This window comes from Notamacropus eugenii, chromosome 2, assembly GCF_028372415.1.
Source record: "Notamacropus eugenii isolate mMacEug1 chromosome 2, mMacEug1.pri_v2, whole genome shotgun sequence".
NCBI classification, from domain to species: Eukaryota; Metazoa; Chordata; class Mammalia; order Diprotodontia; family Macropodidae; genus Notamacropus; species Notamacropus eugenii.
Window position 1 is genome coordinate 486,060,717 of NC_092873.1, and position 260,708 is coordinate 486,321,424.

At 37.1% G+C, this 260,708-nt stretch overlaps 1 protein-coding gene across 1 annotated transcript; it reads right to left on the reverse strand.

The window, feature by feature from the left end:
- Window positions 1–106,217: 106,217 nt before the first annotated feature.
- On the reverse strand, window positions 106,218–242,707 carry ADGRL4 (adhesion G protein-coupled receptor L4). The gene is made up of 16 exons (XM_072648833.1): window positions 242,500–242,707; window positions 240,115–240,264; window positions 171,981–172,133; window positions 160,673–160,828; window positions 160,186–160,256; window positions 158,020–158,199; window positions 157,742–157,925; window positions 153,775–153,891; window positions 145,491–145,696; window positions 138,453–138,626; window positions 135,996–136,199; window positions 131,753–131,973; window positions 130,543–130,609; window positions 109,013–109,104; window positions 106,626–106,794; window positions 106,218–106,322 (listed from the first exon to the last, which is right to left on the reverse strand). Exons 1-16 carry the CDS (start codon window positions 242,519–242,521, stop codon window positions 106,260–106,262), a joined length of 2,229 nt encoding a protein of 742 aa, XP_072504934.1. The 5' UTR covers window positions 242,522–242,707; the 3' UTR covers window positions 106,218–106,259.
- Window positions 242,708–260,708: the final 18,001 nt, after the last annotated feature.

Sequence of the window (260,708 nt, forward strand, 5' to 3'; positions counted from 1 at the left end):
TTGATTATTTTCTGTTTATCTTGTACATAACTTGCTTTGTATATAACTGCGTATTGTTTCCCCTATTAAATTATATGCTTCTTGAAGGCAGGGAGTATCTTTTGCCTCTTTTTGTCTCCTTAGCACATAGCATAGTGCCAGGCAATCAGTAGGTACTTAATATATGTTTATTGATTGATTTTTGACCTCTATTTTCTCTCCAAATCAAATGATTGCTATTGCCCAAACTCACTTTGGTGCTTTTTCAGACATTGTCCCCTGCATCTGGAGTATACTCCTTTCTTACCTTTGACTTAGAAGTTTTAGTGTTCTTCAAGACTCTGCTCATGTGCCACATGAAGACTTTCCTGAAGATTCTCTGAGTTGTTGTGTTTGACATCTTCTCAAAGTAGCTTATATTTTGATATGGCATTCCCTACTAGAATGTAAGTTCCTTGAGGGCAGGAATCGATTCTCATTTTTGTCTTTGTATTCCCGGCATGTGTCATAGTGCTTTAGAAATACTGAATACTTTACAGATGTTTGCAGAATTTGTTTAGGATTTGGAAAATATTATTAGTAGTTTAGGGTAAAGGAAATGAAATCAGTCCACCTTCATAAGACATAATTAATGAACGCTAATCCAAGAATTACTATCCCATTTTATCCTTGTGATCTACTATTTTCTATATTTCTCACTGATATGAAAGTACTTAAATTCACAACAATTTAGGTTGACTAAAAGAAAAAAATGTCCACGAAAGATATTATATATTTGATATTGTTATTATGGAAACTTCTTTGGACACTTTTATTTGGAATGATTTAAGTATACCCTTCTTGCTTAATATAGCTTTCACTATAAAAAAATCCAGAAATCACTTTAACGAGGACATAATCTCTTTGCTAGTTACAGAGATATGGCAGCCAAAAGCAATATCATCTTGGAATTTGTAAAATATTACAGAGGGGGAAGATGGAAATTATGAGCAATATTGCCTCACAAAATAATGAAGAGCAAGAGAGGGAAAAACAAATCTTCAGAAGGCTTGATGTGAGAGTAAGCCAGAAGGCCCTTCTAGCTCTGAATCTGTGCTCCTATTATAGACATTCTGATCATAGTAAACACATTTATAGTTTAAACTAAAAAGGGGACCACCAACAGATGGCAAATAAGGCAGAACTATTAACATTTCTCTAACAAACATTTTTTTTCATCATTGATGAACAAGTAACCAACACATTTGTACTCTTAACCCCTCAGTCCCTGACTGTTATATGAAGAAGTAAAAAGGACACTGAAAAAAGAAAAGATGGGAAGTATGCGTGAATTAAACTGAGCATACGTAGAGGAAATCATTCCTGGAAGTAACAGCTTTGGACACATTAAGGGATCAAATGTTAAAAGTTCTAAATTAGAAGGAGATGACAAATGATAAGGGGAATAGAGAGGAGAAGTGGCATAGGATCTGAGATCTAGAGTTAGAGGGGAAATGTAGAGATTAGCCCCACCTCTACATTTTACAGGTGAGGGAACTGAGTTACAGAGAGACTGAGTGACTTGCCCAAGGATATAAGCAGTAGATATGGGCTTTCCTATCAGTAATAATAATTTTTAAAAGCCTTTAATAAGTTCTTGGTAACTACTGAATCATTTTAATTATTATAATATCATCATGACAAAGATCTACACATGCATTTAATGCAGGTGTTCTTAAGATTTTTTTGGGTCATGGACTCCTTTGACAGTCTGCTGAAGCCTATGGACCCCTTCTGAGAACAATATTTTTAAATGCATCAAATAAAATATCAAATAAAATATATAGTTTGTAAAGGAATCCAATTATAGCGAAATGAAGATGTATTTTTTCCACATCGAAATTCACCTGATGTCTTTCCACAGACCCCAGGTTAAGAATCTCCAATCCAATGTATCCTTAATGAAGACTTAAGAACTCCAATCAATTCAATGATCAACTGTGTATCCAGAGGACCAATGATGAAACACACTACCTATCTCCTCACAGAGAAGTGATGGACTTAAGATGTAGAGTGAGCTATGCATTTTTGGACATGGACAACATGGGAAGTTATTTTTCTTGCTTGACTATGAATATCTGTTGTACATTTTTCTTTTTCTTTAGTGAAGGAAGGAGTTGAGATGGAGAGAAAATGATTGTTAATGAAAAAGAAATGAAACAATTAAAAGAAAGAAAACTTAAGAAATGAAGATTTAGGCTTTTTCAAGTAAACTCTTGGAGCAGGCTACCCTTCATAGTCACACAATTGATTGAAAGCATGGAAAATGTAAGATCTCACTTTGTTTATTGTTATTAAACAATCAATTTCGCTTGGTAGAATAAAACATAGCTGTCAAGACTTTCCTCTAAGTCATCTTCCATGCCTACGTTAACATCATATAAGTTCTCCCAATACTACCCTATACATATCTTGCCATTAAACCAAACTGTTATTGTCCTTGTCTTTAGAAAACATAATACAAAAACAAAACAAAACAAAACAAAACAAAAACAATGCAAAGAAGTTGAAAGAACCCTGAGTTGGGAATCACAAGATGTGAATTTTATTTGTAGTTCCATTAGTGATGTGCTGTGCTGTTTTACAATCAGATCTATCCCAAAGTGTCTCAGGAGATAGTGAGTTCCCCATTATAGGAGGTCTCCAAGGAAATACTGAAGAATCCTTTGTCAGGTACATGCTAGAAAGGATTCTCATTTAGATGTAGTTTTAATAGCTGAACTCAATTTCTCCTTCCACCTCTGACATTCTATCATTTATTGAGCATAGCATCTGACTATAGAATAGATTTTTAGTTGGAGAAGTTAGATGGTGCAATGGATAGAGCACCAGAGCAGGAGTCAGGAGGACCTGAGTTCAAATCTCACCTCAGACACTTGACACTCACCAGCTATGTGACCTTGGGCAAGTCACTTAACCCCAGTTGCCTCATCCTGGGTCATCTCTAGTCATCCTGATGAATATTTGGATCACTGGTCACTGAATTCAGATGGCTCTGGAGGAGAAGTGAGGCTGGTGATTTGCGCAGCCCTCCCTCACTCAAAACAAAGTCATGTCATTATTTCTCTGATGGCATGGTCTTCTTCAGCAACGAAGGACGAACACACACAGATTTCTAGTGTTTGTTTGTTGATAGGCATTACATCACACCACTGTACACATTATTGGCAGAGTAATTATCCTAATGGGAGTTATAATCACCTAATCACCTCCTTCTGCAGACCTAAAATCCTTAATGACTCTCTTCCACAAATTCAAATACAAACTCGGTAGACTAAATAATAACTGGCTTAATAATAATAGCATAGGATTATAATTTTTTTTGTGTATAATCTCATTTGAACCTCATGAAAAACTTGTTAGGTACGTGCTAGATTCTTCTGAGAAAATTTTTCTGAGAAAACTGAGGCTCAAAGTGGTTAACTGACATGCCAAAATTCCATAACTTGTGTCTGAGGTGGGAATTTGAACCCTAGGTTTTCTGAATTCTTTGCACACATGCCTTCCCTCATCACCCTGACTAGTATTTAAGCTCCTCCATGATCTGGTTCCAACCTCATTTTCATATGTAATTCAAATCTCTTTCCATTTGAGTCCATCCATCACTCAGCTATTAAAGTGATCTTTAAGTGTTGACCTGAGCATGTCATCTGTCTACTCAACAAACTCCAGTGGCCCCTTATTACCTTCAGGATCAAGTATAAAATCATCTGTTTGGCTTTTAAAGCTCTTCATAATCTGTTCCTTTCCTACCTTTCCACGCTATTTACACCTTATTCCCCCCATGTACTTTATATTTCTTGGAGGTATTATAGATGACTATATTAGGTAGTACAGTGGATAGAGCACTGGACCTGTACTCAGGGAGCCTTCAGTTTAAATCCAGTCTCAGATACTTAATAATAGCTTTGTGACCCTGGGCAAGTCAACTACCTTGTTTGCCTCAGTTTCCTCATCTGTTAAAAAATGAACTAGAGGAGGAAATGGAAAATCACTATAATATCTTTGCCAAAAAAAACTCAAATGAGATCATGCAGAGTTGGACATGACTGAAATGACCGAACAGTAACACACTGGAAGAAATGGGTAGCCTGTCAAAACTGAGGCAAGAAGCCAGAGAATGATGACAAATCACAGTGACAGGCAGATAACTAGAAAGCCCTTGACTTGAACTCTCTCTTTTTCTCCTAATATATAGATATTGGGCCATGGAAAATGTCATGCATGATCTCTCTTGAAGTATATGATGGAGCTAAGATTATTATAGGGTAGGGTCATCAATTCAGTTAGAAGGGATCTTAGATGGTATTGAATCCAATCCCCTTGTTTAATGGATGAGAAAAAGGAAGCTAAGAGAGTTTTAATGACTTTCCCAAGATTATATAAGTGGCAAAGTCAGGATTCGAACCCAGATCCACTGCTTCCAAAGCCAGTCCTCCTTCCACTTTATCATACTGCTCAATGCTAGTAATCTCTTTGTGGTCTACTATTTTTTTTAAAAATGAAAACAAATCTCATGAGAAAAAAAATCACACTGACATTTCTCTATGACCTTCATATTTCTTTAATTAAACCTGAACTAGATTAAACATACTACACACTTTTTTCAGGTTGGTAAATATTCATTGTGATTATGTGATGATTCAGCAGATAATCAGCAATAACATTATATTCCTTAAAGAGCTGTTTAATCATTTAAAATACTGCATACTTGATTAAAGGTGAGAAGAAATGTAAAATTTAAAATCTAGATAAGAAACACAGCTAATGGCTTTAGAATTTAAAAGCAGAATGAAAAGATAAGGTTTGAATTTTTAAAATAATCTAAAACAAAGTATATGGGTTTTTCCCCTCCTGTGGAATATACTGTTCAGTTGTTTGAACTATGCTGAAAAATTAATTTTACACTGGTTAGATTCCCAAAGCAAAAGAGTGGAAATAGAGAATAACCAAAGTTATCAATTGAGAAGACAAGATGGTCTGGACTAGAAATGCTAAACACATAAAAGATGTGGAGTGTGGTCCATGCTCCCCACAAACCTCCTCAGTATGGCAAAAATCAGATTCAAATGTAATTGAGAAATATTTAACAAAATAAATTAAATAATATAACAAGACATAGATAATGTTAATATGTGGTTTTCTAAGTCAATGTGCTCCTGCAAGGATCCTTATATATAATTTAATGGCTTTATTTCTATTTGAATTTGACACCACTGAGGTGGACAACCTTGTTGACTTTTACAAATTATCTTTTTTCCTCACATTACTTGGTAATTTTGCCACATAATATTTTATAAAAACATGTTCAACGAGGCCAATAGTCCTTTATAGGAGATGTTACAGGGAAGATCATGTTTCATTGTCTCATGGAAAGAAAGGAAGGAAGAAAGAAAAAACAAAAATAAAGAAAGAGAGAGGAAAAAAGAAAGAAATGTAAAAAAGGAAGAAAGGGAGAAAAGAAGAAACAGAAAGAAAGAAAAAATGAAAGGATGGAAGAAAGAATGAATGATAAAACATGAAGCAATTACTATGTGCCAGGACTGTGCTAAGTTCTGGGGAATACAAATAGAATATAATACACAGGACAAGCAGACAGTCCATATCCTTAAGGACTTCTGTTTACATGAGGACAATAATATATATATCAAGAATGGATGGTGCAGTTACTGGAGCTTGGGGCCTGGAGTCAGGAAGACCTGAGTTCAGGTGAGGTCTCAGATACTTACTAGCTATGAAACCTTGGGCAAGTCAACTTATTTCTGTTTTGCCTCACTTTCCCCATCTATAAAATGGAGTTAATACTAGTACCTACCTTCCAGGATTGGTGCAAGGATCAAATGAAATAATATTTGTAAAGCACTCAACCCAGTACTTTGCACCTTAGTAGATGTTATATGAATATTAGCTATAGTATATGTATACACATATATACATATATTTATATATGCATGCACACATGTATATGCATGCATGTATATATGTACGTATGTTAGAAGGAGGGGAGAGGGCATCATGAGCCCCTTCTATGATATACTCAATAAGCAATCCCGCAGACTTTACTTGAAGACTTTGATAAGTACGGAATTAGTTTGTTCCACTTTTGTCCCATTAATCCAACTCTCTCTCCTCCTTCCCACTTCCTCCCATCATTTTATAGATGAGGAAACTGAAGCCCAGAGAGGGGATGAGACTTTCCAAGGTCCAACATGCAATAAGTAGCAAAAGTGACATTTAACAAGTATTTATGAATCTCCTCTAATATACCCAGTGGTATAAAAGGCATGATGGATGACACAAGAAAGTATAATAAAATGTGTTCTCTGACTTTAAGGAGTTTACAAACTTTGGGGAAAGATTAGCACTAAAGAAACTTATAGATGCACAAGACACTCCATTGCCTGAGTCTGGGTATTTTGACTGGCTGTAACCCATCCCTGGAATTGTTACCCTCCTCATCTCCACTTCCTGACTTCCTTGGCTTCCTTCAAGTCTCAGCTAAAATCTCATCTCCTTTAGAAATCTTTTCTGGTCCTCCTTAATGCTATCACCTTCCCTCTGTTGATTATTTCCAGTTTATCCCATGTATGTCTTGTTTGTACATAATTGTTTTCATATTGTCTTCCTTATTAGGTTGTGAGCTCCTTAACATGGACTGTCTTTAGCATTTCTTCGTATACCCAATGCTTAGTACTATACCTGGCACATAGTAGGTGCTTAATAAATACTTGTTAATTAACTGTCATGAAAGAGAGAATAATATAATAATATAGTACAGTATGGACTATAAAGTCCTAATTAAATATCAAGTGCTCAATTACATACTGTGGGCATTAAATTGGGAAGGAGAACCAGTTTGGCTGATGAAAGCTTCATGAAGGAGGTCAGAGTTGAGATGTACTTTGAAAAACAATGGTTGGATTTTTCTAGTCAAGGATTGGGGAGGATATCCAAAATAGCATGAGCAAAGCCAGTTCAATGAAAATGAAAAATGGCCATTCCAGTGGTTACACATCATGAAGGCAGAACAACCATTAGATTTTTCACTCTTCACATGGTTGCATTGGTGTCATGTAAATACAATCAGTTTCCTCAATTGGACAATTCTCCCAGTATTCAAGATGAAATCAAAATGTCCTATAATGGATCTCATTTTAAAATCTGTCATGCAAAATACTTCATTTCCACATTTGTTTTTTATGTTTTCTCTATTACCCATTTTTACAACAATATTCTTTAATCACCAGTTAAAGATGATGGCACTTTGCAACATGTCTGCCTATCCTTATCAACTATCATCTTTATCTTTCCACCAGTTAAAAGGAAATCTCTCCAATAAGCCAGGGCCATCCTTGCTTTTGGTTGACTTCACCAGAGCACAAGGGCTCTTCGCTTGACTTCTTGCTGTATGACTAGAGGATCACAGATTCAAAGCTGGAAAGGCCATCAAGTTCAACTCCTAATTTTTATAGATGAGGAAACTTGAGATCCCATCAAATTAAATGACTTGCCCAGGATTAAATCACTGGGAAAAATTTGAACTCAAGTCTTCTTGATTCCAAATTCAGATATTTTACTTTAGTTCTTCATAATTACTTGTTTGGCCTACTGCATGCTTCAACTGCTCATGCCCTATATGTACTTGATTGCCCTCTTGGTGGTGCTAATTTTTCAAATCTTTGGAGACTGTAATATTCCATGTATCTATCCATCCACCCATCCATCCATCATCCACCAATTATTAAATATTATTCAGTAGCTCTTATGCATTGACTATACTAGACATTGGCAATAAAAGCACATAAAAGTATATCCTACTTTTGAGGAACTTATAGCCTATGAGGGGAAAATATCTACAAATACAAGTAGATATTGCTGTACATACTAAGTAAATAAAATTTGGGGGACACCAGCAGGTGGGAAGACCAGAAAAGACATCATGTAGGAGGCAGCATTTCAGGCCAGTTTTTAATGAAGATTCTAAGATTCAGAAGCAAAGAAGACTCCTTTAATATATCATTAGTCATTTTGTGCCTCCTCCTAACTATACTCCCTTGGAGTTATACTCCATATACAGACAATTCCCAGGTCTATTTATTCAGTTCTAGTCTTTGATCTGAGCTTTGGTTCCACATCCCCAACTGCCTATTGGATATTTCTCTTTGGGTACCTAACAAACGCTACATATCCTAAACCGAACCTTTCCCCCAACCCATACACACGCCTCCTCTTCACTATGCTACTTCTGTTGAGAGTACCACCACCTTTTCAGTTGTCCAGGTACCTGGGTATCTTTGGAGTGATCTTTGATTCCTTCTTCTTTCTCATCCTCCCCATCCAAGGAGTGGTCAAATCCTCTTGATTCTATCTCCATGACATCTCACACATCTTTCCCCTTCTCTCCACTCCCATGGCTGCCTCATCACCTCTCACCTTAGCCTCTTAATTGTTTTCCTTGCCTAAAGTCTTTATTTCTCTCCAATCCATTCTCCACATAGTCACCAAAGTGATTGTCCTAAAACACAGATGTGACTATTTCATTCCCTGATCAATAAACTCCATTGTCTCCCAATTATCTCCAAGTTTAAGGATAGCCTTTCTTAATGCTCTTGTTAGTGTATTCTTCTTTCTCAAATTATCTTATAGACATATTGTATAAATATATAAAATATATTTAAATATGTTATGTTTAAATATTATGCTCCATCCTTATCAATCAATTATGCTTCACAAAGGCAGGACCTTTTGTTTTATTTTGCCTTAATTTCCTCAAAACCTAGCACAATGCTTTGCATGTAGTGGGGGATTAATAAATGCTTGTTGAACTGAATCAAAATAATAATCATCTTCTTTTTAGATAATAAGGGTCATACGAATGGCTGTCAAAATTCAGCAAAGCGCCCGGTGTGCTCCTCTTGTGTCCCCAGTAACTGCATCACAGTATGAGTCACAGTAACTGCATCATAGCACTTTCAGACTCAATATACTGCTTAAGGACAAAGAAGGGATTAGCAAAATTGCTCCTAGGCAGCGATGATACAATTTCATCAGACCATCGGGTAGCCAGAGCCTGTAAATGACTTTTACTTCCATATTCTACCTTGTTGGGATGGAAATGTCTTCCAACCATATCACCAATTGAATCTGTGGTGTAAAATCCCTGGTTGGTCCATCTTTCCCCAGCTCTGTGAATTCTGTATTTTTAGGAGAGATTACAATAAGAAGAGAAATCAAGCTTTATGATCCCCGCTGCTGTCTTTGGAGAGAGGGATACTGGCTCGGGCCCAAATGCTTTTTGTCTTGATAAAGTGCCTGGCATTTGAAATTGTTATTGTGAAGGGGAAAGAGAGAGTTACAACATGCTTACACAAAAGACTAGCAGCCAGCGGTACATGTTCCCAGCGGCCACCCCATTGCCTTGCTAATCCCTGGAGCTCTTTATTACCAGGATATTCAGCAACATTAGACTGCGATGGCAGAGATGCTGGCAGTAGATGTCCATTCCACTCTAGAGTTGGGACAAGGCCACAGAGACCAGAAAACAGCATACTTAACATCAGAGGGATGAAAGGGATGCATTTTAAAAAACAATCTTGCCCGTTTCTTTTTGTTTTAAACCATTGTAATTTACCCTTAACCCCATCTTCCCCATCCATCATCTTCCCCTTCCTTGTAACAGAAACAAAAATATTTAAGCAAAGCCCGTGGATGTGGCAACGATGTTTTTTCTTCCTCCCTCCTTCTCCTCCCCCTACTCAAAATAGCAAAGAGAATTCCCATGACTCTCCTAAAAGGGAGGAAACATATTTCCCTATCAGCTCTTCAGGACAGAGACAGTAGATTACCATTCAGCCATTCATAAATTTTAACTTCATTTTTACATGTTTAATTAGCCCTAGTTATAGGAATGGCAGACCATGCATTACCATCAAAATTGGAGCAACAATGGACAATATGGGTTTTTAGGTAGGTTGGACTTATCTGGAGATACTACTGCTACTATCATCACCACCACCACCACCACTACCAACATCACTACTGCTACTACTACTACTACTACTACTATTACTGTCAATGATAACTAACATTTATACAGCATTTATTGTGCACCAACCACTGTGCTAAGTGCTCCACAATCATTCTCATTTGATCCTCACAACAACCCTGGGAGGTAGGTGCTATTATTATCCCACCAACCCCCCTCTACAGTTGAGAAAACTGAGGCAAATAGAGGTTAAGTGACTTGTCCAGTGTCACATAGCTAAGTGTCTGAGGTCACATTTGAACTCAGGTCTTCCTGAGTCCAGGTTTGGTGCTCTATGAGGCTCGTCAGCTTCTGTCATATTACACTAGAAAAATATATGAGGTTCACAAAAAGTTCATGCCATTTTTTTGGTCAGAGTTTCATGCCATTGATAGTAAAACCTGACATGGAATAAAACGAATTTTATAGACACTGTGCAGAAGTAGCTTTTACTGATTCTTCAGCATTTGAGCAGTATATACCTGTAATATTCTCTCACCCTGTGGTAAGAGTCCTTTGGTTCAAGTGGTATGATGGGAATCTTTAACTATTTACGTAACCCCCTACCTGATGTTCCTGCTTATAATCTTGTCCTCTTTAGAAATCATCCTTCACACATGTGCTGAAGTAATCTTTTTTATGGCACCAGTTTGACCTCACCACTCCCCTCCTAAAGAGCCCTCAGTGGGGCCCTATTGTCTGTAGGATAAAATATATCTTATTTAGCATTGGAGATCTTCCACAATGTCTCTCTAACCTGTGTTTACTTGGGTCTCTACTGCTAGGTTTTCCTTTAACTGGTTTTGCCGTCTTTTCTCTGTTATATAGACCCATATTATTGTTTATTGTCCTTAAATCAGACCTAGACTTGGTTATTTATCTCTTTTATCCATTACTCTGTTTTTTTAAGGATAATGACTATTTTTTTCAGCATTCACTTCTATAAGATTTTGAATTCCAAATTTTTTTCTCTCCCCCTCTCCTCCACCCAAGGCAGCAAGCAATCTGATAAAGTCGATACATATACAATCATATTAATCATATTTCCACATTAGTCATCTTGTGAAAGAAGAATCAGAACCAAAGGGAAAAACCACAAGAAAGAAAAAAACAACAAAAAAAGAGAATATAGTATGCTTCAATCAGCATTCAGACTCCCTAGTTCTTTCTCTGGATGAGGAGAGCATTTTCCATCATGAATCTTTTGAGACTGTCATAGATCATTGTATTGCTGAGAAGAGCTAAGTCTATCAAAGTTGATCATCACACAATGCTGCTGTTACTGTTACTGTTACAATGTTCTCCTGGTTCTGCTTCCCTCACTCAGCATCAGTTCATGTAAGACTTTCCAGGTTTTGTGTCATAGTGCCTTACACAGAGAAGGCACTTGATAATTGTTTTTGAATCAAACTGAAGAGTATGTGATATATTTTCATATTTAAGCACTATTATAGGGAAACAAAACCGGAATGACAGTCACCATGCCTAAATTCTTGCCCAAACTCTACTATTAACTAGGTATGGCACCTTGGGAAAATCAAGGGGCGCTGCACCTGAACATCCTCCCTCATCTATTAAATGAGAGAGTTGGACCAGATTCCTCTTGGTTGAGGAACAGTAATCGAAACAAATACCATCATTTCTGAAAAGGACAATCAGTTGCCACTCTCCTATAGTATTTTCTTCCTCTATTAGAGTGTAAGTTCCTTGAGTACAGAGTCTTGTTTTTTCATTTGCATATTCAGGGCTTAGCAGAGTGCCTGGCATACAGCAAGCACTTAATAAAGGTTTTTCATTCATTCATTCACTCATGATTCCTTTTAGCTCAGAATTGTTATGACATAGGACTTAGCATAGATTTCAGAGCTGGAAGGGACCTAAGAATTCATGTTCAATCCTTTCATTTTACAAATGAGGAAACCAAGCTTCTAAGAGGTTAAATGACTTCCCTAAGTTAACGTAACTAGCAAGTGTCTGAGGAGGGATTTGAACTCAAATTTTCTTGACTTAAAGTTCATATAAAGTGTTTTAAGCCACACTATGGAATCTTAGTTTAGAAGCTTCCAAGATTATCACATATAAAATTTCTGGTATGAAAAGAGGATTGCTTTCAATATTAAAGCTTAATTTACTTCATAATCATGTTTCTGAAGTAAATCTATAATAATAATCTTGTAAGGGGATGGAGATATAGGGAGGAGGCTAGTGAACATGTTTAGTTGATGCAATCTCCCATGAAGAAAAGGTTAGGGAGGCTGTTCCTGGAGAGGTATGTTAATGCTATTAAATCAGCTAACAATAATTTATGATGGACCTACTATGTGCAAGGGATAGATACCAACTCCCTCCCAATAATAAACAAACAAAAATGGCAAAAACAGCTCCAACACTCAAGGAGTTTGCAATCTAATGGGGGAGACAACTTACATACAACAATATACAGACAAGATATACACTTGGCAAATTGGAATTAATCTCAAGGGAAAGGCACTAGATATGCAATGGAAATTCTTTTTTAAAAATTTATTTATTTTTCAGTTTTTATTTTTCAGTTCTTAACATTCATTTCCACAAGAATTTGAATTCAAAATTTTCTTCTCATCTCTCCCCACACCCCACCCCAAGACAGCATGCACCCCATCCACTCCTTCCTCCAGTCTATCCTCCCTTCTATTACTCACCCTTCTCCCATCCCCCTTCCCCTCTATTTTCCTGTAGGGCAAATAGATCTTCTCCTCCATCTTCCCCTCCACTGTAAAAGTTCTTTCTTCCCTCTTTTATGTGAGATGATTTGCTACATTCTACCTCTCCCTTTCTCTTACTCCTAGTACATTCCATTCAACAGTAAGTTTTATTTTTTTAGGTATTCTCCTTTCATATTCAGCTCACCCTGTGCCTTCTGTCTATGTGTGTGTGTGTGTGTGTATATATATATATATATATATGTATATATATATATACACATATACACACATGTACATATACATACCTATGCATATATACACATACATACATACCCATACACATCTACATATATATATTCCCTCCAACTACCTTAATACTGAAAAAGGTCTCATGAGTTACAAATAACATTTTTCCATGTAGGAATATAAACAGTTCAACTTTAATGAGTTCCTTCAGGCTTCTCTTTCCTATTTACCTTTTCATGTTTCTCTTGATTCTTGTATTTGAAAGTCAAATCTTCTATTCAGCTCTGGTCTTTTCAACAAGAATGCTTGGAAATCCTCTATTTTATTGAAATTCCATTTTTTCCCTTTAAGTATTACACTCAGTTTTGCTGGGTAGGTGATTCTTGGTTTTAATCCTATCTCCTTTGACCTCTGGAATATCATATTTCAAATCCTTTGATCCCTTAGTGTAGAAGCTGCTAAATCCCATGTTATCCTGATTGTATCTCCACAATACTTGTATTGTATCCTTCTGTCTGCTTATAATATTTCTCCTTGACCTGGGAACTCTAGAATTTGGCTACAATATTCCTAGGAGTTTTCCTTTTGGAATCTCTTTCAGGAGGTGATTAGTAAATTCTTTTCATTTCTATTTTACCCTCTGGTTCTAGAATATCAGGGCAGTTTTCCTTGATTTCTTGGAAGATGATGTCTAGGCTCTTTTTTGATCATGATTTTCAGGTAGACCAATAATTTTTAAATTATCTCTCCTGTATCTATTTCCAGTACAGTTGTTTTTCCAGTGAGATATTTCATACTGTCTTCTATTTTTTCATCTTTTTGGTTTTGTTTTACAATGTCTTGGTTTCTCATAAAGTCCTTAGCTTCCATGTGCTCCATTCTAATTTTTAAAGAACTATTTTCTTCAGTGAGCTTTTGGACCTGCTGTTCCATTTGACCAGTTCTTCTTTTTAAAGCATTCTTCTCCTCATTGACTTTTTGGACCTCTTTTGATATTTTGGTTAGTCTATTTTTAAAAGTGTTATTTTCTTCAGTCTCTTTTAGCACGCTGTTGATTTGTTTTTCATGATTTTCTTGTATTGCTCTCATTTCTCTTCTCAACTTTTTCCTCTCCTTTTTTTACTTGATTTTCAAAATCCTTTCTGAGCTCTTCCATGGCCTGAGACCATTGCATAGATTTTTGAAGGTTTTGGATGTAGAAGCCTTGACTTTGATGTCTTCCTCTGATGATATGCTTTGTTCTTCCTCATCCAAAAGGATGAAAGAAAATACCTTTTCACCAAGAAAGCAACCTTCTATAGTTTTATTTTTTCCCCATTTTTGAGCATTTTCCCAGCCAGTTACTTGACTTTTGAGTCCTTCGTCAAGTGGAGGATATACTCTAGGGAGCTGTAAGCTCTCAGTTCCTCCAAGGTGGCACAATCAAGGGAGAGGAGTTTATTCCTCTTCTGGTCTGTACTCTGGTCTGTGAGCAATCACAAGCACTCTTTTCTGTCCAGGATCTGTGAGTAGGATTCCCTCTCCACAGCCACCACCAGTTGCACCAAGCCAGCATCCTTCCTCACCCCAGGACCGCCACTCAGAACTGAGACCCAGATTAGTGGCTTGATTCCCCCAGATCTTTAGACTGAGGGCTCCAAAAGTGACTGTTACTGCCACTCTGGGGCTAGGGCCAGACCACATACTCCTCTCACCCAGGTGAAAGAGATTTTTCATTGACCTTTGAAGTTGTCTTTGGCAATTTTGGGTTGAGAAACCTAGGAACCCCAGCTATTACCCATGATTTCACGCTGTGAAGCCTGCTCCTGTCCTGTCTGTGCTGTGTGGCTAAAGCTGGACTGCACTCTGCTCTGAGCCTGGTGTGATAGAACTTTCATATTGGTCTTCCAGGCAGTCTTGGGCTGGAAATATCTTTCACTCTGTCGTTTTGTGGCTTCTGCTGCTCAAGAATATAAAGTCATTTTTAACAGGTATTTTATGGGCTATGGAGGGAGAGTTGGAGCAGGTCCGTCTTTCTTCTCCACCATCTTGACTCTGCTCCCCCACAATGAAAATTCTTTGGAGAGATTTGGAGCATAGGCAGATACTCTGTAGCTGGTTCCAGTCTACTTGCCACATGATGAAGAGAAGCTTTTTTGAGTGCGTATGTAGCAAAAACTGAGGTGCATTCAAAAGTCCATTTGGGTGAGAAAAGAGAGATAATGTTGTCAGGGGAGACCATGGATCTTTCCCATCAGAGGCAGATGTGTGGCCCATTCATTCACACCTCAGTGATTGTTTTTGGTTGAAGGGATTGAAGATGGCTATGGCCTTGTGAAATTTTAAAGGTCAAAAGAATGAGCCACTAGAAGGTCCAGGAGTTGAATCTATGCTGTTTTTCCAACCAGCCAGTCCATCACTGAGGCCTTGATACCTTTGACTGACCTTCAGGACTCAGCCCAGAGATGGGAACTCATCCAGCCACACTGCTAAATTGAAATGTTCACTTAGTAGGACTAATGCTATGTGGAAACTCCTTTGGGTTTGAACCCATCTCTCAAGGGACCTAGGTATTATGGGAGAAAGTGTGTCCCACCATGTGCTGGTGGCAGAAACATTTGTAGTTTTGTGCTTGCAATATCTTTACAAAAACTGATTGGTTGTTAAGTGGAAGTAGGGATTTAATTACTAGCAGCTAACACCGGATTGAGCACACTTAAATAGTGAGTCAAGTTGATAGCCTTGGGGTACTCCTAAGAATCTTCGCTGCCTAAGGGAGGATTGAGCTATTGCCACACTGCCTACATTTTTTTAAGGGTTGAGGAGAAGAATTTGGACCTAGGATTTTAGGAACCTGAGTCTCCATTGCTGCAGATTGACAACTCAGGAGCAAATTATAGTCTTGGACCTTGCATCAAGGTTAAGTGACTTGCCCATGACAACTCAGCAAGTAAGCATGAACATCAGGACTCAACCTTAGGTCTTCCTGATTCTGTTGCTAGCCCTCTATCTCCCATGCCATGCTGCCTTTTGTCCCTAAAGATAAAGGTAGCAATATATTTTATTTCAGTGAAAATAAACAACATGTTTAATTGTAATTAATTAAAGCAAGCACAAACATTTATCTTTTGGCAGATAATTTATCTATTTCTGGCTCTAGCATTTTGAATTCCCTGTGTACTTCATAGTAGTCATGGTGTGTTAATGAGAGCTTAATAAGCAAATGGGGCTACCAGCACGGATTAAAAATGAAACTAGGTTGACAAGCTTTCATTGACACCACTAGGTCAAAAGAAAAATGAAATAAAGAACTAACTTTCTCAAAAAAAAAAAAAAAAGATGCAAATATTTTCCTGTGCACATAAATAGATCCCTTAATTTTATACCAGAAAAAGTTAAAATCATACAATCTTCTAAAACCATGAAAGTAATGCAAGGTAATTGAATATTTCTAATAATCTGACATTGATCATTTCCCTAGTCATCTGTAGACCGAATTTGTAAGGTCCTATAGCTTATGGAACGTAATTATTTCTGTTCATTTTATTCATTTTCTCTGGGAATCATGGCCCTGGATGGGGGAGGGGGAGGGCACAGCCAGCTTAGCTGCCTTACAGAATTTCAGAGAGAACAGAGAGGAGGGAGATGATCACGGCTTGTAGTAATATCTGTGTAGTGCTCTTCTGATCAAGGAGAGAATCTTAATTTAGCATCATTTGAGTAAAGGAGATTTTGGTGTTTTTACCTTATCTCTCATGTAGTCATTAAAACTAGTTCATTTAAATAAATAATACCACTCCAGGATTTTCCTTCTTTTAAAAAAAGTTCTCAAAAGAAATAGTAGGAAAGAGAGAGTCTATTGTAGTAGAATTACAGAGTTCACATCATATTAGGCAAATGCATTATTTAAATTCAAGGGTTTTGTATTTGTCAAAGGGAAACATATATATACATACATACATATATATATATATATATATATATATATATATATATAAGAATATATACTGATTGTCCCCAAAGTCTTAGGGCATTTTAAAGCCATTGTAGTTTAAAAATGCCCTAAGATTTTTGGGACACTCCATAAGCATAAAATTGTGTGGATCCTTTATCTGTAGTCACTAGGGTCCTTTATAAAAGATGATTAAATTCCAGGATTAAAACTAAGAATCAGAGGTTTAAAACTGTTAAAATAGTAGATTAAGATGTTCCCAGTTTCTCTTTCCAGATGTTTGAGAATATATTTTATGTGTCCAAATAGTGAATTACCCAGTTCTTCATCTAAAGAAAAATGGTGTGTGTGTGTGTGTGTGTGTGTGTGTGTGTGTGTGTAATGATCCCAATTTTTCCCTTTGAATTCCTTAGAGGATCAACAGAACATTTTGATAAAGGTAGAAGAGGGAAAATAATTTCTGTATTATTCCTGGCTTTATTTCAATATTCAATTACTTTAAAGGATTGCTATCCACAGCAGGCAATGGTTTGGCTTTTTGAATCTGTATTTAAGGAATGATAATAGTCTTCAATATTATTTGGTTTTCCTTACATCTTTATTCAATTCTGGTACTGTTCAGAAGTGTTTAGCCCAACTATCCATGTAGGGAAAACTAGATGGATGAAGAAGGTCTATTGCTCAGGATAGGACACATAGATTAAAGGAGACTCCTAGAAGATCATCCATCAATACATATATCATGGACAGACACTGCACATGGATAATGGATTGGACCCAGAACTGAATGGGGGGAGTGGGAAGACTGAATTGTTTTGGGGATTTTATAGTCCTTTCAATGATCCTGAGCTTCTCCCTGAAACAAAACCGGTATTTAAAAAAATACCGATCCTGAAATGATAAAGCATTTATGCCCGTGATCCAGAAAATACTATAATTTCTGAACAATCAAAATTATAGATCACTCAAAGGGCAACAGAGTGATTTGTGGTAGATACAAATTAGCTTCACTATTGCCAATACCAAACTGTGCAAGAAACGACATAAGAAATAGCAATTAAGTTGACTTGCCCAAGTTTTTAACAGTTAGTGGAAGGGGTCTTAGAAGCTATTTATTTCCTCTCTTTCATTTTACAGATGAGAAAACTGAGACACAGTTATGCGACCTGTCCAGGGTCACATAGATAGTAAGTGTCTGGAGTAGAATTTGAATTGGGGTTTTCCTGACTTCGAGTCTATAAAGTTCAACTCAAATACCACCTCTTTCAGGAAGCCTTCCTTCATCCTCCTTGTTAGTAGTTGCCTTTTTCCTACTAGACCTCATGTAGCACTTAATCTTATACTTTAGAAATGTATTTCTCATGGTTATTTGCATCTATGTGTATGCACACATATACACACATCTCCCGTTATGTAGTAAACTGGTTATACATGCCATCTCTCTTTTATAACAAGTTCTATGAGTACAGACACCACATTTCAGCTAAATTTAGAGCTCTCATGGGAAAGAAGGCAAAGCTAAGAGAAATGAATGAAAGTTCCTAAGAGCCTGTTTTTGGCTTGAGATCTTCAATAGAAATTCTGAATACTTAGATCTGTCCCAAAGTGGAATGAATTGTTCCTAGGGATAGTGAGCTTCCCATCGCTCGAGGTGTTGAAGCAGAGTTTGAACGTTTACATTTTGGTCATTCAGTACAGGGCATTTGGAATCAGCCACAATTTAAATTCAGACTCCTATGATTCTATCTATAGGTGTGTTTAGAGCACAGACTAGAGGTGCCAGCGTAAACCAGCAGAACATTACCATTATCCTTTCCCTTTCCTTAAGGGTCAATAGTAATACTCTGTCAGAGTAGGCTTGCATTTATGCATGACTATAATTTTGTGCACATGTTTTCACTTAAACAAAACTGCAATCTGCTTAGCTGCATCTTCCACCCATTGTTTCTAGTTTTAATCTCCAAGGCCAAAATGATCCCTTTCCCATATGACTGTCCTTTGAACACTTGAAGATGGCTATTATATATCATGTTGCCCCTAAATTTTAATTTCCCCTTCATTATTTATAGAGTTTTTCTGCAATAGCTTATGAATTTTGGGATTTTTATTGTTACAAGGAGTTGGTTTCGAATATCAACCTTTTCTCAAATGAATTAAAATCCCATGTATGGGAAGTCAAGTTGATAGATTAAAAATAAATATGTTGAAGTAATGTTACAATTCATAATGTCCATTTTTCTAGATAATCCTCGTTGGTTGCATTTAGTTTTTGCTGTTACCAGGTTTGAAACTGTCTTTTCAAAATAAGAAAGCACTAGACATGTACCAGAAGAATGACAAAAGTTTTAATAAACTGCAATGTCAATGTTCAGATTTATTGGTCAGCTTCTTATGGGAACCATTTCCCAGTCCTCTTTTGGAGGTGAGCATATAATGGTTGAATTCAGAAACTAGATCTGGCAACTATAATGGGTTTGTGACACATTACTAGAACATATGGTTCTGACTGTTCTACTTAAGAGTGGATAGAAAAGGTAGATGATTCTGACAGAATCAATGATGTCAAAATAAGTTCAAGTTTCGGGTACAAAGCCACTGCTGATACATTATTTCACAGGAAGGCATTGGCCATGCAATCCTTCAGCATTTCCATGACAGCTCTCCACAAAAGAGTGATACCATTATGTTCAGAGAAGCCCCAAAGACTCAAAATAAAGGTGGAATGGGATATTCTTTCTGACTGGGAAAAGTAGGGTTCACAATGAAAACAAGTCAACATGTCCATGTCACTAATCCAGAGTAGTGGGAATTAGCAAAAAGAGAACCATCCATTGTCATTGTCACTCAGTCAACTAGCATGTATTATGTGATTTTTATGTCTCAGGCACTGTGCTAAGTGCATAAGATGCAAAGAATGGCCAAAAATAGTTTCAACTCTCAAGGAGCTCAAAGTCTAATGGAGGCTACAGTTGTACACTCACTAATACTTAGATAACATCTTGATGTCAAGTGAAAAATACTTCATATTAATAACGAACCAGGGGTATGCTGATCTTTGAGAAATTCTTGGGAAATAAAAAGACAAGAAACTTGCTGGGTTTGCCTTTTAAGCCCAACAAATCATCCAATAATTATAGTAACTAACGTATATCACCACCATCATTATCACCATCATCATTTTATCCACTTGGGCAATAGTCCTCAGAACATTACATGCAACAGAAGCCTAGGATAGTGATTTGTCCTTAGGCTACTTCTATCTGAAATCGATTGAAGCATACGTGAAGGATGAAATAACAATGATAATAATAAATAAGAAAAAGAATATACTACAATTATGGAAGGAATTTTTAGTGGTCTAGTATTAATTAAAAGAAACAGTGTGTTAAGGTTTGCAAAGATTACCTCATTCAATCCTCAAGAACCCAGTGAGGAAGGTACTACTCCCATTTTATAGAAAATACTTGGCAGTGGGAGCTAAGGAAACTGAGACTGAGAAAGGTTACTGCTAGCAAGTACCTACATCACTATATTAGATGACAGGCTAATTAATAGACTGATAATCAAGAATCTCTTGATTTATTCACTATAGGAACTTTTTCCGGTGGGTACTAAAGAAGTCCATAACTTAGTGGGTAATTTTTAAGAGGCTCAGAGGAACTTAATTGATTTGCCCATGTCAACATAGCAGGTACATTTCCAAGGGGAGATTTGAACTCAGATCTTCTTGATTCTAAGTTGAACACTCTATCCTCAGTGTCATGTCTTCCCTCTTTAAAAGCCCTTTAAAAATATAATTACTACAGTGTGGTACTACAATAGGTAACACAGCGAAAGGATTTATCATGGTAACCTAAATCTTAATAAGTGACACTTTAGGTAAAAGTATGTCTTTGTGTTCAGTAGTGACCCCATTTGGCAAAGACGCTGGAGCAGTGTGCCATTTCCTTTTTGGAGCTCATTTTATTGATGAGGAAATGGAGGCAAACAGGGTTAAGTGACTTGTCTGGGGTCACACAGCTAGTAAATGTCTGAGGTCAAATTTGAACTCAGGTCTTCTTGACTCTAAGTCAAAGTGCTTTATCCACTGCACCACCTAACTTCCATGAAAGTATTTCCAATACCATGTAATTCATGTAAGACTAAGTATGATTCCACATATTTTATTATTTTGCATCTCAGAACAGTTCATCAAAAAAACGTTCTATTTTTCTGGCTACTGTCATCATGTTGTAGTTCCTGAATTCAAAAGAGGCATTATAATGACAGTTGGCATTTATACGATGCTTAAAGATTGCCAAGGGATATATATATATATATATTTATATATTTACATTATATATACACATATATTATATACACACATACATATACTCCCATCATCATCACGTTTAAACCTCACAGGCTGGGAGGTAAGTATTCCAGGTTCCTTTTATTTCCATTTTGAGGAAGAGGAAGCCAAAGCTTAGAACGAGGCTAAATAACAGCCATGTCTACATAGCTGGGAAATGCTGGTGATGGGACTTGGTCCGATGCACTGTGCCACAGTGATTCTGGTTAGCTGAACTTGGCTACCACAGAGGTCCTGTGTAAACTAGACAGGAAAGTTACTGTTCCCCCAGATGTATGTATTTGAGTATAATGTGTCTTCTATTACATTAGCTACTGATTCTTTGCTTTGTAGAGCTCACTCACATGATGAAACAAAATGAGACTATTTGTCAACTACTTTGGCCACTGTTTTGTTTCAAGATGGTGGCCTGACTCCCTTATTTAACTTAATGGTATCCTGATGCCAATTTGGAGAGTTCTAAATACTAATAGTCACTGATATTTCTAGATTTCTTTACGTAGTCAGTTACCTGATTTGAGTCTCAAAATTCTTTGAGGTGAATAATATAGGTAGGTATTATTTTCCTCTTTTTATGGATGAAGTAACTGAGGGTCCGAAAGGTGAAAGGAGTTGCCTGTGGTTACCTAGCTAGTGGGCATTTAGGTGGCACAGAGTACCAGGCCCAGAGTCAGGAAAACCTGAGTTGAAATTTGGCCTCAGATACTTACTAGCTGTGTGACCTTGGGCAAGTCACTGAACCTTGTTTGCTTCAGCTTCCTCATCTGTTAAATGAGCTGGAGAAGGAAATGGTCAACCAAGCCAGTATCTTTGGAAGAAAACCCCAAGTGGGGTCATAAAGAATCAGACACAACTGAAAAATGACTCATCAATAACCTGACTAATGTCAGAAGTAGAACTCAAAGCCAAAGTAAGCTTAATTTCAGGTATTAACATTTTACACCATGTTGTCATGCTATTTCATCTATGGTTTTGCTATTTCACACTTGTGATTTTGGCCAAATCAAGAGGATCATTATGTGGAGCAGTGGTAGCTAGGTGGGTCAGTGGGTAGAACACTGGACCTGGTATTAGGAAGATTATAGTTCAGATCAAGTCTAAGGGACATTTACTAGCTTTATATGTCCCAGGCAAGTTCCTTAACCTCTACCTTGATTTCCTCATCTGTTAAATAGGGATAATGATAACGCTTACCTTCAAGAGTTGATGTAAGAATTAAATGAGATAATATTTGAAAAGTGCTTTGCAAACCTTAAAGAACTATACAAATGCTATTAATAATAATAATAATAATAATACTTTTTCTATTTCATGTGTCGCCTTTTCAGTTTGACAGGAGAAAGGCCACCTTAATGGTTCATTCAGTCCAATTTTTATTACTTGACAAAGAAACCAAGGAACTTTTGGTAGAATATAGCAGATGTCCCATTGTTAATTAGCTTCCTAGAGCAGGGTTAGGACCCAGATTTCCTGAGAAGTCATTCAGTTCTTGAACTGTAGCACATGGCCTCTTTAGCCATTCACCTGTTCCTTTGAGGGAGAATAAATTGACAGGATTGAATTCCATCTTGTCTTCTTGCATGCCAGCACTCATACCTTGTTGTTTATCAGAACAAGGACATTTATTTGCCTCTTTGGTTTGCTGTTCTGATGATCTAGAGAAGGGTAGGAAATACAGCCCCTACAGGCTGCCCTACTGTTGCCTACAAAAGCAGATTACTTCATTAAGTTCACTGGATTCTGGAGGAGTATGTCCTGAATGGAATTGGACAACAGCCAAAAAATGAGAAGTTTTGGGGCTCATCTGTTGGTGGAATGGATCAAAAGAAGGATCAGAGACTTAGCTGTGGAAAGTACCTCTAGTTTTACTTTTCAGAGGAGAAACAAGTGGTGATTTGCACAGTTACACACAAGTTCCTTTGGCTGGAAGAGATACGTCCTTTGCATGCATTCTAATAAAGTGGAATTTGCCTAAAAGAAATTCCAACCATACTTTTCCACCCCTAGCCTCACTTCTAAAAGTCAGGCAGATGGGAAGAAAGTGTGGTTCTAAGACAGTTGACTGAAAACAGATACAAAGAATCTTGAAATTAGAAGGAACCTTAGAAACTCTTTAGTTTAGTCTCCACAACATCCTTCACTGGCAGGCATCTGGCTTCTGCTTGGATACCATCAGCAATGGGAACACCCTCCTTTCCCACAGACTATTCTCAAGTTATTTCCTTTTGTTCCTCAGCATGTGCTACACGGTTCAGTCATGCTGGCTTGATGACCGTACCTTGTATGCCACATGTCATCTCCCATCTCCCTCCCTTTGCCCAGGCTTTCCTCCTTGCCTAGAATGCTGTTTCTCTTCACCACCCCCCCCATCCTTTCTCCATTAAAGGCTCAGTTCAAGGGTCCTCTCTGGCACAAGACGTTTCTTTTTCTCATTCCAATTACTGTTCCTTCACCATCGCCAAGTTATTATTTTTATTTTATTTAGACTTTGTATTTATTTGTATATGTATGTATATGTATCCAGTTGTCTTCCAAGAGCAGTAGAATATAAGCTTTTTGTAGGCAGGGATTTGTCCTTTTTCACCTGATGCCCATCACACTGACAGACCCATTGCTGATGCTGAATAGGTCTTCATTGATTTGAATTGGATTGTATCAGCTGATTCCTTGTTTCTTTTTCTGGCAGTGATAATGATTGGTTTCTTGTTTGTCAACTAGGTGGTTCAGTGAATGGAATTGGAAGTTGAATTCAGGAAAGCCTGATTTCAAATCCTGCCTTAGACATTTACTAGATATGTGATGCTGGGCAAGTCACTGAACCTCCTTCAGTCTAGATTTCTCTTTCCTAAAACAAGGCTAATAATATTGCCTACCTTAATAGGCTGTTATGACAATAAGATGACATAATACATGTAAAACCCTTTGCAAATCTTAAATCATTATATCACTGCATACTGGAAGTCTGACATGTTGGATCCAATTGGCCTCATTGGGACTTCCCCTTATTGACCTTGACTCAACTTTCTGGAAGCACATAGAACTCTAGTCTCCTTTCCATGGGATAGTCTGTTTTATTTTTAACAAGTTAAATGTTAAACCTGTCAGAATTATCTTAGATTTTTGAAAAATTTGAACGTAAGAGGAATTCATCTCAAAGTTGTCAAAGACAATATCAGTCTAATTGCACGATGGTACAAATATTAATGGATAGTAATAAAGCCCATTAGCACCATCCATCCCAGAGTGTTTGTCTGAGGGAGCTGACCCACTGCTTACAGCAACATGAATCCCGCTGCTGAGCAGGTTGGCAGCCAACTTTGTCTGCCAAACCCCAAGTTATTGGTCATTTTATGGATGTCACTATAGTCACTTAACCTCAATATTCTCGTACAATAAAGCAAAGCCATTCCAAGAGGCAATTAGCATGTTAATCACCATTTTGATTTTATATATTGTAGCCCTGTGGCAAACATATTGAATGTCACTGCCACTAAAGGCCAAGTTCCTTATCAGGGAAATTATATTCATTTTGCATTCAGTTCTTATCCCATCTCATTGCAAACAAACCTTGCTTTTTAAAAACTCCTTTTGAGGTCAGTGAATGTGGAATGCCAGTTCTATTTTGCTTTTTTACTTAAAAGAAAGGAATCATCTACTTTCCCAAATAGGGTTTTAATTACTAGAAAAGAGTGGCTTCCTAATAGTAATATGTAAAGTTGAAATGTATCAAAGACCCTGTAAGCTTTAGAATAAAGAAGGGAAGGGGCACGGAATTTGGAATTTGGGCACTGGTGTAGCTCAAATCTTTGCAAGTCATTTAGCTCATGGGAACTCAGTTATTTTATTTGTTAAATAAAAGGGGAGGGGAGAGATCAGACTAACTGTTCTATAATATCTCCCTTTACTGAAAATCTGAGATTCAGAAAGCAAACAAATTAAAGAGGGAAAGGAAATCAAACAACAATGGATTTGGAGTCAGAAAGACCTGGGTTCAGGTCCTACCTCATACTCTTATTGTACAACCTAAGCAAATCACTTTCCTCTTCTTTTCTTTTCCTCTCTCCACATATTACAGATGGATTGTTCTGTGATAACAAAAAGCTTCAGAAAAAAATCTGTTTGAGCCCCAGTTTTCTCATCTATAAAATGAGGCTGATAACAGCTGTAGCACTTATCTTATAGGGTCATTGTGAAGGTCAAAAAATGTATGTTAAATATTTTAGACCTTAAACCATTATTTGCATGCAAGTTATCACGACTATTGTGACTACTAGTTTTCTCTTTTCAGGCTTTGATTCTTAAGCAAAATTATAACAATAGTTCATACTTACAAGTTCTAAAAGCACTTTATGTGCATCTTCCCATTTCATTCTCATAACCCTCTATGGGAAGTGGCACCATTTTGTTTTATTGATGAAGAAACTGAAGCCTTGGGAAGCTGTGACATGTCTAGAGTGAAACACCTTTAAGTGTTTAAGTTAAGATTTGAATCTCAGTCTTGATGCTTTTGAGTCTAGCATTTGTCCTGAAGACCCACAGGTTGTACTTTCTTTCTGCCTAGGATCCCATACTGGGACAGATCCATTTTCTGAGATGAGATCAGATATGCATATTGCTTCACTCAGAAGTTCACAGTGTTTCCAGATTGAGGAGGCTATTTGTACAATACGGCCCTTACAGAACATTCAGGCCAGTTCTTTCCAATTTATACGGGAAACCAAGGCCCAGAGGGACAGTTGGGAAAAGGAGGAATGGAAGAGAATGGAAGAAAGGGAAGAGAAAAGGAAAGGAAGGGTGAGGACATGTCTTGTCACTGTCATTGTTTATATTACCCCTATAGTTCATTTTAATACAGATGATAAGTTTTAAGATTTGGTATTAGTAATCAGAACTTTTCCAGTAAATATATTTCTATAAAGTAGAGTTGAAACCCTCTTCTGTCTCCAGTGCCTTGACTGTGTTGGAACAAATTTTAACTTAATCAAATAACCAGAGACTAAATACAAACAGGGTCTGTGAAGGATGCTCTGGAGTCAGCTCAGAGACTTGAGAATGGATGGTTTTTCAAATTTTCAGTGTGAACTCTACATCTCTGAAATCTGCAAAAGCAACAAATGAGGACTTGATTTAATGTCTTGTTCATTGTCTAGACTTAAGTAAGGATTGGAGAAATGTTAATGAAGCTTAAATTTAGAAGTGTGTGGAACACGTTTTTTTATTTTGTTTATTTATTTTTTTGGAGAGCCAGTTGTTACATATTTACATGAATAGTCTTTGTGTGAGGGATTGGGTCACACTCTAAGCAACTGCATAAAAGAAAGAAACTCTCTTCAAACTTTGGGAAAGGATTTCTGAGTGTCTGGATTCCAAAGGTTGGAATAAGCATTGTATTTTCAACATATATTTGAGAAGCAAAGAGAGGACAGAGTTGTAGCACAGAAATGAGATCTTGAAAAGTTATTGACTTAGACCTCTTGGAATGGGAAAATCAAATTGAAGAAAGTCCCAAGAAAAGGGCAGCTCTATCTCCACTGTCTCCTAGAAATGCCCAATTATCTACAGACAATATTGCAGGTGTCCCAAAAGTCTTAGTGCAACTTGGAGCTTTGATTGATGCACAAAGTAACTGCACAAAGACTTTTGGAACACCCTGTATAATCAACTGTTTTGCTACCTTAATGTTTCCTGTAAAATGAATTTAGTTTCAACCACAAAAAGGCCAGTAAGTTTAGAGAGAGAGCCCAACCTCCATCTAGGGTTAGAGATTTTCCTAACTGGGGCTTTAGAGCAATTATAACTGAATTCAGAACTTTTTATCTAAAATAAACTCCGTAAGGGAGAAGGAAAGGGAACCAAGTGGACCTTAGAGATCATTCTATTGCCCCCAAGGCTTAAAATGAGCTAATTATTGTAATAAGGTTTTACATTTTAAAACTTCAAGGATGTGGGGTTTTGATTATGGGACCACACCCTTCCATGCCTTCATCCATGATTCCATACTTTGCTCTTGTCAGCCTAATGATGACAACTCTCCAAATTTAGCTAGGACTGCTGACATCTTGTCCATTCCTAAGCCTCAAATAGAAGTTCTCTGGCTTTGTAGAACCTGCAGGAGCTGTCCCCCAGCTGGCATAGCTTTCAAGAAGTCAGCATCATTTCATGGGACAGTGAACTATAAGAAAGAGAATGATCATGGAGGGTCTTCTAAAGGTTATTGGAAAAAAATGAATTTCAGGGAGAACAGCAATTTTACTTATGAAACTGCTACCATTGAACATTTGGGTCTCTAATCCAGGGTTTTCAGTTCATGTTTCTCCAATTAAGCATTTCTATCTCCATGACTAAAAGTAGGTCCAACATTCCATTCAGCAAATTTTCTTTTCCCATTAATATTCACTCTAACTCATTTAAACTCAGATTCAGATAGCGAAGAGATTCAATGAGGATCACTATTGACCTGATTAAACAGAGACAAGGAAGCATATTTATTAGTGTAGTATGGGGAGAAGTAGCATTCCATCCTTTTTTTCATTTTTAAAGCTGATGATGGGCACAGGAAGTATTGAAGCAAATGACTGCATGCACTATGTAAATTTCCTTGAGTACTGAGCCAACTAAGTTCTGCAAATTTCTGACCTACTTTATTCAGACTGTTTAGTGCCCACCGTAGTCTCTACTGTCAATCATAATGACAACTGCCAATTCCCAGATGTATTTGATCTGAGAAGGACAGAAATGTCTGGAGATGCCCTAAGTAAAGAGAAGGTAGAGAAGAAAATGAAATTTGTGGGCTTTAGGTTTTACTGTCCATTATAGCTGCTCAAATTACTACTTGGCCCTCCAAGAAGTGACCAAAATGGTTCATGAGTGTGGCCAATAATTTGAAAAGTCATGAATTGAGACTAAAGAGAGAAGATGGAATGTCCACATAACAAATATTTGTAAGCTAGACTGGCACATTTTCTCATCTAGTACAAAAAGACGAATGCGAACTTTAATAGGAAATCTTGAACTTTTAGAAAATTGGCCTGTCAGTCAGACTTCATAACATGATTTAGGAAAGAGTATTTTTTTCAAGCCCCAGGGAGCAGGAGTGCTGTTGGACTTAACTAATGAGATTTCACTGAAACAGATGAATGTGGGAGAGGATGACTGTGGGAGCACTTTTGTTAAACATTGGAAATGGTTTGATAGCATGGAAAATTCTCATTTCAGTTAACACTCTTCCTGAGTGGGTTGCTTTGAAGGATTTAGGCCACAAAGAATAAGATAAAAATTAAGAAATACACTCTCTTTTACTTGTTCTTTTCCCTTCCCACCTACAAATATGTTTAGGTCTTTCCCATCCTCAAAAGACCTCTTGACCTCATTATCCCTTCAGGTTGTCATCGCAAATTTCTCCTCTCCATTTAGAGTTATATTTCTAAAAGAGTAGTCTAGTGCCTACTGCTGCTTACTAATGATCTCCTTACTCCTTACCCTTCTCAAATTTGTCTTCCATTCCCATATCAATATTTCCTTATTGTGATACTCAATGGATATGGAATCTCTTCAGTATGGGTATTCTCTCCATTGGTATAGACTGCAACAACTCACACTTTCTCATCCTATACAACTCTGGCCAATGACCTCCTGTCAGTCTTCCTTATCCTGTAGAGCTCTTGTCCATGTTCTTCTTCAAAAGAGGTACACCCAAACTTCATGTAAATGAAAATCTACATCTCACTGATCTCATAGTTTGGATTATTCATTCAAAGGGATTGATTATTTCTAAAACATTGGTCAAGAACAGGACACTTTCTTCTGTAAAATATGTAGAAAGAAGAAAGCATTAATTCCATTCCCTAGCCCGACTAGAAGTAGAGCTTTAAATACTTTTCAACCTTATATATTGTTTATTGATATGACAGATGAATCACTGTTACTTAGTACTCATAAATCAAATGGTCATTGTTCTCAGAAAAGTGAATTATGCTCATATTTTTTTTTCCTCTTGAACCTAGTCATTGGGTTAAAATATACTTTTGATGTGCTAAAAGTCCTGCTGCGATTGTGAAATAAATTAAGACTAGAAAGTCAATGTGAATAACGTCCATTTGTGTGCTGATCACTGGGGGATGTGTTCATTCATTCATCCATTACTATTACTTGGTAAATGCCTCTTCGTTTAATACAGTCTTTTTAATTCTAGAGGGGATCAGAAAATAATTAAGAAATGGTTACTTCCCTGAGGGAGCTTGCAATGTGACAGGTGAATGGGCTTCATGCATAGAGAATAACAATAATAGTAAAAATATAATAAGTATACAGGAGTGGTATATACAGTAGGGTAAGAAAATCTCAGTTCTCCCTAAGTGCATTTTCTGGAAAGTGGAAACAGAGGGACCACCAGAGACACATTGTCACATAGGGACTAGGTTATTCTCATCTTATGCCAAAGCTCATCCATGACACAGAGCAAAAGGCTCTGGAGTTAGGATCTGGATTAGAATCCTACTTCTGAAGGGTGCTACCTATGCAACCTTGACCAATCTCTTGCTATTCCTGGACATTGTTTTTCTAAATCTGCAAGATGGGAATGTTGAAGTATGTGACCTCTGAGTTTCCTTCTACTTCTAGATTTATGATTCTGTGGTCTTTAGCTTCGTCTACAACTCATACTTGACTAACATCCATATACAATCTAGCCACTTTCCTCAGTTCCACTCTGCTTTACACAGGGAAGAAAGTTTAATGTAGAGCTCCAGGAAGATTTCTAATTCTTTCTGACACACACAGACAAAACTCCTTTTTAATGGATCAAACCTACCACGACAGATTCCGGGGAAGATCCCTAAACTCACTGACCGGGTAAAGAGAACTGTTTCAAGTAAGCACTTTGCCTAAAGTCTCAACCTCACAAAAACTTATGTCAATCAGTTTCCAAGGGTTCCTTTGTGCTGAGACTAAGGGAAGAGTTTCAGCTTTCAATCAGATCACCTGCCCTGCTGCTCTGCAGTGATTAATTTTTAACAAGCTGACTACTTGCCTTTCTTGAAATGAGAATTCCACCAGGGGAAGCATGTTTCAGCCATACTATTCCCCTGTTTCTTCTCATCTGCCCTTTGCTACATGCACACACCTTTTCTGCTTCAGCATTGCTAGTATAGTCCATGTGCTATGCAATTCAATGACACTGGTCTCATGGCTGTTCCTTAAACAAAACATTCCATCTTGTGATTCTGGGTATTTTCACTGGCTGTCCTCTCTGCCAAGACTTTCTCCTCATCTCTACCTCTTGACTTCCTCAGTTTTCTTTAAGCCCCTGCTAAAATCCTGCCTTCTAGAGGAAGTCTTTCTCAATTCCTCTGAATTCTAGTACTTTCTATTGATTATTTCCAATTTATCTTATATACAGCTTGTTTATATATGGTTATTTTCATGTTTTCTCCACCATTAGATTGTGAACTCCATCAGAGCAGGGGCTATTTTTGCCTTTCTTTGTATTCCCAACACTTAGCACAGTGCCTGGCGCATAGTAGGCACTTAAAATGTTTATTGACTATTAGTTGGTGCAGGGTAGAAGTGCCTTTAATATATTCCAGTGATCTATCACACTTCAGGCATTGTCTGCCAAGGGGACTTTCACTAGCATTGCTGACATGATAAAACGATGTGATGACCATGGGAGGAAGAAAGTTCAGCAATGACTTGAGGAAATGAGCAAGGTTTTATAGAGAAGTAGTGAAGCTGGATCCCGAAGGATTTCATCACACAGTGATCACTACAGCCTCGAAAGACCAGGCATCTGAATCTTAAAGTTTTCCAGAATTATTAGAAACAGCCATGGAGATGGGCTCCTAGAATTTCCTCCCCAGATTATGGTCCCTTGGGCCTGAGATTTGCACGCAGGGGTAATATGGCTTCAGAAGTCATGATATAAACTGCTATATTAGGAACCACTCCTTCATGGGCCTGCATTTTTACTTCTCTGAAGCCCACAGCTGTCAGCCATGTCAAACCTCTTCTTGCTCTTCCAAATAATTAAGATGCCTTATATTTTGGGTAAGATTTCATTGTTATAACCTTATCTTTAGCCTGCTACCTCTTTTACCAAAACTGCTTCGGATTCACAAAAGAAGACAGTAGAGAAGGCAAAGATGATACGTACTATATTAAGGTTTTCAAAGATGTTTTATATTTTGAAATTTAAAGAAGCAAAGGCAAATAAGGCAAATATTGACTTTCTTGGTCAATAAGAAAATAACCAACTATTTTCTTTTCCTGGTCACATGACTGATTCTCTAAAAACTAAAAACAGCTAACGTGGTACTTGAAGATGCTACGTGTTGTCAACCCAGTTGATCCTTAAAATAATCCTGTGAGGTAGGTACTGTTATTGTCCTCATTTAACAGATGAAGAGTGAGGTTGAAAACAGTTAACTAATTTGATTATGGGTATTGTTCAGTCATTTCTGAGTCTACATGACCCCATGGACTTTGCCCAAAGGGTTTTTGTGGCAAAGATACTGGAGTGATTTTCTATTTCCTTTTTCAATGTGTCCCCATTTTACAGATGAGGAACTAAGACAAATAGCTTTTAAGTTCCTTGCCCAGGGTCATATAGCTACTAAGTGTCTGAGGTCAGATTTGAACTCAGATCTTCCTGACTCCAGGCCATATGCACTATCCACTGTACCAGTTAGCTGCCCCTGACCAGGGTCATACAGCCATTAAGGGTTTGAAACAGGATTTAAACTGAGAGCTTTTTGACTTTAAGTGTAACCCTCTATCCTAATCAAATATACCTCAATATGTTAAACTATTAGGACCTTACAGATAAATGAGTCTATTCAAATGTCTATTCTCAATCACCTAGTGTTTTACTATTTACCTTTCCAACAATATTTCACCACCTACCAAACAATGAGGTGAAGGATAGAAGGGAAAAAAGAAGTGAAATATATCAACAGGTTAACCACACTCAATTGGCACAAATAGATTTTAGGTTGTAAAATGTGAGCAGCACCAGATGTTTCTTTTGTTCCTGGGAAGACCTTTATTGCCTCAAGCTGCCTCTGACTTATGAATGTTCCATCACTGAATGGTGATTAGAAGTAAAACACACAGTATGACCAGCTTCCTCCCCTCTTCCACAAACCAGAAGGGATTTGGTTCCTAGAACCTTGTCAGCAAATATTGGTGATATGACCAGCCAAACTGAGGAAATCCTACCCTGCAGCCCCTAAAAGCTTCCAATTTTGTTTCCTGGATTCTATTACACAGAACTCTCTATAATTGAAAATGAAGATTTATACCAAACTCCTCCAGCTGTTTTTAATGCTTGATGTTTAATGGACTGCACCAAACAAAGCTGAACAGAAAAATCTAGCCAGAACAAAGCATACTGACTGTGGGGATCTTAAGTAGCTAGTTTTTGGTCTGGTGTTTTTAAAAAATAGGTTGACCAACAATGTTCCAGTCTCTGATCCAGATTTTTGCAATGTGGTAGGTTCCATCATGACTTGTTGATTTGATTTTGTTAGAAATAAAACCAAATTGTAGCTTATGAAGATGAAGAAAGATGTATTTTAATAAGGCAAAAGAAGGAGGATAAGACATGTGCTCACATAGAGCCTTAAGGGACAGCACAAGCTCCTTTGCCTGTTTATATCACATTGCAACATGACTTGGTGAGCTGTCATTGGATCCAGGAAAGATGGTCCTGGAACTATGGTTTAGTCAGTAGGATATTTTGAAGCACATGCTATAGGTAAATTGTCAAAGGGTGTTGGCATTACAGGAAGATACGGCTTCTTAGGTGCTCCAAAACCTAAGCCACTGCTTATATTTCCAATCTTTATGGTCACCAATAATGAAAAAGTATTTTTGTAAATACAGATGGGGATTGTATCTGTGATTGCAATGGTATAGGGAACTCCTAGGTGAGGATTCTTTCTCTGTCAATGGAGGTCAGAACCTTCTTAACAACTGAATTCAGAGAGCTTTCTAGAGTACTAAGATACTGGAGTGATTTGCCATTTCCTTCTTCAGTGCATTTTACAGATGAGGAAACTGAGGCAAGCAGGATGAAATGCCTTGCCCAGGGTCGTATAGCTAGTAAGTGTCTGAGGCCAGATTTGAACTCATGTCTTCTGACTCCAGGCCTGCTGCTCTATCCATTGGACCACCCATACTGAGTCTTTATTATGAGGACTGAATTCTGTTAGTCAGTATTGACATGATGAAGAATGATGGAAGGGTAGTAGAGAGCACTGTTTAGTTGAAAGAAATTCATGGAAAGTTGGAAGATAGTGCCTTCATACACACACACACACACACACACAGACACAAACATAAAAATCAACACAAGGGATTTCTCAGAATTATTGTAGATGGCAAATTGAGAGAATCTTGTTACACATCATAACTTCTTACATAATTAGGTAATGCATTAGTATAACTCAATCCCAGATTTTGCTTCTTATTGGTCCCTCCAACCAACCATGTTTGCACATCATGGTTTTGACTCTTGTTTTGTTTGTTTTTTGTACAAAACAAGAAACATGTTATGATCATACCACTTCTCCAACATGTTTCTTATAAATGGGAAAGTCTGTAAGTGGAGATCTATCTATCTATCTATCTATCTATCTATCTATCTATCTATCTATCTATCTATCTATCTATCTGTCTGTCTGTCTGTCTGTCTGTCTGTCTGTCTGTCTGTCTGTCTGTCTGTCTGTCTGTCTATCTATCTATCTGTCTGTCTGTCTGTCTGTCTATCTATCTCTAGAGTCTAGATGTTTAGAACTAACTTAGACAAGTCCTCAAACTAAACAATGAGTCTCAGCAGGACCAACTACTTATTGAGGGCATGGAGGGCTCTTGGGTCTGCTTTGCTTGAGAATCTTCCATCTTGTCCTTAAAACCTTTAGTTCTATTTATTACTATTGGATGCTGGGACTCCTCTACATTCACATAGCTTCCATGGGATATATGCAGTACGGGAGCTCCTCTACTAGAGGACAGGGGACATGCATATGGGTAGGGACTGAGAAGGGGCATGTGGGTTTTGCTATTGGGAATAGGGAGGAGGAATGAGGCAGAAGCATAATTGGACAAAGTCTCTTTGTTCCCTATACTCTGATTCCCCAATCTGATCTTGACATTCCTGACTATAGTTGGTCTCTAAGTGATGGTATGCTTGTCAGGCAAGACTGTTGTTCAACCATAATCTGATAGATGCATGAGTTTATTTCCCATTTACTATCTGTGAAGGTCTTTAGCGTAGCTAGCTTTTGATAGGAAGGGGCCATGTCTTTAGACTTAAGTTTTCCCTTCAGAGATAGCAGTCAAATAAGTAGCTTGAGCCTAAATAATCATTTCCCTTAGACTAATAATGTTTAGCGGCTAGACAGATATAATTTTACTCTCTCTGTGGAGAGCAGAGTAGCTAGCCTCCTAGCCCCTTCTCTGTCTCCCCTCCAGGAAGGTATCAAAATCTCCAGTGGAGAAGGGTGGTGAGACTCCAGACACAGACACAAATATGTTAATGCCTCCCTTTGGACAACCCATATGTACAGATATAACCTACATGGATAATGCACATTCCTTGCATTGAACACAATAGATTATTTTTAAAATCTGGAATCTTTAAAAGTTGTTAATGGTGTGTTATTTAAGAGATTTTGCCATCTAAAACATTTGGGAATTGAACTCATCTTTATGATGTACCTATGTAATTTGCCTCATTCATTTCTCTTCCTGGAATGCAGAACAAAGCCCTACAAATTGGCACCATGACAAAAAGAGTATTGAAAAGAGTTTTCAAACCAAAGAAATGACGACAAGCCACAACTCCCAACCAATCATTTCTGAGTTAAGAACTTTGGAGAGGAATTTCCAGTGTCAAACCTGAGAAGCTCTCTATGTTGGGAATGTCTTCATTTGAAGTTGGAGAGAGGAGGGAAAGAACACACTTTGGCAGATGCTCTGATATACTGAGAACCAGAACAGCCAATCAAATCCAAGTGAGTTGTGGGAAAGTTTTAATCTTTATCTTTTAGAAGCACACCTGGGATTTTCAAACATCAGACAACTCAGGAATCACACTAAGAGTTGAAAATAGACTTTCCACTTGGGCCAGAAGTGAATGCCAGAAGTAGTAGACTAGTGGGGATGTGAATAAAGCTATTTTCTTGCATGTGATATAAAACATCAGCTTTGATGGATCCTCCCCACCCCCATCTCCTTTCCCTACCACAGTATAGAACCAAACAGTTAGCCAATCAATAAATAACCATTTATTAGTGCCTACTACTTAGCAAGCACTGTGTTTTTTACTGGACAAATCACTTAATTGCTCCTAGTCTTAATTTTGTCATTTGCAAAATGGAGTAAAATGGTACCTACTTCAAGGTTTGTCATGAGGCTCAAATGAGATAGTATAGGGAAATGCTTCGCAGACTTTGAAGAGCTACATAAATGCTAGTTCTTATTATTCAGTGCCATTTATACCACGTTTCATGAGAATATATGAGCCTAGGATGTAAGGGTGTAAGTGTGGTAATTCCACTGTTGTTGTGGGAAAAAAATTATTATGATGACTTGAAAATAAAAACTTTCCCATTTTCTTTTTGGGGTCCATTCTCTTTTTTCTCTGTACTATCATCTCTGGTGATTTCTTCAGTGCCATCAGTTTTATAATCATCTCTCAAATAATAATTCCCAGATCTTTATATCCAGCCTCAGTGCTTTTCCTAAATCATAATGTTTCCTTCCCTTCCACGCCCCCGCCCCCATTCAGTGAACTTCAGTGGCTCCCTAAAGTCCTTTGTTTGGCATTCAATGCCCTTTATAACCTGCCCCCTTCCTGCCTTTCCAGTCTTCTTACATCTTACTTCCTTACACTTACTCTACAATTCAGCCATACTGGCTTGGTGCTCCTCACACACAGTCTGTCTTTTTTTCATGCCTTTGCATTGGCTGCCCCTCTTTCTTGGAATGCTTCCCCTTCTTACCCCCATCTCTTTAATGCCTGCTTTCCTTCTAGACTCAGCTGAAAGGTCACCTTCTGCTGAAAGCCTTTCTATAGCTCTCCCAGCTGCTAGAGCTTTCCCTTCTAAAGTTATGATTTATCTATTCTGTATCTTGTATGTACCAATTATTTACATGTTGTCTTATCCTGTAAGATCTTTGAGGAAAGCAATTGTTTGGATCTTTATTTGTGTCTTGGCACCTTACATAGTGCCTGGCACATAACAGGCACGTGATAAATACTTGTTGACTGATTAACTGATTGATAGTCTTTCCATCTTCATACTTGAATGCTCTTGGGATAATTTTGCTTAGCTGGGTATCTTGCCAACTATAAGTAAAATGGCATTTACCCTTCACTGCTTTACTCTCTACTTTATAAGACGATCTTTTTCATAATTGTCCATCATTCTTTTTTGTAAGATTTTACAAATAAGTTTATGTTTAAATCCTATGTAGCCTTTGGCAGCTGTCCCTCTAAATTAGGTGAATAAGTCAGATTTTTTCTGACAAATATGCTTTCTGGGCTCTTTTGATCTCCTTGGTGTGGCTTATAATTTACATTAAATTTCTGGATAAAATTATTAGGGTTGACATCCATGTCATTCTGTTGTCCATTTCCCATTTTAACTTCCAATTATTTGTTCAAATAGTTCACCATTAAGTTGCTTCAAGTGTGTACCTTATCTTTTTCTCATGCTTCCCCCTCATTCTAATCTTAGTTCTAATGATTTGATTGTAAATAGCTGAATTTAAGGATAGTTTCCACATCAATAATAAATCTTTTACTACTTGCTAAGAAGATAACATTGATGTCCTTCTTTTTCTGTTATTTGGTACTCATCATGTGTAGTGTCTTTCAATTATTTTCTGAATAGAGATGATCATGATATAGGGATATAAGACTTCTCTGTAACCTGCAAGTTTTTGGCCTTTCTCATTCATTTTTTTCTGAAACGTTTCCCCCATATATTTCTATCCACCATCACCTTTTGCCACCTGGGCCTTGAAATCTCTACATATCAGAGTGCATGTTGATTTAGTCTGAAGGGTTGCACTTAACGAGTTTATAATCGAATTTCTCTACCACATCATCTTCATCAATTTATTTGATGCATAAGCTACAATTATTGTAATTATTGCAATTAATGGAGGTGGGAAATGGAATTTCAGACTATTTATTTTCCTGACAACCTTTTTGAAAGTGTTCATGCTAAGCACTAAAATGCATCATGACCAAAAAGGAATATGACTAATGAAATATATGACTGGAAAAGGCTAGTGATATGGCTAGATGATTACAAGTACTGAATTAATTACTGAAGAATTATGTAAACTTTTATTACAATTTTATCATCTTCAATCTTTTTGCTTTATGTTATAATATTTTATTTATTTGTGTGTATTTTCAGACAATCAGAAAAGGAAGTGGGCCAGTCATAGATTGAGTCATTGTTGTTCAGTTATGATTTTCTTGGAAAAAAGTACTGGAGTAGTCTGCCATTTCCTTCTCCAGTTCATTTTACAGATGAGGATCTGAGACAGACAGAATAATGGGACTTGCCCAGAGTTACCCAGCTAGTAAGTGTTTGAGGCCAGATTTGAGCTCAGAAAGGTGAGTCTTCCTGATTTCAGGACCAGCACTTTATCTGCTGTATCATCTAGCTGTCCCCATACATAGAGAGCAAGGTATAAAAGCTAGATGGCCCAAATGCTGCACTAGTATCCAAAGAATGTTAAGAAACCTAGAAGAAGACCTCCCATTCCTTTATGGGTCCTGTATCCTTCCTTTATGAAGGATCTCAGTGAGGAACACACAAGATACAGCATTAGAAGGTCTTGGATGCAATACTTAATGCCATTAGAGGGACTATTCACATTTCTTACATGGTAGATACGTTGAGGTATTATAGAGTTATTCCCCATAATCATTTTCAATTCAGTTCAATTCAATAAAAATTTATTAAGCATCTACTATCTAGAGATACATATAAGATAAAGAAAGACAACCTGTGCCCTGCAGGAAGTTACAATTCTAATGGAGAAGACAATACAAAAATGGGGAAGCTGAAAAGGGAGCCCTCAAGAAATACCTAGTAGAGGACTTTCCGTGGTGTTCAATCCAAGCAGAGTAGTTGATAGCAAAACAAGGGTTAGCATCAATACCTGGTGGGGAAGAAATAGAAAGACTAGTAGCAAGAAAAGTTAAAGAACTTCCTCCTCTCTAATGAGTCTGTAGTGATCCTCTAAGCATCCCACAATTCTAGATCCAGATCTTAAATGGAAAGTCTTGGGGTAAGGATGGTAACTTGCAATTATTATTAGAAATTTTTTTTCATTTGAACTCATAATTTCCCCCAAGTGGGGAATTCCCCAAATAGGAAACCTCCTACAGCCATAGAGATCAGTGAGTGTTCTGAAATGTGTGGTCTTAGAGCATTGTCTGGAGGCCCAAGAAGGTGTGACTGCCAGGATTATGAGAAGCAGTATGTGTCCAAGGTGGAACTTACATCCAGGTCTTCCTGAAGATGAAGCTCGCTGTCTAACAAAGGCATATACTGGCACTGTTATTGTTAACCATAACATGAATATCTTAATGGTTTTTTTGATGCCTTTTTTATACCACAATCTTTCCTAATACACCATCCCTTCATTGAATCATTTTTTGTATCCAAGAAATATAAAATAGTGAAAGCAAGCAACAAAGGTACCTCATCTAATACTATACATACATATATGTGTGTGTGTATGTGTGTGTGTGTGTGTGTGTGTGTATTGAGAAAGAGAAAGAGAGAGAGAGAGAGAGAGAGAGAGAGAGAGAGAGAGAGAGAGAGAGAGAAAGAGAGAGAGAGAAAGTCGTGACATTTTTCTACATGACAGCCATCAACTACTTAAACATAAGTATAATGCCTGCCTTATACTTCCATTTTTCAACCTAGACATTCCCAGTTTTCTTAATTGATTCCGAGATGGAACCTTCCTGGTTAGTTTTCTCTGATGCTTTTCAGTTTATCAATGTACTTTCTATATTACAGTGTACAGAACTGAACACAATATATTCCACAGCTTTCTGAATGGGTCAGAGTTACTATCACTTTTTTCCCCCTCTGTACCTTGCAATGTAACCAAATGAACATTTTGAGCTTCTGTTCCACACTGTTGACTCATATTGAGTTTGCAGTCTGCTAAAAAAAAGTTTGAGGCAGCTAGTTGGTATAGTAAATAGACCACTGAGTTAGAAGTTAGGAAGTTCAGTTGTTTTTTTCAGTTGTCTGACTCTTCATGACCCTGTTTGGGGTTTTCTTGGCAGAAATACTGGCTTAGTTTGCCATTTCCTTCTCCAGTTCATTTTACAGATGAGGAAACTGAGATGAGGTTAAGTGATTTGTCAGGTCCACACAGTTAGTAAGTGTGTAAGGCCAGATTTTAACTCAGGAATATGAGTTTTCCTGACTCCAGGCCTGGCACTCTATCCACTGTATCACCTAGCTGCCCAGAAGGAGTTAGGAAGACGAGTTCAAATCCAATCTCAGATTGATACAGGCAAGTCATTTAACCTCTAGCTGCCTCAGTTATCTCAGCTGCTAAATGAGGATAATCATTACACCTACCTATCAAGGTTGTTGATTAGATTAAATGAGATAATATTTGTAAAAGGCCTGATATACAGTAGGCACTTAAATGCTTATTTTCTTCCTTCCCAAAAGCCCCAGATCTTTTTTTCAAATTGACCTAACAGTGCCTCCCTCTCCCATATCATACTTGCAGAATTGATTTCTTGAACCTAAGTGTAGATTTTACATTTTTCTGTATTAAATCTCATCTTACATTGAACCAAATGTTTTATTTTGCAAGTGTTCTTGCTGTTTCTTGCACACAGTCTTCTAAATCTTACCATCCTCCCTTTCCTAGTCTGTCTCCTGAGGCTATAATCCTCTTTGCCTTTACTTCTGTCTCACGGAACCCTTTCCTTGCTTCAGTGCTCATCTTGGGCCATCTCTTTAAAGACACGTTTTCTGATCCCCTCATTTTTAGACTTTTCTTCTCTCAAATTTCCCTTATATTTATTCTGAACATATTTCATATTTACTTATCTTTGTGTGTATTATCCCCCTCCCTCTTTTAGAATGTAAGAGCAAGGTCCTTTTAGAATGCCTCTGTATGGGCAAGGTCGTTTCATTTTTTTTTCTTTTATCCCCAGTGCCTGGAACATAATATGTTTTAAATAAATGCTTATTGAATTAAATTTAATTTTATTCAGGTGCAGTTTGGGCTAAATGGCTTCTGAGCTCCCATCTAACCCTGAAATTCTATTTCTGTGATAGCTTCAGCCTTGAACTTAATAGGCACTTCATCAGGGATACTAAGTTCTTTATTTTATTCTTTTAAAGGAACACATTATTCTCTTATTTTAGTCCCTTTTTCCTTGGGTTATTTATGGTGGCCAAGGGATAAAATCATCAAAGGGATGGGATGAGCAAAGACCAAGCGAGCACTCTCCAGGTCCAAGGATATGCCCCTGGAAAGTAATGGGAGGTTGTCTGAATCATTCTTCTGTTTTCTTCCTTTCCTTTGCTTCACAGGAGATAGAATGACATTTTAAGGATTGATTACTGGTTATCTGGATTGGACTAGAGAAGAAAGAAGGGATGAGATAATAATGAGGAAGAACTACGTATATTGCAAAAAAAAAAAAATGGGAGCTGCTGGAGGGGAATCTCTGAATGTACAGCATCTCTGCAAAGCTACAATAACTTTTTTTTTTTTTTATTGAGGAAAGGATAGGGGTAATGCTGTTTCATTTTCATGCCTGGGTGATGAGAGTAAATCACTGCTGTGGTGGGACATGGGAGGATGTGTGATGGAGGGATGTTTGGGAAGGAGCAAGGGAGAGACAATGTGTAACAGCCAGACAAGGGACTGGGCAGAAGTAAAACATGGCTTAGTGAACATAATGTCCTGTGTTCAGTTAGCAAAGATAGCTTGAGCCATCCTATGTAACCTGGCTGTTGAGCATGCCCAGTTTGCCTAATGTGGATCTCCTGTACTCTCTGCCACATGGGTGGGAAAGCCTCTTTTGATTGACTGCCTGCATCTTTATAAGTGCTGAGACTGAGCTGTTCGTTCCCTTTTCTGAATCTTTTGTCTGCACCCTCTTTTCTGCCATCTTTCAACTGTGAGTTCTTAATCTCTTTTTTAAATATCTTATTCCTAATTTAAGACATAAAACAAGCATTTTCATAACATAGTAGAATAGGAAAAAAAGATGATTGTACATGAAACTGCAAATTTATTATGTACGATGCTATTCATTTTAAATATATGTTAGAGTTATCATGTAACCTTTTTCCTTTTATCTTCCTTCCCCAACCTAGAGATGGACCATTAGATATAAGTATATGTACATGTATATGCACACACACACACACACACACACACACACACACACACACACATATATATATATATAAAATCATTCTACACATAGTTTTTTTTTTTTATCAGTTCTTTCTCTGGATACAAATAGCCTTTTCCTTCATAGGTCCTTTATAGTTAATTTGGGTATTTATAGTGGTCAAGATGACTTATTAGCTCACAGTTGTTAAAACAATATTGCCATTACTGTATACAATATTCTCCTGGTTCTGCTCATTTCACTCTTCATTATTTCACTTGTCTATGCATATTTTTCCAAGATCATTGAGCTCATCATTTCTTATAGCACAGTAGTATTCCATCACAGTCGTAACTAATTCATTGTTGGTGAAATTGTGAATGGATCCAAACATTTTGAAATGCAATCTGGAATTATGCCCCAAAAGTTACTAAACTGTCTCTGCCCTTTGACCCAGCAATACTGCTACTATGTCTGGTACCAAAGGAAAAAAGGAAAAGAGCCTATGTTGTAAAATATTTATAGCATCTCTCTTTGTGGTGACAAAGAAATGTGAACTCTTTTTGCAGTAGCTCCTAAGAGCTGTGCCTAGTGTCGATGCTATGAATTGAACCAGTGAGATGGGAAGGGTTTCTTTCTCCTGCTCTCTCTTTTTTTAAATCCATTAATGACAAATGGGTCTGGGAGTGTTTTTTTTTTTTTGTTCTTTGTTGTTTGTCTTCAATTTCAAGTGCTGGAGATTATACTCACAGGACTCAGGAGTTCAAGCCACAGTAACCTGGGAGCTAGGATAACAGGTGTGGTGGTGTAGGGAGCCAACCTGGCATAGAAGCCCTGAGAAGTCAGGATGATTCAGACTTGGTACCAAGGGGAACTTTGGGTTTGGAAATGGGATCGTGCTCAATGGTAACCGATTTCAGCTGTGAACCACCGTTTCCCTTCTCAGAGACTGAGGTGGTAGGGGTGGTAGGTGGGGATAATGCCCCCCAAATTTGTATATTTGTGATTATACCTTTTGGAAGTAAATATTGTTTTGTAAAATCTGCTGTGTTACATATACAAGTTCATTCACCCCAAACTTTTAGGTGGAGCAATATCTAGCTTTTTGTATGGTGCTGATGAATTGGAAACTAAAGAGGGGCTCATCAATTGGAGAATGACTATATTTATCATGTATAGATGTAATGGAAAATAATTATGCTATAAAAAATGGTGAAATGGATGTTTCCAGAGAAATCTAGGAAGATTTGTTTGAACTGATGCAGAATGAAGTAAGATGAACCAGGAGATTGATTTATATAGTAACAACAATAATGTAAAGGAAAAAAAAACTTTGAAAGATTTAATAATCCTGATCAACACAATGACCCAGAACAATTCCAGAGGGTTAATGATAAAGAATGCCACCCATCTCCTGACAGAAAGATGATGAACTCAGATTACAAAATGAAATGCATTTTTTGAATGGGACTATGGAAATTTGTTTTTCTTGACAATGCAGATTTGTTACAAGAATTTTTTTATGTGTGAAAGAATCTATTTTATTGAACAAAAAAAGATTTTTCTTAACTAAATTAAATATTTGAATTTGAAAAATTTATTTTGAAGAATAAAATAAAAAAAAAAACAAAATAAATGAAACCCTATATCTTCAACAAAGGCAATAGATATACCTAAGCCTCCTCTGGAGAATATGAGTGACTATAATGAAGGAACGGATAGATGGAGTATAATGTCCTTTTCTCTCTTTCCCCTCGAAAGGTGTATGGGATCAATTCACTTTAACAAGTCAGGTCAACATTCATTCCCATGATGTGCCAGGCATTGTATTAAGCACTAGAAATATAAAGACAAAAATGGAACAATCCCTGTTCTTAAGGAAATTTCTTTTTTCTGGCATAAAACAACATGTAAACAGAGAAGTAAATATCAAATATCTACAAAAGAAATTCAAGGGGGTGGTGTCAATAACTGGGGCGATAATAAAAGGTTTCATTCAGGATGTTGGCCTTTGAACTAAGCCTTGACTAGAAATAGAGATCCTGAGATTGTGGTGAGGAGGGAGGTTTCAGTCCAGGGAGAAGTGGGCAGAGATGGGAAAGGGGGACATTTTTTGGCACAAGAATTAGCTAATAAGTTGTTTTGTCTGGGAAGTAGAGTTCTTGAGGTGGAGTAATGTGAAATGTTTGAAAAGATGGTTTGGAGCATAGTTGTGGAAAATTAAAAGTCAAACAGCAATTTATATTTTATACTGGGGAGGAAAGGGAACTATGGAAACTTTTTGAGCAGAAGAGCTAAAAGAGTTGAATTTGCACTTTAGTCCTGTCAACTGGCATGAATGAATTAGAAAGGCGAGTAAACCGGAGGTCAGGAGACCAATCAGGAGGCATTTATGTTTTCATGAACTGAGTAACTTTTGCTTTGAGCACATTTTTCAAAATTTCATGACACATATGAAGATAAACAAATATATATGTGTGGTATGTAGAGTTTTTGCACATATTAGGTGATTATAGTGATGGAGTCCTAAGACAGTTGCCCCCAACCCCAATAGCCTAACTTCATTGCAAGCTGACTGTACCTACCTAGTTCCCCGCCCTTGCCCTGCTCCAGCGTCCAACTTCTTTGTACATGCCTTACAGCTCACTATAACAACAGGTGTGTCCCTGAAGCTCCTACTTCTCACAGGAACAGCAGGCGTGGGAACGCAGCCATTGCCTCTACTTAGCTACTGCCCCCAGACCCTTTCCCACATATTTGAACGGGTGTGTTCTTGTATTGAATCCCAACTACATCATCCATCTGGCCCATGGCAGGACCACAATACCGAAGTATCTGTCTTGACCAGACAGGACCACAAGAACTAGCCAACTGGAGGAAGGGCTTCATGGCCAGAATGTTTAACCACCAAACCATAGATGGGACCTCTCCTCCATGACCTAATCCCTTAACAAACTCCTTCTGCCTTTTTAATATTAACCACATTCCTATATTCTATGTCAATTTCTGTTATGTAATTGCAACTTTACCCTATAAAAATCCATCTTGATTTCTCTGAAGACTGTGGTTCCTCTTGGAACTAAGCCCACCTCATGAGAGGTCTCAGTCTCAATAAAGGCCTATCCTTGGATTAGAGGTGATCCGACTCTGAATTCTTTGAGACAGTTCTACCACAACACATCATGAAACCTCACCAGTTTTTGGTGTCACTGGATTTAAACCTCAACAGTAGAATCAAAGAGTTAAAGCTAGAAGGGACCTCAGAAGTCATACTCTGTGTTTATTGAATTTAATTGAACTGAAAACCAGCTTCAGGAATCACCTTCTGTATTTACTTTCACTTTAGCTTTGCACTAAAAGAACAATGTCTAGACTGTGTACGTTGAACTCTGCAAACTTTAAGGGACAATTTACATAAAATCACATGACTCTTTAAGGTTTGCAGAGCACTTTGCATATTGGATCATTATTTTACAAAGGAGGAAACAAGCTCAGAGAGGTTAAATGATTTGCCCAGGATCACACAGCTAGTCCGTGTGAGAGACTTAAACTGAAACGACTTCTTTTTGACTTCAGTCCCCATTCTGTATCCACTACACTCTGGCATTTTTATCAGAGGCACAGGTATGCTTATTTCAGCTCCTATTGGTATGATAATGATGATAGCTATCAGTTATATATCGCTTTAATTTATGTAGTGCAAAGTACTTTATACATGATATCTCGTTAGGTGGTGGTGGTGTGGATCACAACTTACAGTCTGTAATTTACAACCTTAGAAGATTGTGTAAGGCTTAAAGTCATGCATCTAGTAGGTGTCAGAGGAGGAAAGGATTATACTTCTTTAGAGTATATGGTATAGATATTTGGGGAAGGGGACATGAGAAAGTATCCCTAAAACCTAGAGGAGAGGGTTATTAACTTATTGTTTTTGTGTGGTAGGGGTGAAGGATGGGGAGACTTTCTTGGGATGCATTGTATGGAGGGTTAGGTAGAGAGAAGGCCATCATGCCAATAAGTTTATAGGGAACAGATATTTACTTGGTATCCAGGAACTTAAACCAGTACTACCTCCTAGGTGGCACAGTCAATAGAGCACTGGGTTTGGAAGCAGGAAGTGCAAATCTAGCCTCAGACACTTATTAGCTGTGTGACCTTGGGCAAGCCACTTAACTTTATTTGCCTCAGTTCCTCAGCTGTAAAATGAGCTGGAGAAGGAAATGGCAAACCACTCCAGTGTCTCTGCCAAGAAAACCCCAAATGGGGTAATAAAGAGTCAGACACAACTGAAATGACTCACCAACAGTAGCACCTCCTGGAACGATGTCCTATGGGTACAAGAAAGGATACATTGGCTACTGTCATGCTACCATAGAGATGAGTCATAGTAAGAGTAGCTAGCATTGGAATGAATTACCTCCATGCTCCTCCTTCCACACCTATCTGATATGATGATTTTTTTGAGCCTTGTCTCTGCATGGATACTTAAAGAAAGGATGAGGTGAAGTGATGGGGAATTTAATCCATTTCAGTACAACAGTAATGCTTATCTAGGAACACACATCCCACATTGCTTTCTGAATTAGCTCAAGGTGACATTGTCCTAAGGGTGCATGTACAGTCACCATGAGTACGAGTAGAATCTGGACATGTATATTGAGATGACATAGTGTCCTAGAATGTGGAAGGAGGTATAAAAGATTAGGCCTTTTCTTGGTGGAAGAGATATAAAAATGATTGAAATGCTGATTTTAAAAAAGTATCCATTTTAACTGTCTTCTCAGTTGGTTTTTGTAGGAACTACTTTCACTCCTCTCTACCAGCTTTCATCACAAAGAAATTCTCTGTGATGGAATAAGATTAAACCCATCTGTTGCCTGCTTTTGCTCCAGGACTGGGGAGAGGGCACACGGTCATCCTTGGGCTAGGAGACAGGTCAGATTGGTTTCCTGAAAATTTCTTTCACCTAAGGTTAAGGATGAAAACATTTATCTATTTTTTTTTGTTGTGGTGGTGATCATATTGTCCTTTGCTATAGGGAGTTTCAGCAATCAATAGTCCATTTCATTGAAAGAAAGCTTGTTTGCTCAGAGACACAAAGCCAGAGATCCAGAGTCTGAGGACTTGAGTTCAAATTCTACCTTTGTACTTGTGTGGCCTTGAGAAAATAATTTCATTTTCCTGAGTATCAATTTCCGAATCTGTAAAATGAAGGGGCTGGAATAAATGGCCTCTGAACTCTTCATCTATGGTTGTTGTTTTTTGGTTTTTTAATGGTTTTTGCTTTTATTATTATTATCATAAAGGCAAAGTGTTGCAAGTCTATTTATTTTTTGCATCTCCTATTTCTGGCTCCCTGAAGATAAAATATACGTTTGAAAAATTCTTAATAAAACCTGGACTGATTAAAATGAAAGTAGAGTTCTAATTATCTCTTCATAATTATCACTAAGCCTAGTGTAATGAGGTTTAATGGCCTCAGTTTCTTTCTTCCTTTTACTTTTTTTTAAAATCAAACAAGCTAGATCCTCATATTCAAATCCAGTAAGTACTAGTCTTCTGAGGTGGGATCACTGCAATTCCCATGGACTCACTGGGCTTTTAAAGAGTGGCGTTTGAATGGCGAGGTCTTTTCAGAGTGGGGACTTTTGTACTGAGAATCTTAGGGGCTGTGGCTCCTGTCTTTGCATCTAAGCTGTTTGCTGCCTTGTTCAGATATGGGGAGAGGGATGTAGGGGCTTGATCTCTACTGATAAGGTCAAGTGGACCAGAGTTTTCCATACATAGTTTATTAGCTGCTTTGTATTAACTAAAATTTTTTTTAAAAAGTGGTTGAGTAGGTCAACAAGGAATCAAAGATGGATAAATGACTCCTTTTAAGGGTTTGCTGCCTTGCATTTTTTGTTTATGTAGAGAAAAACCTTGGCTTATTAAAATTTGCTTTCCTTTTTAATTTTCTTCCAGTAAATAAGTGATGTACTGTACAGTTGGGTTTCAAGTAGCAGGTTTAATTAAAAAGCAGCAATCCTGTTTTCATTAAATGTGTTTTTAATTCCACAAAACCACTGTTACTCATATCTGAGTTTTCTTTTATTTAATCATTAATGAATGGTCAGGGCTATTGTACATCTCCATTTATTCTTAGCCAATCCAAGCTGAATGCATGGCATCCCCAACTTACCTACCCTGGAATGAATCAACCTGGAAGCATTTAAAAAGTCCCTTCTACTATGTGCCAGACAAAATGAAACAATCTCTGTCCTCAAGGGAGACAGATGAGCATAATGGAAAGATGGCTGACCTTGAAATCAGAGAATCTGGACTCAGATTCTCTTTGACTTATACCACCATGTGACTCTGGGAAAGTTCAGTTTACTTCATTGATCCCCAATTTCTTCCATTGTATATTGGGGAGGTAGATTAGATGACCTCAGAGATTCTTTCGCGATCTCAATTTTTGATCCTAAGCTTACATTCTATCAAAAGAGATATATATATATATATATATATATATATATATATATATATATATATATATATATATATATGCATAACTTAATGTTGTTGTTAAGTTGTTTCAATGTATCTGACTCTTTGTTACCCTATTTGGGATTTTCTTGGCAGAGATACTGAAGTGGTTTTCCATTTCCTTCTCTGGATCACTTTATAGAAGAGAAAATTGAGGTAAACAGGGTTAAGTGACTTGGTCAGGGTCACACAGCTAGTAAATGTCTGAGGCCAGATTTGAACTCAGGTTGGTGAGTCTTCCATGACAAAGATATATTGTAAACAATATTTTGGGGGGATTTGGGGAGGACACATGCAGCTTGATACAGAAGGAAGTTTCATGTAGAAGATGGCTCTTAATCAAAGTTTTGATGGAAATGGAATTCTAAGAGATAGAAACAAACAAGGAATGGATTCTAGGTATGGAGGTCAACCAGTGCAAAGGTGTGGAGATGGGAGATGGAGATGGAAATATATGACAGCTAGCAAGATGGCCGGTTTGCTGGAACCATAGAGTGTGGAGATGTAAGTAATGTGAATGTGTTCAGGAATAGCAACTTAGGCTATCCTGGGAACATCCCTTCTCTTGATTTTGGGTCCCTTCTCCCACCCAGGAATTCCTTCATTTTGAAGAAAGTATGATACTTAGAGGCAGTATAGTTAAATGGAAAGCACTGCCCTTAAAATCAAGAGAAAACTGCATTCAAATTCTTCGGCTGATATTTACTAGCTGTATGGTTATGAGAAACTTGCTTGTGCTTTCTGAGTCTGCTTATTTGTCTATAAAGTGAGTTGATAATAATACTAGTCATTGCTACTTCATAGGGTTGTTGTAAAGATAAGAGGAGACATTAGGCATAAAGCTTTTTATAAATTCCAGTTATCATCATTCCTGGAGAATGAACAAGTCCCCTTTACTCCCTCACTTCAAATTTTTCCCAGATGTTCTCCTCCCTAGTCCTGTGCTCCTATCTATTAGATGGGGACTATCTTACTTCTGTATTAACATAGATGTTGAATAAATGCTTGGTGATTGATTTTACATCCTAACTCAGTACCCATTGGAATTCTGGTCAAATGAAAGTTTTAGACTTATTTTGGTAGGGCTAAGAGCAATAGTGGACAGTCTAGAGAATTAAATTGAAGGTTTCATGCCAGGCAAAGCTACTACAAAATCAGGGCTGTCCAAAAATTGACAAGGCTGCTTTGGGAGGCAATATGGTTCACTCATTAGAAGATTTCAAGCAGTGGCTAGATGATCACTTGTCAGGAACAAAGCGGGAGAGTTTTCCTTTCTAGGTACAGTTTAGGAAATAATTGCATTCTGAGGTCCCTTCCAGCTTTGAGATTCCATGATTCTGGGTAGTGGCATATTGAATGGACTCAAGGGGACAGGATTGCAGTCAGAAGACTGAACAAGGAGCAGTGGGGTAGAAGTTTCAAAGATGTCAGTGGAGGCTTGATAAAAAGAAAGGCTTTCTAAGACTTAGAACTGTCCCAGAGTGGAATCATCTACCTCCAGAGGGTTCTCCTTCACTGCTGATCTTAAAGAAAAGCCTAGGCATTGGCCATATTGAGGACAGAATTCTTATTCAGGTAGAGGATAGGCTAGATGGCTGCTAAAGGACCAACTTTGAGGTTCCATGTTTTCATTCTGCTGCAAGACCATGGGTCATTGCAATGACTTGGAAATGAAAAGGGAGGTGGGCAGGCCATTCCCCAAATGTTTAGAAGGAAAGAAAAAAAATGGTGACCAGAGAAATAGCGCAGGAGTACCGGAGAAAGGGCTAAATAGAGGAGGGGAAACACCCTCCTCTTTGCCGCTGTCTCTCCATCCCAATCCCCATTCTTCATTTTGAAAACCTCCAAATGTCATATCTGGGATCTGCTATCGTTATTACAGAAAAGTCACTCTTCTCATCTTCAGTGGTGCTCAGACAGAAAGCGTCCAGGAACTAGTCACTAGGTTACTCTTGTTCTTTTGTATTTAATACTTTGTAGACTATTGTACATACGGATAAAATGACTGGTTTTTTTGTAGTCAAATGAAAGTGTTGGGATGCCAGCTCATCCTCTGTGAGCTCACTGAAAGCATCTTCTGGACTGCTCTAGCAGCCGACAGGATAACAGGAAGGATAGGCACTTCATCCTGTTCTCTCATGGTTTTGATTTGTACTGCAAGCTTTTCATTCCATGCAGCTAAGAGAATATGAGACTGGTGTGGTGACATCTATTTAAAACATTGTTCTTAGATTTGCAGGGATCAATGATACGTGTGGGCATGATCATTAATCATCATGGCGGAGCTCATTTCCCAGTCCCTATTCTAATCTGTCACGCCTTTCCTTAGTCCCCATCTCCACTTTTCATCTTCTTCTCTGCCCTAAGCTGCTATTTCCCTCTTACTCAGAATCCCCATCTCAGATCCAGATACCCAGAGCAGCTGGAGCTGGCTTTGGCAAAACTTTCCTCAAACCTGCACAACTATAACTTTATCACTGGTGTTTTGGGGCTGGAGGAGTCTCTATTCTCACTGCTGGTATGTGAGAAGGGATGATCATGATGATGCTTTGGGGAGAGATGCTGCTAGCACATTGCTGGAACTTTCATCTTACTTCCCATGAGAAAAAATTACGCATAATATTTGGATTCTGTCTCCCTCCCTCCCTCCTTCCTTCCTTCCTTCCTTCCTTCCTTCCTTCCTTCCTTCCTTCCTTCCTTCCTTCCTTCCTTCCTTCCTTCCTTCCCTCCCTCCCTCCTTCTTTCCCTCCTTCTTTCCTTCCTTCCTTCCTTCCTTCCTTCCTTCCTTCCTTCCTTCCTTCCTTCCTTCCTTCCTTCCTTCCTTCCCTCCCTCCCTCCCTCCCTCCCTCCCTCCTTCCTTCCTTCCTTCCTTCCTTCCTTCCTTCCTTCCTTCCTTCCTTCCTTCCTTCCTTCCTTCCTTCCTTCTTTCCTTCCTTCCTTCCTCTCCCTTTCTTCCTCTCTCCATCCTTTTTTTCTTTTTTCCCTCCCTTTCTTCCTCCATTTCTTCCACTTTTCATTCTTCCCTTTCTTCTTCTTTTCTTCCTTCCTTCCCTAGGCTAGCCACTGGATGTACAAAGGAAAGGAAAAAGGAAAAATAGGCCTGGCACAAAATATTTAAATTTCTCTAGGAGGAGTTCTGGTGTCAGGAGAGATCTGGATTCAAATCCCACCCCCGCCATTTACTAACTGTGTGACTATGACCAGGTCACAACTTCCATGAGCCTCAGTTTCCTCATCTGTAAAATGGGGATAATAATAACACCTACATTACAGGGTTGTTGAGAGGTTCAAATGACAGTATCTATCTAGCTATCTATTTTTGCAAATCTTAAAGCCCCACTTAAAAGACAGAGATAATTACCATGTTATTATTATTAGCTGTCATAGTAGATGTGCAGCCTGGTACTTCAAGGTTATAAAGGCTTCCCTGTTGGTTGGCTTTAGAACTTAATTAGCTCTTTCAATATGGTTTCTATGGGAGAATATATTCCTTTAAGCCACTTAGAACAAGCAGCTTTAAAGTTGAGGACAGCATATCTTTCTTTAAATTCTACATAGATGGAACAGCCAAGTAGACATTACCTGCTGTTTGGAGGCAGTTCTCAAATACAAGCCTCCATAAGAACACAGACCATATTCTCTACATTACAAATCCCCAGTTCTCCCCAATCACAGGCCAAGCCACCCTTCCCTTATTGAATCTCACCTATTCTGTCTTCTGCTCATCTTCTCCTGAGCACCCCTTTCTTTCCATTTACCTTTGACACTATTTTTGTTTTCCTTTTCCTTCCTCATGGACAAAATCTATTTCATGAATGTTAATGGTCTGCATTAGAACATTGTGACTTGGCAGGTGAGAGAGGTGGTAGCATCCCCAGATTTCTGCCCATCTTACTCTCATGGTCTTTTTTTCTTTCTCCCAGCAGATGGCAGTAAAATACTGTACAAGTTGTACAAAACTCACATCTGAAATGTCATCTTTTTAGAGGAAAAAAATCCAACAGGTCATGAGGTTGTGAGATGAAAAGAAGGCATGTTTGCAAGCAAAGAATATTTCGTACTTGAAAAATCCCAACTCTGCATACATTTAGGTGACTAGCAGGAGCTGAGTTGAACCTGCCTGGCCATTCAACAGAAATCAATAGCCTTCCAGAAAAAGCAAGTGTGTGTATGTGCGTGCGTGTGCGTGTGTGTGCGTGTGTGTGTGCATGTGCATGTATGTGTGTGCGTGCGTGTGTGTGCTTGTACACAGGCTGGGTAGGTTTCAGGGAAGTAGTCTTCTCAGAAGTTCATTGTTAAGTGCTGCATGAAATATTACATTCAATCTGCATGAAATAGGAATTTAAAATGTATTTATTAGTATCCATATGGTTGTGCTCGAGTTTGGACACCAGGGAATTTCTGTTCTTACGATCACTCCTATTAGTGTTAATGGGAATGATGTGGTCAAATCCCCAAATCCCAGTGCATTGGAACAAAAATCGACCAGCAGGACTTAAAATACATATCGGAATTAAATTTGTTGGTGGGGAAACTGAGAGAATAGCAGTTGTGATTACATTTTGAAACTTAGTGGGAATATTCCGCCAGAAATGACATAGCCCCAAGTGTTATTATTTCAGTGAAATACTGAGTTTAGAGAAGCTGTGGGTCGGGTTCAGAGCCAGATCCTGGAGTGGATTTCTCAGACTGCCGACACCCAAAGCTGGAATTCAGCCAAGCCCCAAGGGCTTCTCCAGCTGTTCCTTGTCACTGCAGAGGTGGTCTTCAGGTCTAGATTCCTAGAAGACAGGGCTGATGATAACATGGTGTAGTGGGAAATTGTGTGGATTTGGAGGCAGAGGACCTGGGTGTTGTTACTTTTGTGACCTTGGGTATGGTTACTTGGCTTCTCTGGGTCACAGCTCCTCATTTATAAAGTGACAGGCCTGGACAAGATGACTCAAAGGTCCCTTATGGCTCTAAACAACTCTGATTCTCCTTATTTATTGTGTGCTCTTGGAAAGGCCACCCACTCCTCTGGGCCTCAGTTCCTCCCCAGTAAAATGAGGTGATCAGATCTGAGGGCCTCTGATATCCCTGCTAACTCTAAATCTGATAGTTTTTTCCTCAGATCTAATCCCTATTAACCAGTCTGCTGTTTGACACTATTGGAAGCTTTTGATCACCCTCTCCTCCTGGATGCTCTCTCCATTTAGTTCCTATCTCTCTGAGAGCTCTTTCTCAGTCTGCTTTGCTAGATTATTATCTCTATCATGCCTCCTAACTGTGGGTGTCCCCCCCCAGGCTCTATCCATAGGGCTCTTGTCTTCTCTGGACATTCAGCACACTTTTGCTATTACTGTTCAGTGACTGTTCACTTTATGACCCTACGGACCATACTACCCATGGGATTTTCTCCTTACCCCCCAATTTATTTATTTTTAGCTTTCAAATTCACTTCTATAAGATTTTGAGTTACAATTTTTTTCTCCCTTCCTTCTCTCCTCCTTCCCCAAGATGGCATGCAATCTGATATGGACTATGAATGTGCAATCATATTAAACATATTTCCACATTAGCCATGTTGTGAAAGAAGACTCCATGGGATTTTCTTGGTCAAGATACTGGAGTGGTTTGCCATTTCCTTCTCCAGTAGGTTGTTCCTCTTACTCGCTCTGTTTAGCTCTATGCAGATACTCTAGTCTGTATCTGCATCTTCAGTCTCTCCTTTGAACTTCAGCACCATGTCACTGGTTGCTTAATGGAAGTGCTAGATATCCCCAAAACTTCTTACACTCAACATGTCCAATGCTGAACTTAATATTTTCCCCTCTCCAAACCCTTTCTTCTTCCACATTACCTCATTTTTTTCAAAGGCATAACTGGCCTTCCAACCTTACAGACTCATAATCTCAGCATTTTCCCGAACTCTGCCCTCTTTCTTGCCACACATATTCAATCATTTACTGAATTTGATCACATCTACCTTTGTAACCTCTCTCACCTTTGACCCCTTCTCTCTACTCACACAGCCGCCATTCAAGTTTGGGCCCTTCTCACTTTTCGCAGATTATTTCTGCAGCCTCCAAATTGGTTTCCCTGTCTCAAATCCTTTCCCATTCTGGTCCATCTTACACACTGCTGCTAAAGTAAATACAGATCTGACCAAGTAACTCCCTTATTCAGTCAACTCCAGTAGTTTTCTATTACCTTTAGTATAAAACAAAAATTTCTTTGTTTAAGTTTTAAAGCCCTATACGACCTGAGTCTATTTCATCTTTCTAGCCTCAATTAGATATCACTCCTCCACTTGCACTCTTGAATCCAGCCAAACTGGCCTTCTCTCTGTCTCCCACATATAACAGTTCATCTCCTGTCTCCATGCTTTTCCATTGGATGTTCTCCATGTCTGCTATTCACTCCCTTCTTTCCTTTGCCATATAAAGTGTCTCTCTTCCTTTAAAATGCAACTCGGACATCACTTTTTTCCATGAAGTCTTTTCTGATTCCCCCAATTGCAAGTACCCTCCCTCCCAAAATATGTTACCTTTAACTACTTTGTATATAACATATAGCACTTATATTGTACTTGAAGGTTTGCAAAATGCTTTACAAATATTTTTTCATTTGATCCTTATAGCAACCATGTAAATTAGGCTCTGTGATCCCATTTTACAGACAAGGAAATGGAGGGGAAAGGAAGTTATGTCAGGGTCACACAGAGAGTTACAAAATGTCTGACTCCTTCTGACTCCAAATCTAGTGCTCTGTCCATGGCATCAGCTGACTACCAAATGTGGTTGTGTTTATTAATTTTATATATACAGATTTTTTAATAGTTATTTAAGCTCTATGCAGATGATTCTGTGCTCTGAATATGCATTTTCAGGCCCCCCTCCCCGCATTTGAACTTCAGTACCATGTTATTGGTTGCTTATTTGAAGAACTAGATGTCCTTGAAACATCTTGCACTCAACATGTCCAGTGTTGAACTTAATATTCTCCCCTCTCCAAATGCTTTCTTCTTCCAAATTACCCCATTTCTGTCAAAGGCACAACCAGCTTTCTGGTCTTGCAGACTCATCACCTCAGCATTTTCCTGGACTCTGCACTTGGGAGTAGGGACTGTTTCATTCTTGGTAGCTGCATCCTTAGTAACTAGTATAATGTCTGGGCACATTAATTGATTGGTTGGTTGATAAGTCCTTGTTTTCCACCAGGCTTAATTATATATTTTTTCCTACCACATCCCTAGTCCTCCTCTTATTTTCCTTACCAGCCTAGGGCTGAGCTTGCAAGGTCTCACAGCCAACCTTGTCCTTCCTCAGAACACCAACTTGGAGCTGCCTCCCAGCTTCCTGTGGCTGCCATAGCTTCTCCTCTCACAAATAGGTTCCCTCCAGAATGAATCAGTTTGAATCAGCAAGGGAGAAATGTCAGCCCTGCTATGGATTCCAGCTGTCCCTGACTGACAGCCTTGGTCTGGCACCTGACCAAGGAAAGAGAGATAGGAGCGATGCAGCTGAGACATTCCCTGCCCCTTCCAGCTGGGAAGATTCTGATGCCAAGAAAGAAATCCTTTCATGTAGGGAGACAAAGAGCCAGCCAGCCTTCCTCTCATGCTGATCCATATCTTTTTCTTCCCCTCCTCTTGGTCATGTTGCTCTGGGTAATTAGAAGAAATCTGGGGCCAAGACTGTTGGGGCTCCTCTATGGCCTTATGCCAATGCCAGACCTGGATTTTTTCAGTGTTTCCTTAGAGTTTTAGGTTTTGTTAGAAGATACTCTGCTCTTGAGAATGGCCTAGATTCACAAATGGCTAAGTCAACAGATATTTTAATCATCTAGTCTTGCTTAAGTACTTACAAGGTTTAATACTGGTACCGGAAATTGTGTTTGAGACACTGTTCAGGCATAGACAAGAATGCCCCCTTTCTCATCATTCCTCTTACACAATTCATTTTCCATTCTGGATATAGAGTTATCAGGGACTTGGTGGTCATCTAGGCCAAAGCAGTCTTCACTATTATCATCATTTCAGCCTCTGCTTGAAGACTTCTAAAGGAGAAGGGGGACCCACCACCTCCTGGGGAGCCTTATTTCAATTTTGGATGAATATTATCATTAGGAAATTGGCAGAAATCAAACCTAAACTGGCTTGTTCACAACTTCCACTCATTTCTTCTGGTTCTGCCTTGCAGGGTGAAGCAGAACAAGTTTAATCTCTCTCATCCTTCAGATACTTAAAGATGGCTCCCCTTGCCTCTTTGCTTGTCTAATCCCTATCTGTGGGCAAGGATGTGTTAGGGTCCTAGAGCTGTGTCATACAGGGAGGAGGAGAACAGAATAAATGATACGGTGAACTGAGTGATGATGATATATTTGGAGTCAGGATGAGCTGAATATGAATCCTGAGTCTTCCATTAAATTAACTAGTTATGGGACCCTTAATAAGTCATTCTTTCAATCTCAGTTTCCTTATCTGTAAAGTGGGGATAAAGCAGCACCTACTTTGTCAGCAGGCAATCACGATGTCATGTTTTGAAGATCAAATGAGATGATGTAAAGGAAGAGCTTTGTGATACACATAGGCTATTTTTATTATTGAGTTATAGATTAAGAATTTTACAGTTTTGAGTTATAGGGAATAGTGTTTTCTAATCACATCTGTCCCTTTTAGACTATAAATAAATTAGAAAACCTTAATACACATTATAAATATGATCTCATTTGATCATAAAGCATCAAAGATTTTGAATTGCTACAAAGGCCCTTAAAAGTCATTTAGCTGAATTCCCACATTTGACAGATGAGAGGTTTAAGGTGGAGAGAAAGTTAAATTCACTTAGGCAGAAGTCCAAAGGCAATTAAGTGTCTCAGTGGTTAGAGCACTGCATCTTGAGTCAGGAATTCAAATCTAGTTTGATGGGCTTAATAGCTGTGTTACCCTGGGCAAGTTACTTAGCTGCTACCTTCCTTACTTTCCTCATCTGTAAAATGGGAATAAGGATATCACCTACCTCCCAGGATTGTTGTGAGGAAGAAATGACATCATATTTATAAAGTACTTTTTAAACTTTAAAATGCTGTATTATTTGTGTTTTTATTCAATGGAAGAGCCCTGATTTGAACTGAGGCCACCTGATTGCTGTAAGATCTCAAGGACATAAGTGCTACAGGTATTACTTCTACTTTTCAGGTGAGGAAGCTGAGGGTCAGAGGGTCAGGGCCTTAGATATAAACACACTAAGGGCTTGAGGCCAGATTTGAACTCAGGGCTTGCTGACTCTAAGTTCAGTGGTCTCTCTACCATACCACGCTGTTTCCTTTATCTAGCCTTTTGCCCTTCTAGGCCAGGCAGAATTCTGTTCCTGCAGATAAAAGAGTGTTTTCTAGCTATGTCATGCTCTTCTTCTGGGTTATAAGGAGGAGGGAATTGGCAGCTGGCCTATTGGGGGCACTCTATCAGGATTGTGGAACACAGGGGTATCTTTTTGTTTTTTATTTGTACCCCTAGAGCCAAGCGTAACCCTTGATCTTGGTGAACACTCAATAAATTTGTGGATTGCTTATTAAATGAATGAGAAATGGGGAGGAGATTCTAAATTCTGCTCTCTAGTTTTAGTTTAAAGAGGAGGGGGGAAAAGACTCCTCTCTTTTGGAGAAACTCATTTTCCCTTGTGTCTTATAAGTTTTGAATTTCCATAGTAGAAGAGAATCTTTTTCATTCTCCACTCTGAATGGAATGAAAAACACACAGAATTCTCTTCAACCCAGCCTTGGTTCAGTAATGATTGCTTTAGTGGTAGAACAAATTGGCTGTTGACAATAGTTGACTGCCACTGCCACATTCTAAGGGACACAAAAGAAAAAAAAAACATACTTTATTGATTATAAGACAGAAGTGCCAAACTGGGTTTTGTCCCTTTAAATTTTATTAACTTTAAAATGGAGACCTTGGGCCCTCTTAAATGTGAATTTGATCTGATATTACAATTACTTTTAATCTCACTCAATTCATGCTCTCTGAAAGAAGATCTGAAACATTAGGTCACCAGGAAAAAAATTAGCATATACTGACAACTGTTTGACAGATGCTTTGCTGAGTATCCAAATGGTTCCGAGCAAGGGAGAAATTTACCATAATTAATAGGGATGATCTGAGGGCTACCCTTAAAAAAAGCAATACTAGTGTGGAATCATTATTACTGAGTTGTATAACTTTCTATTTTCTCAGCTCTCCATCTTGCTATAGCACTCCATCTTACCACACTCAACCTGGGATCCTTGAACACCTATCCAAACAACAGTATACTTAGCAGCTTCCAGTTTCCAGCCATCATCATTCACCCAGAAAGAATGGCAGTAAAAATCAGAAGTGTTCCACCTGTGGGGTGAATAATGGGAGGTAAAGACCTCTGCTTGCTGTCTTTCCCAGGTTAGAGTTTATGATTGGGAAGATATCCCAAATTGAAAAGTCCAATCCCTCAAAAGGAGTTATTTTCCATGAGTGAGCCAGTCTGCTGAACTCATTATGTCTAAAAATATATATATGTACCCTGTGTGTATAGATTCCTTCAATCCCCTTGCAATCCACAGACCAAAGGTGAAGGCTGAGGCAAATTGAAGATTGAGGTGTCCAGAGAGGGATGTGCTTTAAGTAGCAAGTCACCACCATCTGTTTTCTCCCTGTCTCATAGAAAGGACTTTGGTTCTTAATGAAGTTTCTAGCTAGGTTTATCTGATACTTATTACCTGCCCTAAATCCAATAAGAAGGGAAAACTAAATGGGATATCTCAGACAGAGCTATATTCTTCATAAAGGTTATTTACAGGATTGGGGCAGGAGAGGAATGAAAGTGCTTAGATGTCTGAATATTGTTGGACTGGTAGGAATGGGACGTAATTATGATTGAAACATTTTCGTGAGAGAAGAGAAGGAACAATCTTGCTAAGGTATTTCCATTTCAATTAGTGAAAGTGCCACTTCGAAATTCAATCTGGAGTACTATATTTGGTCCTGGGTACCAGATTTTTAAGGAGGACATGGTTGGGTTAGAGTACTCCACAGGAAAGCAACAAGATGGCTAGGGAAGCAGAGACCATTCCATACAAAGTTCAAGGGAAGGAATTTATGGGTATGAATAAATGGAGACATTTATCTTAGAGATGAGAAGACACAGGAAAAAGATGAAAACTGTATTCAAATATTCAAAGGGTTACTACTTGGTAGTAGTACAGAACTTTCTTGACCCTAGAGAGCAGAACTTGAAACATGTTATCTTACATGTAAAACATGTAAGGCAAACCAGTTTCATGTAAGGAGCTGGTTGAACAATGAAAACCATGCAAAAGTACAATGAGCTGACCTTGGGGTCAATGTCCAAGTTGTACTAATAATCCTTTGCAAGTGATAACATACAAGAAATTCTTCTAGTATGAATTGGAATAGATGTCCTCTAAAGTCACTTCCAACTTTGCAAATCTGTTAGTATGTTTACATATAATCCAATTTTTGCATTGGGAAATGTAGGGGAACTGAGATAATTGTGAAAGGTTTAGTCTCTCTCCTGTTCTATGTTCTCATATTATCAATTCATTTTTAGATATCTTGAACCAGATATCCAATAGACATCTGAAATTTGATATGTCCAAAATATCTTTTCCCTTAAATACCCCCTTTTCCTACTCTCCTATTAATTATCAAAGGCACCAACACTGTCTCAATTACCTAGACTCACAATCACAGTCATTCTCACATATATAATCTGATTAAATCTCGTCATTTCTACTTTTACAACATTTCTTGTATTTGTCTCCTTCATTGCGTTCCTATAACCACTACATCAGTTCAGGTCCTCAACATCTCCCACCTGGACTATTACAATAGTCTTCTAATTTGTCTCCTTGCCTCAAGTCTCTACCAACTCCAATCTATCCTACATCTAATCTGATCCAGCTACACTGATCTAATGGAGGATATGAGTACACAGCACTTCATCTTCCAACCGTTTGCTCTTGTACTTCCTGTACCTCAAGTGTACAATGCTCTCCCTCCTCTCCTCCACCTCTTGGTTTCTCGAACTTCATTCAAGACTGCTTATATCCCTCCCCTTCCAGTCATTCCTGGTCCTCCCAGATTCTAGCACCTTTCTCTCTGAGATTATCTCCCACCTACATTGTATATATATATATATCTTCTATGCTCCTAAATACTTAGATGTTTATCTCTCCCATTAGAATATGAGCTCCTTGAGGGCAGGGGCTAAGTTTTTGCCTTCCTTTGTATCACCAATAAATTCTTTTTGACTCACTGACTGGCATTTTAAATAAAATGGCTGTGTGATCTCACTAATTTGCATGTTCCCTACAAAAAGGCAATTAGCAATGCAGGCATAATTGTCTATCCTATTCTCCTCTTTCTCATGTCTTCCCACATGTTTACTTCAGGGAGAACACTTGACAACATGCTGGGAGTTTTCCATTTCTCCAGATACAGTGAAGAATACTAGTGCAGGGCTTGAACTGTCCGCTTCCTATCTCTCATCCCCGCTCCATGACCAGTCCAGATGGCTTTTGATCATATGTTTCCCTAATGATAACTATTATATCAGTTTCTATGCGACAGTCTACTTAAATTCATATGTACCACTCCACTGCCCTCTGTGTGATATCCATTTTCAGTGCTTGGAGGTTTTTGACTTCCATGTCTCATAGCTATATGAGTGAATAAACAAAGTTAAATGCTTTTATTAGGCATCGTGCTAAGCACTAAGAATACAAAAACAGAGAATCAAAATACACTCTGTTCTGAAGATGCTTACTTTCTGATGGGGAAAACAATGTATAAAGGGTAGCTTGAGGTAAGGCCAGACAGCGGGGATGGATTGGGGATGCCCAGAAAGTATGGAGTTGGGCTAGGAAGTGTATCGTGTACCAAAGCCACTGAGATAAGGTGAAAGAAAGCTCATTAAAGAAAGCCTGTGACCGGAGGGCCAGATCATAGCAGCATCGCTTGGAAATGACCAGAAACAACACTGGGCCACATTTTAACGTGGAGCAAAATACATGGGAAATATGATAATGATGCTAAATGAATAAATGGATCCTGGTATATATTGATAAGGCCTTAACTGTGTGCTCATACCATGAAGAATAGAATGCCATCAGAGAAATGCCATGACTTGCACTTGACTTTGGGTGAATGGAAGGCTGTGCAGATCACCAGCCTCACTTTTCCTCCAGAGCCATCTGAATGCAGTGACCAGATATTCATCAGGATGACTGGAGATGACCCAGGATGAGGCAACTGGAGTTCAGTGACTTGTCCAAGGTCACACAGCTAGTGAGTGTCAAGTGTCTGAGGCGAGATTTGAACTCAGGTCCTCCTGACTCCTGCACTGATCCTGTATCCACTGCACCACCTAGCTTCCCCTTAAGACCATAACTATTGGAAGTATGAAGGAATGATTCCACAATTCTTAATTCTGGTAAAGTTTTTCTGAGTTTTTCATTTAGTTCTATATCCAGAAACTTAGGGAAGTATAAAACTTGGAAAAGATCCAGAGGAGTGTAACAGAAATGATAAAAATCTTGGTAAGTGGGCTGTATGTGGGCAAGATAGAGCTGGGGATATTAAGCTTAGAGAAGAGAAGGCAGAGCAGTGTTTATTAACAGTCTTTAGGGGTGTGAAAGGTTATTGTTTGGATGGTATAAGCAACTGTTCTCCATTTCTACTGCAGATGGCTCTGAAAGAAAATGAATCCACAGTGGTAAAGGAATGAAGTGATCAATTTCATCTTAATATGTAAAACAATGTAACTGGAATTAAACAAGTTGTAACTTTAAAAAAAGTAAGACATGAAAGATAATAATAATATCTAGCATTTATGTAGCCCCTTACATTTTTACAAAGTTCTTTGATATATGATCTCATCTGATATTCATGATAATCTTGGGAGGTTGTTGCTAATTTTAGAAGAGGAAACTGAGGTCGACAGGTTAAGTGACCCCCTAGAGTTGCATTGGTTTTTTAGAGCAGTATTTGAACTCTAGTTTTCCTGACTCCCAATTCATCAATCGATCGACTATTGCTGCCAATCTTATGTATCAAGTTGTGAGGCCTGAGTACCCATTCTGAAAGAATACTGCAGAAACTCAACTGAGATAAATTCTGTAACAAGATAAAAACGGATTTTTCTGTGTTTCAGGGTCCCATAACCTTAGACTATCTGGGTTCTCTGATCATACATACATAATTATACCAAAGAGAGAATAGGTATAGGTGTGTGTGTGTGTGTGTGTGTGTGTGTATAGTATGCAAATACAATGCAAACTTTAGAAGTGATATGGAGTAGAGAGAAGAAGCAGGAACTGTTTTTGCAGAAAGATCAAAGATCAAGGGAAGGCTGGGATTGGAGAGACCTAATCTTGACAATGGGAAACCTCCAATTTAGAGCAAGAGACTGAAGATATACCATATGAGAGAGGGGATGCCTTCTGGAACAAAGCCCTAGATGAAGTAGGCAGGAATACAGAGGGTGAACATGTAGACAAAGAGCTAGAGTGAGGAATATGATTGCCTTTACTTCTGTGACAAAGAGAAGGAGAATGTAGGGAATGTAAGTGAGAAGTTGGGATGAATGGGTGGAGGGGACCCAAAGGGACCCAGTCCAAAAATAATAGGCTTAGATTTGGAAGGGACCTCCAAGGTTATCTAATCCAACTCTTTTGTTTTTGGATAGAGCACCAATGCAGGAGTCAGGAGGACCTGAGATCAAATCTTACCTCAGACACTTGACACTCGCTAGTTGTGTGATCTTGGGCAAGTCACTTAACCCCAATTGCCTCTTCCTGGGTCATCTCCAGTCATCCTGATGAATATCTGGTCACTGGATTCAGATGGCTCTGGAGAAGTGAGGCTGGTGACCTGCACAGCCCTCCCTCACTCAAAACAAAAAGTCAAGTGCAAGTCATGTCATCATTTATCAGATGGCGTGGTCTTCTTTGGCAATGAAGGACGAACACACCACACAGTAAGGGGTGAAGTTAGGTCATTTCCTCTAAGTGTGGAAAGTGTGTTGAGGGTGGGGAAAATAATAGAAGAGAAGAAAATATGGAATTAATACTACGGAAAATAAGATTTTGTGGTTGTTTAGTCATGTCCGACTTCATCACCCCATTTGGGGCTTTCTTGGCAAAGATGCTGGGGTGGTTTGCCATTTCCTTCTCCAGCTCATCTTACAGATGAGGAAACTGAGGCAAACAGGGTTAAGTGACTTTCCTAGGGTGACACAGTTAATGTCTGAGGCTGGATTTGAACTCAGGCAGATGAGTCTTCTTAACTCTAGCCCAGCACTCTACTGACAGTAGCACCTAGCTGCCTTCAGGGTAATAAGCTGAGCATCCAATAAAATGAATCAACTTAATGTAATATCTTCTCCTCCTCTGAAATTACTGTCAATACCTGGAAAAAATTACAGTATAAGCTCTCATGGATACAGTAAGCATAAAGTCTTCTTGAGAAGTTGATGAGCGCCAAAGCCACCCGAGTTTTTTGCAACAGCTATCTAAGATCTATCTATCTATCTATCTATCTATCTATCTATCTATCTATCTATCTATCTATCTATCTATCTATCTATCTGTCTGTCTGTCTGTCTGTCTGTCTGTCTGTCTGTCTGTCTGTCTGTCTGTCTGTCTGCCTGCCTGCCTGTCTGTCTGTCTGTCTCAATTCTCTCTGTTTTATCCATCCACCCATCTATCTCCCTACCTACTTGTCTGTGTGTCTCTCTACCTATCATCTTATTATCTGTCTCTTTCTCCCTCTGTCTTTTGATCTATCACCTATCTTTCCACCTATTATCTGTCTAGTTATCTATCGCTCTAGTTAAATATATATGTAATATATGTATGTTGTTTATGGGTATGCACATGTGTACATATATTTGTGAATATATTTAGAGTTTTCTGTGTAAATATATATTTGCATACACACAACTTTTTTATGTTTATAGGGTATCTAGATGACATAGTGGTTTAGAATGCTTGTCTTGGAACCAGGAAGACCTGAGTTCAAATCCTTCCTCAGATTTTAACAAGCTGTGTGATCCTAGCTCTCTCTCAACTTCAGTCTCCTTATTGGTAGAGTTTGGGGTATTACTAGCACTTATCTCACAGAGTCATTATAAGGATCAAATGAGACAATAGGTATCGAAGTATTTCATAAGGTTTGAAATGCTATGTTAATTTTTGTCATATATCCACACATAATACATATCAATATATTTCATAATGACATACTTTGATGCCTCGTTATGACTCTAGGTTCTTGGAACTGTTCCAGAGGAGTCTTAGCTCTGGCAGCTAATTGGAAAAATTTTGAATATGGTCTTTGATGACAGAGCAAATTTTTTTCCATTTATTTATTTTTAACAGCAACCTACTTAACTACAGATCACTAGTAAACTTCTAGGAAGTAGAAAAACGCATTTGAGAGAGCAAAGATGAGAAAAGTACCTGTATTGAACCAGCCACACATAGAAAACATCCACAGTGGAGGCAAATGTAGTTGCAAGGGCATTGATGGCCACACATACAAAGTATATGAAGTAAAAAAAGATAACCAAAAGCCTAGGAAAAAACCTCAGACCTTATTAATACTGAAAAAGTCAATGGAAAGAACATTGATATCTACTGGCCTATATGCCTACTCTCCTATCTCTACAAAATCTTTATGAAAGTTAGCTGTACATGAATTGAAGACATACTCAATTAGGGTATTATCTGGGAGCAAGCAGACTTTCCCAAGAGTTATTAAAAAATGAACCACATGGTTATTATTTCACAATTAATTGAAAAGTGTAGAGTGTATAAAATCACATTGTTGTAAATTTTTTAAAAATTCCATGGAATAAAATACAATAAGTTACAATAAGTTACCTCTCATCCATCTATCAATATCACTCAAGATTCTTTGAGAGATAAAAGAATATAAATAGCCCTGTTCAATGAGGCTCTGATTGCAATTGTCACTTCAGTCGTGAGAAAGGGTGATACATGCTGATCGAAGGTATTCACTGCTATGATAGAGGAGATTCAGGGCAGAGTCTGAGTTGAAGTGGGGCTCCTTGTAAATGGTGAGGCCTTAGGGGACTCTGTTTGTGGACTGCATGGGACAGCATAGCATAGTAGAGAGAGCTGGTCTTGAGATCAGGAAGATAGGTGTCAAACTTGACATACATACCATTTACATAACCTTGACCTATCCTATTGTACACAGAAAAGCCCAAGTGGATGAAGACTGTCTATTGCCCGATTTTTAAGTATGCATTTGGATGGACATCTTAAGGAGCTTATGCACCAATATGCATTTCTGGGATAGACAATGCAGTCAGGCAGTGAGCTGGGCCTGGATTTGAACAGTAGGAGGAAAGCAGATTGGATTGCTTTTGAGATTAAAGAGCTCCTTTACTGATCCCAAGGTGTTCCTGAAAGCAAATGTAAGACTTTTTCAAAACCAAAATTCTACCAGTGTTTCTTTATTGCAATAATACATGAGATTCACTTGCCTCCAAAGACATAAAAATGAGCGTCACACAGAAACCAATGGAGAGGTGAATGGTGGGTTTGAGCAGGTTGCAATACATAACTAATAGGGAGCTCTGAAAATGAGCACTAATAAAAAATACCATGAAGGAAGTGTCTGATAGGTGGAGAAGATGGTGGACAAAATGAGGAATGCTAGATGGACAACCAGAGTACTCCAGTGTTACCTTGTGATTCCAGGAATACTTGAAAAAGACCTCCACCACGTGGGGTAGACCTTTAGTGGACAGTCTATGGGAGGGTATAGACAAGTTACCAGTAGTTTCTTAATTGCCAAATCTAAGGGTCCTTTCTTAATCATCTCTGTAATCGACCCCTCTGTAGCCTTTAGCATTGTCAATCACCTTTTTCTCCTTGAAATTCTCTGTTTTTTTCTAGATTTCCATGATACTGCTCTCTCCTCACTCTCCTTTTATACGTCTGACCACTCCTTCTCAATCTCCTTTGCTGGATCTTCAACCAGGTCATGGATGCTAATCAAGACTGTCCCCTAGCACCCTTTCCTGGGTTACATTCACTTCTTCCTCTCTCTTTTCACTTGTTGATTTCATCAGATTCCATGGATTCAATGAACATATCTCTGCAGATGATTCTTCTGATCAGTTTGTATTGACCTAATCTCCCCTGCTTTCACATCTCCAATTGTCTATAGTACATCTTGAACTCAATGTCCCATAGGCATTTCAAACTCAATGTATCTAAAACAGAACTCATCTCTCCCTGCTACCAAACCCTACTCTCTTCCTAACTTCCATATTTTTATTAATGGTGCCACCAATTCCCCATTCATCCAGGCTCACCACCTATGTATCATCCTTGACTCGTCGGTGCCTTCTCACCTCCCATATTCAACCAGTTGCTAAACCGTATTGATTATACTCTGTAACATCTCTTGTATATGTTTGCTACCTTCTGCCTAATATTGCCTCAACCTTGCCTCATACTTGGTCTATTGTATCCTCCTATCAGTTGTTAAATTGGTCTTACTAAAGTACAGGTCTGACCCTGTCTTTCCCTGCTATTCAGTAAATTCCAGTGGCTTCCTATTGCCTTCAGAATACTCTGAATAAAAATTTAAAAAATCTGTTTGGCTTTAAAAGGCTGACATAACTTGGGCTCTTCCTACCTTTCTAGACTTCTTCCTTACTACACTAGCCATGCACTCTGCTACTGGCTGCCTTGCTGGTGTTCATACTCCAAGTCCCAATTCTAGGCATTTTCAATGTTTGTTCCCAATGGCTAGAATTCTCTCCCTCCTCACCTCTGCCTCCTGGTTTCCTTCAAATGTCATTTGAAGTTCCATATTCTGCAAGTAGCTTTTCCTGGTCTTTCGATCTTAGTACCTTCACTTTGATATCACCTCCAGTTTATTTTGTATATATCTTGTTTCTATATCATTATTTGTGTACTATCTACACCATTAGAATGGAGATTCTTTGAAGCAAGGACTTTCCCTCCCTCCCTCCCTCTCTCCCTCTCTCTCTCTCTCTTTCTCTCTCTCTTTTTCTCTCTTTCTTACTCCTATCTTTCTATTTCTTCTTTGTATTCTGAGTATTTACCACAGTGCCTGACACATAGTAGGTGCTTAATAAATGCTTGTTGACTTGACAAGATAAAAAGGCATGCATTTGTTGTAGTCTGAATTCTAGTCTGAATGAAGCTCACAAGCCCATTGAGTGTTATGTATATACATGCACATATAAATGTACATTTCTGTACATGTACATATATTTGTGTATATATTATATTCACAGTATATATATACTATGTATTGAGAGTATATATATATTCATTGCTTAATGATATATGCATATGCACATCCTTATCTATGTATGTGTATGTATATATGTTTATGTATATACATATGTATATGTACATACTTGTATGTATATACATATACTTTTGAATGAATATCAATTTGGCTTCTGCCTCCACCACATATGCAACTAGGGAGATGACTTGGCATCAAATGAGGTATAAAATAAGGACACATATGCTCATCAAAGGTGTTTGCCATTGTTTTGGAAAATGTTGTGCTCATAGTCCCAACAAAAGGACTCCTTTTTGATGATGATATTCTGGATTCTGCAAAGTCTCCCCAGTGAAATGTACCATGATTAGAAAGAGATTGATCTAACCATCCACACTGGAATAAATACTAAAGCAGCTTAAAAATTTCATAGACGCAGAATTTGTGGTAGAAAAGACTTCAGCTCCATCTAGTGCAGTTCACACAGGAATCAATCAATCAGTCAATCAATCACAAGAATTTATTAAGTTATTTGCCAGCGACTATACCAGGTCCTGAGGATAAAAAGAAAATAAATGAAAGAACTGGAGAAAGAATTCTTGCTACAATATGCCCGACAGTCTTCATTTGAAGGCCTCCATGGATGGGGCACCCATTATTCTTAGAAGCAATCCATTCCACTTTGGGAAAATTTCAATTGTTCAAAAGCTTTTCCTTTTACTAATTGATTTTTCTAAACATTTTTAATGACTTTTCCTCATTGGTCATCGTTCTTTTATGTGGGACCAGGCAGGGAAGATCTAATTACTCCTCCATATGATTGTTTTTCAAGTCCTCTTGAAAGTAATTATCAACCCCAAATCGCCTAAATCTCCTTTCCAGATTATTTCCTTATATCCTTCTTCTGATTGTCATAAGTTATGGCCTCGAGATTCTCCCCAATTCTGCTTTCTATCTTCAGCACATTCTCTAGTTTATCAACATCTTTCCTAAATAATTAAAAATAGTAGATAATCCTGGAGCCTTGTGTTTACTCCACCAGCAGTCTCTTTCCAAGCTGAAATCACTAAGGACTACTCTTTCAGTCTAACCTTTCAACCATTTTCAATTTCATTTGATTCTATTATCTTATAGTTTTTTTTCTCTCCACCTCCACACCCACAAGAATAGGATGAGATACTTTATCAAAACTATACTAAAATCTAAGTAAACTGGGTCAATGTAAAGTCTAGATAAATGTGATGTGCAGCTGGATAGCCCACACATAGATGGAAAATTTTAGTGAGAAATTTTAGTGAGGATTTTTGTAGAAATTGGGAGCTCATTTGTAAAACTTTGTCATCTTTAGGGAATCCTTTTTGTTTGGACTATATATAAGGCAACCTTCAAAAGTGTGGTGAACACCTTAGGTGAGCATATGGTTTCTCAATTTATATCTCAATTGATGCCAAATTGTGTTCATCGTCTCGTATGTCTACACAAATTAAATGCATGAATGGGAGATATTTTCCTTGAAGGTCTTAATGGCTGTGTGTGGTACTTCTGAGACAAATCACAGAATCACCAGATATCAGAGTTGGAAGTTCTGAGGCCTCAGGGTCCAAGCTAGACCCCATTAGTATCATCTATATAGCATAGTCATATAGCTTTGGCTTGAGAACCTTTGGCAAAGATCAGATGCAATATATTTGTGAACATGGCTAACATTTTTATAGCACATACAGTATGACAGGCATTCTGCTAAATTCTTTGCAGTTATTTCATGTGATGTTTATAACAACCTTGCAATGTAGGATAAAACCCCATTTTGCAGATTAGGAAACTAAGGTTAACAGAGATTTTTTAAGTGACTTGACCAGAATCTTAAGGTTCGTGTCTGAGGTCATATTTGAACTTGGATCTTCCTGATTCCAGGGGCAACATTCTACCTACTCTATCACCTAGCTGCCAAACATCTGTGAAAATATTCTATAGAAGCTAGAGATTGTGACAATGATGATAATCTAATATTCCCCAAGGCATCCCACCTTAGATAAACAGCTTTCTAGTCATGACTCTTCTACCTTGTAATTGTGAAATTGATTTTTTGACCCTAAGTATAAAACTTTACATTTGTCCCTATTGGATTTCACTGTAAGATTTAGCTTCATGTTCTAGCCTGTTGAGATATTTTTCAATCCTGATTATCACCCAGTGTGTTAACTATTGCTCTAAGGTTTGTGTGGCCTTCATATTTGATACTTATGGCATCCATTCTTTTATAGATGTTATTGATAAAAATGACACACAACATCAGTCTTGTTGTGTGCCTTTAAAATTGTCTTGCTGCGAGCATGACTTTCTTCTACATGCATTAGGGTCAATCCTGTGGGGCTTGCAGGCTTCAGTCAATTTCTTATATTCCAAGCATCAAGAGCCCAAATACAGCAGAGCCCAACACCCATCAAAACTGCTGATAAAATTGAATGAGCAAGATCTTTGTTTAATTTATTTTTCCTTTTCATTTTTTACCTTGGATCATCATTTTCTCTTGACTGAGAAATGGTTTTAGGATGATCTGGCTTAGCTGGACCTCATGCTAAGTTCTCTCAAGGTTTATTTTCTTCACAACTCCTTTTTACTATCTTATAAGGTGATATTGCTTGTGAGTTCCCATCATCCTCTGCTGGGATGTCTTTCAAATGAACTTGTCCTTTAAATCAGTGTAGTCCTCACCTGCCATATCTCTACTTGGCAAGATTTGCTGCCTGAGGCAGTTTCTGAGTTTTTTCCTATGCTCGTTCACCCACCTCAGATCCCCTCCCCCACCTCTTATTAATGGCTTTGTATCAGTTGAATTTCCATTTTTTCAGATTTGACAGCCTTTTAAAAGCAGTTTGGGTTGGTGCTGTTGTGACTGCACAATGTCATCTCATCATCTTTATTCTGTCTTCTGATTTGTTGTTTACATTGACCTTTATTCTCTTCAGTGGATGATCTGACTGCAAAGGGATTCTTTGGTTGATCTACATTTTAAAAAAAAACTAATATAAAAAGCCAACTTAGGGCTGAAGTTTTTGAAACACAGCGATGGCTAAGGAAAAACCTCTGGATTCTCTCTTACAATCAGTGGTTTAGACCATACATATAGAGCGGATCTAGGCCTCTAGAAGGGACCTCAGAGATTACCTAGTCCAACCTCCTCATTTGACAGATGAAGGAATTGAGATCCAAGGGAAGGTGACTTGCCCAAGATCAAAAATGTTGTCACTTAGTCAATAAAACATTTATTAAGTAGGAGGTGGCTCAGTGGATAGAGAGCAGCACCTGGAGTCAGAAAGACCTGAGTTCAAATCTAGCTTTAGGCTCTTGCTAACTGTGTGACCCTGGGTAAATAATTTAACCTCTTCAGATCTCAGTTTCCTGACCTGTAAAATGTGTATAATGGTTGTGGTGAGGATTAAATGAGATAATATTTGTAAGGCGCCTGGCACACAGTAGGAGCTTAAGCAGTGCTTGTTTCCTTTCCTCTGGTATGATGGGCACTATGCTAAATACTGGGAATACAAAGAAAGGCCAAAACACTTTTTCTGATTTCAAGGAATTTATATTCTAATGGTGGTGACAACTGGTAAATAATTATATTACATTGTACTAAATCTAACATAATCTAAATTCAAATAATTATGTTAGATTGCGTAAATAATTATGTTAGATATTACCTCATTAGATTGTGACTTCCTAGGGCATGGAACCTAGAAGTGAGTTCCTGCTTCTTTTTGTATCCCCAGTAATTAGTACAACGCCTGGTACATAGTAGATCCTAAGTAAATCTTATTGACTGGCCAAATGTTCATACAAGATACATACAGAGTAGATGGAAGATGATGTCAGAGGGAAGACAGTATCAGGGGAGCTTGGGAGAGTACTCTCCTTTTAGGAGGTCCAATGAACACCCACAAGAAATGTCTAACTAGATTCTAGGAAATCCACCTCTGCTGACCTGTCTTGTCTTCCTGGTGTTATTGTACCCACCATTTGTCAGTCTTCTTCAGTTCTGGCTTTTCTATCTTCTATGTCTATTTTCTTTCCTTCATGAACCTTAGCTTCACCCTTCTCCCTTGTCTGCTTGACTATGTGTTACAGTTGGAAGTTATTAATGATAAGTTCCTTATGCAAAGTAGCTATCTGGTTGAACTAATTTACCATTATTAATGATGGATGATTTGCATATTTGTCTTTGGGCTAAAATGTCCCCAAAGTCATCCATGTATCATTTAATTCTGTATGCTCACTAAATGCAAATTTGTTTTTGAAGAACCTGTGTGATTCTGAGTCATTGGTTACAATTGCCTGAGACACTCAGCTACCAGAGCTGAAGGATCATGGATTGCTGAGACTATTAGAATGTGTAAAAGAATATAATACAATACAAACCATTTATTAAGTGCCTACTGTATGTATCAGGCACTGTGCTAAGCCCAGGGGATACAACTATGAAAAAGAAAGATAGTCCCTGCCCTCCTGGTGCTTACAATCTAATGAAGGAAAATAATACACTAAAGGAAGTTGGAAATAGGGAGGAGGGAGAAAACAGGAGGGACCCAGGAATGGAGGTACCATGTACCCTGGAGTTGAAAGCAAGAGAGCTCCATCTGGAAAGTGGAGACTTAGGTCCAGGTCCTAGCCCTCTGTAAAGGGCTTTGGGAGGAATTTAGTGCTCCACCCTCTAGCCCTCTGATCAGAGAGGGACAGGAGGCGGAGGGAGTTGAGAAGGTATTCAATATCTCAAACTGAGTTAGCAGCATGATGGATGGGAAGAAGGATATTCTAGAGAAGGAACTTCATTAGCAATGGCGTAAGAGAGGACAGTTTTTAACATGCTCTTTGTTTTCAGATAATTTTCTGTATTACTCTTGCTTCTCCTGTGTCTTAATCAAGAAGTTTTTATTAAGCATGCATAATTTGCGCTAGTCAGTATTAAGTGCTGGGCATACAAAGACCGAGTTCCTGATTTCGAGGAACTTACATGCAAATGAGGAAGGCAACATAAATATGTACATACAGAACGGAAATTAAATAGATGTAAGGTAACCAGGGGATAGGGAGACACTAGCAACTGAGAGTACTATGTCTTCTAATTGAATGTCCTTCCATATATAGCGCTAGGCTCTTTGTATATGATTTATAAGTAAGAGGGAAACTGATTATTGCTTTCTTATTATTGACTTACTTATATATTATTAATTGCTTATTTTTAATTTTTATTTAATTTTTTAATTTATGGAATAAAACAAACATCTCCATAATGTATAATGTAAAAGATGATTGCACATGAAACTGCGAGTCTGTTATGTACAACTTACTATCCTTTTAAATATATAATAATTATGTAAATTTCCTTTCTCTCCCTTTTTTCCTCCCCCTTGCCTCCCACCCTAGAGATGGCTAGCATTATAAACAAATATGTGTTACAAATATATGTAAAATCATTCCATACATACTTCTATTTATCAGTTCTTTCTCTGGATTCAGATGGAGTCTTCCTTTATATGTCCTTTGTTGTTAATTTGGATATTTGTAATAGTCAAAATAACTTATTTGCTCAAAGTCATTCTTAAAACAGTATTGTTGTTACTGTATACAGCATTCTCTTGGTTCTGCACTGTGTGCTCTTCCTTATGTGTTGCAAGCCTATCCACGTTTTTCTAGGATCACTGAGTTCATCATTTCTTATAGCACAGTAGTCTTCCATCACAATCATATACCACAACTTGTTTGGCCATTGCTTGCTTAGTGTTCGCATGTAGATTTCAACATGACTTTGTGACTTTTCCTTTGATTGAGGTTAGCTGTTATTTGCCTCTGTGTTCAATGAATGAGTGTTTATTGCATGTCCAAGTCATTTTTTGAGTTTTCATTCTCTCTTGCATCTCACATGCACTCAGTTACTAAACCCTGCGGATTCCTCCAATTCAATAGCTCTCTTCTATACCGCTCTTTATTTTCACCATTATAGCTCTGTCAAGATCAAACTCTATAAATTCTGCCACCCTACCACCTGGGCCACCATGACTACTGAAGACCCAGAAAAGAAAGTTTTCATCACGAAAGTCTTTGGCACCATCGAATAGTTCAGTATCAGAAATGGATATGCTTTTTTCAGTGGCAATATCATTAAAGAAAATGCATTATCATCTGATTGGCTACTGCAGCTTCATGGAAACTTTCCATCTGATTTGAAGCTGAAATCCTCTATATGTGTTGTCTTCCTCTATTGGAATATGAGTTTCCTGAGGGTAGGGAATTAGGGTTGTATTCCCAGCACTTAGCTTGGTGCTCTGCATATAGGAAGTCCTGAGTAATATATATCTTTTCATCTTCTTAGACCAATCCCTTATGTCCTTACCCCCTGATTTATTCTAACAGCCTCCTTCTTACTATTCATATTTTCAGTTCCTTTCCCCTTTAAGTCATCCCTCCTATTCGTTGCAGTTAAATTTTATTTTATTTTTTAGCCTGACTGCTGGTTTCATCAATGTAGGGAAAACACCGTGAGGAGTTTCCTTGACAAACACAAATTTGCCCTTTTCTGAAATGTGTCATTTTAGAGAGCTGTCTAGAAGTGCCCAGAGCCTGTGGCAATGGAGCTGTAGTTGTTGACCATAGCAGTTGTACTGGGAGCTGAGGCAGACACACCAAGGAAAGGTAGCTTCAGGGACCATGATCTCTTGAGACAGAGATGTGCAGGTTATGGATTTTAGAAAGGCACCAATGCTCAGGGCCTCACAAAGGAACTGAGGGGAGCTTTACAAGAAAGCTGTAAAAGGAGAACAGGACTCCCAGTGACCACCACTGGCAAGTTACCCTTCTACCACTTGTGGTCTCTTAATGTGTGCCTCAGTAATTGTGCTTCAAGTTTGGGTTCACTTTCCCCAGTGACCTTGAGCATTCAAGGAGAAAGTGGACTCTCTATTTGGGAGTAATTGTTTGCAACAACTGTACTTGTTAGAGCTGTTTGGTAAATTCTCTTTCTAAAAATTAAGTAAGTCTGCTCGATAATCAGTGGTAAACATGAGCTCATGAAGTGGGCTCATGGTGGGTTCATGGGCAACAGTCTGGAAAAATCTTATTCCTCAGGATTACCTTTCTAATCCTGAAGAGCAGTGATGTCAAACTCAAATAGAAAGAGGGCCGCTGGTCCGCACATAAGCATTCCTGCTAGTTGCATTTTGACTTAGAAAATCTACGTATTAACATTCTATGTTTCATTGTGTATATACATATATATATATAATATACACACATATGCATATATATGTATATATACATGTATATGTATGTGTGTATACACACATATATACATATATACATACATACAAACACACACAAATATATATGTATATATATGTGTATGTGTGTGTGTGTGTGTGTGTGTGTGTATGTGTGTGTGTATAGTTTCCCAATTGCATTTTAATCTGGTTTAGGATGCACTTATGGGCTGAATGGGGTCTGTGCATGTTTGACAACACTATTGGATAGTTTTAATCAGTTACCATCTAGGGATCTGGTACATCAATGTCACCATACTCTAAAGCACTAAAGAAATCAAATACTATATAATTGCTGGTATTTTAAGTAGAATGCATCTCTTTCATGATGCCTTTTCTGATGACATCAGCCCTCGTGTATCAATTCCCTTCGTTTATTCCCTTTGAGTTTTTTGGGGTCAAATTGCAACCGAATGGTATTTAGGACTGGGGAACTTGTGGGAATCCTTGTTCTATGAAGTTTGGATTCAGTCAAAGACCACACTTGAGGGCCTACAGGGCCATATGTGGTCTCAAGGCTGTAGGTTCTCCATCCTTGAAATCAGTTCCTGGTGAGAGATTTCCAAAACCAACGAAAAGTAATAAACACTTGCTCTGAAACTTCTGGTTCTCGAGTATTTCCTGGGAAACTGAGAGTGGTTTAGTGACTTGCTAGGGGTCATACAGCCAGTATTTGTCAGAGGAAGGACTCAGACCCAAGTCTTGTGTCTTTAGAGATGTTTTCTTTCTAAATTTTTACATTCAGTGCATTTGGTAATCTATTAAAGTATTCTATCTCCCTTTCTCCTCCCTCTTTCTCTATCTCTTTCTCTATCTGTCTTTGTGTCTTTCCATTATAGCTGTATGTTCCTCAATACTACAAACGGACCAAGTGCCTGGGCCTAGAATATACTCATAAGAAGAGACCTCACTGCCTTTGTTTTTGATGCTTTCAATGACCCTAAGTGGTTCACTGCTGAAAAAACCATCCCTTTATCATCTCAGTTCTTAAATGATGCTCTATGGCTGTGAATTATGGAATATCACAATTTCTGAAGAAATGGTACGGGGCTCTAGTTTGTCCTAGAATCCAAGAAGGAGAAAGGAGTTTTTATTTCTGTTTTCCATTCCACATGATTATGCTCTTGCTTTCTCATACGTCTCCTGCCAATTATGGCTGCAGGAATGAATTAATAGAATGTGATTCCTCTAGCATTACCTTGGATTATCCAAGTAATAGGTTTTAATGGCATTTCATTTGGGCCTCACAATCTAGAAAAGGAGCCACTACAGGGTTTATTATCATCCTCATTTTACAGATGAGGAAACTGATCGTTGGCGTGCTGAACTGAATTATTCACGGCAAAATAGGTAAATATTACAGGAAAGATTTGAATTCAGATTTTTCAGATTCCATGCCCCATACGATATCCATGAACCCAACTGTCTCTAGGAAGCTTTGACCAATTAAGAACAAGTTCTTTCATTGCCTAAGAGTTGATGATATGATAAATAGACAACTATTTAATACTCACCATTGCTTTATTTCTATCCATCTCAATTCTTCATAACTCCCAGCAGAATTGTTTGGGTGCAGTTTACTTCTCTCCTCCATCCCTGCCATAGTCATTTTCAGTTGTGTCTGACTCTTTGTGACCCCATTTCATTAGACTTTTCTTGGCACAGATACTGGCGTGGTTTGCCATTTCCTTCTCCAGCTCATTTTACAGATGAGGCAAACAGGGTAAATGACTTTCCCAGGGTCACATAGCTAGTAAGTGTCTGAGGCTGGATTTCAGCTCAGGAAGATCAATCTTCCTGACTCCAGACCAGGTGCTATATCCACTGCTGCCTAGCTACATGCTTTCCCCACCCCCTTTCCCCATCCCTCCTGGTATTGTTTAGGAAATCAGAGCAGGATCATGGCTTTCTTAGGAGCATCTCTTAGTCTGGTGTTGCTATGGTTGGGCAAGTTTCTTGCTAAAAATTGAATCCATCCACTTTCTTCCTTTTATAATCCTGATGTTAGAGTTGGCCAATTCACCTGTTTAGTATTTGGGATTTAAAACTCTTCGCAGGCTGGCCTGAACCTAATTGTTTAGCCTTATCATATGTTGTCTCATCTTCATTCTACAACCTCAGCACCGGAATTCTTGTTCCTCACACATACCACTCTTTGCATTGTCTGTCCCCCATGACTGGAATGTATTTACATCTTACAATCGCATACTTCCTTCAAGACTTGGCTTAATCACCACCTTCTACATGAGGTATTGGATGCTGTCCTTCCAGTTACTCAGGTCCACGACCTTGAAGGTATCCTCAACTCCCCAGTCTTTTTCACTTTATATATCAAATCATTTACCAAATCTTGTCATTTCTACCATATACATCCTTCTCTCCACTCACTCAGTTGCCGTTCTATTTCAAATCATTATCACCTCTTGTTGAAGTATTCCAATGACCTTTTATGGGATCGTCATACCTCACACCTCTCACCAATTGAATCAGTCTTCCATAGAGTTGTTAAAATGATCATTCTACAGAGGGTAATTCTGACCACATCAAACCCCTCCCTAATTACGAAATGCCAGCAGTACCCAATTATTTCTAGGATCAGATATAAAGCCCTCTGTTTTACATTTAAATCTCTTCACAATCTGTCCCCTTCTCACTTTCCCATCACTCTCATCTGCACACTCCGTAATCTGTTCGGACTGATTTACTTGTGGTTCTGAACACAATAATGCATTTCCTCTTGTGCTTTTGCTGTAACAACCTCCTGGAATTCATTTCCACCTTACCTCTGTCTCTTGAAATCCTTGGTTTCATTTATGACTTAATTCAGTTGCTGCCTACTATATAAAGTATTTCCTGATTTCCCTTTTTTGCTAATTCATTTCCTCTCCAAAGTAACTTTTATTCATTTTATATTTTTTGTTTTCAGTTGTGTCCAATTCTTCATTACCCCATTTGACGTTTTTGTGGCAAAGATACAAGACTGGTTTGCCATTTCCTTCTCCAGCTCATTTTACAGATGAGAAAACTGAGGCAAACAGGGTTAAGTGCCTTGCCCAGGGTCACAAGGTAGTAAGCATCCAAGGCCAGATTTAAACTGAGGAAGATGAGTTTTCATGATTTTAGGCCTATTGCTCTATCTACTACACTACCTAGCTACTCATTTATTTTCCATATGTTTTATATATATATATATATATATATATATATATATGTATGTATATATATATATATATATATATAATTGCATAATTAGAACCATCTCATGTAGTATTCTCAGAATTGACCCTCCAAAGTCTAATTGAACAAGTGCCCAGCATTTGGCATAGCAGAGACAAGGAGTTTCATATCTGCTTTCAGTTATGTGGTCAGCAAAGGATAAAAGAAGATGGATTTTTTTATATGATGCAACTGTGACAATTAGTCTATCGTTAGGTCCTAGCTGATAGACGTGGCTCCATGTTTGACTGTTGTTTAACTTTCCTACATTCTGGGAGGTTCCAATATATGCACTTAGTGGTTTAGCTTCATCTAAGTCAGGTATGCAAAATGTGTAAGGTTCTCCTAATCATAGTTAGTTTAGGAAATTCTTAATTACAACATCCTTGTGGTCAGTAAAGGGGTAGGCTTATTGCTTGCTGAGTGACTGTCCCTAACAACTCCTCCTTTCTCCAGCTTGATTCCTGTGAATCTGCTAGCAATAACAATCAGATATCAGGAAAACCAGAATTTTGAGCTCTCAGCAGGGATATGCATTTTATGGTAGACTTGAGCTGCAGTTGCCAATGGGTTGAAGGGTTGGAGAACCTTAGACTTGCATGTCTATGAATTACAGTGATCTTTGAATGCTTGTGTTCATTCTTGGTAGTTCACTTAAATCTCCCCACAGAGGCAAATTATGAGTGGTCCCTTGGTCCTTCCCCCATTCCATGATAGAAGTAGTGGGATAGGGTGCTTCATCTGTTAAAAAAGGGACAGCTTATGGCTCAGCTTCTAGCTTCACTTGTCCCATGTGGAAAGTCCCATGTATGGACTCTCCATTAGGGGTTATGGGAGATGCACTAACCCTCACAGCTGTCCCCTCATTCTGCCACTTCTCCCAAAGGAGCATGGATTCAAGAAAGCAGATGTGCACCTAAGTACTTGATTGGTATTTCTGCTTTGTGCTTCTTTTCCTGAGGAGGTGACCCAATATCAGCCTTGAGGTAAACATGCCCAGGTTTGGAGATGATGATGTGAATGCAAGAAGTCCAAAAGTCTTGGGTCCAAAGAATAGAACTGGGCTATTAGTTAAGGAATCTCCTATGGTGGAGAAACCAGCCACTGACAAGAGGACTGGCCCAACCCTGGTGGTTTTACCAGGAGATAAATTTCTGGAATTTTCATAGTATAGAACCAGATGAAATCCAAAATGCTGGATCAGTAACCCCACAAACTACCTGAGATTTATATATTAGCTACCAAAAAGATTGTAAATATAGTTTACAAATTAAGTTACTAAATCCTGCTTAAATTTGTTTTGTCAAATTCCAATTTGGGAGTGCCCCATTTAACATTCATTTTGTTTGTAGGAAATAAATACCTGTTCCATACTTAATTCATCTGGTACATTGAGTATGCATTAACTCTCTATTTTGGGGAAGCACTGGGTATGATTTTGAACCGAAAGTCTTCAGTAATTTGGCCCCAGTGAACTGGTTATAGGGATTTAATAAGTTGAAGAATGAGAGAAAAGGGAACCTACCCCCTATAATTGGAGTACATGTTTCTCCAGGATTGAACCAACACTGGAAGCTGAGTGTAGATGGATGCTGTAGGGAGAGAGAGTGAGTTTACCCTTGCTCCTCTGGATCCAGCAGCAGATGTCAGTGTTAGAATTAAATATAGATGCTGTTCTGTTAGGGTCTAAACTCTTTGAGGGCAAGGACTACTTCAGTACCTAAAACAGCAGGGCCTTCATAAATACTTATTGGGTGATTGTTTATCCTCCATCTTTAAGCCCTTTGCTCTCCTGATTGAATCAAGCCACTGGACCCAGAGGGCTCTGGAGGAGAAAGTGATTTTGCACAGCTGTCCCTCACTCAAATCAAAGTCAATTGTAAGTCACGTCATCATCTCCCTGATGTCATGGTCCTCTTAGAGTATGAAACACAAACCACACATGCACACACACACTGTTGCTCATACACGGTCAGATTCCAACTTTGGGTTACACCTACCACCCACCTTTTCTGTCCTTACACCCATGTTGTTGAATTCTATGAGAAGAAATCACACAATTTGCTGACAACGGCACAAAAATTTCATATCAGCTATACTATACAGCACAACTGTCGTCTAATTTTTCTTTGATTAGCTTTTTGTATCACATTCCCTACAGCAGTTACTTATTTCTTTTCCCTCTTTCATGTCTCCTTCTTCTTAGCATATCTGTGAATTCTATCTTCTCCCCTTCTCTTCATCTCATCCCTCATTCTTTGCTGTCATTTTAAAAAAGAAGTGTTCTTCCTCTTCCTCCCCCAGGTCAACACTTTTACATCAAAGGATCATAGATGGAACCCTTGCATGGGTATTAGTGGACGTTTGGGTAACCCTTTTTTCTGGATGATGAAATGGGGGCTCAGAGAGTTTAAGTGACTTGCTTGAGGTCAGTGTTAGAGGCAGAATTCAAACCCATATCTTCCCAATTCCAGGTCCAGAGTTCTTTCTCCTATACCACTCTGCTTAATTGAATCCTTGTTCTCATTTCTTCCCAACTCCTGTAATACCTTGCCCCACAATCCTCTGCATCCATCCTTTCCAATTTCAATCTCCCCATATATAGTGGTTCCTTCCCTGTTGCTTACAAATGTGCTCAGGTCAATCCTACCCTTCAGAAACCTTCCACTGACCCTGTCTTTCCCATTACTGTCGTATTTCTCCTTTTCTTTTCTCAGTTGAAATTCTAGAAACAAAATCAGCTGTATTCCCTGCCTCCATTTCCTCACCATCTGCTCACTTCTCAGTCCCTTGCAATCTGGCTTCCGTCCCTACCACTCCACTGAAATTGCTCTCTCCAAGGTTACGGATGATCTTTTAACGGCTAAATCCAATGGCCAGTTCTTAGACTTTATTCTGCTTGACCTCTGTTGCCTTTAGAACAAAATATAACTTCTCAGCTTGGCAGTCAGAGCACTTCACAATGCCCGCAGCCTACCTTTCCAGACGCATTTCACACTGCTCCCATTCACACATTATATTCCAGCCAAATCTGGCTAATTGCTATTCCCCAAACTCAGCGTTCTGTTGTTCTCCTGGCTGAAGGAAAAAATGAATGAAAACAAAATTCATTAAGTGCTTACTATGTGCCAAGTGCTGTGTTATGCTGTGGAGTCAGATAGTTCCTGGTCTCTAGGAGCTTACAGTTCTAAAGGGGTCACCCCACATAGGTAATGGTCAAGCACAGTGTTTTGGACAGAGAAGTCATTGGGGAGGGAAGTGGAGGAAAATTGATTGAGAAGGCTGAGTAACTGGGAAAGGGAAGGATGAGGAATGAATGCCAGTAAAAGGTGCTTTGAACTAAGTCTTAAATAAAATGAAGGCTTTTAAGATGCAGGGATGAGGAGAGAGTGCATTCCAGGCATAGTGGATAAGCAAATACCTGGATAAATGACATTATTGATTGGATTGTGGCTCCAGAACTGGAAAGGGGAGAGAGGTAGCAGAAGGACAGATGTTGAGGAGGTGGCAGGACCACAAACGGAAGCATGGCTGGGCTTAAATAGAGTGGGCCACATGATGCTCAAAACTTTGTAACAACTCTTTCTTACCTTTAAGAAGAAATGGAAAATCTTCAGCCGCGCATGGAAAGCCTTCCTATTACTTCTCCAGCTTTTGTCATATTACTCCTCTTCACTTACTCAGTCTGTTCAAATTGAACCAGTAATTGTTTCTTTTTCTTGATTTTGTTTTCTCCTACCTTCAGATAGTTTTCTCATCCCCCATGCTTGGAATATACTTTCTCCTCACACCTGCACCTTGAAAGCCTTAGTTTTATTTATGACTTAGGTCAGGTGTCACTGTTTACTGGATGGCATTCCTGGAGGGCATGATGCCATTTCCTAGTTGTTCTTTCCTCTCCAATCACTTTGTATTTATCATTCTGTATATATACTGAGTACAGGAACCAAGCCCCATAACCCTATCTCCCAGCCCCAAATAAATTTCTTGAGAGCTGGGACTCTTTAGGTAGAATATTTTTTGGGTGGGGTCTTTATATTCCCAGTGCCTAGTGCCATGCCTTGCACATAGTAGGTGCTTAATAAATACTCATGGAGCTGAATTTAATTGAACTGTTTGCTTATGATGCTGCTTGAGTGAGGGAGGAAGGACTTTAAGATTAACTGGTAATTGGCAGTATTTTAATATGAATGCACACAGAGGTTGAATTTTGATGGGCACATCCTATAAATTGAAAGATGACTGAAAGATCAAATATATCTTTCCCACTGGCAGATCTTTTTCTCCCTTCTGGCAGGTGAGTTATAATACTTGTCAACTCACAAAATGAAAAAAAAATTAAACAAAATTCTGCCACTAAAAGGGAATATTCTAGATATATAAAAGATGGGGGCTCATTCTGAGTTCACTGAGAGTCCTAGATCACTGTAGCACATCACTAAATTTCTTTTAAAAAAAAAAAAGGAATAGCACAGCACAGAAACTATCTTCCCTACCTAACCATTTCCGCCCTGCCCCCACCTTCCTTTGCCTAGTTCTGCTGACTGTTTTAATCCAGAGTTGCCAAGACCACCTATGGAGAAAAGACAAGTAACTCAGCTCTGGGGCCCTTTCAGCTTTCTCTTGCTCTCACTGTTGGTAGCATCCTTAGAGGTCAGAGTTCTGTTCACTGTGAACACAGCCACTTTTCATTGGTAACTGTGCCTGCAGTGAGCTGTTCAGGGTATCTGCTCCTGTTTGCCTGATTTGAAAAAATCAAGGCTTGGGATGACTCTAACTTGTGTCACATGATTAAAGACAGAGGAAAAGGATCTAGAGGTTCAAGTTTATTTACAACAGCAGTTATTCTGGCAGCAAAGAACTGGAAACCAAGTGAATCCCCATCAATTGGGGAATCGCTGGCCAAGCAGTGGTCTTAATGGAATATTATTGTGTCACAAGAAATTATAAATATTACAGGTTTGAAGAAGCATTGATGACTTCCATCAACTGATTAGCAGTGCCAGGAGAACAATTTACAAGATGACAAGAATAATCTGAGGAATTCTGATCAGTGTAACAAACAATAGTGTCTTCCAAAGACTGGTGATGGAACATGCCTCCTACTTCTTGATAGTGGAGTAACGGATCAGAGTTGCAGAATAAGCTATGAATGATCAGATATGACCACTGTGTTTATTAATTTTGGTAGCTTATACATATTTGTTGCAAAAGAAGGTTTCTAATTTAGACAGAGGAGGGGGTGGTGGTAGATTAGTGGGTAGGGATAGATACATCAGGAAAAAAGTACCACTAAAATAAATTTAAATACCTAGAAAAAGAGGCAAAAAACACAGAAGGGGACACATTGAACAGTTGTATTACATTGCTGTCATATACATGTATGTGATGTGTTTACATATTTTTTTCTTATATTTATTTTTCATGTTCTTATGCAAATTAAAATGTTTGTGCTAAAGTTCATAATAAAAAAATTAATGGTGTGCAAGTTGTATCTGAAGGCCATCTCTGGAAGCACAATGATAAAAATGGATTGAGAGTTAGACTTGAAATAGCAAGATCTAGATTTAAATAAATTCTATTCAACAAAAAATTATCAAGTACCTACTATGTGATGCATGCTGTCCTGGGAGTATGAGAACGAAAGTGAAACAGTCCTTTCTCTCAAATAGCTCATTTTCTACTTGTGGAGCTGGTCATGGGGGTGGGTTAGGCAGTAGTGGTGATGATGTGGAGAGTACACCCAAAATGTAAATGCCAAATGTATACAAAATAGGGGACAGCAACAGGACATGTGATTTCACTGGTATGGGAACTCCTTGGGAGAAACTTCCTTTATCAATACAGGTTGGCCACTTTTGTACAATTTTTGCTATTTTCTTAGAGAGTTGCCTACAACAGTGAGAGATCAAGTGATGCTCACACTCAGCCAAAGTATATCAAAGGCTGGACTTGAACTCTGGTCTTACTGGATCTGAAACCACCTCTCTAAACATAACACCATAATGCCTCAAAAAATAAATAAAAACTATTTGGGAGACATTGATTGAGGAAAAAGATTTGGGGAAATTAGGTGAGGCCTTTACTAGGACAGGGCATTGCAGCTGAGCTTTGCAGAAAGCTAAAGCTTTCAAAGAAAACTAATTTTGGAGTAAGCCAGCCTGGATTCAAATGTCCTGTCTGACGTTTCCTCACAGCCTGCTCTCTAAAAAGAGTAGATTGAATGAGATGGCCTCTGAACTCTCTTAGGGTTCTAAATATCAAATCTTACGATAGATCCTGTGAGATGGATTTTAGGAAGGGAATGGGGATCAGATCGTTCGAAGACACATAAGAAGGGAATGAATTGTTACATCTGGGAAGGCCAAATAGTTCACAAATTTTCCAGAATGCCTGCATTTGGGCTTTTTCTTGGAGTGTGATTCATATCATTTCTGTTTTCCATTTTTTTTGGTGGGAGAGGGGAGGATTCTTCCTCTTATTAAAATTTAGCCTATCCACAGAAAACCTTAACATGTTAACAGACATACTGGGGCTACTTTGCTCAACCCTCACTTGTCCTTGCAATCTGGGTCTCCAAAGGACAGCTGGCTATTTCTCTCCTCAGTGCTATGAGGATAATTCTGAAAGGTTAGTGGTATTTCTCTAGTACAAGTGTTCATAAGCCCCTGCTGATGTGTTTCTCCACACTGATGATTGGTTCATAATAATCAGTTAACCATAATTAATTAGGTTTTAGAAACTAGTATTTACTAAGGTGACGTAGAAAGAATAATTAATGTAAAACCTCTCTCCCTCCCCAACCCCAGATGAAGACCATACTATCTCAAAAATATTATATATAGGCTCCCAGAGAAACTGTGGTCAGTTACAGAGTCCACATGGCAAAAGAAAAACACAATACCTGATTTATCAATTCCTTTTGCCGTCTCCTTCTCACCCACCTCTGCCTTGTGGATTTCTCATCATTTACCTTAGTTATATTGTAGATTTCTGCTGGGATCCTTGGAGTCATGAACCTAGTATTTCTTCTTTGTTTTCAGCTCCCAATGAAAACACAACTGTCAACCAGTGCAGCTCTGGGGACACTCCTATGACATTCACTGGAATTCCCTAATTTTCTGACCTTCAAAGTTCATAAGGCTATACTCTCTGCTCAGAAATTACCTCTCAAAGACTTGTTTGCCCCTGCCTTTCATCACTTATCTGGCTCTCTATTGGAATGTCCTATTCTGAAAAGGCTTGCTATTTTATCTAAGCAGCACAGGACACAATTGAACCTTTTCAATCAATCCCAAGATGTTGCTTATAGCATGATTTTATTCCATCCAATGGCTTTTACTCCTTCCAAATTGATTAAGGTCTTATTTCATTCCCAGTCTTTGCCTTAAATTGATTGATTCAACAGAGGTGTTCTCACCTGATGAAGGTATTGAAGTGTAGAGCATCTTGTTAGTTACTTTAAGTGGGAGAGGGATTAAATTGATTGATTGATTTAATAGGTTCTCACATTTACATAGGTATGAAATGAAAAAAAATAATCTGCTTCTCTTCTGAGAGATTGTATGTTACAATATAAATCCACTAATGTTTGAATCAGAAGACAAGTCAGTTTTTCTGCTGATAAACTTTGTGACCTTGGGCAACTCTCAAGGTCTTAATTTACCCACCTCTAAAATGAGGATATTGAAATAGTTCAAAGAGTTTATTTATCCATGGGTAGACTTGTAGATGTAGACTTTAAGAGGGCTGGATTTAAATACAGAAGTTCCATATTCAAATCCAACCTTTTCTATTTATTATCTTAGGACCATGTGTTTGCTGCTTAATTTCTTAATATCATGATTTTGGCAAATCACTTCAGACTTTCTTGGTCTCTGTTTCATCATCTGTAATATAAATAATTTCAAATATCCATCACAACAAAAAGAAACACAATAGAGCAAATTTTCCCATCATTTTTGTAAGGATTGAGAGTAGTTATTGATAATTACTGAAACACTGCATTTGGATCTAAATACTTGGGGCATCTGGGAAAATGCAGTTAGAAAGGGCAGTTGGATCTACTCAGCAATATCCAAAAGAAATCAGTGATTTAGAGAAGCACAAACATAACATGTTTATTACCTTTATTAATGAACTGCAATAGGGTGAAGAGCAACTCTGTTGGATGACAGAATCTGGATTAAAATATATTTTGAAAGGCCATATCTAAGAGGACATTTTTGTTGCTATTTGTTTAGTTGTGTCAGACTCTTTCTGACTCTATTTGGGGCTTTCTTGGCAAAGATACTGGAGGAGTCGGCCGTTTTTTCTTCAGCTCATTTTAATGATGAGAAACCTGAGGCGGACTGGACTGGATGACTTGCCTAGTGTCACACAACTAGTAAGTGTCTGAGGCCAAATTGGAACTCATAAAGATGAGACTTCCTAACTCCAGTCTTGGAGTGCCATCCACTAGCTGGTTGTGACATAATGTTATGAATTCAAAGTCTTATATTTTGTACCAGAGGTATCAAACACACGTTAGCCTACAGCATTTCAAAATGTGGCTTGAACCAGATGAAAATATAATGGAAAATATTTAACAAAATAAATCAAAATACAATAGAACATGGATAACATTACTATATGATTGTCTAAGTCTAAAAGTAATGCACAGAGATCCTTTTGTATAATTTAGTGGCCTCATTTCTATTTGAGCTTGTCACTCTTGTATTTTACAGACAAACCATTCCACTTTCTGCTGATACACTCTTTTCTCCATCTATGTGCCTTTGCCTGTAACTGGAATTCCCTCCCTCTTCACTTCTGCCTCTTAGAACTTCCGTCAGAGAAGAGTTCCTGCATAGGAAGAAAGTGTAAACATAAGCGTAAAGAATTTATAAAAATGAGGAAGATTTGTACAGTCTAACGCAAAAGATGAGAAGAATCTGAACATTATAGACCACGATTACATCAGTGCAAAGAAAAAGATCAGAAGGAAACCAAATTCTCACGTAATTAAAAAATTATATTCTCTCCCACAGAACAGATAATGACACAAGTTTCTTATTGGTAGAGATTCAGGGGAACATTATTGTAGAATCTTAAGTATAATTTCATACATGGGTACAGGACTGGTTGCTTTTGCTTAACTGTTTTTCTGTGTTACTGGGGAGGATTTGGTTCTTGACCTTAGTTCTTAGTTCTTAGCCAAGGAATGACAGTGAAAAGTCATCAACAAAATCTATAAAAAACCCTTCAGTTGAGTTAATTAAAAAGTTATGTGCATATCAAAGAAGTTAATATTCCCACTATACTATGTACTGGTCAGTGCTTATTTGGATTTTATACTGGGTACCATAGTGTAAGAACAATGACATGTACATGTATGTTCACAGAAAAATGTTTGTTGGGAAGCTGAGAGACCTGAAAACCATATTGTTGAGCATTCAGTTGAAGGAACTGGGAGTGTTTGGCCAGAAGAAGCTCTGAGAGTGGGTGAAATGGTCACTTTGAATTTTTTGAAGAGTTTTCATGATGATGGGAGATTTGAATTTTTCTCCTTGGCTTGAAAAGACCTAACTAGAACAAACTGTTGGAAATTATGTTTGTCCTTCATTCTTCAAGAGGACCAATGATATTATGAGGGTGATGTTTTGACTTGCTAGTCAATCATGTGTAAGGCAGAGCTGTGCAAAGTCATCAGCCTTGCTCTTTCCTCCAGAGTCACCAGAGCCCAGTGGCAAGACAAGAGTCAAGATGCTGGGTGATGGCCCAGGATAGTAGGATCATACATTTATGACTGGAAGAAGAAAGAAGCAGATTTCAAATGAAGGTGAGAAAAGACTTCTAATTAATTATACCTATCCCCAAATAGGATGGATTGCCTTGTGAAGCAGAGAATTCCTCATCAACAGAGGTGCTAAAGCAGAGGAATAGGCTTTTGGAGATATTATACAAAGGGCTGATGTTTCAGATAAGTTATGAATTGGATGAAAGAAAAGGCAGTGGATTTGGAATCAGAAAATTTGGGTTCAAATACTGGTTCTGTTCCTTTTCATTTTGGGCAAATCCCTTAGCCCGTGTGTGCTTCAGTTTCCAAAGACGAAAAATAAAATAGTAGTTATTAGATTATCTGCAAAGTCCTTTGAGATTTTGTTTATCTCTCTATCTTCTATCACTTGAGCTGCCAAATACAAGAGTTCTAGAAAGAGACCAAAGTTTTTCCATGACAATCATAAATAACAACGTGATGGAGGCAGGAGGGCCACTGAAAGAGACAGGAAAGAATAGAAGCATTTGGTCAATCTTATAGTGGTATAAAGATAAAGGCAAGGGTAACTATTTTTTTTCTTTTGGAAATTGGTACATTCCCTACTATCTTGACTGGCATAAAATTGTTTGAATGAGAGAGAGATTGTTTCTGTCTTTATTAAGACAGTAAAAACCTAAAGGTTATTGGTTTGAATCATTATCCTCAAAAGAGAAAAAATCTATTAGGAAGTCAAATATTTTTCAATGCCCTTTAAAAATATACCTCTAATAGGCAATATTTACAAGATTTCCAAACATACTTTCTTAGAGTGTTATTGAGAGAATTGCAGTTTCTCCTTTTCTGTCAGAATATGAATCACAACTTGAAGAATGTTTAAGGCATCTGGAACCCGAATTTTCTCACCATTCTGGGACAAGTAATATATCATGTTGTACGAAATTCTTGTGATTTTGATAATTCAGGAATCCAAACAGTTTGTCATTATCTCATCTGACTCTTTGTCTGTTGTTATCTTGAATAACAAGAAGTGTAGCATAACTATTGACTTTACCACACCGAAGAAGTATTTTTCAGTAACGATGACAGTGAAGGTTCTCTAAAGTTAGTTCTCATTTTAAAGTCACAAAAGGATCTCATTTTTCTCTTGCTCATCACAGAATACAAGTTCTTCCATATTCAAGTTAATCAAATTCAAATTTTTCAAAGCCAGAGCTCATTTATGTCAACCCATATCTGAAAAAAGCATCTCTTCTATGGTCCAGAAATACACCTTTCCCTTTGTGTTGGAGAGAGGGGGAACTATAGGTGTGGAATGTTGTATATATTTTCAGTTGCAGTCAATTTGTTGGTTTGGCTTAAATATCTTTTCTGCTTTGTGACAAGGGAAGGCTCACTGGGTGAAGAAGGGCAGGAACAATATATTTGAAAATAAACAAAGGAGAATGAAGAAATAAAAACAATCTTTTCAACAACAAAACTGATGCGTGATCATCCAACTTTTTTTTTGAAGAGGTTGTGAGGGAGAGGCCACTACGTTTTGTGATAGTCTATTTTACTTTTGGATGGTTTTAATTGTTATTAAGTTTTTCTTTATAGTGAACTTGGGTTTTTTTTTTTAAACTTCTCCCCATTGTGCTTAATTCTTCCTCATCAGGCAAAGTAGAAGTTTAATCCCTCTTTCACATGGTCCTTCTCGAGAATGAAGGAAACAACTACACAACCATGACCCTTCTTTGAGTTTAACATGCCTGCCACATCTCCACTAAGTCTGCTCTTTATTAGAGTAAACATTCCCAGGTCCTTCACGTAATCATGCACTTTAGGGATTCTTAACTGTTTTTTGGGAGGGGCAATCTGTTAAAGTGTGGACTTTTAAAAATGCATATAATAAAGAAACAAAGGATTCCAAAGGAAACCAATTATGTACAAATATAATCATCAAAGTAACTTCTAAAACTAAATTCAGAGATCCCAGGTTAAAAGCCTTTGTTAGTTGTAGTCAGTATATGGTTTAGTTTTACTCACCTGTCTTTTCTTATTTTTTATCACGAGGTAAGATTCCCTGGATAGGCGAGGGTGGGAAAATACATCTGAATATGACCAATGCCAGCTTACGGCATGATTTTGTTGAACTTTACAATTCTGGTTGTTTTCCTTTGAATACTCTCCTGCCTAAAAGGTTCTTGTGAGAACAGAATAGAATATTTGAGATGTAGTGTGACTAGGGCAGAGTGCAATGGGAACATCATCTCCTTATCCAGGATTCTTACACTTCTCTCAATGCAGCTTAAGGTCACATCATCTTTGGGGCTGCTACGCAATATCCCTGACTCATGTTGAACTTGAAGTTCACAAATGTCTACATCTTTTTCAGAAGAATGGCCACCTCCTCAGTCTTATACTTTTGGTGTTGGATTTTTTGAACTTATAGTGATCCCTATTCAATTTGGTCTTACTCAATTTATCTCAATGCTCATCTCTGTATCCTTACTATGGCATCAGTGTGCCATCTCTGCTAGCTTTGTGTCACCTGAAAAAAATTAATGTTTATTCTTATGTATGAATTTAACCATTACTTTTCTATAGAAGTAGATATTTAAAAAGAAAGCAAGAAAAATGAACAGCATGAAACTCAACTGAATAAAAGTAAGAAGTCTCTTCATATTCTTTCAAAGTGAATGCACACATTGTAGGACCAAATGTGGATCAATATTTGTTAAAGTTGATGTATTGTAAGAACAGCTTTAAAGGTAGTAACACCACCATTGTACCTGCTCCTCTGCCTCATCCCTCAGCCCTTTAAAATGAAGGGGAAAGGAAGTGAATGCCTAGATCACATGATTCTTTAGACTCTTGGGTTGTACTGCTTGGGTAATTTTGGAGAAACACATTTTGTGAACATAGGATTTTTCTCTCTACCCCCATTATTACACAGCTTCCCCTGCTGTGTCTATGGGGTGATTATGCCTGATTCAGTAGTCTGTAATACTCTCATCTCACTTGGAAGTGTTGCATACAAATCATCCATTAAAAGGGTAGAATAGATATCATCAAACGTTACTTTAGGATGCGGTAGGTGCCTTTTCAATTTTGTGTAGCTTCAGGGGAGGCATCCCTGCAAACTGCTTTCATTTGAAACTTCTCTCCTTTCCCCACTAATTCATAAATCCATTTTCCCTCAAATGTAGCCTCATCACTCCCTTCTTTCCCCTTGTGATCTTCAGTTATGAAGTAAGGAGCCAAGTGGAACGTGCCTCATTTGTTAAACTCTAGAATTGTTCACTTTACCTAGAAAAGTTTTGTGCCAGCTTTCTTGGTCAGGTAGATGGCTGGGCTTTCCCTTCACTTCAGTGCAACACCATTGTAGAAGCCAGGACTTTGTTCAATGTATGATGTGGGAAATACAAATAAGATGCTTTCATTTAGGTGCCTGTCAGGACCACTTTCGAGTTCAAGTGATGACAGGTTTTAAATCAGATCCAGAGCTCATTCAGTCAAACTGATGATACAGCATTTCTCTGTTAGGGTTTTGTCTCTTGGACTTACTTTGCCGAGATTGTTATTTAAAATGAAATTGTGTGATCTTGGGACAGTCACTTCACCTCCCTGAGCCTTAATTTCCTCATCTGTAATATGAGAAAGTTGGATCCACTGGTCTGTTGAAGTATTTTTCAGCTCTAAAACTCTGATCTTCTCATGTCCGTTGTAGAGAGGCAGTATGGCTCAGCAAATAGAAGGTCAGGTCTGGAGTTTGGGAGGCTAGGTGGCCCGGTGGATAGAGTGCTGGCCCTTTGGTCAGGAAGATTCATCTTCTTGAGTTCAAATCTGGCCTAACTGTGTGACCCTGGTCAAGTCACTTAAGCCTGGTTGCCTTAGTTTCCTCATCTGTAAAAGGAGATGACAAGCCACTCCCATATCTCTGTCAAGAAAACCCAAGTGGGGTCATGGAGAGCCAGACATAACTGAAATGACTGAAGAACAACAGCCTGGAATTTGAGAAGACAAGTTTCTCTCTTTCAGGCTAAGTATCCACAGCTCCTTCAACCATTCTTCCCATGGTATATTGTCCACTTTGCTCACCTTCTTGCTTACCTTTCTCTAAATATGCTCTGGCATTTTAATGCCCTTCCAAAAATGTATTGCACAGAAGCAAACAATATTTGCAGTTTTTTGGAGAACTATTTGTATCATTTGACCACTTTATCTACTGGGGAATGGCTTTTGGTCTTAATACTCATTAGTTACCTACAGATCATGGGTACTGAACCTTATCAGAGATAAGAAATAAATTTCTGATTGATTAATGTCTCAGAGAACTCAACATATTTGGTGGACTCAACTCTGATTCAACTTGCCTTTGGCTATTTTCTTCCTAATGAGCCTAATCACCATTCGCCTAACTTCCCCTGGCTTTCTCATCACCTGATTCTCAGTTCTAAAGCCATAATCAAATAAATAGTACCATTATTAATGTAAAAGCTGTTCCAATCTACTCCCTATGGATATGGTCACTATTACTTGACTACCAAACAAAAATACTGCTCCCTAGTTTACATTAATCTCCATGTTTTGTATTCTTTTATTAAAATATAAGCTCCTTGAGAGCAAGGACTGTGTTCTCTTTTGTTTTTGTATTTCCAGAAATTAGAACAGTGACAACATTCTTATTAGACATCAAATAATCTTTTATTAAACTATTCAACTTATTTAATTTTATTCAAAATTTCCTCCCTTCTTTATTTGGTTATGTTGATTTTTTTCCAGACAAAATTCATATAAGTTAAATTTATTTTACATTTAAATGTTAAATTTATTGATCTTATATTTTGTCATTTCTTCTGTCTTGTTTGGTTAAGAATGAACCTTTTAGCCATAACTATAAAAGGTACTTCATTTGGTTTTCTCTCAGTATCTGTCTTTATCTCTCTGTCTCTTCTTTACTATTCAGATCACAGACCCAGTTTTAGTGTATTTAGTTTATTGGGGTGTTTGATGCAAATTGTTCTACCGATTTTCTACCAGACATAGATGCTTTACTGGGAAAAGGCAGAAGATGCCATACACAAATAAAGGATACAAAGTAAAAATAAGTAGGATAAAAGGAAAACTATGATGGGAGATTAAAGGCAATGTCACAGAAAAGGTAGCATGTGAGCCTGGAGAACCTCCTAGCATCTGAGAACTAGCCTGACTGTACTCCAAAAGTTCAATCACCAGAAAATTGATAATCAGGGGATAGTTTTATTTTTAAACACTACAACTCAGGATGATTATCTTCTAAGAGTTAGGATTGGCTCTGTGGAGAGAGTACCCATACCAGCAAACTCATAAATTCTTAATGGAAGAAGTACATTGGTGAATGGTCTCTTTTTATGGTTTTAAAAAAATATTTATTTATACATAGAGTATATTTATTATACATAATATTATATATTTATTTATACATGGCCAATGTGGTATAATAGCTAGAAAAAGTGACCCAGAGTCAGGAAGTTGTAGATTCAAATTCATCCTTTTACACTCCCTCTGCTTTGGAGGTCACTTCCTCTGACAGGATGGCTATTCCTAGAATCTCAATTTAAGAAACAGACCATCTCTTCATTTCCTATCAGGTTGCTCTCCTCTGGTTGTGATATTCCCACTTTCTTCCCATGATTAGTTTCTTTTTATGTACTATCATCTCCATTAGAATGTGAGTTCTGTGAGAGTAGGAACTGTCTTTCTTTTTTCCTTGTATTTGAATCCCCAGAGTTATGTATAGTTTCTGGCACATAGCAAGCACTTAATTTATGCTTGTTGACTGTCTGATTGCTTGTGGGACTCTGGATGTGCCCCTTAGCCTCTCAGTGCCCCAGACAAGTCTCTAAGACTATGAAATTGTAAGGAAAGTATAGGTCTGCATTGGTAAAAGGAGTTCTTTACAAAGAACTAAATCTTTCCTTCTATGATTCTAATCACTTAATAAGTGTTTGTTGGACTGAATTGAATCTAATAGAGGTAACAATAGAGCTTGAGTTTTACAAGAGACACAGGATGGTGGTGGTGATATTTGCAAACTTCATAATAGGGTGGCAATGAGGACAGAAGAGGGAAAAGAAAAGAGATTCAGATCTGTCATTTTGCCTTAACTTAATCACTACAGGGGCTAAGGTCTTATTACTGCTAATACAGTCATAACTCTGATTATCCAAACACATTCTCTCTCTTCCTGCCTCCCTCCCTCCCTCCCTCCCTCCCTCCCTCTCTCTCTCTCTCTCTCTCTCTCTCTCTCTCTCTCTCTCTCTCTCTCTCTCTCGGCACCTATATAGTACAATGGATAGAGTAGCTGGACCTCTGACTGCAAATGACATTTACTAGATGTGTTCTCTGGGCAAGTCACTCTATTTGTCTCAGTTTCCTCATCTGTAAAATGAAGACAATAGTAGCACTCACCTCCCATGGTTGTTGTGAGGATCAAATAGGATAATAATTGTGAAGAGCTTAACATGGTATCTGGCACATAGTACATGCTATATAGATGTTAACTATTATTACATATATATATATACACATATGTAAGCACATAGTTTAAACACACACATACACATTGAAATGTGAGTAAACTCCATTTGCTGTTAAAAGGAGCATCTGAATTGACACAAGAAAGACATCAGGGGGGGAGAGTCACACTGCCTACTCACAAATTTATTAGGGAGAACTGAGAAATTGGTTTGAAGAAGAAGACAGAACAAGTCAGAGAAGTGGATGAATGTTGAAAATGAGAGATGACGAATGTGAAGGATTATCTAGTTCACTCAAGTTTAGGAAGGCTTCGCAGAAAACGTCAGAACTATATTACACTGAATGAAGAAAGAGCTGTTGTGATAGCCATGCAGGCTTAAGTGAAGGAGTAAAGTAGCCTGTGGGGCAATGCCAATCACCAGGAAGAAGGATACATTGAAAACTAGGGAATTTGAACAACACTTGAGCAAAGATTGTATGTCAACATATGGTCTCTCTCTGTAGAGGACAGCCAGTAGTCACAGCTTACATCAGGTAGCAGTTGTCAGGAATCATTTTTTGTTGCTTCAGTCTTCCTCCCTAAAATTTCCAAAGTTCATTGATGGTTAGGGCAATTATCTCTTTGCCAGCCTTTCCTCCTTTCTCATCCCCTCTCCCCCTCCATATACTGGATGTTCTTTCAAATCCATTTCCAACACATTAAGGAAAGAAGATAAAATAATTATTTTCATGTTGCCCAACTTGGTCTTTTGTAGCTGTGATACTGCAATATGGCTCTGAGTCTAAGGGAAAACAAAACCACATGTCTCAAGGACAAGTTTAGTGGAAATCTGTTATTACCTTTTCTTTCTCGCTCTTTTTTCTGTGTGTATGTGAACAATTTTAAGGGTAATTGTACTTTAATAGAGACTGTTATTTACAATGACTGAAAAGTGAAGGTGGAGAAAGAGGAGCTATTTTAGTCCTATTCAAAATGTTTCTGTGGCTTAGAATCATAGAGTTGAGGGGGTCCAATCACGTATTTGTTGCATGTATCCCTTCAACAATAATATCTCTGCTTGAACAAGTTTGGTATCAGAGTGCTATGGGAGCAAGAGTGAGAGAGTGAGAAATTACAAATATTTTCCTGATAAAAATCTTTTAAAGTAAGTAGCATATGATTATCCCCATTTTTCAGATGAGGAAACTGAGTAGTAAGGTTGTGAATTGCCCATGCTCACACAGCTACTATCAGACAGATGATTTGAACCCAGACCTTATCATTCCCATCCAGTGTTCACTATGTATAAGAAAGACCCAAGATGAAAGGACTGGAGGGTTTGTGATCTGCATCAGAGGATGGGGTTCCAGTAGTGATGTTTAAAGTATGGAAACCACAGATCTATACAAGCATTATTGTGCACTATCATGAGGCCCCCAAATCATTTCTTTTTGTATGATAAACCTGCCTAGTTCCTTTACCTGATCCTCATGGGATTTTCATTTGGATGTCTTTCAGCTTTTCAATGGCCTCCTTTGCTAACGTACCCAGATAAGGACTTCATAATCAGTGTTCACTCTTAGACTTTGTTTTTTTAGAATTTTATTTTTTTTTTGCTTTATTTTAAGTTCCAAATTGTCTTCTTCCCTTCTTCTCCAGCTTGCACTAGAGAAGACCATTTGACACACACACATATGCATATTCACACAGAAACATATATATATATACATATTATATTAATGTAAAACTATACTATGCATACATCTATTTCTCAGTTCTTTCTTTGGATGTGGATGACATCTTCTTTCATAGGTCCTTTGTAGTTGATTTGATTAATTACAATACTCAGAACAACTTAGTTGTCCATGGTTGTTCTTTGAGTAGTATTGCTGTTACTGTATATAATTTCACTGTTATTTTGCAAGTCTTTCCATGTTTTTCTAAAATCAACCATCTTCTCATTTCTTCTAGCCCGGTAGCATCCCATCATTTATTTTGACTTTGGCAGAGTTCAGACAGAAGAGGCATCTTGTCATAGTGATTAAAGAGTTGACCTTGGAATCAGTAAGATTTGGGTTCAAGATCTCTCTCTGATACACACTGTGACTCTAGACAAGTCACTTAACCATTGCTGCTATAGGCAGCTCACAAATACTGTAAGCTGGAGAATGACTATAAGATCTGCACTGGAGAGGGAACTACCAAATTCATCTATAAAATTATAGTTTTTTTAAATGTCTAAAATAGAAAGATAACTTCTTTTATTCTGAGCATTCAACTTCTATTATTGCAAACTAAGTCAAATGACCTTTTCTTTGGCTGCCATGTTCTTGTGAAATTGAATTCTTTCTTGAACCTTTGTGTGGAACTTTCTATATACTTCCATTATATTTCAACCTATTAGATTCAGGATATTGTTTTAGTCTGTCATGATCACTTTAGATCCTGGTTCTATACCTCCCAGATGCATGTCACATCAAATTTAATGAAATTTTAAATGTGATGAAATTTGATGAACGAGGTCTTCATTGACCTAGGTCTTCATTGAGGTAATTAATAAAAAATTTGAGTAAGAAATTTAGAGCACTCCCCTGGAGACCTCTTTCCAGGATCATCATTTATTCATTTGCTAATCAATCACCACTCTTAAGGTAAAGTTATAGTTCATCCAGTTAACACATCCAATGAATTGTATTATCCTTTAGACCAGTGGTGTCAAACTCATATAGAAATGGGGACCAATAAACTATTCCCTGCATTGCACATTGACTTAGAAAACATAATATTATCTGTTTTCTATTGTATTTTTATTTATTTTGCTAAATATTTCCCAATTGCATTTTAACCTGGCTCAGTACTACTCAAGAGTCTTGCAAGCATTGTGGCCAGTGGGTCCCATGTTTGATACCTCTGATTTAGGTCATATTTGTCCAACCTATTTCTAAGGTTTTCATGAGATTCTTTGCTAAATACATTCTTGTAAAGAAATCTTAGACTGCATGCATTTCAGATCACTCTGATAAGCTGAAAGCTCCATAAGGGTAGGCACTATCCTTTTTTTGAACTTTGCATCTTTCTCAGGGTATGGACTTAGTAACTGCTTTATAAATATTTGGTGAATTTAGTATTTGAATTATTGAAATCCAGAAATACTGTACACACAGTTTCTCTGAGCTAATTAGAAAGGTTAATAGTTTAATCTGGCATGACTTGTTCTTAGTGAATTCATGCTGATTCCTTGTAATTACCATTTCTCTTCCACAATCCTTTCAAAAACCCCTGAAAAATCAACATTCATGGCATTCATCTGTACTTTGCAAAATCACTTTGAACATTAGGCCATTTGTTCATTTGTTGTTTTCTGCTACCTAATCTTTTTAAACTCTCTGTGGACATCATTTCAGGGATCCTTTCTCCTGAGGACTACTTTAGCAGCATCCCAGACACTTTGCATTTTGTCACCATTGGAATTTTGTTTCACATGCCCAGTAATGGTTTCTATGATTTGTTCTTTGACCTACTCATTATTTATGATTTCATTAGTAAGTTTTCTTTTGAGTCTGTGTCTTTTGTTTTTACTCTTTGCACTGATGACTATTTTTATTGTATATAAAGGATGTGTTTCCTATTTCTGTCTTTTAATATTTGTTTGTAGTATCTTTGTACTCTAATGATAAATTTTTGTAAAATTCCATGTGGGGCTAAGAAATATGTATGTTAACAGTACAGTTTAGAAGATGTAACTAGTTTTCTTTTTGTCTGTAATTTCTCCAGAAATTTGTTCGGTCCTATATTTCCCACTTTGTTTATATTTCTATTAGATTTGTTCAAAATTGAGAGAAGAATATTAAAATTTGCCACCACTGTTGTCTTACCTTGTATGTCTTCATGTAATTTGGTTAATTTTTCTTGGAAAATTTAGGAGCTAAAGAGTTTGGAGCAGACAAATTTAATATTGATATTGATGTGTTGTCTATGGTTCCTTGCAGCATAATATAGTTTCTTTCCTTCTTTTAAGTTGTGAATTTTTGTTTTTACTTTGACAGATAGCATGATTCCAACTTCTACTTTTTAAAATTCATTGGATAGACAGTAAATTTTATTCCAAGATCTCATTTTCATTGTGTGTATTTTTCCTTTTTATACGCGTTTCTTCTAACAAATCTTTTACCCAATTTGTCATTTTTCACATTATTAGAATGTTGAATCCATTTACATTTAAAACTGTAAGGTTTAAGTTTATATTTTACTCCATTTGCCTTGAATATTCTGTTTCTGAATTAGGTCCTCCTCCCTTATCTGTACATAGAGCGTACTGTCCCTTTAGTTATTTGAACTTAATCAACTTGAAGGCATACTTTTGCCAGTGGGTTTCTTTCCATCCCTCTTACTATCCCTCCAATCCCTTTCCACTATTTGTTACCCTTTCTATAATTATGGAATATTGTTTAATTTATTATTTTATTTTACTTTTTTATTTTTACCTAATTATTTAACTCTTCCCCTCATTCCCCCCATCTTAGTTAAATAGTCAAGTAAAAATACCCTTTCATTGTCTGTTAACTTGTTTGTTAATTTTAAATTTCATCTTTTGTACTTTCTTCTAAAAAAAGATTTCAGTTCTCATTCTCTTTACTATTTACTTTCTCTTCTAGAGTTTTATTCTTTGATTTGTGGCCCTTATACTTACTTATTACATCTTCAGTCTCTGTATTCTTCTTGGAAATTCCATAACTTTCTATCTATTTAGTGTGATTTTTATTATCTCATCACATGACAAATTATTTCTTGATAGATTTTTTCATTCTTTGTAAAGTGAAAAACACCTTATGCCCTCTTAGAATGAGTAAGCTTCTTTAAGGTAGAGCATTTTTTGTGTTTGTAGCACTGGAGCTTAACATAGCACTATGAACATAGAAGGCATTTGTTGAATTGAATTGAATTGTTTTAAATTCCAGACTCTCAAAGTTGGAAAAGACTTGAGAGGTCATCTAGGATATTCATACCTTATATCTATGGTATACCCAACAAGTGACCATCCAGCACAGACTTAAAAGGCTTTTAGGGATGTGGAACTGTCTACCTTGCAAAAGAACGTGTTCTACTTTGGGACAGCCCTAATTGTTAGGAAATTGTTCCTTATATAGAGTAGAAAGCTATGTCCTTATCACTTCTGCTGATTGCTTCAGGTTCTTACATCTAGAGTGAGGTAAAACCCATACAGTCCTTTGTCCATAGGACTGCCCTTAATAGCTCTCAGCTCCTTCCCTCCAGCCTCCATGGCCCAAATCTCTTTTCCAGGATAAACTTGTCAAATTGCTTCAATAGTAAGGGAGCATAGTGGATAGGGCACTGGACTTGGAGTCATGAAGATATGAACGCAAACCCAACTTCAGGCATTTACTATTTGTGTGAAGCTGAGCAGGTCACAACCTATCTGGCTCTTAGTTTTCTCATTTGTAATATGTAGATAATAATACTAGCTCATACCTCACAGAGTTGTGAGAATAAAGTAAGATTATACATATACATACATACACATATACATATGTATATATATATATACTTATATATATATATAAACACTTCCAAACCTATAAATACTAGCTTTTATTATTATTCAGTACAGAAAACAATAGTAAAATGTAAAGATTTTTGTTTTGAATCAAAGACCTTATGTTTGGTAGATGTTTTGTAGATATGATAGAAAATAACTGCTTATAATTAAAAGCAAATTTATTAATATGTAGATCATATACATAATAAATTAGAAATCATCTCACAAAATGGCACCCATAAACAGGAAGGTAAAACTGAGTTTTAAAGAGAGTAGAAATGAAATATACATAAACTAAAGAAGAAAATTAACTTTGTCTCTAAATATTGTTTAAAGATTACTCCCACCATTCTTATAGCATTTGTTATTAAAATTCCTAAGTTAAAAATTTACAAGTTGCATAAGGAGTTTGCAAAGACTATGTAATTAAGTATTAAATTCTTTTGTGCTGAGTGAGCTCTGCATTTAGGAGAAGGGTGAGATCAGAGGACTGAGTAGTCAAGAGTGGTCTCACAGCAGAGTGAACCCAGGTCTCTAGACTCCACATCCAATCTATGTAATGCTGCTTGTCTCATTTTCCTCTGATTCTTTCTTGATTACTTTTACTTGACAGGATTTGGGGACATACATCATCATTCCTTAAAAGATAAGCAGTTGCTTCCTCCTCAGAGTCTCCAGCCTGGAAGGCATTTCAGGCTGGGGGGAGAGCAAGAAGAGGGGTGTGCTGATGGGACACTTGCTTGGAGAAATTCAACAAACATTTATTAATCCCTAAAATGTATAAGTCGCTTTACTGGGTGACAGGGATACATTTTCTTTTAAAAGAAAAGAAAGGGGAAAAAAGACAGTCTCAGAGTTCAAGAAACTTATATTAAGGAAGATGTAACATGTATAGAGATACCAGATGATACCAGATCAAGTAAGTTTGAGGTACTGGTGGGACAGTTCTAGATGTTCTGAAAGCAACTGACTGAGCAGGATGAGAGTTCATGGGAGACACTGGGGATGTATGCTTAAATCTGGGAGTCATCTGTGTAGAGATTTTGAAAAGATCATTAAGAGAAAAACAAAACCTGTAGAGAAAGAAGGATCAACTCTAGGTGAGAACCTTATGGGACACTCACACTTAAGGGGTAGGAGTAAGGCAAAGAATGAGCAGTAGAAACTAATAAGCTTTCAGACAGGAAGAAGAAACTAAAGCAGTTCATAGAGACCAAGAGTGGAGAGAGAACAAGAATCTCTGGCTCTGTATTCCCTGTGCTTAGAAGAGTGCCTGGAGCATAGTGACTGTGTAATAAATCCACGGTGATGCACTGGCTGTTTATGGCACTGCGTGGATCCCAGCCTGATTCAATTAGAAGATGTGCATAGATAAGTAGTGAGAAGTAACTGAACACAGGGGATGTATGTCTTGGCTACAAGATAAAGAATTTAAACTTGGTGCAAATAGAAAGGGGGAGCCACTGGAGAGTGAGTGCAGCTTACAGCATGAAAGTAGTATACGACATAAACTATTTCATCTTCTCCATTTTATTCACAAATCTCTTTTCTTCCTACTAAACTGTAAGAATTGATTGTGAATCAATTCAATTCAATTCATAAAGATTTGTTAATTGCCGGTTTTGTTCAAGGCACCAGACACTGAGGATACAAGGACAAAATTAAGCCTTATCCTTATGGAGCTTTCATGTTACAGGTATTTAGCACTATTTTGTAAGTTTTTGTAAAGATTATCACTGTGTCTCATACTTTTACTTTTATACTTCCTATTTTTAAAAAAGTTTAGCTCATGAAGTCTGTTCATGCACCTCTTTATTGCCTATCAAAATAATACACATGAAATCGCCACTTATTTCACGAATGATTCCCATACACCCATAAGATTTTACCTATCCATCTCAGAGGGGGAGAGGAGAATTGGATTCAGGAAAATGCATTTACTATTAATGATATTATTAGTATAATAATGAAAAATTTCCCAGGCCAGTTACATTTTTGGCCTATCTATGCAAATGTGGATTATGGATTTCCAAATAGTTTTGTAATGAAAGTAAGGGGTAATGATTTAAGGTCTTCGTGCCCCAGGAGGCTGACTACCTTATAGCCTGGCTGCTGATTGGCAGAAGGAGTCATCACCTCTTGTCTGGACTATTACAATAGACTCCTAAAAGATCTCCGTGCTTCTAGTCTCTCCCAACTCTATACAATTCTCATATCAGGTACCCAATTGATATTCCTAAATGAGGGGTCTGCCCTTGCTCAAAAAACTTCAAGTGATTCCTCTAGTGTCCTCCAAAGCTCCTCTCTCTGGCCTTCACAATCTATCCATCCAGGCTAACTACACTTTACACATCCTCTATGCTCCAGTCTGTCTGGTCTCTTCGGAGATTCCCGTACATCACAATCTATCTCTTATTTCCATGTCTTTGCATAGACTTACTATAAAGACTGAAACTCTCTGCCTCGTTATTTCTGCTTCTTGGAATACAGAGTTGTTCTTCAAGGCTCATTTTGACTTCTGCTTTCTTTAAGGAGTCTTCCCTGATTCTTCAGGTGGTAGTCTCTTCCCTCCTCCATTCAACTGTGTATACACACCCTGTGTGTGTGTGTGTATGCATATACATATGCACATACATATACATATACATACACAGAAATATAGGCAGCTAGGTGGTGCAGTGGATAGAGTGCTAGACCAGGAGTCAGGAAGACTCATTTTCCTGAGTTCAGATCTGGTCAAAGATATGTACTACCTATGTGATTGATTCTAAGCAAGTCACTTAATCTTATTTACCTCAGTTTCCTCATCAGCAAAATGAGCTGGAGAAGGAAGTGGTAAATCACTCTAGAAACTTTGTCAAGAAAACTCCAAATGGTATTATGGAATTGAACACAACTTAAAAATAACTAACCAATAGCAAATATATATATATGTATATACACATATATACATACATATATACAAATATATATATACAATAACTGTATATATATACTTATACACACACACACACACACACACACACTGAGTTTATACATCTGTGAACAAAGCAGAATGTAAACTTCTTAAGGGTATAGACTCTTTTTGGTTTTTGTATCCCCAGTGCTCCATTATAGGGACTTGATAAATACTCATTGATTGATTTATTGAAGATCCATATCAAGAGCTCACTGTACTGATCAGATTATGAATCCAGTCCACTTGACCAGTACAAAAGGGTAATAGAGGCAAGTGACATTGAATATAGAGTAGGTCACGAAGCCACAAAGTCTTGTATTCAAGACCTGTCTCTAACACACCCTGGCTGTCTGACCCTGGGTGAGACACTTAATCTCTCATTGTTCTAGGTCACTCCAAGACTCTAAGTTCCCTGCATTGCTAGAGGGAGTTCCTTCTACCAATGAAATCACAGATCTAGTCCTTATCTCGAACCCTGTACTTTGCTTAGTAACATATCTCTGTGTCCTTCTTGTTTCAAACATGAAGACATGGCACTTTGACTATCTCTTCCAAGGATGCCTCCTTTTCACTCTATATCTTGTATGAACTTTTTTTATTGATTCATTGCTTTCCTCATTAAAATGTGGTCTCCTTGAAGGCAGGCATTGTCTTTTCTTTTTTTTCTGTAGCACTATCACTTAGCAGTGACTGCCATGTTAATAAATGTTTATTGATTGATTGATCAATAACTCCCTTGCATATAGGTATTATTGCTAGAATGTTTCCTGTCTTCAGCAAAAATACTTCTTTTCTTGGTCTTGGTACTACCATTAACCTTGGAAGAGGACATTTAAATCCCTGTGGACTATCCCTGTCCACAAAATGGACTCAACGGTAATCAAAACTTACATTTTTTACAGCCAAGTCTTACAAAATGCTGACCTTACAAGCATTTGATAAAGGAGATAGCACACATATTATTTATTCTTGTGTTACAGAGGAAGAAACTGAGGTTTGATGAGACTCAGAGAGATTGATCAGTGCTAAGGCATAAATGCACTTCTCCTGGGTGAGCTTGGTCAAGTCACCTATCCTGTTTCGGGCTTTGTATGAAGACAACGGATGATTTTGATTTCTAAGGGCCCTTCCAATTCTAAGGGTATGTGCCAAGCTCACTTGGCCTGACTCTGCTTGAGGTCTCTTCTTGTTCATTAGTCTATATCCCAAATAACCCTTATTGTAGAAAATGACTCCTGGAGATTGACTAGCAGAATTTTAGTCCATAATGCCACAGCATATGGTTTTAAAGTGAAGAATATGGGGGAAGGGGGGGGGGAAGTACCTAGTTAGCAAGGCTAAACAATTAGTGATAGTACATTAATGTTTAATTTTGATCATGTTTGAGTCAGGAACATTTCCAGTATATTACAGAAAATATGATGGAGGTTTCCAGACATACGATTTGCAATCCTTTTTTTTTTTTTTTTTAACAAGGAAACAAATCATTTTTCTTAGGGCATTTCATTCCTCCCATATGAAACCTGGTAGGAGAAATACTGGGCTTTCTCTATCTGGCAGCAGGGACCCTTCCCCCCCGCCCCCAATTGTTTTCTTAGAAGCCAGGTTTCCAACTGACATCAATGGTAGGATTGATGAATATACAGTATCCTGGGTTTTAGGTTTGCCATATGGATCTGTGACTGGGATCTTGCTCCTAGAGATGTCATTACATAAACATCACCATTGCTTCTTATGCTCTGTGCTCTCAGACAAATTACTTTGCTCAGTATCACCCAGGCTACTGCAGTCATTACGCAGTAGGAAAGCATGTTTCCTGGGCCAGCCAGCCTGATGGTAACTCACACACGGCCATGCACATGTGGTCACTTAATACATACACAGTCAGGATGATGTTTCTGACAGTCCACAGACTGTCCACGCAACAGACAAGGAGCTGAAAGCAAAGCATCCAGCCAGGACACTCATCAAATCTATAGGATTTATGAATCTCCGTTTCATTTTTGGTGAAAACTAAGAAAAACTGATGCAAGAAAATTTCTTTCAGGCATTAGTTTATTTGGTAGGGGAGCATTTGTAGGGCTCAGTTTAAATATGAAGGGAATAGTTTTTAAAGTAAAAGTGAAATATTCCATATATTGATCTAATTCACATGGCAGCAATTATTACATTTAATTCTACAATTATTTCTCCTTGGGGGAAAAATGGTAATTTTTTTTCCATTAGAGAGATAGACAGTACATTTTCCCACACATGTTCTAACAAAACATCTATAGAAAAGTTTTCAGGGAAGATGTGACAGCAATTCTTAGTGATTTCTTTGTTATAAATAACTTTTTTTTTTTAAAAAGGTACTTTTTAAAACAGAAAAGGTAAGTTATGCACAGTTTCATATTTACAAAGCCCTTTGACAAATGAGAATCATGTGGGGAATTTGGTAATGGGCTCTAAAAGACTTCAGACAATAAAAAACCAAAACGTCTAAAAGGACTAGCACCTACACTCTCCCTCCCCTCTGCTCCCTCCCCCCCAGATAACATTCACTTCAGGAAATCCAAGTTTTGTAGAAATATCTGCTCTATGTACAGTTTTTCTACATTTAATGTATAGTAATGGGCCTTTGACAGATGCAGGCAGTAGCCTGACCATTACATCAGGTTATACATTTCTCCAGCATTGATTTTTTTACTTAATTAAACTCATAAAGGCGTAGAAGTGAAGAATCGGTAGAGCACAATTGCCTATTGACAACTAAGAAGTGACTGAGTCTCTTTCAGAGTATTATTCAGAGAAGGAAACTGATTTCTTGAAGAGGGGTCTATAAGTTGTTGTCATAGAAATGTAACTAGAGTATTTCCTTAAATTTCTGAAAGGGGTTTATTCCTTCTACTCCTAATTTTGTCCTCACCATTTCTACTTTACATAGACAAGTTTACCAGAAGAACAACTAAATGTTTCGAGTAGTCATTTTCTTTTAATGTTTTCTTTTTCTTTTCCTTCATTCCTATTCTAATGGCCCACTTTAGGTAAAGAAATTCATTACTAAAGGAGGGAGGGAGACATGTTATAAAGGCAGACTTCAAGAAAAAAAAAGTGGTTCTTTCATGTTATTTGATCATTCCTTAGGTAAGAAATAAGTTTTTTGATAGATGTGGCTCTATCTCTAATAAGAATTATTCAATCTCTCCCCACTCATTTGGTCTGTTATTTTTGACACCAATTTACAATGACTCGTAGGAATGTATAGAGTAGCTGTAAAGGGTAGAATATGTTGACTTGCATATTTCATGACAATCCTTATCCTGTAGATGACATGACTCAATTGAAGTCTGATTGTCCAGTAGGTCACTTGGCATTTTTACAATACTATGTTTTGATAATTAATAACATTTAAGTCTGGTTTTTCTCTTTATGCCTGTATTGAGTTGGAATGTCCTTTTATTTACCGTAAGCAGCCAGAACAGCAAGGAACATTTTTGAATAATCTATAGTATTCTTCCTGAATCTGGAAAAAAATAAAGACAGACAAAAGACACAATATATTACTTTTACAGAATTCCATGAATTCCATCATAGCAAGTTTCCAAAGTCTCTTATACTGATTATCAAATCAAGAGTTAGAAGACTATCATGCTGAGATGCTTAAATATCCATGTATGAAACTTTCTTTCCAGAAGCAATCAGTAAAAATGGTGATGAGATTCAGTGTCTTTAGGAACTGAAGGTCAAAAGGAATGGATTCTTTTCTGAAAGGTATGAGTCTTTTGAATAACAAACATGAGATACTGAATGAAGGTGAAACACTTACTTTTCTAGACAAAACACAAAGAAATATGAAGATGAACATCCCCTGGAAAGCATTGCTGATTGTGAAGAGGTATGCTGTCACAACTGATGCATGTACAACATGGAGAACCCCAAAGATCCAGGTGGTTCCAAGAAGGAAGAGCAGGGCCAGAGCTCCCCGTGCACATGACCTAAATGATATTTATAACAATACAAAGGAGTCTTCAGCACATTGCTTGACACTCTGTAGTTTTCCATGATCATACTATGGAAAATTCACAAGCCTAACAATCTTCTTCTTAAACAAAGACTGAAAATAATTCTAAATTATGAAAATAGAAATCTTACTGTAGTTACATGGGGTGGCCTTTAGGGTGTGCTGCTGTACTGTTGCAAGAACTTTTAGCTGAAAGCAGGCTATGTACAGCATTAAAAAAGTGGATAATTTTTTTTTTTTAAAGAGACTTTCTTAATCTGAAAATGTTTTCCCCCCTTTCCCCTTCTGGTATACTGCAGACCAATATGATTTGATTTTAAATCTACTGTTCATGTAATTCCCAAAGGTAAAACATATATCTGTTATGAAGTATTTCCCCCAAGAAACCTTGAAAAATGTGCTGTGTGCTCATAGGTCAGTCCATGTGCACAACATCAAAAGAATTTTCTGGCTTCCTTTCAGATACGATATAGAAGAAGGTGCAGGATATAAAACTAGATTTTCTTCTTTTTGATCTTACAACACAAATGCCTCTCAATTCTTCCAGGGTCAGAGTACTGATGTCTCTATGTTAGAGCATACAGTATGTTTGTGTATATATATCACAAACATATAATATATGTGAATGTGTGTATAATACACATGGGTGTGTGTGTGTGTGTGTGTGTGTGTATGTATACACATTTTGACAAAGAAAGAACTGCCTATGACTTTTGGTGAAATATTATACAGCCTTTTTCACTGACTATACTGATGACTTTCATTGCCTTGAAAATGAAGTAACTAATGATTGCTTTCCCATTCATTCTTAGTCCAATCACTCCTTAGTATGGAAGATCTTTTAGCCCTGTTCCTTAGAAAATGAATCATTTTCAACTTCATTAAAACCAGCTCCCTCCATGAGACTGTGGAGGGGAAGGAAAAACAGAAAGTCATCAATCACACAATAGCTAAATCCTAACTATAAATCTGGTGCAACACATGGAAACTGCAGGAGTGTTTCTAAGCAACACAAACACTACGTTGTTTTCAATGTTCCCTATTGTACACTTCAGCTTTCCCTGCACAAATGGTTTTCAAGGTCTCAATAAATCAGTTTTAAGGAGAGAGCTGATGGAGAAAATCATGGTAACATGCAAACTAGGACCAATTCTCCACCTCCTCCAAAATGTCTTTAAATGATTTTGTCCTTCTTAGAAGGAAAAGTACTAAGAAATGGCCTTTGCTTTTCTGAGTACAAGTCCTATCACTTTTTACATAATAATTACTGATATTTGTATAGTATGAGCCATGGTCCTGATCTTCTAAGAAGTCAAGAAAGGCCCCTAGCATGTTGGGAAGACCCTCTGTGGCCAACTTGTTTGAGGATATAGAGAATGATACAAAAATGCTTGGATGGTTTGAGATCTGCATGCTCAATGAAGACACACATCAGTGACATTATTGGTTCACTGGAGTAGTTGAGTATGTGGTACATCAGGGTTGGCTAAGCACCACTTAGTATAGTAATAATAACCATAAAAATTATCATTTTATGTAGGGCTTACTATTTGCCAGACACTGCTAAGAACTTTACAAGTATTATTAACTCATATGTACTCTCAATAGTTCTTGGAGGTAGGTGCAATGGTCATTATCCCCACTTTCATCTTGAAGAAACTGAGACAAACAGACTTGCTCAGGGTCACTATAGCTAGTTAGTGTCTGAAGCTGGATTCTAACTCAAGTCTTCCTGACTTCAGGACCAGCACTCTCTACTTTGCTACCTAGATGACTCTAGAATGTAAGTTCCTTTAGATCACTGACTTTTTTGTTGCTGTCTATATCTTGTATATAGTAAGCATTAATAAATAATTAGTTAATGAATTATGATCTCATTTGAACCTCACCACAATCCTGTGACTTTACCAATTAGGAAAATGGCTTTGACAGATTAAATGTCTTATCTAGTGTCATGCAGCTAATATGTGAGGCAGAATTTGAACTCAGAACTTCCTGACTCCAAGTCTCATATCCTATTTTACCAAGATAGCTTATCTATGGTGATTATAATGTTAAAAAATATATCAAATGGTGTTGCAAAATAATGATGATGAAATTACTATTTTCTGAGTACTTCAGTCATAGATTGTAGTATAGATTAATTCAGGGTCTACTTTGTCAAAGAAAGGAGACTTAGAAGAAAAACTTACCTTATATTTTCATAACAACTAACTTCTGGTTTTAGCATAGCAGTGTGTCGAAAAACTTTGTAGATGATCACCCCAAAAGCCAGCAGATTAACCTGGGAGAAACATATTAATTTCAATTGACAGTGAAATAATTCTGAATGTTATGATTAGAGGCACAGTGAGGAAAATGGGAAAAGAGGTAAAGATTTCACATTGTAAGAAGCCTAGAGACATCATAGCAGTTTTATATCTTAGAAAAGCAAAATCCTCTAATAGACATGAGTCAACAAATCTGTAACTAGACCTAATCTTAACATTATCGCCAGAAATGTTTATTGATTTCTTTTTTCGGTAAATCTCTCCTATTCCCAGTGTAGATTATTTTAAGCAAATGCCAAAAAGGCTCTTCAGATTTCCCACTATCATACATATTGATCAGGGCATATCAACTGTTGCCAGCAACGTCAAAAGCTCACTGTACATGGAGGTCATTTTGGGTGTGGAAAGCATTGGGAATAATTTTGAAAACAATTTTGATAGATTTTTTACTGAATGACATGGGTTATATTTTTACAAGAGTTTCCATGAAGAATGCCATTAATGACTTTTCTGAAAACATTAGTTATTCTCCATTGAAATAGACAAGGGGTATCTAAAAGAAAATTGGAACTTTTAGAAAATAATGATCAATTACACCACACGTAGTGAAACACCAAACAAATTTGTTTAATTGAATTAAAAACCATTGCTATGTTTCGTCAGATTTCATGAAGTGTCCTACCATTCATTCTCTTCTAGATTAATCTCACATTACTGATGACTGGAGTTTATATTCTTTCCTACATTTTTGTGTCAAAATCTCTTCATATATTTGGGAGGCATTTTTTTTTCTATAAGGTATTCAGATTCTATTAATGTATGCTTATAATTTAATTCTTTGCATTTGGTATCATGAACTAAATATACGTGTATCTTTTCTATCATTTTTATTTTCAATTTTTTTTGAAAAAGGATAACAATTATTATCTGCTTGGAGGATGAAAGTCCCTGTCATTATTTGTCTTTGTAAATTTTTAGAAATTAGTTCAGCTTATATTATAGGGGGTGGGTGTCTGACAAAAGGCAAACTTTGTTTTAATTATGTACTTATCCCTATATGAAATAACTCAAGTCCAAATGAACATAGCGATCTCAAAGTGTAGAGGCAAGAGTCTTAGATGGGAGTTAACAAGATATTTGGGTTCTTATCCTAGATCTTTCACTCATTCACTTTGAGAGATATTGGACTAAGCCCCAAATTTCTCTCATCTTTAATTTCCTCAATTATGAAATGAGAGTATTACACTGGAAAGCTTCTATGGTTCCTCCCAGCTCTGTGATAAAAAAACAAAACATTGAGATAATTCATATTTAAATCAATATTCTTTTGTTAAATAGTTCGTGCTTAAAATCATATTAATACTTTGTATTTGTTTAGCATTTCCAAGGTTTTAATTCACTTTGATGCAAATTTCCCAATGTGAGTCTCATAACATCTTATGAAACTTACATACCTCAAAGGAAACAAACTGGCACCCAATTTCCAGATATCTTAATTAATAGCAATTACCATAATGCACCATTGAAAAGCCATGGTATCCTAATTCCTTATCTAGTGCTTTTTCTGACTACTACTCTTGCTTTGAATATGTTTTCCAATGGTTTTTAATTTTTGAAACTTTGATAGACAAAATGATAATTATCAATTAAATTTTAAACAAATCATAATGGGGATTTGTTAAGCTTCTGTTGTCTTTGTGTCTGCAACTAACTAATTGGAAGCCTCTTTTTTATGATCTGTTTTATGGGTTGTTGGAAATTTTATAAATTGTTCTGCATGCTACAACTTCAACCAAAGGGCAGGTTCAATATTTGCTAAAAAAAAATAGCAGGATAAGCACAAATAAAAGGAGTTAAAGAATTTTGTGTTGTTGCTTCTCTATGGGGTTGATCTTTGGAAGCAAAATCTTATGGGTATAATATAAGAAGAGGTTTAGGCTCTTCTATACTGGAAAATGCCCATTAATTCTAATTACTTCATTAATTAATTCCCTATCAGGAGGAAAGAAGACCTTTCATAATTGCAGAGGGGAGATAAAAATGATTTAAATAAATTTAGGTGACAGAGTATTCGAGTAGTCGTCATTCAGGTAACTATTATGACAAGCAATATTTTGCATGTAATAATTTCCAATGTCATAAAAATCCCTGACTATCCCAGGAACTCAATCTTTCTCATGGTATGGATTCCATCTCAGAATAATGTTTATTGCCTATACTCAAAATGGAGGGAAGGGCTAAGTTTCATTTAGAAGTTAGTGAAATGGAAAATGTAATTTTTTTTCACCAAGTTCACAATTTCCTGGAAATGTAAGGATCCTTGGAGCACATATGGATTCTAGGTTTTCACAATTCTAAAAGACTATAATTTCCTTCTAGTATCATCAATTAAGACAGCATAGATATTGTATAAGGCAAAATGCTCGAAAATCCCACATAAAATATGCTAGAAGTTACTTTTTATGTCTTGAAAATATTTTTGAGACATTCTAAGCTACATTGGTTATCTTGGTAAAAACAGAAGTTGGAAAATATGAAAATGTTCAAAACAGTTCCAAAGACACACACATTTTGTAATTTGCAGTATGTTCTAGCAACACTTCTCAAGTTTTGCTTCCAATATAGCTAGCTATAGGTTGGGGCGCGGAGAGAAAACTGTTGCTCTCACCACCATGGGTTCAGTGGAGTGCTCACTTGTTCGGGCTTTGCAGTCCTGTGCCATATGCTGGAATCGGGGAATGGGAAAATGCAGTGCTCCCAAGGGACAGCTAGGGCCTGGAAACTACATTTTCCAATACAGAGTGGGAAACTGTTCTTGTGTTCATAAAAACCAGGTGCTCCTGGGCAGTGGCAAACTAATTCTCATTTCACAAAGGACATCTTCGGATGTTTTTCTACATCTGCATATGTGCCCATGTTGAAAGCTTTTCTATATTGATGGTATTATCTATGATTGGGCCTAATCCAAAATTTACATTCATTTGCTTCTTGAATTCTTGGTGATGGGCTGTAAGCATATGGAACTTGTTACGTGGAGATATCATTATATACCTCTTAAGTCTGTAAATAGATTCAAGAAGGGTTTGGATAAATTCAGGGATAAGAAATCCACAATGACATATTAAAGGAATGTTAAGGTTATTTAGGGCATTTCCTTAACCTCTAGAGATCACAATGGGAAGTTCACATGCTCTCAGCCTAAAATCCCTTGGGGTCATTTTCATAGTGAACATTTTGGGATCTTGTCATGAGACCATACTGCTTGACATATTTATCAATGACTTGGTGAAGGGCACAGATGGGACTTTTACCAATGGCTTGGGTTAAAGGAATAGATGATATTCTCATCAAAGTTGAGGATGACACAAAGCTAAAACAGGTAGGAACAAAGGCTAGAGCACTGGGCTTAAAACAAATGACATAATTTAATTTGAATAAATTTGAAGTTTTGAACTTTGGTGTAAGGAATTGGCTTCATGAGTACACTACTGGGGAGACCTCTTTAGAGGGAAATTTGTCTGGGGAAAAACATCTGGGGGTTCTAGTGGTTTGCAAACTCAATAATTTAAATGTGAAATGACAATGGAAAAAAATGAATGTGGCCTTGGACTACAATAAGAAATACATAGCTACTAGGAATAAGGAAATAATAGTCTTTCTGTATTCTGTCCTGGTCAGACTAAATCCAGAGCAGGAGGTCTAATCTTTATTTTATGTCATGGATCCCTTTGGCAGTCTGGAGAAGCCTTTGGACCCCTTTTCAGTATAATATTTTAAAAAGCATTACATAAAATACACAGATTTATGAAGAAAAATAGTTACCAAAATATTTTTATAAAATCATGGACCTTAGGCTCTAAATCACTATTGATTAGAAAAATGCAAATTAAAACAACTCTGAGGTGTTACTTCACACCTGACAGGTTGGCTAATATGACAGAAAGAGAAAATGATAAATGCTGGAGAAGATATGGGAACACTAATGCATTGTTAGTGGAGTTGTGAACTGATTCATCCATTCTGGAGAACAATTTAGATCTATGTTCAAAGGGTTATAAAACTGTGTAACCTCCAAACCAGCCTTACCACCTCGAGATCTGTATCCTGAAGAGATTATAAAGAAGGGAAAAAGACTCAAATACACAGAAATATTTATAACACTTTTTGTGGTGACAGAAAATTGGAAATTGAAGGGATGTCTTCCAATTGAGGAATGGCTGAAAAAGCAGTATTATGAAAGTAATGGAATGTTATTATGCTATAAGAAATGATGAGCAAAGGGACTTCAGAAAAGCCTGGAAAGACTTACGTGAACTGATGGTGAGTGAAGTGAGCAGAGCCAGGAGACCACTGCACACAGTAACAACAACACCGCGCAATTAGCGCTTCTCAGTAATATAATGATCCAAGACAATTCCAAGACTCATGATGAAAAATACTATCCATATCCAGAGAACGAATTATGAAGTCTGAATGCAGATCAAACAATACTATTTTCACCTTTTTTTCTTTCTCATGGTTTCCCCCTTTTGTTCTGATTCTACTTTTGCAACATGACTAATGTGGAAATATGTTTAGCATAATTGTACATGTGTGACCTTATTTGTTGTCTTGGGGAGGGGAGTAGAGTGGGAGGAAGAAAAATTTGGAATTAAAAATCTTATAAAAACGAATGCCAAAAAATATCTTTACATGTAATTAGAAAAATAAAATACTATTAAGTGGAAAAAATGGTAATAAAAATCATGGATGCTAGGTTAAGAAGCCCTAATCTAGAATATTATTTTCAGTTCAGGGCCCTATATTTTGGAAGTACTGATAAGTTGAAGAATTTCCAGATGAAGTTAAACAGAAGTGGTGTTGTGCCCATATCCGATAAGAATTGGTTGGTTGATGGAACTAGGGATGTTTAGCCAGAAGGACTCAAGGGAAATCTGGTAATAGTCTTCAAGTACTTGAAAGTCTGTCATGTGAAAGAGGAATTAGATTTGTAATTGCTTGGCCCTAAAGGTCACAAATAGGTATAATTGCTGTAAAGAGATAGATTTAGGCTTGATTTCAGAGAAAACAAATCCTAACAACTAGCACTTTCCAAAAATGCATTAGGCCATCTCAAGAAGCAGTGGGTTCTTCCTCACTGGAGATATTCAGATGAAGATTGGATGATCGATCACTTGTGCATTCTATTAGGGATTCTTTTTCAGGCACAGGTTAGACTACTATGTTACAAAAGTCCCAGCCAACTCAGAAATTCGGTGCTTTGTTTGATTCTGTAATGTGACATTTTTTAATGCTTATGCTTACTTAGTGACTCCTGGAATGAAAGGGAAAAAATACCCTCCTTTGTGTGTGCTGCCCAATTCTAAATCTATGATGCTAGGATTCTATATAAATATTTTCTCCTAACCATGTTGAGTATGGTATAAGTTACATGCAGTTCCTAGTGCTTAATTTGAGCTAGTAAAATTTTTTACGCAATATAAAAGTTATAGATAATCTGAAAGCCACTATGGGTGAAGATGGTGAAGAGATCTGAACAAGATACAAATACAAGGGAAAGAGGAAATCAAAGTAAAGTAGACAAGAAGAATAAGAATCTACCTACAGATAGGAGGAGGGACAGCTATATAAATGACTTAGAATGGATGACTGTGGCAAGAGGAGAAAGAACAGGTAAAATCAGATTGAGGATATCAGGAGGAAGGTAAATCAGGCTATGGAATTTTTACAATCTGAGCTTTAGCACTCATTTTTCACGCACAGAGAAAATTCTAAAGGGAGAAAATGCATGAGAAAATTCTTGATCAGTCTTCTTCTAATGAAACAAAACAATAAAAAAAGTGAAAACTAGTTACTAGCATTTTAACATGTACGTAATGAGTATAGCTTTAAATTACAGATGATCTATGTATAAATTATCTAGCAACAGCAACCACATAAAATCCTTCCATTTATGATTTTATGTATTTTCCTCCAATAGTTTCTCTTCTTAGTGACCTGGAAGTCTCCAGTGACTTGACCGATAAAGTGACTAATTTTACTAGTTATTCATTCATTCTGTAATTCAGTGATTTATATCTCTAACTAGGTCTGTATTCAAGATGTGTCTATTTGTAGATCAGTAAATCAATATTTGTAGAATTAGAACCTGCTATGTACAAAAGGCAATCAAAAAAGTGTAAGTTATATCCCTGCTTTTAAGAGGCAGAGTTTGTTGAGGAGACAGTCTAGGACAGATGAAAAAATATAAAGAACTCATTGGTAATATGTTCATGAAGATTGATTGTAGTATTTAAAAGGGTTGAGTATATCTAATGGTTTCCTCCATGAGTAGGATGTAAACTTTTTGCAGGGAAGGCTATTATTATTGCATTATAGTCTTTAGTCCTTGGGTGGTGTTGCAGGCATAAAGTAAATATGGCACAGTTTCTGCCCTTAAGAAGCTTATCCTACTTATGAGGAAGAGCATTAGAGATGCTGAATCATGGAATGTATGATATCTCCCTTAATATCTTAGAAATAGGTAAAAGCAAGGGAGGGTCCCCACACATTGGGTGTATCCTCTGTGGCAATCATAAGGGAGGACATAGACAAGACCTACCCAGGATGAGCAGGCACTGAGGTGTTGCAATCTGCAATGTTGGAGGGATTACCAACAGTGATAAAATCATGGATCCATTTGAGATGCTGAGTATTTGAGGATTACCTCCAGAATCTAGTATAGTTCCTTGTACAAAGTGGGCACTTTGGGGGTACAAGGGTATGATCTCACATTGATTATTATATAAAATATATGTATATGTATATACTTAAATAGTGTGTGTTCATCCTTCATTGCCAAAGAAGACCATGCCATCAGAGAAATAATGACATGACTTGCACTTGACTTTGAAGGAAGGCTGTGCAGGTCACCAGCCTCACTTCTCCTCCAGAGCCATCTGAATCCAGTGACCTGATATTCATCAGCGTGACTGGAGATGACCCAGGATGAGGCAACTGGGGTTAAGTGACTTGCCCAAGGTCACACAGCTAGTGAGTGTCAAGTGTCTGAGGTGAGATTTGAACTCAGATCCTCCTGACTCCTGCACTGGTGCTCTATCCACTGCACCACCTAGCTGCCCCATATACTTATATATAGATATACACATACACATGTATACACACACATATATACTACCTCTGCTATAATATACAACCTATTACAATAGGTATTATTTATTTAAAGTGGTATGGTTTACAAAGTTCTTTAAAAAGTCTTCTAATTTGATCCTCCCAACAACCCTAGGAAGGAAATACTATTATTATTATTATTGTTGTTACTGTTATCTTATTGATGAAGAACCTGAAGAAAACAGAAGGTAAGAGACTTGCCCAAGGTCATACAGCTAGCAAGTGTCTAACATTGAATTTAAAAAGAGGTCTTCCTGACTACAGACAGAAAACCACCTCATTGCCTCTACAATTATTACTCTTGTCCCATTATTTTTATCCCATTATTTTACTGGAGGATTTAAAATACGCAGACTTAGTAATGAACACTGATTCACAATCAGTTTGTTTTGCAGTTCTTGGACCATCAATCCCTAAAGCTTTTTCAGGACTGTGAGTGGAGAATATGCACATCAGGTTGTGAAAAAGGAGAAAGAAACCCTCTGATATCCCCCTTCATGCCTTGCATTATAGGAAATACTGGAAATGGACACAGGGGTGACATTTACCTAGACCAAATAAACACACCACTTCTAAAAACAGAAAGTAAGTCATCATTCAATTTAGAAGTCTTTTGATTTTCTTTTATTCTAACTTCAGGGATATTTATTTACAGCCTGGAATATGTGCTCTCCTTTATGACACATATTCCTTGTAGAAGATCAGTGGTCACCCTATGTTGCTAGTTTCAGTGTATTAGAGTTTGTTTAGTGGCTATCTTTCTAGAACTGGAAAATTTAGCAAGAAGAGCTAGTGAAAAAGCAGGAGATAATTCTGAAAGATTTAGATATACAAGTCCTGATTCAGTCTGAGTGCCTCAAATTCAGACTTCAAAATGAATCCCCCCAAATCAGTCATTTTTCTTTTCTTAGTCTCATTCTCAATAATTGATGAAGCCATCTATATGCTGATGTCAGATCTTACCAAAAAGAATGAGAAAATTTCTCCTGCTGCTCCTTTAGATGCAAGCTTGAATTTTTTACATACATCAGATGGAATCTGGCTCCCTTGGAAATGTGTGATGTTCAGAATTGCTATATTTTCTCAACTACTCGTATTATCTCGAAATTAACCAGTTTACAATATCCCCAATTTTGTCAAGGGCAAAAGACATAGGTCACTGTGTCTGCTTGGACAAAGACATGCAGGAATTAGTGGTCTTTTCTTAACCAATGTGCTATTTTAGTTAGGGTACCATAGTGTTAAACAGTTAACAAGGCAACAGTTTAAACTTCCAATTTTTTAAAAAAAGTCTGCCATATTAATTGCACAGAATTGCTTACAACCTGGCAATCAAGCCGTCTCGGTTTTGTCTCCTGTATGATTTTTCTTATTATTTCCTCCCAACTGGCAGTACTTCTGTAAATGCTTTAGCTACAGCACTAGTCATGTAGAGCACTGGAAAGCTGGAGGGGGAGGGGGGGTGCGAGCAGCAAGAGACGCTAAAAATTAAATTAGAATAAAGAAATGCTCAGCAGTTGTACATGCGAGAGTTTGCAATTATAATTGCTCTGAAAAATCTCAATTATTTAAAATATGAATACTTGATAGCTAAATATATTTAAGGCCTTGTCTAAATAAGTATTAATTTTGTCACAAAATTATGCATTGCTATGAAAATTTAATAGAAAGTTCATAATTTATGCTCTAGATATAGCATATTTGGCGAGTATGTCAACGTCAACATTTCTGAACACATTCTCAAGAAGGCCTTTATTTATTTATTCATTTCTTTTGTAGGTTATGCCTATAATTTTATCTTAAAAAACCCCAAATGCTGGCACAAATCATAACCAACAAATGTTGTCCTGAAGAAAAATTAAAATCACTACCATAAGAAACTTAAACACTTACAATCTTTATCCATTTGGAAAGCTTTCATTCATGAAGCCATTCATTCATTCAACAAGCATTTATTAGTGACCAACTGTATGCAGAGCAGTGTGCTAAGTATCTGAAGGTCATACAAAGTTTGATGAAAAGTCATTCCCTCTCCTCACAAACATAGCTCAGGTACCCCTCCTACATTATCCTTTCCCTGATCCTTTCTGTGAAAAGGCTCTTACCTTTCCTTTGAAATTCTTTGAATAACTTTGCTGATACTTTCAACTTATTTGTATGTGTGTGTATGTATGTGTATATATTCATTTGTGTGTGTATATATATAGATATGCACATATCTATATATATATTTATAGAGTTTTCCTATAGTACAATATGACTTATCTGAAGGCAGGAGCTGCCCTGTATCTTCATCTCCCCTGTTAGCCTAGTGTACGTTGCACATTGTGGGGGAGAGTCAGAGGGAGGAGGGATTTCATTGATATAAGGTAGAAAATTACTGGTGAGTCAACTCCCTTTTATCAGTTAAGATTAGCAGCAGTTCTCTAGGAGGGCTGCATTGACTTACAAAAAGTCCCATAGCTAGTAGTACTGGAACCTGGGTAATTCTGCCTCAGAGGCTGGTCATTTATTTACTATGCCAGGCTTTATCTTACCTTGCATACAGGAAGTGTATCCTAAATGTTTGCCAACCTAAACTAAACTAACCCACGCAATAGGAGGCATTCAGATAAATTGATTTGGTATAACTGATATCAAAAGAATGCAGCAAGAGATAGGCTTTCATTAAAGAAGACAAGATGTCTTCCCAATGTTATATTCTTAAAATATGCAAGCAGGCAGCATAGGTCCCCGGGTCTTTAAGCTCTTGGGGAAAACACACTTATACCCACTAATAATAAATATACTTTTTGTGACATGCTGCACATTTAACACTCTGAAGTCTGCATCAAGTGTCATTTCTTGCTAGTTTCAATTCTCTATTTTTTATCTGATTGTAGATTAGTCATGCAAATTAAGGTGAAAAATAAAAATGTGAAATTTTGAAAAGATCAATTCAAGACCTAAAAAACCCTCAACAAGAATAAATGACCAAAAGATGCCAAAATAAATAAATAACAAAAGCATATCCCTTCTCTGATGAAACTTAGAGTATATCAGAGGATGGCTTGACTCTGCCTGAAGGGCTTCAGTCATGGTGCCAGCAATAGACTATCTCTGTTTTCCTGAGGACCAGTCTAGCTAAGTACACAGAAGTAAATCACAGTAAGATTGGCCACTTGGTGATAGATTCTGAAGATATAGAAATGCATAACAAATCACAATAACTAATGATATCTATAAAGAACTTCCACAAAATGGCCCTCAGTTCTGGGGAGCCCCTTTCTGTTTCTTTGGTAGAAGTGCCAGAAGCAAAAGATCAATGAAATATTTTGATATTGGCCTAGTTTGGTCATAGTTGGATGAGATTTCCCCCTATAATTCCATGATGACACAAGATCAACGTATCAATAAACATTAATCAAGCAAAATCATTGTAGTGAGTTCCAGGAGAGACAAAAAGTTTAGATAAACACATGGTTCCTTCCCTCATGTAGGTTACAGTATAGGTACTGGATATGACATGTATGCTTTGGGAAATGCTGAATCAAATTCACTACTGATTGAGCCCATTATGGTCTCAGACAATGTCATCAAAAGACATTTCAGGGAAGAGAATAGTTGCCTTCTTAGACATGAGTTTAAAGACAATTAGATATAGACCACAAAACATCTCAATTTCTACTAATGACTCATCATGGCTTATTAATTTTTGTAATTCATTAACTTCCACAAACCTTTTGGAATCTAGTGCTGTTTTCACTTTTTCCACCTCTTTTTTTCTTTTTAAAATGGAGGAATATTTTTTTTAGGGACAGAGTATTTGAAGGGTATATTACTCTAAAGTATATACTCCAAGGTGCTGTGATCTTTAGCTCAGAGATAACATTTGAGTTAAGGAAATATTCAAAGCCACAGCCCTTCTTTACCCATATCATAAGCTACCTAAAAAGTATTTAAAATTCATCACAACTTACATATTTCAATGAGAGGTTATTTATCATCAGCCTGTGCATGTAAGTAGACCACAATGAAAGGCATTAATCAACAGCAGACTTTCTTACTTAGAAAGGTATTCCCATAGGTTATATCTACAACTGACATATTATTTTTTTTTAATATAGCTAATCTTCTAATCTTAGGTATTAAACTACTGCTCAACCCTTATAGCTTTGTGGGATTAAAAAAATTTAGTAGCATTGACAATATAAAAATAACTTTAAATTCAACTCAGGAAATAATTGGAAAAAAAAGACAGCTAATAATGGGTCTAAATGAGGGATGTTGTGACCTAGTGGGCACACAAGAAATCTTGTAGGTTCATTCTTAAAAGTGTTTTGGTTTTGCAGATGGAAAGAACCACAGACTGATGGTAGGGCAGGAAGTAAAGGGGAAAGAGTGGACATATATTAAAAGTATTAAAAAGAAAAGTCATTTTCTATTTCACAATGAAGTAGATGGTGATGAAAAAACCTAGGAGATAAGATAAAAAACAGTGATAGATATTGACAAATGTGGAAGATATTTGATCAAGACCCAGTTTTGTACCTGAATTTCTAAGGAATAATCATAACTCAAGAGCAATTTTAATCATGACAGTTTCAGGCATCCAGACAGGACTGAAAAGATGGAGAAGGAGGAGAGCAATGAATCATTTTAAAACAGCATTTGAGACATCCTAAACCAATTGGCTTACACAAGGAGGCTGATCTATTTTGTAATGTTTAAAGAAGCCAATTTTATGATATGAAAAGTCATGATCAAAGCATTTTGTACCAAAAATACAAGAAATGATGCAAAATGGTATTTAGAATGAAAGTCAATACTAAACTGCATTAATTTTTCTGACTTCTAAAATGCTTTTATATTTATTTTCTAATTTTTGTCTTTATAATAACACTATGAGTTAGGCAGAACAAGTCTTGTTACTGTCATTTTACAAAAGAAAGCTCAGAGACAGATTAGGGAAGTTACTTCCTAAAGCTTATCAAGTGACATAGTGAAATAAATAGGGTTAGGGACAGGATTATTTAATTTATATTCCAGTGCCTTCTTTAGGTAACTCTTCTGTCAGAGATATAGTTGGCAATGATATTTAATTAGGTCCTATTAGTTAATAAAATAAATCAACAATCTTTTACTAGGTTCCCACTAAGAACTAGGTACAGGTCTAGGGTAGGAAAGATATTTCTAATGGATAAGCATATCGTAAGTACAGTTTAAGAGGGAAACTTTCAGGCATTTAGGAAATGGAGAAAGGGCATACTGGATGTTGACCTTATAATGTCAATACTTAGACCTTAGTATGACTATCTATGATCTTCAAAGGCTGACTAAAGGCAAGATCAAATTAGAAATTGTGTAAAAGGCATAAAACTGAGAAGAAAGAACAAATATTTTTTGTCTTGAGAAAATGAAAAAATCTCCGAGCAAAGAAAAAACCTCAGAAAGGAAGGTACAAAGCAAGAAAAGCACTTGTTCAGTACCCCGGCAGATGTAACCAGTGCTTTTCAAGGAAAATACAGAGGAAGACACAGTCCATTCAGCCAAGGAGTTTTCAACTGAGTCTGGCTGACATGTAGAGGAGTCTAAGGCAAAAGAGAAGTAACTCCCAGTCACTGCATATGGACCATTATCTGGGCTCATAGCTGAACATCCACACGAGGGAGAGTTGGGCTGCTTTGGATAACAGCACAGCTCTTTTAATGGGTCCAAGCTTCTCTCGGAAATAAAAGTTCATCGGTTAAATACCCATATTATTCCAGTGAGGCTGTATTGTAACTGTTTTGTCATTGTAGACAGACACAAGCACAGACTGAAACTAGGACAGGGAGCAAAAGTAATTCATCTGCCATTTAACAATGGAATATATGGCAAGTCATGGAGTCTCCAAAGAAATGCACTTGAGGAACACCTCTTGGGGAGTGAAGAGGTACTCAATGGACATAAAGAGATTTTAAAGAATTCCATAGGAGAAGCAGGATGAGGATGATGATGATATCTAGCATTTATATAGCACTTTATGGTTTACAAAGTATCATACTTATGTTATCTCATATAGGTAGGTACTGTTATCATTCTCATTTTACAAATAAAGAAACTGAGGCTACAAGATGTTAAGTGACTTGCCCCCAGGGTCACATAGCTAGTGTCTTGCCAAGCCTAGAGGCCTGTATTGGGCTACCCGAGTCTTTCCTACCTGTCCCAGGTCTTCGGCTGGCCACGCCGGATGCACATATGAGAGAAAGGACGTTCCAGAGTCGAACAGGGGTTGAGCTTTATTCCAGGGAATCGGTTACAAGTGCAGGGGAGTCTTCTTTCTTAGGAGGAAGAGGGGGAGATTTCCTAAGGAGGCTAAGCTTAAGGGATTGGAAGTAGAAGTACAAGCGGGGAGAGAGGGGGAGGGGAGAGAGGAAAGAAAAGAAGCGGAGCCCTACTTTTCTCTTTGGCTCCACACGTGCTAAGAGAGAGCTTTCTGGCTTCCTTAATCCTACTTAATCTTCAGCCACACAGTTTGCATCTCAATACCATGCTGTTAGGTAACTAGGTGTGCTCCAATCCGGGACGACCTCGAGGGCAGGGAGACTCCACCCATCAGGTATCTCCGGGGGAGAGGCGGAAATACCCGAGCTAGCCGAGCTAGCTCGGTCTGACCTTCTCGAACCCCCGCTGTTCATGGAGGGCCTCGTAAGACTCTAAGATTTAGAAGTCCCACTTTTACCTGCCCGAGACTGTCCACATGGAATTGAGCTTCCAGTCCCAACAGTGTCTGAGGCCAGATTTGAATTCATGAAGATGAGTCTTTCTGACTCCATGCCCAACACTCTATTGACTGCATCACCTACCCTGCCCATTAAGAAGTCTACCAAAGGTGAAGGGGCCCTTCTAGTTCCCTTGATATTTTTTGGCTACCCTTGGAACATATAGACCATCTGCTAGTTATCCTTCACTCTTGCCATGTGGCAAAACTTTTTCTTTTTTGCTCATTCCTTTCTTTGCTGGTGTCTTCCACTCTAAGGCAACTTGGTGGTAACCTAGTTGAGAACACTGAAATTGGAGTCTTGAAGTCCTGATTTGGAATACTGCCTCAGTTTCCTCATCTGTAAAGTGAGCTGGAGAAGGAAATGGCAGTATCTTTGCCAAGAAAAGTCCAAATGGCATCACAAAGAGTTGGACATGATCGAATGACTGAACAACAATGAAGTAGAAAAGAGTATGATGGGATGGGCAGACAAAGTTGACAATGACCTCCACAACAATGAGAGCATTGTGCCATCTGTGTATTGAAATTTAGAAATATGAAGTCACTACTTCACCTATAAGCCACACATTAGGTGCTGAGGAAGTTTGGATTGCAGGAAAAATCATCATGAGGTACTCAGCTCCATGATGGCTTGGTGAAGGAGGTGAAAAGCAAGACATTTATTAAAGGTTGTAGAAAAAAAAGCTGTTGGCAGCAATAAAGCAGATAGAATTATTCTATTAGTGACAAAGAACTATAGGGATAAGAAAATAATTTGACAGAAAAGTCCCTCTAAAGAAATCGGTCTAGTAACACATGACAAGGAATGTGAACTTAATCGAAACTTTCAAAAGACTGGAATACTAAAATCATTTTTTCAACCTGAATCCTATGAAAGAAATGAAGAAAACAAAAAGGAATTTGAACAATTAGATCTAATGGAGACTGCAAAAAAAAGCTATCAATAGAAACCAAGTAAGAGAATACTTGAAAGATCTGAGCATGTATAAATCAGCAAGTCTGGCTGGCCAGCTCCCAGGGATATTAGGGATCTTAGCAAACACCGTAGCAGTTGTGTGCGTGATGTTTTTGGCAAGTACTTTAAAAAAGACCGAACGGGAAAGAGAGCATGTGATGCCAGACTAGATTTCTTTGTTTCTTCAACAAGGTAGGGAAGAAGCAAGCTTGACACTTATTCTAAGTAAAATAACAGGCTAGATGTTATGGGAGGAACGTGTAAGAACATCAAGAAGATGATGGAAGCTCTAGGAATTATTCTTACATTTTATCCTGCAATTGTTTTGTCTCTTTGAACACATGCAGCCTTCTCTATCATATTTTGGGTGATATCATTGTAAAACTTATTTGTAATCACAATCAATCACACAGTAGGGGAAGAGAAGAAGCATTAATAGTTCAAATCTGTCCTCAAATGCTTATTAACTGTGCGATTCTGAGCAAGTCACTTATCCTGTTTGCCTCAGTTTCTTTCTGAGCTGGAGAAGAAAATAGCAAACCATTCCAGTATCTTTTCCAAGAAAATACCAATTGGTGTCAATGAGAGTCAGACAAGATGGCAAACCATGTTCACCATGTACCAGGTACTGCACTAAGTGCTTCATAAATGCCATTTCATTTAATCCTCGAAACAAGGGGGATAGCATGTGCTTTTATGATCCCTGTTTTATTGTTGAGAAATCTGAGACAAAACGAAGTTAAGTGACTTGTCCATTGTCACACAGCTAGTAAATGTTTGAGGACAGATTTGAACTCAGATCTTTCTGTCTCCAGGTCCAATCACAATAGTTTAGTTTCACTCTGCCTCCCTGGGGTAGGATCACATTAATTAAGTGATCATAAGGGTCTTTATCAGATCCAGTATCACAGAAGCACAGAAACTCAGTTAGAAAGGATTTAAGGATAATGGATTTGAGGTTGAATACTCCATATATTAAAGGATAAATTTGCATCATAATACAAATTAATATTTTATTATTTGTATTATTATGTAATATTTCAGCCTAAGAATTCCCTCTATTACATATATAAAAAGTAGTAAATCATTCATTTCTTGGGGACCTAATAAAAATAGTTCATATTTATACTGTGTGTACAACTTGGCAAAGTGCATTATATGTATTATCTCATCAGATCCTCACAATAACTGTGTGTAATAGATGCCATCACCACTGTCAATGTTTTCCATACAAGAAAAAATGACCCCAAGATGGAAAACATTTTCTAAGGGCCACCTAGTAAGTAAATATGTGAGAACTTGAACCCCTAGTTTCCTGATTCCAGATCTGGCATTGGGTAACTCCATTATATCACACAGTATCTGATGCTGTCCATTCAACTTCTGGAGAGTCTGCGAGGTTATTTTTTTCCCCTTTACATCTGTCTAGCCTAAACCTGTCTGTGTCATTTGCACCTCATTCTGCCCTCTAAGGGAAATAGAACAAATCTAATTCCTCTTCCACATGATTCTCTAAATACCTGAAAGCAGTTATCATGTCCCCTTCCTCAAGACTTCTCTGAGATAAGCATCTCCAGGTCCTTAAATCGAACTTTCTAGGGTGTGATCTCATGACCCTTCATGATACTGGGTAATTTTCCACCAGATTCTCTTCCACTTATCAATTTCTTTCTTAAAATGTGCCCCACGCCGAATTGAATACAAAAAAAATCTGTGGAGATATCCCTTATATCCTTTGACCAATTAATTTCCACAGTTATTTCATTTTTATGAGGCTACTAAATTATGTATCCCAAAGACTTTATCAGGAACAGTGCTTCCAGTTAGGAGACACACATGAGTTTGGAAAAAAAATAGAAACCGCAGATGTATTCTTTATTCTAAGTTTTCATTTATTCCATCTATTTTCTCCCATTAAGACAAGCTATTATTTAAAGAGGTATGAACCATTGGCGAAGAGTAGAAAATCATGAAATGTCAAGGTCATTCTGTCATTGGAAAAAAACATGAAAAGCTGGTATTGAGTTGTTTGAAAGTACAAAACGTGGGGGAAAGGGCAGAATATTGAAATACTCTGAATCACTGAGGTCATCACACAAACCTCCCAACAAATAAAATACTACTAAATTAAAACATGTAATTAAAATGTTAAGGTGGTTAATCATAACCTTTAAGAATTTACAGTGGGTAGCATTTCTAATTCAATTTAAATATAGTCATCAAAACATACTATGTTATATAAAAACTATGATTTAAAGTCTTTTTTATCTTATTTCTATGGGATTTGTTGAAAACCATAAGAAGGCATACTTTAGAAATTCAGTTAGTAATATACTTTAGAAATTCAGTTAGTAATGCTTCTCACTGTTGAGTGGTAGAGTAGAAAGAGTTCATGATTTGGAGCTAAAGGAATGGGACATGATTCTGGCTTTGCTACTCACTATCTGTCTGAATTTGGACAAATCATTTCACACACCTGGCCCTCAGTTTCTTGATCTGAAAAATGGGAAGGTTGAATAAGATAACTGCTAAAGTCTCATTTAGTTGCAGCCTCTTCTACTTCTACCTTGAAATGTGTCTGTTCCAATTAATTTATTAGAATAATCATACCAATAATCTTCTGGTGATGTTACATAGCTGAGAGTCGTGGAAGACTACAATCTCTGAAGAATTCATGTTGAGGCCAACCCAATAGACAATGGGGAACTAACAGTGGCCATGCACAGGATGCAACACACCAGAAACAAGGACTTGAGCTGGATTCACCAGGGCTGGACAAGCACATTTAGATCAAGATCTGAATCACAGAAGAGAGGCCAAAGATACATTGGTGCATTTGAGAATGATAAAGTAAATTCTGACATGATCAGGGTTTTAGGGCTGTGAATTAACTAGGTCTCAACATATGCAGAAAGTTAAAAAGAAATGAAAATATCCAGACTTGGTGAGAAGTATATAAGGAAATGCAAGATCAAGAGTTAAAAGGAATAACAAGGATCATACAGACAACTGCTTGATTGTAGAGGCAATGACTTAAACTCAAAGGAATGCTTAATTTTTAAATAGTCTTTTTTTTGGCCAACACTTAATTAGTATTTTCTCAGTCAAGCAAACACAATTCTTCAATGCTGAAAAAATTTATCAGTTTCTTTTTAAAAATTAAATTATTTTCACAAAGTGTTTCTTCACACTTCCATACTTTGATCTAATCGGCAGTATAGTTAAAATTGTTTCAGTAATAAAGATTAGAAATATGAGAAGGAAGTAATAAACTGTATAAATTATCTTGAGTTTGCAGCTTGCTTTACAAAGGTTTACAAACCCCTTTCTTGTACTACCCCATCTTTCAAATGCATGACCTGCTTCTTTTCATGTCTGGTTGCAATCTTAAAATGACACAAGGCATCATTCTCAGACAGGATTGACTGGGCCACTGGTTGACACTTCAGAATTAAGAGAGATCCTTCATATTAATGAGCAAACACCTCAGGAAGCAGGGTTACCACTTATGAAATCAAAGAATGGAGCTTAGATTCGAGATGGGAAACATGGGAGTAGTTTGAGTTTAGTTACTGAAGTGGATTAAAAGAAGACTAGGTATTTGGGGGGTGGTTGGGTAGGAAGGAAAGACTTTGAGGTCCAGAAGTCATCAGCACAAACTAGTTTCATTCGTCATCGTTCTACTGAATGTCTCAAATGCATTTTACTTTGTAATCCCCAAATACAAATATCACAGGGATTCATTCATAAGAGCCAGTAAGTACCATTTATAAAACTTGTTTCTTTCATTTGGAGGGAATGAAAATTCTCTATGGAGAAATGATGGTAGTCATTTGATAGAGAGCTCAGTAGTGGCAACAGCAGTTCCCTTACATGTGATCGGTAAATGCTATGAAGTCCATAACATCCATTCTTTAGGTTGGGGACAAAATACAAACTTGAATGATGCCAGCAATGACTGATTTGAACTTGAAGGTTACATTGCCTGTGACGGTTCACTAGGGAATGAAAATACTACTTCTTTCAAGGGACTCCACTCATTTTCTCAACTCTTTTCTCCCTCAACTTTAAATTAAGCTTTGGAATATTGTTTCTGGTGGATAGTTTTAAGGTCCATTTATGTCCAAAAAAACCTCTGAAACAAAACAAAATGCTTTCAAGAGTTAAATCATAAATAACAAAGCAGAACTGGAATAAGAGATGTCATAAAAAGGCAGGGATGAACAAGAAAAAAGGCTGACTGTTCCTATGGCCAGAAGGACAATGGACACACTGTGTACTCCATTCAATTCTACTGATGTTTAGAGAAATCAAGGAAACCCACAATGTAAAGTGTTGACCCCCTCTGACAAACTTACAGAGGGAAAAATGGGCAAGTTCCAGAGGACAGGAAGGCTAGAATGGCTTGCCGTCTGCACCTTTGAAAACAGCTACGTCAATGAGATCATAGATTCAACTGAATTTTTGAAGAACCAAACAGATGCTTCTAAGCCTTTAAAGATTTAGAATGCAGTTTTTAAGATTTTAAAAACATCTTTCCATTAAAATATTTGAAAGCATATATGTACATAATTATAAATAAACATATTTATCAATATATGTATAGCAATGTATATGTCTATACACAAATGGTTTATATTATACATATTTATATATACATATATGTATAGAATACTCAGGTATAGGGGTTCTTAGCAGGTCTGTAGATAGATTTCAGAGGGTCTATGAACCTGGGGAAAGTTATCTTTTAATTTTCACTAACCTCTAATTGAATTTGAATATTTTCTTTCAATTATGACTGCAGGCAACAAAACCCTATTCTGAGAATGAGACCACCGGATTCACAGGAACCAAGTGTATCCATGACAATCATTCAGTTAATAACCATTCCTTAAGTGCCTATGTGCCAGGCATTGTGCTAAGCACTGGGGAGACAGTCCTTATTCTCAAGGAATTCATGGGCTAATGGAAGAGACAACTATGTACAATGAAGTTATATACAGAATAAATTGGAAATAATTAACAGAGGGAAGGCATCAGAATTAAGAGGGATTGGGACACATAAAAAGGTTAAGAAGTTCTGCTGTAATCCAAATTTAATCATGATTGTCGCTTTTGGTTTCTCATGTTTGTTCGGATTCTGAAAGGATTCGATGATATGCAGGGTAGTGTGCTGGCTAAGAGAGATAAAAAGACCCTGCTTGTGACACATACTGGTTGTGTGAGTCTAGGCAAGGGAGGCAGGGCATGTTACTAGAAGGAGGACTGGATCTAGAATCAGACCTGGGTTTGAGTCCCATCTGTGTTACTTGCTACCTGTGGATCTTGAGCCTCTCTAGTCTTCTATTAGTACATGTTAAATGAGACTCACAGACTTCTACAGTATGTTCTGGCTTTAAATCCCAATCGGTGACCCACATAAATTCATATCTTAAATTCCCAGGAAATCTCTAAGACTACTGATTACAGAAGACTTCCTAGTCTTCGGTGGTAAGGAAAATTTTCACAAAAGGATTCCTCTAAATTGATGAAATCAGAAGTCTAGACAACCTGCCTACCCCATTCTCTCCTCCCCTGTCCCCATCAAAATGTCAGGCAGAACTTCTGTTCACACAGTCACACTTGAGAAGTGATATTTGCTGCATTTTAAAATATTCCTTTCCAATTATAAAGCATTTTACTAATCACCTTTTTTTTTTACCCATATTTGCCTTCCCTCCCCCCCAAATGGAAAGATACAGGAGTGGAGGGAATAAGAAAAAGAATATAATAAGATAGCCATCACTTCGAAAGACACAGACCAAAGTTGCCCAAAGGTGTTTCCACTGTGCCTTCCCTGATGATCATGTCATTCCCTAATTATTTTCAGACTTCCCACATTCATTGTCAGACTATTATAGTCAGAATGGAAGCTGAAAACTTCCAGCACTTAGAAATGCTCTTGAGACACATAAAACATCTTTATTTAGAATGGAGCACATAATACCTGACAAATTTGCAGGTTGGAAACCACTTCCAATACGAATTAAAAGGCCCTCTTTCCAGCCGAAATAGGCCTATCAATAGATGACTTGTCTACCCATGAGAAATAGCGGGTTCTTGTCTCTGACGTTGCAATTTAGTATCAAATAGCTTTTATGATGACAGGGTACATAGGAATGATAAAACTGTAGAGATGACAGTCTAATCTTCAGAGATGACCGATCATCAATAAAAGATTAAGTAACGTAACATCCCAAATGCCAGATTACCAGTCAGTTGGCATACTCCCTGTAGCTATTTCTTCCTGAATAGGGCTGAGATACCACAGCAGGGAAAAGCTTTTCCTTATAAACTAGAAATGATTCCCTCTTGTCTATTCCATTCCTCCCCAAAGACAGAAAGGAAAAGAATAAAATGAAATGACCTTTGTCAAATATCGTTTTTTTCTGACTAGCAGCTTTAAAAGCAGAATGATAAGTAATAATCAGAAATATCCTTGCTTTTGTTTTTACATATGGCTGTCCTTAGGATAATGATAGTAATTATTAAGAAGCTTGTGATTACTCAAATTTTTTTAAAAAAGAAATAAAATACACATACAAGAATGATGAGGCATGCCGGTCCTATAAAGCTCCAAATAAAGTTATTTTCTGTGCTGAGCCAACATCTGAAAAGTAAAAATAAAATAAAAATAGATATAGATGATACAGATGTAGATCAAGATATATATATACTTCTTATATTTTATACTGCATGACATTGAAAAATATAAATACTTGGTATTTCCCCAAAGTCCTGATAAACTATTTTACACAGGTAGTATAGTGTAGGAGACAGAGAACTGGCATAGAGTAGAAAAGAAAAGGATTAAAGTCATGTCTCTAACAAATATTGCTTGTGTGACCCCGAGCAAGTGATTTTACCTCTCAGTGTCTCAAGCAACTCTCTTGGACCATAAGTTCTAAAGAAGGAGCTAAACTGAACTGTTATCCAATAAACTCTTCCTCTTGCCTCCAGGAGCAAATAAAATAATGCTCTGTCATTCAAACGTAGCTGTCCCCCTTTCCCTCCAGCCTTTTTACACCTTACTCCCCAACATGTACCCTTCCTTTCAGTGACACTGACATCCAGAATGTTTGTTCTGTGTACAGGACACTTTATCTTTCAGCTCTTCGTATTGTCTTTGGCTATCCCCCTCTGAGAATGCTCTCCCTCCTCTGCTCCAATAATAGCTTCCCTGGCTTCCTTTAAATCCCAGCTAAAATCCCACCTTCTCCAGGAAGTATTTCCCAACCTCTCAATTCCTGTGCCTTCCATCTTTTTCATATTTGTCTTGCATGTGGTTTGTTTTGTTCATATTTGCTTTCATGTTGTCTCTTCTGTTAGACTGTAAACTCCTTAAGGTTATAGACCACCTCTGTCTCTTTTTGTATCCTTGGTGCCTAGCAGAGAGTAGGCCCTTAAAATGTTTGTTGATGGATTGATTGATTGGTAGAAGGGGCTTCTATTCTTAGAAGTTCCTGTAGAAAACCACAGGTCATGTACCTATCTTGAGGAGAACAGAAGTGAATGACATGTAACATTTATAATTACAGACCTACCTAGAAACATGTCAGCACAACAGCTACTTCCAATGAAGAGAAAGGGAAGGAATTTTATGGGTGTACCAGAACACCTTTCTAGGCATGACTTCTGGTTGTAAATATGTTGAATGTGAGCAGAGAGAAATTAGGAGTCATCCTGCATCCCCCCCCCCCCCAAGCATGTCTAAGATTATAGCAAACCCATCAATGAAACAGCGATCACTTACACTTTTGTTGTCCCATAGTATCTATATCCTAGGGCTGCTGAAAATCCAACCACCACAGCTGGACTGAGGTAGCCAAAGATATAAAAATTCTTGTGTAAGAATCCCTTGTTGTAGATGACACCAACAACGATGAGATAGAGGTGGATGCCTTCGATGCACATCCATGCAAAGGCAGCTAGAAAGAAATAATGTAGCAATCCAGCAATGATTGAACAGAAGAGCTAGAAATCAACCAAAGAAAGGGAAGTTATAAACAAATTTTCACTAGCATCATAGAGCATAATTTTCCCTAACTATGCCACTTGGCAGCGTGACTGTATGAATTTAACAATTAGAGATGCTTGTTTTATTCCATAAATTAAAAATAAAATAAATTTATGTAGAAAAAAGAATTTAATAGGAAGGCACCTTAACCTTGTAAAAATATTTAAAGATAAAAGGATTTAGTCCTGGAAGGATCTTAGAGGAGATGCTGGTGCTTCTGATCTTTATTATAGGAACAGGAAAGCAGCTAGGTGGTGCAGTGGATAGAGCACCAGTGCAGGAGTCAGGAGGATCTGAGTTCAAATCTCACCTCAGACACTTGACACTCACTAGCTGTGTGACCTTGGGAAGTCACTTCACCCCAGTTGCCTTATCCTGGGTCATCTCCAGTCATCCTGATGAATATCTGGTCACTGGATTCAGATGACTCTGGAGGAGAAGTGAGGCAGGTGACCTGCACAGCCCTCCCTCCCTCAAAACAAAGTCAAGTGCAAGCCATGTCATTATTTCTTTGATGGTATGGTCTTGGGCAACGGATGAACACATACACACAGGAATAGGAAACGAACCTGAAATTTCATAGGTATAGAGAACTTCCAGATAAGGAAATTCCCTTTATCAATATAGGTTAGCACTTACTCTACAATTTATGGTCTTGGAGAATGACTTGGGATGACTAAGAAGTAAAGAAACCTGACTAGAGTCACATATCATCATTATAATTGATATTTATTTGGGTCTGTAAGATTTGTGAAATGCTTAAATGCCTTTTCTCATTTGATTCCCCAAATAAACCGACTGGCAATATGCCTTTATATTTTCTACTTTAAAGAAGAGCCATTGAGGTTCATACAATTGAAATTACTTGCCCAGGGTCATATCACTATTACCTGTCAAAAGTAGGTTAGGTATTCCTGATTGCAAATTCAGGGCTCCACACACTATATCACAATGTCTTAATCATCTAGTTAAATAACCTCATTTTAAAGATGAGGAAGCTAAGATCCAAGGAATTGGAATGATTTGTCCAAGGTCACTCAGACTGTAGTAAAGGTCAGATGTATTGGGTTGGCCATGGTCATAGACTCTAGCTCAGTAAGGACATCAGAGGTTAGTGAGTACAAGCTCTGAACCTAATGATAACTCTATAACATCTTTCACAAGCAGTTATCTAGCCTTTGCTTGAAGATTACTAGTGAAAGAAACTCACTACCTGTCAAGTCAGCATGTCCCATTTTTTGTAAAGTTCTTGAAGAAAGCTTTGTTTTTGGTTTTTGTTTATTTCACCTTCTTTCACCGAGCTGAATTTTACCTCTCTGTGGCTTCAACCCATTGCCAGTCATTCTCTTCTCTGGGGCTAAATAGAATGATCTAATCCCACTCCCAAATCAGCTCTTCATATTCTTGAAGACAGCAATTATATACCCACTCAATCTTCTCCTCTCAAGTTTAGCCACCTCTAGCTCCTTCAGTCTATCTTCAAATGCCCACTCCTTTCTCATCATTTGTATTCTCCAAGAGACATATTATTTTGGTAAAGTCCTTCTTCAAATAAAGTGTCCAGATTGGAACAAAATACTCCAAATGGAATATGACCAGAAGAGAGATCAGTAGGGGTTAATTTTCTTATTCTGATCATGACTTTCTTAAAGTGTCCCAAGATTATGCTAAGTTTTTTTGGCTGCCATGAAATACTACTGTTTCATATTGGGCCTGCAGTATACTAAAACTCTCAGATCTTTACCCCACATATCACTGTCTAGCTATGCCTCCTCCATCCTATATTTGTTGAACTGATATTTTAAAGCCAAGTGAAGAAATTTACATTTATACCTCTTAAATTGAATCTCATTAGATGTGGCCCATCATTTTAATCTGTCAAGATCTTTTTGGATCCTTTGTCATTCAGTGTTGATACCTCTCTCTTCTAGCTTTGCATCATCAGATAATTTGATGAATATATTACCTATGCTTTTATCCACATCACTGACAAAAATATTGAATAACATAAGACCTCGGAGACACTCATGGGAATCCTTCATTAGAAAACTCCCTTGATGTTGACATTAACCCCTTAAGAACCTCTCTTTAGGGTCAATCTTTCTTCATGTTCTAAACCTGCCAAACATAATCTAGCTCATAATTTGTCATCTTGTCAGCAAGAATATTGTGAGAGATTTCAATGAAAGCCTCAATGACATTTCCCAATTGCTGACCTAAAATCATCTTTGATTGAAGGATTGCCTACAGTTTTTAGTTTTCAATTAACTATTTATCTATGTGATGTCAAACATCTCCTTTTCCTCTTCCTTCTTCTTTCACCTAAATATCAAAATCCCTTAAGGCTGTCCTTTGCTTTCGAATCTCTCTCTGCACTCTCTACTTTGTTGATATGGCAACGAATTTAGATCCAGGCTTAGATTTTTCTTCGGTATCCAGGTCGATAAAGTACCAGGTCTGCAGTCAGGAAGACTCATCTTCAACTTAACTGAGTTCAAATCTGGCCTCAGAGACTTACTAGCTATGTGACCTTGGGCAAATCACTTCACTCTGTTTGCCTCAATTCCTCATCTGTAAAATGAGCTCGAGAAGGAAATGGCAAACAATTCTAGTATCTTTGTCAAGAAAACCCCCAAATGGAGTCATGAAGAGTCTGAAACAACTGAAAAATTAGACTTTTCAAAGAAGATAATCAAAGAATGATCATTAATGATATTATCAGAAAAAAGTTAATTGTTTTGTTTCTGATGAAAAAAACAGCTCTCTCTCTCTCTCTCTCTCTCTCTTTCTCTCTGTATGTGTGTGTGTATGTGTGTGTGTGTGTGTGTGTGTGTGTGTATGTGGCTGAGCACCATCAAAAGAGAAACTCTCTGGGATGCATTAAAGGACTAACTGTTAAGAATTTTATGTCCAAATAAAAGGTTCTATGTTCAAATCTTAGCTTTGTTGTTAACCAACTATGTGATGGTATGAAAATCGCTTAACCTCTTTGATACTCTTTTCCATTTCTGTGAAATGGGAGGTGGAGATAGATGGTCTCTGAGGTATCTTTAAGTTCTAGAATTACAAATGATGCTAGTGTTAAAGAGAAACTAGGAAGATAAAGGTATTCAACTCTTACTGGAGGATTTTAGATCTATGAGGGAGGGAAGGGTCTTGTAATCTGACATGTGGAAGCACTGAGGAAATTGTCATCAACCTGGATTATGTTTTTCCTAAGAATGCCAATTTCAATTGTTGAGTTTCAGCTAAAATAGCTCTGCCTTGATCTAATCTTCTTCTTACTGCTTCTGAAAGACCTGACAGAAAGATCACTAGACCAGCAGCCCAAAGACTTGGATTCTAATGCTCTCACTTCAATGTATCCATGTATCTATCATCTTTGTATGTATGTATGTATCTAGCATCTATGTCTGTCTGTCTGTCTTTCTGTCTACTAGCTGTGTGACTCTGGTTAAGAAACTTAAGGAATCAAAACCTCAGTTTCCTCAACTGAAAAATGGGGATTATACTTCTTGTATGACCATCCTCACAGAACTTTTTAATGAAATGTCCTTTACAAACATTAAAATTAATTTTAATATTAAATGACATAGAGTAAGTTTCCTCATCTGTAAAACAAGGTTGAACTACTTGACTTTTGAGTGATCTCCAGCTTTAGCTCTATGATCCCATGAGCTAAGGAGGTGTTTTTGTGTGCTGACAAAATTTGAAACTCGTTTCCAAAGATATGCAACCATGATGGGATTTTTCCTAAAGAATTAAACAGAAATGAATTAATACTGATATTACCAGATTTTAGTCTTCTCTTTCTGTTTGATTCTGACTTTTGGCAAGAGTTGTGGAGCCAAGGAAATGGATAGTTGGGGAGGGGGAATCATATTCTATGACTGCTTTACGGGGATGACAGATGAAGTCAATGTCCTTAGCCAATAGCTAGTAGGAAGTTGAAAACACCCAGAAAATACCAGAGACCTACCTTATTACTATTTGTGTTAATTCCAACAAGGAAAACAAGCTCTGCCAGAAAGAGGCTGCAGCAAAGATTCTTGTGAATGGTGGTCCTTGTGCTTTGAATTTCACTGAAAAACCAGAAGGTGAAAATGCACATGGCGAGGCAAACCAACGAAATGATTATTCCAAGTTGAGTGATCCTTGTAAGAATATTGTAATCTTTAATACCCTGAGGACCAAAATAAGAAAACTCTTAAGAGACTGACTCAGTTGCTTGTCTTTGGAACCTCAACCTACAGTGAACCTCCTTTTTTGGATGTGAAAAATTAATCCAAGTGGTCAATAAGTAGAAAGTGAACATTCGTTTAGATGAGAAACATTTTAGTATTTTTGACAGGCTTTTATATGGTGGAAATCAGTTCTTAATCACACAGACACTAAGCAGCAGGAAAATTAGTGTTTGCACTTTTTTTTGTTGCCTAAGACAGGAATTAGCATGACTATTTTAAGATATCTTTACCATCATTCGGATGGCACAGTGGATAGAACACCATCAACCCTGGAATTAAGAAGACCTCAGTTCAAATCCAGTCCAATACTTTGCTTTGTTATTCTGAATTTCACTTAACTCCCCTCAACCTTATTTTTCTTATATGTAAAATAATATCACTTATCTGACAGGATTGTTATGAGAATCAAATGGAATAACTTGCATAAAGCACTGTGTAAATCCAGTGTTATCTGAATGCTAGCATTTTAATAATTTATTTTTTATAATTCTAACTTAATTGCATTCACAAGTATTGGAAAAATAATTTTTCCTTTTTGTTTCTTTTTTTTAAACAAAGCAGCGATTCATTCAGAATATGTTGAATAAAGTTATTAGGGATACTAAATATATAGATTATTAAACATAACTAGTATAGCTCAGTGACTTTAAAACTGGTTTGCTTATTTATTTATTTGTAATTAGAGAAACATAAACTGAAAGTGTGCTTGCTCTGACTACTTGGAATCCAGTGAAAATAACTTTCATAATAATTTACCTGCACATCAGTTTGGGAATATTCGGTTGGTTTAAGTTATACCCAAATGTAGGTTCCAAACATTGGCAGAGATATTCCTCTATTCTAATTTAGCTTATGATACAAATTGTGAAATGTAAAAAAAATCAACCCTGATGAATATTTATCTATGAATCAGAGAGCATTATTCCAGTGCATACATATTCTCATCTGCACCTACACTTGAATTTTGGGGCCACCAATGTAAGCAATTTCATAGGTATAGAGAACCCACAGTGTAGAAACTCCCTGTCTCTTAAAAAATCAATAGATCTGGAAGTGTTTAGAAGAGTGTTACCTGAAGTCTTGAAAGATCAAGTCATTCAATTACAGTCATTTAGCTTTTTTTTTTTTAAAGCTAATCAGTGTCAAATATCAGTGTCAAATATAGGACTTGACCCCTGTCTTTATGACTTTAAAGTCTGCTCTCTACCCACTAAGTCACAAAGCCTGCCTCTGCCTCCTTCCCTCTCTCCCTTTCTCTTCCTCTCTATCTGTTCCTTCTTTCTATATGTGTATGTATATACATATAATACAAATAAGTGTATACAAATATGTGCACCCACATTCTCCTTATGTGTATACAGATGAATGTTTCAGAGGCATTGAAATAATAATAGGCAATAATAGTTAGCATTTAAATAGTACTTCAGGGTTTGTGAAGTGTTTTACAAATATTACCTTATTTTATTCTTACAACCACCCTAGGAGTTGTTAATATTATTAATATTTATAATATATTTATATATCATATATAGTCATATATTATATATATAATTCATCTCTATTATTATTCCCATTTTACACACAAAGAAACTGAGGCAGAGAATGTCACTTGACCTGGGTCATAACGGCTTGTTAATAGTTGATGTAGGACTCAGGTCTTCCTGAATCTAGGTTCAGTCCTCTATCCATTACCACATAAACACACATACACGTGTGTGTATTTGTATGTGTGTGTGTATACACACACACCTATGAATATACACACAAACACATGCAAATAATTAGTCACATTGTCTTAATGGTAATTTTTTGCCAGAGTAATGAAAGCATTATAGAAGTTCAATCATAAAAATAACTAGGTTTTAGATATCAAGATATAGACATCCAAAATAATGTAGTAATTTACTGAGGCAGGCTAAGTAAAATATGACTGGCATTTAAAACAAAGAAATCTGGAACAAGTTATTACATCATTGAGGAAATACATCCTGCACATAAGGATCTAGGAATTTATAGGCTTTAATGTAAGGTTATTTTTATTCTGTAGAATTTACATGGCAAATTTATCAAAGGAAAGGAGGTGAGATGGAATCAAAGATATATTCTCTTTAGGAACACTGAAAAAAAACCCAACGAACCCACCTACAAGTCTTATCTTGATACTAAATGATAAAACCCTCAAATGTACTTACAATAGAAGCACCTGAAGACATCAGAATAGCAAAATGTGTCAGATGATTGCATTTACATGAGGTATGAGTAGTGTTGGAATGTATCAGTTCACAGCCTTCTGTAGACCAGCTGCCATTCATTGTATCACTTGAATAATTCCAAAAGGCACACTCACTGCTACCCTTCTCTCTAGGCTGAAAAAGAAGTGTACTGTTTTATTGAGGGAGAAAGAAAAGAAATTTCTCATTTACTGTTGGCACACTTGAAATACAACACTATAACATTCTATGACATCAATGGAGCTATGATCTCATTGGTTTGGGTCTTTCTTCCAATGGTACAGTTCTTGACCCATTTACACCCACTCCTGTGTGGCTTTTAGATTATATGAAGACCCACTTAAAATATATTTTTGTAAAATCCACATCATTGAAGTTGACCTTGAGTAAGGAGACATAGTCTAAGATCACATGACCTTGGTCACATCGTATTGTCGAAGACAATAAAACAATAACACAATAAGGAAAATAATTTTTAGGCACCAATTGTATGCAGTCCTATAGAAAATTAAAAAGTTCAGATGAGAAATTGGCCTTGATCTTAAGGAGTTAATAGACTTGCAGTGGGATAAGTTACCCACAAAGGTGGAGAAAAAGGAGACAGATGAAGAGAAAGAAAAAAGATGAAGGGGGGATGAGGAAGTAGAAGGGTAAATATTATTACTACCATTTTGTAAATGTTTAAACTAAGATCAATTTAAGGCCTTGTCTCAAATCATACATTTGCTCTTTCCAAGTCCATCTGTTATTTCTACTCTGTGTTCATGTTTTTATGTTCATCACTTTTTAAATTATTGCCCTTCCTGATTATTTTTATCAAAGAATCTTCTTGGATTAAATTTCTCAAAAATATCATCTATTTGCTTTTAGGAAGGGATTTGGCTGAGAAGCATGCTGTATGGAAGTTGGGGGATAGGCTCTGAAATATCTTAAATAAACTTTTAAAAATTCCAAATATGAGAGAAGTGAAAGAATCAGCCCTACAAATGAGATTTCTACTCAGAGTTCAGAATGCAAGAGCATTCTTCTTGAAGTGACTTGGCTACCCAGGCAAGAGATGACTACCTTGTTAGGAGAACAAATAAAAATATTGAACTTTGTACAAAGACTACATGTTGACATTCATTCCATTGCCATTAGTCTTTCTGACATCTGACCCACAAAGTTGTTAATAATACTGTGATTTGAATTTTGAAGCACTTGAGTCAAAAGTGGTACCCTTGGATGTTACATTTTCTCATTACATTTTCTGTCCTTGTACTCTCACTCTGTACTCTGTGCGCATGTGAATGGGAGAAGAGAGATAACACTGGGAGACCAATTAAGAGGTTATTGCAATAATAATCCACATTAGAGGTAATGAAGACTTGAACTAGTTGGCATCTGCATGAGCTGAGAAAAGTTGTAGATTCAAGACATGAAGGTAAAAACCTAAAAGACTTGACAGCTGAATATATAGAGTGAAGGAGAGTGATGGGCTAAGGAAAACTGAAATTTCTAATCTGGTTGACTGAAAGGGTCATGGTGCCCTACATGGAAACAAATAATTTAGGAGGAGGGAGTGGATTGTGAAGTGGGGAGTGGGAGCTGTGTTTTAGAAATATTGAATTTGACAGGACATCGAGGTTTAAAATCCTAGAGATGACATGGCATACTGGATAGAGTGATAGTGGCGTCCAGAACACCTGTGCTCGTTCAAGTGCTGCCTCTGAAATTTACTAGCTAGGTGACCATGGACATGTCATTTAAACTCATGGATCCCCAAATAACTGTAAGACTACATATTGCAGACAAGTTGACAATCTGCCCCAGTGGAGGAATTTTCAGTACAATGAAATCACATGACAAGAGCACATAAAAGGATATTTTTAAAGAACCGGTCAACAAGTATTTATTAAATACTTACTGTGTGCCAAGAGCTGATATTAAGAAGTGCAAAAAATAGCTCCTACTTTTCAAGACCTCACATTTGCTTCTTAGAATATGCTACTAAGAAGAGGTGTATGTGTGTGTGTGTGTGTGTGTGTGTGTGTGTTTGATGAAGATAAAATCTTGTACATGTGCCCAGAAACATTTTACATCCTTATTAGCATTTTATAAATGAGCTGAATGAATGCTATGCTACACAGAAGAAGCTGGGATAATAAATATCTTGAAATATATTAATCCTTTAAACTGAATATTAAAAAAAAACTCTAAAGCATCAATAATGGTGGTAAGATGGTGGCTATTCAGTCATTTTTCAGTTATGTCCAACTCTTCCTGACCCCATTTGGGAATTTCTTGGCAAAGATAGTGGAGATATTTCCTTCTCTGGCTCATTTTATAGGTGAAGAAGCAGAGGCAAATAGGGTTAAATGACTTGCTGGTGTCTGAGGCTGAATTTGAACACAGGAAGTCTTCCTGTTTCTAGTCCTGGCACTCTATCCACTGTACTGTCTAGCTACTTTGATGATAAGATGGTGTGCATCCAATAAATATTTTCCAAATAAAAGAATGGAGATCTCTTGTTTCACTTATAAGATAATCAACATTAAGATGATTTAATTCCTCCCATAGTATAGCATCTTACTGGTATTTGAATAGAGATGTCACATTTTGAGTACTAATAGCTAAATTAATGCTCTAGGATAGAAAACCGCGTGATTCACAGCAGCCTCTGCTTCTTTTTCTTTTCTCTTCCCTTCTTTTCCCTTCGCTCTTTTCTCTTTCTCTTCCTCCTCTTCCTCCTTTTTTAGCTCTGCCACTACATAATACTGCAGAAGCAAGAGGAGGACATGCAGGATTGACTTTTTGTTTAAGGGTTGCTAGGGACAATGAGACCATCATCTGCTGGTCAACCTGCTGGGGACAAGTCTGTGTACCAATAGCAAGGTTGGTTATACAAAACACTTTCTAGAAAATACTTTAAGCTCCTTCTGCCTGGCAGACCCTGACGGACCTTGGGATCCAATGACAGAGCCTTTGAGAAACTTGTATCTTCTCAATATTAAGATGAAGCACTGGAATGGGATGTTTGGTCAAGGGTGACTTGAAGATTCACAGCATGGTGAATAAAAGATTTTCATTCTTTGTGTGTTCCAGGGCAAGGGGACAATTTGCTTCATGGAATGATCAAGTACTTTCCCTTAGAGTGGCCATGAGGGACAAAGAGGAAAGATGCTTGCAGTTTGTGCCCCAACACCTGTTATTGAAAATGTAGCAAAATTTGGTGGACTTAAAACATCATCCAAACTAAGTCAATAAATACTTTGATATTCAATTTCTTCCCTGCAAGGTGCACACAGGGGAAAACAGTGAAAAAAATATGTTGGAAAAAATAATTTGAGAGTTAGAAATGAAAGAGACCAAAGACTTTCAGATGACTCAGAAGCATCATATCTGCATATCATGAATATTTTGTTTAAGAAGAATTGGAACAGGTTGGAATTAGCCAACATGGATATATGTTAGAAGGAATGAAATTGATTATATATTAACAGATATGAAATTACTCATTGCTGATATGGGAATCACTCATGAATTAGCTCTTTCAGTGAAGTCATCTACTAATTAAAGCAATGGACAAAATTAGCACTATACTGGAAAAAAGGATAAAGACAAAAAGACACTGAATGCAATTATGACAACTGCATCTCAAGCCTTTCAAGTGAACTGTTTTCTATTCAAAATGGGAATAAAATAAAAATAAATTTTTTGACTATTATCCCTATTTACTATTTTACTATTATCCCTATTTGACTATTATGACTATTTACAAGAGAAATATAGCTAATGTAAACCAATGGCCACAAGGAGAAGATTAAAAGATCCTAAAGAAAGGCAATCTGAGTGATGAAAGGACTTGAAACGACACTCTGAGAGCTGGACATATCGAATGGACATACAGACATACAGAATGGACGTATAGAATCGAATATATAGAATATCTGGCCTAGGGAAGAAAGGAGTGTGTGTGTGTGTGTGTGTGTGTGTGTGTGTGTGTGTGTGTGAGAAATAATGACTTCAAATACCTTTAGGAGAGAAGAGGGATTTGAATTTTTTAGAGGGCAGAATCAGGAGCCAAAGGGGTGGAAGTAAAAGAAAAGCAGCTTAATTTAAGGGGAAAAACATCCTAATAATTAGAGTTATTAAAAAAAATTGAATGGGAAATAGGGAGTTTCAGGTCATTAGAAGTCTTCAGGCAGAGGTCAAGTGACTATTTGTCTACCTATATGTGTAACCTTTGCCATGATGTTCAGCATGCAGTATGTGCTTAATAAACGCTTGCTGACTGCTTGATGGTAGAAGAGAAACCTCTTGTTCAGGTGTAAGTTAACTCTCAGCTGACCTTGAAGTTTCCTCCTAACTCTGAGATTGTTTTCTTCTGTTATTGCTGGAAGAAAGTAGGGCTGATTTTCTGTTTCTGAAAAATCTGTTTTCATTTCTGAAATTGGTAACACCTTTTTTTTCCCCCTTCAACATGATGTTCCACAATATGTTTAATGTTGCTGATTCCTATTTACTTACATTCCACAAGTTTGTTTCTTTCCACTGTACGATGTGTTTATTGATGTACAGTGACATATTTTTGTTTGTGTGTAGGCATGCCTGGACCTTTTGTTATAGCAAATGTATCTTTTTTTCCCCATTAAGTATGGGAACGATTGGTCAACTTCAAGTTTCTCCATATGGCTTTACTGAGACATTTGAATCATATACTAAGATGTTCCTTTATAATAGTACTCTACTCCTAGAAAAATCAAGACATTTTCAACTATTCCATATGTGAGAAGTGGGAAATAAAAATAATAACTGCCATTTATATAGCCCTCTATCTAAATGATCTCATTTTATCCCTAAAACAACTCTTTGATATAGAGAGTACAGGTATGATGATATTCATTTATAGAAGAAACTGCACAACACTGGCTCATCATTTATTGAGAGCCAGGGGGCATCGTAGAAACCATTCAATCCAGCCCCTTCATTATACAGATTAAGAAACCAGGGGCAAAGAAGTTTAGTGTCCTGACAAAGGTCACACAATAAGTGGAAAAACTAGGATCAAAAAAATAGATTTTTCATCTCTGTTCAATGCTTTTCTCTACTGCACCACCACTGTCTTCAAGTATAGGGTACATGTTGAATCTCAAAAGCTTCAAATAATGATCTACTGGGTCTTGCAGTTCTTGTGATCCTTTGGCTATTTCCTCCATGTTGTGTTTTTTTCATATTAAAAAGAGACTTTATTACTTTGATGGATCTGTGATACAATCCATGTCTGTATCCCCTCCCATGGTGCATATTACAATGTACCTACTCCTTGTCTGTGTTGTCCCATAGTTTCCACCATGAATCCACCCAATGTTCTGGATCTGTTGCTCTAGAACCCTTGACATGTTGAGGGAACCAAGAGAGCACAGGGTCTGTCCATTTGTCATCCATTGACCTTGCTATTGTGTTCTTTGTCTCTGCATATTTGCCCAAATCTAATCCAATGATCCTCCCACTATTTAGTACTGGACCTGGGTCATCCCTTCCTCTAGTGTCTGCCATGACAAATGAGTAGAACAGCAAAGTGATGAAAAATGAATGTGTGAATGTATGAATGGAAAAGTGAATAAAAGTCAGTAAGTGTTCACTGTGTGCCAAGCACTGTGCTAAGGGCCAGGTATACAAATATAGATGCAAAGACAATTTCTGTTGTCAAGAACACTTCACTGTACAGTCATAGGGAGAGACAACACATGTACAGCTACTTTGGTCCAGGAAGTTACAGGTTGATGACTAGGGCCATAGAGGAGTCACTTGATATATCCTTTCTAGGAACAATAGTAGAACTGATTTGATCATGTTCCAGAAATGGAAGGGTGGTGATGGAAAAATATAACCATAGGGGCAAGGCATTTTTTTAAAAAAATTTTCCTTTTGCATCTCCAGCACCTGGCACGGAATAGGCATTTAGTAAATGTTGACTTGAGAAGATGGGAGTAAGAAGTGAGTGAAGTATAACCAGGGAGATTGCCTATGTCTTTTGGTCTGGCAAGCAATGATTTTCTTCATTTAAGATAGTAGAACCATCATATCTGTTCTGTAACATCACTATAGAATCTTAGGGTTGGAAGGGCCGTTAGGTACCACCCAGTCCAATGTATCCCCAAACAACAACCCCCTCTATAACACAATTGTCGTGCCCATCCAAAATTCTCTGGAACACCTCAAGTGAGTGGCACCCACTGACTTGAAAGAAAACTCATTCCAGAATCCCCGGGAAAAGGACAATGAGAGCAACTGCACAGACAGCAGAGTACTCAAACAAGGTGTGTGCTGGAGGTGGTAATTTTGAGGGCATTGGAGGATTCAATCTCAAGATGTAAAAGAATAATTTAAAAAGCTAGTGTGTTTTTTATTTGGGAGAAGGTTAAAAAAGTTCAAAGGAAAGTAATAAAAGGACTTGTGCTAACTTTCCAACGAAACATTTTTTGGACTACTGCTACTTAATCTCTTTGGTGAATTTATTTATAACCAGGCCCAAACACTTTCAAAGTCCTGTGCGACATACCAATTGGAAACAAGGCACATGAATTCCCTTCCTATAAAAGTGATGTATTTCAACTAGACCCTACAACTTCACATTCTTTTGTAATACATAACACATTTTCCTGAGGAAAAAGTGACTTTCTAAGGAAACAAGATCCTTAACACAAAACTGAAGTCTATTTAGTTTTAGAAGCTTCTCTCTCTCTGGGTCTCTCCCTCCATCCCCCCCACCCCCAACTTCCCTCTCTCTTTCCCTTTCCTTCTTCCTTCCCCTCTCTCTTTTCTTTTCTCCCTTCCTCTCTCTTCCCTTTCTCCCTCCCTCTCCCTTTCTTCTCTCCCTCTCTATATGTACATATAAAATATATATAAGAACACATATATATTTATAACAAGCAGATATATAGATGGATAGCTATAAATACATAGATTAGCTAAATAGCTTGGCCAACATGCCCCAACATGATGCAAACAACTTACCTTTACATGACTTAATGTAAATGTGATTTTCTCAAGCTGGTAGAGTGTAGATGGCTTTGCACTTATTGAGACAGACACAATTGAGGAGATTACAATTTCCTCCTGTTCAGGACTCTCGTTGCTCTCTGTTTCCTGAGAGTCACTCTGGGATGATGAAAGCAAAGCTCCAATATTCTTATAATGCAAAAATACAACTGCGATGGTGCCTGTTAAACAAATTGCATATTTGGTGAACTTTTCGATAGAAAACAACGTATGAGATCTAGACAGAAGCCTAATACATACTCTAATTTTCATTTAAACATGCAAAGTCATGTGGAATATTTTGGGGAAATGGAAAAGCTTCAAACTACAAGATATGTCATATTGATTTATTTGAGTATATCTTGTAGCCTTCCAGTAAAATATAAGTACCTCAAGGACAGGGATTGAGTTTCATTTTTGTCTGACTCTCTCTCCATTGCCTAACATAGTGTCTTGAATAAAGCAAGTATTTACTCAAGATTTAGTGAATTGAACTGAATTGAATACAGCAGTCATTTACCTGCTGTGCATACTAACAAAGGGAAAGTTGAAATCATTTAGGAGTACAATCTATAAACATCTAAGATTAGGAGTTGATATTCTTTTTTATAATTATATACAGACTATGTGGGAAATATTTTTATGTAATTCCATATCCAGATCTAGAATAAAGATGAGTAATGAAAAGAAAATTTGAAATTTGCAAACAAGAAAACTACATACCTAGGCTACTAGATGAATTGGCATATTTGACAAAGGAGGGAGTTCTGTTTAGAAATTGTCAAAGGTTTTTATAATCTGAGAGTCAGAGGGATTCCAGAGGTTACTTAGTTTGGTTTCCTAGTCATTAAAGGACTATATTCTATATTCTTAACATGATTTAGGGAAGTCATGGTGTGTTCAAATATCTGAAAGTCTATTAATATGGAAGAGGAATTAGATATATTATGTATAACTATGAAGGGTAGAGCAATGATCAGTGGGTGAAAATCACAGAGACAGGTTTTTGTTCAAAGTGAGGAAGATGAAGCTAACAACTTAGAATGCTTTGAAATGCAGTGAGCTTCCTGTCAATGGAAATTGTCCAACAGGGTAGATGACCATTTCTCAAAGTGGTTACACAAGAGATTCCTGCACTGGATTAGAAGCTGAGCTATATCAGCTAGAAGACAGACTTTCAGCTCTAAATCCTGTGATTCTATGATTCTAATCTTGGATTCTAAACATGCAGTCTTCCTGTGATGAGGAATTTACTACTTTGTAAAGTAGCATATTCCATCTGCACTCCTCTAATTTCATTTACTAACCCTAGTCCTAAACTCTGGAACAGCATAAAATTAGTCCAATCCATTTATCCAAATGCCGGTCCCTTAAGCACCTTAGCATTAATCTTGTCTTTTCCAGGCTAAGCTTCCCTAATTCCTCCAATGGCTATTCACTTAACATCATTCTTAGAAGTTTCACTATCTTGCTAAATTATGTCTAGATACTGACTAGTTTGTTATGGTTCCTCTAAAAAATATGTCTCAATAACAGGATCTAATACTACCAAACAATCTTACTAGTGCATTTTGGAATGAAAATCTTTACTGGTATTGTAGACCATTAGACATAGAAATGGTCCTTGAAATTGCTTTATTTTAAAAAATTTTTGTTGTTCAGTCATTTTACTGCTGTGTCTAGGCTCTCCATGACCTTATCTGGAATTTTCTTGGTAAAGATACTGGAATGGTTTAACATTTCCTTCTCTAGCTCATTTTATGGATAAAGAAACGGAGACCAACAGGGTAAAATGACTTGTCTAGGATCATACAGGTAATAAGTGTCTGAGGCCAGATTTGAATTCAGAGGAAACTTCTGCCCTAGTACTCTATCCCATGTGCCACTTACTGGCCATTTTAAGGATAAAGGAAAGTAAAGGCCAAAGAAGTTGGCATTTGTTCAAGGTCAAACAAGTGGGAAAACAGGGACCAGAATCTAGGTCTTGTTGCTTTCAGGTCTCTGCCTTTCCCACTGAAGAGTTTGTAATAAGTATAGTATATCTGCATTAAGGAAATTAAAGACTGACTAGACTTACTTAGTAACCACAACATGCTTATGTTGAGTTTGTGGTTAATTAAAATCCTCAAAACTTTTCCTATGAATTGCTTTAAAGTTAGATCATCTACATCCTATATTGTGAGATGATTTTGTAGCTGCTGTCTTGATTTTTTGTTTTTATATTTCTAGCCCTTAGAAGTGCCTGACACATAACAGTTGCTTAATAAAGTGTGTGTTGGTTGACTGATTCATTCTTGTTAAATTTCATTTATTGGTTTTAGTCCATCATTATTATCTATTGAAATAATTTTTAAATCTGGTCATTAATTGAAAGTGACATCTCTCCGTTTTATGTCATCTGCAGATTTTTGTGAACATGCCTTCTCTCACGTAACTCAATGAAAAATTCTGAATAAAACAGTCAAAACCATATGACCATGGCTAGACAATAGGTTCAATCAGCTACAAATCCACCTAACTCACATATTACACCATGTAATTCTGGTTTATGTCACAGCTTTGAATGAATTCTTGATAATATATACACGTCCTCTCTTTCAGCATGGTATGATGGATAAGGTGCTGGATTTGGACTTAGGAAGATCTGGGTTTGAATCTTACTTAGTTGGGTTACCATGGGCAAGTCACTTAACTTCTGTGTGCTTCAATTTCTTCATTTGTAAAAAAGTGGGTTGGTGGATTTCACAACCCCAAAGATACCTTAGATATTTAAAACTGATTCTATGATCCTTTGTATGCATTCTTTTAAAATTTGAGTTCATCAGAGAGCTTTTTATGCAACACATTGGTTTCTTTAGATGCTTCCTCTTTTCCTTCCTAACCTATAGTATTAAACATTTTGGTCAGATTCACATTTTATAGATTTTTTCCTTCCCCTCCCCTCGTCTTTGTTGTCAATAATGCCGCTAAATAGTAAGTAAATTGGGGATGTGGCCAGTGAGGTGGTAAGATTGCAGTTATCTGAGATTTTCCCCTGAAACATGAAAAGAAATCTTAAATGTTAAAAAAAAAACCCTCCAAACCCAAAAACCTGGTCCATGCCTCTGCAGACTACTGTGTTGGGATTGGAAGCTCAATTCCGTGTGGACAGTCTTGGGCGGGTAAAGGTGGGAGCTTCTAAATCTTAGAGCTCTCACGAGACCCCCCCAGGAAACGGCAGGGGATCGAGGTGAACCGAGCTATCTCGAGTAATTCCGCCTCTTCCCGTGAGAAACGTGATGGGAGAGAGATCTCCCCGCCCTCGAGATTGTCCCGGATCTGGGCACACCTAGTTACCTAACAGCACGGTATTCAGATGCAAACTATGCGGCTGAAGGTTAAGTAGGATTGAGGAAGCCTGAAAGCTCTCTTAGCACGTGAGGAGCCAAGAGGACAGTAGGCTCCGCTTCTCTTCTTTCCTCTCTCCCCTCCCCCTCTCTCCCCACTTGTACTTCTACTTCCAATCCCTTAAGATCCTAGCCTCCTTAGGAAATCTCCTCCTCTTCCTCCTAAGGAAGATCTCCCTGCACTTGTAACCTAGACCCTGAAATAAAGCTCAACCCTTGTTCGACTCTGGAACGTCCTTTCTCTCATATGAGCATCCGGTTTTGGCCAACTGAAGACCTCGGAGGTGAGGTAAGAAGACTCGGGTAGCCCACACAGGCCTCTAGGCCTAGCAGTTGGCGCCCCAACAGAGGACTGGGAGCGCAGATAATCCTGGGTGCTTTGGGAACACCCGGAAGGGGCTGTGAAAGAAGAGAGTCCCGAATCCTAGATTTGGAAGGAAAGAGTGAGAGAAGCTTCCCACACCCATGGGAAAAGGGCAGAGATGGGGAATCTATTGCCAGTAATAAAGCCAGAGGAACAGGAGGTCTGGGCTGAGAAACTTCACAGGGAATGCAGGAAGGCGGGGGTCACAATAGAGTTAGATGACCTCCGAGAATTTTGTAAAAGGATTTGGAAAGTTTCTCCTTGGCTCAAGCAGATTAAGAGCCTTTTGGAAGGGCCGGAGAGACCAGGGCGGAATTGGAATGAGAGTGGAAGCGGAGAGAGGGGAGGGGAGGACCCAGGCAAGCAGAAAGTTAAGCGGAAAGTTAAGGAGAGTAAAGAAAAAATAGACTCGGAGCTCCATCTAGCGGATGGAAAAGGCGAGGCAGGGGAGAATACGCCGTGCCTTCCCTCTGCGCCTCCTTATAACCTGCTCCATTGGTCAGACAGTTCAGGGCCACAGTCCAGTTTGGAAAAAGGAATAAGAAAGGCTATAGAGAATGGAGAAGATGTAGGGACATTTCCTGTGCTAGAAATAGCGGACCCCAGTGTCCCCGGTGGCGTTTGAAGGAGCCACATACCCATAGAGTGGAAGAGAGTGGCGACTCTTAAAGAGGCTTGTACCAAGCATGGCCCTAATTCACCCTTTGTCATAGCCATGCTTGAAACTCTCAGTGGTCAGTTCGTTCTGACTCATAATGACTGGAAGAGCTTAGCTAGAGCCTGCCTTACCCCTGGGCAGAATGTGATTTGGGTATCAGAATTTTCTCAGAGGGTAAAGAGCACTACCGGTGGGCTAGGGGCTCAGGCCCCCCAGGCTTATCAACGATTTACAAGAACAAGGCAGTTTGAAGCTACAGGAAACCAATTACAGTACTTGGCCGCCGATTATGTCTTGATTGCCTGAATGGCTATTAGCCACCTCAGGATGAGGTTATCAAATTTTTAGTAAGGGCCATTGCTGTTGCTCTGGAGTCCCCACCCTTGAATTGGAAGTCAGACACCCCGATTTGGGTGGAGCAATGGCCCCTGACTCCAGAAAAACTCCAGGCACTACAACTACTGGTTAAGGAGCAATTAGCACCCTGGAATGCTCCTGTGTTTGTTAAAAAGAAAAAATCCGGGAAATTCAGGTTCCTTACAGATGTTAATCAAGCATTTGTAAGCACCTGGCAGCAGCTATACCTAAGTAAAGAGCCAGTATGCATTCTTATCAATCTTACCTTAAAGGCGATCCTCGCTAAACAAAGAAGGGGAAAAGGTCGCCTAATACAATCAGAGCTTGATACAGCTGTCTCAAAAGGCTCACATACTACTCCAGCTATGAGACATTTTAAGATACTAATATGGGGTCGAGGGTATGTTTGTGTCTCCACAGGAAAAGGTGATGCGTGGATTCCCATTAGAAGGCTCTGTAGGTGTAAACCGATGTCGGAGACGGCGGAGACGCAGGAGGCGGAGACCCCGGAGAGCCCGGAGACCCCGGAGAAGGATCATGCACCACCTGAGTCTGCTGCTGACAGCTTTAACCTTGCTGCCCAGAGAGGAGGCAGCACTCATCACAACCGCAGACACTGCTGCTGACAGCTTCCCATCTAGGCATCTCTTTCCACTGGCTGAAGGAGGACTTTGATATCACAAACCCAGGACATTGGGGGGGGGGAGGAGGTGGCCAATTTTCCACCTGTATAGATCCATTTGCAAGATTAAGGGGGGTGGTGATGTGTAAGGCACCAACACCAGCTGCTCCTCTTAAAAAATGCTTTGGGATTAGTTGATTGCACTTCCCCTGTTGTAACTCAGCCATTTAGTTTCATCTTTGTTTTATTTGATGCCTCCCTTTGTCAGCTGTGCTAGCTGCAGATTTCTGTGTGAATGAAGTCTTGTTGTAGGGTACTCATATGCTAAAGGCCTTCCTAATCCACTCAGCCTCCAGCCACTGTTTGCTCTAGAGCCAGGTGCGCTCCGCGCATAACAAAGAAGGGGATATGTTGGGATTGGAAGCTCAATTCCGTGTGGACAGTCTTGGGCGGGTAAAGGTGGGAGCTTCTAAATCTTAGAGCTCTCACTAGACCCCCCCAGGAAACGGCAGGGGATCGAGGTGAACCGAGCTATCTCGAGTAATTCCGCCTCTTCCCGTGAGAAACGTGATGGGAGAGAGATCTCCCCGCCCTCGAGATTGTCCCGGATCTGGGCGCACCTAGTTACCTAACAGCACGGTATTCAGATGCAAACTATGCGGCTGAAGGTTAAGTAGGATTGAGGAAGCCTGAAAGCTCTCTTAGCATGTGAGGAGCCAAGAGGACAGTAGGCTCCGCTTCTCTTCTTTCCTCTCTCCCCTCCCCCTCTCTCCCTGCTTGTACTTCTACTTCCAATCCCTTAAGATCTTAGCCTCCTTAGGAAATCTCCTCCTCTTCCTCCTAAGGAAGATCTCCCTGCACTTGTAACCTAGACCCTGAAATAAAGCTCAACCCTTGTTCGACTCTGGAACGTCCTTTCTCTCATATGAGCATCCGGTTTTGGCCAGCCGAAGACCTCGGAGGTGAGGTAAGAAGACTCGGGTAGCCCACACAGGCCTCTAGGCCTGGCACTACTGAACACTCCTACTGCAAACTTTTACTCTAAAACTCACAAAGAATCATTGAAGTAAAACTATTGAAACATCTCCATAGAAAATTTAGCCATTATTTGCCATGTAATTTTGGGTGTCTTAGTAAACTGAGTTCTTTCTATAGAATAGAAATGGATACTGCAGAGGGGGAAGGTCGACAAGGATGAAGGCACTGCTTCTTGCCTACTATTGCTGATTTAAAATGAATATGTCTACAATGAAATAAAAAAAACACAAGTTAATAGAGTAAATCCAAATTTACATAAAAGAAACCACATAATCTCTGGTGTCTTAAAGATCTAACTTAATAACCTTTCCAATAATTCAGCCTCAAAGTTTCTTGATATTCTCACTGAATTTCTCTAATGAAATTAATCATTTACTTGAACTATTTCTTACACAGGAATACCAGTAAGAACCTAGCAGGTGAGTTTTTGGGAAATTTACAAAAGCTGAAGAGGGAGAAGGGAGTAGGGGCATAGAACTTGTTAGGTGACAGATATTTCTGCCAAATCTACCCTAAAAGAGAAGTGACTGCCTGGGGGTTTATAATGAGAGAGACCCTATGGTCATGGACCTCTGACAATTTTTAAACAAATTAGTCTGCCATATAGCACAGCATATGGATATGAGCTTGCTAAGAGCAAGAGAGAGAGGGAAATGGGCTATTATTTCTCTGCTCACTCATAGTGACCTGTACCTCTTTTAGAGGACAAACATATTCTGCTTTGAATTATAGTTATTCTTATACATACCTCTTCTTCCTGATTAGCTTATACGTTGCCTAAAGGAAGGAATATTTTCTTTTTTTAAATCTTTCTCATTGTTCATTACTACATATAGAGTAGAAAGCAATAAATGTTTGTTGAGCTGAATCCAACAAAGCAAATAGACATTTAAGTGCTTACTGTGCACAAAACATTGAACTGAATATATATGACAATCTAGTGAATAATTATTTTTGATGCATGTTACAGTTGATGTTCTTTTTAATCAACAAATTCAGTTCAACAAATATATGTGCTTACCATATGATGTGTGTGTATAATATATAAAATGTGGTTATCTATCTATCTATCTATCTATCTATCTATCTATCTATCTATCTATCTATCAAACTCAGTTCTGTACTCTGCTAAGAGTAGTTACTAGATATGTTGTTTTTCAGTTGCATCTGACTCTTCGAAATCCCATTTAGGGTTTCTTGGAAAAGACACTGAAGGACTTTGCCATTTCCTTCTCCAGTTCATTTGACTGATGAGTAAACTGAGGCAAATAAGGTTAAGTGACTTGCACAGGATCATACAGCTAGTAAGTATCTGAGGCCAGATTTGAATTCAGGATGATGAGTCTTCCTGACTCTAGGTCTGGATCTCTGTCCACTGTACCATTTAGCTGCCCTATTTCTTGTTATACATTTACTGAGTTAGAAAAAAAAAAACCAACCATAATGTGTTAAGAATGCACACACACAGACACATACACAAAATTTAATACTTATTCAGGTCAGTTTTCTGGACATTATACATCTATACAAACACAAACGTTCCCACAATTTGGTCCACATATGATTTCACTGGCATAGGAAGCATTCCCACAATTAATTTATATGAGTTTGTCCTCTGCAACTTAAAGTCTTCGAAGTTGATTAAGTAACATGCTCAGGATCACACAGCTAGTCACCCAGCTAGTATATATGAAGCCCTCAACTCCAAGGCCACTATTTCTGTGACATAATCTAATAAGGTCCCTTTCAGTTGAACAAATATTTATTAAACACTAAGTGCATGCTATGGTTCTTATAAAAAATAAAACATAAATAAAAGGAGGCGGTTCTCTTACCGTTAGAATCATATTCATCTTTTCTCTTTGGGCAGATTTTTATATAATTTCCTTCCATGTTCACATGAGGATGAATATGTTTCATATGATGAGAATCAAAAGCAAATAATTTGAGTCCTGAAAAGAAGCAATACAAATCTTACATTTTTTTAAAATAGTGTAATGAATAAAACTTTTATAGTTATAAAATGACCATACATTATTAAGTCTCTTCACATGATCTACATCCTTTTCAATGAAGACAGTTAGCATATATCTGGATATTAATAGTCAGGTCCATATACAGGGTGTGCCAAAAATCTCAGTGCAGTTTTAAAGCTTTCATAGCTTATTGTTGTTATTTTTATGTCATTCCAGGTGTCCAACTCCTCATGACTCGACTTGGGGTTTTCTTGGCAAAGATACTGAAGTGGTTTGCCATTTCCTTCTCCAGTTCTTTTTACAGATGAGGAAACGGAGGCAAACAGGGTTAAGTAACTTGCTTAGGGTAGCTAGCAAGTGTCTGAGGACAGATTTGAACTCAGGAAGATGAGTCTTCCTGACCCCAAGCCTGGCACTTTATCCACTGAAACACATAACTATCCCAGAGTAGCTTATTAGCTATCAGTTATAAGCACTATAACTAAAAAATAATTTGAGGCTATTAAAGTTCCAAACTACAGTAAGATTTTTGGGACACCCTGTATTTGTAGCTTAAATGTTTACTTTTCCCCCTGAAATTCCACTTTTAATTTACCCTGTATCAAATGAGATAAAGGTACATGCATTTTGAATTGACTGTAAATCACAACTAAAATCCTTACAAAGAAATTTAATATTTCTGGCTTTCAAAGTAAGTCAGACAGATGGGTTTGAATCACAACTCTGAGATTATTTTCTAAATACTATTGGGCCAGGCATTTCTGCGACCCTCATCTGTAAAAAGTGGGGATCTAAAAAAGAAGGCATTCTAACTCTCTGATGCACTCTCATTAATACTAGGATGCTAAGGCATCCATAGATGGCCCAGTAATACAATATAATAAGTAACTAGATTCTCATTTTAGGTGAAGTATATTTCACATACTCAATCACACTGGAATTATTATATGGAAATTAAGGTTTTTTCTATGCTAACTACAATAATACAGTCTTTCACTTCACATTAATAATGAGTCTTAATAATATTAAAAATACCCCAATGTGTTTGTGATTTCACTGATGCATGTGTCCCCTCCAATGATACTCATTGTAACCTATCCACATCTTCTAATTCTGTGTTCATTGTCCATGGCAGGCTCCCTGAAGCCTGGTACGGTGTGTTTGTATGTGTTACAGGACTTTTTTTGCTTTTCCTGACACTGAAAGAATATATGCCTGTGTACTCATTAACTCTTCTTCATGGCCTGTTGGACATGAATGGTCCATCTTCATCAACCACACATTTCTCTGATGACTTTATTTCTGTTAGGCATTGCAGCTAGCTAACATCTACCATAAACGTCTTTATTTCTCTGAGTGACATTCACAATTTTTTCTATCAACTGTACTATTCCATAACTAGCAACTGTACAATATTGACATAATAATATCAGGGTTTAAATGATGGAACTTTTGGTGGATGGCGCAGCGAAGTTCAAGGAGTTTTGCAATTTCTAAAAGCAGTTCAACCTATTCTTTTGTTTAATTCTGGTTCAAATCATTGTCCACTTTTGCTATATGTCTAAGATTTTACATATATACATATCTACACACATTCATATATCTATACATATATGCTGTCTTAAAATTCTTAATGTAGTTTTAAGTTAAGAAGTTAAAGTAAAGCTTTCAAGGCTTTTAAAACTCCACTACAACTTTTGGGACAACCCTGTACACACTCTACACATATATGAATGTATACGTGTTTTTATATATATTGTGTATATACACACATTGCCTTTTTGAATATCTATATATACTTACACAATATAAATGCATATATGAATATAGAAGTTTATACATATCTATAGCTATACAGAGCTATAACTACAGAAATGTATCTCTCTGTATATATTTAGCTTAGATACATACATAAAGATAACTCTGGTGCCTCTTCATACATACATATGCATGCATACATAATACATGCACATATAAAGGCTGACATATACTCATACTTGTACAAAATATACACACAAATAGATCTACCTATCCTGATGGTTGAGCTCTATAAGTGTGCACATATAGATATATCCACATATCCACATGCATGTATATAGGAACATAGTCTAATTGAATGCCGTAATCTGAACAACAGGCAGAATCAATTCACTTAATTTTCATCTGGTGGGTAGTAATATCATCAGGTCAAAAACTATGAATGGTGAGATTTCACCTAGGAGGTTTTCATTCTTCTGGAATATGATGTAACCAGAGTGATATTACCTGAAAACAGCACCATCTGGAGGAACTTGCCATCCCAGAGGAATCGTTCATCACCTTGAACTTGATACTATATTTTCTCCATCACAGTGGTGAATAATACTTTTGGGGAGCATATATTTCCTCACCATTGTTAATCATCAAGTGGTCATCAAACAAGTTATATCTATTGTTCTATCTTCCAAAGAATCCTAAATCGTTGTGATATGTGTGTGTGTGTGTGTGTGTAATTAGACATAAAAGTTGATGGTTTACATGACTGCCTTTACTGAGTATAAATATGATCCAAGATATTTTCCATGCCTTTGATATCTTTTTATCCTTCAAATACGTTGTGGACCAATTCCTGAACACTCATATTATGCCACCTTCAACACAGATCTCATCTATTTATACCTGGTTTAACCCAATTGCTTTTACCACCTTTATTCCTTTGAATGCCAGTTTTACCTATTCTGTGAGCATGTACTAGAGTGTGATTAATTAGAGTTCAAGTGTCACGACTTTAGAATCCTTTGATGGTGAAAAAAGTCTGATATAATACTAATGTAACTAGAACAACAACAGTAACAACAATAATAATATTTGGTATTTATATTTTAGAAATGAATGGCATTATTCTCCTCACAATAATTCATTGGATTAAGGAGCTTGAATAGTGTTTTCTCCATTTTAAAGATTAGGAAACTGAGGGACATAGAAGTTAAATGATATATTAACCTCAAATGGTTAGTAAATGATGAAACCAAAATATGAACCCAAATCTTGTGAAATTCAATTGATTGCTATTTACAATATGTGAAATTGCCTCAATGTTGACATGTATCAGGGTATACATAATACAGAACCCAGGAACTCTCTCAGAAATTTGACCAGTTCCCTGGAATGCCCCCTAAAGGCATTCTAGGGCTAATTTCATATTTCACAGTGTGAGAATCCAGAAAAGGAAGGATCACTGTTTATTATTGTTTAAATGTCTTGCTAATTTTGAAGTTTGCTTTCTCAAAGAAGTATATGTGTGGATAAGGGGAGTGCTTTGGATAAAGCATTTCTTGATTAATTAGGTTAATTAGAAAATCTCTAGAAAATGAAGAAGGGGAGAAAGTACAATTTTCCTGGTATGGGTAGCACCAGATGTCACACTATAGTGTCAAAATCAGAGAGTAGCAGGGGTTGAGGGAGTTACTTAGGAGGGAAGAAATAGGTTTACACCCATTAATTAATGTTTTTGACATTAGAAAATGCCAAAATAATTTTTGATGGCTAATATAGAAATGTTTTGCATGACTTCACATGTATAATGGGCATCATATCGATTTCCTTTTCAATGGATGTGGGAGGTCCTAGAAAAAGGGAAACAATTTGGAATTCAAAATAAAAAAAATCATATTAAAAAGGAAATTATAACATTAAAATGCTGCTATAATTTTTTTTTTGGAAAATATGAGTTTATACACCAATAGTGTAAACCTAAAATTCTGCTGTTAATTTTTTTTATTTGAGAAGAAAATGAAACCATATTTCAAGACCAGAGTGTTGCATATGGAGTGATTTCTTTCCTTACCCATGTCACTTGAATTAATCTCTAACTGGGTTGTCTTTTTGAAGTTCTGGGACATGATTAGCATGGTCTTCTCCGCTGTGTGCATCAGTTTAGTGAGACTTGTTCTTCTATTATCTGTAGACAGCTTGTTCCAAATTGTCATTTTATCCTTTTGAACCAAATTGTTTACGGTGTTAACAAAAACCTATTGGCAGGAGAAACATGTTTTTTTAGTGTTGGAGTCTCTTGCTATTTACAGGAGTGGAGAAAAATAAAAACACAAGCCTCGGGCTACTTACGTTAATAGTTGTATTTGTAAATGTTTCCTTCTCAGAGACATTGCTACTCATGTAACTCAAGAATGGGGAAGAAGCAGACAGTGCTTCGACATTAGTAAGGACATCAATGGGGAAAAGTGCTTGTCCAGATTTTTGGTAGATTTCTTGCAGCAGATTCAAGGGTTCCTTTATGTGCTTAATCTGGGAAGAAAAGAGGGGTGACAGTGCCAGAAGGAAGGAAATCACTATATAGCACTGAATACTAATTATTTTTCAAGATTAAAATATGACTCTTTTTTTCTGAGAATGTTCTGTTGACTTGGGTAGTAGTATGTAGACAACCATTTGGACATATGTATACTTGTATGTACATACATATGTATAAACATGCACACATACAGATATATACAGATAGGTATATATGTATGTGTATATAAGACCTGTGATTTTCTTGGTGCAGGAAGCTTCTGGTGAGGAATTTCCTTTACAATATAGGTGGGTACCTTCTTTACAACTTAGTCGTAGAAAGTTGGCTAGAACAAGTCACTGTATAAGAAGAATTTGAACATAGATCTTCCTGGATTCAATAACAGCTTTCTATCTACTCTATTATAGTTTTTATTTTTCTGTAAATAAGATAATGATGCTAACTACAAACCTTGATTTGGACCCAGGGATTAGTTAGTTATACAATCTGACCAAATAACATCAACAGAGGCAATTATTCTGGGAAATAACAGCAATCTTTTCAGGATAGTGATGGACAGTTCTACAGCAATGTGTGCTACAGTGGAAAGGCTCACTAGCCAGAGCACCTGAATTCTGCCTACTAACTATGGTCTTGGTTAGGTCATGTAATTTCCTTGGGTCTCACTTTTCTAATCTCTAAAAAGAGAGGATTGAAGGAGGTGACCTATTATGTCCTTTCCCATAGCTCTAAGTCTATGATCCTCCTCTAGATTCATGATCAGAGATGTCAGAAACTTCTCTTGATTAAACTTTCTCCACTGGTGCTTATCAGTACCCACTCAATGACTTAAGAATCTTAGAGTTATCTGAAACTCCTGTCCATGATCATAATTAGTGCTTGTCAGAGGTAAGACTTTGATCCTCTCTTTTCTGACTCCAAAGGTGGTTATCCATGGTACCAAAGCTGATTCGTGTTACCATGAGGTCTGTCTGGTACTGCACAAAAGCAAATAACTTATCTTATAGTTCTTCTTTCTTGCTGTATACCTAGTATACATACATACACATACACACACACACACACACACACACACACACATATATATATATATATTCAAATGTACGTTAATTAATAGATGTATCAAGATAGGAAATAATTTTTCTAAAAAAAAAAGCACTCAGCTAAATATTAAATAATAAGTTAATCATTGAATTAGACTTTTGAATCTGACCCAGGAAGCCCTTTTAGGCTTGATGATAGGGGAACTTTATTTCTGATGCTATCCAAATGCTCATGGCTGTGATTCACTGACTCAATCACTTTAGAAACTGGTTGTCTTACCAATATATTCATTTATGCCACCTTTTCTTTGAAATTTGCTTCTTTGATGGTTAGATTATGGTTACATAATGTTTTTGACTTGGATTTACAAAGGCCCAGATTCACATACTGCTTCTGACACTAGCTATGTGACCTTGGGCAAGTCCCTTAACCACTCTGTGCCTCCTCATTTTTCTCATTTGTAAAATGAAGGAATTGGATTAGATGATCTCAAAGCTTTCTTCCAATTCTAAATCAATTATCCTATCAACTTAAGTGCTCCTTTGAATGGCACAAAATAAGGCTGGCTTTTGCTATCTTGTCAGCTGTCCTCACTTTTTTTATTGAGTACATTTGCCATCATGCCAAGTAATTAATCACAAAGTACAACTACATGTGGAAAAAACTCTATCTTCACTATTATCACTAAGCAACAGAAAGGGTTTGGTTATTTTCCAGTTCATCAAATTTTTGATACTACCCAAACAAATTATAGGAAATTAACAAGCTAATTAAGCCTTAGATTTAAATAAGTAAGCTACTTCCAATGTTCTAGAAGTCTAACTGAAGGCTCCCATTCCTAAAAAATCATTCTGAAAGCATATTTACAGAAACAAAAGTGTCAAATTCAAATAAACCATGATCTTAAAAGCTTATGCATAAGCCATTCTACTTACTTCAATTAACGTTTTGTTAATATTTGCAGCAATGCAGACATCATCTAAATGACAGTTTGCCTTCACATTTTCTGTAGAAAAAGAAAATTCACCATCTGGTAACTTTGTTTTATATACTGCAAATGTTTTATTGAATAATTCAATTCCAAGTTATTAAGTAGCATATATGCTTACTGGATATATTTGAATAATTTCCAATGATATATGGATCCTTTCCTCAAACTATTAAAAACAAAACAAAACAAAACAAAAGCACATTTCTCAACATGTCTGATTTTTTGTGCGTGTGTGTGTTCAGAATAATCTTATTTTCATTCAGCAACTTGACTTAAGGTACTGTGCATGTCAATTTCACCCTCATGTAGTTGTAATGACAATGTTTCGCTTCTCTTGCTGATGAACCTTACTGGGACCCCAAGGAACAGTGGTGGTTTCCTTAGAAGAGGTCATTCTATCATAACACAGACACCTTTATAGTATCATTTACCTTGGCAGTAAGTGCCATCATTTGGCTTAAATTGCAATTTTCCTGTGGATGGCTGATAACCTTCTTTGCAGGCGCAGTGATACCCTCCATGTACGTTTTCACATTTAGCATGATCCCCACAGGCACCTGGAGTTGCTTCTCGACACTCATCTATATCTGCAAATATTGTGAGAAATTGAATTTTTTTATTAAGTATTTACAGACTAACACCTTGCTACCTTGTTGATAATAATATTGCATCCTGCTAGCCATTTCATAACAAAATTGTTCTAAAAAAGTGAGGAAATAGAAAACCAAATGTAATGGGAACACGTCTGAAAATGCTATCAAGAAGCAATGACAAGGTAACTTTAGCTGAACACCTCAAAAAAAGCATTTGGCTTAAACAATCAGTTCTGATATGATGGTGAAAAATGTTTCAGAGACCAAATTCATGTGAGCATTTCTTTTCTCCTATAAACAAAGATTAAACACCAAAAAAGCGTTCAGCTATTCAGGTGACTGAAATCAGTTTGAGGACATTCTTTATGAGTAATTTAATATAGAATTGTTTCTTTAAAAGGTTTGTTTAAAGAGATTTGTTTCTGCTATCTTTTTAATAATATTTAAAATGTAGTTCTTTTTACATATTACTAAAGCAATTACCACAATTCTTTTACTTAGAGACATGAGAAAAAATAAGTAAGGGTCTTTTGCATTAATATTTTCTGAATCTGGTATTTCAAACAAAGTCATGCACTTTAGCTAATGTCAAACACTGAAAAGTACTCCTTAAAGTGTTTGCTTTATCTCATTCAAAATATTTCTTTTTTTTGGCCAAGAGTTATTGCAAACATTAAATTAAATGACAATTTCATTTTGTTACAGTGTTGGCTACAATACAGTTCTCTCTAAGGTTAGCCTGCCTCAGCTTTGTATGTGTATGGGTCCTCTAATCAGCTCCCAAAATGATCTTTTTAAAGCAGATCCGATCATGTCATTGTCCTATTACATAAATTTCAGTGACTCCCTGTTACCTCTAGGATCAAATATAAAGTCTTCCATTTGGCTGTTAAAGTCTTTCAAAACCTGTCCCCTTTCTACCTTTCCATTCTTTTCCTTATTTTTAAATTAAATTTTATTTTAAGATCTGCATCCTTTCTTTCCAAACTTCCTTGGTCCCTTCAATTTCTCCTACTTTTCTTACTCTCTACTCCCTGGCTCTATGATCTCTATGATCTAGTGACACTGACTTTATTTCTGGTCTTCAATGTTCAAATTCCATGATGCACTATATCTCATGTCTTGAATATTCTCCTTCCTCAGCTCAACCTCTTGGCTTCTCTCAAGACTTTACTCAAACCAGACATTCAACAGGAAGCTTTTCTTTTTCCCTCAAATTGCTAGAAGCTTCCCTCTGAGATTATCTACCATTTAAATTCTATGCATCTTCTACATGGGCAGCTGGGTGGTACAGTAGATAGAGTGCCATGCAGAGAGTCAAGAAGACTCATCTTTCTGAGTTCACATCTGGCTTCAAACACTTACTAGTTGTGTGAGTTTGGCAAATCATGTAACTCTGTTTTCTTCAGTTTCCTCATCTGTAAAATGAGCTGGAAAAGGAAATGGCAAAGCACCCATTATCTTTTCCAAGAAAACCCCAGATGGGGTCACAAAGAGTAGTACACAACTGAAACGATGGAACAACGAAAATCGTTCATATACATGGTTGTTTGCATGTTGTCTCCGTCATTAGACTGTGAGCTCTTTCAGGGCAAAGGATGTGTTTCTACTTTTCTTTGTGTCCCCAGAACTTAGCATGGTACCCGTCTAATATTAAGTCCATAAAAAACGCTTGTTTCCTGACTTGTGTATTGATTCATATGTATGTCTCCCATATTAGAAGTAAACTGCTTGAATACAAAGACTTTCATTTTTGTCTTTGTATCTCCAGCACTAAAATAGGACCTGACACATATTAAGCACTTGCTCATGCTTGTTGATAGATTTGTAACCTCGGTGGTGCTATAGTGCTTGGTACACAGCAGGTACTTGATAAATGCTTGCTTGTTTGATTAATTACACTACTGTTTATTAAAAATAAATAAAGTAATTTCTTCACCAATGCAGTTAACCATCCTTCCATAAGTCAGAAGATTGTCTTCATGAGTTGTTCTAGCTGAAAAAGTTCATTACTTGCTGGCTTTTTGTCCTTACATCTCTTTGGTCCTCAATCTGTTGAAAAGCCCATGGTCCTATTCCATTCCATTTCATAATAATTTAAGGAGCTACTGTTTTCCAGATGCTGTGCTGGGCTCTATGGATACAAAGACACATCCTCATATATTTCTTTGAATCCTTCATATTTATCATTTTTTTACAGCACAACACACTCTATTTTATCGATAGAACTCAATTTATTTAGTCATTCTCCAATCAGTAGAAAACTTTTGTTTCCAATTTTATGCTACCGTAAAAAGCATCTATTAGTATTTGATGAATATGGATCTCTTGTTTCTGTTTTTTACCTCCTTGGAGTACATGCTTACTAACGGCATCCATGGGTCAAAGGATATGGATATTTTGCTTTTAGCTTAATTCCAAATTACTTTCTAGAATGATTGAAGCAATTCGCAACCAACCAAAAGTATATTAATGTGTTAACAACATTGGCTATTCCCATCTTTTGTTATTGCTAATTTTGTAATTATTTTGATTTATATTGTCATTTGTAGCTGTCATGTTTAACAGTTTGCATTTCTTTTTTAACATTTATTTCATTTTATTTTATGGAATAAAACAAGCATTTCCATAATGTAGTATCATAAAATGATGATGATTGAGAACAATTTGTTCATATCCCTTGACCAGTTATTCATTGGGAAATGACTTTTGGTCTTTTATACACACACACACACACACACACACACACACACACACACACACGTATTTATATTTTCCCTTATATATCTTTGATATCTGGTACTTATTAGAGATAGGTGATGCAAAGATTTTTTCTACTCAATGTATTTTCTCTTATCCTAACTGCATTGCATTGATTTTATTTGTGTAAAAGCTTTTCAATTTCATGCAACCCAAATTATCTATTTTATTTCCTATCATCACCTCTCTTCTGTTTTTTTTTTAAAGAAGTCTCCTAGTCTATGAGCTATGTCCTATGCTATGAAAGGTACCTGAACGTACTCTCTTCTAAATTTTTAATGATGTGACTGTTAATAATTAGGTCATTTGCACATTTTGAGCTTATTAAGGTAGATAGTGTAAGATGGTCTAAACCTAATTTCTACTAAACTACTTTCCAATTTTCTTAGTACTTCTTGTTAAATAGGGAGTACCTCCCCAAGCAATTTGTGCTTTAAGGTTTGTCATTAATCGAATAATTGGGTTTTATTATTCTCCCTAAAAATTATCTTATATTTCCTTTGCGATATCACTTCAATAGAATATAAGCTTCTCAAGGTCAGAGACTGATTCCTTTTTGTCCAGCTCTAAGATCCTCTGAATGGAAGCTAATTCCCCCTTCCCATTACTTAGGCAGCAGTGCCTATGGAATATCACCAAACTTGAAGCTCTAATGTAATTTTCATTCTAGTTTACACTTACTCTTTTCGTTAACTGGACTAACGCTTTACATGCATAACAGTCTCATGACTGCAGCCTACGTACAGGAAGTTCTAAATGTCACCAATAACTGAATTTCCTGGTTTTGTTTTCATTCTACTCACACCCAAATCAACTAGATATTTTCCAGAATTTACAAAGAGAGAGAAACTTAAAAATGTAATCTTACTTGATAGAGAAAGGAAAATGAATAAAACCCCAATGCTCATGGTACTCAGGACTAAACAGTCCGACCTTTTTAGCAGATGAAGATTGTGTGTGTTATGTGCTCGTGTGCAGATGTGCATGGGATGCATTGAATAAATTTTGCTATATCATAGTATTTGCCAGATTATATGGCTTTTTTATTCAAAGAACTAGAAACAAATCAGGGAGGAAGAAATCATTTTAATTCCTTCTACGGATTTTACAGAAATACGCATTAATATATACAGGTATGCATTCTATGTAAGTAGAATATAACTTTATAGAATTCAATGATTTCGCTAGAGTAGGGTGTTTCTAATGCAAAGGCTCACTTCCTCTAGTACTGAAACAAGAATTTATTAAGCATCTCCTATGTGCTAAGTGCTTTATAACCATATTATTTGATCCTTACAACAACCCTGGGAGGTAGGTACTATTATTGTCCCCATTTTACAGGTAAGGAGACTGAGACAGATTGAGGTTTAGTAACTTGCCAAAGGTTACACAATTAGTAAATGTCTAGGCTGCACGTGAACTCTGAAGGTCTTTCTGACTCCATTTCCTGTGCTCTGTCCATTGTTCCTTTTGGCTGCCTCTACCTGAAAGAGTGATATTTCTTTTTATAACCTCTATTTGCAGTCTTATAAACTCACCTCAGATTGTGTTATAGTGTCCTGGAACACTGAGAGGTTACCGGATTTGCTTATCTGCTACCTACCTTTTGTTGTTGTTGTTAAGCTATGTTCAACTCTTCATGATTCCATGGACCATAGCCCACCAGCACTGTCTGTGAGATTTTCTTGGCAAAGATACGAGAGTGGTTTGTCATTTCCATTGCCAGTGGATTAAGGCAAACAGAAGTTAAATGACTTGTCCAGGGTCACATGGCTAGTAAATGTCTGAGACCAGATTTGAACTCAGGTCATCCTGACTCCAGGCTCAGTGCTCTATCCACTGAATGACCTGTCCCTGTTCCATAGTTAGTATAAGCCAGAATCCAGGATTTGAAGTCAGTTCTTGACTCTAAGGCTAATTATGCCACTCTGCCTCTCTTCTCCTATTACAGTTTTTCATTTTCTATTTACAGTGGATTCTAATGACTATAATTATCAGACCTGTCAAGCTTATGCATGTACCAACATTTGGAATTAGCTGAAATCCAGGGAAAAGAGGCACACTTGTATAAGGTGGTAATAGATGCATTTCTTTGTTCAAATTCCCTGAGGATGATCAAAGTACACAAAGAAAATTACTACAGGATTGAAAAAGAGAAATAGTTGCATGACTGCCAAAGAAAGGTAATCCTTAAGGACAGTAAAAATTGGTGAGAAATAGCATTTTTCCAGAAAAATATGTTTTGCACTGTAATCCTAAAAATAATCCATCAAACAAAACATAGGTAAAATCTTGAGCTGTGGGGGTTGGGTTCAGGATTTCAACACAGCTCTCAATGAATGCCCTGGACCAAAGTGGATTTAAAGTAAGACTCAAGGAAAAGAAGATAATTTGCATTCTACAAAACTTCAATAAAAGAACCTTGTTACAATGGATTTTGAAATAATAAAAATATTGCAACTAAAATAATTTTTCTTTTTTTTAAAAAACTCATCTAGTTAGAGAGAATCTCTCTCTCTCTTCCTCTCTCCCCACCCCATCCCCGTGTGTGTACGAGTGTGTGTGAATGTGTGTAACTTCTAATGGTAATTCTATCCTTGTAAGGCATCATCAAGGGCTGAATAGGGTGACCTTTTGGGATTTGGGGATTTTAAGTAATATGAGCAGAAGAGAAGATGTATTCTGGAAACAAGATATACCAGGGGATGGAGTAACATTCAAATTATATTAAACTCTAATGATTAAGATGTAAGGGTTAGATTTTTTTCCTTCTTATAGCCAAACCACTTATGTTTACAGTTGTAAATGATAATTACAGGCAAATTCCCCATTTTAAGTGGCAGGTCTTTCTCAATGGTAAACTAACAAATATAATCTGCTAGGGAAAAATTAAGACTGAGATACAGTACATTTTCTAGGCAGGAATTTAATGCATTGAAATTTTTACATTAAAATAGTTTTTTTAAAGGTTGAAATATTTGTTCTTATTTGGAGCAAAGCACTCTGCTGATATTTATTTGAGAATTTCAAACAGTATATATATTTAAATATCTAGTGCAGAGAATAATGGATTGGGGAGTCAGAGGAGTGGGCTGCCAGCCCTGGCAATGTAAGCTTCAGAAGCCTTTAATCTTGTTTTGGGGAGCTAGGTGGCACAGCGAACAGAATGCCTGGTCTGTTCTGGGGTCAGGAAGACGTCTTCCTTAATTCAAATTTGGACTCAGACGCTAGGTATGTGACCCTGGGAAAGTCACTTAATCCTGTTGGCCTCAGTTTTCTCATCTGTAAAACGAGATGTAGACAGAAATGGAAAATCACTCCAATATCTTTGCCAAGGCAGTTCCAATGGAGGTCACAGAGAGTTTGAAATAACTGAACAACAACAAAAAACAATCTTATTTTATTTCCTATAAATGGAAAACAATAATGCTTATTGTAGCTAGCAAGAACAATGATCATTTATAGTGTGTCTTAAGGTTTGCAAAGTTCTTGACATGTTAGATTACTTGAACCTCATAACCACTGTGGGAAGTAGGTTCCACTATTATGCTCATTTTGTAGATGAGGGAAAACACTGAGAATGATTTATTGATTTGCCCAGGATCACGCAGCTAAGTCAGAGGGTTTTCCTGACTCCAATTCTCTTACTCTACCCACATCACCAATTCTGCTCTCTGTTGCTGTGCCGTTGTTTTCAGTCGTGTCTGACTTCATGACCCCATTTGGAGTTTTCTTGGCTAAAGATACTGGAGTGGTTTGCCATCTCCTTTTCATTTTACAGGTGAGGAAACTGAGGCAAACAGGGTTAACAGTCTTGCTCAGGGTCACATAGATAGTAAGTGTTTGAGGCCAGATTTGAACTCAAGTCCTCCTGCCTCAAGGCTAGATACTCTCTCCATTTACCATGTAGCTGTCTGTCTTCTCTACCTCACTAATTTTCAGCATTACATATTGCACATATAATACTCCATTTGGGGTTTTCTTGGCAGTGATATTTTAGTGGTTTACCGTTTCCTTCTCCAACTCATTTTACAGATGAGTATACTGAGGCAAACAGGCTTAAACGACTTTTCCAAGGTCACACAGATAGTAAGTGTCTGAGACCAGATTTGAACCGAAGTCCTCGTCTCAAGGCTCAATGTTCTATTCATGATACCGTGTAGCTGTCTTCTCTACCTCACTTATTTTCTGTATTACACTTTTGGAAAAGTGTAAAGCAGATTCAAGACACTATTATAATAACCATTTGTCATCATCATCATCATAACTTAAATGATAGAGCTTGGCTTACATAATAGACACTTAAAATGCATGTTGATTGATTAATTACTGTCTCTTTTTCTTGTATAATCTTCATTTCTGACTGTTTCCTTCCTCTATCCCCTAACCCAGTAGGTGAATTTTAGGTCCCCATATTTTAAAAATGGGCAACAGAAGCAATATGGCAGAATAGAGACTGCTGGATTGGTTGACAGGAGACATTACATCAAACATTTATACCTCTTAGAACCTCAGTTTCCTCATCTCTAAGAAGAGGATAATGACACTTGCATAACTTATTGCACAAGGATTGCTGTGAGTAAATCACTTTGGAGATGCTGAAAAACTCTGGAAATTTGAGCTGTTCTAAAGAACTTGATTCCCTGGCATGAGAGTGTCATAAAGGGCAGATCCAAATTTGTACCGCTATCCTGAGAGAGCTTAGTAAATTCCTTATGTGCTTGGCACATAACATACATTTAATAAATGTTCAAGGATTGATTGATGTGCTAGACAACAGATAATGGTTTCCCTATTATGGCTTCCCAGGTGTTAGATGTAGCTCTTCCATCGGTTTGCTGGATGACTTTGGGCCAAGCTAACATCTTTGAGTCTCACTTTCTTCTATCAGTAAAATTGGGAGAACAGAGCAAATGAACTCTGAGATTCCTTCCAATTCTAGCATTCTATTTTTCTGCATTATTTACTATTGAGTATCTTGTGGGCTGCTAAGTGGTGGGAAATTGATTGATGAGAACTTCTCAAGTTCCAAAAGAAAGTTAATTTTAAAGGTCAAAGAATTAGTCACTAGAGAATTTGTTTCTGAAAACTGTGCCTATTAAAATCCCTGAATATCTCCCTCCCCATCAGAATCCAATTCAAACCTCTAGCCCCTAGTGAATTCAGTTGTTGATTTTCAGTAAACGAACAAATTACAGTGTAAGAACATTTTCAATGTCCTCCAGATAGTCTGTTTATTATAAACACAAGTTTGGAATAATCTTCCATTGGCATAGGAAATGAATTTATCTTATTCATAGGAAATCAAATATTTTCAGAAGATATCTTCATGAACCTGAACTAACTCACTAAACAGTACCATGGGGTCATGCATATTCCATAGAAGTGTCACTTAACAACAAGCTCATAGCAAAAGGAAAGGGAGAATCTGCGACACAGAAATCGAAACTGAATACTTTTCAGGACCCACTGGGGCTAACATCTGAATACAAATTTACAAAACTCAGAACATGAACAACAACTTGTGACCAGAATATATTTTGTTTCTTGGGCATAACAGATCAATTTTTCAAATTTAATATTTATTCAATTTGTTGCAACTGCACCCTAGGCCACTAGACCTCAGAGCTTTCTAAAATTATTTTCTCTGTATGTTATTTGATTTGGTTTTCATGGCATAAATTCTTCCTACTTCTCAAGTCACTGGAAAAACTAACACTGTAAAGCAACTTATTAAATATAAGGATTGTTTGAAGGAACTGGAGATATTTATCCTTGAGAAAAGAAGACTTGGTTGGGCATGAGGCATGACAGCTACCTTTAGGTTTTTGAAGAACTGTCATGTTATTACAGAATTTTAGAACTATGATAGACTTCAGTTGCCTTCTAGTCTAACCCATACACAAAAAGAAATTGTCACTATAACATATCCAAGAAGTGTTCATCCAGCCTCTCCTTGACAGACTCCAATAAAGTGAATTCAGTTTTGGATAGCTCTAATTGTTAGTCAGTTTTCTCTGACCTTGCGACTAAATTAGAATTTAGTTTTGACTTTTTTGTCATGGGTCTTGGTTTGTCCTATGCTTCTTCCTCATAATAGCTTTTTGAATATTTGAGGAAAGCTATTTCTGCTTGATTCCTTTCTAATATTACCAATTCCTTCAACCAATTCTGCATGATATGGACTCAAGTATATTCACCATCCTAGATGTCATCTTCTAGACATTCCAGTTTATCAATATACTTTCTAAAATGTGGCCCCTTGAGCTAAACAAAATTGAACAAAAGGAAATGAAAAAAAGTCCACAGGTAGTCTGACCAAGGTATATCTTCTCTTGGCGCCATTACGGACTCTGGATATCTCTATCTTTCTCTAGCAATCTTTGCACCCTGGAAGATGGCTACACCCAGGGATTTTCTGGAGCTAGATTGTTTTGGTTCCGGTGAGCTGATTATTAAATTTTCAATACGAGTGCTTATATCTTCAGAGACTGGCAAATGCTGCAGAACAGGGTTTGATTTATTATTTCACTGATTGTCTAGACTTAAAGTGATGGAGAAAATGTTAATATTGTGAATGAAAATCAAAAATTTGTAGTACTATTCCCCCTTCCTGTCTCCCCCATACCCCTGTATCTACCCTCCAAGCCTCACCTCTGATTGGTGAGTTCTTCCTACCTCCACATCTTCCATTTGAGGAAGTGCCAGAACCATCCATGCTCACTCTTGTCTTAGCTCCACTCCTGACTCTCCAGATTTCTCCACCTTGCCACATATTCTGACTTTTCAGTTCCCTTTTTTGTGTTGTCTACGTGTGCTGGAAGGTAAGTTCCTTGATGGTAAGAATTGTCTTTGTTTTTGCTTAGATTTATGTTCCTAGTACTTAGGCAGCTAAGTGTTGAAGTAAATAGAAACACTGGGCATGGAATCAGCAAGAGTTAAGTTTAAATACATCCTCAGACACTAGTTGTATGACCTGAGGCAAGTCACTTACCCTCTATTTGCCTCACTTTCCTCAACTATAAAATGGGGATGATGATAGTACCTATGTCTCTGGGATATGAGACTCAATTAAGATAATATTTGTAAAGTATTTAGGACAGTGTTTGGCACATAGTAAGTGATTAATTAATGCTTGTTTCTTTCATTTCTTATCCCAATGCCTGGCATAGACTAAGTAATTAGTAAATGTCATATAATTTCTCTCTCTCTGTCTCTCTCTCTCACTCACTCTCTCTCACTCTCTCTCTGTCTCTCAATCTCTCTCTCTGTCTCTCAATTTCTCTCTCTCTCTCTCTGTCTCTCTCTCTCTCTCACTATTATAGTGGGACTATCACTTCCTTATTCATGGAAATCATGCCTCTTTTGATGCAAATCAAGATCACATTAGTTTTCTTGGTTTCAGCATCACACTAATGTCTCATGTTCAGCTTGTAGTCCACTAAAAATCTCCAAATCTTCTTCAGAAAAACTTCTGTCTAGACATTTCTCTTCAATCTTACGACAGCGGAGGTGATTTTTTGAACTCGAGCACAGTGTGAATTCATCCTTATTTTCTCCCTGCTCTCTAGTTATCAACATCCCTTTGGATTCTGCCTCTGTCATGCTAGATATTAAATACTCATCATCCAAGCTTTGTCTCATTTGAAAACTGGATGAGCATGCCATCTATGCCTTAATTTAAGCAACAGATTAAAATATTAAAGAACACAAGGCAAGGTAAAGATCATCAAAGCACTTCACTGGGGACCTCTTGCCAAGATGGCATTGAAGCATTAATTACCACTCATTTGAATCCAGCTATTCAACCAATTATTTATTTTCTAGTCAATACATCTTTATTTTCTCAAATAAAATTATATTTGTACAGTGTTCAGCAGAGTGCCCGGCACATGCTCTTTACGTGTTCCCTTGCCTACCTCTTAGAATAGTATGAGAAACTTTATCAAACATTTTGTTAAAATCTAGTGGTTGGATGGCCACTTGCTGTGTACGTTGTGGTTGAATTTGTTAGCCTGGAGACCAAGAACTTTTAAAAAAATTTCATAATTCTATTTAAATTAATTGATTTCCCTTTTAAGCCTATATACATTTTATTTTATGCATTTTAAAACATTATTTTGAGAAAGAGTCCAAGGGCTTGGACCACCAAAGAGGCCCATGACCCTCTCCTGGTGGGAAGAACTTCTGTTATAAGGGGTATTGTTCTTCAGGTTGCACTATCTGGTCTCCAGTGTCTTTTACAGCTTAGAACAGTATCCTACTGAGAGGAAATCTCTAACATAGTTTACAAGTAGGCACTAGGGGGATCTGGCTCAGTTTCTATCAAGTTAATCTATTTCTTAAGAGCCACATGAAATGAACCACCATATAAAAGACAACTTACCTATACAAGTGGTTCCGTCATTAGTGACAAATTTGTTTTGGGAGCTGCTGGAAGTAAAGCCAGGTGCACACATGCAGAAATAACTCCCCTCTGTATTAGTGCAGTTGGCATTTTCACCACAAGGCTGTGTAGAGTTTTCACACTCATTATCATCTGGGAAAATAGCAATTGAAAGGTCATGTTATTTTTAATTCTTGAAAAAATATATTATTTGAATGCAATTGAAAGGATGCTCTATTATTTTGCAGCATTTTAATTTGATTGTTTCAATTGTTGGAAATTTCGAATAAAAAGCAGAGAAAATTATCACTATTAGCAGATAACACATGGTACACATAGAAAACCCAAGAGAATGTTGGAGAAGCCAAGTGAAACCATTTCTAGCTTTTGCAAAGTGGCAGAATAAAAATGAAACACTCAAAAATCACCAGTACTTCATAAAATAGTAACAAAACCCAGAAAAAAAGCAATAAGTGAAATTCTATTAAGCATAACTACTAAATGCATAAAATATCTGGGAGTTAACTCATCAAGACATATAGACAATTTATATAAATGAAACAGAAGCACACACTATATAGATGACAAAGTAGGGCTCAAAAGGGAAGAGGGTTGTTCTGGGCTCACGGTTCTAGCATTTACATAGATCTTTAGTGTTTGCAAAGTGCTTTCCATACATTAACTCCTTTGATCCTCACAACAACCCTATTATGTAGATGTTATTATTATCCCCATTTTACACATGAAGAAGTGGAAGGTGAGAAAGATCAAGCAACTTGGTCAGGGTCAGTATGTGAGGTAGGATTTGAATTCAAGTCTTCTTGATTCTGAGGCCAGCTCTCTATCTACTGTGTCACAAAGCTGCTATTTTAATATAATAAACATGGCACTGCTACCTAAATTGATTTATATAATCAATGCTATACCAATCAAGTAGTCAAGTTACCTTCCAATGGAAGATTTTATTCAACCCAAGGAAACATTCGCAAAATTCCTGGAGGAAGAAATGTCTAACATTTACTATGTATGTGACTGTAATGTTAATGGAAGTTAAAAGATCTTTCTGGCCCATTAATGAGCCTCAGATGAATCCCATTAAGGGAAGCTTGATTAGGGGAGGCTTGTTTGGTAGGAAGGCTCACATCTTTTGTTAATTGCTAATGAGGCACTGGTCACAAGGGTCGTGCCCTTCTGCTCTGAAAAGTGTACATATACTCTGAGGTGAGGTATTGCTTTGGGGTTTACTCTTTGAAAGAAGGTTCATGTGCCAGATATGACTCTGGGTAGCCATTAAGGAACCCCTTGGCTTTGAAAACCCATATGTTGGTGCTTCTCTCTCTGGTGACTATGTACGTATGTAATGGTCAAATAGTTGGATCTGTCTGTTGATCTGTAACATATGTATTGCTTATGGTCAGACAGTTAGAAGCCCTGTCTGTTGGTCTTTATTTCTCTGCTTGTATTTTAAGGAAGATTGTTGACCCCTCAAAAATTGTTTTCCTTTTAGAAAAGCAGATCTGAGAACTTGTGTTAGCAGGCCATCCTGGATGTGTCAGGGTGCTTGCTGCTACAGAGACCTTGGTCAATGAACCTCTCTGAATTTTTGTTTCTCATCTCTAAGATGAAAGAAAATTAATTAATGAAGTCCAAGTTCCCTTCTAGCTCTAAATCTATGATCCTACAAAATTCCCAGAATTGCAAGGGAAATGATGAAAACCAATTTAGGAATAAAGGAGGTATATTATTAGTACATCTCAGATTATATTAAAGGCAGTAATCATTAGAACCACTTGGTACTGGTCAAATAATATGAAGGCAAAGCCTATCCTGAAACTTTCCAACCCTTATCTCTGTGTCTTTATAAAGATGGTACCCCATGCATGGAATGGACTTCCTCCTTTTCCTTTACTTCTTAGAAATTCTAGTTTCCTTTTTAAGATCAACTCAAATCCCACCTCCTACAGGAGGCCTTTCCTAAACTCACTAACTGTTAGTACCTTTCCTGTGATTATCTTGTATTTGATTTGTCTATATTTTGTATATACTTATATGTGCATATGCTGTTACCCTAATATATTGCAAGATCCTTTGGCCAGTGACTATTAATTGTTCTTCTTCTTTGTATCTCCAGTGATGCCTGTCATACAAAAGGTGCTTGATAGAAGCCTGTTGGTTTGTTGATGGAGAATGAGAAAGGTTAGGGAGAGTTAAAGATAATGCTTAGATTTCAAGCATGGGTGAAAGGAAAATGCTGGTGTCACTAATAAAAAACAGTGTAGTCAGAAGGAAGAACCACTTTAAGGAGGCTAATGAAAAGTTCTGTGTTGGATTTGTGGAGTTGGAAGTTCCACCAAGACGTAGAAGAAGAGATGACAAGCTGATAATCAGAAATGAGTTGAAAACTCAAAAAAGAGATCAGGATTAGAAGATTAATTTGAGCATTTTTTTGGTTGAGAGGATAACTGGAGTTGTGAGGATGAATCAGATTCCAAGGAGAGAAGAGAAGGCAAATGACAGAAACCTGGGGAGCTTTCAGCTTCAGGGACCAGGAAGGGGACTAAGCTGAAAAAGGAAAATGGTCAGAAAGGGAGGCATAGAACAATGTTTTTAAGTGACAAAAATCCCTTTCTCTTGAATTAGAGGTCAAGGAAGATAAGGACAGAGAAAAGGTCATTGGTTTTAACAGTAAAGAAGTTATTGGTAACATTTGAAAGAACAATTTTATCTCCAGTGACCTTAGTTCCTAGAGGAGAAATTATGTTCTTAGGGCTTTAACCCTTTCATTTCTAGATCTCCCACCTTGAAGCTCCTCTGTACTGACTGGTAAATGCCTTATGCAGTCCACTACCAGTTGGTTCCAGCCATGCTTTATTCTTACTTCTTAGTCATCTTCTCTTCAGTTGCTTTGTTGCCATTGGAGTTTGTACCCTTCAACTCCTTCAGGTCCAGAACCATAATCAAATTAATACCAGAAAGGAGGTGCCAATATATTTCCCTATGGTCACCATCCCTGTAACTTCCACAAAACCCAATGCTCTTCTCTGAAAACCACTCTTCTACATTTCTTGTCTCCTGGTATTAGAATGTAAGATTCTTGAGATCAGGAGCTACCTGCACTTTTGTATTGTAGTCTGAGAGTTTAGCACAGTTTTTAGCACATCTTATGTGCCTAATAAACATTTTTTGGAATTATTTATTCAGTTTCTATAAAATGGCAAGAGATCAATGGCAAGAGGTTGACATGAGTGGGTTGGAAAAAAAGATGTAGCAGAAATAAAGCACTTTTCAATAAATTTCGTGTTGAAATGAAGGAGATAAATCAGAAATTAACTTGGTGGGATAGAAGACTCGAGAAAAAGTCTTTTTAAGATTAGGGAAGCTGAATGGAGGTATAAAAAGAGGACTGAACTTAGGAGTCATGGTACTTGCAATCCATGTTGGCTCTGCCACTTATTACTCATGGTCCTTTTCATCTTAAAATATGCAGTCCTGTAAGCAGGACATAATACGCACATAATACACACACTTAAGGGTTGTAACCTGTACTGATGAAAACAACAGCTTTTGAAATTTTGAGATGAAGAGACAGCAGTGAATATGGTTGTAAACATGAGATGGAAAAGAGAGAGACAGAAAATAAGAGTCACCAAGCATTTATTAAGCACTTATTATATGTAAGATACAGTAAAATGTTTTGGGGATACAAAGAAAGGTACCCCATGGTCTTAAGGACTTATAAAATTGGTGTTGTTTATTCAGTCACATATGACTTTCTTTGACCTCATTTGGGGTTTTCTTGGCAAAGATACTGGAGTGGTTTGGCATTTCCATCTCCAGTTCATTTGACAAATGAGGAAACAGAGGCAAACAGGGTGAAGTGACTTGTCCAGCATCATACAGCTAGTAAATGTCTGAGACTGGACTGCAATTCATGTTTTCCTGACTCCAGGCTGTTCTCTATCTATTGTACCACCTAGTTTCTCTATTCACTATGTAATATTGAGGAAAATCTGGAGGAATTGGATGGTATGTGATCAAAGGCAAAGCACAAGACAAGTACTTAACTCCTACAACAAGGAGTATTCACAGGAGTTCTCAGTTGGGGGGTGTGTGTTGTATTATATTATGTTCACAAATAAGATTAAGACTATATGTAGCATTAAGAAATTACTTCTAGTAAAGGTCAGTACTACTTTCCTTTCAGATAGATGTAAAAGAGGCAGAGTGGGAGAAGAGGTATGGAGAGAGAAGGTTGGAGGACCTAAGGAACTCCCCACTAAAGGAGAGGAGATAGCATCTGGTGATGTCCTAATAAAATAATCATTACATGAACTCTCAAGTCACCAAGTACATATATTCTCAGACAATTGTAAGTAGCTCGGGAAAATTTTCTATTGTTATTAGTTATGATATTCTCTGAAAATGTATTTATCTAGAAATTTAAAGTCTATCCTCACTATCCTTTGAAACCAGCCTTGTCAACTCAAACAGAGAAGGAAATAGAGACTAGAATCAGTTCTCATTATTACTATCTATGCTAATGTAAGCTTTAATGTAAAACGGTAATTAATCTAGTGTTAATGATTATCCTGGATTGTCAATGCTTCTACTTATTTCATTCTCACCCCAATCCTAACCCTCTATGGTAGCTTTTGTTGCTCAGTTTGAGGCTGTCAGCTTCTATCTCAGGCCAGGACTTTCTCATCACCCACTGCTTTCCTGGTCACACTTCTGATTCTTCTCCCTGCTTCCAGCTAAAAATGTTCTATTTCTCCAAAATTTTGAGAATACTTTGGATTTCTCTTTTGCCCTTACCATATTTCATATCATATCATTCTCATTTGGGAAAATGTCTTATTCCCCAGAAGAATTTAAGGACCTTAAAACCAGGGTGCATATTTTTTTACATTTGTATCCCCAATACCAAGCACAATAATTTTAAGGACAGCTAACACTCAGGTAATGTTAAAGTTTAGAAAATACTGTACACAGTTTATCTCATTAGATCATTACAAGAATCCTGTAAAAGAGGTGCTGTTATTTTTTTTTTCCATTTTACAGGTGAGGAAACATGCTGAGTGAGATTAAGGGAGGCTAATTTAGGGTCTCACAAGTAGTAAGTATCTGAAGCATAGCTTCAATTCAGGTCTTTCTGACGACAAGTCCAATATGCCATACACTGTATCAATGAATTCCTGGGCTAAGAAATATTTGTTACATGGACCTTAATCAGTGTTACTGCGTCTATCACTCTCCAGATAAAAAGTTATTGCTATAGCTTGAAAGTGGAGTTCATTTCTTCATTTAAAAATATTTCTTAAATATTTTCAAAGAGTAAGGCACTGAACTAGATTTCCAACTTAAGTCTTCACCAAAGCAGTTTAAAACCACTCCACTATTTCTTCACAGATAATTTCATGAATTGTTTTAGCAAGCTTCTGGTGTTGAGTGTCTCTCAATTCAGTTGGACCAGTCTTGGAATGGCAATCCATCCCAGGTTTTTTCCGAAAACTTTTGCATCTTGGTAGGATTAACTAAAGCTTACATTCCACCTGTACAACCATGAGAGCCAAAACCACCTCTACAAAATAATGAAATGTCAGAGCAAGACTTTAGACACTGTGGTCAGCCAAAAGAAGAATAGGTTGAAGAGGCAGCAAAGAGTAATGAAGACAAAGTGGGACTTGTGAGTCACATACCTAGGTTCAAATTCTGGTTCATTCATCTCCTAACTGTGTGACCTTGGGCAAGTCACTCAATCTTAGCATTGATTTCTTCATCTCTAAAATAAGAGAGTTGGACTTATTGTCCTGTAAAAACCCTTCCAGCTCTACATCTATGATTTTTCATATTCTCTATGAGCCAGCTAAACTGTCCTTTGCTGTTCCTTGCATGTGCCATATCATTTCTAGTCCTTAATGTATTCCCACCTTCTGCCTGTTTCCCTTGTGCACTGAAAATTCCAGATTAAACACGACCTTTGTCATGAAGTCGTTCCTTATTCCCCCTTCCACAGGTGCTATCCTTCAAAATTACTCTATGCATATTTTGTAAATATGTATATATATACATTCTGGCTCCCTTGCTAGAATATAAGCTTCCTGAGGATGTTACCAGAGTAAGTGTATAATAAGTACTTGTAGACTGATTGATAGATACTGTTGAAATATATGATTTGTTCCTATGAGAGTTATCCATAACAATATAGCAAAAGATTCGGTTGGCACAGCAGGGTCTAGGTGAAGGAGAATTTTCCTATATCTTCTACCTGAATTATCTCTTCTGGTATATTTTTAAGCCACATGGTCATTGGTTCAAAGAGTAATTTCCCCTCAACTTGGTGTGGAGAATATGAGTTAATAAAGCTGATTCACAATGAAGGACCAGGAAGCATTCATTGAAATCCTAACTCTTCCCTTCCTTCTCTTTTCTTCCTTCCTTCTCTTTTCTTCCTTCCTTTTCTTTTCTTTCTTCCTTCTCTTTTCTTCCTTCCTTCCTTCCTTCCTTCCTTCCTTCCTTCCTTCCTTCCTTCCTTCCTTCCTTCCTTCCTTCCTTCCTTCCTTCCTTCCTTCCTTCTTTCCTCCCTCACCCTCCTGTCCTGAATATTCCAAGAATATGATCAATCTTCTGTCTTGGGGGAATGTGTTCATCAATTAACCCAGCTTTGGGTTTGAATGAAATCTTAATTAATTTTAAAGCCAGAACTCATGCTATTAACCAAATGCAAAATTATGCACTGATATCAAGATAAAGAAGGAACATGTAAAAGTTAAATTTCCTAATTTAATATTAGATCATAGTGTGAAGGTGAGATATCTAAAATGGCATAACAAAGGATTTTACCTTTAAAAACACGAATAGCTAAATATAAGGAAATCCATCTTATTTAAACTGCCATTCCTCATTAATTTTGAACACTAAAAAAGTTTTTCATATTTTCAAATGTAAATTTTATATTTAATTCTGTGCAATTTATAACCATCAAATATCAATGTGGGAAGAATTAATGAATAACTAACCATTCAATCAAAAGAAATTTGCATTCAACAGGCCATCCAAAGTCTTTCTACATGTATAACTCTTTATTTTTGATTTTTGCTGGGGAAAGGAGAATATTAGGAAAAAGAGAAAGGTCATTCTTATTCTAGGTGTGAGTTAAAATTGTTTTTTTAACTAAGTATTTGAAAGCACAACAATTATTTTATTATAATTCAGTTTCAATTAGCAACTCCTGTTTTATTATTCATGGATATGTTTATTTAAACATAAACATGAAAATAATTTACTCCATAATGTAATCATCTATGAAATCAGGATACTAATTCTACCAAGTTGGATAAAATTTATTAAAATATCTTAATAAAAATTAAGTGAGCTCTGCTTCTCAAATTATATCTGGAATAACTTGAGAATTTTTAAAATACAAAACATTGTAATCAAAACAAATTTTTATATGCAAACATTTTGTCAGTTTTTGAAAGAGAGCACAACTATCAATGACTGACATAAAGGAGATGAAAAGTGTTTTTCTAAATGATAAATAATGCTCATGTTTTGGATTAAAGGAATTTGCCTGTCCATTTTATGGCAGTCATTTAACTGAAAATTGACATTTACTTGGGGATATTAGATTTAAATGTGTTTATAGAAGCAATGTAGGAATCCATGGTTTAGTATTGTAAAGGTCAAATTGGATCAAAAGGGATGGAATAGATTCTTTTGAGAATGAAGTCCTGATCTCACAAACGCAAATGATTACTCTTTGGAAGAAAAGGAATTTTGGTGAGAGGATGATGATAGCTTTCCTTTGGGAGAAGTACAGAGATCCCTTCAACAGATTCAAATTTAAAACAAAAAAAAGGCTTATAGAACGTGCAAGCAAAGGAAGGTGACTGAAGAGGATTTTTAAAAAATGGCATCATATGTTAAAAATAACAAAAGAACATAAAGCTCCACACAAAGCTCTGAAGATTAGCGATAATAATAACAGCTTACTTGCACATGGGGCAGCTAAATGGCTCAGTGGTAAGAGTGCTGGGCCTGGGGTCAGGAAGACTCTTCTTCTTGATTTCAAATCTAGCCTCAGACACTTATTAACTGTGTGACCCTGAGTAAGTCACTTATACCTGTTTGCTTCAATTTCTTCATCTCTAAAATGAGCTGGCAAAGGAAACATGTAGTTGATGGAATGACTGGTACTATGGGACCCCTCTCAGAATAAAGATTTAAATACATAAAATAAAATACACAGGATAATAAAGGAAACAAATTATAGTAACGTAAAATTATCAAAATATTTAAAAAAATATAAAGCTAGGTTAAAAATCATGGGGTATAGAGAGGCTTTTTTGAGGCATCTGTATCACTAACCTTTTCCACCTGTGATTTGATCAGCTCCTTATTGACCCATGAACCCTTCCAACCCTACAAAGATATATACAAACCAAAAAATGTCTGCAAGGAATTATTTTTCTTCCCCTCCAGTTTCACAATAGGCAAGCCACAACTTCACAAAACAGAAAAAAATAGTCAGCTGCTGGAATGGAAGAGACAGTTTTCCTTGCAACGACTGTTGTTATGAAGAGCTTTTATGGGCTCAACCGCTATTTCCCAGGGCAACTTAGGTACATATAAACAAGAAAAGCCTTCAATTCTTTATTCCTATGAAAGGCAAGGAGGTGCAGTTCCAGGGAACTAGTCCTGGATGCTATGTGAATAGAAGAAACTGTGGACAGAATATCTATGGTATGTCAGAACCTTGGACAGCTCCTGCTTGCTAGATTTTTCTTTTCCATTTTTTGTTCTCTAATATGAATGCCAAAGTAAAGTGGGTATAATACAATCAAGAACTTAACTGAGATATGAAGTTGTTTTTCAATTCTTAAAAAAACCCTAAAGGAGTCAAATCATTATCCTGAGAATTCATGTAAATAGAGAAAATTCAGATCAAGGCATGGTTGCAAAAATTAATGTAGTAAATGCCTGTCAGTTACCTTGGCAGAAATCAGCCACATTTACTATTAGGCCAAAGGTGGGATATTTAATGTGAAAGCTTATTCCTTAATATTTCAAAGATCCATGATTTCATTGGTATAGATATTCCCATCTCCAATAATGATCAAAACCTCTTTTTTCCTTATTAGACAATTTTCTTTATTTTCCATGGCTAAGAATAAAATAACAATCACTTGGTGGTCTGCCTTTTACTGATGAAACTCTATAAAAAGGGCAATTCTGGTCCTTGGATGACTGTCTACAGGCCAACAACTGAAGTCTTTTCATAATGAAAGGATTATTTGAAGTCAATGCTTGATGGAAGAATCTTGACGAAACCTGTATCACCTACAGAATATGTAGAAGTATCATAGAGGGAGTAAAATAGAGGTCCCAAATGTTACACAGTAGAAATATGATATAATATGCACATTTGCATTTTTATGTATCTTTATAATGAGAATTTATCTTTCTAAACTGTCTCACTATAGAGACTAACATGGCAAGAAAAATGATATTCAAATATAACATTACCTTTTGATTTGAATTAAATCACTAGTAATTAAACAGAATGAAAGCTAAAATCACTCTGAAATTCCACCTCACATCTATCAGATTGGCAAATATGACAAGAAAAGAACAAATGTTTGAGGACCTTCAGGAAAACAGGCTCATTGATGCAGTGTTGATGGAGTTATGAAGTGATAAAACCGTTACGGAAGACAAATTTGATTTAAATTTTTTTCATAGGTTCTTTTCCATAAGACAAAAGATTTTGCTTGAAATGAAACCTCTATTTCCTTTAAGTAGAAGTCTACTTTTATTAATGTGGTACAATGATAAGAGAACTAGATTTTGAGTTAAAGAACATGGATCTATTAATTAGCTGTGTAGACTTGTCCAAGTCACTTAGTTCTCTTTGTACTTTAGTTTCCTTATCTATAAAATAAGGGAGTTGATCTGAGTGATTTATGAAGTTCCTTCCATGTTTAGATCTACGAATCTATTAATCTGTGATGTAGATGCTATAGGTTCTTTGAATGATACAGAACAAGAAGTCTTTACTTGGGCTCCGAGTTTGGGGATTCCTTTATTGGTTTCAGAATGGGAAAAATGTGTTTATTTAATACAATGGTCTTCATTGGTAATCCTATGTATTTTATGAATTTAAAAACATTATTCTTAGAAGAGGTCTATAGGTTTCCCATTATGCCAAAAGCGTCCATGTCATAGGAACCCTGATGTAGAGGCATCCTCAAAAGTTACTATGACTAAAAATGTATAAAGGACATACAGCCCAGTAAGAAACCACATTTGATGCCTTTTTAAGCCTGATAAGACCTATCAGATGTTACTCTTTCTTGATTTGTCCTTTGAAAACTCAATTCAACAAACGTTTCTTAAATGCCTTCTACATTCAGGAAACAGTGCTTTGTTCTGAAGATGCCAAGACAAAAATACCAGGCCCTGACTTCAAGGAGCTTACTCACTATTCAGAAAATGCCAAAAGTACACAGAAAAGTAAACACATTCCAGTCTAAGAATTAATTACCCCAAGAATCAGGTAAGATTTTTCCAGAGGAGGATAATCCAGAAAAACCTCCATGAGCACCTTGTGATAATATATCAGAGCAGGACTAGTATCAGGTATATAATGTGTGTGTATTTGTGTAATTATGGAGAGAGAAGGTAACAGAAGGAAGAGAGAGAGAGAGAGAGAGAGAGAGAGAGAGAGAGAGAGAGAGAGAGAGAGAGAGAGAGATAGATAGAGAGAGAGAGAGAGAAACAGAGAGAGACAGAGACAGAGACAGAGAGACAGACAGACAGAGAGACAGAGAGAGAGTAGCAAGAAGAACAATAGGAAGGAAAAGGAGAAGAAGAACAAGGAAATGGAGGAGGGAGAGGGAAAAAAAGGAGAATGAGGAGAAAGGGGGCAGGCAGAGACAGTGGTGGTGTAATAGATGAAGAGTTAGCCTCTAAGTCAGAAAGGCATGGCTTCAAGTCTTGGTTCTGAAATATACTAGTCTGGGTGACCCTGAGTAGGTCTTTTAACCTCTCAGTGATCTAGCCCAGAGGTGTCAAAGTGACTCCAATTAAAATGTAACTGGAAAATATTTAACAAAATAAAAATGCAATACAACAAAGACAATATTAATTTGTGTTTTTCTAAATCAATATGCAGCCTGCAGGAATCCATTTCTGTTTGAGTTTGATACAACTGCTCTAGCCAACTCCCTAAGATCAAAACTCCTAGAGAAGATGCTTTGGTAGAGGAAATTTCCTTTTCTGGGAATGACCTATGTCAATAAAATAACAAGTCTAGGCCTTATTCTCAGTTAATAGAATTATTCACATGTAGTCATAGAAATAAATAAGAGCTTATAGCTGTAGAAATAAACATCTTATTTAAATTGCTATTATACTTAAATATAAAATATACTTACATATCCATTTCTGTATTTATTCATAAGCATAAAGTTTTTTATATACAATATATGCTTACACATATTTATTTTTGAATTTACATGTGCATGTATGAAATGTCCCAAAAGTCTCAGTATAGTTTTAAGATGTTAAAAATTTAATAATTTAAGCATTATATTATGTCATATGTTATATATTTATACATAATATGTAACATATATACTTAACAGCAGAAATATATGCTAAATGTAACATATGCTTATATATTTGTTTCTATACTTCTATGTAAACATATAAATTTATATCAATGTATACTTATATATCAACATATACTTTCATATAATTATTTCCATAGCTATCTGTGCATGTGTGCATGTATGTATATATACACATGTGTACACATACCCACATACACCTTTGCATAAACACACCCACATAACACACATACAGAGTCTCCAAAAAATTTCATTCAGACTTTTGGGATACACTACATTATTCATTATGCAAATATATTATATATATTTATGCCTGTATTATATACATATGCTACATATGCATGCATACATTACACAGTTCTATAGCTATATATGTTTCTATATTTATTGAGAAGTAGTGAAATGGCCTCAAATTTCAAAGTCAAAAGAACTGGAATGCGTGATTCCAAGCCTATAAGTCTCATTTAGCACATATGAATAGTGAGGACAGTAATACTTATATGACCTCCCAGAGTTTTGTGAGGCAAACTCTTCCAAAAGCTCAAAGCGCTAAATGCCTGAGTTATAACAGAAATCAGGTCACTGTTTCATTTGAAAACTTTCCAATGGTTCCAGAATTGAACAGAAGCTGAAAATAATTTTACTCCAGTTGGATATAAATTCAGTCACTCAATTACTCAGATATTTATTGAGTTCCCAAGTGTGAATTTGGCTCTACTTGGAGATAAGTAGAATTTAATCAGAAAGACAAAGTCCCTGCCCTGTGATCAGAGTCCATATTCTAAAAGTAAGTTAACAAAGAAACATGTAATTGAGTTTTTTAAAATTAAAATTGTTGAAAAAGTTTCCTATAGTTTTATTGCATATTATGCGCACACACACATTTCATATCCATTCCCATATTTTCCTAAATTTAGGTTATTTCACAGTAAAATCCTGGGAGAAGTTTGAATTGAGTTTAAAAGGAATTGTGCACTCAGATCAGTTATAGGTAATATGAAGGAAGATGAGAATTGGATCCCCTGTGAGTTTCACCTGTAGAGGTGATATACAGAAAAAAGAGGTATACTGAGAGAGGATGCAAACCAGGTCTGAGATGGAGGTCTCAGGAGGCTTTTCCTGAGAGTCAAGAAGTGGTAATGAACCACTTTCCATTACCTAACTGAATATGTTTATAAAAATAAATTAATATACTGAGAGGTTAAGTGCCTTGCTAAAAAAAGAAAAAAAAGTCAAATGAAGAAGAAAGAGAAAGAAAATTCTGTCATTGACTCTCTGCCTCCTCACTTTGTGATTTGAAGCCAATCACTTAACCTTTTAGCTCCCTTATCTACAAATTGGGGCTAATGATGCCTTTTCTTTTCCACCTCCCACCCTCCCAGACATAGTATGTGAATTAATTAGTTAATAGCCCATTTCTCATTTTCTTCCATAACCTATAGAGCTTATCTGAGTGCGGACTCTTTATTGAATTTAAAGTAACAGAGATAGACAATGATGTCTTGGAGGGGGAAAAGTGCAATTGCTAATTACAGAGAATCTTTAACTTTTTCAATAGCTAGGTTCAAATATTTAAATTTCCAGCAGAGTGCGGCATTACTGTAGTTTCAACATGGGAATTTAAATTCCTCAGTCATAGTTTTATCTACTGTTTTCCAGCATGAATCCTTTGGTTTTGTTAGTACATCTTTACAATAGCCCTTTTAATTCTTATTGGTGAACTAGGATATTAAAGTTTAAATCAGTTAGGAAATTCAGTATGATATGTTGGATATGACTGAAAACTTTCTAGTTACTTGTAATTCAACTAGTAAGAAAAAACTATTTTAAGATGAAAATAGGATCTGCATCAAGAAAAAAATTGAAGATCACCTATAAGTCTTTATAAGGTCTTCCATGATTGGAGTCAAGTTCAAGAGTATGCTGGGGTCAGCTTATACTGGCTCTTGAGAGACAATTGTTAAATTTTCTGTAAGAGCATTTACACTTTGGAAATTAGCAAATGCTACAATTCAAGGTCTGATATATTATTTTCTTGATTATATAGAATTAAGACATGGAGAAAATGTTAACAATGTAGATTAAACTTAAAAGTGTGTCATGAGTTTTCAGAAAGCTGGTTATTAAATCTTTTCTAGTATTTTACCTCTCACTATCTCCCCTCCCACAATGTACCCGATGTTTCAACTAAACTGAATTACTCATTATTAATGAGCACCCCCAATGTCTTCCTTTCTCTGTTCCTTGGATTTTTCACCATATACTGTTCCTGGCATGTGATCATTTTCCTGCCCTATCTCTATTTAGCAACATCAGAACTCTCCTTCAAGTCCTATCTAAAGTGTCAACTTTTCAAATCGCTACTAATATACCAAGTATTTCATTAATCTTTTTTGTGACTGATCCCTTTGTCATACATCACTTTGTTCCAAAGTTCCATAGTTTTGTTAGAACCTGTGTGATGGCAACTGGTACATTTGGCCTTGTCTTATAAATCCATGTGTGTGTGATATTTCAGCAAGCAGATTATAAACTCATTGGGGGTAAGATTATCTATCATTCATCTTTGTATTTTTTCTTTATGCTTTAATATCTTCTATATAGTAGGTGATCAAAAATGTAGGCTGAGTAAATGAATTCATTTCTATTTAAAAAATAATTTTAGCTAGCTAAGAAGTTACATGCTTAAGGGTAGGAAATGTTAATGCTTGTTATTTAGGAGCTATTTTATTTGGGGTTGGATCTGCAGAGAACTGCAGCATTTTATATCTAAATTCAACAAATATTTATAACGATGTGCAGGCACTGTGCTAGGTATTGGAGATGTGAAACCCTACTCTCAAAGATTTTACATTCTGCTCAGGAGGGTATAACATGTCTATAGGTAAGTATGATATAATAAAGGGTATGATGGAATCAAAGGAAATATCCAACAGTTTCTTCAAGAGCAGATGGCACCAGGCTAACTTCATTTCCTTTGATGATCAGACTACAATGGTAGATCAAGGGAATGTAGATATGGTTTATGCAAATTTTAATAAGGCATTAATCAAGTCCATCGTGTAACGATTATAGAACAGTTAGAGAGATGGGGGTCTATAATTGGGTAAATTAGGAAGTGGTTGAATGGATAAAGAGGGAAATTATTAAGTGTTTGACATCAGATGTGCAGACAGGGTACATTGAAGACAACTAAAAAAATGGGGACAGTCAATGCTGGAGTGGTTGTGGGAGGGCAGGCATCAGCAAACACTTCACTGATGTGTACTTAATCATGAGCTGTTTTTATACCATCCCCGCTAACAACTTGAATAAAAACAGAGTTGGGGAATCAGATCTACAGATTGCCCAAAACTGAGATGAATTGCTAACATATTAGATTAAAGAATAAGGATTCAAAATTATCTTGACCTATAAGAACATCAGGGCAAATCCAAAATAATAGAATTTAATAGGGATACATTTTAAGTCTTTATCTTGAATTGAAAAAAAAAATCAAACTCACCAGTAAAAGGAGGAGTAGATGGTAAAGATGGTAAGTATTTTCCTCCGGAAATAATATCTGAAGATTTTAGCATACTGCAAAATCAATATCTATATCTATATCTACATCTATATCTATATATCTATATCTATATATATATCTCAGCATTTAGATACAATAATGTCTAATGTTTTCGTGGCACCTTCAAATTTGCACAGTATTTTACATGCATCATTCCATTCTTATAATAACCTTATGAAGTAGGTGTTATTATCCCCACTTAACAGATGAGGAGTCTGAGACTGAGAAATGACTTGCTCAGGGTCACTCAGTAAGCATATGAAGCAGAATTTGCACTTTGTGGTCTATGTTCTCAACCCTTGTCTTCATACCCTTTTGTGTTCCATTAAACCTATACCTATTTTTGGGAAAAATGTGTTCTACAATAATTTCTTAGATTCCTTCAGTATTAAATATGTGAGAGTATCTTTTAATGTTTATCTAGTTTGTTATTTCTCACCGAATAATATTCAATTACATTATGATTTCCATTTTTAATCCTCCCCTAACTGATGCACTCCCATTCTAGTTCTTGTGCTTTGCTGTAAATTACTATATTTACTATACTATACCATATTATTATATTACTACTATAAATACGATTTTTTTGTCTTTGATTTTCTTGAGGCATATGCCAACAAGTGGAATCTCTGGGTCAAAAGATGCGAAGTTGAGTCACACTATTGTATAATAACAAAGTAATTGTACCGAGGTAGCTAGGTAGTACAGTGGATAGAATGCTAGACCTGGAGTCAGGAATACTTGTTTTCAAATCTGGCCTCAGATACTAGTTGTGAGACGCTAGGCAAGTCACTTAATCCTGTTTGTCTCAGTTTCTTCATCTGTAAAATGAAATGGAGAAGGAAATGGTAAACCTCTTTGCCAAGAAAACCCCAAATGGGATCGTGAAGAGTGGGACATGGCTGAAGTGACTGAACAAAGAGGTTGTGCCATTTTACAGACACATCAACAGGTTATCAATGTAATCCCATCGATGTTAACTTCCCATTTTTTTTTATCAGAGTTGTATGACCTTTTTTCCCTACAAAGGCTGTTTTAATTTTTAAAGTGTAAGTCATTCCTAGCACTACTTTTCTACTCCCCCACCAAATACCCTTTTTTGTTGTTATTACAGTTGCTTCTCGCATTGTCTTTATGCCTTCTTCCCAATTAAGGATGGGATTTGGAATGACCTTTCCAAGAAAAGCAGGCATAGTTGCTGTAGTCTGAACTGAAGCTGTAAACCATATTAACGAAGCATGATGGGTGATCACTATTAATGTGCGATTGTACTTCAATTCTGCTCATGACGAGATTGAATTATACTGGTATGATCAGACGCTGGCACCCTAGGATCTGAACAACCATTTAGCTTGTATTCCATTTTCCAACCTATTGACTGCAGACTGGGAAAATTAATTAAAAATGGGATGAGCTTCCTCTCCTCTTCTCCAGTGAGCGTTATGCCACTGGAAATTTTCATATCAATCATAACAACTTAAAAGCTGCTGAGTTTGACAAGTGCCATTAGCCCTGTACACATTGTCCCTGTGACAGAACTGCCTGGAAGGTTTTGTGAATACTGCTCCTTCTAAATAAGATATCCCCTCCAGAGTCATATTATCACCAAGGCTCAATGATACCTGGGAGCCCAAATGTGCCTCCTTGTGTAAGGATTTGTTGGTCTCCTTATTAGTTGCACACACTTCATTTGTTTGCATGTGGGCTTAGAATACTGAAACACACACACGCACACACACACACACACACACACACACACACACACTTTCGCTTTCAGTTGAGCCGCTATTGATAAAACAACCAAAAGGTACACTGTTTGATTTTCCTGTGTTTATAAAACACATAGCTGAGCCTAATTCCTCATATTTCTTATTTCCCACTGAATAATATTCAATGACATTGTGATTTCCATTTTAATCATTCCTTAATTGATGGACCCCCATTTTATTTCCTGTACTTTGCTACCAGAGAATTACTATGAATATGACTTTAGCTTTTGTCTTTGACGCCCTTGGGGGCATATACCAAAAAGTGAAATCTCTAGGTCAAAAGATACGGACAGTTAAACCACACTATTGTATAATAACCAAGTAATTTTACTGAGGCAGCTAGATGGTGCAGTGGATAAGGTGCTGGGTCTGGAGTTAGGAAAACCTGAGTTCAAACTGGCCTCAGACACTAGCTGTGTTACCCTAGGCAAGTCACTTAACAACTTTTTCAATAATCCTGAGTTATTTTTAACCATAATAATCATAATTCACATTTTTGTATGAAATACTTCAGTTTTTTAACCATAATAATCATAACTCACAATTTCATATGAAATATATCATAGGTTTTTTTAACCATAATAATCGTAACTCACAATTTTATATGAAATACATCATAGATTGAGTGGCCTTAAGAGCTCTAAGACATGGGCTCAAATCTTACCCCTGACATATATGCCACTTAACCTCTTGATTCTCTAAGCAACTGTCTGTGGATATAAGTTGCAAAGAGATCTCAACCTGCATTTGTAGAGGGAGTTCCTTTATCTGGGATTTTTCTAATACCAATAAAATCACAGATCCAGGATCTCTCATTATCCCTACATTTATATATCAATTCAAAGTTGGCAAAACATTTTACTCATAGCAACTCTCGGAGGTAGGTAGTACTGAGATTATTACCCCATTTTTTGCAGATGAAGAGACATAGAATGTAAAGGACTTGCCCATGATCACAAAGCTAATGAATGTCACAGGTACGACTTGAACACCAAGCCAACACTCTTATCCATGACAGCATAATGCATATATAAATATAAAACATGTTAATATTATTATAGTAAAGGCATTAGCAAGTATCTGAATGTTGGAGGACACAGAATAGTGTAGTGGAGAAGACTGGAATTTGGAGTCAAAGGATCTGAGAACAAATACTGTTTTTTCAATTCACTGGCTTTGTAACGTTGGACAAGTGAATCAGCCTCTTTGGGCCCGTTTCTTTGTCTCTGCAGATTGAAATTCTCAGTTTTAGGACTTCTAGGTCCAAAACTCTAATCTCATTCCAGGTTGTTGGATGTTTATTTAAAGCATTTAGTAAAATGTCATAAGTAATTTGAAACATAAAACTCATTCTGATATTTTTTTGGGGGAGGGTGATGATTGAGTGTATGCAAGTGCCTATGTGTGTACTTGTGTGTGTTTCAGGGAGAGTGAAAACACCTTGGATTTCTGTGGCATAAACAGAGGCAGTATTCTCTAGTTTAGGACAACCTGGGACGCAAATCTTCCTCCAAATACATATAACTAATGTGACCCAGGTCAGGTTATTTAACTTCTTACTGTCCCTAGACAACTCCCTAAGATTCTAAGTTGTAAAAATATTAAATTTTAGCAGGAATTTCCTAATCAGTAAGCTGCCTATGCATCAATGAAATGGTAAATGCTTACATCTGAAATTGAGGCATTAGAAATAAAGAAACCACAGTTTCTTTGTGTCGATTACTGTTCTTGCTGATTCCCTATTTACTCATTTGTTGAATGAAGTTCCAGTCAACACAACAGTTTTATCTTGATGCTAGAAATAAACACCAGCAGAATAGGGGGCAGGTATATTATGGAAGATTCTATGATTCTCTGACAAGATGTTATTGTTGTTTTATACACTTCATTAACTCCTAAGGAAGCAACATGGAAAACAGCCTTTTAGGGAAGTTATTAGTACTTTTACTTGTATTACTCATTGATGGTTTTCAAATTTTTGCTTTGATCCTTTCTGATTTATCATAAAATACATCCTTCATAGGATTCCATATTGATCTTTCTAAAGAACTTTCATTATGCTACTTCATGCTTAAGTCCTTCAAGAGTTGCCTTATAGGATATATTCCAAAAGTCACAGACTACCTTTCAAGGGTCTCCACAGTTTTATCTCTGTCCTCCTTTTCCATCCTTCTCTATCATCATTTTCCTATATAAGCTCTCTGACCCAATCAGACTTGCGTTTTCATTGACTCCCAAAATATGCCATCCATATTCTCCCTTTGGTGCATTAGCCAATTCAATGTCGTTGCTCATCTGCTTGAATTCAGTATCTCCTTTCTACTTAGTAAAATATTGTTTGTATTGTAAAACCCAACTCAAATCTCACTTCTGCCTGACTATAGGTTCACAGCATTTAGGACTGGAAGAAACCTGAGAGGTCATCTAGATTTAATCATTCATTCATTCATTCATTCATTCACTCATTTATAATGGAGGACTGGTCACTGAGTCCAGTTCTTATGAGCACGTGCAAAGTAACATTGATGTAATTCTCCCTGTGGAAAAGTTGTGGAGCCTTTTTTTCAGGTGACTTTGGATGACATGTAATGAAATGCCTTAGAAAAATTTTGTAGTAGGTGCAGAAACTCTGTAATTGGTTCATATGATGCAGAGGAGCCTCTTTGATTGGTTGCCGCTACATAGGCAGAACGGAAGGCACATTCAGAAAGGACTTGTCAGTTTACATAATCATTTATTTACATATATATTCATTTCTCTTCTCTTTAAAATGAGGAATTACCCTAAGGGTCAAGTATTTTGTTGTTGTTCAGTTGTTTTCAAGAATGTCCAACTCTTTGTGACCCCATTTGGGGTTTTCTTGGCAAAGATACTAGAGTGGTTTGCTATTTCCTTCTCCAGTTCATTTTACAGATGAGGAAACTAAGGGTTAAGTGTCTTGCCCAGGGTCACACAGCTATTAAGTGTCTGAGGCTAGATTTGAACTCAAGAAGGTGAATTTTCCTGACTCCATGACTGGCACTCTATCCCCTGCACCACTCAGCTGTCCCAAATATTTTGTCTAATGTTGCAATCCAAGAATTAGTGTAGGGATTCGATTTGAAAGTGGAGATTATTTTAATCTTTGCATTTGTGTCTCCAAAGCTCAACACAATGCCTAAAAAATGGTAGGAACTTTATGAAAAGTTGAGACTACAAAAACTGTATGCAACAGATTCCTTTTAAAATGATCATCTTTCCTCCAACTCCTATGAAATTTTGTGCTTTCTTTGAATAAATATTTTTCTATATTTCCACTGAATCCTCCTTTACTCAAAGACCCTGTTATTTTAAAGCCAGTATATGAAGCAAGAGGAAACTGGACAGATTTCTAAAAAGAGCTCAGTCACTGGCTAGAAATTTACCATTATATAAATCACTAAATATCTCTGGGCCCCAGTTTCCTCATCTAAAAAATGAGGAATTTGGATGGTTCATCAATCAGTCAGTCCCTTCTGGCTCTAAATGATTTTTTAATAATACATACACATATGTATATAATTAGACAGGGTAGTGTAGAGGATAGAGAACCATCAAGACCTAAATTCAAGACCTTTCCCTCTCATATACCAGGTGTGTAACTCCAGACAAGTCTCATATTCTTTCAGTGATCTAGTCAATTCTCTTAGACTAGAAGTTGCCAAGAAGGCATCAATTTGCTTCGGTAAAGGGAGTTTAATTACCTGAAAGTTTATTATCCCAATGAAATATTATCATTAGATTGTAAGTTCCTTGAAGTTAAGGACTGTCTTTTGTCTTCTTTTCTATCCCAGGAACTTAGCAGTTGCCAGGCACAATTTTTTTTTGTTTAGTTGTTTTCAATAATGTCAAATTCTTCTTGACTCCATTTGGGGTTATCTTGGCAAAGACACTGGAATGGTTTGCCATTTAATTTTACAGATGAGGAGACAGAGACAAATAGGGTCAAGTGAATTACCCAGGGTCACACAGCTAATAAATTGTCTGAGGTCAAATTTGAACTCAGGAAAATGAGTTTTCATGACTCCAGGGCTGTCACTCTATCCACTGCATTACCTACCTGCCCTCCCCAGGCACATAGTAGGTGCTTAATAAATATTTATTTGTTGATTGAAATAACAGGTCTAGATCCTATACATTTATTTTATATTGACTTATTTGTATATTTATTGCTTGCCTTCTATAAAATGTAAGCTTCCTGAGGGTTAGGATCCTTTCCTTTATGTCTCTGATTTTCTAAGGCCCAGCACTATGGTGACTGGCAAATTGTGAGTGTATATAATAAATACTTGTTAAATTGAATTGAATAAGTAGCTTCAAATGCAACAGAAATCTTAAGGAAGATGAAAGTTGACAAAGGACTGTTTGGAAAAAATATTTAAAATGAATATCATTAAAAATATTTTTCCATCTTGGATTTACATTTTAAAAAGATTCTATAAGTTCACTGTAATGACTAGCAAACTACAAAAACTTAAAAAGCTGGAGATATTCACTGATTCTAATGATGAGATGTTTCATAGTATTTTCTTTTATATAAATTTTATATGAGGAACAGTTACTTTATGATTATTTTCAAATTCTCTATAGAAAAATCTGTTTTTGATATATTTATGATGCTGGCTAAAGAGAGTAGCTCTATAGGAGAAATATCTAAAATTGTGTTTTTATGGACTAATCCATGCTAGAAAGCCAAATTTCTTTTTAGAAAGTTGGAGTGCATTTTTTCTTAGAATATGATTTACAACTTTTTTTAAATTAAAAAATAGTCTGTTTCAATTATAACTTTTCCTGACTTTAGCTTGGAAGGATAACAACCATGTCAAAATCCAAAATAAATATAGCTGTTGTTAATAATAACAGCCATTTACATGGCTTGACAGGGACTTTACATAAATTGCCCAATATAATCCTCATAATTACCCTGTGAGGTAGATAATACTGATATTACTATTCACATACCAGTGTTAAACAGTAGTTAGACAGCCAATGGAAGATATGGGTTCAAGACCTGCCTTTGACATTTACTGACTCTGTGCAGTTAAGACAATTTCTAGTTTTCTAAAAATTTCAGAAAAAATGTCCTTGTCTGGATTGGCAGAGGGTCTCTCTCTTTTCATGGGAATTCTCTAGACCATAGAAGTCATAGCTCTAGTCTCTAGGTGTAGTAATGGAGAAACTAATGGTCAGAGAGATTAAGTAAGTTCACCATGTTCATACAGTTAGTAAGTTTTTGAGGCAGGCCTTGAACCCACGCCTCTTTTGACTTTTGGTACAATAAGCTTTTTATTATCATAGTATTATCAGATGATACTGCTGAAGGATGTAGGGAATGAAGACCATTCTCAAGACTTGACTTTGTGTTTATTGTATTTACACAATGGATGGAATACTATGCTAATCACTAGAAATAGCCTCTTATTTGAGAAAAAAACTTGATTTAAACATTCTATCTACAGATTTACACTTAAACACTCAACTGTATTAATGTTATCAATTAGGATTTATGATGCACTGATGGAGGTCTCAATGCATTCATGCCTATCTCTCTTTTATGACTCTTTTCCAGGAACTGTTGTAAGTTGACCATAGAGTGGTATCCACTCCATCATCTGGAAGACTTTCTCATTCTCCTGACATCCTGCAAGTAACAGTGGATCATTCCAGCTGTCTATTTGTCACTCTTTGTTATTACTATGTGACCAGTCCACCTTCTCCTCTCATATATTTCTTTAACATCACTTATTCACTTTCTTCTTCCAAACTCCTCATCAATTGCACATTGTTCCCTGTTCTTATCCTCCAAGTGTCTTTTCTTATTATTCTTTATGTGAGAGTCATTTTCAGTTCTTTGAAGAAAAATGCACTCCATTTAGTGCTGCTATGTAATGACACCCATAGAACGATGTCATGAACAAGATGGGTATTTCTTTCTGGGAGAAGCTAGAGGTCATTGAAATTGCTTTACAAAATTTTCTGAAGGCAAGCCAGCCTACTCTCCATCCATTTGATTCTGGGTCAAGATTGTGGTTTCAAACTTATATATGATGTAAAAACTGTGTGACACATTTTAAAGCATACAAGAAGCTCATAGAAAATTAATTATGAAATTAGAGGACTCCTGGCCCCAACCAAAGACTTTTTTTTTGTTGTTTCTTATCTGTACTTGTGTATGCTATCTAAAAATCTTGAGATCCTTGAGGGCAGACAACATTTTTTTTAATTTCTATCCCCAGTGCCTGGGCACAATGCTTGGAAAATTTTTGTTAAATTGGACTATTGAATATTGACATTTAGCAAAAAAAAATCCTTTAAATATTTTGTACAATTTACATTGTGAGATTATATGTTAGGCAAATAACTCACATTTATAGTAATTCAAGATATTATTAACTGTGGTAGAAACAGCTATATAAAATATTTTTCTAGCTAAGTTTTTTATATAAATGAATAATTACTACATAGGCAAATTACTTAATTTCTCTTGGTTTTATTTTTCTGATCTGTAAAAACTGAATGTAGTGAGGTGAAATGGAAAGAGCAGTAGATTTAAAGTCATGGAATCATAGATTTAAAGCTGGAAAAGACTTCTGACCTCACCTCAAACTCTCCCCTGATTTCAGAGATAGCGAAGAAACTAAGGTACAAGGGAGAGGAAGTGAGTTTCCTAAGGTCCTACAGATCATAAGCATCAAAGGTGTGTGTGTGTGTGTGTGTGTGTGTGTGTGTGTGTGTGTGTGTGTGTGTGTGTGTGTATGGGGGGAGACAATTGAATTCAGATATTCTTAATACAAAGTGAATACTCTTTCAATTGGACCACCTTTGAATCCTGCCTCCATCAGAAACTATCTAGTTGACAATGCACAAGTCATTTCCCCTCACTGACCTTCAATTTCCTAATCTGCATAACCAGGTTGTTTGACAAAATGATGTCTAAGGCTTCATCAAACTTAAAATGTATACTGCTCTAACAATGAAGCTTAAAAGTATCTAGCTTCTAATGTTGTTGTAAAGCTCAAAGGGACAGCACATTTAAAACCATGGCAAAATGTATAGTCCCATAAAATGTCAGCTATGAGTAAGATTTGTCTAATCACACTTTTTTCCATACTCATTTTTCACAGAACTCAATTCTGAAAATCAGCCAAAAAAAATCGAAACTACAAAGACAGTCTTCCTGAAGTTCTAAAACTGAACACTTAACATCAATGTTTAATGCACAGCTGTGCTGGTTTTTTCAAACAATACAACATTCATGCCAACATATTTAAAATAATACTACTACAATTTCTGTAGGGGCATCTTGCCATAAAGAAAGATTGGGGGAAGAGATGGGCTGGATTACAATGATATATTTACTTTTCTCTTTTCTCATGAAAGTCCTTTGTTGATGAGCAATAAGTTGGGTGGAATAATGACTGGATTGGTCAGCCACTGTGTAAAGAATAATTAGAGCTTACAGATGTTCAAAGCTAAAATGCCATTTATAAAAACTGCCAAAGTAACTTGAAATAATTTAAGGTAAAAAGGGTTTTCAAAAGTTTTGGTAGACTATAAATTTTAAATACAAATTATTATTATTATTGCTGAGAGGAATTGAGATTCACATTATTTTATTTTAAAATACAAATTTAATTTTGAATATGTGCTGAATTTTAGAAACTATCTATTTCACCTATAACAGATTGAATGAAAACCAAATAGCATATTGCAATGGGAAAGCATTCTTGGATAGCATAACCTATTTTTAATAAGTATAAAATGATCACATATGCTTAAATATTAGAAAAAAGGCTTTCTTATTTAAAAAAAAGATACTTTCTAGGTCTTTAGCTATCAAAAAATCTTGAACTGTTTTTTGTGATCCTAAACAGCAGTGATTTATGGAATCCCAGAAACTCAGAGATGGAATGGATCTCAGGGTGGTCTATTGCTTGAACAAGAATGCCCTCTACAATAGACCAGAGGAGTGGCCATCCATTCTTTCTTTGCAGTCTTCCAATAAGGATAAACCCACTCCTGCCTGAGACATCCCATTCATTTTTGTATAGTTCTTATTGTCAAGAAGCATATCCTTAATTGACTTCTCTGTGAGCAAGTCAATTAGCCAATCACCAAGCCAAACAGTTTCTCAGATTCCTCTTCCATAAAACGAGGAAGTTGGGTCTGATGACCACAGAGCTTCCTTCCAGCTCTTGCTCCATGATTTTCTCCTCCTTATGTTTCTATGATCCTTGGGACTCATGTTTCCTGGTTATACCCTCTTGTACCAAGTAGAATAAGTCTATGCCCTTTTCCACTTGAAAAGTCTTCAAATACTTGAAGAGGGATATCATTTTCTCCTGCTAAGACTACTCCTTTCTAGGCTAAATATCTCTAGATCTTTCATATGGTCTTCGTATTTCCCTTCATTATCCTTGTTGCCTTTCCATGTGCTCTGTCTATCTTTCAATTTGTTTCCTACCATAATGTTTTGGGGGAAGGACTTGGGATTCATGATTATATCAAGGTAGAGCACTTGGCAAGATAATTCACTCAACTACACCTGCAGCCCATTTCAATGCATCTCTGAGGGAACTGCCTGAGCACTATCAAATTAAACAGCAAACTTACTATGATGCCTACTATGTGCCAGGAATATTCCTGGGTACCAGAGATACATCGTCAAAAATGAAACAATTCCTTCAGGAATTTTAGGTTCTAAAGAGGAGATGACTTGTATACATATAAATATATGTATATATATATATATATGTATATATATATATATATATACATATATTTTTTAAAGTATTTGTAAAATACATCTACTTTGCTGTTACTCAGCCAGCACATATCAGATCCAGGACATGAACCCCAAAATTCCTGATTGTAAAGATGGATTTATGCTAGTGTAGCTCAGAGGAAAGAATGTTGATTTGGGAATTTGAACTCTGGTTCTTCCACTAACTTCCTACTGGTCTTAGGCAAGATGTTACATGTTTCTGGGCCTCAGTTTGCTCATCTATAAAATGAAAGTGTTGCAGTGAGATAATTTCAATAGTCTCTTCTAGTTCAAATCTATGATTCTCTATCAATATAGCATTCTGCCTCTCATGAAAATGAATTTAAAACATCTTCCTTTTAAAATTTTCCTTAGATTACCATTTAATGATGTTTCTTCTCTTTAACCTTTTCATAGGGCTCATAGTAAATATTTCCATTACATATCATAGAGTTCTTTGGCATTGAACCTATTCTCTTCACTGGAAGCTATAAAAATATGGTAACTAAATGTTGTGCATGTTTTATTTTAAGCAAAGGCTTTGGATGGTGAGGGACCTGAAGAGATCATTGTTAAGACCCTCTACTGGCTCCATTGCAAAAGAATCTGAAAATAAACTTGCACCCAATAAAGTTAAGGTGCCAAGAAACAATTAGCACACATACAAAAACACTGTTTTATGGGGCATACAATCAACATATGGACCTTTCTGCAACTGCTGGAAGAGTTCATTGAGTTAAATACTTTGTTGTTCCAAAAAAGGCCTGGGTAATTTAATTTATAGCTATTCAAACGACAATGATGCTAAGGGTAATCAAATATTGTAGCATCAGGTCATAAAATAATTGCCTAAAGGGGTCAGTTGGAAATTGCTTTCCTCCATCATTTCTGTAGCATTATACAACTGGTTAGGTATACTCAGCTAGCTGTGGGAAGACAATTTCATAAGTTGGACTGACCCAGGAAAAAGGCACGATGCCTTATTTTCTGGACCACTGGTCTGACCCAGGATGGGATGGGGAAATATATTTTATATATTAATATCAAAGTGCTTAAAAAGAATGAAAGTGGCTCAAAAACTTTGCCCGTTTCTGAGTCAGTCTTAAAACAAGGTGTTCACAATCATTATGCTTGGGGTGATGATATATTTCTCTTGTGATCATCCCGATGTCTTTTCTAGCCCAAGGTTGCACTGTGCTTTTTTTGTCTTCTTCTTATGTTTAATAACAGCCTTTTGTGACAAGCCATACTCAAGTCTTGGAGGCATCTCATCTTTATTTCAGACACTCTATTTGATCAAAGTACAGAGCAGGAAAGGTCAAAATAAGAACCTTAGAATTAAGGTTGTTTACATCGCACACAGGATGCAAAAAGTAAGTGAAAATAGCAAGGACATTCAAGGCGGTTTAGTTGAGCCTACTTTCTCGATATATATTTAAAATGTTTGGTTTTGTTTTCCCCTAACTGTACTGTTAGCAATGTCACTCTAAAATCCAATAAAATCCTTCTATTTAAGTCCTTTCTTCCTGAAATGTTTCATCAATCATGGTAAAGATGCACTCTGTCATAGGATAATTGCAAACTGGCATTCCAAAAAGGGCATCCACGTGTCCTCATCCCCCCTTATCTGTGTAGTGCACAGGGATGACAGCAGATTTATTAGGTGAGATATTGTTACCCTCATCAAATGGAATACTGTTTTCTCTTTCTGTGATGTGTTCTGTGGTGGAATCAGGGTTGACTGTTTCAGCTGCAGGCTCAAAGGCAGCTGTGCTGATGGTGCCCATACATAATAATTTCGTTTTGTAGGTATAGCTTAGAGAAAGGGGATCTTGTTGGTGTGAAATCAGGACCCTAGGCCTTTCTAATTTTGTTATGATCTTAGAAAGTTTGACATTACTGCTAAGACCTAAGGATTGCTTAGGTACAACCAGCATAAATAAACCACAGAAGCAATGTATCCCTATGGGGGGGGGGGTGCGGTTCTCTCTGAGACAGTACAATGAAAAGCATTTCTTCTACTGGGAGTATTTGTTCCTGGAATGCCCCAGTCACATTTCAGTCCCCCTTTTCCACTAACCATACCTTCATCAATCTTCAGATTTTGCACTTCCCCCTCTAATATTTTATTTTGCCACATTCATCTTTCTGAGAGCACTGAACTTGGAGTCAGGAAGACTCATATTATGCTTTAGGTTCTAGCTGTGTGATACTACATGTCACTTAGCCTACAAGTCTCAAGCTGATTCAGTTTTCTAATCTGTAAAATGGGAATGATAACACCACCTTTCTTACAGGATTATTGTATCATATTAGATAAATTATGTAAAGCCCGTTGCAAAACTTAAAGCATTATAAGAATGCTATCACCACCACCACCACCACCACCACCACCACCACCACCACCACCACCACCACCACCACCACCATCATCATCATCTCAACTCTATACCATCAATTGTCTTCTCAATATAGTTGTAAAGCTATACATTGGTATTCATATTCCATATTCCAGTTGGTTGGGGAATACCACTATGAGATTTACTTTTTATGTCTATGATCCTGTTCTCTCCTTGTGAACAAAAGTTGAACAAAAGTTAAAAAAAAGTCCTTGTCTCAGTAAAAATTGAAAAAAAATGCAGAGTACTGAATTAACTGAGACTTGTAGGAAAAAATATCTACGAGTAAGAGTGGAGTGAAATATTTAAGAAAGTATAAAAATAATTGATGGATTTCCAATTATTTATGGATAAATACTGAGACGAGACCCAATTTCATTAATTAGCTTATTTATTAGTTTTTTTCTTTTCATTTATTTAACAAGCATTTAAGTGTTTATTATATGCCAGGCACCATGCTAGGCACTAAGATAAAATAAAAAATGAAAGTCTCTACGCTTGAGGAGCTTAAATTCTACTGGATTAAAACAATATTACACAGGGATAAGTATATACAAGATACATGCAAATATAATAAAAATAATTTGGGGAGAAACTAACAACTAGACAATCAAGAAAAACTTCATGCATTCTGTGCTCTTTTGTTCCTCATTTCCTTTATCCATAAATGCATTCAATAACTGTTTTTAACATTTTATGTATGTCCTTCCTTTTTTTGTATATCTTTTCTTTATGTATGTCTTTACATATTTCTTTCAAACTATATTTCCCCATCCCTCACCATTAAGTGAAGCTTTCTTTATAATAAAGAAAAAATCAAATTAGCAAAACCAATCAACGCAGCTCCTGTGGCTGACCACAGTTCCACACCTCTTCAGTTCATCATCACTTCTCCCGTACCAAAATCGTTCATTGTCAGTACACAGCAATCACCTCTGTTTTATTGTGCTTTTCCTTTGTGCTATTGTTATCATAGGGAATTTTGTTCTCTTATTTCTCTTTAGTCTACATTAGTTCATAGAGATCTTCCCGTGCTTCTCTAACTTCCTCATATTATTTCTTAGATAATAATAATATTTGATTTGTACATCACATTTTTCCCCAGTCATTCACAGCTGAATATCAACTTTGTTTCCATTTTTTTACTACCTTAATAAGTCTGCATATTTTAATGTATGGAGTCTTTCTGTTTTTAGCCTCCTTGGTACATGTGTATTGTATGTGTAAGCATATGTGCATACGTATATATCTCTCTGTATGTATATATGTATACATGTATGTATATATATACACACATATGTGCATGCACACACATACACATATACACATCCTAGTCAAAGGACATGAAAAGTTTAGTGACTTTTCTTTCACAATTCTAAATTCTTTTCCAGAGCTGTTGCATCAATTTACAATCCCACCAACAATGTATTAGTGCGCTTTTCTTCCCATAGCCCCTCGGACATTTCTGTCTTTTGTCATCATTACTAGTTTGCTATGTGTGAAGTGTTTCCTAAATGGTGTTTAAATTTCCATCTCTCTCTTTGAATTAAAAAAAAATGTACTACCTTTTAAGTACTTTCAAACCTACTAGAGGGATTAAGTATAACTGATACAAATTTTTTTCATCCTATCATCTCTATTTCCTTTGCCTTATTGATAAAAATATTCACCACACCCTAATCCTGTTTAATTTTCTATTGAAATCTTTGTTGTCAGAGGGAACTTTTCTTGAAGTCCTGAACAGCAAAACCTAGGAATTAAACACTAAAGAGAAAGTCACTTGTCTCATTACACTATCAGTTTTGTAATAATTGCATGCAATTATTTACCAGGGTTAAATTAGAATAATGGTGTATAGTATTTTGGATGTCCTATACTGTAACTGGAAGCATGTTTTGCAGTTGATATGATGGAAGAATGGAAAGTATTGGGTGAGGTCTGGAAGTTCTGGTTACTGGTCCTGCCTCACTTTCTAACTAGCTGTGGAATTTGGGAAACATTCTTAATCTCTCTGGGTCTGAGTTTCCCTTCTGTAGTGATAACGTAAGGTTTAAAGCATGATAAAGGGTATTACCAACATTTCGTTATTTGAGTCTCACAACCATTCCATGAGAAAGGTGTCATCTCCATTATACAATTGAGGAAATTGAGGCTCAGGGAAATGGTATAATTTGCTCAAGGTCAACTACCTAGGAAGTGTGTGAGACAGAATTCAGACCCTAGTCTTCCTGCCTTCAAGACTAGCTATCTAATATACCATACTTCCTCTTATGTGAAATTAAGGGGTTGAATTAAATGAACAATGGTATCTTCCAGCAATACAATTCTTGAATTCTAAAAATTGCTACAGTGGGCTTAAATCTTAGTCTCTCCAAATAGAATATGGAGACAATCCCAGTTTTTACATGTATCCCATTTAAAAAAAAAAAACACATGCTGCTTCATGGTTATATGGAGTTGCATTAAGTATACATTATTGCTTTAATTTCAGTGTCAGGGCAGTAGCTGCATCAGATTAGGACGAAAAAGATAGGATTTAGAATCTTCTTTAATAAAATTTTTTTTTAATAATAAGAGACACTGGGCATGAGTGGATAGAAGCCCAATCAGCAGTATGAATATCTCTTTATCATGAGTCAACTGTGTTGACTATAAGTCAGGGTCAGTGAGTGACTCAGAAAGAAGTATCTAAGTTTCCACACCTTAAATGGCTGAGGGATTGAGAGATGTCTGAAACCTAGATGGGAATGACCCATTGACCAGGGTCAATGCCACCAAGATAGAAAGCAAGTTACTGCAGTAAAGGATGAGGTGGTACCTAGGGCTTCCTGGCCCCAAGTCTTACCTTCTCTGAAATTGTCTCTGATCAGTATCAGCTGTGTGATCAAATTGTCATGAAAGCTCTTAATATATCCAGGCTTTCCAAGACTGAATTTCAGAAGAGTCACATATCTATCTCCTGCTTAGCACAATGCTAGTCACATAATAAATGCTTAATAAGTTTTTTGATTGATTGATTAATTTGCATTGCTAGAGGGATCTTCCATATTGGGAGGTCCCTACATCTCTGAAATCATGGGCTCAGACCCCTTGAACCCCACCATCCATTATATTAATGATATAGGAACATGAATGAACAGTTGGTTTGGGTAAAACCATTGCTATTATGTGCTCAAATTTATAAATAATATTTATTTTCACAGAGGCCAGAATTAACACATTCTTATATAATTCCACTGTAAATATTTGTTTGTAATACTGGCCCCTTCAGTGAAAATGCAAGCACCTAATTTTACATAAGAACAGATGGAACTTACCAAAGCATTTGAAAAATGAAACACGAGAAAAATCCAAGATATGGAATTGGAAGGGACATTGAAAGACCACTGAGTCAAGTAACTTTCTAGAAGGGAAAACAGACATTAAAGGCAGAAAGAGGCTAAAGAATTTGACCTGGATTCAAATCCTGATTTTAATACTTATGAGCCCTGTGTCCTTGTAAGTATCAAAATCAGGATTTGAACCCAGATTCAGTGCCTTAGCCATTATATCATTCTTCCAATTCAATCTAACACACCTTTCGTAAGTGACTATATACCAGGCACTGTGTTAAGTGTGAAAGATACAAATATAAAAGTGAAATATCCCTCATCTTCAAAAAAGAGCTTATGTTCAAATACCTACATTATTTTCCACTGTGATCTGAGCACCAAGTTATCTCTCTACTGCCTAAAGTGATGATGGTGAACTAGTTGGTCATTCAAACTATACCTAACATAATATTTATTTTACACCAAGACTTTTTGGGGGTTTATAATGTGTGATTTTTTTGAGGAAGGGAGTGTTTGGGTAGGATATTTGGCTTCAGATATGTAGGACATTAATTTCCTTCTAGTATCTCTTTTTGGAAATATCTCCAAATCTCCAGATTCATTTCTTAAGTTTTAAGACTTGTCACAGTAGCTTTATTACCACTATGCATCTGCTCATGATTCTTACAATTTTTTTGTGCCATAATCACACTCTGCTTGCCAAGTCATTTCCTCCTTTTCCCTTTACTTTCATTAACCAAAAAGAAAAAGGAGAGGGGAGAGGGGAGTCTGGTAGGGACAAAATTGCCTGCAGTGGCCAGCTCCAAACCAGGTGCAGGTTTGTCAACCACAAACACCACTCAAAGTGAGGAAGAGGAAAAGATGTGCTCGAATTGTAAATGAAGCCAGACAGGTGGTACCCTCTGCTTTCTAGCTTGCTGGCATTCTATTCTCAAATGTCTAGTTTCCCCATCTTTGCCCTTTTTATTTCTCTTGCTTCTTTTACTGCTAAATGCTTGATTCAAAGCAGACTTTTGTTTTGGAAGTTCCTGATTTCCTTCACAATTTATAGTGCGAACAACCCTCTTGTGTTTTCCTTTGTTCTAATGCCCTTATTAATAGGAACAGATTAGCTGTTTTGCTACTTAATTCACAATACAGCTGTCATCCGAACAAAAATTAATAAAATGCTCTATGCTTTCCTCATCTCTAAAAGAATGAATGCAGACACAACCAAGCCCAGCCATGTAACCTATCTGTAAAGTGCATCAAATTAAATTATGACCTTCTTAGGTTGTTTTTAAGCATTCATTGAGAGATGTATGTATGTAAAAGAGCTTTGAGAAGTACAAAGATGGAACTGAATCTTGGATCTTTCTGCTATCAGAAAAGGCAGTTGAGGAAGAAGTCCAGCTCTGACACTGACACTAGGTGGCATAGTCAGAAAGGTGCATGAAGTAAATGCCTGCCTCACTCACTGATTGTGTAATCCTGGACAACTCACTTAACCTTCTGGTGCCTCACTTGTAAAATGAGGGAGTTTGCTTCCAGGATGGTCTGAGATGGTGGTATATGCTTGGAACCCTTGCTATGGACGGGATGAGCCCGGTGGATCTCTTGAGCTCTGGATTTCTTAGTTACAGTGGACTACTGATTGTTTGCTATTAATATAGTGACCCCTGAAATGGGAGTAAGGGTGAATCAGGCCAGCTCAGAAATGGAGTAGGATGCTCCCACACCAATTATAGGTTGATTAAGCTTATGAACTTCTAGCTTAGACAAGGTAGAAGACCTAGTTTTAAAGAAAAATAATCAGTGGTAATAAGATTACACCAACAGGGATCTCAGGATCTACAATGGCAAAAAGTAAAAATGTACTCCCTACTCTCCCACCCCACCAGAACCAAACTTACCCTTAGGACCATGACAGCTTGAATAGTATTTGAGAGGTATGGGGTTAGGGCCTCTCTGAGGACACCACCCTCATCTGCCAAAATGGGTGCAGATGGAAGACATCAATAAATCAACATTTATTAAAACTCTTGCTATGTGCCAGGCACAACAACTTAAGTGTTGAGGACACAAAAAGAGAAAAAAGTCCCTACCCTCCAGGAACTTACAGTCTAATGGAAATCAACCAACCTCATCCCAGGAGGCACTCTGAGGTGAGGCAGAAGTCAGTGCTCACCAAGGCCATGCTTACCACTGCAGAAAATGCTTAAATGAATATTTGTTGTATAGGGGCCTTACTTTCTGTCTTTGACCTCATTGCAATAGATGTTTAGGATCTCTGGGTCAAAGTATATGAATAGATTCTTGATTTTCTCACACCAAATTCCAAAGTGTTTCCCACTAAGTGGTTGGATCACCAGCTTTTCTAACACTTCAGTGTACTCATCTCCCCACAACTGTTCACTACTGACTGTTTTCACCTTTTGTCACTTTGTAAATCTGATGAAATCTCAGAGTTGTTTTAAATTACATTTCTCTAATAATAATAAGAGAAATTAGTGATTTGGAGCAGTTTTTCATATGGTAGTCAATAATGTAGGGTTCTTTTAAGAACTATTCACATCTTTTTGATCAACCAATTCACAAATTGGTACCAGGGATCGCACAGGGTTCTGAGACTCCTAAGAGAAAAGTGGCATAGTCCTAGCCTTGGGCAGCCTGCAGACTAACTGAGAGAGACAACTTATATACACAAAGGTATATGCAACCTAAGTAAACGACTATTTTTTTTGGAGGGGGGAGTAGCAAAAGAGAAGGATCATGAAAAAATTCATGCGGAAGGTGATAAAACTTGAAGGAAATTAAGGATTCGGAGAGAAGGCAAAGAGGATGGAGTGTGTTTCAGACAAGGGGGACAGGCAGGTCAAAAGCATGGAGTCAGGAGATGCAGTAAGGTCAGTTTGATTAAACTGTAGTACATGGGAAGTAGAGCTATATGCAATATGGTTGGAAAGGTATTTTAAGGCTACCTCATAAAGGGTTTTAAATGGCAAAAAAGATAAAAGTGTTTATATTTGATTCTAGAGGTAATTGTTGTGTGTCCTTTATACTCAGAGGACCAAAATGACATCACGATGTCGGGGTCAGTGTACAGTGTGTCCAACTGTAACTGATCAGACCAGTGTAAGCCCAGAAGGCTCTACAATAGGTCAGACACAAATAGTCCATGTGAAAATTTGGAATGGAGATGTCTCTACATTGGTGTATCTTACATTTCTTTTGAGCTCCTGCAATTCAGTGCCTTCTTTGATGGAGGCACACTATGTCGGAAGATCCTACACCAGTGTTTTGAGAATTGGAGTGAAGTGGTCAAACTTCACACACACAAACACACACACACTCACACACACATGCTTTAGAAAAATCACTTAGATGGCTATGTGGATGATTAATTAATTTTAGGAGATGCTTGAGGCAAGGAGATCAGTGAGGAAGCTATTGCAGTAACCAGGTGACAGATGATTGGGTTTAAACCAAGTTGGTAGCTGTGTGATTGGGGAGAGGGGGAAAGTTGGGAGAATTTCGTGAAGGTTGAAACATCAAGACTGGGTGATCTATTACTTATCTCTGGGACAACAGGTCTCACTTTTATCTGTATGTGATAATTTCCCATATATTCTGGATATTAGTCAGACAATGAGTATTAGGCACCTATTATGTGTGGGAGTTCCAAAGGGAAAAGTAGGCGATATCTACCTTATATCTAACAAATTAGGTGAATTTTATATCTATTCTCTCTCTCTCTCATTCTCTCTATCTCTGTCCATCTCTCTCTGTCTCTGTCTCTGTCTTTCTCTGTCTCTGTCTCTCTGTCTCTCTCTCTCCCCTCTCACTTTCTTGTTCTCTCCATGGCCAAAATGTAATTTTTTTCTCTTTGACTATATTTATTTTTTATAAGGCATGGTTTCTATATAGGGGGCAGGAGTTGTGGGTCTTAATGATTCAAACAAAAAAAGAAGAAAACATTGGTGAAACACTTAAAAATACACGCAAGATAGTTGAAGTAAATTCAGTAGCAGACATAATCATACTGGGCAAATCTGTTACTTTTTGTGTTAAATTTAATATTTTCAAATGCTCACATGGGGACTTGATCTCATCAACTCTGGAGTCTCCCAGATGATGTGGATCACAATCCACCTGTGATAAATTTAACATACACTGAACAAAAAACCCAACCACCTTACTTAATGGAAGTTCACAGGTTTCTATACAATCCTTTTCTCTATTCTTGTGTATTTCAATGTTCAAGCTTACTAATTTGTCAAATTCATAATAAAAAGACAATTTTATTTTTAAAAATTTCACCACTGAAAATTTAATAAAATAATTTTGATGTCATAGAATGTAGAAATTATAATGAACATTTTCTAATGGAATTGTTCTTATCCAACTTCATTTCAAAAAAAAAACTTGAGCTAGTTATAGTCAAGTCAGTCAAACAATTATTAAGTGTCTTCTCTGTGTCAGGCACTGTGTCAAATCTGAAGATAAAAAAGAGGGAAAAGACAGTCCTTGCCTGCAAAGAGCTCACAGTCTAGTGGGTGATGCCATACACATACGTGGGTGCACCCACGCGCGTGCACACACACACACACACACACTTTTGTGATTCTAAAATATGCCAAAGTCTTCAAAAGCTCCTCTAGTTAATTTTGTACTTGGGGAAACTGATTTGCATGGGTTCTTCGATGGTTATCTTTAGACATACTGGAGGCAATCACATGCACATATCCGCTTCTGGACAGGTATTTCAGGACAACCTCATCAAGCATCGTTTCTTCACAAAGATTTTTGCAAAGCATTCTAGCTATTTTGTAAGCAAGATAGAATTCGCTGCCTTTCATGCAGTCCTCTGTTTTAAAATGCCTTTCTAATTCTTCCGAAACATGATGCTAGGATATGATTAAAAGAGTGGGGCAAATGAATGAAGATAGGGAAATGTCAGCAATACTAGCTCCTAGACAGTAGAGATGGAGATAGATTGGTATCATTCTTTTTTAAAAAATAAAATCTTTTTCACTCAATACAGGAAAAAAGTGGATATTTTTGTTCCCCCTCAAGCACAGAAATGTGGAGTTCTTACAAGTAGCTAGGAGGTAATTTGGGGATAAAAGGAGCATCCCCAGCTTTTCTCCACAATGAGATTCTGGAACACCTGTTAGGTGAACCGCTGTAGAGTGGAATCACAGTTTTCTCATAGGAATGGTATTATAATTGGGAGATTATGTTCCTGACAAAGGCATCCTCATCAAATAGACCAGCTGTAACCAGCAATATTTGACAAAAGCAAAGATATAACAACTTGAAATGACTAGAATTACTTAAAATAATAAAATCAAAGCAAAGCAAAATCTATGAACTGCCTTCCGTAAGTTTAGTGCTAAAAGGGATGCAGTAGATATGGGGGGAGGAGAATAGATTTTCAGTTTAGTGTTTAAAAAAACTCCAAAATTGGAAGAAGATTTGTAGAAAATCAATCTGAAAAAATGCCTATTGTAATAAACAATAATAAGCAATACCATGCTTATAACTCACCTTTTGATCACAAAGCACTTTCACATGCATGTCTGATTTGTTTTTTACATGCTTCCTTTAAAAAAGTTTTTTTGTCCCTGCTTTTCATTTTTCAAACATCACTCAATTCTCTCTCCCCATCCCCAATAGAACTCTTCTTTGTAACAAATATCTATAATCAATAGAAAAAAATGAGCAGCAAGTAACAACATTACTAAGTCTGTGTCCCAAAGATAAATCAAAGACTGTATATTTTCATATAGTTTCATGACTCGCAGCCAAAAATAACTCATTATAATTATCTCATTCTTCTCATCTTAGTTCAGTGGAGTTCCAACAGAAACAGTCCTGAGATTAGCTGCTACCTTGTTATTATTTTTTAATTCTTGGGTAGACAAACTGCTTTTTGTAAATGAATAAAAGTATTGAGATGCCACCTCCTTTCTGTTATTATTATTATTGTTTATGACTACTATTTGTGTTCATGCAGTATAATAAATGCTTATTTTTTTTGATATAATTCCTTAATGGATCATAAGTTCCATGAGGGTAAGTGCTCAACGTCTTCCTTCATCTTTGTTTTGTACCTCCCACATCATCCTTCCCAGGACATATCACAGTTTTATACAGAATAAGTAGGGACTTCATATTTTTCGAACTGAATTGAGGCCACTCTTTTTATACCTAGGAAATGTTACTCCTCGTTGCTCTAGAGGTCTTTCAATTATAACTATTAGTCAAATATACCTTAACCATCCTCCAGTGGCTCCCCAATTTAGTTTGGTCTACTTTATGAATAAGGTTAGCTATTTTAAGCTCCATTCCTGATCAGCATCTGAATGGGGTGTGGAAAATACCCCCCAAATGCCAGGAGCTTTGGGGAACAGTTCTGACTTTTTTTAAAGTATCAATATAAATGATCCTGATTGTCATGTTTCCTTTAAGATAAAATAGAAACTGCTAAATCTGGCTCTTATGTCCTCCACAATCTAGTCCACATTTACCTTTCCTGACTTCCATATTTATTTCCTATTTCAGTCAAAGTTGACTCCTAGTTACTCCCCAAGTACAGCCTGCCGTAAAGATAGCTGCAACATTGGTAGAATGGATAGAGCTATAGATTTAGTCAGAGATACCCAGGCTTACAATCTTGTCTCAGAAACTCACTAACTGTGTGACCCATCCCCCATGGGTAGTTCAAGAGTAGAATTTTCATCTACCATGTAGAAGTCCTGGATTCAATTTCAGACCTATGCACATGAACTGTGTGACCCTGGAGAAGCTCCAACCTCTTTCAGCCTCTCTGTTTCCTCATCTGAAAAATGAAGCTAATAATTACATCTACCATCCAGGTTTATTGTGATGATTAAAAAAGGTTTCATATATATATATATGTATATATATATACATACACATATATGCATATATACATAGAAAGCCCTTTACAATTTGAAGAGAATATATATACATACATACATACATATATATATATACATACATACATATATATATTTATATACATATTCTCTTCAAATTGTAAAGGGCTTTCTAAAAGACTGGCATTATAGAGACAGCATGTTTATAATGGAAAATTGCTGGAAGGATCTGGGTTTGAATCTCAGCTCTTCTTCTTACTACCTATTTGATCTTGAATAGAACTTTTAAGATCCCTCACTTTCCTCGTCTATAGAAGAAGACAAGGAATTAAGGTCCATTCCAGCTTTAACTCTGTGTTCCCATGATCTCCTACTTCCTTGTATTGACATAGGCTGTGCTCCCAATTCTAGAATGTTCTCCCTCTTCACCTCCACCTTCAGAATCCCAAACTCTGTTCAAGTCTCAGCTCAATTCAAGGTCTTATTCTTCAATTAAGTTCAAGGCCCCAGCCCAGTGGTTAATATTTTCTTCCACTTAAAATTATCCCATTTTTACTTCTGTGCATTCATGTTGCATCCCCCAAGAGAATGAAAGTTACTGGGACTCAGGGTCTTTTGCATTTTTGGCTTTCTATTCCTAATACTTAAAATAGTGACTAGTTAATAGTAGGTGCTTAATAAATGTTTGATAAATTAAATTGGGTAAAAATTACCAACTGAATGAGTATTTATGAAATACCTTCTATGTAAAGAGTGTCATGTGTTAAGTAGGAAAATGTGCCCATGGTAACCAACTGGCTATGATATCCAATAAATATTTCAGTTCCTCTGCTATGTAACTCTACAGGCCACTACTATTAGTTATTGTGTTTTTCTATTTCTTCTAGTTATCATTGTTGATGTTGTTCAGTCATTTCAGCTGCATCTATGTGATGCCATTTGCAGTTTTCTTGACAAAGATATTGGATGGTTTGCCATTTCCTTCTCCAGTTCATTTGACAGATGAAACTGAGGTCAACAAAGTTAAGAGACTTACCTAGGATCATACTGTTAGAAAGTGTCTGAAATCAGATTTGAACTCAGGAAGATGAGTCTTCCAGACTCTAGGCCTGGCACTCTATCCACTATGCCACTTAGCTTCCCCAAACTATCACTAGTTATCTTCAAATAAATGCTCTCTTTTCTCATGAATTTCAAAGAAGAGATTCAACACTGGGCCAATGAAGTTTTGTACAAAACTCCAGGTAATCTTATGTCCAGGTGATTGCTAATGAAACACAACACCCAGGCACCATGACTAATTACTGAGTACACCCATGACTAATTAGTAAGTGCTGATTTAACTCAAAAGGGTTAGTGAATCTCAAAATGTACTGGGTTTTTACTAGGGCATTATTCTCCTGGCAGACTCGAAGAGATTATCTCATTAATCAGCTTTCAAATGTGCACAAGTTGAAAATATGATGAATTTTGTAAGTGGGAAAGACTGAGTTTTAATTGTGTGATTTACACACTCTCAACTCTACTGTGGCAAGTGTAGGAATGAAGTCCACTCCAATGCTTTGCTTCTTGGGCAACCCTGACCTCTAGGTTCAAATGCTTATACTTAACCTCCTTGGAGATGGAGATTTGTACATATATATGACTCTGTGGCAGAAACAGAAAATTAAAGATACACACACATATATACAGAGTGTATATATGTATACGTACATATATATGTGGGCAAAGACAATAAATCCCCTCCAAGTGTTAGTAATCCATTGGGTTCATAGAAATTCATTATTATTATTAGTGGTAATTGTGGTGATGGTGATGATGATGAAGAAGATGATGATGATAAATGACTGTCATTTACACTGTGGTTTAAAGTTTGCAAAATGCTATCTCACTTGATCTTTCCAAGAAATTTAATGAGGACTCACTGCAAATACCTACATTTTACAGGTGAGAAAGCTTGAACTTAGAGGATGTAAATGATGGGCCATTTATTCCCTAAATGAGAGAAAATAATTTGTTCCCCGAGTAAGTGGAAGAGTTATAACTGTATCCTAGGTCTTCTAATGGCAGATCTAGGGCTCTCTGTACACTGATGCAGGCTGTCCACACTCACATCAGGACAATGGCAATAACCTTTGGGTTGGTCTCCCTACCTCAAGTATTTCCCTATTGTTATCCATCATACACTCAATTGATCTTCATGAAATGCAGGTCTGAACACATTCCCCCTCTCCCCACTCATTCAACTCCAGTGGCAACCTACTGCCTCCAGGAACAAATATAGAAATCCTTTGACTGTCTTATAAAGCCATCCACTACTTTGTCTCCTCCTACCTTTCTGATTCTTCTTATTTGGGCAACTAGGTGACTCAGTAGATAAGAGTTCTGGGCGTGGAATCATGACAGTAGATAAGAGTTCTGGGGCTGGAGTCATGAAGACTCATCGTCATGAGTTCAAATCTGGACTCAGAGACTTACTAGCTGTGTGATCCTGGGCAAGTCACTTAACCCTGTTTGCCTCAGTCTCCTCATCTATAAAATGAATTGGAGAAGGAAATGGAAAAGCACTATAGTATCTGTGCTAAGAAAACCCCAAATGGGGTCACAAAGAGTCAGTCCCAACTGAAAAATAACTGAGTGAATATTTTATATCCTCCCTTCCTAACCTTCCCTGCTACATGCTCTGTATTGCAGTGAAACTGGCTTCCTTTCAATTCCTCACACATGACACTCCATCTCTGGACTCCAAACTTTTTCACTTTCTTCTTTTTCACTGTCTGAGACTCTCTCCCTTCTTACCCCTGCCTTCTAGCTTCCCTGACTCCTTTCAAGTCTCAGCTAAATTTCCACTTTCTGCAAGAAGGCTTTCCTTCTTAATAATACCTCTGTTGATTGTCCTGTGAATATTTCATTCATCCTGTTAATATCTTATTTGTATATAGTTGTGTACCCGTTTTAAGCTCCTTTAGAACAGGGATTGTCTTTTGTCTTTCTTTTTATTCTCCAGTAATTAGCACACTGCCTGGCACCATACAACAAATGCTATCTGACTTACTAACATTGCTACCTCTTTAAGATATTCTTGTGAATATTCAGGCTTTGGTTCGGTCACCAATTAATTACCCACCTTCCTGAATTTTATCATCAAGATTACGGCCATGAATGTGTCAAGAGTCTGTCTATCTCTCTCATGAACACACATTAAATTCAAGATGGATTAATTTATTTTTTATTTCATTTCTAAGTATCTAGCTTGTCACTGAATCAGAAGAGTAGATTAGATGATTTGCTTGTTTTGTTTTCATTTTCTTTTGATTTTTAAAATTTTCTTTAGTTTTTTCTCAATTGGGCATTTCCAATTCATTTGATAGCTTTTCTCCCATGTTTCCAAGAAGGAAGGGAGAAAGGAAAGGAGGAAGGAAGGAAGTGGCAAGTGGAGGGAGGAAGGAAAGAAGGGGCAAGCGGAGGGAGGAAGGAAGGAAGGGAAGAAGGAAGAAAGAAAATGAGGAAGGAAAGGAGGGAGGAAGAAAGAGAGAGGAAGGGATAGAGTGAGGAAGAGATAGAGGTAGGGAGGAAAGAAAGAAGGAAACAAACCTTCTTTAAGTGCTTACTATGCTATGTGGCCATATATTCTGAATCTCCTATTATAAACACAATTTCAAGAAAAGAAAACATAGTTATAGCAAAAGGAATATGTAAGCACACATTTGTACATTTATGCACATATCTCCAAATATTCAGCTTTTTAGTTTAGACCAGAATATTATTAGGGAGTAAAAATTAAGCTACGATTCCTGGGATAATCATTTTTCTCACATTGGATTTAAGAATGGTATAAGCATTTTAAAAGATTATTAGGTATCTCCCAGATCATATCTTTGATCTGACAGAGATACTGTCTTGGAATCAGGAAATTTGGCTTCAGATCCTGTCTCTCACATTTTCTGATACTGTAACCTCTGACAAATTTCAGACTCTCTGTGCCTCAGATTTATAATCTCTAAAATGAATATAACAATATCAAAAGTATCCACAGGGTTGATGTGAGGAGCCAAAATGATAATGAGTGCAAAGTGTTCTACCATCCTGAATGTGCTGTATACAAATAGTTATTGTTTTAGATATGTATTGCTTACCTGTTCCCAAGTACTTTTTTGTTTTTTTGGTTAAAGATAGAGGTAACAAAGACATTAAAATTTCCATCTTTTCTTTCCTTCTTATTAACTTGCTCGTATAATTTAATAAAAAAGAGCACCTTTCTTTATCTTTAATGTGCCAAATATACTTAAAAACTATTTTTTCTATTTCCCCCGATGCCTTCAAGTTGCATCTAATTTCCTTCTTTCACTCATCTCATCTATGCTTTCATTATTTCCTTGTTCTCCCCCTATGCAATCTGCCTTAACTTCCACCTTCCGTGGAATTCCCATTTATAATTCAGCTCTCTGATAGACCTATTCAAACATTCCTTAACATTTTTGTTCATAAGATTTTTTTCTCTCTTACTCTCTCATGCTATTTCTCAAGAGAAAATAAGTCTCCACTGAAGTTTGCAGGTATATCTCCTTCCTATTAAAACACTTCAAGTGATTTCCTAACCATGTGGGACTTTATTTTATTTTTCTGAATTTAATTTCTTTCTGCCTGGTCCTAGAATCTTGAACTTGGAGCTCATTCTCTTTATGTAGAGTTGCCTTTGCTCCTTAATTGTTTTTCTTCTATTTCCTGTTTGCAGCAAAGTTATGTGTCCCAGTTAATGAGTTTCCATAAATTTGTATAATTCAGATCAGTGACTCAGCACATTATGGTCCAGTCTCTAGGTCAATAGGGAGGCTGCTGGGAAACAACAAGTGGCACTAGGCGTCACTTAGTGGGAGAAGTGAAAGGACAGTGGCGAATGAGGGCCTACTATGATGGACCAGTGAACGAAGCTGATCATCTTAAACATGTAGGTCAGAAGTCATCAACTTTAAAAATTCATTTAAACAATATTTAAATAACTTAAAGAATTTAAATAATGTGGTTATACCACTCCTCTCATAAATCTTTAGTGGTGACACATTAGATAGAGTGCTGAATTTGGAGTCTGAAAGTTGTTGTTGAGTCATTTCTGTCATGTCCAACTCTTTGTGACCCCATTTGGGATTTTCTTGGAAAAGATACTGGAACACTGCCATGTCCTTCACCAGCTCATTTTATAGATTAGGAAACTGAGGCAAACAGGGTTAAATGATTTTCCCAGGGTCACACAACTATTAAGTGTCTGAGACCAGATTAGAACTCATGAAGATGAGACTTCCTGACTTCAGACCAGGCACTCTATGCACTATAGTCCCACCTGGCTACCCTGGAGTCTGAAAGATCTTATTTCAAATCCCCTTTTAAACATTCATTAACTATCTGACCCCAAGCAAGTCACCAAACCTCTGAGCCTCAGTTTCTATATCTGTAAAACAGGTATAATAATGACACTTTCCTGATAAGGTTGTCATAAGGCTTAAATGAAATTATATATATAAATGTATATCTATATATCATTCATATAATGCTTTAGGGGTTGTAAAGTTCTCTCTCTATACGCATATGTATCAATAGTGTGTGAGTACACATATGTGCGTGTGTGCGTGTGTGCACACATACATCTCTATATGTATCTTGGAATGTTTTTTCTCCTCTTCTCTATTAACTTTCTACCCATCCTTTAAATGTCGAGTCAACTACCACCTTCTCCTTGAAGGCTTCCCTGAGTCACCAGTAGATCAGGGAACCTTCACCTCAAACTTTGGAGTACTTTGTTTTATCCCTCTCTAATTCTTTTATTATGCAATATTTTAATATTATGTATTAAATATATCATGGAATATTATAGTTATATATGTCAATGTTTTTTACCACTAAAAGAATGTAAGATTCATGAGATGGAGAGGGTCACGTTCTATCCAAATCTTGACACAATGTTTTCGATAGCAGACCCTTTAAATTCTCTTTGGATGACCAAGAATTTTAATTTCCTGTTCGGTTTCTTTAGATTTCTTATTTAATTTGCCTCATATTAAGCACTTACTATGTGTAAGGCACTGAAGATATAAAGATAAAAATGATAAACAGGACTTGCCCTCAAGGAGCCTAATAACCATGTTCAATGAATGAATATAATACACAATATTGCTTTTTATAGTGGCAAGTATTTTATGCAGTTAAAAAACAACAACAACACCCCACAACAGTTTGGTTTAAAGGTATAAAGAGGTGGTTTGGTCTGATCCAACTCATTTTATTAATGAGGAAACTAAGGTCCAGAGAAAATAAGTGACTTTTCCAAAGGTTAAAGGGCACAGCTTGTACTAATGAGGTGAATTCAATTCAATTTAATACGTATTTATGAATCAGTAAAAAAAATCCACTAACAGAATTGTCTGCCCAACTCCTAGGACCTTTTCCGTGTCCCATGATAATTAAAAAAAATTATCTGGATTCTCAAAAATAAATTAAATAAAAAATGATTCTGCTAGAATATAATTTCATGAAGCTAAGGCAACGTGTTCTTACTCTTTGATTTTCCTTCCATAAAAGGCAAAAATGAGAATATTTTCCTACCTAAATGATATTAAATAATCCTGAAGGACTTTTTTTTTCTATTCCTGTGGCTCACGTGATTCTCTTATTAGGACTATGTATATGTATACATATGCATATGTATGTGTATGTGTATGTGTATAAATACATATACTGGATTTGTGGAATCTTGGTAGACAGCACAGAAGGTAGGTTTTCATTGGATGAGACATTTAAGACCAAAATAAGTTCTCACATAAGTTTGGCATCTGATCCTTGGGCAGCTGAAGGGGAGTGGAAGGAAGTTTGACAACAGAAATCAGAGTACCAATTGGTGAACAGGTTCAGGACTGGCTGAGAGACTTTAAGGAAATGGTTTACTTTTTCTTAGTCCTTTGGGAGCTGCTGAAAAAAAAAGAGGAAACCTGACATGTAGCAAAAGATCATATAATAAGAATGAAAGGGGATGAAGTCAAAATAAATTGAAAATAAAGAAAACTCAAAAAAAGAGAAAAGAAAAATGAATAGTAGAAGGAGAAAAGCATAGGGTAATAAGTGAAAGTAGAAACAAAGAAGAGAAGAAAGGAAGAAAATGAATGAAAGAAAAAACCTTTTAATTAAATGCTATTTACCAAATAGTGTGATAAACACTAGAGGGAAGATAGTCCCAAGCTCTAAAGTAGCTTCCATTGTAATAGGGGGACATAACAAACAGAGGAAAGTAATAGCTAGGGAGGGGTGTTTTGTTTTAGAAAGTTACTCTTAAGCAGTGTATCAGAGGAGTAAATTAACACACCCTTTTCAGGAGCTGACAATATTGATTTGATTATGGTTTTGGAACTAGAGAGTAGTTGGAAGCAGGGGAAACATAGCAGATATGATATCTGGTCCTGAAAGCAAAGGAGCTGGTGGGAAGATAGCCTAGTAGGGAAAGTGGGAAAGAGAAAAGAAGCAAGTATAGAATAGAGTAGAAAGGAAAAGGGCAGTTAGGTGGTTCAGTGGGTAGAACAGGTAGAACATCTTCCCTGCAGTCAAATCTGACCTCAGATATGGACCCTAAGCAAGCCACTTAAGCTCCGTTTGCTTCAGTTCCTTATCTGTAAAATGGAGACACACTGGAGAAATAAATGGCAAACTACTCCAGCATCTTTGCCAACAAAAGGCCCTTGGACAAGTCCATAGGGTTATGTAGGGCTGAAAACAGCTGGACAACAAAAAAAGAATAAAAATGACAACATATAATAACAATAGTGAATTAACACTGCAGAAGGCTTTACACACTTTTTCCTTGAGGAAGTGGTAAGCAATATGAGAAAAATAAATGTGAAATAAATAAAAAGGGGAAAGATATTTGAAAGGGAAAAGATGGGGGCAAATCTGTTGAAAAGTTAGAAAGGGTGCAGAAAGGAGGAGCAAGGAACAAAGGGAAGAGATTAATTTACGGTTCTTTTACTTAATGGGGGTGTGGGTGGTAAAATTCCTACTTTAATTTGCTGATTTTCAAAGTGGAAAATTGTAATCCATATAAATCCATATAACAAAGAATATAAATAAAAACTAAATCCAAGTAAAAAAAGAGAGAGAGAAATTAATTCGTAGAGGATTCTAAATAATAAGAATGCATATTAACAATACATCATTATAAAGGTATCTAACACAAGGACTAAATGAATAGCCCTATAATTATGAGGATAATTAACAATAAATGTCTTTGGCAAAATTTGGGCTATGAAGTAATTGCAATGAATTTAAACTGTAGTGCAGGTTTTGAAAAATTCCAACTAGCATCTGCACAATAGTGAAAACCATTTGGTGTTGAATGAGACATTTTCATTGCATTCATTGTTATGCATGATGGGAAGCTTAGTCTACTGGAAACTGAATTTGGCTGGGAGATCTCAGCTCTAATCCTTTAGTTCTAGAGTTCTCTCTCCTTCTATTGCCTTCAATTTCCTTATCTGTGTAAATGCTCTAACTTTCACCTCCCCATCCTACCTTGCCCCATTTTTAGTTTTGTAAGTAGTACATTCATTCCACTCTTGACCTTGTTCTGGGTTTATGGGCTTCAAATCTTGTCTTATCCTGTAACTTTCCTCAATGCCTTGGAGCTCCTCAACCTGGAGTAACCAACACCTAGGAGGTGTGTTTTCAAGGAGGAGTATTCCTTCTGTGAGGCTAACTCCTGTCTCCCATAGATGAGTTCCTTCTAGAACACCCAATTTGTGAAAGGGCTAAGGCCAATCTTCATTCTCCTCTTAGTCCTCTTCTGAGTTCTTGGACTCCAGAACCATGTTCCCTACGCCAAGTCCTCCTCCCTCTTTTCAGTTCGCCCTCTGTCTTGTCTTTCCCCATTAGAAAGTAAGTTCCTTGAGTTTAGGGGCTGTCTTTCTTGTTTTTTTATCCCAGGTGTAAGCTTAGCACTTAGTACATAGTAAGTCCTTCATGATTTGCTTGTTTCGTTCCCTCTTTATTACTAGCACAAAATAAATATTTAATAAGTGTGTGTTGAGTCAAATTCAATCTTACTGGCTCTCTAACTAGTCATGGCCTTATGCGCCTCAGTTTCCTAAGGAATGATCTCTCCTATATATCCCACCAACCAACCACTCATTCAACTGGAAAACATTTAAGTGAAAGCTATGTATCAGATTGTGTGCTAAGCACTTGAGATATGATTACAAAGAGTGAAGCAATCCCCACTAAAAAGGAGTTTACATTTTCAAGATTCACAGACCTGTTACAGTGATGAAATTATATAATATATTGGAAATCTTTCAGCCATCTTCCTCTTACCTGGCCATAGCACAGTATAAAAGAAGTGAAATTAAGATTTTTAAATGCTTTTATTGACCCAGCAAATATGACATTATATACCATTGTAGTTGGAAAACTATGGCAAAGTATATTAAAAAAGATATCTAAACACTACTCAATATTACATTTGAATTCCTCTTTAAATGAATTATTAGGCATTCTTGCAATACTCTATATCTTTGTATATTTCTTAATAAAAAGCAGGAATAGTTGAGGGTTGCAGAGTGCTTTACATATATTGTTTCATTCAATCTTCACAACAACCTTGTAAGTAGGTGCTATATTATTTTATTTTACAGAGTGGAAGCAGGTTAAGGGACTTGCCTTGCCCAGGATCATATAGGTATTTTTTGAGATGAATAGTTGCCTAGTCATTTTGTATTCTCTCCCACCCCGATACTCATCCCCCATCATCTTGTACTTGGAAGTTGTCTTTAAAAAAATCAGGCAGAAAGTTTCATTTTTTATCCCCACAAAGTATTCAATGTTCTAACTTCAGGAATTTTTGAACCTCTCAGTCGTTAAGTACATTGATTATCCTCTAGTATCTTCTGAAAACTCCAAAATGCCATCTATGTCTTTAGCCAGATCCGTAGTCAAAATATTAAAGAATGAAGGGTCAAGCATAGACCCTGAGGACATTCTACTGGAAACCTACTCCCCTTCAAGAAGAAATCAAACTACTAATGAGTACCTTTGGGAGTTGCCCATTCAACTATCTTTGAAGATAACTAACTTTACCATAATTCATCTTTTCCAGAAGAATACCTGAAAGACTGTATCAAATATTTTCTAAAATCTAAGTAAACCAGGTTGCACAGTAGTTAGAACACTGGGCCTAGAATCGGGAAGACTCATCTTCATGATTTCAAATCCAGCAACAGACACTTACTAGCTGTGTGACCCTGAGTAAGTCACTTAACCCTCTTTTACTCAATTTCCTCATTTGTAAAATGAGCCAAAGAAGGAATGGCAAATCATTCCAGTATTTTGTCTAAGAAAATCCTAAATGAGGTAAAAAAAGAGCTGGACACAACTGATAAGACTAAACGATGAATGTAGGGAATATTTTAATAATTTTGAGTTTGATTATAAGACTTTATATAACTTAATTGGCCCGGTACTGCCTGACATTTACCGTACTATTTGGTTAAAATATTTTATGAACTATGATTTTTTTTTCTGTTTTTCTTCTATAACGTCAACTCTCAGAGACTATGGTATAGTCAGACATTGTAACTATTACAATCAAACTGAAATCCAAATGTTATGTTTGCAATTCAAATTCAAACATTTTCTGAATTGTTGACTTATCACTAGCTAAAAGCAGATGGAGTCCTATTTGAAATGATTGTCAATAATTTTAAGTTAAAGCACTAGTCTAGTATCAGAAGTACAAGGGTAATATGTTTAGAAAGATCAACTAACAGGTCAAAAAAAATATGAGGACAAAAGGAGATGTCCCAAAGCAAGAGATAGTTTGAAGGCATATTAAACTCAATAAATGTGTTGGAATCCAAATGCAGATTGATCATTTAAAGAAATTTGGATGAGGCTTTCAGTGTCTGTTTTAATAGTAAAATTTCCATCTCAGATGGAATGATTTCAGCCATCCTACTCTGACTTTACCATAGCATATGGCTATAGGAAGCTGCAATTCATTTAAATTTCATTTAGTAAGTATGTGTTAATCTCCTACTATGTGCCAGACAGTATGCTAGAACCTGGGGTATACAATGAAAAATGTATATAGTTTCAGCTCTCAAGAAGCTTACATTTTATTTACTGTAGGGTAAGATAAACTGCCAATCTCAATACCCAAAAGTATCCAATATATCCAATAAACAATTATACTATTTATTGTATATATCTCCAGTTTTAAAAAGGTACACTGTTTAATACAGCTTTCTGGATCAGGACTGGCAACTATGACACACTGGTAAAAAAAACATGGTAGTACCATGAGGTCAGTATTCTACATTGGCTGTTACTTAGAACGTGTATATTCAAAGACTGCCTTACTTCTTCTCTCCATTCTAGGGCCCTTCTCTGATCCCATTCTCTCAAGATAACCCAGTTTCTTCATCCAATTCTGCCAATCCAATGGTTGAAACACAATCTTGACATGTTCAAAAGCCAACCCACGGATATAACCATAAGGAAATCAACATTTGTACTATCCTTTACCCTTCTTTGGATGATATTCTTTCAGATACTTGAATATACCCATCCTTGTCCCCACCATCAAGTCTTCTCTTCTCTAGGTTAAACATCTTTAATTTCTTCAAGCAATCCTCCTAGGGCATGAGCCTGAGGCCCCTTACTAGTCTAAACAATCCTTTCTCAGTGTCCTTCAGTGTAATGCTTTTCCTAAAAGATGTCCTCCAGAAAGGAACATCATATTACAAAGAGATCTGAAAACCATAGTAATTCTGATAGGGATATGAGATAGACAATTTAATAGAAATAATAACTATTAATCGATCAATAAAAAATTTGTGTCTACTATGTGCCGCGCACTGTGGCTAGCCCTGGGGCTGCAAAAAGAGGCAGAAGACTGCCCTGTCCCTCAACAAGCTTACAGTGTAAGGGAGAAGACAGAATACAAACAAATGCATGTTATTACATATCTTTACATAAAGTATATATAGGAAATAACTAACAGAGGGAAGGCACTAGAAGTAAGAGAGGTTTGGAAAGGTTTACTGTACAGACTTAGGTTTTAGTTGGGGCTCAAAGGAAGCCAGGGAGGTCAGTAGCTGAAGTGAAGGAAGGAGAGCATTCCAGGCATGAAGGACAGTCACAGAGAATGCCTGGAACTGAGAGATTCTTGTGAGAGTGTCTTGTTTATGGAACAGCCAGGAGGCCAGTGGTTTTAGATCAAAAAGTAACTTCATTTTTTCTTTAAAAAAATTCAACTGTGCTAACAAAATGCCTTAAGACTGAAAATAAATGATGACTTCATCTCATATTTTCCTGCCAAATTGCAAAAATTTAAAGAGCAAAAATGTTGGAATGGCTTTTCAGGAGGTAAGGTACCCAGTTACCTCTCTCAGAATGTCCTTACTAGCACAGTACTTGGCATATAGTCAGCTCTTAATAAAATCAAATTGAATCAAATGTTTTCTTAGTTTCTTCCTCATTTACTTTAAAACAAGGAAGTATAGCCTGATTCTTGGGCTCTGTGAAGGGTATGAACAAGTATCTTCATTGCTACTTCTGCAGTACCTTCAAGAAGAATTTGAAAAAGATCAAAGATGGAAAAGAGGCCATTTATGTTTGGGATGCTCCACCTTCAATCTGGTTGCAACATTTATCTTCTTTCAAGACTTAGCTTGGGTACTACCTCCTTAACCTTCTCTGACCCTCTCATTCCTCTCCCAACTGAAAGTTAAATTTTCACCTCAAATCTTCTTATAATACTTTGCCTGGCTCTATTTTTTCCCTTTTATATCCTTGTGTTGTTGTTAGTGTGTCATTATAGTTGAGTTCAACTCCTCGTGACTCCTTTTTGGGGTTTTCTTGGCAAAGATATTGAAGTTGTTTGTCATTTCCTTCTCCAGCTCATTTTACAGATGAGGAAACTGAGGCAAACAGAACTAAGTCATTTGCACAGGGTCATACAGCTTGTAAGTGTCTGAGGTATAATTTGAACGCAGGAAGATGAGTCTTCCTGATTCCAGGCCTGGAGTTCTATCCACCTAGCTGCCCATATGGTATCACATCCATTTGTTTGACATTGAAATCTCTTTAAAAATGAATGGGACTGTTGGTTTTTACTTTTGCATGTCAAGTGCATAACACTCTGCTTTGTGTAGAGCAGGTTTTTAATGTTTACATCAAATTAAAGAATATTTCCAGATTACTTAAAGTCAAAATCCTCTTTAAGTCATCTTTGATCCTAAGATAGCCTCACCTTTTAGAAAGGTGAACTCAGTGTGCTTCAGAGATAAATTAGAGGACATTCCACGGTCTCTCCTGTTTCTGAATTTACACTTATCATTTTCTATAACTAGTTCTCTTTTGTCCCCCTAATTTTATTTTATGAACCACATCATTTACCATATGCCATGCTATAATACTGATGTATAGATGAAGTAAATGCAGCCACAATTTCTGACATTTTAAGGTTATTCAATGCTATTTTCATACTGATGGGTAGGCATTAAGACAAGATAGCTTCTCACTGAAAATTATTCCTTTTCTTTTGCCTTATCCTGTCAAGTTCAACATAGTGAATGATCTGTTGTTCCACTAGAATCTGGCCTTTATGAGCTTGAAAGTCTACTTCTTTTTCCCTTGCCAAAGTACTTTATTTGATGCAATTGTTCCAATAAGTTTGCTTTTTCTTTAAAAGTATATTTTAAGAAATTTGATAGAAGACTGAATGAGTGGACTAGTTTCATGGCAGACACATGAAAAATCTTACCAGAAAGAAGAAAAATTCAAGTAGTATGGGGTTCTAATTTTTGCTGTTTAAATATTTTTCTAAATTTAACTTTATAGAGTTTATTGCATACAGTTGGTTGTCTAAGATTCCAAGATGAAAAGAAATTTCTTACCAGAGTCCTAATTTGTATTCATTATTGTTAACGTTTGGACCTTTTCAGTTATGTCTGACTCTCTGTGACCCTATTTGGGGTTTTCTTGGCATCTATTCATTATATTAAACAGCAAATATGCACCGGTGACTCCAAGAAGCTCAAGTACAGAAACTCTTTTAAAGATATTTCTTGCCAGTACTTTATTGTGTGGGGCCACCCTTCACCTTCAGGACCACCGCTCCAGAGGCCCAGTGATAGTCTTACCACTAACCCTCAAATTAAAAAGGGAGCGATGTCAAAGGAAAAACAGTCATAAACCCTCCATTTGGCATGAAAATTAGATAAAGGTAAATTTATGGTTTATCAGTGATGTCATTATTATACCCTTCTAATGAAGTAGGGAGGTAATACAGTAAGACAAGTCAGAATATTTACAAAAGTTCTAAGATCTGGTAATTGCACAGAGCAACATTCAAATTAAGCTTCAGTTTTCTATAGGGGCAGCACAGCTTAGGGCACAGAGGGCTGTGCATGAAGTCAGGAAGACTAGGTTCAGATCCCACCTCCAATACTTACTAGTTGTGTGAGCGTGGGCAAGTCACTCATCCTCTATGTTCCTTGGACAACTCCTTACATCAAACCTAAGCCCTAGTTTAGCTGAAATCTGTATAGGAGGAATTTTCTAAGCTGACGAAAATATAAATTTTTAAAATTTCATGCTGAGCAAGAAAATTTGTAGGAAAATGAGGAGGAATGAATATATTGCAGTCTCTCTCTCAAAAAGAAACCGAAAACAAATTAAGGATCATTAAAAATAAGGGGATAAACAAAAAGCTTTTTATTGAGCCTTTTCTTTGCCAGGCATATCTCAGTAAATATTGATTTTGTATCAGTTTTCATAACAATTTCAATCTGAATTTTGGGTGTGAATATTATAGAAAAGGGGAAGGGATTGGATCTGTTACTTCAGTTATAGTGAACTCTGATGTAAGGAAGCTCTCTAAGCAACGTTGGCTGGTATCCATTCTGCAACTGATGGACTTAGGGACTTTTCTAGAGAGCAATGAGGTGATGTGTCTTGTAAAGGGTCACACATCCTATGTATGTACTCAATCCAACAAGTCTTCCTACCTCAGAGGTTGGCTTTCTGTCCATTTTGCCATACTATTTTTTAATATGGAGTATTTATCACAAATTAAATTTATTGTTCTATTATTCTATCTCTCCATATCTATCTAACCAAGCTATTTATCTATTTATCTATCTACTTATTATCTCTGTCTCTGCATCTATCATCTATCTGATTGTTTATTATTTCTCTCTCTCTGACTGTTATCTCTCTTATCCATCCATCCGTCCATCCATCCATCCATCCATCCATCCATCCATCCATCCATCCATCCATCCATCCACCTGGTTATCTCTTTGTTATCTGTCATCTCTTATCGGTCTATCATTTTTTATCTAGTTCTCCATTATCTATCATCTGTCTTCTCTATCTATCTATCTATCTATCTATCTATCTATCTATCTATCTATCTATCTACAACTTCAAAATGTCTCTAAAAATGAAAACTTTTTTAGATTAGGAACCTTTACCCTTTTCTATATCTTAGTCCAGGAAGTCTGGTAAAGCCTACGGGCCCTGTTCAGAATATTTTTATATACATAAAACAAAATACATGGGATTACAAAGGGAACCAATTATACTGAAATACAGTTGTTAAGGATGAATATGTGCATGTGTATCCATTTATGTATGTATATAAAAGTTCATGGTCCCCAGGTTAAGATCTCCTATACATACGTTGACAAAATTACTCATCTAGTCACACATATAAAGTAGGTTTACAGGCACTACAGGGCCAGAAATAAAAAGGAATTTATAACAAAAATGAGTTAAGAAATCATCAGGAAAAGGAGAAGATACTCAAGCAAGAAAGAACAACCTTCTGTGAACCAAATTTATAGAACAATTGTATCTGGTCCTACAAATAATGTTGGGGGAATTTTGTCTTCAAAAAACAGTGAGCATTAGGCAGTTGGTTGGCAGATAGAGCACTAGACCTGGAGGTAGGAAGACCTGAGTTCAAATCTTGCCTCAGATACTTACTGACTATATGATCCTGGGTAAGTCACTTCATAGTTCTCACCCTCTGTTTCAACTTCTATAAAATGACCCTAATGAAAAAGCACTTACTTTGCAATGTTTTTGTAAGAATCAAATGAGGCATATATAACTCAACTGGTCAGTAGACATTTATTAAGTGCACATAGGGCATACAAAAAAAAAAGACAAATAACAGTCCTTGCTCTAAAGGATCTCACAATCTAATGGGGGAGACAAACAAATCTTTACAAACAAACTACATATGGGACAAGTAGGAAATAATTATGAGAAGGAAGGCACTGAAATTAAGAGGGATTGGGAAAGGTTTTCTGTAGAAGGTGGGATTTTAGTTGGGACTTAAAGAAAGCCATGGCAGCCCTACCTCATGGTAGGGATGATGAGGGAGAACAGTTCAGGCGTAAGAGAGTCAGAAAAAATGGAATATTCCTTGAATGGCTAGGAGGACAGTGTCACTGGACTGAAAGTTCATGGCAGGGATAAAGGTGTAAGAAGACTGAAAAGACAGGAAGGGTCTACTAGCAGGGCTTTGAATGATAGAGAACTTCACATTTGATCATGGAAGCCAAGAGGAGCCACTGGGGATTTATAAACCTTAAAGCTTTACATAAATTCAATGTTAACTATTATTTGAACCATAAATATCCAGAATTTTGTCCTGGAGAGCCCTTACTGGCTCTGTGATCTCAGCTAAGTTATTTAACCTCACCACTTCTTAGCTTCTCCACCAATAAAATGGGGATAATAATTCCTGTCATACTCTCTTATAACATTATTGTAAAGAAAGAGTTTATACTTTAGAAAGAACTATATTAATATGAGCTATTTTGGCTAAAATGTAAGCCACGGAAACAATCTATAAACTGGAAGAGTAACGTGTTACAAACAGATGCTGAAACGGAGGTAAGAGAGGTTATCATTGTAAGCACAAGTGGGCACATGTCCAACATGAACATTTGGCATTGACTTGGTATTTGCTCGATGTAAATGAACAAATCGTTTTCCTGCTTTATTAATCAGAATTTACAATCCAATATAAGTTTCATAACTGTTAATCAGTTTATTAGGCTTTGATTGTCATTTCAGAAATCTACTGGACTCCCACAGAAAGTAGTGAATCCTCCCCTGTTAAAAATAGAGTACTTAAGCTAAGACTAAATGGTCATACCCATTTATTTACTTGGTTATTAAACTTTGAGCTTCTTGAGGTGCAGGGAGTTTTTGCTTTCTTTTTATTCCTGGTGCTTAGCACAGTGCCTGGCACATAATAAGAAATTAACAAATGCTTACTAAATGACTGATGACCACTTGTTGGGTGTGATGCAGAGGACAAAAGTTAAATTAGATGGATTCTGAGATCTCCTTCCACAATGAAATTTTCTGATTCTGCTTCTTATTAAAATGACAAAAAAGAGAGAATATGTATTTACGAAAGCAAGATGAGAAGAGTTTTAATTCCACTAAAGGGCTGCTCCCTAAGAGGGCTAACCAGAAAAAGTTAAGGTTTTATTTTTTTCTTGAAATGTGCTATCTTATATTTATCAATTCCAAATTACATTCTGACTTAAAAGGATAATCCAATATTTTAAATTCCCTTTGAATTATTTTTCCTCTATTTTTAAATATTTTGACACTTTTAGTCAAGACTTGCATGAGAATATCCTCTACTAAGTAATTTGGGTCAATCATTAAAAAGCAATGTAAGCTAAGAGCAAAACCCACAAGCAAATCCAATGGGACATCATTGTATACTGCTGTTTAGACCTGAATGAGGCTATATGGCATGGCCACTGAAGTGCTGGACTGAGAGTCAGGAAGTCCTTGGTTCAAATCTCACTTCTGACTCTTACCCACTGTGTGACTACGAACAAGTCATTTATCCTCTGACCCACAGTTCCTTCATCTGTAAGACAAATATAATAATACTATAGCATACACCTTAGAAGTTTGTTGTAAGGTTCAAATGGGTTGATGACTGTAAAGCATTTTGAAGACTTCAGAGTGATACATAACTGTTCTAACTATTATTAATCTTTTTCACTTGTTAATCTGGATTAGATACTTATTTGGATTGTATGGTCTAAATGAACCAGGAAATTAAACAGGAAAAACAGGATCAAAACTCAGTTCAGAATTACTCTTTACTTCATTATCATAAAAGAATTTACAGTTGCTGTGATATGACTTTTTTAAAGTTTTGAAAATAACCTATTGACAGAAAAATAACTGCTTCCTGATGGGAACTTTCAGCAACATTTTTCTACAAATAAACCAGTTTCAAAAATTGAAATCTAAAGTACATCTGATAGGCCATACTCCTCCACATCCTGGTGTATAACAAAATTGCTGCAATGAACATAACATTAGTTGAACAAACATAAAGCTATAATCAAGCATCTGCTTGTCTGTACTGCGCTCCATATGCACCAGAGCACTGTTCTAATTTCTTTGGTATTCTCAATGGGTTTCTCTGACTATATGCCTAGAATTAATCTTCAGAAGCCATCCTCCATATGGCATAAGAAAAGTTAACATTGAAACCTTTCTGACATGGAGTACACACGGCTCTCTTTTAAAGAAATAGTAATAGACCATACACATGCAACAACAAGAACAAAAATCTTTGCCTCTGTTTAATGTAAACACAATTCATCATCAGAAGTCTGAGTCAAATTCTAGAATGAATAATACTGGAAGACTATACATCCTTTCCCCACTCTACTTTTTCAAATACTAATATCACTAAGTCAAAGAGTCCTATAATGGATAGAGTTCTGGGCTTGGGTTCAAATAATCTGGGTTCAAATTCTGCCAACAACACTTTATAGCTAAATAACCCTGGACAAGTCATTTAATTTGAATGTGCCTCAGGCATTTCCCTAGGAGTTATTTACTAAATCATTGGTGGAGTCTAATCAATATCTGCGCTGATGTTACAATGGGAATGCCCTACCCTGAAAAAAATTTCAAGTCCACCTAGATCTTTCAAAGTATTTGTTTAAATATCATTCAGATTGTATTTTAGCATCAACACATTCTGGAGAAGTAGGAGTATGTTTTCTGTAGTGTACAGTAAATGCAGAAAGCAACTCACTACCTATGGTTCTGATCTTGACTCTTAGATCATATGCACACATGGAAAATAGAGACATAAATGTTGACCAGGTGATTATAGGATAAACAATCAGTCTGGTTAGTCAGGTCAAACATTTTCTAGGTCTTACTTTCTTATGGAAAAATGAAGGACTTGGAATAAATGTTCTGCTAATTACTATAGTGTTATGTGGTATATTAATTCAAGTACTCCTTTCCTTTTTATGTATTTAAAAAATTCTTAAAAACGCATCCTAAATACTAGACAATCAATAGAAAACATGAAATTTTAAGTCCCTTTCTCCACATCTAATTTCACAGTGATCCTACTCATTCACTATGTAAATCCAAAATTTTGCAAGAATATTTTGCTAAACATTATACTATGCACATTCGATGCCAATGTTATTTCACATGAAAATAAATCCATCTTAGACTAGAGTGACTAAACTAAGCTTGATGCTAATTATATAAGACCCCACTCATCAGACAATGAGCAGGGATTATTCAACTTCCATGTTCTACAGCAAAATGGTGCCTTCCTTCCTCATGGTGATTACAACTATGATTAATTGTAAAGTTCAAGGTGAAGGAATAATGTGGTTCCAGGCATGTATGGTTTCCTTTAACTTAGTCAAGACACAGTGCCAGATATTTCAATTAACGCTCACCAAGGTCACAAAATCAATTTCTTATCAGCCAAAAACACTCATACTGTAAATTTTATTTTCAAACTATAATCTCTAAATTAAATCTATGTCCCTAAAAAATACAGTGCAGAAACTCAGTCCTCAGGTTTTCTCCCTGATAGCATTTTCACAAATGGTACAAGGCTTTGTGCTCTATATTTAGAATACAATGTTTGGTTAGATTCTGATCTTGCTAGAAGAGAAGGTCATTATCTCTCTCCATGGCAAGTAAAGGCCCAAAGTGTTAATTTCCTCCCTAAAGTGCTTTGTATATATAAGATTTGACCAATTTTTGACATTTTATCTTTTAGGCAATGTAATTGGGGAAGTTTGAACAATAATATACAAAGAATTTGGGCAAAAATATGCCAGCTAGATTTCTGCATGTAACATAATGCTATACTAGAGCACGCATGCGCGCACACACACACACACACACACACACACACACACACACACACACACAAGTAAAATCCATGGTTGAAATTGAAAATAGCATCCAATTGCATTAAATACAATCCTTGTAATAGAGCTTATCAGTAATGAAACTAGTCTGACCGATAGCACTCAAGTTATTCTCATTTTAATGCAAAAACCATCTGAGTTGCTTCTAAAGATATCATCTTCTATTACACTTTTCTGCAGCATTCTTCTTCATATTCTAATTCCTCTGAATAGAACATTTTCTACTAGTTTCTTTCTCAGACCTCACAAATATAAGCATAACTGTGATGATTTAAAGTCCAAGACCTTTACAATTCACTCTGTGGCAAGGATCTAGATACGAAGGCACTGCAGTCAGTAATCTATCCCAATAACCTTGTGCCACAGTGTTTTATTATTTAGTGAAGTAGACCTTCTGAAAACAAATCATATTTTTGTTTTGTAAAAACCTTTCCAAAGTTTACTGTTAAATTTGTGATACATTTATACAGCTACAAATTCCATTTGGTGCAATACTCTTTCATATTTCTGCCTAACGAATTAGACAAATCTATTCGTTACTCCTGGGCCATGGGACCAATTTGATGTTTGATACAGGAACACAGGATATAAAATCATATCTCTGGCAGACAGAAAGTGGAACATTAACAGTTTCTTAAGTGAATTTTCCTACATCCTCCAAACATGTAATCTGTTGGTAGATTTCAGAGTCACTGAAAAGGATGAAAAGGAATTTTCCTAGAGAAAGGAAGTTACTAACACTTGGCAAGGGTTAAAACACATTTTTTAATTAAACAAATACATCTCCCTATATGAATAATCAGCTAGACCTTCGGAAACTCTCTTGTGGCTGGGGGAATGGATTTTTTCAACAATACCCTTCACATGTTTAGTTGCATTCAGATGCTAATAATAGTCCTTTCAAAGGCATAAAGAAAAAAAGTTTCATTCCTTTCTGACTCATGCCTGGAGCAGGTTAAGAAATAATATACAATTGGTGAACTAAAAGTCCCTGAAACAGTGTACATCCAGGCACGGAGGCACTTCAGACAATGAGTGAGAGTAGCACACAGCCCCATAAAAATATCCCATATATTGGGAATAATATTTGAAAAGGCCAAACCAATGAGAATATGATTTGAATAACAGAGACCAAAACTTAAGGAAACCATACAAAGACTTACACATTCCACCATCACAGAGCGTTTTGTATGACGGGATGAGAGACACTGGGGTGTTGTGGATACTTCCCTGAACTCGAAGTTAACAAGACCTGAGCTTCAGCACTGTCTCAGACACTTATTAGCTGTGTCATCCTTACTAGCTAGTTGCTTAAAGCTCTCTGGTGCATATTTAAATTTTTTTTTATGTAAAAAGACAAAAGAGTTGGCCTCAATGACCACTAAGGTTCCATCCAACTCTACATCTATGACGCTGTATGTAGAAATGGAAAGGGAGCTCTGAGTTTAGATACTACATCAGAAACCAAGAAGTGAGCATGTAGTGAGGCATGTTAGATAGAGTGCTGACCTTGATGTCAGGAAGATTTGGGTTTCAATCCCTTCCCTGACCCTGGCTCTAAGCCATATCACCTAATCTCATCTACAAAATAGAGATAATAATATGGAGTTCTTAGAGGTTCTTAGTTCTCTTAGCGATCTTAAAATATTCAGATGAGATCCAATCTAATTCAAGATGAATGTAGTAAATATACTATGTTTAAGGCTTTGGGGGATATAAGGGCAAAACAGTAAATCAGTCCTGCCCTTCAGGAGCTTATGTTTACTACTATACTTGCTCATGAACAGATAAGCGAAGAGGGCTTCTAAGGTCCTTTCCAAATCTGAGATTCTCATTCTGATTTTGTTATCAAGTTTTTCCTTTCTTAAAAAACTTCCATGAAATGTGAACCTGATGCCTTTGGAGGCAGCTCATTCTACCTAAGTGTAGCTACCATTGTTGAATAGCTAGGTGGCACAGTGGTTAGAGCACTGAGCTTGAACTCAGGAAGACTTATCTTACTGAGTTTAAATCTGGCTTCAGATACTTCTTAGCTGTGTGACTGAAGTAAATCATTTTACCGTGTTTTGTCTCAGTTCTACATCTACAAAAGGGGCTGCAGAAGCAAGTGGCAAACCATTGCATTATCTTTGCCAAGAAAACCCTAAATGGGTTCTCTAACTGAAATTTAGCATAATTCAATTATGAATTGTTTTAAAAGATTATCCTGAAAAGAGGTATAGGAAAATTTTATATATCGTATACATACATATATGTATATATGTATGTGTATATATATATATATATATATATATATATATATATATATATATATATATATATATATATATAAACACGTGTGTGTGTGTGTAAAGTTTGAAAGGCCCTTCTCTAATGTGATTTCTGAATCAGGCAGGTTTAGATTATTTTAATGCTCTGCTTCTTTAATATAGAATTTGGCACCTGGAATTTAGGGGACTGGGAGGTGTTTGTAGGAGGCAGTGGATAGGATAATGCAAATAGAGTCAGGAAGATCTGAATCTGAATGCTTCTCCAGTGGCAGGACACATACCATTTTATTAGGGGTGTGGCCATGGCCAAATTATTTGATTTCCCAGAGGCTCAGTTTCCTCATTGGGTAAATAGAACTAAGAGTGGGAAGCACAAAAAATAAATGGTTGTTCATGAAAAATTAAGATAAATAGAAAATTAATAATATTTTAAATTATGAATATTCCTTTTTAAATAGAAAGACTCATATTTTTAGTAGAGAAGTTAAAAGCAGCAGACAGTAAAAATACTATACAAATGACTGAATATGCAAGTGCTTTGGAGAAGACAAGGATTTTTCTAAAGCACACATAAACATGAACTTGAAAGAAAAATCACTGACAACTGGTATATTTTTATATTAAAAATGTTTTACAGCATGAAAAACATGCAGACCAAAGGACCTTGAACTATATTTTTTCTCCATAGAGAACATTTACTGCTGTTTAGTTAGTTATCAACACGGAGAGGAAATACAAGAAATAAAAGAAGAATACATATACTGGCTAATGGTGGAGGTATTAAAAAGTAACTATTAAAAACATCATTAAAAGCTAGTTGTCAAAGGTCCAAATGGAGAAAAATTATTGATGTTAATAATTGTCATTATGATAGTTGCCATCGACCTATAGAACAAAGTCAAGAAGCTGCTTACTAAGAACCGTGGTCATGGCAATAATGACTGGAGAGGAAACATATGCAAAGGTGATTGATGGGGCTATTCTGAAGGTCACTGAACTATCAAAATGTGATGATGCCATTCAATTAACTACCCCATAAAAATCCAAGATTATTTATTGAAAAGAATTTTGTGGAGTCTGTAGAACAGCATATTACAAATTCCTGCCGCATGTACAGAGCCGGCGAACGCCTGATCTAATGTACTATTAAGCCATTGTAGCTTTGCTCTACATATTTTAAGCATTAAACTAATTATGATGAGGCTTAGCCCAACTATGCTGTATATTTAATCTTTTTTAAGAGCCTATCAAATTGAATCACACAATACAACTTGTTTATGCTATAAGCAAACACATGCAATATTAACAGTGCTCAGTACACTGGCTTAATTAGAAAAACCTCAGTGTTGTCTTAAATACATTTAGGGGTATGATATTGTGCCATTCTCATCTGAACTTGCCATTTAATTATATTTTAAATATAATTTATGTGACTTGGAAAGTTGGTTTTTTTTTTGCTTTGTTATAGGTGGTCTGTCGACCTTTTCGAAGGAATTGTAAGAATCACATAATTAGAGTTAGAAGAAGCCCCAGAAGTCACACAGACTAGCCCATACAAAGGAAGGCATCCCCACAATAACACAACCGACAAGTGAACATCCAACCTCTGCTTTCAGACCTTCAAGGCAGGACAACCCATCACCTCTCTATGCAGCTCATTCCTCTTCAACAATTTCAAGGTGTTAGGGTTTTTTGCTTGTTATTGTTTTGTTTTTCTCCCTGGCATTAAGCCTAAATTTCTCTTTGAAAATTCCACTCATTGATATCTCTGCTGAACAGGCAGTGTAGGCTAAGATCTTGCCCCTCCTTCATCCCAAAACAATGGGAAATCGTTAGGAAGCACCAAGAGAAGTGTAGGTTATTGGCATCATTACCAGAATATTCTGGGTTATTTATTTCATTTGCTGTTCATGCTTCCCCATCAAATTTATTCTGCCCTTCCTTCAGTTACTTGTGGCTACCTTGGAGTCCACTCCCTTGGCACACCTGATGGCTGAAATGTTCCTTCTAGCTCCTTCTAGCAAATGCTCCGGTTAGCAAAAACCAGCCATCATCTGAGATGCTCTTGAAAACCCACCTCTTTGATGATTTCAGTCAGTCAACAAGAATTTATTAAGCCCTTACTCTTTGCCAGATACTGTGTTAAGCATTGAAGGTATGATCACTAAAAGTGAAATAGTGCCTGCTCTCAAAGAGTTTTTATTCTGTCAAAGGAAACCTATAAAATCTCCCCAGTTTTTTTTTTAAAAGCAAGCAAGATTCATTTTGCAAATGTAAATGCCAAGACTCTATTTTCATTCAACCACTCATGGAATAAACTAAATTTTTTGCACAAATATAGTCAACACATAGTTTAATATCCTAACATCTTTAAAGAATGATAGAAGGTGGGGCGGAGCCAAGATGGCGGAGTAGAAAGACGCACATACACATAGCTCCGAACCCACAACCCACAGAACGGCTACAGGGGAGTAACTCACGGCAAATTCTGCACCCAGAGGCCACGGAATATTGGAGCGAGGGAGATTTCTGTTCTGGAGGGACCTGCAAACCTCTCGCGCGGGGTCCTTCGCGCTGCGGACTGGGCGCTGGGACTGGGAGCTGAGGGCAGCCCTGCAGCGGCCGCGGTACTGAGAGGAAAAGATCTGAGTGGGCTTCGGGGACGGGATCTCCAGCGGCCACATGGGTCCCTCCACCCACAGAGGGACCTGCAAACCTCTCGCAAAAGGTCCGTCGCGCTGCAGACGCAGAGCCCAGCCCAGCCCAGACCTGCTGCGGCCACGGCACCAAGAGAAACAGACCCGAGCAGCCTTCAGGGATGGGATCTCCAGCGGCCGCACAGGTCCCTCCACCCACAGGTGACTGGGGTCAATGAGAGAGTCTCTTTGGCGGGTCAAGAGGGGAGTGGGGTGCCCCCATGATTTGGGCCCCCCCGGGAGGTAGAAGCTGAGAGGTGGCTGCAGACTGGGGCTCCCCAAGCTGGCGGGAGCCTGGACCCATTGTGGAAGGTCTGTGCATAAACCCCCTGAGGGAACTGAGCCTGAGAGGTGGCCCTGCCCCGACCTGACCACCTGAACTTAATTCTCACACTGAATAGCAGCCCTGCCCCCGCCAAAAGCCCTAAGGCTGGAAGCAGCATTTGAATCTCAGACCCCAAACTTTGGCTGGGAGGACTAGGAGGCGAGGTGGGTGTGAGGAGAATATTCAGAGGTCAAGTCACTGGCTGGAAAAATGCCCAGAAAAGGGAAAAGAAATAAGACTATTGAAGGCTACTTTCTTGGAGAACAGACATTTCCTCCCTTCCTTTCTGATGAGGAAGAACAATGCTTACCATCAGGCAAAGACACAGAAATCAAGGCTTCTGTGTCCCAGCCCACCCAATGGGCTCAGGCCATGGAAGAGCTCAAAAGGAATTTTGAAAATCAAGTTAGAGAGGTGGAGGAAAAACTGGGAAGAGAAATGAGAGAGATGAAAGAAAAGCATGAAAAGCAGATCAGCTCCCTGCTAAAGGAGAACCAAAAAAATGTTGAAGAAATTAACACCTTGAAAACTAGCCTAACTCAATTGGCAAAAGAGGTTCAAAAAGCCAATGAGGAGAAGAATGCTTTCAAAAGCAGAATTAGCCAAATGGAAAAGGAGATTCAAAAGCTCACTGAAGAAAATAGTTCTTTCAAAATTAAAATGGCACAGATGGACGCTAAGGACTTTGCGAGAAAGTATGATATCACAGAACAAAGAGAGAAGAATGGAAAAATGGAAGATAATGTGAAATATCTCATTGGAAAAACAACTGACCTGGAAAATAGATTCAGGAGAGACAATTTAAAAATTTTGGGACTACCTGAAAGCCATGATCAAAAGAAGAGCCTAGACATCATCTTCCATGAAATTATCAAGGAAAACTGCCCTGAGATTCTAGAACCAGAGGGCAAAATAAATATTCAAGGAATCCACAGAACACCGCATGAAAGAGATCCAAAAAGAGAAACTCCTAGGAACATTGTGGCCAAATTCCAGAGTTCCCAGGTCAAGGAGAAAATATTGCAAGCAGCTAGAAAGAAACAATTCAAGTATTGTGGAAATACAATCAGGATAACACAAGATCTAGCAGCCTCTACATTAAGGGATCGAAGGGCATGGAATAGGATATTCCAGAAGTCAAAGGAACTAGGACTAAAACCAAGAATCACCTACCCAGCAAAACTGAGTATAATACTTGAGGGGAAAAAATGGTCTTTGAATGAAATAGAGGATTTTCAAATTTTCTTGATGAAAAGACCAGAGCTGAAAAGAAAATTTGACTTTCAAACACAAGAATGAAGAGAACCATGAAAAGGTGAACAGCAAAGAGAAGTCATAAGGGACTTACTAAAGTTGAACTATTTACATTCCTACATGGAAAGACAATATTTGTAACTCTTGAAACATTTCAGTATCTGGGAACTGGGTGGGAGTACACACATACACATGCACACACGCACACATACATAGAGACAGAGTGCACAGAGTGAATTGAAGAGGATGGGATCATATCTTAAAAAAAAATGAAATCAAGCAGTGAGAGAGAAATATATTGGGAGGAGAAAGGGAGAAATTGAATGGGGCAAATTATCTCTCATAAAAGAGGCAAGCAAAAGACTCATTAGTGGAGGGATAAAGAGGGGAGGTGAGAGGAAAACATGAAGTCTACTCTCATCACATTGCAGTAAAGGAAAGAATAAAATGCACACTCATTTTGGTAGGAAAACCTATCTCACAATACAGGAAAGTGGGGGACAAGGGGACAAGCAGGGTGGGGGGGATGATAGAAGGGAGGGCATGGGGAAGAGAATGCAATTTGAGGTCGACACTCATGGGGAGGGATAGGATCAAAAGAGAATAGAAGTAATGGGGGACAGGATAGGATGGAGGGAAATATAGTTAGTCCTATACAACACAACTATTATGGAAGTCATTTGCAAAACTACACAGATTTGGCCTATATTGAATTGCTTGCTTTCCAAAGGGAAGGGGTGGAGAGGGAGGGAGGTAAAGAAGTTGGAACTCAAAGTGTTAGGATCAACTCTAATGTTCTTACCACTAGGAAATAAGAAATACAGGTAAAGGGGTAAAGAAAGCTATCTCGCCCTACAGGACAAAAGAGAAGACGGAGACAAGGGCAGAGAGGGATGATAGAAGAGAGAGCAGATTGGTCACAGGGGCAATTAGAATGCTTGGGTTTGGGGGGGGAGGGGATAAAAGGGGAGAAAATTTGTAACCCAAAATTTTGTGAAAATGAATGTTAAAAATTAAATAAATAAATAAATGATAGAAGGTAAAGAATCCCATCAAGTTTACAACAAGAATTGAAAGAGTGATACAGAGTACCAAAATTGATAGTAGAAAGGATGCCACTGCTGTTACTACTTTTGTTTCAACGTCTTCCTGTGTATGGCTTTTCAGATCCCAATGCGCTGTCTTGGCCACCATTTGCATTCATATACTGTGCCATTTGTGACCTGACTGTTACTATCAGCTTATGAGTTCACTACCCAGGAAGGTCCTGTTTCAACAATTTCCAATTTCCAGAGAGTAACAGTACTTAGAGCTAAGAGGTCTCATCTAATTCCAGAACTATAACTAAAGAGATGAGGGCTTTGTGTCTAGGTTATGGGGACAATGGGGACAAAGTTCTCATCCCTTCTCCTGTGGTCTGGTTGTGGTACAAGGACCACCACTCCTACTTCTTTCCATTGTAATTACCAATAAACTCCAGTTCTTTATGACACCTCTGGCTCCACTCAAGTGTGTTCTCTCTCATTCTTTATGCAGTTACCATTCCTTCTGCTGAATTGATCCAGAATTCTAGCAACAGCTTTCTTTAATCTATCAGCCTCATCTTAAAGATGAAAATTCCAACATCAAAAAAGATTCAATGACTTTGATAAGGTAGGAAATAGTGGGGGCAAATTTTAAATCATATCTTCTGTCAGTGTGGTTCAGCAGAAATAGCACTAGCCATGGAGTTAAGTTGAATCACTTAACCCCTCTGAGTCTCAGTTTCCTCATTTGCAAAATGTGGGCGTTGGACTAGATAGTCTCTGAGGTCCATTCCAGCACTTGATCTTGGATCCTAAGAATAAATCCAGAAGTTTTCCCACTGTACTCACTGTCTGTCAAGACACATTATGTGATATTGTGTTTCTGTGCAAAACTGGTAGCAAGAGTCAGCCTTGGCTAGCCTTTCACTTGGGATGCAGAGGTTTTTCTCATTTGGATGCCTGAGGAATCAATCAATCAAACTATCAAGCAATTATTATATGCTTACTGTGGGCCAAGCACTGCATTAAGCTCTGGATACAAAGAAAAAGGAAAAAAAAGTCCCTGTCCTCAAAAAGCTATTATTTTCATGGAGGAGACTTGTACATAAATAGGTTTATACTATACATTCAGAGTAAATGGAGGGTAATCTCAGAGGGGAAGTCACTAGTTCATGAGAGGACTAGGAGGGGCCTCGAGTCGGAAGATGGCCTTTGAGCTGAATCTTGAAGGAAGCCAAGATGTAGAAGTGAGGAAGGAAAGCTTTCTAGGAAGGAAGGAACTCAAGACTCTACAATCAACCTCAATATATTATGAAGGAGGTAAAAGTATGGTCAAGGAATACATGAGCACGTTAACATCATATGGAAAGATTTCACAGCTATTTTTTTTGACTCTCATATCAGCTAATCAGAGTTAAGAAGGTCTCACTCCACATAATAAAATACCTTTATGAGATCTATAGGGGGAATGTAATCGACAGAATGTAATGGAGTCCAGAAGACCCGGGTTCTGGCCCTGCCTCTGATGCATATCAGCTGAACAATCAGGAGGAAGCAAATCACTTAAATTCTCAGTTCTTGAGGTAACGCTCTACACTAATTAATGACGGGTGAGCTGCAGACCTTCCATAGGAGGGAGTCCTTACACAGGGTGTTTCCCACACGGGATGAATCACAAATGCAAACAATACCTTTTCCTCCTTTAACTGTTATCGCTGCCCCCCAAAGGGAGAGGATATAGGCTTGGCCCATTTCAAATTCAATATTCATCAAGTCAAAGTCTTCTCTATGATAATCAATTTTTTTCCAAAAAAACATATATTATATACAGTTAGTAATTCAAGGAAATAGCAATGCTTGTAGTCAACCCTTCTGTTCAAAACAATTCTAAAAGTTATGAGAGAATACATACCTTCACATATGGTTATGCCATTTCCTGTGAATCCTGGGAAACAATAGCAGCCTTCTATTCCGTTCCGAATCTCACATTTTGCGTGTGGGTTACATTGGGTCTTGGCGCAGTTCTGAGCAAAGGCCCCATCCAGCAAAGTGGACAAGCACACTAAATGAAAGGAGACACGTAAAATACACATTTCCTTTTGTTTTCCTTTTGTAATTCAATTGGGGAATGCACAACTCAAACCATATAACATCCATTGAAAAATCAGGAGGTTTAGAGGAGAAGGGCTGAATCCCAGCTGTGCTACTTATCATCTACATGGCATTGGGCAAATCCATCCACCTTTCTGAGCCTCAGTTTTCTAAAATGTAAAATGAGAAGGTTGGCCTCTCAGGCGCTGTCCATTTCTATATTTATGATCTATGCTCCCATAAGTGGTACTGTAAACAACAGATTGCAATTGTTTTTGGTAAGAATGTTAACATGTTCTTGCTTCTTCAGCTGGGACATAGAGCCTTCTATTAATCTATTTGTTAAGTGCTATTTATTTATCTGGTCTCTGTCTTTGTCTCTCTCTCTGTGTCTGTCTCTCCCCACAAATATAATTCTTTGATAGAATGAATATTCTTTTTTGTCTCTCTGTCTCTCTCTGTATGTCTGTCTCTCCCCACAAATACAATAACCTTGATAACAAGAGCTATTCCATTTTTCATCTTTGTATTCCAGTCCCTAAAACAATACTTGACACAGAACAGGCACTTAATAAATGTTTGCTCAATGATTGATCTATATTCCGAGGTGCTGAGGTATATATAGATTGGGAACATAAATGCAAAACTGTCATCCCTTTTCCTCACACAGCTTACATTCTATGACCCACTGTCCATTTACGATGTGGAGGAAATCGTAGAGACCCACCTAGTTTAACACCCTCATTTTACAAATGAGGAAACTGAGGCCCAGATAGGTAAAGTGACCATCCCAAGATCATACAGGTGACCACACTCTCACTTTGGGGCCTTTAAAAGTTAACTTTAGATGATTTAAAATGTACTTTTCTAGAAATTTCTCTGTTTAGCAACCAATGCACATTATGCCTGAAAATTTTTAAAACTTGAAGTAGTATATATTTTTTCTTAATTCAAAAAGTCATGGCATATGATATGGGGTCAACAGTCTGTACTTCACATATGAAAAGAGCATCAAACATTTTAAAATTCATGCTTTTTTAAAAAAAGAAGACAATAATTTCTGTAATCCAATCAACGATGGAGACTTTCCCCCCAAATCACCTATTTTCTGTAGCACAAATTTTAAGATTTTCAACTTTTACTACTCACAGAGTAAAGACCATTCTTCAGGAAATGGAAAGCAGCACAATCTGGACTAACTTAAAAACAATGAAACACAGGACAGAGCAGAACTTTATCTCTAAGTGAATGAAAATAAAGTTGGACAATCTTTAGTGGACTGTTAAGAAGAGATAAGGGAACTCCCTGGAAAGGCGTACCTCCCTCTTTCCCCCAAGTTTTTTAAAATTGTTGTTTCAAGAAGCTAACTCACAAGAATGGGCCGAATAGGTATGAGTTATATAAGTTATTGTTCCAAGAAAAGTCTGGAGATAAACTATCCTTATCTGGTAGCAAGAGATTCCCAAGCTAAATACAAGTCCTACACAGGGGCTAGATGTGACCATAGCTCACTCCAAATTCATTTGCTGTCCATCAAAGGATTTATTTTCTTCATACTGAGCATCATTTAAAGGGTGTTCAAACAAACTTCAGTGCTTGTAGTCTCTATGGCTCGAAATTAAAATCCTTCCAAGGAGACCACTTAGTGCATGGGCTTGGGATTTTCTGGGGCTTGCTTGCCAAGGAAGAGAAGGAAATGTAGTTTCTCAGATATAGAGGTCAGAGGACTAAACTTTTGAGTTGAGAGACCCAGAAGAGAACCAGGTCATGGATTTAGTGCACAGGATCTTAACTGGAGATTTGTGAACTAAAAAAAAAAAAAAAAAGTTTTAATAGGTATATTTCAATGTATTTGGTTTCTTTTGTAATCCTATTTTAAAAAATATATTTAAAAACACTTCTGACAAGGGGTCTGTAGGCTTGCCACACTGCCAAAGGAGTTCATGACACAAAAGTAATTAAGAATCAGTGATTTAGTGCTAAAGGGGATACTTCGTCCACTCCATCGTTTTTATAGCTGAGGGAATTGAGGCCCAGGTAGAAGAAATCATTTATCTGAAATCAAACGAGGATTAAGTGGAAGATCCAGCCTGAACCTGGGTCCTCTGACCCCAGACCTTGTGCCTCATTGATCTCTTCAAATCTATGCCCAAGCGAAATGCTGGCGTATCCCTGCTTCCTCCCAGGGTCAAGGACAGTAACTCACCTAGAAGCGGTATCAGTTTCATTGGCCTTGGAGGGGATGAGCTAGACCTGGCTGCGTTGGACTGGGGCTGTTGGGCTGCTCCAGCTGTGGCTGCAGAGAGCTGGTTCTACGCTTGGTCCCTGGATGCAGCTGGCGGGAGGGTGGGGGTGGGGTGAGTGGGGGTCAGCTGAGGTGGGGGGAGGCCCTGTTGCACTGGAGCAGTGACGATCTTCACTTCCTTTGGAGACTTCCTGGCCCTTTTGTGTATGTGTATATGTGGGAAAACAACGAAACCACCTCCCATGTCCGGCCACCAGGACTCTACCCCGACCTGGCTTGATGCCTGGCCTCCAAAAGTTCTTGTTACTTCAAGACTCTTGTATATCCTCTGTTTCTGGAGATGCTTCTTCTTTTTCTCTCCCCCTCCTCCTTTCCACAGCTATCTCACTTGTCTTAGGGGTCATTTAGTCCAGCACTCTCATTTTACAGAAGAGGAAACAGGCTGGGAGAGGGTAAAGTCACTTGCCCAAGCCAGGAAGAGACAGTCACAATTTGAACTTTTATCCTGTGATTCTAAATTTCCTGGAGAGCTCTCAATTCTCAAAGCCAACACGACTGTGCATCCCCATCCCAGGCCCACCTCCAAACCCTATACCTAGCAGCCCCTTTTGTTGAGCACTGAATCTTTTCTCTAGGGTACAAGCATACCTCCTTCCCTCTGGCTGGCCCTCTATATACAGACAGCCCCAAAGATGCAGGAACCCAAGACTGAGCAATTTTTTTCCCCTTCCAGCAGTTTATAATCATCTTGAGCTCCACATCTGTAAAATGGATTTGTTGCCTGACTCAATTACCAGCCTCTTAGGATGGTTGTAAGGATGGGTCACCAAAAAGTGTGTCATAGATTTGTAAGAGGAAAAAGCACTTTAAGGGTTATGTGTCCAACCTCATTTTACAGAGAAGGAAACAGGATCAGAATGGTGAAATACCTTGGCCAAAGACACAAAGCTGGTAAATTTCAGAGCTGAGACTTAAATCCAGGTTTGTAAATCAGTTACACTTTCTACTGCTCTATAGAGAAATTACATTATTCATAATATAAACAAATACAGTATAAATAACAAGCAATAATATAAATAATTTACAATTATATGTAATTATATTTTAATTATTTATAATTATACATAGTTGTATTTCAATTACATGTAATATATAATGATATTTTAAGCAAAGTATTTATAAATATGATACATTCATAATATAAATAAGATGAATCCATACTCACGTCTACTCTTAGCAGAATGTAAGCTCCTTGAAGGGACAATTTTACATTTACATATCCACTGCTTTGCCAATAATAGGAGCTTAAGAAATATTTGTTGAATTGAATCGATAGCTTCTTTAGTTTCCCAAAACATTCATGTGTATATCATTTTAGCTGAATAGCTAACATCTGAATATACATATATATATATATATATATATATACATGAATAATATATTCTGGTTTAAAACTCAAATAACTAACCATTTTATTTTAAATTCAACTACCTTAATTTTGTTTCCAGGCTCCTATAGCATTTTGCATATTTTGGTTTGACTCCACCTCATGGGGATACAGCTTATCTGGAGTCAAAATATACATACATAGCAATTTCTGTTTCAGCATACATACATTTAGAACTTAGCTTCAAAAAGCACATTCCTAAGTGTCTCTGTTTTTCAGAGAACAGAGCCAGATTTTAAACTAGATTCCTGACTAATCCTAAGATTCTATAAAGAATGTGCATTTGTGTATGATATAAAGAGTAAATATCAAAGTGGTAACAAGGGTAAGGCAGCTGAGGCATTTACCAAGGGCATGTAAAACTATGGGGGGCAGAAAATATATATGATGCCTGCTTGCTATCCCAATCAGGACTTCCTATTAGGGTAGGAGCTACAATTTTATAGTTTGTCTGGAGTAGAGGGAGGAGGAATATTGCTAATTATTATACCCTACTTTTCCTAATATTTAGAATGAATACTGAACCCCTCTCCCAAAATGGTACATTTATTCCTGTGCCCCATAAGCACACTTCTGCTTTAATAGAAACAAGAGAGAATCAATTCAAATTCAAATTTTCTATAAAACACCTTACTCTGTTCAATTCAGTCTCCATACACAAAACAAGCTTGGTGGGGTTTAAAAGGTAAATGAAAATGTTTGTCTTCATCTCAAATATCTCAGTCATATCTTTTCTCCCCCTTTGTTTCTGTTGGCAGATGGAAGTTTACTCAAAACAACATAATTCTCTTCAAAGGGGAGAAAAATGACTCAAAATGAATAGGCAATGTTTTGTAAAAAGCTTTCAGTTTTCAGACTGCTCTTCTGTAAATCTCAAAATCACTCAGAATCCCTTTTGTTAAAAAAAAAAAAAAGTTTTCTCCAGGAATTAAGGGAGTCACTATGTGGCATCACTGTCATCTAATTCACTTTCTTGATAAAGAAAAAGTTTAAATTTTTATTTAGGAAAATGGTTTGATTTATAAATTTTAGTTTATCACCAAAAAAACCTGAAAGAAAGTTTTAGGGGTATCTTAGAATTACTATTAAAGGAAACTATTAAGAATTAAAAATAAATTTCCTCTAGAACTTTGCCAACATTGTTCATTTAGGCACTAAGATGCTGAGCTTCTGCTACATATCATCAATTGTTTATTAGACTTTTCAAACTGGATGTCATAGAGAAATCACAAGCTCACTATGTCCAAAATTGGACTGCCCCAAACCTTCGCTCTTCTTAATTTCTCCGGTACTATCAAGGGTACCACCTTCCTTTCAGCCTCTCAAGTTTCTGGCATTGGCACTATCCTGGACTCTTCACTTTCCCTCAACCCTCATAGACAATCAGTTACCATCTTGCAATTTCTTCCTCTACATCTCTTGAATTTTACTCATTCTTTTCATTCACACAGTTACCATCAGTCCTTCATCACCTATCCCCAAGATTATGGCAATAATCTCCTTGTTGTTCCTGACTCAAAGATCTCCACACTCCAATTCATGCTACCAAAGTGATTTTCCTTAAGCACAGATCTGACCATATAACTCCTCTGCTCAATCACCTCTATTGCTTTTTGGATAAACTATCAAGTCCTCTGTACAGCTTTTAAAGTCCTTCGCAATCATTTCTAGTCTAATTGGACGTTATTTTCCCTCCTATGATGCGACTACTGTAATATCACTCAAGACATTTCATCTCCTTCCTGGCTTCATGCCTGGGCACTGTCTTACATGCCTGAAACGCACCACCTTGTTACTTTGACCTCGTAGATTCCCTGTCATCCTTTAAGACCCAGCTCAAACGTCATTTCCTGCAGGAAGCCTTTCCTGATTTTCCCAGGTGCTAGTGCCTTCCCTTCCAAGTTACGTTTTATTTCATTATTTTATATTTATTTACACTTATATTGCATACACATGGATATGTATTTTTCCACCATTAGAATGCAATCTCTTTTAAAAGTTTTTAAAGAATTAGGAGAAAGAGGCAAGGGAACCCATATTAATTAAGCACCTACTATGTGCCAGGAGCTACACTAAGTGCTTTACAGATATTATCTCCTTTAATCCTCATAACAACCCTGGGAAGTGCGTGCTATTATTACCTGCATTTTGTAGTTGAGGAAAAGGAGGTGCACGGAGGTTACCTGACTTGCCAACAGTCACTTAATTATTTTTTCCCAGAGCTCAGTTCTTCATGACTTCAGGCCCAGCACTCTATCCACTATGCAACATAAGTGCCTCAGTTGAAAACTTTGAAGTTACCAAGTATGATTTAGGAGGGCACATGATAAAACATGCTACCCAGCTCCTGGCATAGAGGTAACGGGTTCATGTACAGAATGATCTAGACACAAAGTTTTGGACATGGCCAACATGAGAACTGGGTTTTGTTTTGACTATGCATTTTTCTTACAAATATTTTTCTTTTCTTCCCCCTACCCACCCCAGTGGAGCTATGGAGTTGGAGGGAGAGGAAGATTTTTCCTAATTCCAAAAATAAAATAAAATTTAAAAGATAATATATTCTTTAATGGTGGTGAGTTTCTTTCCTTCTATTTGTGTTCCAAGTGCCTAACAGAGTTCCTGGCATGTAGTAGGTGCTTACTAAATGCTTTTTGATTGATTTCTTTATATTTAACTATTAGAGACACCATCATCATAAATCGAGATAAAAACACTCCTCAAATACTTAAATGAATCTCTTATTTCATCATTTTGGAAGTTCCTTCCAATGGTACAGGTGTCCTTTCCACGTTTTCCTAATAGTTGACTACAAAGAGTCCACCCAGTCTTTTGCAAGCCCTCCTCCATTTCTCCTTGCACCATGAAGAGATCAGGTGAGCACTCTGGCTCACCCCTTCCTCTTTCTACATGCCCTGTCTTTTTCCTGGTCGTAGTAGCACTGCTTTGGTGCCCATGTATTTATTTGTGTCTAGATAGGATCATATCTCTCAAGTCAGAGGGGAACTCCAGGGTCATCTGGTTCAATTCCCTCAATTTACAGTTAAAGACACTGAAGCTCGAAGAGAAATTACTTGTCCAGTGTCACATAAATGACAACTAATAGAATTAAGATTTGAAGCCCTAAAGCAAAATCCTCTGCTTATTTCGACTATGCCATCCTAGGAGATAAAATAGGTGCTAATAAAAAAGAAGCTTGTTAATATTACCATCATTGTTGTCTAGTTCAATCCAATTTTACATTCATTTATAAAGTACCTACTATTTTGTGATTGATGTTGGTGTATAAAGACAAAAAAATGAAGCAGATATTGTCCACAAAGAGTTTATATCATGCTTGCTTTGTGGAAACTTTAAATTCCTAAAAAAAGAGACTTTCAGATTGATAAGACAATTCCGAATTCAAACATCCCAATTTGATTGTAAGCTCCTGGAGGTTAGTGACAGACCCTCCTATTTCTTTCATGAGTCCCTTCTCCCTGCTTCTCCCTATGTACCTCCCCCTGCCCTAATCTTCAGAATTTCTTTTTTTCTTTTTTCAATCAGAAACTTCCCTAATGAGAAGTTTTTGATCAGAACAGACCTGTGACACATTCAAATTCAAAAACGGGAAACTTATTTTAACCTCATCAGCCTTGAATCTTTTAAAGTTTCCATCCAACACATTGCCTTGATATTGCTGAGCAGAGCAGAAGTGAGCTCTGGAGGTCTATCGTACGTTTCCATTTTATTTATAAATATAAAAAAGAAATTTTTTTTACAGGCTCACCAGAGTTCCATTTATATCAGGAGACAGGGTGAACAGGGGGGCTTAATTGGCTTTTATTCTCCAAACTCCTTTAGAAAAACAAAAACCACATCTGGCAAATTTTACAGCTGATTGACTGGAAGGGAGGAGACCTGAGTTCCTTCCCCAGCCTTGTCATTCCATTGTTGTGTGACCTTCAGAAAATCATTTAACCTCTCTGTGGTTTCATTCACCATCTGCAGATCTCCCAGTTTCCTCTCCCTCTCTTCCCTTCCTTGGTTCTGGATTATGAAGATTAATAAACTAGTACCTCAGACTTTCACCCTGCGCCCCTCAGTTCCTCCTTCAATCCCTTCTCAGAGGGCCAGGATTTGTCTGGGAGTATACCCAGATTCACGTTAATAACCAGCTGCTTTTTAACTCACTCCTGTTGCATGTCATTAAAAAGAAATCTCTGCTTGATCCTCTCATTTCTATCATACTGTTTACCCTGTTCAGAACCTTTTTTTTCACTGAAGAGGAAAAAAAGATTAAGGTGACCTCATTTTGTCAAGGGTAACAACAGGCATCCTTTCAAAAATCACCTCTTATTCCAGATCCTTCTCATTTTCCTTTTTGCTGAATGCGTGCTAGCATCCTTTCCCCCTGTCTGACTGTTATTATGAGTTAAGCTGTCCACTATGGCACCAGGAGAGGTTCCAGCTAATTTGAAATCCTTCAGGGTATATGAGTCTTTAAATGATTTTTTTCAATAGCCGTTTGAGCTTGCCAACTTAGGATCTCATCTTCCATCATGTGCCCAAATCACTGTTTATTGCATCCTTCTGCAGTTGCCCATGTTGCTCTGTTTCTTTCTTTACTATTTTTTTACTAAATTAAATACTGTAATTGTGTGCTGTCAGCATCTTCCTGTATCTTGTTATTCACCCCCATCTTCCATATTATTAATAAGGTTACTGAAAGCATGAGCCTTTGGTACTGATCTCAAGAGAACATCATTATTAACTTCAGTTCTCCCTGAAAACTATCCTTTTAGTCTTATTTTTTACTTCCTATTTCCTCTCAAGTTTTTAATCTCTGACAGGATTTCGCTTCTCCTTTCATAACAAGTTTTTTTAATAGCCTTCTGTGGGAAGGTACTGTCTAAAAATGGAGTAGATATTTTGACGGTCTAAATAAATTACATTCACTGGGTCCCATTTGTTCATTTGCTTCATTTTAAAAACTTTGTTTCTTACTCTACACCAGGTTCTGGTGGCATTTCCATTCAGTGAAATAATGAGCATAAATAAATTCTGTCCAAACCAGCCACAGCTTTCATTGAGATTCAGTGGATTAGAAGGGAATTTACAACTGAACAATTTACCTTCCCAAAGTTGATAACAAAAGATGATAGATTTAGGATCGTAGAACTAAGACTGCATGACATTTCAGAGGCCAGTTTTCTTATTCTTCAGATGAAAGCACTCAGGTCTGGAAAGTTAAGTGACTTGTCCAAAGTGGTAAATACTTATTCAGGTGAAGTAAGCTTCAGAGGGGAGGATCTGAATCCAGAAACCACAAAGCCAGTAATCTTTCTGTTAAGTCATAGTACCTTATTTCTCAACATATTTTCATCCCTATGATATCCAATTTTGAAACAAACATCTTATTTACAAATGATTTTTAGTTGACCTTGGTTTAATTAGTTTCTATGGGTATTCTGCCTGGCTGGCTTTTTAAAAACTCTTCATAGCCTGTCCTTAATGTACTGTACTAGTCTCATTATAAATTAATTCTGTAGCTTCCCACCCTGGGCTCATCCCCTTTAGTTCATACTCACATTTGGAGGTTACTTCTCCAGAGGGGAAAGGGATCCTCAGGATCTAGGGTTAACCCTTTGGGTGACTAACCTCTTTTCACAGATAAGAAAACTGAGTCCCAGAAGAGGTAAGCGACTTGCCTAAAGTCACGTAGCTGGTAGCTGTAAGATGCAAAACAAAAACCCAAGTCTCCACTACTGTACCAGTAGGGAACACTGTCTCTTAAATGTACAGCTTTACTTCATTTGGATAGCGCTTGTATTGTACATGCATTGCTGCTTGATAATAAAACTATCTCAACTTATTAGGGTGTTTACTGCCCTTTAGGTCAGGGATGGAAGGGGTGAAATGCCATCAACTCTAGTGACAGCTGCACAAGTGTTTACAGCAGATGAGTTTCCTGAAGAGGGAAGTCAGTGGTTAAAATGAATTCTTTGGAAAATGAAACCATTCAAATTGCAGAACATTACTTAAATGCTTATGGATTAATGATGAAACAATGTGTGTCTCCATTAAGAAGGCTGACAAACTGAACTAGTACTGATGACATTTAACTGATTAAACCACTCTGGAATATCTTTTTCTTGACCAAAAACTGCTTACTAGCTATGTGACCCTGGTCAAGTCACTTAACCCTGTTTGCATCAGTTTCCTTTTCTGTAAAATCAGCTGGAGAGGGAAATGGCAATCCATTTCAGTATTTTTGACAAGAAAACTCCAAATGGATGGCAAAGATTTGCACATGAATCAATTGAACAAAGACTCAAAAGTATTCACACATATGCAGCTCCCCTCAAGGAAATATATGCATGTAAAATCAAAGAAAATGTAACTGGAATGCCATGCCAGGGGTTCTACTCTTTAATCAAATTAAGTATACAGGTTTGGAACTGAATTAAAATCAGGAACCTTGTACTCTTAGGCTGGATGCACATGATAGCTTTGCATGTTTAAGATGTTTATTTCTCATTTTCTCTAGTTACTTGAGATGAGATTAAAAATTATCTTACTCAGAGTATTAGGTGGGCTACATCTGTGTTAATTCAAACAATTTATTCCTTTTCAAAATCAATCGAGTTGCTCAATCTTTAGCCTCGAACATTTTTTAGTGGAAGGAGGCTCTAGATCTGGAGTTAGAAGACCTGTGTTTGAAACTCAGATCTACTATTCTTGTTTGACTTTAGAGGAGTCACTTCATCTCTGAGGGAATCAGTTTACTCATTTAAAAAATAAAGAGGTTGGGATACATGTCTAGTCTAGTATCTCTTCAGCTCTAAATCCTATGATTCTACTTAGTACTGCCTGAAGGGATATGTGTGTGTGCATGTGTGTATGTGGGTGTTTATCAATTTTTGTGCATATTGACAGGTATTGTGGTGTAGTAAATTGGACACTGGACATGAACTGGGATCAGCAAGTCCTGAGTTCAAATGGCATCTCTGTGATCCCAAGTGAATCATTTGAACTTGTCTGTGCCTCAGTTTCCTTATCTGTAAAATGAAGACTAGATTCCTCTGAAAACCCTTCCAGCTCTTAATCAGAGTCAGATACCTGAACAAATCTGGTTCTGCTTTGCAAACCAGAAAGTGCAATGTGAACCCAAGTTAATCTCTTAATTGTGCATTTTCACTTTATTACATCCTTTATGTTTCTACTAATGTGTATTTAAATTTGGTCTTTCTTATGCCTAAAAAATACTCTGTCTTCTTCCTCAGGTAGCTAGGTGGCCAGTGAATACAGTGCTGGGCCTGGAGCTAGGAAGACTCATCTTCCTGATGAACTCAGACACATCTGGCCTCTGACACTTATTAGCTGGATTTAACTCCATTTGCTTCAGGTTTTTCATCTGTAAAATGGCTGAAGACAGTAATGGAAAATTAATGTAATATCTTTGACAAGAAAACTCCAAATGGGGACACAGAGAGGGACATGAGTGAAACAACTGAACAACTTCTCCCTCTGCTCTTAGAACGCTAGCTTCTCTGTAGTTTCCTCATACATACCATCTCCTCTTGGTGTGTGTGTGTGTGTGTGTGTGTGTGTGTGTGTGTGTGTGTGTGTGTGTGTGCGCTCATCCTTCGTTGCTGAAGAAGACCATGCCATCAGAGAACTGATAACATGACTTGCACTTGACTTTGTGTTGAGTAAGGGAGGGCTGTGCAGGTCACCAGCCTCACTTCTCCTCTGGAGCCATCTGAATCCAGTGACCAGATATTCATCAGGATGACTGGAGCTGACCCAGGATGAAGCACAATTACGGTTAAGTGACTTGTGCAAGGTCACACAGCTGGTGAGTGTCAAGTGTCTGAAGTGAGATTTGAATTCAGGTCCTCCTGACTCCTGCACCATCTAGCTGCCCCCTCTCCTCTTGGTAACCTTGCAGAAGAGGGGCAGTGTAGTGTGGTGGATAGAGTGAAGAATGTAAAGCAAAGAGAACCTTTGTACAGATCTTGTCTCAGTCACTTTTGAGTTATGCAACCCTGGACAATTCACTTAACCAGACTGAATGTCAGTCTTATCATTTGTAAAGTGTCAGTAATAATAGCTCTTACCTTTTGGGGTTTGTGTGAAGATGAAATAAAACAGTATTTATAAAGTCATTTGCAAACTTAAAGTATTGTCCATACAAGATGACAGAGTTAGGGCTAGGAGGATGTTAGAAGCCACCTAGTCCTATCCTCTCATTTTACCAGTGCCAGAAACAGGTGTTGAAAGAACTTTCCCACGCATGTTAAGTGATAGAACTGAGCTTCCAACCCTGACCATGTGATTCTAAGTTCACAGGTGTTACTGTTATATCTCATCTGACTCTTCCCAACCCCATTTATGGGGCAAAGATTCTGGACAAAGATATAAGAGTGGTTTGCCATTTCTTTCTTCAGGGTTCCCATTTTACAGTTGAAGAAACTGAGGCAAATAAGGAAGGTTAAGTTACTTGCTCAGTGTCATACAACTAGTCAGTGTCTCATACTGAATTAGAACTCAGGTCCTCCTGGCTCCAGACCCAGCACCCTATCTATTGCATCCCCTAGCTGTTCTTTGCCCTACATATAAATAATTAGGCTGCATAACATAATAGATCAGACAGGCCTTGAAGTCAACCGAACCTGAGTTCAGTTTCTGCTTTTGACCCCTATTAATGATGTCACTGTGGTTTAGTCTCACCTTCTTTGAGTCCTAGGTGACCCTATAAGACTACAGGTTATAGAAGAATTGCTAATGGAGGCAGTTTCCATCCTGGGTCTTCACCCATCTGTGTAAGCCACAATTCCCCACCAGAAACAAAAACCACAGTGAACAAAAACCAAACCAAACCCTTAAAAGTAACAATATTTAAAAAATGTAGAAATGTGAGCCATTATTATCTCTTTTATTGTTAGTATTCTCATCTTCATCAGAGTATCTTGTAAATTTTTCTTTTTTTAGTTGTATGCTCCAATATAATGCGAATTTCTTTGTTGGAGATAGTGACTTGTAGATTTTGTGTCTATCACCCCAGAATCTAGTCCAATGGCTTGCACACGCTAGATGCTTAGCAGGTGTTTACAAGGTTAGTTTGGTTTAGAAGGTTAGATTTCTCAACTGGTAGAATATATTTCAGATGTTTTTTTTTTCTGTGTTTGTGACTAAAATGCCTTTGAGAACTTCACAGTATGACATATCACTTGAGAGTCACAAATCCTCTGTTGACTGTATTTTTTGAAGTCTGAAATTAATTTTATGCTCTGCTTATACTTTCAGCACTCAGATTGATAAGGTTGATGGGTACAATGCGGATTGAAGTGATGCAGCTTGTTTACACTGTTTCCTTAAGGTCCATTACCATAACATTTGAAAGGAGCAGTATGATTATAGTCTTAAAGGTTGTCATGCAAATGTACTAATTTTGCTCCATTTGCTCACCGTCCTTGTCAATGGGATGGATACATTACATTCCATGTTCCATTTCTGATAGACTCATGAGGCTGTCACTAGTCTGGATTAATCTTGAGTGTTAGTTATCATTAAATCACACACACACACACACACACATATACATACATACAGGATTCTATCCTAACAATGAGCTATCACTGAATTTCAACTCTGAGCGGCTTCATATTCTATTTGCAGTTATATCTCTGCAACAAAAACTGTAATGAGGGCTAAAAATGACAACCAATGAATCCATTCATATAAGAATCTTTAAATTTTCATTTTATATACTTTGTTAAGGACAGTATAGCACTATAAATACCAAGGGAATCTTACATTGGGTAAAAATGTTTCTGGGACACTTTTCCAAATGTTTTAGTCAATTCCCAGATGGAGATCCTATTATCACAGCATAAGGAATTTCAGGTACACCTATCCTTTCATACAAACCCTTATCAAATATGTGTTTAATACTATCCTAGGTTGGATGAAGATGCTCTTGAGAGTCAGTCTACCCTAGTGGATTACATACTGGTCTTGGGGTCAGGCTACAGAATCACAAATTACAAAATTTGAGAGTTGGAAGGAATTAGCAGCACTCTATTCCAACCCAAACATGAAAGGAACAGTATCCACTGCAAAGCTGATAAGCTATTGTCCAAACTTCCTGGATTTGATTCCCCCCACCAAAGGTATTCAGAGGCTCAATTTCCTCATCTGTAAAACGGGCATTTAGGATTTTATCTGTGATTTGATTGGTATAGGTGAGGGGACTCCCTTTACCAATGCAGATCAACAACTACTATGCTTTTGTCATTGTGTTTTAGTCACTTTTCAGTTGTGCCTGACTCTTTATGACCTCTTTTGGGGCTTTATTGGAAAAATATGGAGTAGTTTGCCATTTCCTTACCTAGTTCATTTTATAGGAGGAACAGGTTAACAGGGTTAAGTAACTTGCTCCAGGAGACATAGCTGGTAACTATCTGAGGCTGGATTTGAACTCAAGTCTATCCTGCCTCCAGGCCCAGCACCTTATTCCCTGCGCCACTTAGCTACCCTATGAGTGTTCAGCTACTCAGAGTCTTAAAGAGTTTCTCTTGGGCATTGAGAGGTTAAATGACTTGTTACAAGTCGTCTGGCCAGTTTGTATTGGAGGTGGGTCATTAATTAAAGTATGCATGACTTCAAAGGGGCAGCTACTTGGTGCAGTGGATAGAGCTCCAGTGCAGGAGTCAGGAGGACCTGAGTTCAAATCTCACTTCGGACACTTGACACTCACTAGCTGTGTGACCTTGTGCAAGTCACTTAACCCTAATTGTGCCTCATCCTGGGTCAGCTCCAGTCATCCTGATGAATATCTGGTCACTGGATTCAGATGGCTCCAGAGGAGAAGTGAGGCTGGTGACCTGCACAGCCCTCCCTCACTCAAGTCAAGTGCAAGTCATGTCATCATTTCCCTGATGGCATGGTCTTCTTCGGCAATGAAGGATGAACACACACACATTCATGACTTCAAGAACAGTTTTTTTTTATCCGCTATTACATACTAACTTTCAAAATCAAACAATAGACATTTTAAAAAATTAGAATATTTTATTTTCAAGTGAAGATTTATCTTTGTCTCTGTCTCTCTCATCTGCTTACTATGTGTCAGCCAGTGAGCAATGAAGTGTGCCAGGGGATAGAGCATTGGTCTGGAGTAAGAAAGACTTGAGTTCAGATCCATGACCAATAAGTCTAAATTGAGAAATACAGTTATACAGTTATCCTTTCCCCACCATGATTTTCCCCATTATGCTTTCTATATATTGTGGGTCAGAATAAAGAAATTAAATGGGAATTTTGGGGAGTTTTGTGAAAGCTGCAAATGGTATGTGAAGGCCAGCAGATGACAAAGAGTCCATGACCAAATACTTAACCCACATTTTAGAGCAAGATACTGTAACACCTCATAAAAGAAAAAAATTCAGACTTCTCTGGTATGAAGGGAGGGGCAAAATATTTTACACGGATTTTCCAGATCAAGGGGATCTCTTATATTTGCTAAGTCATTATAAAATGCCAAGTCCTCTCAGTACTGGGCTGGAAGCAGGTGCCAAAGCTCCTGTCCATAGTAATCAGGAGGGGTGGCTCTATGCGTGCTTTATGGGGTCAATAGTAGTGGTGGTGTGGTCAGAATGGTTCACCAGCAACTGTATATGTATGTATGTGTATGGTATGTACCTATGTATGTGTGTATATACATACATTCTATACACATACACAAACATAATCTACCTCATAGGAAATTGTAAACACTTTCATCTTTATATTCCAAGCACTTCAGGGCTCAGCATATTGTTTGATTGTGACTGTTCCTTTTTTCAGCTATCAAAAAATAAAAAAGAACACACAATTTCAAAGATTTCAAGAATAGAAGAATTTTATTCAATCCAAAGTTTGCTTAAATTCACTTAGTGACTTTAATGGATTAGGAACAGTCATGGACAAAATAAGATAATATTTATCAGACAAACTTAAAAACACTCTCTGCATGTGCTAAGTGATAATGGAAATCATTATTAGCTTGTAAGGAGGACATTTATGTGACACCAACACTGGGCTTTGAGTGGAGTAATGTGGTTTATCGACAGAGTCTTTTGGTTTCTAAGTAGTTGAATCGTACAAAGTACAAGACTATATGACATCTTTATTGGTAAAAATATTCTGGGTTGGTTTTTCTTTCAAATTCAATCAAGATGTAGTATTAGTTTATAGATAAGAATGGTATGTATTTAAAGGGGCTGTGTGAAACTTATTGATCTTTACAAGCTCTTTTATATCTCCTATTAATCACATTAACTTGTATTGATGTACACTGACAATATTTCTAGTTTACAAGGTATGAAACTTTTTCTTACTTCCCACACTACTTCAAAGCTCAATTCCTATGTGCTAACTCATCTATATGAGTTACAGAAAGTCTTTCCTGTTCCCCTTCTTAGTATATTGCTCTTTCCCTCCTCTTCAAATTCTTACTTCCTCTTTTGTTGACATGTTATGGCCCTCCAAATGATTAAAATCACCTTGAAGGTAGGTGCCACTCATCTTTTCTTTGTCTCATCTGTGCTAGAATAAAAAGAAAGCAATCATAAGCTACAAAAGTGGTTGGCACATGACAGGAGTCTAATATCACTGCACTGAAAAATCAAATGCTGTTTTTACAATGTGTTTCTGTATGTAACATTTAAGAAGAAAACTCAGTTTTGGAGGAAATAAGAGAATAAGAGAATTGGAGAATTGGAATTGACCTCAGTGGCTATCGAGTCTAAATCCTAAAGAAAGGAATCACCATTGTAACACCCTCAAGAAATGGTTGTCTAGTCTTTGTCTGAAGACATTCAATGAGAGAAAAGCCACCCCCTCTCAAGAGTAATATTTGGGCATGAAATCTTATTTCTTCTCTTAAACTGTCCTCTTTGCTACCTTCATACACTACTCCTAGTTCTCATCTGTGTGGCCAAATAGAACAAATTCAATCTGTCCTCCACTCCACATGACATTCCTTCAACTACAGCTATTGTGTATCTTCAAAATCTTCTTTCCTTCAAGTTAAATATTCTCACTTCCTTCAATTGATTCCCTACCATGGACCAAAGTATGTCCATCAACCTCATTGCCCTCCTTTGTATATTCTTCTTATAAATGTCCTTCTTCAATCATGGTACCCATACTACTGATCATAATACTGCTTATGGGGTCTGACTAGAGCAGGGTACCCTGGGACTATCACTCTCTTATTCCTGAAAGCTATGTTCCTTATAATATAGCCCAAGATTGAATTAGGTATTTTTTTGGCCTCTATTATACTGCTGGGCAGTTAGGTGGTGAATGGATAGAGTCCTGGGCTTGGAATCAGAAAGACTCATCTTTCTCAATTCAAATCTGGCTTCATAAACTCACTACTTGTGTGACCCTGGGCAAGTCACTTAATCTTGTTTGTCTCAGTTTCTTCATCTGTAAAATGAGCTGTAGAAAAAAAATGGCAAATCAATCCAATATCTTTGCCAAGAAAACCCCAAAATGGAGTCACAGAGAGTTGGACACAACTGAAATGATTGGACAACAATAAATCATGCTTTTGATAAATGATCAGATTTCAGTCTACTAATATTGTAAGATCTTTTCCAGAAAATCTGTTGAAATATGTCCATCCCACCACATACTTGTGAAGCTGATTTTCTGCACCCAACTGTAAGAATTTATATTTATCCATATTTAATTTCAGCTTATTACATTCAGCCCAATGTTTAAGCTTGTCAAAAGTTTTCATCAGCTATCCTTTTCAGTTTTGTTCACCAAATTTGATGAAAATGCCCCATATCTGTTTAAGTCATTGATAACACTGCTCAACAACCCAGAGCTCTGAGACATGTGACTGTAGACTACTTGCCGTGTTAACATTGAATCATTTAAAACTGCTATGCATTTTGAATTTTTGAGTCTGACCATCCAATCAATTCTGGATCCCAATAAAACAGTAGAAACAAATCAATAATTGCCTGTGAATGCAAGAGGGCCCCATAATAATTTTGATATTCAGGGACAAGGATAATAACTCTATTTAAGATTGTTCATCTTTAGTGAAAAACTCATACTATCCAACACATCAGTCCACAGGAAGCAAGCATTGAATGGCAGGAAAACTGAACTGATGTAAGACTGCAATGCTTTACAACAGTTTTTGTATTTATGTATTTTACAATACATATTTTTATGTATGTAATTTTTTACATGTATTTACAATACATATTTTAATGAGAAAAAGAAGTTGCATATTCCTGATACCCTCCTGAAAAAGAAATGATTAGATCAGTATGTCTGCAAGTATGACTTCTTTCCTGTTAAGCAGACATAATATCCCCCTGTTCTAATTACTGGTTGGGGTTAATATTTGCAAAAATCATCCTTCCTTAAAACTGCCTTTTCATGGGCACAATATTTTTATTTTAAAATAAGGAACCTCAGGATGAATAACTATTTGCCAAGTCTGCTTCTGTGACTTCTTAACAGCTGACATGCATATATATATACATGCTTATATTTAATATGCACACACTCAGCATAAACATATATAGTATTTTTAAATTTGAGAACCACAGTGTCCTTGAAGACTACTTTCTGTTCACCTGGAAGATCTAAGAGAACAGGGAACTCCTATTCAGTGAGAGTCCTAGTTTAAAATGTAAAGTAGGTATAGTTTATATATCAATTAATCATACACTCGCTTCTCTTTTAGTTTACTTGACATCACACTCAGCTGTTTTCTTCCCTACTTTATTTGAAGCATTGCTTATGATGCTATAAGGCCAAGCAGATCAAGACATTCTATTTAACCATATAGTCCACATATCTCCATCTTGCCTATGAGATTAACATGGGAAATTTTGTTAAATATTTTAGTGATGTGGTGGCAAACTATGCCTATAGCTGTCCCTTGCTTTATCAGATTGATAATACTATAAAAAATGGGGCAGCTAGGTGGTGCAGTGGATAGAGCACCATTGCAGGAGTTAGGAGAACCTGAATTCAGATCTCACCTCAGACACTTGGCACTCACTAGCTGTGTGACCTTGGGCAAGTCACTTAACGCCAATTGCCTCATCCTGGGTCATCTCTAGTCATCCTGATGAATATCTGGTCACTGGATTCAGATGACTCCAGAGGAGAAATGAGGCTGGTGACCTTGCACAGTCCTCCTTCATTCAAAACAAAGTCAAGTGCAAGTCATGTCATTATTTCTCTGATGGCATGGTCTTCTTTGGCAACAAAGGACAAACACACACACTATAAAAAATGGAAGTGAAGTTTAGTCTGGTATGATGTATTGTTAATTAAGCTATGATGGTTCTTAATGACTACTGTTCCCTTTTCTATATATTTATAAGGTGGTTAATTTAGGAGAGATCTTGATCAAGTTGTTGAGTTCCCCAGTTAACTTGATGAGTTTACAGGCTATGAGCCTTTGTTTGGAGTCAACTGAAGGACATCTCCCCAAGAGGTGTGGGCATGTCCACTTGTAGCTGTGTAAGAGACCACACAAAAAGATGATGGAGGCTTAAAAGGATGAACTTTTAACAAAGGAACCACCCCTCTTTGAGTTCTATAAAAGTGAGCTGACAGGCCAGAGTATTCTCATGTTATCTCCCTCTTCAAAAGACATTTCATTTTTCAGTCCTTTGGCAGCTTTCTGGATAGCTGTGATGATTCAAACAACACTGGGTGTGACTCAGCAACCATTCCCTTTATGTAAATGTATTCTTAAAACACGCCAAGGTACAAATGATTAAGAAAAAAACAAAACAAAATTATGATATTCCTATTTCCCTAACTTACAATGTTGAAATCACTTGAATTTTTATATACATATAATATATACATACATAATATGTAATGATAGATATCTTGTTGGATCATAGTAGGCACTGGACTTTGAAACTAGAAGCAACTTGCTCTCAAAATATTAGAACTCACTAGGCTGTCAAAATAGCTTTTACTCAGACAGAAAATCTCTGTATAGTCCATAAAGAACTGGTTGAAGAGGTAATGTCTACAAATACAAAGCAAAAAATATATGTAGCTATAATCTAGATAAATATAGACTACAATTTCCCTTCTTTCTGCCAAAATCCCTGGAAAATGAAGGAGGGAGAAGATTTAAAAAATAATTGACTTAGGTTCCTATTTCATTTAGTGCATTTAGGCTCATGTTATATTCATTGAATTAAAATCAATATTTAAAACTCTGTGCCAAATTGCTTATGTTATGAGGCTTCTGATGATATGTTTAATATCACAATTTTAACCTTGCTTACTCCTTCACAACAGATACTGTACTCCCAGTGTTTCCTCTTAAATCACCGTCTCGTTCACGATAAATGACTGCGCTGGAAATGCTTCATCTGGTGGGATGAAGTGAGTATTCATTTGGCTAATGTACTTCACATCTGTCATTTTCACTCCCCAATACATTTTCACAGCATGGGATATAAACTATACTGGGTAACTTTAGGAAGCAGCTTTCCATTTCAGGAGCCACCATGACGTGATTATGAATTCTGGAATGGTTATATCAGAAGAGTTTTGTTTTATTATTTTTTATGATCACTTCCAAGACCTTGGCATACTCACTCTGTCATTGTGGATTTCTGCACTTTCTGCTTTCATTAATAGGGTTTCTAGTGTAGGTGCTAAGACAAGGTCTGCTAATGTGGTGGTT

Bases quoted from the DNA above. Each gene is read 5' to 3' on its own strand.
- ADGRL4 (XM_072648833.1), bottom strand. From the start codon at position 242,521: ATGAAACTGATACCGCTTCTAG. The intron at 160,829-171,980 runs GTAAGTTGTCTT...CAATATTTGCAG, and splicing joins TGACGGAACCACTTGTATAG to ATATAGATGAGTGTCGAGAA. The intron at 157,926-158,019 runs GTAAGTAGCCCG...TCCTGCCAATAG, and splicing joins TTACAAATACAACTATTAAC to GTTTTTGTTAACACCGTAAA.